The sequence below is a fragment of the Scardinius erythrophthalmus genome (assembly GCF_964197995.2).
Source record: "Scardinius erythrophthalmus genome assembly, chromosome: 6".
NCBI classification, from domain to species: Eukaryota; Metazoa; Chordata; class Actinopteri; order Cypriniformes; family Leuciscidae; genus Scardinius; species Scardinius erythrophthalmus.
This window is the reverse complement of record NC_138226.1, coordinates 32,058,365-32,346,722: the sequence shown is the minus strand read 5'-3', so window position 1 is coordinate 32,346,722 and position 288,358 is coordinate 32,058,365. Positions and strand designations below refer to the sequence as shown.

General features: G+C 38.2%; 1 protein-coding gene across 2 annotated transcripts; it reads left to right on the top strand.

The window, feature by feature from the left end:
- The first annotated feature begins 111,577 nt into the window (after nt 1–111,577).
- epha3 (eph receptor A3) lies at nt 111,578–238,915 on the top strand. Of its 2 annotated transcripts, XM_081368313.1 has the most exons (18): nt 111,578–111,767; nt 120,681–120,745; nt 129,237–129,894; nt 171,823–171,978; nt 178,457–178,792; nt 188,932–189,056; nt 199,106–199,268; nt 201,310–201,412; nt 201,909–201,973; nt 204,264–204,389; nt 206,719–206,904; nt 210,583–210,644; nt 214,807–215,016; nt 221,197–221,346; nt 223,018–223,211; nt 228,992–229,147; nt 234,786–234,878; nt 237,800–238,915. In XM_081368313.1, exons 1-17 carry the CDS (start codon nt 111,683–111,685, stop codon nt 234,859–234,861), a joined length of 2,916 nt encoding a protein of 971 aa, XP_081224439.1. In that variant the 5' UTR covers nt 111,578–111,682; the 3' UTR covers nt 234,862–234,878; nt 237,800–238,915. The 2 variants fall into 2 exon arrangements, with proteins under 2 accessions (XP_081224439.1, XP_081224438.1); XM_081368312.1 differs by lacking the exon at nt 234,786–234,878.
- Nucleotides 238,916–288,358: the final 49,443 nt, after the last annotated feature.

The window sequence follows — 288,358 nt, the reverse complement described above, 5'->3', positions numbered from 1 at the left end:
CACACACACACACACACACACACACACACACACACACACACATATACAGTATATATACATATACATATACATATACTGTACATTTACAGTATATGACATACACACAAACATACAGATTTATATATATATATATATATATATATATATATATACTGTAAAGCCAAAAGCAAATTTATCCTGTAACTGGAAAACATTTCTTACTTAGGCAGGATATTAGGTACACAATATGTATCATAGTAGTGCATATTGCTGTGGGTGTTTGGCATTAAAATGTCAATAATATGATACTTTTTTCTTCAGTCGAGATGCCATCTAGTCAAGCTGTTTGTGAGGCTGTATGTGAGATGGCAGTATGTAATCATCAGAGTCTCTAAATGTAGTCTCTGTCTAACACAACCTTTTCTCACTTCCACTGCACCCATCTGGCAGCTTTGAAGAGCCGCAGTGTATTACCGCGAGAAATCAGAGCTGGCTGTCATTTCCTTATTTCTGAGTGCGACTGTTCTCTCGGAACAGGCAGCTGGTATCCTGGCATCTGTAGAAGAGATGCGAAATCCAGCAAATACTCACTCAGTGCTCCTAAATTTCATTACCAACGGGGGTCCACCCTGAGAGCTGACAATCTTGATTACTCAGACAGAATATTCTGGCACGGTTCAGTTGATGACTTTTCATGTACGTAGATGGAATGATGATGTCTGTCCTCTCCAGAAGTCAGCGTAATTCTCCTTGAGATTTCTCCACTAAAGGAACTTGGACTCTGTTTTTGGACTCTGGCGGCTACAGCTTTCTCTCTGGAATTAAAATCCAGGATGGATTTGGACAGGATTCAGGAAACAAACCCTGAAATTCTGAGGCTGGAGCCTGCTCTCCACCACACGCAACACTGCCAACATTCCTCCGCTGGATAATCAATATCTGTTCTTTCTCTTGGCATATTGGTATTGCTCATGGTTTGGCCAGACAGAGTCTGTAGAAACTGGAATCAACAAAGACCAAAATACTCCGGATTGATGATCCTGATTGTTTTAGCAACAATCTGACGTTGGTGTTTGCCAAAACCATGCTGGGAGATGATGGATTTTAATATTCCAAGTGTCATGAGCCTACTGTTAGACAAATTTGAAGCCATAAAGTCATAAAAAATAACTTAAAATACCCATAAAGACAGCAAACCAGATTACACATTTACAGTCACCTTTAGGGGGGTCTGTCAAAAAATCACATTTTGATTCATTTCCACAACCAGGCAACTTGGAATAATGTCATACAATATTAAAATATAATAATGCACTCGTTGGTGTGACATCACAAGCTGTGCGTACAACAGCATAAGAGCTACTTAGAAGAAGTGGCATGTTCCCCAGTCGCCCATCTATAACAAACCTGGCAGAATGAGAGCGGCCATCTACCTCTATCTGTCAAAATACATTTCTTCTGAATCAGAGACATAAAACTGATGAAGGGATGTTACGAAGACAGAGGAAAACATTTTTCAGGCAATTAACTTGACTTGTTTAGGGCTTCTCTGCATTCATCGCCAGCCTCGTGTGCTGTTTATCAGAGGAAAACTTTACTGCAGCGAACTTGTGATGGTCCTGATAAAGCAGCATGTTAATTAAAGCAGGATGAAGATACAGTGTTTGTAATCTTGCCAGTTCCCACTCTGCCTGGCACTGTTCAATGCTTCGCGCTGAAAGGATCGCTTAAATCTGACAGTCTCTTGGATTAAACACAGCCTGCTAGGATGAGAGAACAACAAACCAGAGGTGAAATCGGGGGCAGGGAAGCAGATTCATGGGAAGGAACCATAAATATATGCAAAAGTTTAAATAATTACAACAAAAGACTGAGATTATCTTAAAAAATGTCTAATTATGAACACTTTTTACATCAGGGGCTGACAACTCAGAATCTTATCTTATCTGTTTGATTACTATAGTGATTTCGGTTAGAATCTCATTTAGAATTTCTCAGATTTTACCTTAAGTAACTTAAATTTAAACTTACATGAACATTGGACCCGTTTCAATACAGCTAAGGCTCAAACTACCACAAATGACTACAACAATTCATTCATTCCTCAGTAAAATATTATAAAAAAAAAAAAAAAAAAAAAAAATTATATATATATATATATATATATATATATATATATATAAAATAAGTTACACTGAGGCACTTACAATAGATGTGATTTAGGGGCTGATCATTAAACCTCAAAATACACACTCAACAGTAGAGCTACAAGATGAAAACAATATGTGTTAACATGATTTTAATATGCAGCGTAATGTTTAACACCTGATCACAGATTTCACAGATCAAATAATACACAGATTTTAACAGAATAATTAATATACACAACCAATTAAAGTTTGGGGATAGATGAGGATTCCATGTGGGACAGAGTCTTAGAACACATCTTGTGTTAAAGGAGTCGCCTGTTGGGTAGTGAACATGCTCCGACATGTTATGCATTGACACTTTGGGCCCTATCATACACCCGACACAATGCAGCGCCAGGCGTGACGCAAGTGTTTTTTGCTAGTTTCAGCCCGACGCAGTTATCATTTTCACATCCTCCGCCACGTTGTTGAAATAACAAATGCATTTGCGCCCATCTATGTGCCCATGAGCGTGCTGGTCTGAAAACGGGGTGTGTTCTGGCGCATAGTTGACGTGTCGCTATTTTGAGGCAACTGAAATAGACTGTGCCATTGACCAACCAAATCCTGGTCTAAAGTCAATGGCGCAGTATTTTTTTTGTTATTTAAAAAGCGCGTTATTAATATGTGCCTATATCCGTTTATATATATCATTTCCTGATATCACCCCCTCATACTCCTCATTTCTCTGTTGTTTCTTCACTTTCTTGTTCGACTAACAGCAAAAAAAATCCCTTAAAAAAGAGGAAAGCATCTTGTTTTCTTTGTGGTGGTAATTATCTTCGTCTTAGTTTAATAGACTTTTGACTCAGATGACTCATACAGGAAAGTGTGTCTTTAAAATAGCGCTGGGAGTCATGCTTCCTCTGAGCTGCTGTTGACGCTGAACTGGTGTGTAATCCTTTTGCTGTTGATTCCTCTGCGGATGGCGGATTAATAAGTGTACTGTATGCAGCGGTTTAGACTGTCAGCACACACACACACTCTCATTCTCTTAGACTCTGTGGGGACACTACTAAGGGAAAGTCATTAAAATCGGATCAGTTTTAGAAATCGAACAGATACAAGATTTACAATAGTCCTGAGTTTTGACTAAGCCTGTTTTGATTTAGAGTTCTGTTAAATCTGAAAAAGTATGAGACTCATTCTGTGGGAAAGCACTACTTTTTGGTACAGGAAACAATTCAGCCATTATGTAGAATAGGCCTACTCGTTTTATATATATATATAATGTTGTAATGGCATCTTTTTATGAATGATACTAATACTGGTACTGATAGATTTTTATCTCTCATTTTCTCACAACTCTTTAAGTTCATTTAAGACGTTATTTAACTCATTAAAGAGTGCTCTTATGAGAATACTCGACAAAACAGGCATTTTGGCTTAATTCTGAGTGTTGTTGTTTGTTCAAGCAGACAGGACATTCATGGTGAAGCTGAAAAAAAGGTAATAATGGCTTTGGTCATTTTCAGAAATGTTAATGCTCAACTACACATGTATTTTTTTTTTTTAAATGGACTCTGCAGTTACTATTTAGCCTTATGCTTCTCAATGCTTTAAGATTTAAATTGGAAATTTGTACATTTCCCAGAGACTTTAATCCTAAGTGTTTATATTGCATTCGAGGTAAATGGGCAAATGGAAATGAAAGGGAGAAGAAATGGGTCAGAAAAAGACTATCAAAAACTAATTCCACAGACCCGGGCCTTACTCTCCACACCACTATTCCTGCTACTATACTGGTTTTGTAATTTTGTTGTTGTTGTCTGGCTCACCCAGATGGTGGACGGAATTAGTGTAAATAGCATTTGCTAACAAGACGGGCTATTTGTACATATAGTGTAAACATTCCATTCAATTTCTTTCTTTATTTATTTATGCAAAATAGTGTAGGGTCACATATTTCTGTTGAAGGAATTATTAAGAATTTATTTATTGCAATTAGTTATTGATGCATTTCAAAGTTGGTCTACATAACATAAAATTTATTGTCAAAAATGTAGACATCATGTGGCATGTGATATATCTCTTTTCTCAGAGTAATATGCATAAATAAGCCATTTGTAAGCTAATTCAAGCAAAAAGTGTTGACATTAAACAGATGCTTTGTTTAAGCGTCCTGACCAATCTGACCAATCAAATAGCTAGAGGAAACCTGTTTGAAAATTATATTTTTGTGATTCTATTTAGTGACATTTAACTCAGTTCCACTTAGAAGAACTGGTCCTTTAGCATCTTTAGCATCGACACCAACATCACTTTCTTTCCTCAGACCGACGTTACTGTGGAGGTCATTGTTTAAAAGTGAGAGTCAGCAGCTTGTATGTTCACCGCCTGGTCAAAAAGGAGACATGTTAGACAGGCCCTCTGAACTCTGACCACAAGGCCAGACACTATCTGCTTCTGACTGACAGCTCCTGAATCATCTGGCTCCAGTCAAGGACCGCTACCAAGAATGCAAACCAGGGCTTATCACTGAGAAGATATGTCATTGCCACATGGTAAATGAGTCAGGGCTTCTACTTCTAGTTAATGATAGGAGGGCATTGAAGGGAATTATTTGTTATTGTGACTAGACTGTTTTGAGCGCCAAAGCAAGATGCTGATTCTCATTGTCAGATTTTTCTCATTTGTCTCGGAAATAAATCATCTGAGTCTGTTTCATTTAGTAAACCATGCCATGAGAGGAAGTGTTGGGTTTTTGTTCTCTACATAAAAAAAAAAAAAAAAAAAAAAAAAAAAATATATATATATATATATATATATATATATATATATATATATATATATATATATATATATATATATATATATATATATATATATATATTGTATTTTTGTCTTATTTTTCAGTACATATTTCTAAAAATTCTTAAATCAAGATACATTTATTTTATTTAAATGACCTAAGATATTAATTATTGTTTTCTGCAAAAACATAAACAATACATAATTAATAATAATAAAAAAGTGAGTTTTTTTTTGCTGAAAACAAGACAAAAAATCAGCCAATGGGGTAAAACAAAATCTTTTATTTGTTTTTTTATTTATAAAATTATTATTTTTTTGTACCCTTTTTGAATTAAGTTTGAATTTTTCTTACCCCATTGGCAGATATTTTGTTCTTATTTTAAGCATAAACTCGCTTAATTTTGATACATCTTTCCGAAAAAAAGACTTAATGGACCCTATTTTAACGATCTGCAAGTGTCAAGCGCAAAGGCAAGTAACTTTGTGGGCGGGTCTTGGGCGCTGTTGCTATTTTCCCGGCGGGACTCTTGCGCCTGGCGCAAATCTAAAAGGGGTTGGTCTGAAGTAGCTTCATTATTCATAGGTGTGGTTTGGGCGTAATGTGAAATAAACCAATCAGAGCGTCATCTCACATTCCCTTTAAGAGCAGACACGCTTTTTCCATGGCGGATTGCTATTGTAACGGCGGATTTGCCAGGTGCGCGCCAGGAGCGGTTCACAGCCGGGGAGAGCAACGCTCTCGTCACGGCCGTAAAAGAGAGAAGTTACATTGAAATGGAGAAACCCACCCAAATTAACTTAAGTTAAACAGGCGTATGATAATTTGGGTAAATGTGTAAGCTAGATGTATGCTTTTATAATAAATTATCTATCTATCTATCTATCTATCTATCTATCTATCTATCTATCTATCTATCTATCTATCTATCTATCTATCTATCTATCTATCTATCTATCTATCTATCTATCTATCTATCGTAATAATGTATGATTTGCAAAAATGAAAACTGCTGCTTCTGTGTAGATGAGAGAATCAAAGTGCGCGTTGTGCACACGCTACATTGATTATGGCCAAGCATGCGCCCTTAAAATAGCATATGAATAACATGCGCCACTGACTTTAAACTATTTTTTCCTGGTTAGTGGCGCAATTGTTTTCTAAACCTGCAAAATAGCATCAAGGAAAGTTTGCGCCGGAACACGCCTCCTCTTTGCGCTGAACCGCCCTGGGGAGCGCAAGTGTATTTCCTAACTTACCGACGTGCGTCTCTGGAGGGAAAAGTCCGCTTTGCGCGGGTGCAAAATAGGAATGATACATGCGTCGGTATACAAAGTCAATTGCGCTGGCTGCAAGATAGGGCCCAATAGCTTAAAGTCCCCGTGAACCAGAAGTTGCAAACAACTTTTCTCCAGTGTTGTGACGTATTTCCAAGTGAAATGGAAAATTGAACAGAGGGCAGGCTTTTACTTTAGTGCTCTCCATCTCTGCTCATAGCAGACTAACGGTTTGAGGGGAGTGGTTAAGCGTTTTCAACCAGAACCAAATCAGAAAAGGAACGCCATTCCAGACCGGAAGTAACTTTTCAGATTTTGATTAAAGATTACCACGGCAAACATTTTTTTTTCTGTGTATTAACTTGCACAGATTAATTGTTCACCACAAGACTAGTAATATGCACTAACAAAGTAAATAGGGTCAATTTTGATTTCATGTCGACTAAGTAATTTTGCTTCTCAAGTAAATGTATTTTTATTTATTTTGCTGTGTAACCAGAATCTCCAGAGTCTCTAGCTGCTGCACGGGGAGTTCGATGAAGTCATGACTATTTATATCTCGCCGTATTACTGGTGCTAAGAGGCTTGTGCATGTTGTACAGTTGGATGGCATTACTGGATCCACAACTCTGTTGAAACCAGCGTAACCAATTTCTTAACATGAACCCTCTGAGGGGCTTCTGACCCAGACATGCCATTGGTCAGGCACCACTATCTCCAGTAAAACATGGGTTGCGAGAAGACACCAAATTTTCTGCGACATCTCATCACTCCACTCATGGCAGTGCAATACAAAATTAATCGTATTTGAAGTTGTAATAGGATTATGTAATTTCATTTAAAGGACATCTGGAGCAATAACAACATAATACTGAAAGTGTGAAAAGAATCACAGTTCAAAAGGTCAAACTGTAAACTAATATGCAAGAACAGTATCTTTCAAATTAAATCAATAGAATATAATGTGCTAACACTTGCATTTTGCACATACTAATTATTGAAGAAATGCATTTTTTCCCCATTTGGATAGAGATCTGCATAATGTTCTATAATCCCTGTTCGGATTGGTAACTGTAGTTATTTTAGCATTTACAAGAGTTTTTATTGCTGTTCAAATCGGAAAGATATGGAAGTCTGTTTCTGCCTCATAGTAAAAAAAGAAAAAAAAAAAAGAACACAATGTGAGATTAAAAGTAACAATTGTGAAACATAAAAGTCATAATGTCAAGAAGCTGATTAACAAAAAAAGATAAATAACAGCACTGGAGTATCAAGTCATATTATGAGACTTAAAATCCTTTAAAGATATAAACTAAGACTAAATATTACCAAGGCAGTTCACTTGTATTACTAGTATGAATGGGAGAAACCAATTGATATATGGCAGCGCTATAACTGAAGTCCCACCTAAGTAAAAGTCATGAAACAGGAGATGAGACATGTAACAGTTCTTTATTAAAGGGTTGGTGGTGATTGTGAAGATCTGCAGACAGGTGAGTGATAAACATAAGCAGTTCAAATGACAGTCACACTTAAAGGATTAGTTCACTTTCAAATAAAAAATTCCTGATAATTTACTCACCCCCATGTCATCCAAGATGTCCATGTCTTTCTTTCTTCAGTCGAAAAGAAATGAAGGTTTTTGAGGAAAACATTCCTGGATTTGTCTCCATATAATGGACTTAAATGGCAACCAACGGTTTGAAGGTCCAAATGCCAGTCTCAATGCTGCTTCAGAGGCTCGACACGATCCCAGTCGAGAAATAAGGGTCTTTTAAGAGAGGTGAGATAAGAGGTGCACAGTATATACAAGTCAAAAACTGTACAAAATAATCAATATTAGCACATAGAAGATGGATGCCAACACTTTTTTTTGGTAACACTTTAGAATACTGTTCCATCACTAAGGAATAACTACACAGGAACAAATGAGTAATGCACTATTAACACTCTAGTAACTACAATTAACTAACAAGAAACTCTGATTTATGAATTAGTGAGTAATAGTGTTGAGTTGAATGAGGTAGTTTACTATTATGTAATCAATAACTACTATTTTTGTCATACCTCCCAGAGGACTACTAAGAACTATGTACAGGTTCATAATTAATGAGACTAATGCACAATGTATAATTAATTCTAAAGTGAAGATCATGCTAACCCATTAGTCATGACTCAAGTGTTACCAAATCTATCGGAAGGAATTGCTATCCAAAACCTTACAAAAACGTACAAAACCTCCAAATCCTTACAATGACTTTTTTGAGTCATTACTCAATGAGTAATTACAATGAGTAATTACTAGGGAGTTATCATGTTTTTCACTTTAGAATACTGATCCAAATATTTAGTAATTCCTTCTGAAGGATTTGGTAATACTTGAGTCATCACTAGTGGGTTTCCATGACCTTCACTTTAGAATTAATTATACATTATGCATTATTCATGTTAATTATGAACCTGATTATAGTAGTTACCTTTCGAAAGCTACAATTGATGCTGCGTTGCTCAGCGCATTGGGAACGTCTTTAATCGTGACCAGCTGTGAATATTGTGTGTAACATGTCGATAGAATTGACCCGGAGGTAATATAGCCTCGGTCGATGACGTCATCGCCGCGCACCCGCAACACGAGGCTATAAATAGATGAGCCACAGGTGCATCATCAGGTCTTTTGTCTTCAGACCATTCTGTGCATGTGTGCGTCTAAGAAACCCTCTCTATCTCTCATCTGTTCTCAGATCTTTGCTAGGAGTTAGTTTTCGTCAGGCAGTGTGCAGAAAATTCTCATTTCTCAAACCTTTTTCTCTCATGTTACAAAACAGAGTTTAAAAAGTAAAAAAAGAGGAGAAATGAGCCAACAAAACAGTAAGCGTTGTGTTCCTCCATGCTCCCGTCCCATGTCTGAGCTGGATACACACGATTACTGTTTTGTTTGTTTGGGGGAAGAGCACGCAGCTCTGGCTTTAGAGAAAGGCGAGTGTGAGCATTGTGAACTGTTCACAGTGAAGATGCTGCGCTCTCGTCTGAACTATTTCCAGACCGCACCCACATTACCATCGTGGGGCTCTCGTATGGATCTGCGTGACAAGCAAGAGATGGGTCCGTCCCTTTCGCTTGCTGCGTCACCTGATCCACGCATCCCTTCTCGTGATCTCGAAGCGCGCTCCGGTGCTTCTTCGGTTCACGAGGGGGATGATATATCTCTTGGGTCTTCAGACCACGAGCAGCCCGCCTCTGAGCATTCCTCGCGTGAAAAAAGATCTGTCGAGGAATTGCTCAAGGTGGTTACTCGCGCGGTGGACAGGTTACAGCTTGACTGGCCACGCGAACAAGAGACCCCCAAACATAGTTAGCTAGAGGATAGGTTTCTGTCCGGTGGCAGGTGGGAGAGACCACAACATCAGTCTCTCCCCTTTTTCGAGGACCTCCATGATGAGCTGTCTAAGTCATGGAGTAAACCATATACCTCTCGCGTCTTTGTGCCCTCGACGTCGACTTTTTCGACTATCGTGGGTGCGAAGTCGTGGGGGTAATTGGAGATGCCTCGGGTTGAAGAGACGTTCGCGAGCTATCTCTCGCCCGAATCAGCATTTTCGATAAAGAAACCTACCCTCCCCACTAAACCATGTAGAATAACATCATCACTAGTGGGTAAAGCTTACCAAGCTGCAGGTCAGGCTGGTGCTGCGCTGTACACTATGGCAGTGTTACAGGCGTACCAGGCTGACCTGTTGAAGGACTTGAGTGCGGGCAGTACCATCGATGAGGAAGCATTCTCTGAGCATCGTCGAGCCACAGATTTGTCTCTCCGTGCGACCAAGCAAACGGCCTGTGCCATCGCCCGTGCCAGCCTCGCCCCGGTCCTTCAAAAGCCAGGGAGGTTAAAAAGCAGAGTGTGGCGGACCGTGCTCCCCCTCGTAAAGATTGGGGACAGGCTCGCCGCGCTCCGCAACCTCCTAAGCCAGACCTCAGGACGATCATTAACAAGAAGAGAAAGTCCTGATGGTCTGGCACCCAATCTGGTGGGGGTAGCCCCCCACGGGATGGGGCGCGTTCAAGATCTTTTCGCCCCTTCCCGTTACCCTCACAAAACCTCTCCATCCCCGCCACCTCTCGTGCTTCGGGGGGGGCAGCGGTTTCCAGCGAAATGTTAGATGTTCCGTTGTTTCCTGCCATCATTCAGGACACGGAACATCTAACATCCCCTCAAAAGGAAGTGTTGATACCACTCTCAGAGAGTCTGGCAGCGAGGAAACTTCTGCCAGGCATTTCTGCATGGGTATTAAGCACAGTACAGATAGGATACAGAATCCAATTTATTCGTCATCCTCCGCGCTTCAACGGCGTGGTTTCCACTTCCGTGAAACCGGAGCTGATGCACGTACTGTCACAAGAGCTGCAAACTCTTCTGAGCAAAGAGGCCATAGAACATGTTCCTCTTCCAGAGAGAGAGTCGGGCTATTACAGCAGATACTTCCTGGTTCCCAAAAAGGATGGGGGGGGTGCATCCAATCTTAGATCTTTGAGGCTTAAACCGTACAGTCAAAGCGCTCAAGTTCAAGATGTTAACCGTCAAAACGGTCGTGTCGCAAATTCAACATCACGATTGGTTCGTCACGATCGATCTGAAGGACGCATGTTTTCACATAGAAATATTGCCACAACACAGGAAATTCCTGAGGTTCGCTTTCGGGGGCGAAGCGTACTGATTTCGAGCTCTTCCATTCGGCCTAGCCTTGTCACCCCGCACATACACAAAATGCATGGATGCAGCACTGGCTCCATTACGACTCCAGGGCATTCGCATTTTGAATTATATAGACGATTGGTTAATCCTAGCACAATCGCAAGAGATGGCGCTCCAACACAGAGACATCGTGTTAGCTCATCTAGTTTCTCTAGGGTTGAGACTCAACACCAAGAAAAGTGTTCTTTCTCCTGCCCAGAGAACGACTTATCTCGGGATCGTTTGGGATTCAATCACGATGCGGGCACAGCTGTCTCCAGCTCGAATCGAGACCATTCGGCAGACCATGAGCAAAGTCAGGCTAGGCCAAGATCGCACTGTTCGTCAGTACCAAAGAATGTTAGGTTTCATGGCTTCAGCATCCACGGTGATTCCTCTGGGGCTGTTGCACATGAGACTGTTTAAGTTGTGGCTAAAAGCCAGAGGATTTCATCCAAGAGCCAATCCTCAAAGGCAAATAAAAGTGACGTGCCGCGGGCTTCATGCACTATCTCTGTGGCTCAGACCCCTGTTCCTCGTCTTGGGTCCCACTCTAGGGGGGCCGTGTCGTCGCAGACTGCTAATGACAGACGCCTCCCTGATGGGCTGGGGAGCGGTCTTAGATGGCCGTCCAGCTCAAGGGGAATGGGAGGGTCATCAACTCGATTGGCACATCAGTTGCCTCGAGCTAGTATTTCTGGCTCTGAAATATTTTCTCCCTCAATTGAGGGGCTGTCATGTCCTAGTGCGGGTGGACAACACAGCAGCAGTCTCTTAAATAAATCACCAGGGAGGTCTGCGCTCACGCAATCTGAACAGAATAGCGAGGCAGATTTTTCTTTATGCCCAGGACAAGTTCCTGTCACTCAGGGCACTATACATTTTAGGGCATTTGAATGTGGGAGCGGATTTACTGTCCAGACAGACACTACCAACGGGGGAATGGAAACTCCACCCGGAAGTAGTGAAACAGATTTGGACCAAATTTTATAAAGTGGAGGTGGACCTCTTCGCCTCCCAACAGACAGCGCAATGTCCCCTCTACTTCTCTCTGAGTCACCCAGCCCCCCTGGGTCTGGATGCGATGGCGCACACATGGCCCAAAATGCGCCTGTATGCGTTTCCTCCAGTTTCTCTGCTCCCGGGAGTTCTAGCCAGAGTTCGCCAACAAGGGTCTTGCCTCTTGCTGATAACGCCACGTTGGCCGAACAGAGTGTGGTTCTCGGAGATAATATCTCTCCTCGACGGCTCGCCATGGGCGATTCCGGAGAGGACGGACCTTCTGTCTCAGGCAGAGGGCACGATATTCGATCCCAGGCCCACCTGTGGAATCTTCACGTTTGGCCCCTGATGGGTACCAATTAAGAAACACTGGGCTTTCGCCGGATGTTATTGAGACCATTCTAAGTGCTAGGGCTTCCTCCACTAGACAAAGTTATGCCAGTAAATGGGGTGTTTTTGAAAGGTGGTGTGTTGTACACAATGTAGATCCAGTCAACTGCCAGATTGCTTCAGTTCTGGACTTCATGCAAGAGAAATTATCAACAGGCACATGCCCTGCCACTCTTAAGGTTTATGTGGCCGCTCTTTCAGCTTGCCACGCCTTGGTTGACGGGGCGCCACTCGGGAGACACCCTCTGCTCTCTCACTTCCTTCGTGGGACCAGGCGACTGAGGCCTCCAGTAAAAACCAAGATCCCTTCATGGGACTTAGCTATAGTTCTCAAGGGTCTGGTTGAAACTCCCTTTGAACCTATAGAATCAGTGTCTGATAAACTTCTGACTCTGGCTCTTTCTATCTCTCCATCCTGCTTAGACTTTGCCCCAGGAATGGTGAAAGTTATTTTGCATCCTCATCCTGATTACCTGCCTAAGGTTCCATTTTCGGCTGTACATCCGGTCATTCTAGAGGCCTTCTGCCCTCCATCGTTCACAACGCCGGAGCAGGAGAAATCTCATAGACTGTGTCCAGTCCGCAGGGACGTGCACAGATATTTTGAGGGGCAGGGGCTCAAGTGAAATAAAGGGCACTTCTCATAATTACGTATATTTTATCTTTTTTTTTTTCCGTAAATTAATTGTTTAAATACTTTTTGTTTCACAAGTAAAATAACTTTTTAGCTTCACACAACCAAGCATCAGAATACTGAATTGCCTTAATGTTTTAATCAAATACATTAATATTATTATTGCTATGCATGTACACACACACACACATACACAATAACTGATGGTGACTGACATGGACTTAGTTTCACATTTGAGGGAGGACTGTATCATCATCATCAAATAAAACCTTCAAAATCCACATTTAGATGGAGTTTGTTTTAAACCTACTACACTCTTAAAAATATTCTGTGGCTTAGTAAATATTACAGAAATATTTAACTTTATTAACTTAATAAAATCTCTGAAAATCTTACTTGATTGTTTGAATTAAACTTACCAAAATAATTGAGTAAAAATTCAATAAAAGCCAATGTCATGTATGTATTTGTGGTTGTATGGAATACTATTTTATAAAGGTTTAGAGGAAATAAAAAAAGTTAAATTACTCATAAATAAAAAGTTAATTTATAAATATTGTTATTTTTAATGTTTAATGTTAACTTATTTCTACTCAGTTTTATTTATTAATGTACCAGATGCAGTTACTCAGATTTACTACATTTTTTAGAGTGTATCCTCCATCTGTTTGCATCTGTAGATTTCTTCTAAATTCACCAATTTAGATTTCTAAATTTCAGGGGGAAAGACTCTTGATGTAAGTCATTAACTGGGGACGTTCTGTATGCAAATTAGGCGTCAACTAGTTAAAATGCGCACATTTGCATCTAATTGACAGGGCAATGCAGGTAAATAGGATAAACAAAACAACTAAAGCATATCACCTGGTGGTGATATATGCTTATTTTTATTACTAACTTATTTTATTACATGGCTTGGTTGAATTCCTATGTAGAATGCAGTCTCTTATTTCTTGATAACTGACGAGACCGCTGTGCGGAGTATAACAGACCGTTGCCATGAAAAACAGAGCGTTGCTATGGACTCACAGGATTCTGACCGTAGAGACGGAGCATACTATTTTCTTTAGCGGAAGCAATACAATTGGGTTTAAATCAATAAACTCCCTTTTAAATCAATATTTTGTGTCAATTAATTATTTATTTGGTAGGTAGCCATGTAATAAGCGGGATAATGTATAGCGATTATCCCTTACACATTAGCTAGTCTAGTAGCTCATGAGGCATGCATGCTAGCAAAACACTGTCACGTGAATTACAGAAAACAAAGGGAGGACTCAAATGCAAAGGGAAAATAATTTATTTACAAAAGAAACACTAAACACAAAACAAAACCCACGAGGGGGAAAACATAACTAAATACAAAACAACTTCAAAAACGAACATACCAAAAGGGGTCACGGGAGAACAGGAGACGTGTACAAGACAACGATCCGACACAGACTGCAAACACAAAGGAACTTATAAAAGGGACAAATCAGGCAGGTAATAAGGAACAACAGGTGGGGCAAATGAAACCAATAATGAGATAACAAGGAGGGTGGGGTCAAACAGTGACAGGAACACAAACACCACATGTGCTACACAAGACAGGACAGGCATGTGACATTACCCCCTCCTTAAGGAGCGGCTACCAGACGCTCCACAAGGGACGGGAGGGACAGACCAGGGCGGGACGGGAGGGACAGACCAGGGCGGGACGGGAGGGACAGACCAGGGCGGGACGGGAGGGACAGACCAGGGCGGGACGGGAGGGACAGACCAGGGCGGGACGGGAGGGACAGACCAGGGCGGGACGGGAGGGACAGACCAGGGCGGGACAGGGGGAACAGGAAAGACAGACCAGGGTGGGACAGGGGAAACAGGAAAGACAGACCAGGGGGGGACAGGGGGAACAGGAAAGACAGACCAGAGTGGGACAGGGGGAACAAGAGAGACAGACCAGGGTGGGGCAGGGAAAATGAACAGTTCTGGAGGCCAGGGCGGAGACTTTCCCTCGGGCGGCCAGGGCGGAGACTTTCCCTCGGGCGGCCAGGGCAGGGACCTTCCCTCGGGCGGCCAGGGCGGAGACTCTCCCTCGGGCGGCCAGGGCGGAGACTTTCCCTCGGGCGGCCAGGGCGGAGACCTTCCCTCGGGCGGCCAGGGCGGAGACTTTCCCTCGGGCGGCCAGGGCGGAGACTTTCCCTCGGGCGGCCAGGGCGGAGACTTTCCCTCGGGCAGCCAGGGCGGAGACTTTCCCTCGGGCGGCCAGGGCGGAGACTTTCCCTCGGGCGGCCAGGGCGGAGACTTTCCCTCGGGCGGCCAGGGCGGAGACTTTCCCTCGGGCGGCCAGGGCAGGGACCTTCCCTCGGGCGGCCAGGGCGGAGACTCTCCCTCGGGCGGCCAGGGCGGAGACTCTCCCTCGGGCGGCCAGGGCGGAGACTTTCCCTCGGGCGGCCAGGGCGGAGACCTTCCCTCGGGCGGCCAGGGCGGAGACCCTCCCTCGGGCGGCCAGGGAACAGGCACCGGCTCAGGAACAGACATCACCGGCTCGAGCACTGGAACTGGCACCACCGTCTCGGGCACTGGAACTGGCACCACCGGCTCGGGCACTGGAACTGGCACCACCGGCTCGGGCACTGGAACTGGCACCACCGGCTTGGGCACCGGAACTCGCACCACCGGCTCGGGCACTGGAACTGGCTCGGGCACTGGAACTGGCACCACCGGCTCAGGCACTGGAACAGACACCACCGGCTCGGGCACTGGAACTGGCACCACCGGCTCGGGAACTGGCACCACCGGTTCAGGAACAGACACCACCGGCCCAGGAACAGACACCACCGGCCCAGGAACAGACAGGAACAGACACACACCACATGGCTGTGGCCATAATGGCCAGTGTCGCGGTCACTGAGGGCGCAGGAACAGACGCCTCCGGCTCCGGCTCAGGAACTGGCACCACCGGCTCGGGCACTGGAACTGGCTCGGACACTGGAACTGGCACCACCGGCTCGGGCACTGGAACTGGCTCGGGCACTGGAACTGGCACCACCGGCTCGGGCACTGGAACTGGCACCACCGGCTCGGGTACTGGAACTGGCACCACCCGCTCGGGTACTGGAACTCGCACCACCGGCTCGGGTACTGGAACTCGCACCACCGGCTCGGGTACTGGAACTCGCACCACCGGCTCGGGCACTGGAACTGGCACCACCGGCTCGGGAACTGGCACCACCGGTTCAGGAACAGACACCACCGGCCCAGGAACAGACACCACCGGCCCAGGAACAGACACCACCGGTCCAAGTGTGTGCGTAGCCCACACACACCACATGGCTGTGGTCATAATGGCCAGTGATGCGGTCACTGAGGGCTCAGAAACAGACACAGAAACAGACACAAGCACAGGCACAGACTCAGGAACAGACACTGGCTCAGGAACTGGAACAGACACAGACACTGGCTCCGGCTCAGGAACTGGAACTGGAACAGACACTGGCTCCGGCTCAGGAACAGACACTGGCTCCGGCTCAGGAACAGACACTGGCTCCGGCTCAGGAACAGACACTGGCTCCGGCTCAGGAACAGACACTGGCTCCGGCTCAGGAACAGACACTGGCTCCGGCTCAGGAACAGACACTGGCTCCGGCTCAGGAACAGACACTGGCTCCGGCTCAGGAACAGACACTGGCTCCGGCTCAGGAACAGACACTGGCTCCGGCTCAGGAACAGACACTGGCTCCGGCTCAGGAACAGACACTGGCTCCGGCTCAGGAACAGACACTGGCTCCGGCTCAGGAACAGACACTGAAGGTTTGAAGGGCGTCTCCAGGATCCGAGCTAAACGCTCTAAATAGCCGATCAGTGCCCCCCCGGCCATGAGAATGGGCATCTCCCGATCTGTCTCCGACTGGGCAGACGTGGCTTGAACCATCTCTGGCTGGGCAGATGTGACCTGAACAGTCTCTGACTGGGCAGACGGAACGTGAACAGTCTCAGGTTGGGCCACTAGACTCGGGACCACCAGACTCGGGACCACCAGACTCGGGACCACCGGAACAGGGACCACCGGAACAGGGACCACCGGACTCGGGATCGCTGGAACAGGGACCACCGGAACAGAGACCACCGACATAGCCACGGAGGGGTTCTTTCCTCTCCTCCTCCGTTTCGGAACCACCGGAACTGGGACCACCGGAACTGGGTCGAGGAGGGGCCAGAGTGGAGAGTGGTCCTGAAATTCCTCTCGCCCACCTCCTCTACTGCGGCCTCCACGGGTCCCGCGAAATATGACCAACCGGGTCCCCTCAAAACTTTGCCTCCTCTCCCGCTCGGTGGCTGGGGAAGAGACCCTTTGCTGAGTCCTTGACATGGTCGGATCGTTCTGTCACGTGAATTACAGAAAACAAAGGGAGGACTCAAATGCAAAGGGAAAATAATTTATTTACAAAAGAAACACTAAACACAAAACAAAACCCACGAGGGGGAAAACATAACTAAATACAAAACAACTTCAAAAACGAACATACCAAAAGGGGTCACGGGAGAACAGGAGACGTGTACAAGACAACGATCCGACACAGACTGCAAACACAAAGGAACTTATAAAAGGGACAAATCAGGCAGGTAATAAGGAACAACAGGTGGGGCAAATGAAACCAATAATGAGATAACAAGGAGGGTGGGGTCAAACAGTGACAGGAACACAAACACCACATGTGCTACACAAGACAGGACAGGCATGTGACAAACACAGGTTAACTATATTTGTCTTTAGCTAATCAGCAGTAAATTCGAGCCTCGAAATTCGAGGCACTGGTAGTTTAATCTTTTGTTCATCGCCAGCGCCACTCACCTCAGCACAAACCAAGAAAAACACTGCTGGGAGGGGCTGCTGCTGCCTGCAGGTGTGTGTGTGTGTGTGTGTGTGTGTGTGTGTGTGTGTGTGTGATGTGTGCCGATGTGCACCGCTGCGCAGAGACGCAGGGTGGGAGAGAGAGAGAGAGAGGGAGCACTTCAGAACTCCTGACCTGATATTTAGATATACTATTCTTCAATAAATATATTTGTTTGACAGGGAAGCTGTGCGCAAACTTGAATATATTATTTTTCAAAAAATAAAAAAAGCACCCCAGAAAAAAGGGCACTTTCTCTCCAGGAATAAAAAGGGCACCGCACTAGCCAGTGGCGTAAGTCAGAGCAACTGTTTGTCTGTTATGGTGGTAGTGACAGAGGAGCAGCTGCCACCAAGCAGACCATGTCTCATTGGGTTAGGGATGCTATTGCTCTTGCTTATGAGGCGCGCGGTCAAGCTTCGCCTATAGGTCTTAGGGCTCACTTCACCAGGGAGGTTGCCTCCTCTAGTGCTTTGGCAAGGGGTGCCCCCTTACAACAGGTTTGTGATGCGGCAGGTTGGTCCTCTCCACACACATTCATAAGATTTTATAGTTTGGATGTTCATGCCACTACGGGCTCTCATGTCCTTGAGTCAACGTCACAAGCTAATGTCTGAGGCCTTCTTGCGTTCTTGTGAGCACACCTGCACAACCGTGGGGGTCCAGACATTTTCAAGCACGGCGGCGTGGGTATTCTCGTTCCCAATGCGCTGAGCAGCGCAGCATCGATTGTAGCTTTCGAAAGAGAACGTTTCCGGTTACTTAACTGTAACCTTGTTCCCTAAGAAAGCGGAACGAGATGCTGCACTACTTTGCCGTGCTGAAGATGTCCCAGGACTGCTCTTCAGACAAAATATCCTGATGATGCATCTATTTATAGCCTCGTGTTGCGGGTGCGTGCCGATGACGTCATCGACCGAGGCTATATTACCTCCGGGTCAATTCTATCGACGTGTTACACACAATATTCACAGCTGGTCACGATTAAAGACGTTCCCAATGCGCTGAGCAGCGCAGCATCTCATTCCGCTTTCTCAGGGAACAAGGTTACAGTTAAGTAACCAGAAACTTTCTTAGAAGTCCTCTGGGAGGTATGAAAAAAAAAGTTATTGATTAGCTAACAGTAAACTACCACATTCGACTAAGCACTATTACTTACTAATTCATTAATCAGAATTTCTTGTTGGTTAATAGCAGTTATGGTGTTAATAATGCATCACTCATTAGTTCCTGTGTAGTTATTCACAACTGAACAGTATATTCTAAAGTGTTACCTGTATTTTTCAAATGTTCTTGTACAGACGTCCTAATTCCAATAATACATTTCTCATACCAGTTCTCGAAGGGCCCATTTTGTTCATTGACTTGAGATGACAGTTAACTGTGATTAAGGGACAAATCAATCTTAAGTACATTTCTATACTGTATTACAGTAGAAATGATACAACAGACTTCACACAGTTCCTATAATCAGGTACAGCAGACAGAACCAGGCTAATGTGTCACAGCAGGATGTGTTCTGTCATCGGTTAAGCGGCGAGACTCCAGGCACCGCCATTGTAAAAGTGCTTTCCTTTCAATTACCTGCAATGAAGACACAAGGCGGCGTTTTGTACCAATTAGCTTCAGCACTAAGAAGAGCCCGCTGGCAGAGAGAGGAACAAGATGCGCTTGGAGCGTGATTAATTCTCTTCACCTTGCATATCATTTGCATTTGCATTCGCCTTCGTCCACATCTAACATTACATCTCTGGGTAACTTTGCATTCCTTTGAGACGGTGTTCAGAGTGGCGGTAGCTGTGGTATAACCTCCAGGGTTTATTTGCAGTTGAAGGTGCTCTCAGACCCTCTCATATTCAACTCCCTTTGTGCTCGCAGGCCTGATGAAGCTCTGCCTTTTGAATGTTACATAGTGGCGAAGAGGGTTTGAAGAGCCTTTCAAGGGAACGTTTGAACATCTCACAGAGGAAGCATTAAAGAGCGCTTCGGGACAGAAGAATGTGATATTGTGGATTTTGGCTTTTGGTTCAAAATGAATGAATATATTTGAGATTAACATTTTTCAAAGGTACCGGCGAGTCTTAGTTGTGAGGCTAGTGGTGAAAGTGTCCCTGTATAGAAGAAAATAAATGCTGATGAATAAAATCAGTTTCTCTCTCTCCATCAATTCAATTTAGGAGGAAAATTACCAGTTAAAGCAGAACACAGTCAGAACACAGGAGAAAAAGAATGAATTTATGTTTCTTCCTGCTCATTCACAATGTTTTCTGTGCATGTGCACTTCTGAATTTCAGCACAGATGAAAGAAACTATCAGGACACAAGGCAGACTGTGGGGGGAAAAACAACAGACTTCTAGAAACAGAGCTAAATGAATGAGCAATTTAAATTCATATGCATGTCGAATGATTTTCAGTATGGAATTGACTATGTGAGAAAACTCTGAGTGGAAACACACAGAGGTAATTAAGAACATGTGAACTGCTTCTAGTTAGGCGAGTCATGATTTCATGCATCATTGCATTCCAAAATGTGTCAAATTTATAAATAACTCAAGTACATGTTGTATTGTCCGTGTTGTTGACTATATGTGGACATCACATTGAGTATATGCATGTTTGGTGTTGCACAGGACTGCACACTTGTAATTTTTTGGTCATGCATTCATGTCTGTACCTACGTAGAGTATGCTATTGCTTCATTTGTGAGATTATAAACAGTACAATATCGATATTTTGAGTTCTCAGCGGCACCAAATGGAACTGCAAAATATGGAAACCCAGATACAATATTAATTTACTTCCTCCCTTAATCTCCTCTTTTAAAAAGTTATCTTGAGTAAAAATGTATTTGTTGTATTCTACTGTATTGTTTTACCATACAAAATAAAACTTCTACAGTTTTACGAAATTACAAATAAGTCAATATTTAGCCTAATAAAAAGTAATTGTAAGAATTGTTGGTTACACCTCATTTTACAGAGACTTTGTTACATGTAACATTTTATGCATAATTATATGCAACTAACCCTACACCAAACCCTAACCCTAACCTTATAATAAGTAGTTAATTAATATTACTCAGTACTTAAATGTTTAATTACACTTTAACAAGGACACCTTAAAATAAAGTGTAACCAAATAGTTTTCTTTAGCATTTCTTTGCAATAATTGGCACAATGTACACTGCATTGTCAGTAAATGACAATGGGTGTTTCAGCTAATGTAGCAGAAGGGTCTGCCAAATAGACATAATTTTTGCTCTGCAAGAACAAAAATCACAGGGGCCATTGCTCTTTCATCATCAGATCGTCATTTTTCATTAGCAGGGTTTAATTCTCTGGACCAAGACCCCTGTGCTCCTCATCCATCTCAATCACATTACAAATGTCAATAGTCATTTCGTCCTGGTACCAAAAAACACCCCAATCAGAGCACGGAGAGACATGGCCATGTTGACTCTGCTAACTGCTTGCCAGTCCCATGGCAGTTTCTAATTTCCTCAATTACGTATAAGCAGTGCCTGTCCCACAATCTCCTCTCTCTGACTCACTGGATCAACACAGCCCATATTTGTTCAGTTGAGCTACATTATGCGCTGTGCTGCAGCGTGCGCTCTAAACACTGACACTGCTTATTTGTACGCACTTGGTGAGGCAGATCGGAAATTATAACTGCATTTTCTGGTCCAACACTCTTGGCTAGGCTATGCTGGAAGGTTATGATGGTTCCATGTAATGATGGCTCAAATAACTAGAGAGGCCAGTGGGTCAGTGGCCAAGTTCTGGATTTTGTACTTGCAGTAACTTGGCTTTACTCATCATGACATAGTAGAAGAGAGATTTTTTTTCTAATTCCTTTTAAGAAGGTCAATAATACCTGGATAAACAATCTCATCTCAATGGTGGTTCCTCAGCAGGCATATGATCCCCAGAAAGAACATATATTTGCTCATGAAATCTCCATTTTGGATAAATATGTTTTTAGTCAATACCAAACCCTTCACTAGCAACTAGCCTGAGGTGCGTTTCCCAAACAACGACTTAACTCGCTGCTTAACTACCATAGTGTGATGCATCGTTGAAGAAATCAACTAGCTAGTTACGACTGTTACCCGAAACAATATTGTCGCAAAGTGGTTTTCAACCACGTTGGTTTATGACGCCATGCACGTGGTGGAGTAATAACTTCTTTTAATGAATCTGTTTGAGATCAAATTAACGCTAGATGTTTTGCTATGAATTACAGACATGGCATCTGAGGACTATTTCTCATTTTTCTCAGTTATTGTGCTTTATTTCCAGATTCAATCATAGGCTCGTTCTTACATAGTAGAGCACATTCGCACATGCTCACTCTTCAAAAACGGTGGTTTAAATCTCTTGACAAACTTAAAAGTCGTAAATGACATTTGTATGTATTCTAAATAAAAGACATAAGGTTGTACTGAATGTCAGCTTGCTTATTTTGCTCAATATAAGGATTTATTAAGTCCACGTCATGCAAACTAGAAACTATGCTTCTAACCACAGGTCGAGAGCTGTCGTTCCAACTACTCAACTTTGCGATGCTGTTTGTGAATGTTCGTTAGAATGATGGTTTCGGGAAACACTGACTCGATTAACTATGCTGATAACGCAGGAACTTGCGAACATAGTTGGCTAACGATGCTTTTGGGAAACGCACCCCTGAGCTGTTTCATCAAAGACAGGGTTTAGGCCACTTATTTAGTCTTTATCTCATCAGTTTGCATCGTGTTATGTGTATTTTTTATGAGAAAAATTGCTCCATTTATTTAATTTTTTTTTTGATATTTTGTTATGCAACTAGACATTTATTTTCTATAATTCTTACTAAAATGGTAGGGATTGGTTCTTATTTAGTTCTGTATTTTATAAAATACAGAACAATTTTCACATTTAGTTCCGTTATCAGTTTTTCGAAAAATTAGCATACACTGAAAAAATGTATTCGTTGAATTTAATAAAAAAAATTATCGTAAGTGGTTGCATTCAATTGATTTTACCTACATTTAAACAAATGCATTAAGTTGCACTTAATCAATTTTAGTTCAGCTTAATGCATTTGTTTAAATGTAGGTAAAATCAATTGAATGCAACCACTTAGGATATTTTTTTTTATTAAATTCAACAAATCATTTTTTTCAGTGTACTTCCACTGATGTGAACAGAACGTCAAAATATCTAATATAAGTATCAGAATCGTTAATCATTTTTTTTTTTCGTAGATCATCGTGTGTTAATCGACAATCAACTTTTGCATGTGTAATTTTTTGATTATTATGATTAAAAAGTATAAACATACCTGTTTGTGAAAATGCAGCATATGACATGCCTGCTAAAACCAAAATATGGGATTGGGAGAGAAAAATTAAGACAGCAATGTTTCAGTACAATAATTGTGAACAAGTAAGCTGTTTTCTCCTCTGACGCCGTGTCTACACCGGACGCGAGTGGTGCAACGTATCAAAAGACAATAGAACCTATCATTATTAGTTACGGGTGCTGTTTACACTAGATGTGGCGCAATGCAACGCAACACAACATGTCAAATGCCCGTCAGTAAAGGGACGGTCACACAACACTTTTCGTTCCTTTGACTTCTATTCCTATGCATGAAATGCCGGAGACTGGAAATGCAAGGTCACGAGAAGAAGTTTAGCATTTCAGTGCGTTCGAAAGTTCATGTTCGAATTCCAGTCACATGAAGACTTGTGACCAATAGAAGATCGACACATCATGGCGTGACCTCTTCAGAAAATCAAAGATGGAGGAAGCACTGATTATAGCGGTATGGCACGATCCCATTTTATACCACACGGATTTAAAAGAATATAAAAACAATATCAAAAGAGAAGCTGCCTAGATGGCAATGCTGCATGGAACAGATGGTATATTATTTTGTTATTCCTTCAAGGGTCCTCTGAAGTATTTACTGCTGTACATTATTACGAAATCTTGGTGTGTGATGTCATATTCACAGCAGTCTCCGTTTAAATTTTGCATGCTGAAAGTCTATGTGACCACCCCTTATACTGATGCCTCGTTCTATGACGTACTCCAATCGCCTGCGCTGCTTCTGACTCAAAGGACTACGATTCAATCACAATTTGTGATTACCGTTCTGTTGAAATATAATTTGATTTAGAATCGGAACAGAACATATTCATTATGATTTTAAACCCTTAGTAACTGCTCTAGGCCACTTTTATCAGGGCAGTTAAGCGGGTGACTGCTGTTATAGTTAATGCTTATGAGATGGGCCTGGAAGATCTCAGGGGATCATATCATGATGAAAGCATGACACTGATGAATCCTGTGCGCTTCCCTTCTCAGGCCACCTAATATGAAGGACGGTAGTGATGCCCTCAAACAGGGGGGTCCGACATTCCTCAAGCATGAACTTCATGTCTCTTCCCGTGAGACACTGACCTCAAAAAAAGCAGAGCCAATATACAGACTTAATGAAGATCTGTGTCCAGCAAGCTGGGATTGTTTATGCTCTTTAAAGAGGTAATGAGGTGACTGATGAGCAGCAGGGCTTTTAAAGAGAATATATTTGGAATCATTTCTCTTTTGGCTTTTCTCTGTTTGTCACTACATTGTCAGCAAATTATCATAATATTGCCATCTTTTTGTGATTCATAATTTTTTAAACCCTAACAGCAGGGTTATTCTACAAAACAGTGAATAGTTGATGCCTCTTTTACTGTGTTACTGTAGACATTTTTCTGAATACATCTCAAAAATCCAGTAACTTATTATATTTGAACCAGGGTTGTTATAGTTAACTAACGTGACCGGGACAATCATGGTTCTTTTTAGTTTCATCATCTTGTTCTGTTTAGTTTTTAGTCATGGTTTTCTTTGTCACAGTCATTGCCTGAGTTCTAATTCATTGTTTGTTGTCATGGTTTCTGATTACACACCTGTTCCCTGTTTTGTTAATGATCTATATCTGTGTTTATAAGCCATTTTCTCAGTTCTCTGTTCAGTGTCGTCAAAGTTATGTTAAAGTGTAGTGTATGTTCAGAAGTTTCCTCACATTCATTCATGACATTTTATTGTCTCTGGTTCATTCTGCAACAGTAGTACCATGACAACTAAAACTAATATCATAAAAAATACCATTGGGAGTCATAAAAAAAAGTAACTTATTTTATTTCAGCTAGCCACCAAGGCAAATTTTCTAATTTTCATTTTTTTTGTATGTTACAAATATTCAGTTGTGTTTGTTCTTAGTTTCGTTTTCATGGCCTTTTTGTTTGTATTATTTCGTTTCCTGTTCCTTTGTTCTTTTCCTGCTTCTCTTGTGTTGTCATGGTTACTAATGTCATTAGTTTGTTTAGTTCAACTGTGGCACATTAATAACCTAGTTTGTCATCATACTTAAGTTCAGCCTTTTCCTGTGTTTAGTGCCTGGTCTCATTTGTGTATGCAACTCCCTTTTCTGTTTCTGAAACTAAACTGTGGATTACTATTGAAGACTCGTGGTTTGAACTTTATCCTTCTTCATTGTCTGTCTGTGCAACACTTGCTGACAGAAGACTGGACTGCAAGAAATGGATTATGCTGCTAAAGTTGCAGCAATTGCCCAAAAGGGTTTGGACTTTTTTCATTTCACAGAGCAGTTCTGCCATCTTGCCGTCACCTGACCCTATGACGACGAGACGGCAGAAATCGCTGTTCTCGATCGGGGAGAACTATACTACCACCCTGTAGACCTCCCAGACACCACAGGACTTGAGGGAGACCATCATCAGGTGTCTGGAGAGCGCCTGTTCCCAATCCAGGACACCGCCAGACCCAGAGTCCAGCCCACCAACACCCTCAATCATGGAGACTTCGCATGAGCCCCCCGCAGATGGAGAGCGACCGCCCGCCGCAATGAGTGAGACAGAGCCCAAAGAGGAAGGGACAACGCCGACCGGAGCCCCGGAGCCCCGGAGCCCCGGAGTGAGTCTGACCAGGGGTGTGAGCCAGCAACATCAGTGGCAGAGGGAATACTGGTGGAATTGAACATCGAGGACTGGCTGATTGATTTGGACACAAAGGTACTACCTCCAAACCTATCCCACCCTGTATTATCTGCTTGTCCTTCATCGCTGTTTCAAGACAGGAGTGAAACGGTATCATTGACCTGTTGGGAATTGGAATTAACGTCATTGATCCTGTCAAGCTTACCTCTGTCACTCTCACATCACAGCTCAACCAGTCCTCCAGCCCTGCCTCAGCTGGATTCCTGCAGCCCTTCGACTTCCATAGTGACACCTTGCAGCAACATGAAGCATCAGGTCGAGCAATCACCAGCCTTGCCTGAGCGAGAGGATCCTTTGGCTCCACCTCGGCCCGTCGACCTGTCGGCTACACCTTGGCTGCTCCCACCCTCCACCAAAGACGCTCAGTCTTGCGGCTACACCGGGTTTCCTCATCCGAACGGCTTCACCTCGGTCCGTCGTCACTCTACTTTCGCCACAGACTTACGAGCCTTCCGCTTTGCTCAACACCCCCCCCCCCCTCGTTTGAGTTAGCTTTTGTATATGCAACTTTTGTTCTGTTTTAAGCTGTGGATTACTATTAAAGACTTGTGGTTTGAACTTTATCCTTCATATTCTGTCTGTGCGACACTTGCTGTCAATCTACTAAAGCTAAAACTAAAATAAAAATGTATCAATCCTATAAAAAAAATACTAAGACTGTAGCTAAAACTAATTCAAAATATTAATAAAAACTAAAATAGTATCTCAACTATACTTAACATTGATTTGAAAATATTTTTTTTTCTCCTTTCTTCACTAGGATGCTTTTTTGTTGCATGTTTCCAACTATCTCTAGAAATGTGCAAATAATAAACACAAAATATATGGAAATAAAAGCTAACATTTTGTTTATATATACATGCACACACTCGTCAAACATGACCTTTTGTTAAATTTGGTCTAGCGAATGATATGATCTTGAAATGTCAGTGTCAAATGAATTTATGTATTAAATAACTAATAATTGAAAAGAAAATCCCTTTCAAAAATCCCTTTATAGTCTCATGACCTTGAGCACAAGACTTCAAGTCAAATCATACTGTACACCTGTCAACCCTGCTACATTTCTGATGGTATAATTATATCCTAACATAAATGATTGTTAATTTAGCTAGACATGGTATGAAATTCATTAACATAGAACGTTTAAAACCAATAATGTACTTTAAAAATGACCTTATCAAACTGGAAAAGGCACACATTTTATAAAATGACCTAAAAGTGAGATGTTGACATTCCTCTTCTCTTACCCAAAATGTCTGTTGGTTGCAGTATTTCAGGGTATTTTTTTCTTTTTCTCTGAGTTCTAAAGCCCTGCGAGAGATCAAACAAAGTCATCGCCATCTCCGCCTGCAGTCTGATCCCTCTGCGCTGTGGAATACTGCCAACAAACAGCAAATCTGCCGTTACAAACCCAAATTAGCACGGAACTGCCTCCCGAGCTTATCACAGCACCATGTACATCATGTGTGTATTTGCATGTTGTGATTAAAAGTGACATCTTTATTGGGTATGAATAATAACAAGCCAGGATTTTCCACTGATTTCTGACTGCTTTTATGTTCTCAAGAGTTCATGGAGTTCATTTTCATGTGAACTCGCTCTTGCTATCATATGAATAAAGAGGAAATAATTATTTTTGTGCTTTTGACGGTTGTGTCCTATTTCATTTTCTCTTTAAGCGTCTTACTCTTCCTGCTGTCTTGAGTAAAGACATATGAAGACAATATAATGTTGAAAACCTTTCACTACAGACAATAAAATTCAGTGGCACTGTCACTGAACCACGTCAGTTGTGTAATGTTTGCATCACTTACCCAAAACACATAATTTTCACACTGCTCTGCTGTCTTGCTCTGTCCTTGGAATTTTTTTGTTTGTTTGATGGGAACAGTTTCATCTGCAAACAATGTGTGGCCAAAGGAACCATATAGTCAATCTCAACAAACACTCTGTAAACCCTGATGTGCTGTGGATATTGCAGTTATATTTAGCACTTTCCATTAATAAGATTAATAAGATGCCTGAAAGTTTTTTTTTTTTTAATAGATCAGTGAAAGGTGCTTAACTTTGAAAAAATGTTTAGCCTCAGGAGGTTATGCAAAATTTTACTATAATATTACTAAATAATGAACAAAATTACACAGAAAAAGTTACGTAATTATAATAAAAATGGTTGCATATTCAGTTGTTGGTCATCAAATGTATTCATAATTAATAATTAAATAAAAAATAATTAAATTAGTTAAAACTAAACACGAAATAGTAATTTTGGTCACACTTTAGTATAGTTGTCTTTAACTACTACTGTATGTACTTAGATAATGTCCCATCTGTTTTGGTTTGGTTCACATTCATGTTTTCATGTCTCTTATTAAGTAATTTAGTCCGAATATGCCTACTTCCATATTATATAGAAGGCGAAACACAGTATGTTAACTGAGTAGTATGTCCAAATATATATAGTATTTATAAAACAATATTTGAAAATTTCCCAGATGACCTATACTGCTTCTGGCGAGATTTTGAAGTGTGCATTCAATGGACTTTACTATCCCATAAGGCCACAAGAGAGGATTTGTGGAAGTAACACGACTGGCGCCATAGGTCACATGACAATGGCAACATGGTAGATGCAGTACGTCTTAATGTCATGAATACTAAACACATTCATACTATACAACATACTTTTTTTAACGATCGCAAAGTTTCAACCCAAATGCAGTACCTAACAGTATGCAATTTCGGATGCAGCAGTAGCCTAGTCATGTTTCCTTTTTAGTCATGCTTCCTGGTTCATGTCATGTGATCCTGTCATGTGCTTCCCCTGTTCCTGTGATCTTGCAACGTGGTTCCTTTGGTTCATGAGTCAATGGGTGAGTTCGACTTAATGCGCACAGATCGATCGGTGCCTGACAAATGCAATGCATTCTGGTTAAAAACGTGTGCCTCAAAGTACCACGGGAGCAAGACGAGACCTGCTGCTTGGGTCAGGCACTGCAGTCGCCACCAAATCGTCTGCTCGAGCTCTGATGATGACACAACTGTTTCACGATTGGCCGGATTCACCGAAGACAACAATCTTGTGTATTTCATGTTTTTTCTGACACATTCAGCTCAGCTGATGCCTCCAAATTTATGTTTTTATAACAGTAAAAACTCTTATCATGTTACCTAAATGTTATATTGTGTCATGTTTATCAAAATAAAGCTGATAAAAAGTATAGACCCACTTGGTCTATATATTGGTATTTAAATAGTTTAGGCTTATGTTGAACATTATTCTTGTCCATAAGATGCTGTATTAAGCAGTCCATAAAATATGTCATGCAAGTGTTTCTGTTGCTTCATAAAAATGTCTGAAACGGCTTTGTTTGGGCAAATATTGCATCTAATCTACCGACTTCATGTATTTCTTTTTGCAACTCCTCCCCGCCTACAACAGGCAGATCTCGTCCGTCGCTGGAAGCCTGGCTGCGTCCGAAAGCTTAAAGGGGGGGGTGAAATGCTCATTTTCACTCAATCTCCTGTTAATCTTGAGTACCTATAGAGTAGTATTGCATCCTTCATATCTCCAAAAAAGTCTTTAGTTTTATTATATTTATAAAAGAAAGATATGCTGTACCGAGTCTTTCCGGAAAAAAACGAGCGGCTGAAGGCGGGCCGTGTGGGTGGAGCTAAAGCTGTGCTAACGCGCCGAGCTAACAACACACAGAGACATTTGAAGCAGTTTTACTCACCGCCCGGTTCCAACGCACGACCGCGAACCTTTATCATTGTGACTGCTCGATCCTTAAGCATTAGACAATCTGCAAATCCGTCGGTCTGGGCTTTGTTTATAAAACAAGCATCGTCGAAATGCAGGGAACAAACAGTCTTGCACAACCTCCGTTGATGCTCTGAAAAAACAAACTCCATCCACTGGTCCCTTAACGCCGGGTTCTTTGGGAATCTGTGCAGGGTTGTCTTGCCCTGGCAACCAAAAACCCACTTCTTTGGTGACATTGACTTCCCTAAAGCCAAGCATAGCGCTTTGATGGGCGTACTGCTTTCGCTCTCTCGCTCTGGTCTACGGTTGCGCGCGCGCCCGCGTTCGCGTCCTTCCGGGGGAAGTGCCCTTAAGACCCGTATAAGCCCATACTCGAAAAAAAACTTTCCGAAACTTGTGACAAACCGGAAGGAGCATTTTTGGAACAGAAATACTCCTTCAAACGTACAATTTAATTTTTGAAACTTTGTCCATGGGAATCCAACTCTTTAACAGTGTAAAAAACTCAGTATGCATGAAATAGCATTTCACCCCCCCTTTAAAAATGCTGCTTTTGGAGGATGCATTCCAAGGTAGAAAGGCATCAAGGCACGTCTGAATCCAAAGTTAGCTTCACTTCCTGTGTCCTGAGAAACATTAATCTGATAATTTTTTGAAGACAGCATCGATATAGGCCTATCCTTTTGTGCCTTTTATATCCCATTTTGCTTTCCATTCTGTGACAGTTAAGCTAAAAATAAAGATGTCGTATGAAAGTTGGTGATCAGTTTGTCAACATTTTCCACTTTTGATGTAATAGAAAGAAATTACTATTGAAGTAATTAAATATTTGCTTAGTTATCATCAAAGCTCTCTCTATTTTGTTGTAGATCATTAAACCATTACGCTGCCTCAGAAGTCTGTCCAAAAACAGCAGGTACATTTATGCATAAACACTGCCTGCAAAGGCAACAAGTCAGCTGTCTAAGCTTTTGGACACGACTTTAGTATACAACTATTCTCTCATTGGTCTATGTCTTGTCATGTGACTATCATTGTGTTGATTACTTTCAGCTGTGTTTTGTTCTCTCATGAGTCCTTTTGTATATTTATCCCTCATGTTTCCATAGTCTCTTGTCTAGCTTTGTTAAATGAAATCATGGTTTATGTTAGACTCAGTCACCGAGCACCACAACCAAAACAGTAGCCACCTTTTACAGTTCCTCCTGAACCAAACCAACAAGCTTATGCTGCACTCACGCCATAACTACAGTAATTTGTAAGAGATGGAAACAGGTGACGTTATGCTCGGAGCGGTTTGTGATTCGAATTTATGTGTTTCAATGGCAATATCATCCATACCGAAATGAATCTGCAGCAGTCAGGTGGTACAGGTCAGTTCTCTTTAAGTTGTTTATGTTCATTATTATTGTAATGTTATGTGCTTTGAGACATGGGGTAGTTTAACACCATCTCACATGACACTTCTGTTTGAAGGTGTGGCTTTGGAGACGCTCTGAAGAGAGGGTGGGATCTTATGCTTTTAAAGTTAGATGGCTATTGATTGCCACTCTGAAAATCACATACCTTTAATATAAAGTGGAACCATCGGTTTTTACTACAATTCATTGAATAACAATTCAAAAGATTCAAACTTTAAAGTAGAAAATACGACTTTGTGTGATGCTAATTGAATCAGGAAGGTTAATGTAAAATCCCTCAAAGTAACCCCCTCTAAATTTAGAGATAATAGTCACATTAAACACTACAAGTCTCACTGTTACTTTTCTTTTCCCAAAACAAATAAAATTAAGTAGACTGTAACAAACTCTTCTCATACAGTCAAATGCAAGGCATGCTTGGAGCTTAATCCCCTGGAACGGCTAATGTTTCACTTTTCTTTTTGTAAGCAAGTGGAATTAAAGTTTAGTAAAAGCAAAACTTTTAATTCCAAATCTTAGTTAAGTTTACTTGCATCTAGTTAACTTTAATTAAACGTGAGGTTGACTTCTTAGACCACATTAGCTGACCATGATTACCAAGTTTTAGGGAGATTAATTAATTACTTTGAGGCAACTTTCAATTAATTATCTGGAGACAATTAATTTGAGGCAAAATGTACTCAAACTCGTACATCCAACTTGGTCAATTTACAGTGTAGTCTTCAAGGAGAAAAGCTGTTTAGTCTAGACCTCCCTCTGAAACCCCGCAGATCTAACTTCCAAAAGCTTTTCCAGCTATTAAGACAAGAATCAGGAAGATCATTACAGAGCACTAATCGCTCCAGTAAGTCCATCTGAGGAATTTGCCCCGCAAATACTCACATCATTTTCCAGCAGCTTTTAAAGCCTTTTTGTCACATGGCAAATATTGAGCGATGAATGCATCAAGACAAACTACTCAAACAAAACAATTTTTGTGGTAATTAAAATATCAATGAAAACAAGAAACATTTTGCAGCATAATAGAAATGAGATGGAGCATGACATTATTCTCGGTGGAGATTTCCTCTCGTATTAGACTTTTCGCTTTAATTTCACTCCATGCAGTTAATGAACCCCTCTGAATGACTTCCGAAGTTTCTCCAGGGGAAATATATCTGCATAATGTGGACACTTTGCAGTTTCCTTGTGTGTCATCAAAGAATTTGTATGTCGTATCCTGAGATTTTATCACAATGAGAAAATTGTTGCTTCTGTAGCAGATGAAAAGAGAGTTCTTCACCGCAATCTACTCAATCAGTTACTGTATATGATCAGGAAGGCTTATGTCCTTCAGATGTTCTGGAACCTTTCAAATCTCTCTGTCCTCAAAATTATTTTTTACACTGACTTATGAGTGACCTCAGAATTTGCATTTAACACCCTCTGGAATATTGAAACAGCATATTAAATAGCAGGGAGAGAGATAGAAAGAAATTCTCCCCCCACCCCACCACCAAATAGATCTCACCCTCAAGAAGACTTAAACTAATTGGTATATTGTAGAATCTAAAAAGAAATTATATATAAAAAAAAAAAAAACACAAAAAAACATGTAATGTATCTTTCATTTGTACTAAGCACTAATTCAGAATGTTTCAGTATATGTTTTGTTTTCTGAATATACATTCACACCGTTCAAAGGTGTCATGACACCCCCCCCCCCCTTTTATACAAGCGGTAACTGTTAACTGCAACCTTTAAGCCAAACATTGGCCAAAAACCAGGGGGTGCTAAGATGTTTTACTCAAAATATAATTTTGTGGTGGATAAAGTTTCTTGAAAACCGTCAAGAACTTGGAGAAGCCAAGAGCGAACAGATTCAGTATGTTGTGTTATTGCAATTCTTTCAATCTTACCCATTCTTAGACATAAGGAATTTGTCCTCTCCACAACCTATATAATTATTGTGGTTGATATTTATGTAACTTCCTCCTTATAATTCATTCAAGAAACTCTCTTGGACCAACTAAGATTTTGCCAGTGTTTTATCATCAGCTATCCAGATAGCTTCATTTCACAACATTCTTGACTAATTCATCCTTCAGTGTAATTAGTCAGCAGAATTAGAAAAGTTCTGATATAAAGTAAATGTGACTTTTCTCATTGTTTGTAATATCACTCCACTTGTTTGTGTCTAGACAGTCTCTGCATTAAAGGCACACTATGTCATTTTCCAAACAAAGGCGTAGCTTGATGACGCCTTGATTTTGCGGAATCATGGGAGTTCTTGTCATCACCTCTACAGCCGATGGAGAATACGACGGGACTTAGGCAGAAGTCATATTCATGGATGACCGGTAATATATTAAAGATTTATTAACATTACGAAAGCCGTTGGAGAGGAATGAGGCCGCTTGAGTGATTTCTAATGAGAGACAAGCATGACACACAGCTCGAGAACAGTGGAGCTTTTATTACGCCGCAGACGCCGCTTCTGCTTCTTCCGGTCATGCGTATGTGGGGTAACGCAGCGCTGTTGTATCATATTAGATTTGAGTGTGATGAAAGTTGTTATAATGCTACTCTGTGCATTCACTCGGCGGCTACTAGGCTATATGAGACACTTGTTTGAACACTGCAGTGAGCTAGATGATATTAGGCATGGTGGTACTCGCAGTAAATCAAGAAAAACGAAATTGAGAACTCGAATCGTGATATCGTGACACTGAATCATTGAATTGTGACACTGAATCATTGAATCGTGAGATCGTGACACTGACTCGTTCGGGAACAAAACAAAACAGCACTGCTGCTGTGAGTGTTGTTGGTGTTGCAAAACTTGCATAGGTTCTGCTGTGGTTTTGTCTTGTCTTAACTTTCTTCGTTGGATGATCAGACTGGCAATGTTGTGTCTAAAATGTAAGTTACTCTATATTTTTGTTTATTGACCTGTTGTAGGCTACGTTGTATAGAACCAATATCAAACAGTCGCGCTGTGTCCCTGTTAAGCCTGGAACACACCAAGCCGACGGTCGGCCGTCGGGCAGTTTCTGTGCGTCGGCCGATCAAAGCCCCGTTCACACTACAAGCGACGCAATACCATTCATTTCAATGGGGAGCGGGCGATTTCCGGTGACACGCGCGACAGCGACCGTTGGCGACTGGATGGGGCGTGTCCAGCGACGCGACAAAGTTGAGATCTGTTCAACTTTATGCAAATGAAGAGCGACTTTCGGGAGCGACAACCAATAGGAGTGAAGTCAGTGGAGCACACGTGATCCGTCACTCTTCAGTGCCGCGTCTGACCGAGGCCAGATGAATGAGAAGTTTATTTTAGCAGTCAGAAACTGTCCAATAATGTATGATATGTCTCCGTGTACATACAGTGGTACTCGCGTGCTGACTCCGAGCCTGAATGTTTCGTGAACTCAGAAAGACCAGTATTTGCCCATTTGCTGCAGTTAAATAGCCGCGATAGCACAGGGCTCTCGCTGTTTCTCATTCATCTTTAATATTATACATTTAATGTACTGATTCCATTTATATTTAGACTTTTCCTTCCAAAGTGTTAGCTTGTAGAGGCAAGAAAACAGATTTGTTGTCTACAACATGGAGTAACATCCGTGAATGTCACTCTCAAACATTACTAGGTAACCAGTAGTGGGAACGCCCACTAACGACCTCACAGCCAGCCACTGGCGACATGCAGCGACAAAGTCGCTTGTAGTGTGAATGGGGCTTAAAGCCTGGAACACACCAAGCCGACGCCGACGAACTAGCGCTGATGAAAGCCGACTGTGTTGTCGCCTCGCGTCGGGGTTAAAAGCTGCACTTGAACACACCGAGAGAACTACTACCGACTGTTAGCTAGAAAGCGCGTTCTGCGCCTGCGTGTAAATGAGACAACCGTCTATTTCTGCAGATATATTCGTCATTCAAAAAGGGAAACCGACGCTGCCGGCTGCAGACACACACCGTAAACAAAGCACTGCGTGCTTACCATTTTGAATATCAATCCTGCTAAACACTTTCTTTATTCCACTCCTCTTGTGTTAATATTGAATTAGCCTGCGCCAAGGAACACTCAGGTAAGATGACATAGGCCTATCATTAGAACAACCTTCTGTCTGTACCGTTTGGACTTTGCGTTCACTAAGCTGAACAGCCAATCAGAGTTCCCTCTTTCACCGATGGCCCGACTCCGATTCAACATGTCGAATCGGCCGTTACAAAGCCGACGAGGACCAATTTCAGCCGACGGTGCGGAACACACTGAGAAGATTTAACCGCACTGTAACTGTTGGAAATGGCCCAAGCCATTGTTGTTACAGTAGTTCAAATTGACTTTTCGAATTCAATGGAGGCTTGGACAAATCTTTTGAACTAGCAACATGGATACTAGCAGTTCTCTACACAATTGGATTTAGGACACCCTTTCATTACTTACATACTTACATTGTTGTCACAAACTCTTGTGACATTGCTTTAATTATTATAAATTTCTATACTGTAAATGATTTCACTGCTTGACTGTAACAGGGTATGCTATTCTGTATGCAGGCATTTCATAGCAAAAATAATGCAGAATTGTAATTAGAATTTGAATTCAAGGAAGTGCTGGAATGAAATAACAAGAAATACACATAAAATGCTAAAGTAATTTTAATTATATATTTCAGGTTTTAGTATGATTTACATACACATTGAACATACACGCAACAAATGGTGTATTTCCTAAAAAAAAGTATGTAATATTAATGATCAGTTTTTTAAGCTTTAATTGCCACTTTGATAAATGAGAATTGATTTTTTTTTAAATAGGCTAATTATTTGCAAATGTTTTAAGATTTGCATTTGTGTGTGTTTCTATTTAAAACAAAATGTAAGCACATACATCGTATTATTTATTTATTTATTTATTTATTTATTTATTTATTTATTTATTTATTTATTTATTTTATGTTGTTCATTCTCTTTTTACCTCCCATTATTTTAGTCATTTACAAAATTTGGAAATAGTTAGTCTGGACATACTAAATCCTGGATAATATTGGTGTTAATCGTAATGATGAGGTTTGGCCATGGCAGTCTTCTACCCTCTCATGTGCATCTGTGTTTAATGTCATGGGGTCAAATTTAAACTCTGGGTCCACTATTGTTGGTCTCAGGGTATTTGTCATGGTCCCAGGATTCATCAGTTGTAAATAGAAGGTAAAATCATCTCTCTCCTCAGCCTGGTCCTGATTTATGTGTTTGTGTACATGTGATATTGATATGGGTGCATGCCCTCTACCCTCTCACACACACTATGAGAACCACTTTCTGGACAGGACAGTGAAAAGCACTTTGACCTTTCAATAAAGAAAACTGCTTTAGTGCAGATGAAGTCCCGTTGTGGGATGCTGACAAATTGGAGCTGATGTTTTTCAGTATGCTCTATTAAAATTGCTTTGCTCTGAAATGACATTGCAGTATCAACTTGGGTTGAAGGGGTCACTGAAAACATCCAATGTTTACACATGGTTCTGCCGTAACCTTAGCAGCCTGGTCTAAGTGAGGCCGACGACTTTTCTGGGCTGTCTCACTGGCAGCTAGTGTCCTATCTAATATTCATCACTGTTGCAAAACCTGGCCTTTGCTGTGTGAGAGGAAATATTGATTCCACTGCTGAGTGGGCTGGCATTGAGGTGGCATTCTGAAATGAGCAAACAAAACTAGTGGAACAGAACTGATTTTTTATTTTTATTTTTTCCTCAGATGAGCCACAGTGATATGAAATCAAAAAGGGCAGACACTGTGAAACGTCAAACCTGGGAAGCATTCTGCAGGGCAGGGAAATAGCCTGTTGCCTTGTGGGAGAAGCCCTGGCCAGTCAAGCAAGTAAGGCGACCAATAAACGGAAGTAAAGTTCAGGCGGCACTCCAGGGTACGTCTAGAGTTTCCACCACATTGTTTCCTGACTGACACTGAAAGGCAAATCAGAGTTTAGGAACAGCTGTCAGCACTTTTCTGTAGGGTGGAGAGGTGGACACTAAGCAGTAAAATGTGCTTTTCCTGACATCTTATCTACAAGAACAAAACAAGGTGCTCCCATTAATTTAATTCGGACCTTCCATTAGCTCAAGAAACCAACCCAGGTTTATTCAATCCGATCTCACGGGAATTCATACGTATTTAAGAGTTGCCCAATTAGTATGAATTCGTACGAATGACTTACCCCTGACCCCGCCCCTAAACCTACCCATCTCTGGGGTTTAGCCACCTTGTACTCATTCGTACAAATTGGTTGTGAGATAGCGTTGGGTTTATTGTAGAAACATGCCTGTAGTGACATTTCTGCTAAATATTACGTTGCTTCTTGCATGTTTCACAACACTTTCAAAAGTGAAATGTCCAATGAGTGGCATTAAAAGCAGTTTTATCCAAAACCTGTGAACCTGGCAATGTTTTATTACTTTGGTTGTTGTACATACTCTATCTTGGGAGTTTAAAAATGAAATGTCTCGAAAGTGGTACTAGAAGGTTAATTCTCTATTGTGTTTGAAAATAACATACCTACACTAAACCCTACTCTAAACCTAACTGATAGTGCAAACAAAAGCAAACGTGAGATAAAAATGCATTTGCTGAATTTCTTCTATAAGTCTTTGTTCTCTTTTATCGTGACTCGTGTTTCACAGGACTCTTACCCGAGCATTCACATCGCAAATGCAATGCTGTACCAGTTGAGATACTGAGCAAGTTTACTATGACAGAAAAGCCAAACATATGGAGCTGGTTATTAGCCTGGCTAACGTCAGACCTCGTCTCATTAATTTTCTCGTATTTGAGGCGTGGTTTACGAATGCCCAGAGCCGTGTATTGGGCACTATGAATGTCTATCAAATGCGCCTGTACGTAGCTCATAGCCAATCGTTTCAATTATACCAGATGACGTATGTAGAGCGACAGAAATTCTACGAAGAAGGAGACGAAATAAACTTGCGTTCTAAACTACTTAGAACACTATCTAAGGCTGCATCGAAAGGCAACTTCGTGTCTGCTGCCATGTTGGATCCATAGATATAAACAAACTGCTTCAGTGTGTCGCATAGACGTCGTCATTGCCTTGCTGCTCCCTCCCCGTTCTGTGATTGGTTCCCTTTTTGAGGGGAAAATCTGGTCCATGCTGTCCAGTCTGCCTAGCAGCGTAAATAAAATCACGCTGCACGCAAGGCAGCATGGGGAAACCCAGGATAGCTGGTTATATGATCCAAACAAAAATGTTCAAATTCAGAATCTAAAAATGTATTATACAAATCATAAACACTGGTAAAACGTTTTTTGAGTTCATAACATAGTTTTGTGCTAGGAAATGCTAGGAAAAGTCTTTATTTATGGATAAACGGTCCCTGTATCGGAGCATGTGTTGCAGGAAACATGTTGACAGTCCAGTTGATACTTTGCCTTGGATCTTCCTTCACAGTGAGTCAGGATTTTTGGAAATGCTGGTCTCCTTTAAGAGTATACTCTTTAAACCAATCTTTGACTTTACTAACAACCCAATATATATATATATACATATTTGGTTGTTTTACTGGTAGTGCACTGAGCAAGCCAAATCACATAAAAGCGTCATTCAAGATTATTTCTAGCATGGCGTCTCTGTTTAAATATACTGTGATGCTGTTCAATAAAAATCAGTGATGCATGTGGCTTGAACATTGACATTGATGGAGCCAGTTTTGCATCCTTGGGTGTAATATTGGAAGGTCAAGTTGCCTTGTCTGATCAATGGCTCAAGAGCCTGGCAGTCTAGTTTATTACCTTATATTCTGGATCTTCACTGCCTTCCTGTTTGATTCAAATTGAAGCATCTTAAGCAAAAGCCTTAGGGTGCTTACACACTAGAGTTCATGCTGCATCAGAGAGTGCAGCCAATCCATTGATTTCAGTATGGATAGTATTTTGCAAGGACATATTGTAGAGGAAAAATGTGAAAAGTGGTTGCGGCAGTGATGCTCCAAAGTTGGAAAATGCAACCAAAAGTTGTGAAATTATGATTTAGACTTTCATTGACCAATGAGAATTTAAGAGAGGTGGGTCCAATTATGTCTTTGGAAATCAAATTTGATTTCCAATCATTTTACTGCTTAAATAGGAAAAGGATCTACCGCCAGCAGTTGATTTTGATATGAATTTCATATTCGATATGACTGGCCAGAATCTTGAGATTGCAATAGACGTGAAGGATTATAATGCGTTAAGAGCTCGCTCAAGTACTGGGGAGCTAAACCATTTAGTTCTTTGTAAGTAGCACATGGAGACCGTAATAGATCCAGCACGTTGACTTTTGGTAGAACTAACTGACCCCTAGTAATCTGTAATAAGTGCCCTTAAAGAATGTTTGGGAGCCCATAAGGAGCACCCTGCCTACTTTTGTGATTTAAAAGTCATAGAATCTTAAAACAGCTAATATTCATAAGATTTATTTGACTTTCAAATTCCAATACAACCCCAAAATAAGCATTTAGAAAATCATAGCTTTTCTTTCTTTCTTGGTCAGTCAAATTTTTTACACTCTTTTGAGGGAATGCTGATATGCATACATTTGAATAATCAGTGATTATAGATGGCTCTCTGATTTCATGCCCATTTAAAATGAGTTGAAATTAGTACAGCATTAAAGTAACCTGCTAGAAGAGAGAAGAATTGTGTGAGTATGTTCGTGCGTTTTAAAGAGACATGAAGTCATTGCTGTTACCCTCCCAAAGCCTTGTGAGAAGGCCAGGACTGGGGTGAGGACACGTTGCCAGGCCGTCCCCTTTGAAAGGTCTTTAATTAATAGGCTCATTACCTTTCAATCTAGCCTTGCTTTCCCTCAGCAGGAGCTGAAAGAGTCTTGCCTGCATAAAGAATACAGCCCCTGGACTGTTAGCAATGGTTCACTGATGGTGCGCAATTGATGTTGCTGTAAGCAAGAGCACAAACAAAGAGAGAGGCTGCAGTGGTGCAGCGGGCCTCCTCCTGCTTGGGCCAATCCCAAGAAGCCACTGAAAGACCATTATCTCTTCATCTTCATGGCGCAGGCGGTGTCAAGCCCTGTTGATGAGATGCAAGTCTATCAGCATGCAGGACACAAGGGAAATTATACCACCCAGATGATGCTTAAAGACAAGGACCTGAAAATTGTGTTTGTGTGTGTGTGTGTGTGGAGAGAGGCTCCTCTTGCAAACATGATCAAAGGCTTATTCTTTATCCTAAAGATCTCAGAGGAAAAGCTTCATTACTAGCCAGATTGTTTGCGGTTATTTATGAAGGTGTACCTGTTTTCTTCAATTTATCATTTTATGCTTTTAAAGTTTGATTAGTCTTCTCTATGTGATTGTCCTGTTTTAATCAGTGCAAAACCATGTTGACCTTGTCTACAAGCAGATTAATCAGTTCGGAATAAATAGAGGCACAATGCGAAGAGTGTGAAGAGCACAATGTTTAAATGACGGTCTACACAGTGGTGAAACAGATAATTTTGTTTTAAAAAGTGTTCATTTAGCCTATGTGTAAAATTGATAAAATATAATTGTCATGAGTCCCCTGTGTCTATGTTCAAGGGCTCTTATTTTGTTATGCTTTGCCTTGATGTTTCTGGTTTAATTTGCTGTGTATTAGTTCCTTTTTCCATTGCTGTCTTGTTAGTTTTCATAGTATGCATCTGCAATTGCATACCTTCTTGTAGGTACTTATTTTGAATAAGTAATTACTTCACGACTTCTAAAAAAGTATGTCAATAGTACGAATGTGTGTAGTATGAATCTAATCCGGACGTACTACATTCGCCATGTTGTCATCATCATGTGACCTACCAGCGTCAGTTGCGTCGCTAAAGGCACACCCCCTTTTGTGGTGAAAATCAAGTTTTTAATGTTGTTTCTATGTCTATGTGGTGTTTTTAATATGCTTTAAGACAAACCATGAGTATTTTCTTAAACTTAGTATTTTCTCCTTAAAACTGCATTGAACCAATGACGGTCTCAAAAACGCGATTTGAAATCGCTGGTGTTTCTGACGTCACATACTACCACCAACGAGTGGATCTCTGAGTGGTGTGAGTTAAAGGTAATTTGCAAATTCATAGAACCGTGTAAACTAAATGAGGCATCTTAATGTATGAGGTGGCAAGGTGGGCCTTTTATCCCACATATGGGGTAAAAGGCTCACCAGCATGGGGCAAAAGGCACAAAGTATTTAAACATATACTTTAGCTAAAATAATATGTTTTTAATATTGTCCAAGTTAATAATTGTTCAAAACAATCCCTTTAGCAAAGTTTGTACTATTTTTCGTTTATTTTGGTAAATAAAATAAATCATTTTTGTTCAATAAATATGCTGTCATTAAAATATGCTGTCATTAAAAAACGAATGTGCATGCGTCGCGTCTGAACGCGTTGTTGTCTTTGGAGTTCCATCGATTTGATTTATAATTCTTGATTTTTCTCTTTAAACTCACTTACAACGAACATTTTCTACTTTTCCTCACCTCATAGTTACAACACGGACTGTTGAGGAGACGCGTCTCAAGCCTATTAGTATCCAACATCGGATACTCTTATAGGTTACTCCTGTGGATCACGGCTGAACGCGTCTTCTCCACACTCACTTACAAACAAACATTTTTTCACCTATCGTGCGTCTACTCTACACCCGTACCACTAAAAAGACGGATTATATCCAAGACTTCAGTCATAAATTAGTATTAATATTGATAGCATCACTGGTAGCGTCGTTGCTAACTTACTGTCAATCTGTTAAAATGGCGAATATATCAGATGTAAGTAGTCTACCTTTTGGTGCAGGTGAGGACACATTTGAGCTGCACGCACTGCAGTCTGAACTGGAAGCTGTTGAGAAACAGATCCACGACCTTTTAGTGAGACAAGCCGAGCTGAGAGACCGACGTTTAGCTCTTGAAACATCACGCGCCGATGCACACAGCGCCGAGCTGAGAGACCGGCGTTTAGCTCTTGAAACATCACGCGCCGATGCACACAAATCAGTGATTAACGTTACTAACCCGCTGACTCCGACCTCGTCTACTCCGTGCGTTTCTCAGCATCGGTCCCGAGCCCCGAGGTCGCGATCAGCCATGGTCTCGTTCACTCCGGCTCCAACACGCCACCATGAAGCCTGGATGGTTCCGCAGCGGAAGTCGCAAGTCAGGTCTAGACCAAGACTCTCTCCGACCCTCCCACGTACCGACTAGGACATGAAAAGTTTAGTAGATTATTCACGCTAAATGAATGGTTAATGTCATGGTGCCATGAGCAGAAACTGCTCTTTGTAAATAATTGTAAATAATAACTGTTTTGGGAGCGTCCTAGGCTTTTCCGTGCTGATGGCTTACACCCAAGCAGATTCGGAGCGGATCTTCTGTCGGATAACATCTCCAAAATTTTAAATACCTTTTGACTAGTAACCAAAAGTCCAAATCATAGTCTCTGCTGCACCGATTTAACTGATATAAATACTAGTGTAGAACATTGCATAGAAACTGTGTCTATTCCTAGTTTAGTGAGATCAAATAATAAATCTACTGCAGGATCTAGGACAAATCTAATTGTTATTAAAACAGAAAATGTTGCTATTAGTAAACAAAAACAATTTCTAAAGATAGGTCTTCTAAACATTAGATCACTCACACCTAAGGCAGTTATTGTAAATGAAATAGTCATAGATAATAGCTTCGATGTACTTTGCCTTACTGAAACCTGGCTTAAACCAAATGATTATTTCGGTCTAAATGAGTCTACTCCATCAGGATACTCCTATAAACATGAGCCCCGTCTGATTGGTCGTGGCGGCGGTGTTGCAACAATCTATAGAGATATTCTCAATGTTACTCAGAAAACGGGTTATAAGTTTATTTCGTTTGAAGTACTTGTACTAAATGTTACGCTCTCAGATGTAAGAAAAACATCCCTATTATCTCTAGCCTTGGCTACCGTATATAGACCGCCTGGGCCTTACGCTGATTTCTTAAAAGAGTTTGCAGATTTTCTCTCAGACCTATTAGTCAATGTCGATAAAGCATTAATTGTTGGAGATTTTAACATACACGTAGATAATCCAAATGATGCGTTAGGGGCTGTGTTTACAGATTTATTGAACTCCTTTGGGGTCAAGCAAAACGTTACCGGACCAACTCATCGTTTTAATCATACACTCGATTTAATTATATCACATGGAACCGATCCAACCGATATAGATATCATTCCACAAAGTGATGATGTCACTGACCATTACATGGTAACTTGCATATTACGTACTCCTGTAATATATCATGCTGCGCCGCGTTATCGATCAGGCAGAACAATCCTTCCATCCACCATAGATAATTTTTCAAATTGCTTATCTGATCTGTCTCAGCTGCTCAGTGAACCCAAACAAACATATGAACTAGAGGAATTAACTAGCACTATGAGCACCATTCTCTCTGGAAAATTGGATATTGTTGCACCCATTAGATTAAAAAAGGTCAGAGAGAAAAGTAAAGCACCATGGTACAACAATACTACGCATGTTCTAAAGAGAGAAACCCGTAATTTAGAGCGTAAATGGAAACAAACTAATTTAGAGGTCTTTAGAATCGCATGGAAAGACAGTATGTCACTTTATAAAAAGGCCCTAAAAGCGGCCAGGGCTGAGCATCTCCGCAAACTAATAGAAAACAACCAAAACAATCCTAGGTTTTTATTTAACACTGTGGCTAACAAATAAACAGATGTCACCTGAACAAAATATTCCGTTACAGTTTAGTAGTAATGATTTCATGAAGTTCTTCACTGAGAAAATAGAAAGCATCAGAACCACAATTGTAAACGTTCAATCCTCAATCGCGCCTTATAATTCAGCCTCAATTATCACCCCGCAAGAACAATTACAGTGCTTTACAACTATAGAACAAAAAGAGTTAAATAAACTTATCACCTCATCTAAAACAACAACATGTTTATTAGATCCTATACCAACTAAACTACTGAAAGAAGTGTTACCTGTAGTGGAAGAGCCTCTCCTCAATATTATTAACTCATCTTTAACTTTAGGTCATGTTCCAAGAACATTTAAATTGGCAGTTATAAATCCTCTCATTAAGAAACCACAATTAGACCCACATAATCTAGCAAATTATAGACCCATTTCAAATCTTCCTTTTATGTCTAAAATACTAGAAAAAGTTGTATCCGCCCAACTGGGCTCTTTCTTGCAAGAAAATGACATCTATGAAAAGTTTCAGTCTGGATTCAGACCGCATCATAGCACTGAAATGGCGCTCGTTAAAATCACAAATGATTTACTATTAGCTTCTGACCAAGGCTGTATCTCAATACTAGTTTTACTTGATCTTAGTGCTGCGTTCGATACTATAGATCACACAATACTCTTAGATCAACTACAAAATTATACTGGTGTTCAAGGACAAGCATTAAGCTGGTTCAGATCATACTTATCTGACCGCTACCATTTTGTCTATTTAAATGGAGAAAAATCGATCATAACTCCAGTAAACTATGGAGTGCCGCAGGGATCTGTGTTAGGCCCTCTGTTATTCTCAATATATATGCTGCCACTTGGAAATATTATAAGGAAACATGGAATTAGTTTCCATTGTTATGCTGATGACACTCAAATCTATATTTCATCACAGCTAGATGAAAACGCTAAATTATCCAAATTGACAGTGTGTTAAATATATAAAAGATTGGATGACACGCAATTTTCTTTTATTAAATCCAGAGGTACTAATCATCGGTTCAAAAAACCGCCCACAAAACCTCTCACACTACAACTTTAACATAGTAGGATGTCCTGTTACTTTATCCTCTACAGTAAAAGACCTTGGTGTTATATTAGACTGCACCCTGTCTTTTGAAAATCATATTTCATATGTTACAAGAACAGCCTTTTTCCACCTTAGAAACATTGCTAAGCTACGTAACATGCTATCAGTTTCTGATGCAGAAAAGTTAGTTCATGCATTCATGACCTCGAGACTAGATTACTGTAATGCTTTATTAGCTGGTTGTCCTGCATCCTCAATAAACAAGCTACAGTTAGTCCAAAATGCCCCGCTAGAGTTCTTACTAGATCAAGAAAACATGATCATATAACACCAATTTTATCATCACTACATTGGTTACCTACAGTATAAAGTTCTGTATTAATTACAAGGTATTGCTACTGACTTATAAAGCCCTAAACGGCTTAGCTCCAGTCTATTTAACGGATCTTTTATCGCCCTATAATCCATCGCGCTCTTTAAGATCACTAAATTCGAGGCTTTTGGTCATACCTAGGATATCTAGGTCCACCAAAAGAGGGAGAGCATTTTCACATTTAGCTCCAAAACTCTGGAATAGTCTTCCTGATACTGTTCGTTGCTCAGACTCGCTCTCCCAGTTTAAAACTAGATTAAAGACGCATCTCTTCAGCCAGGCATTCATATAATACTTTTAATCTTACAGTTAAATCCGACCTCTAGTTTATAAACGCCAGAGGAGAACTGGCCCCCGACTGAGCCTGGGTTCTCCCAAGTTTTTTTTTTTCTCCATTAGGTCACCTGATGGAGTTTTTCGGTTCCTTGCCACTGTTGCCTTTGGCTTGCTCAGTTGGGGATATTTGGGGATATTTAATTTAATTAATCAATCAACAATACTATTGATCAGCATTACCAAACGTGGATGTTTTCCACTAGAAACAAACGTATTGATGTATTATTTTAATTTAATACTGTGAAGCTGCTTTGATACAATCTGTATTGTGAAAAGCGCTATATAAATAAACTTGACTTGACTTGACTTGACTGTCATTAAAATGTTAAAGGGTAACTCTCGCCAAATTGCAACCTAGGCTATTTTTGTTAAACTACCCAAGTCAAACATTCGTGTAAAAGCATAATTAGAATGTAGTGTTGTCACGATACCAAAATGATGGCTTCAATACGATACCAGACCAAAATACCTCGATACCGATACTAAATCGATACCATGGCAAAAAATCTAAAACAGTAAAAGTAATTGAAAAATATGACAGAACTTTCAAATCATTGTTTTATAAATTAATTTTAAAAAGCTAAAAACTCACATGACCAGCATGTTCCTGCCCTGCTTTATGACCATTCCTTCCCCTTTATTAAAAATAATAATAATAATAGTTACATGTCAGTGTGAACGTCCTTACCGAGATGTTTGCAACAATCACATTATTATCAATCATGCTAACATTTGCAAACCTTTCACAACTCTGAACAGGTTGGGATGACCAAAATCTTATTTCATGATACGAGTCATTTAATATTTTTTAAATGTAAATTTATAATTTTAATATAGATTTAATTTAATTGTATCTTTGTTATTAAAAATAAGCAAAAAAGCAAATTACAAACAATGTGACAAATACTGTAAGAGACAAATAAAATAAACGGTGCTTAATTTCTTTTTTGAAAGCTAAATAGACCTTCTGTAGCTGAAAAAATAAGGTCTTCACTCTATAAATTAACTATAGACTGATTCTTAATAAATAGATTAAATTTATTCAGTCAAGCATTGGGTGACTGTCTATTTTCTTTTGTTGTTGGATTAACATTAATCACACAGAATATTACGCTGCCGGTCTGGCCCGGCCCTTTAAGACCTGCACGTATCCAATACATTGGAACATATACGATTTCTTTTTACAAACGGTTTACGTTCACTAAAGACATACCCGACTGTGTTTACGTGAATTCTTGCCAGGACGTGCATTTTTACATATCATTTTGACTATTCAAACCTAATAATCTGCGAAAGAGAACTGAAGTTGCGATCGCATGCTGTCTGAATGGCGTGTGCGCGCGCTTCAGGTCTGAGACCGGCAGAGCGAGCACATCCCGCGCTTTATTTTCTCATGCATGCAAGTTTCTTTGTCAAGTGCTGTGCGTATATATTTTACTGTTCTGCTTCCGTTGTTTAGTGAATGTACACGTCCTGACTCCTGCTGTCACACAGCTACGCAAATTAAGAAATACTGCTCTTATTATTTAGAGTACTGTCACTCTTAAAGTACCGGTAGGCTACTAATAAAAGTTAATATCTTATCGTTTTTAATAGCAGGGTATCGCGATACCTTTCTAGTACCGGTATATCATGCAACACTATTAGAATGGAAACGCCACTTTTAAGATTGACCGTATTTTCGTTTTCGGTCAAAATGCCTTTTGAATGGGAGTGCTAGGGGCACTACAGTGATAGCATCAAAATAGCTATTTCTAAAACACTGAGGAGGCTCGACACAACATGAAACTGTGCTAGAAGTATCACCAGGGGCTCTACACATGAACTCGAGCATTGACAACCTTTCTTTTTGTAAACTTTGTGCACACAAACAATGTTTTGTACGACTTTAAAAAAAAATCAAGAAGACCCATGTCTCAAAATATATTCAATAATTTTAGCAATTCTCATCTGCTACTTAAATCTACAACATAAAAAAAAAAACATAAAATATTAAATCAAATTAGCGCAGAATTAACTTTGCGCTGCTGCCCGCGATCGAGTCAAGGATCAGCCAAATTTCCACATGCATCTTCAAGAGCGGATGTTTTGGAAAGTGCTGTGGCAAGTTTTTGTGCCATCTAGTGGTTTAGAGGAAAATAAAATCGAAGACGCCTTTTACCCCAGTGCGCCTTTAGCCCTGTTGTACCTTAAATACCACTATGTTTTTATGTTACCCCACAAAATATTTTAGTTTATAATTTCACTTATGTAAAACTAAAACAACCAAAGAATTTAACATTTTAATATATATTAAAAATGCCACAAAGCTTCTGTGAAGATTTTTATAGTGATGATACAAAATGAATAATAGAAAAAATATTTGAATTAATTGATTTAGTTTGAACTGATTCATTAAATGTTAATCAAACTTATCTAATGTAACACCTTTTTTAAGGTTTCAATTAGGTAAAGCATTTGTTTCATGCATCTTACATTCATGAAACTCTAAAGAAGGATTATGAATAAACTGACAAACTAATGACACATAGGGAAAATTAAGTAAACTAAGACTTTAGAGAACTTAAGCACAATAAAACCATACCAATATTCACAATGTGAATAATTTTGGCAAAAATAGAATTAATAAATACATATTGGCTAGGTTTATATCAAAGCTTCCATTCATAAAGAAATTGTTCCCATGGTTGTTAAATGGTTAAATACTTGCAGATGTCCATAAGTGCTCTTAATTATTTTTACACAAACCTGAGATTGACCCTAAAACCACCCACTTTCTAACTGTCTTCCCGCTGGATTCAGAAAGCAAACTAATTGTTGGGCTTGTTCAGACCACCCCCACATCGATAAAGGCAGACAGCCTTTGAATCCTGAGGGACCATTGGCCAATGCATGGGCTGATGGATTGTTGAGCTTTCTCACCAGACATTTTTATTGGTGTGTCTTTTACTGAAAAGGACACAATCGTGCTCGAGCAGGGCTCTGACAGACATTGTCCACATTCAGACTGCATTGTGCTTGTTCGTGCGTGAACATATCCAACACGACTCTCTTTGAAGAGTCAACAAAGATTGCGTTTCGCATCGGATGCATCTGACCTCTACTCGCCTACGTTGATGTTGGTTTGAAATGAATCATCGAAGTGAAAACTGAAGTAATATTTTCTATATTCAGAAATCTAAATGAAAATGCTTAGGGGATTCATAACATTAGTAAGAGAATATAGTGCAATTTAGATTAGTGCACTTGAGACTGTTGGTGTGGAAGGTGAACAGTAGACAAAGTCTGTGCTTGAATATCCACAACAGTGTAATCGCTCTCTGAAACTAATTAGAATTTTACTGTAAATGAGTGAACAGCTCTTGGAGGGCCAGATCCAGTTGAATAGCTGAATGAGATAATTAGCTTTGCACAGTAGAGAAAATGAATTTTGTCTTTGATACTTCAGTGGTGCTATGGATGTGCTAACCTAAAGAAATAGCATCACAAGCAGATTATTCTATATTTATAGGGATCAACCATCTATACACAAGGAAAGAGTTTGATGTGAACATGTTAATGTTCAATGTTAATGTTAATCCAATGTGTTAAGTTTATCAGGAAAGTAAAACATTATTGACCTTGTGTTGTATTGTGTGCATCTGTAAAGCCGAAGTATACAGTATATTGGAAGATGGTTTACTGAGGTCAACACAAAATGTCAAACATGTTTAGGATCATGGGCAGTTATTTTGCACCTTGTCTGTCTCTACATTGCTAAGTGATTTTTAATAGCAATTACAGTATAAAAAGGGAATTTTAAAGAATGAAGCGATCAGGTCAAGCTCAAACAGTCCAAAACAACAGTCTTCATTTGTCATACATATTTCAGCTTTCACCAACTGACGTTTCAAAGAACATCTACAGTAGATGGTTGATCATCAAAGCCATACAGTGAAAACTGACGTATCTGAGAGACTATCTCTCCTTAGTATTGTAATTATTAAAAGTTTACTGTTTCACACTCAAAGCTGTTGTATAATTTCAGAAGTCTTGAATATAACACAGTGGTCACATGAACCAATTTAATTGTTCATTCACAAATTCACACTTATTGTGCTCTTTGTGATTTTGCAGCTTGCAAGCCCACTTTCATTACATGAAAAGGAGTAACAAGATTTTTACATAATAATTCACCTTTTGTGTCCATGGAAGAAATAAAGACCTTCGGGTTTGGAACAACACGAGGGTGAGTAAATGATGACAGTATTTTAGTTTTTGAGTAAACCATCCCTTTTTATAACATGATTGAGTGGACTGTGTAGTTAATTTATTGAATCGTAAGAATTGCTACTATTATTTTTAAATATTATTATTTAAACATGGAACATTTCTTATTCTTTAGAGGCATTTAGATGATATATGTATCATTTCAGTATCTATTGGCATTTAAATTTGTCTTTTTAGCTGAATGGGGGTAAATGAAATCTTTGCATCTGACATTTTGCACCTCGGGGGGGAAATGCCTGTGGTATTTTGTTGTACCTTCTCAGCAGGTATAAAAATCATTCAGATATTGAATATTTTAGTGAGCTGCTTCACTAATGGGGTTGTCATTATAGTTCGAAATGGCTCTATTTGGATCAAATATTTTAGAAATTGGTGATATTTTATCACTCTGAGCACCTCGGTGTGGTGCGGTTTCAACGACAGTTTTTCTGTTAAGTTTACGCACATTTCCTTAAAAAAAATTGGGCTATAATAACACCTACAAATCTAACTCATTATATGTACTTAATATAATCTTTTTTTTTTTTACCTCTTATACACAGCCACGTCCAAGTGATCTGAGGGCGCGCGCGCATTCTGGTGTGTGACGTGTACGCAGACTGGTGCATAGATATATACACTAGATGTCGCCTTGTTTACGGCAGTTCATTGGAACAAATGTCTTTAAGGCGACATCTAGTGTATATATCTATGCACCAGTCTGCGTACACGTCACACACCAGGATGCGCGCGCGCCCTCAGATCACTTGGACGTGGCTGTGTATAAGAGGTAAAAACGATATAAATACTGTTCGTTTTCTCACACAAACCGCTCGTTTTGTGTCTTAGGCCATCAATGTGTACTTACGATGGGGAATTGTTTAATTTGGACGATGGGGAATTGTTTTAATTTGGACTCTGTGCATGCTCTTTGAGACCGTGACCATAGACCTGCATTATATGACTGACAGACAAGAACGGTTTGACCTAAAAATATCAAAATTGAAACTACTGCGGAAACAAAGACACCTACATCTTGGATGCCCTTGAGGTAAGCTAAAACATACCAAAATTTTATTTCAAAGTGAACTATCCCTTTAAAGTATATTATTTCCATAGTAAGCACTCTCTTTTTTAAAAGTATGCTAAAGTGTGCTTATTTATGTATTTAGGTGCACTTTTCCTTTAAGGTTTGTAAGGTTCCACATTTGTCCATTGTTATAGTGTATAGATTTTGTGTCTCAGTCCATTAGGAGCTAGACACCTTATCCCTGATTCAGCTTTCCATGATGAATCATTGCTAGACAAACAGGGAACATGAATCTGAGGATGGTAATCTGAACATTAAAGGATAATTCAGCAGGAAAAATAAAAACAATGGAGTGGTAGAAAGAACAAAGGAGGTGTGTTGACGACATGAATTGCCTCAATCTCCAACAAAGTCCTCCAAATCTCCCGAGCCTGAGCTTGACGTTGTGAAGTAAAGCAGTAAATAAAAGACTCTTGTCAGAGTGATCTTCCCTCAATAAAGCCTAATAGAAAGGCTGGCGTACGTTTATGCCGAGGTTTACTGTACGCCGTAAAACATTGAGCAGGGGGCTGTAAACGTAAAGTAATGAGATGGGTGAAAAATGGCTCTTCCTCACAGAGACGCATCTGGATAGGAAAGGGCTGAGCTCACTGTACACCTTGACGTCTGAGCTGATATTCAACGACTAATATGGCAACTCAATTATCTGCCCGACCCCTCATTAGTTCCCCATGCCCTGCGTGGAGTTACGGACGCTGGTTTTAGCGGCATTATCCTCACGCACCTGCTTTCTGGGACGCTGCAGGAGCAACTCGGCCCCGGCACTCGAATTCTCTGTCGCCTTTCATTTCTCAACCCTATTATATCCCAATCCCCACCCACAGTGGGTAACTGGCAAGCCTGATCACCGTGACGATTTGTTTTCACTGGCAGCCCAGGGTGGGGGCCACTGCTCTTTTTTCCAGAGAGACTCCGATGAAGACATGAGATGGAACACTGTTACACACAGCTGTCAGAGCAGGATAGGGACAGTAGAAAAATGGTGCCACTTGTTTTTTTTTTTTGTTGCTGCTAAAGTTTGAGTGCACAATAAATAAGCCTTTATTTCCGCAGTATCCCAGAGTATGAATATTAATAAATGCCTTTTGCCATAAATCCACATGTTTGGAGTCAGTAAGCTATTATTCAAAATTCTGAATAATTTGAAAAGTTTGACTCAGAATTGAGACTGATGGTAGCAAACTTGAAAGAAAACAAATGATTTGTAATAGCTCGCCTTCAGTGAAGCATATAGGATGCTGTGAAAGAGAAGGGTTGATGCTTGTTTTCCTGCAGTTCCCTATAGAGTTCTCTATGATGCAGGCTGCCCCAGTCTTTTCCCCAGGCAAGGGACTATGAAAGAAGATCACGTCAGGATGGCCACTGTGTTAGATACTTCAAAGGGGACATTTCAATTCCGCCATTTTAGCTTCTGTCAATCCAGGAGGTTGCAAGACATGAGTTCAGGGGTAACTTCTTCTATTGGGATTGGAGTTGGTTAAAAGGTCAGTGGTTCTCAATGTGTGACTCTGCATAATACTCTCATGGCAATTCATTTCTATTTTTGATGGTTAATTCATTTGAATTTGTATCTGATTACGTCATCTGTAATCTGATTACATCAGTGGGTTTAGGGATGGACCCTCATGCTTACGTTTTCTAAAAATGTTCTTTGTCTCATGAGATCGGCTGCGAGGAAAAACAATTCTAAGTGGAGTAACACTTTAGTTTAGGTTCCAATTCTCACGATTAACTAGTTGCTTATTAGCATGCATATTACTAGAATATTGGCTGTTTATTAGTAAAGCACATAATTATTAAATATAAAACTATTTATTACAATATGTAATTTTTTTTCGCCGCTAGGGGTCACTAACCTCTTACAATAACAAAGGCGTAGGTTGATACCGCATAAGCGGAATTAAGGAACTTGTCGTCATGCTAATGGATCTAATAATGTTTATGGATGAGTGAATACATGAATGTTTTTAACATAATATTTTTAACTCACGGATATAAAGGAATAAGGACATTTCATTCTACCGAACTCCCCGCAAGTGCAGAATTACTACGCACACAGGTCAGTTTATTTGACGAATTAAACTTGTGCGGTAACGCAGCGCTGTTTCACTTGGTCTACACTATCACACTAAACTACATGAGTGTGTTGATAGTTATAATGTTATTCAATGTGTTAGTTTGTTGGCTATATGAGACTAGCAGCTAGATCAACATTAGAATAACATACTGATCATATTCTAACATTTCTTCATGTTGAGCTATATAACATTGATTAGTTTTAGTTTTAAATGATGTTTTATAAACAAAGTTCGGGAGGAGCACGTTCAAATAAGCAATCCAATCTACTCGTCATCAAACAATTATGTCTACCCTAATCAGCATGACAAGAAGTATATATATATCCACACTGTCAACTCACCTAATATTCCTTGACAGTTTTTCAGCATTTGGTCCCGCCCATTTGTCGTAATGTCAGAGATCGAAGTCGAACTCTTCCCGTCTGATGACGATGCCCTCGCTACCCAGGATCCATCGCAGTTTCCCAGCACTGCAACGAGCTCCCAGGCTCAACAGGACACCGCAGCTGAACCTCCAGCTACACAGCGAGGCCGCCGGCCTAGCCGAGCCGCTTCCCGTACCCCGAGGCGCCGTGGCTTGCCCTCACCTCCACCATCAAGATTGCCACCACCTTCTCCAGCTTCTTCCTACACTTCAGCACAACCGACCATTCCGGCTATAGAAAAATGGACAGTTTTGGGATTGAGACAAGCGCTAATCAGCGCTGATGTTCATTTTTCCAGGAGAATGAATAAAGCACAATTGTACAACCTGTATGTTTCACTCCAGTCTGCTTTCCCGTCTCCAAAATCCACTCCATCTGCAAAATCCGGAAGAAAGGCACGTTCCCAGTTAACTCCTACTCCCTCTCGCGCAGGGCCTAGTTTTCCGCGAGCGTCAGGCCGCAGTAGGCCTTCTGCTAGCCTGAGCCGCGCCCCAGATTCAGCCGCCGCTGCCAGGCCCCAGTCTCCTCTCCGCTCCGCCGAGCTACAGACCGCAGCTTTCTCCAGCTCCGCGCCCCCCGTCTCAACGCCATTTCTAATTGAGACAGGCGGTAGTGTGAGTATGCTTCCAATGGCGCAGGCTCAGCCACCATATAATTTTCCTGTCTCTTTTTCCAACCCGTTCCCCTGTCAGTGGCCTGCAGCCCCACCTCCAGACTCTAGCGCGAGGCTGCCTCAGCTAGAGTCGCAGGCCCAGACACCATTTCTACCTCCCCAGCTCCCTTCCCTTCCCACTTTTTCTGTTCCTCCACAAGCTCCAGGGGTCGACCCAAGTGTGAGGTTGCCTCCACAAACGGCCCCGGCCCCGGGGACTTTTCCTCCTAACACTTTTCCTCAAAATCGTTCTCCTTTCACTTTGTTTTCCGCAACGCCGATGCCCATCCCGCCGAACGCTACAGCTATGGAACCGCCCCCTGTTGCCAGTAACATCAGAGCTCAGATCCTCACAGAAATTCAGGCTGCTGGCACCAGATGCGGACCCTTTTCCAACCCCAGTACCTCACTATTCAGAGTTGATATTCCCATAAACCACCCATTGAAACCACTTCTCGATGCCTCTCTTAATTCCATTCTTCAAGCCGTTTCAACCAGCACCCTCCACTCCTACTTAACCGCATGGAAGTGTTTTCAGTCTTTTCACTTCACATACAAGCTGCCTTTTCCAAATTTTTCTCTGCTCACCATCACTTCATTCATAACCTATCTCGACAGCATCAAGAACCTCAAAGCCGGCTCCATCAAGGGTTATCTAAGCGGAATCCAATTCTTCCACAAACTCCTTTTTGGTTCACCCTCCACAGAGATTGCAAATTCTCAGACATCAATGCTCATCAAAGGTATTCAAAAAACCCAACCCACCCGCCCAGATGCCAGGAAACCTATAACTTTAGACATACTTACTAAATGCATCTCCACCCTCCGCAGAGGTTACTATTCCACCAACACAGCCCGCACACTGGACGCAATGTTCATTTTGGCTTTTTTCGGCTTTCTGAGATGCTCAGAACTCACTATAACTTCCAGCTTCAACCCAAAAATCCACCCCACAACAACAGATCTATCAGTGCTAGACAACGAAACCATCTCCTACTTCATTAAGCAAAGTAAGACCGATCAAACCAGGAAAGGCCATTTCATATATATTTTCAATCTCTCATCACCAATCCAACCATACCAAACTCTCTCAGCCTACTTGCTCTTCAGGAATTCACAGTCTAAATCCCCTTCTGACCCACTTTTCGTAGACGACTCCAACCGCCCTGTTACACGTTTCTGGTTCCAAAAACACCTCAAATCCGTCTTGCTCCTTTCAGGCATCCCAGCAGACCACTTTTCCAGCCACTCTTTTCGCATTGGCGCAGCAACAACAGCTGCTCAAAAAGGCCTCTCTCAGCAGCAGATCCAATCACTTGGCCGTTGGTCATCGGAAGCCTTCAAAAGTTACATCCGCTCAAACCGCTTCCATATCAAAGAAGCCCAACGAACCCTCATCAGCTAAATTCTTACAAATCCTCATTCACTTTGAAGCAAGTCATTTCCAAACACCAAGTCCACCTCAGCTAATCTACTTCACTCCCGCAGAATTTCTGTCACTCCGTTCCAAACTTATTTCACTTCTGCAGCAGTGTCTTCTATTTCGCTCCCGCAGGAGCACAGTCTCCATGTCCAAAATCGGTTTGGATATTTAAAAAGCAAGTCGAAGCAAGTTTGGTCCACTGCCGCAGCAGTGTCATCTACTCCACTCCCACAGGAGCTCCATTACTCCATCTAAACTTGCTCCACTGCCGCAGCAGTGTCATCTACTCCGCTCCCACAGGAGCTCCATTACTCCATCTAAACTTGCTCCACTGCCGCAGCAGTGTCATCTACTCCGCTCCCACAGGAGCTCCATTACTCCATCTAAACTTGCTCCACTGCCGCAGCAGTGTCATCTACTCCGCTCCCACAGGAGCTACATTACTCCAGCTAAACTTGCTCCACTACCGCAGCAGTGTCATCTACTCCACTCCCACAGGAGCTCCATTACTCCATCTAAACTTGCTCCACTGCCGCAGCAGTGTCATTTACTCCGCTCCCACAGGAGCTCCATTACTCCATCTAAACTTGCTCCACTGCCGCAGCAGTGTCATCTACTCCGCTCCCACAAGAGCTCAGTTTCTATGTCCAAAATCGGTTTGGATTTTTAAAAGCAAGTCAAAGCAAGTTCGGTCCACTGCCGCAGCAGTGTCATCTTCTCTGCTCCCGCAGGAGCTCCATTACTCCATCCAAACTTGCTTCACTGCCGCAGCAGTGTCATCTTCTCCGCTCCCGCAGAAGCTCAGTTCTATGTCCAAATTGGTTCAGATATTTAAAAGCAAGTCGTAGCAAGTTTGGTCCACTGCCGCAGCAGTGCCATCTACTCTGCTCCCGCAGGAGCTTAGTTCCGTGTCCAGATAATTCGGAGATAAAGTTCCGTTCCCCGTAGCAGTGTTTACTCTTCCGTCCCTTTGCTATCAGCTAGTTGGTCAGCAAGCCAAAATTATTTGATCCACTGCCGCAGCAGTGTCATTTCTAGAGCTAGTTCTCCATCAACTTGCTTTCACTGCAGCGGTTATTCCTTTCTACTCCACTTCCGCAGAAGTATATCACTTATGACCATCTCCAGCCTACCACCTTAGAGGCACACCCTTCCGACGCCATGCTAGCTTTGCACTCTGCAAGTTTTGGGGGGTCACCAACATCATGGCGGCTGTCCGGCTTTATTTGCAGCTTTTGGGGGGAGTACTCTGGGTTCGGGCCGAATACCGAGCCCGGAGCCCTCTCCTCGGACAGCACGCCAAATACGCATTTATTCTATCTAACTTATTTGTAAGTGTGAACTAGTGAAATGATGTTTTATAAACAAAGTTCGGGAGGAGCACGTTCAAATAAGCAATCCAATCTACTCGTCATCAAACAATTATGTCTACCCTAATCAGCATGACAAGAAGTATATATATATCCACACTGTCAACTCACCTAATATTCCTTGACAGTTTTTCAGCATCCCTCCACCACCCCAACTCCTCACTCTTGGCTTAATCTTTACAGCCAGGAATACGGGGGGAGTACTCTGGGTTCGGGCCGAATACCGAGCCCGGAGCCCTCTCCTCGGACAGCACGCCAAATACGCATTTATTCTATCTAACTTATTTGTAAGTGTGAACTAGTGAATTAGTCGCGGACGAGAAGCTCTCGGCATCTCGAAAACGCCACGCTGATATTGATCCTTGTTTTGGTTCTCCTTTTGTCCCAAAGTCTGCTTGCCATGGTCCATAATGTTTGAACAAAACAACAACAGTGTGAGTGTGCCGCTAGACATAACGCAGTTGTCCATGTCTGTCGCCATAGTTACTATGGCAGTACGAGTGGAAACCAGGGATAATGTGGATATTACGTCATTGACAGGCAACAATGACCAGGGACGAGCCATGATTTAAAATTGGAATTTCTCTAAAATTAAAAATCTTTGGGAACTTTTGGGATATTGTAAGTACACAACTGCAGGGAATATATCACACTGTGCAAGTGATTTTTGGATATGTTGTTAAAAAAAAATCTTACATATTGTATCCTTTAAGGCAAAGTTCGTTAAGGCCCACTGTACAAGTTTATTCTATAGATTTATCTTGTAGGTTTATATGTACTAGTTTATGCTATAAGCTAGGACTAAGCTAGGTTGATCGCCTTTGCAGCTAAGTTGAGTGATGTAATCATCATGCAATGTCTGGTCTCCTTTATTACTTATGAGCACTTGTGAAGAGAGTGTCTTCAGAGTGTTGATTAAGGACGGTTGGTGGTGGTCTGAGAGAGTGTGAGGGACAGTGAGAAAGAGTGTGTGTGAAGGAAAGAGAGAGAGGTGATGAAGATGAAGGGCTTGGCAGGGGAGTAGTGGGTGATTCCACAGCTCACAGGCTTGACGATTCCACGGACAAATACAATGCAAATAGGATTTTACACCATGTTGTCAGGCAAAGCTTGGAGCTCCAATCTGGCGAGACCACAGTGGGAACTGGAGGCTAACAATAGCAGACAGTGTTTCGCACATAAAGAACCGTATGTTGAGCCAAAGTGAGCGGGCAAGCAAGTTCATAGAAACTGCGGTGAACTTCTCTGTCGAGTTTCACCCAATAAAGGAAACCACTTTTCACATGTTTCCACAAGCTTAACTAAATGTTTGGGGAAAATTAGGTGCAAAAAACATTATGATGTTATGAGATGAAACAGTAATAGACTGTGGTTCAAAACTAATGAAGTGCATTGTTGTCTGCAAAGACAACTTCTTAACTGAAAGAGAACTTAAAGCGACCGATTTAGACACTCTGCATAGGCAGCAATTCTGTGTCATCACACAACTAGTTTTCTTCACATGAAGCACAAGGAATTTTTTTACATTTGATGTGAATAGAGTTTGACATTGGCATGTTACTAAGCTAAGCAATGAGATACTAAAAGGGCATACAATGCTTGGGACACACAAATACTGGTTAAAGTTATTTTAAATACAACTGTTGTTTTAGTGAATTATAAATGAAGCAAATCTATAAATTATTATAAATGATACAAAACAAGTAATCTTAGCAACACAATCATCTAGTATTTTTTTTACTTTTACCTTCTCTGCAAGAACTTACAACAGAGTTCAGGTTTTTGAACCTTAAAAAAAAAAAAACTACAGAAAACCGTGAGATACTTCCATCTGATTTCTGTCAGCAAATTAATCATGGTCTCTAACTGTCAGTCAAATCCTCCATTACATGCCTACGTGCCCAAACAAATATTATGATTGGATTATAGAGAAGCAGTTTAAGTTGGTCTCATTATATGTGACTGTTTTGTATGACAAAACATATAGGGGAAAATGTTTTAAAAAAACTGTAAGCTACAGTTTTGGATTATATACAAATGGATTATATACAAATAATTCGAAAGGAAATATCTTTCCCACTTTATCAATTCAATTCAACTCAATTCACATTCACATTCACATTCACATTCACATTCACTTGTTTAGCACTTTTCATAATACATATTGTTTCAAAGCAGCTTTACAGAAAATGAATGTTTCAACATTACAATTTAGAGTGATCTGTTATCAGAGGTGACTATGTCCAAGTTATAGATTTCAGAAATGTACATAAAGAGTGCAGGAAACTCAAACCCCAACCAGAGAGGACTTTACTACCAACCGGTGCTATTTGTGAGGAGTCTGGTGTCGCTGTTTAGTTGTTGTTAAACCAATATGAGACGGACTCTCTTGGGACCTACACACTTCATTCATAAGGGAGAAAAAATAACTTGACTTGATGTGCTCAGTGAGGCAAATCATAGTTTGTATTTGTTGTTTATGAAAAGAAATTCCACACTATCATCAACTATCATTGTAAAGAAGTAACAATACAGTCATTTTCTGTGATAGAAGCACACCCATAATGTCATAATTTGTCAAATTGTGGTAAGCAGCCACAAAAAATGTCACACTATATAAAACCTTCTCCAGTAACTCTAAATTAACGTTGTTGGCAAAAATTGGGATCATCGTAGCACTTACTAATTCTTCTCTTATGTTAACAAAACAAACCTGTAAAAACCAGAAGAATCTTGTTGAATCCAAGCCACAGACTTTTGACTGAGTTAATCACAGAGCCAGTCATCCATTAGTTACAGCTCTTGCTCAATAGAATGAAAGGCCACAGAACGCAGAATCACTTCTGCTGCTTGGGGTGACCCAAATTACAAACAGATTTATATCAGGATACAGGGTTGGTCGTGCAGAAAAAGACCCTGGACTCTTGGTGTGGAGTTTTATGGTCATAATGGACCATTAAATGGGGTTAAACACTGGAATGTGCGTTGCCTAAACAAACTGCCCAACATTTACGACTCCATACAATTTGCATAATCAAGGGTTGCTGGTGCTACACAATAAGTGTTACAATAATTAGAAAATAATCCAGTTGACATTTCTCCAATATTTAATACACTCAGGATAGTGCATTTTTAAAGGGAGGAATCTCACAGAAAACAAATCTCAAAAACTCTTTTGTACATCTCAGCTATTTCTGCTCGAACAGAACAGAGATAAAAATGAGAGCAAATGGATACTTTCAGTTTGTGGGACTCCTGTAGAGTTTGAGAAGAAATCTTAAAATCTCAAACAGTTTTTTCCAATCAAAAACTCTCAAAACTTGAACGATTAATATGAAAGCACATTTCTTATCAAATTCTTCCAAGACCAAATTGTGTGGGATATTCTGTGCATAGTAGTGTAGTGGAATTATATACTCTAACTGTGACTGTTGTCTCATTTGTGTCTAACAAGTGTGAAACGAATGTCTTGTTTGAGTCTTTTTTTTATTTCTCTTATGAATTTTTAAGGAGAGAAAATCGATACTTATAGACTCACTTGTATGACTTGCTTTCTTTTTTGGAACACAAAATAATATATTTTAAAGAATGTTTTTGAACTGTTTTATTCATATAAGTAAATACTTCTATTTACTTCATATAAGTAAAAACTATTTATTTAAATGAAAGTCAGAACTCAATTGAATTATAAAGCCCCAAGTATACTTAGCTTATGTGTATGCTGGAGTATGCGTACAGTGTGCAGTATTTAAAATTCATTATCATCATAGTATGTGCATACTGTACCCGCACTGGACATTTTTTTATAACTGCACATATGGATTGACAAATGAGGCAGAATAACATCAGACTATTGTACTTAAGTGTACTTTGGGCTTAAGGCTCATTACAAACATTTTTAAATGTACAACCTTCTTCTGAGATTTTTCTTTTTCAATTCAGCTTTCCAATTTTAAAGGCACAGGTCTTTTTTGTAAGGCTGCTAAGGCAGCAGATAATCAGTTCCTGCCAAAGCAAACTAGGCAGCCAAACAACTATTTCTCAGAAAACAAGCAGAACTGCTGTGAATGATCCACAATCTATGTAAATTCTGCTTCATTAAACCACCCATCTCTTTAGGAAACAGCAAGAGGTAAGACCCATAACTTGACCCTCTGTGTGACTAAGATAGTCCAACCAAGCCCAACTACCCTCTTTTGGGACTGGCCCTATTTTCAATGTGAGGAAAGAGAACAGGAAAAAACAAAGCTGCATGTGGCACAAAATGGACCCCAGAGAATCTCAAACCAGTTTGCATTTAACAAAAACAAACAATTCCTTGAGCCTTGATCTTAAGGTTTGTGAAGGTTGCAGCAGATGGGAGTCTGAAGAGGAGGGTGGTAAGTTTTGAGGTGCTTGTTCATTAGCTAAATTAAGATTGAGGTCTGGAGGTGACAGTTCAGTAGTCAGTAGATGGTGGGTGGCTCGTGTGTGCTCAAGCGCAATCATTAAAAAGACATGGCTGCTCCTGCCCTGCCTGTACGGTTCTCAACAGGCTGGGCCTCCCCATAGCTCAGGCTCATTGATACTCTTGTGCTTTGTAGTACTTAAGAAAGAGAGCTGCATAACATGTTCATTGAATTCTGAAAGTGTGGAGAGCAGGACCTAACCCAGAGGATCAGCTATAATGCCCCTTTCAACTGAACGTAACCTGTGTCTCTGTATGTGGCATGAAATTGCTTTCACTTTTTCTTTGATAATGTCACGTTGAGAGGTTATGCTGATCAACCTTTAACATTACTGCAAATTCACTTGTACTGTATGTTCTCAAGTGTGATCTTTTGGAAAGCTTTGCTCTTATGCATTTAAATGCACCAGAGATTGAATAAACAGGCTCTTGTTAAGGTGCATTGGTAGTGACCTGTTTAGACTATAGATGTATGGGCATCTGTCCAGTTCATAGCCACTGAGGCGTACCATGCAGTTCAATAGAGACATGTCCAACCACAACTATCTTAGCCCTTGACTACCAAGCCTGTTGAACTCCTCACCCACCCCTTTAAAGGACATTCACTTCTTTCATTAGACAAATAATAGCATGACTTGACCACCATTTTGTAGGTCAGCTTGCAGGGCTTTTGTGTGGGCTTTTTGTGCATGTTAAATAACGAAGGGAACCACCTCTAATTAAAGCTGTGAGCATAGGACTAAATGCTTCCCTTTTTGAAGATGAAATGGCTGTATCCGGTGGGCTATATTAAGCTGTTACTGAGCATCTAAATTGGCCCCTATTTTTCAGAACAGCTTTTGTGACAAGAGGCTTTCAGTATCACAAGTAAAAAATCGACTTAAATGAGATGTAAATCCGACAATTCTTTTGGCAATGTGTGTTGTAAGGTTTTATTCTTCCAACCAGGACCAAATTGCTGCAACATTACTCTGATATACAGACAATGGTGGTAACAAAGTTGTTCATATAAGGCTATTGTCAGATGCTGGCAGGGAAGGAAATCAGCGAAAGTGCCTGAACAATGGGGGAAGGCTGCAGAATTTTGGTTAGACAGACAAAAAGAGACCTATGAGTTGGCAAAGGACGGAAACCTAAGGTGCAAGACAGAGAGCGCAAGAGCGAGAGAGTGAAGAGGGACCTTTTAAGAGGGGCTTGGTAAATCCTTTAGCTCCATTGTACCCTTAAAACAATTCTTACTTAGAGCTTGGATTTGCATTTGTAATAGAGTTCAGGCCCCTGTTTGTGAAAGCCTTTGGTTGGGCCTGACCCTGTGGTTCAGCCCCACGTTGACACACTGTGTATTGCCCCAGCCCCATCCTGCCACAACCCACAGTGCTATCATGGGAAAATTCACCAACTTGAGGGAGCTTTTGGAAGGCATGGGCTGGAATGAAAAGCTCAAGGCAGCCGCAGTGGTATTTAGTAGGGGAAATTACTTGGGTGTACAATGGAACCCACTGCTGTTAATTACTGCTAACAAGGCTCTCCTAAAAAAAACCCGGTGTGAAACATGGGCTTGAAGAGAGAAAGGAAATGAATATAAGACGTACAAGTGAGCCTTAAACCTCTCAAAAGCCTTGTCCTGTTCAGCCTTTGGCCTAACTTTGTTCTCGTTTTAGTCTCCGAAGGCTTTGCCGAAGTCAGGAGAAACGTCTTACTTGATTTGCTTCTGTGAACTAAAACATCTAAAAACTCTGGGTGGTATTATGGGTGAAATGCTATCCAATTAGCATGTTCGGCCGTTCTGTTATTATTTCACTCAGAATGAATACAAAGGAAATGTGAGCCAAGAATAAGTTATGCATTTCCCATATCATGGGATTCTTGAGGTTGAAATCGGTTACACATGTAGTTGCTAAATAGTGTATCCCACTGTTGTTCTCACAATTAGATTGGATTTCAGCCTCAGGAGGAATGATCAGGCCATGCTCAAAATCTGTCAGGCGTTAAGTAAACAGCACTCACTGACTGCCTTGTAGTTGTCATTCAAATATTGATTTATACAATCCAGGGCAGGGGGAAACCAATGTTGGACTGGTTAGCATGATTCAGCGACTGGTACTGTAGATATCCTAACCACAACAGCTTGCTAAAAGAAACAAGAGGCTGTTGTTCACTTAATGTTTATGTAGTTTTTGGATCATTGTCGTGATGCTGTTTGCGTTAGAGTATTAGTCACTTAGCATTTATGGAGACTGCAAGACTTGAATCGGGTGTCTCCGATGAGGGCGATGGTTGGGAGTCCCTAGGACAGGTTTGAGAAAGTACTGTTATAGACCACTTTGGTGGTAATGGTAAATCCTATTTTATTATAATTTCAAGCAGTAAGATAGAAAAGGATGTGACTAGTGGCGTTGTTAGCCTTCAACCCCTTTAGCTATGACATGTACAACTCACATCTGATAGCCTCATGTGTCTTATTGCTTGTCATATGATCAAATATTAAGCATGCGCATTTTCAGAAAAACATTATTCATTTTAAGCAAATTCTTTAATGTAATCTTTCCACTAGATGAAATAGACTTATGACGTAAGTTGGTCTCAAAGTGATGCATCAGTATTCAGGACCAGAACTATATGTTCTATTACCGGTATTTCTTATGCAATTCATTGAATTTTAATAAATTACCTTTGACCCAAACGAAACAAAATATCACACAGACATTAAGACTATTATAATTAAGAATTATTGTTTTAAAATTAATTACTCAAGAATTGGGGGAATTAAGAGAGTGCCACACAGCTGTCATTCTCCTGCAAACCCAACCGTTTAAGTCTGGATATTTTCCAGGGAATCTTTTAATTACAGAGAGTGAATTGAACTGTGCTGGGTGTGCAAGATAAATAACACACAGCACAAGCAGTATATGAAACAATTAAACTAATCTATACATTTAATTAAAATAACACATCTGGGAATGATTGTTAGTTATAGACAAGTACCTCACAAATAGAAGTGTTTAACACAGTCACTTCAAAATGCTTGCTCATAAAGCATTCCAATAGACAAATGGGACACTCTTGTGGGCCTGATTTAAACACATTACTTCACTAGGTGAAAGCACTTTTATTTAGAGCATTCACATGCAGGCCCTTTTGTCATGAGTATTTATGAGTCTGGATGCACACTGCATTAAAACGTTCTCATGATTTAATACAAAAGTAAAACTCTTGTCAAATTAGTTTTATTTTATCCTCTCTCTTATTTATATTAGAATTTTAAAGTAAAGAAAGTCAACAGAGCAACTAAGCATTTTTATAGAAAGTTTTGCAGGATGTAGCTCTGGTCATTTACAATATTAGCACTGATGCTGATACTAATAATAATAATAATAATAATAATAATAATAATAATAATAATAATAATAATAATAATAATAATAATAATAATAATAATAATCAAACGTTCACCTAACATTTTTGTTCTTGCTGAAACCTATTTCTGTTGGGCAGCCCCTTCAGCTACCTGAATAGAAACAGATTGCACCACTGAGACAAGCTTTACAAAAGAATTATACATATTAATCTCCATCTAATACAGAACAGTTCATTTCTTTATTACATTCTTTATCGTATTTTGGTAGACCCTTTGAGAGTGTTTCATTTTACACAGTACTGTACCTCCTGATAATTTCTCACAATTGGAGTTTAATAATGGGTGAAATTATTATATTTTTTATAAATAAAATAAAAAACCTGTAAACTGCAAATATTTAGTCCAACTGCTATGATTATCATTGTTTAATCTGGTTAGTTATCTAGACATATTACAGTATGTGTTTTATTTATTTTTTCTTAGTACACTGTAAAAATTATTTTAGTTTATTTTTAAACACAAGCAAAAATAAAATAATAGAAAAGTATTTTCTGTCTTTTTTCAAGTAAAATATCTTCAAAACAAATTATTGCATATTATATGCATACACAGACAATTCATACACTTGTAGTGCATAGAAATATAATTTGCTTCTTAGTAAATTGAGTAAACTTAGTAAACTTAGTAAATTTTTTACAGATTATTACTGCTAAACAATACAGAAATCCAGTGGATACAATCGTTTCCATTTCTGAAAATCAATGGATAAACTTTAGCTCAGTTGCTGTCCATTCACTTCTGCAGACAATTCTTTCTGGTCTGCATGGCAGCAACATCAAAAGTATGTGGAGACCCGCATACAACTCACAGGAAACATTGCTGTGCACCCTATGGGATCTTCTATTGATCAAACGTTCAAGGAGTATCATGCTGCGGCTCAATTCGCCTACTTATACTACGCCCTAAAAATACTCTTTTTGTGAAGAAAAAGTAGATACTTTTGAGTGTGTAGCAGAAGAGTAGACAAGCTTTGGGACATACTATCACGTCATACAATTGCGCCTTTAACGGTTGCTCTCTGTCGCATCTTGACACCATAAACTGGCCTGTCAATCATCTTGTCAAATATAAAATCCTCCACATTTAATTTCCTACCGTATCAGAGAGAAATGCAGAAGGACGTTGATCTGCAGTCTTCCATGCAACTCTCATCATATTAATGCATAATGATGCATTCAAAAGTTAATGGCCAAACAGATCTTTATAAAAGTCCACATAATTATTGCAGATTAAATATAACACGGATAACATTAAATATTATTATTATTATTATTATTTTATCAGGTTAAACTTTGATTATTCACTCAAACCTTTATCTAAACCTCTCACCGTCGGTCACGCATATCCGCCATGTTTTGTAGTTTTTAACACTTTTTACTTGTGTTTATAGTTCCTCCTCCAAAGCATAACGGGTTGTGGGCAATATTAGCTGTCATAGTGAGCACGGATCCACACTTCGAAAATCCAGCGGAAAAAGTAGACCATCCGGGGACTTCTGGCATACTCTTTTCAACATACTATGCTTTGGGACACACATATTTCAATCTCACATACTGTTTAGGATGGATAGTATGGACATTGAGATGCAGGGTTAGTCTTACAATAAAATTACATTAACAGCAACAGCAGGCGCACAAAGCCTTGGTTTGTGAGGTGTACAGGAAGGACACTTGTGTCTGCAGAGACGCCCACAGCAGAACATGTAAATGATTCCCCACACTACGCTTTGACTGCAGTGCATACAGAGGCCCAAGGTGAGTCGGGCTCCTTACCGCTAAGTGTCTGAGGGCAGACAAGCCCCTCAAACTATTATTGTAAGGGCCGGCTCTGACTGCATTTTCTCAGGGAGCCGATGTCCACCGAATGAAAGAGCAATTTGTGCCATCTGTGGAGAACTGGACATGTGTTTCCCATTCTCCAGGCCTTTTGAGCCAGTCAGAGACCGCATTAACATAAAAGAGAAGGTTCGACTGTTCTCCTATTTGGCCCCAATCCTCTCAGGTTGGTGGGAGAAGGCCGGCTCCTAAATGATCTAATTTATTATTATTTAAATCTTATTTACTTTCCGTAGAGTGCATCAGAATGAGGGAGTGCGCAGCAGCTCCCGGGTGTCTGGTAATCGCACCGAGGGTCTCGTTAACCTCGGGTCTGATGATTCCCTCCCCCGTTTTCTTAAACACACTCCCACAGAAGCATACCACAAAGTGGCGACCTAATGGTCCAGTTCCTGACTTAGCCATCCATGTACGGGTACCGCAGGAAGTAGGTGAATGGTTCTGGGCATGTGCATGGGGCCCTGAATGTGTAAAACTAAAACCTAGTCGGGCACGAACACTTTTATCCTTGTTCTCGCCGCAGACCTGCTTTAACTCTTTGCTGCATGCTTTCAGCATGTGATATTGATGCTAAAGCAAATTTGCTTTGGCTAAAGATCAAGTTAATGGATGTTGCAGAAGTTTATTAATGAACATATACGGGAACATTTACAATGATTTGTCTTCCAGCATGATGGGATAATGGGAAAGCATTAGCATCGTTTAGAGCCAAGTTAGCTTTATCCATACAGCTTACAGGAATAGTTCACTCTGAAATGAAAACCTTGTCATTATTTACTCAGCTTTATGCCATTTTAAGCTCATATCCTGTTATTTTTGTCAGTCGAACACAAAAGGAGAAATTTTCACAGATTTCTAAATTTCACAGATGTACAGCAACTGCTCATAGTGACCACAGCTGTCAAGCTCCAAAAAGGACAAGAAGTCCATTTGCCTTGGCACTATATTCCAAGTTGTCTGAAGCCATGGTTTGACATTGATGCAAACTGTATTTTATTGTAGTTAATGTTACACACGAGTTTGAATATGCAGCTATTTATAGATGTTATTTGTGCTTTTTCAAGCTTATTAGCTTGACAGATTTGGTCACCACAAACTGCCCTTATATGGAAGATAACAGTATCCTTGTTACACGTGACAACAGTAAATTATGTGCAATGGCATGCAGCTAACCCTAAAGCAAACCATAACCCTACTGTAAATTGTTTTAAGTAATAGAGTAATTAATATTACTTACAACTTAAATGAATAATTACTCTCTAACAATAACTGCATTTCTTGGAAAACAAAAAAAACGTTAACTAAAATAAAATATAATGTAGAAATCGTTCTCATTTGAATTTATTTGAACTTGATGCAAAAATAACAAACTCAAAAAATGTAACTTTATGTAGACTTTTTTTTAAAAGTACTAAAAATTACAAAAACTTACTAAAACTTAAACTAAAATTAAAATAAAAATGGAAAATATGAAAACCAATTAGAAATATTAATATTAATGATACTTAAATAACGCTGTTATTTATTTATTTAGTTATTTATTCATTCATTCATTCATTCATTCATTCATTCATTCATTCATTCATTGTTCCTTTTAAAAGTTGCATATAGTTTTATCTTTTCCCAAACAACAGTAAAAGTAGCCTAATTACTCTTGTTTTACTAAATTATTCAGTGCAGTACAGTATTTGGACCTACTTTATATCCAGCGTCTTTACACTTGAATTAATCATTTTATAGAATGCACTTATTGCGTACATGTATGTTTTAAAGTTATACTTATATATATATATAAAAAAAAAAAACTCCATGTAATTGCATCTACAATCCCAATATTTTTCATTATTTTACCAATATAGGGTATTCTTTAAAACTGCTCTGTGTAAGGTGTGTGTGAGGCCGCTGGTAAGAAGGAGAACTTGAATGAGAGCCGGCTCCTCACTGTGCCAGTCAGTGCCCTCTCCTGGACAACCTGTGGCAAACGGGCAGGAGCGAGTCGGAACCCGAGCCGCTCTAGACTGAGCAGAGACCCAGCTGCTTTAGTGTAAACACCACTAACATGGACTGAAGGTAGTCACTTCTCTTCTTCCTTTGTCAGTGTTACCCACCTATGTGCTTCTTCTCAAACGAAAACCCCACTTCAAGTAAAGAAACTTGAGAAGGCAGAAATGCTAAGGACATTTAAACAAGAGAACAACAATAATGCACTATACTTATTCAAAAAACACTCAGTTTAAAACCAAACCTCGCAAGACTTGACAGAAGTAAAAAGAAAAAAATCCTTTTGCATAATGTCAAAGACGAAGAACCTTGGTCAGAAGTCATTAACATATGCAGCAGTGAATTTCACCTTCATAGCTCCACAGAGGAAGTTGGTGTTCAGTCAGATCACCTCTCTGGCGGAAGCACTTACGCTGTGTGCCTGCCAGCTAACAAGACAGTAGGAATAAATGAGCCTTTTGTCAGAGAGTAATGAATAGAATTTTTTGCAGTTTGATTAAATCATAATGTGTTTCGTAATGAATCTTCTCCCCGATTCCATTATTCTGTGTGTTATCAGTGCTAAATATAGCTGTGTGATAGATTCATTTTTTCCCCTCTGCTTTACTCTGAGGTGATTCTTTTATGCATGTGTCAGGTATATTTAACCACACAGAGAATCATCCAAATGCAGCTAAGAAGGTCTACATGCTGATTTGTAGCAGAACCATCTGAAACAGTGTCACATGCAGAGTAAAAGTCCATACAGAGGGAAATATAATCTTTCATCCGGTGGTAAAATCGTTCTGTTTTACAGTCTCCTTAAAAAAATATTTTAACAGCTTCACATATCACCGTTGTGTATTTCATTTTCACTCTATTTTGTTTTGTTTAATTATGTTTTTGTTCATGTTCATGCAGTATTAGTTTCTATGGTTACACAGTTCTCCTTGTTTGTTGCCTTGATTACTGATTTCGTTCATTTGTGTTCCCTTGATAAGCATGTGCATAAGTATTCCCTGTTTTTTTTCATTCCTTTGTCAGTTCTCATTTCAGATACAGTGGTTTACAATATGTTTTCTCCTGTCTAGCTTCAAAATATCTCCTAAGTGTTTATTATTCTAATTAAAGACTTTATTTGTGGAACACCTATGTTGTGCGATTTCTGTAAAGCACAGTTTCGTTACAGCTGCTGTTAGCACTGTTTGTGGACTAGGATTTGGGTTTCAGTATATACAGACATGCAACGTTTTGGGTCAGAATTTTTTAATTTATTCATTTATTTGAAAAAATAAAAAAAATATTCAGAAAGATGCAGTAAATTTATTTGTGATAGTAAATCAATTTACAATTAAATATATGTTCAAATAAATGCTTGAACTCAACTCAATGCTTGTTCAACAAAGAAACCTGGAAAAAAAAGTTTCTTAAATTAAAAGTTACTATTCAAATTGCTGGATCGGAAAGTTAGCTTGAGTACAAAACAGTAAAGAAGGATTTTATGTTTGTTTCGTAATTAAGATAACTTAGTAATCCGGCAATTAGCAATTTGATGTTAAGTATATGCTTTTATTATTTGCAGTGGATAAGTGTCTGCTAAATGAATAAATATATTTTATAGGGGTACATTTAGATTGCATATTGAATTAATTTGTAGGACATTTGAAGTTTCTGATATTTTAAATTACATTGTCACACTTTCTAAAGCAGAACCTCATCATTATTGGCCTGTTATCAGCAGCTCAGTGCTTGAGAAGTGACTGTCTGCTGGCCCTGATGTGGAGGCCCACTTGCCACTGATACCGTCAGGACGTTTGTAGTTTTCTCACGTCCCTCACTTCCACATTCCGAGAGGCTCTCTGGAGACTCTGATCTCCAACCACCCACCCCACTCAACCCCCACTTTCCAGCCCACACCTGCTGTTTCCCCGGCAACAGAGCAGGTGCTCCCTTGGTGTGGCCGGGTCGTCTCCCTTGACAGCCGGCCCTCCCAATCCGTATCAGCCTCAAAAACAACAACAGATTGGCCGCACAGCCTCTGCACATCAGCAGAGCCAACCCAATGTCAGATCGTTTAAACAACTGGACAAAGTGAAAACCAATGTCACCTACATACATGTGCACAGCAGGAAACTTTTTTTATCTATCAATTAATTATTCATTAACTTGGCAGAGGGGTTCTCAAGGATGTTATTTAGGTGGTGTTTTACGTACAACCTACTGTACAAATGAGCGATCCCATGACCTATATTCTGAGAACAGACTTTTTCCAAGGAAAAGGTGTTTGGTTCTGGACTGTACACTTTTACAAATAAGGGTTCTTTATTGGCATCTATCAATGAAGAACCTTAAACCTTTCCATTGTAAATTGATTCTTTATGGTGGAAAAGGGTTCTTCAGATTTTTTAAATAAAACTTCACAGTAAGAAAATGAAAAAAAAAAAAAAGGTTCTTTCAAGAACTGTTCCCTGAAAGGTTCTTTAGGGAACCAAAAATGGTTCTTATATCACTGTGAAAACCCACCTCGTAGAACCTTAATTTTCCACGTGGTAGAGGTTCCTTTCCATTTTTATTCTTGTTTTCTGTTTTGTTGAAATATTGTCCTGTTCTAACCTTGCATGCATAGAAATAAATCCAATTGAGACCTGCTGTTAGTTCAGAAGGGTCACTGGTGGCCTGTGGGGGTGTAACGAGAAACAATAGCAATTTAACATACAAAAGTGTTGCATAAAGATTACAAATATATAATTGCACCTTCTGTATTAGCAAGTTTTATAGGCTTTATTGGCCTCTTTCAGATCCAGTGCAATAAATAGAAAATGGGTGTGAAATGAATTGTTTCTACATAAGTGTAAGTGTAAATAGAAATGCTCTGCTTCAGTCAGCTCACACAGTATGCTTATTATTATTATTATTATCTGTATATAGACCATTAAAATTAAATGAGCCTACATCCAGAGAAACGAATAATAGGTCTGGATTAATAAGACATTTATTAATGCTTAGAGACAGAATGATTACTTTGCCACTGTTCCAAAATATTATGTAAGCAGCATTTTAAAGCATCATAGGTGTGCTCTCGATGCAATAGCTGTTCCAAACATAATTATGCTACCCTCTAAGCCAAGGGGTTGTTCATTCACAGATTTTGGAGCTAATGGATCTCAAGCACATGGATCTCAAGATGCGATTTTTTTTAAAGTCAAACTTCTTTTAGATGTTACTCATGATGTGAAATGACTAAATAACAGTGAGACGTAGTCAACACACTTCAATGGCAATTCGTAACAATTGTACGTTTTGCCGAATCGGTGGTTAATTTGAATGAACTTTCAGCTTGCTCCCACTGACATTTTGGGGTTCGGATGGGGTTGGGAGTGGACCTTTTATGCTTGCTTTTTTCCTAAAAAATCGTACATTTCTGTACAAACACATTATACAAGATGTACGAAATCACCATCTCCTGAAATAGATTGGGTTGGACATGGTATAACAGCCAAAAATGTCCGCCAAGAACACATTTACATACACCAATAATTAAAAAAATAGCAGACTATTGCTTTTTTTGAAAGCAACTAATACTTTTATTCAACAAGGCAAATATACAAAATATTCCTATTCATCAAAGAATCCTGAAAAAATATGTATCATGCTTCCACAAAAATATCGTACAAATTCATACGAAATTGCCACCATGTAAAATAGATGCATTTTCTCATGAGATGTTGAACTCAGCCTAAGACATCGGTCTGGGACACACTTACTGTGCATACACCGATATTGCTTTTAAATACACACTGATCACAAGAACACATCCTGTGAGAATGATCCTTAAGATACTGTACCTAATTTTGGACACATTCTAAGACTGCATGTATCATTTGTGGAAAAGGAATCATTTAATTCACTACGAAGAGCTCAGTGAAAGAAACATATCATGTTACCCAAAATGTGGTGTGATTTTTATGTTTATTAGAGTATCACATTGTTAGCTTAGCAACATTCTAACGCCAAACACTTTTAAACTCAATTGTATGATGAATCTCCTGAGAATTTGCCTTTAGGAGCGTATTATTTCTGTGACTGTGTTGCTTTATGTGAAGTGTTTCATATCAGTGACATATCAAGATCCATGACAGTTAGCATGCTACCTTAGAAAGTAAATACTTACGTACAGAGGGCAGTAGACAGTAATGCAGCTCTCTAGGTTTTGGAACAGAGCCTTTGTCCCATGGTCCTTGTCTCTCTCAATATTAAAGAATGTAAATGGAGCCAGTGTTTTTCACTGAGGTGAGTGTGGGTCAGCAAGACCAAGACCAGCTGGATGCGCACAGGGAAGATTTGCGCATGAACCTTAAGGGGCATCCTACTGCAAGGTCATCTTGAGGTTATTACCCTAATATGGGATAGAGTCACACCAGCAGCATGTTTCTTTTTTACTAGGCCAAATGAGATCAGGGGACCTGGGGCCATCATCTGGCCCCACTGTTGTGATAGGCAGCATGTTTGTTTCCTCAGGAGCATGGAGGCTTTTCTCTGGGGAGGCTCCTATCTGAGTATGACCGGGACTGGGGTCAGGCCCTGTGATAAGGGCATTTCTTTCCCTCCTCAGGGGTCAGAGGAAGTCTGGAGATGGAGATTGTCTACATTGGCCAGTCATGTGCAGGTGCCTGTTCGTAATAAGACCAAACGTTCATCATTTGCTGTTTGCTTTTTGCCTTCAGCAAGTGAAGTCTGCAATAGATAAGTGTGTTTGTCCAGTCTTAGCTTTAGACAATGAGATTTGCATAATACATTCTGGCAGTAATCAGAATATATAGAGTCAATGACAAAATGCTCATTGTTTTGTCTAGATCTATTAAATCATTTGGTCTTACTTCAACATGACATGTTTTGTGATGAATGTTTGTTCAATTTATGAATTTGAAAAAAAATAAAATAATGTTTTGCGAGACTGGAATGTCTAGATGGTGTAACTGTCTGGTCTGGAGAATGTAATATTTAATAAAAAAGTCTGAAATTCTTGTACAACCAACATACAGAAGCATTCCAGGTGTAAGGATTTTTCTTTTCTCTAAAAATGTCACATGGTTATACAAAGTGTTTATACCACTTGACATGTTTGGAGTCATGAAATCTAATTTTATGGTGCTCCTAAGGGGATGGTGATGGCAAAAATATGAAATGGGAGGGGAAATTAATATTATTATTATCTCAATGCTTCTTTTTGTGCTCTCGCAAAAGTATGGCTTTACCTGAGAAACTTTGCTTTCACTCATTGAAATTTAGTTAGTATTCCCATCTCATATTATTGCCATCACCAGTTTTGAGTTTGATCACAAACATTTTGTGAGCGAATGCAACATTTTTGTGAGAAATTAATTTTGCAAGTGTACGGAAAAGCTTTTCCATCTCATCTCAATTTCCCCATTCCGGTGTCCCTTTAAAGTTTTTTTCCCCCATTAACCTATTAGCTTTTTGCATTGGAACAGACTCACCAAATATAATTCTGACTTTGAATTTAGCACTTCATGACTGCATTGAATAATCATGTAGAGCTACACTTTGGCTCTCATTTCTTCAATACTTGCTGTGTCTGAATTATTTATTGGTCCTATTTCAATACTTCTGCTTCCTATTCTAATAAGCAGTCACCTTAATGTTGTGTAGTGTGGTGTTTCTACATAGAGTTCCTTCACTCTATTCACTCTATTAAGACTCCCCACAGCAAGAATATGTTTGCTTCTTGGGAAGCTGCACTTTATTTTGGCACTTTTGTGAATTTTCAGCAGTGAAAGCACAGATCGATTTGGTAGGCCAAACAGATGTACAAAGTGTCTGACAGGAAGTATTCCCCTCCCCTCAGGACTTAATTAATAGAAAGTGAGGTGTTAGAGAGACAGAGATAAACAGAGAAACAGCGAGCGATAGAGGGAAAGGCGAGGTTAGGAGAGGCACAGCGATGACAGACAGGAGAGTGAATTGTGAGTAAAGTGAAAAATATGCAGAGTGATGGAGGAGAAAGAGTGTGTGTGTGTGTGTGTGTGTGTGTGTGTGTGTGTGTGTGTGTGTGTGTGTGTGAATAACAGGTGAGAGGACGACAGTTGAAGGGAATGATGAACTACTGTAAACTAGAAAAAGGAGATGAGAGGATGAGCTGAAATGGGTATTTGGGTGTGGTGGCTGACAAGACAGACTATGGGGGCAGAAGAAATCCACCCAATACCATTAAAAATGACAGACATTACTTGAGGTAAAGACTGTAAAATGTATGTCTTCAGTTTGGTCTATATTATTGGTTTTAGTACATGGTTTAATTCATGCCCGATTACAGCTAAATTCTGGCTTTATTTCTGAATGCTCACAGTATGTGTCTTTTTAATACACTTTTGTTAACCCAACTACAGCTAAGCAATAAATGTGAACTGTATTTAAAAAACGTAATAAATAAAATAACAAGTAACTATATGGTGGGAATCAATCACCCAGAATGAATCTGAAATTAAATTAAACAGACAAACAAAATAAACTAAAAAAATAAACTAAGAAAATTAAGAAACTTAAATATAAAAAAATGTTGTTACGTCCAGAGCCGTAAGGTTTTGTTTGTGTGTGCCCAAGCTGTGCTGTTTCTCTCTCTATCCCTGTCTCTCTTTGTAGGAGAAATGGTTTCCACCTGATGCAAATAATCAATGCCCTGCTGTGATTGGATGCTGGGAGGGGAAGGAGAGTATTTAAAGTATTTAAGTAAGAGTATTTAATGCAACCATCATCAGAGTCGGGTTGGTGGTGGCTTGACCGTGTGCAGTAGCAGCTTTGAGGTCTCATCTTCAACCCCAGACCTGAAGTTTTGTTGAAGCCAGTAGTTGATAGTGTATCTCTACCTCATTTTGTGTTCTAGTTATTGAAGTCGTTTTCTCTCCTTAGTCTCCTTTTGATCACACTATGATTGAGACTTAAAAAGCAGAAGTGAGTGCTGTTGCTTTCCTCCCCTAGACCAATCAGGAAATTGTAACAATGTTAACAAATTCTATCATAATATATAAATACTATTAAAATAACTTAGAGCAGGGGTGTCAAACTCATTTTCACTGAGGGCCACTTCAGCATTATGGCTGCCCTCAAAGGGCCGGTTGTAACTGTAAGACTTTTAAAATGTTAATATATTGTCTCTTTATTTGATTATTACTTATTTAAGTTACAAATATTGTATGGGTGATTCTTAGACTATGGGCACTTTTATGTACTTTGGTCATATTTTTAAAAATACATATAATTTTGGTCAAAATCCTCTTTCTTTTTCAAACTAACAATAAAACCTAATTAAAAACTTTTTACAACCTTTCTATTATGATTTTTTTTTCATACTTTTCAACCTCCTTATAGGTGTCAAAATCACTGTTTTATCCTTGTCGCACACCCAGACTTTTTAACTTCAACAATGAAAATACAGTTTAAAAGTATGACTTATCTGGTAACTATTAATATACCTAAATTAAGCACTAGTAAAATAATTAAAATACATTATAGTATTTAATGTGAGACCACCATCAATATTACTTTTTATACAAAATATAGCTCTCGCACAGTATTGGTGTCATTTCCACCACAACACTGTAATGTCCCTTTAAAAAGTTTGTGTGAAAGATTGTTTCGGTGGTTTCTATGGAAATGTTCAGAGACATCAGAGCACATGTTGGACATGGAGGCAATTTTAAATTTTCATCAAGAACAAAATAAGAAAAATCAAGGTAAATATTGCTTGATCAGTTAATATATTTATTCTACGTCATTTCCAAACATGCAGTACCTTCAAGGGTGTTTTTAAAAAGTTAAAAATTTTAAGTTAAATAAGAGTATTTTGCATACATGAAATGCTAAGTATTAATTCAAAGCTAATCACTGAAGCTATCTTCCATTTTTTCACAAAAAACTACAGAAATGTCATTTCCACCACAGTCATTTCCACCACACTGCCCTCTATGGTGGAAATGACAGCATGTAGTGGAAACATGCTGTACCTTCAAGGGTGTTTTTAAAAAGTAAAAATTTTTAAGTTAAATAAGAGTATTTTGCATGCATGAAATACTGAGTATTAATTCAAAGCTGATCAGTGAAGCTATCTTCCATTTTTTCACAAAAAACTACAGAAATGTCATTTCCACCACACTGCCCTCTGTGGTGGAAATGACAGCATGTGGTGGAAATGACATTTATGATTACAAAGTACAATTGATATGGATTGCAAGAGTAGATTGACTTTGTGAATTGAGTTTACTGAGTGTGATGAGTTTAAGAGTTTTTCAAATAAATATTTCTCTAAATATTAATGTCTCTACATTCACGTTAATTCATTGTCATTTCCACCACCACCCTGTCATTTCCATCACCACACACATTTTTTAAAAACATTTAAAAAGTTCTCATCACACATTAAAAATGTATCCACAATTTAAGAGCTCATGCTCTACTTAATATAAAAATTCAAGTTATTTATTTTCTAATAAGCTCTTGCCCAAACCAATATTATATTTCAGAGTGTGACAGGTGTACAGTTCACCATTTGGTCCTTAGGGCAGTTAATTTATCTCATTGACAAATGTATAATTATTGTACACTGTGGAAAAACTGATAAAACTAGTTACAAAAATGATCTTAGACAATTCTTGAGTGACATTCTGAGTACAAGTTATTCTGTTTTTAAATAACAGCTGTATATAGAGATGTGGTGGAAATGACATTTGTTCATTGCAGGTCGGAAAAAATGTAAAATATTAACAATTTCTCTTGTAATCTAAGTTTGTCCTCTTACAGACCTTAAAACTAGACAAATTATTTAAACTTATGAGACTGTGTTACGTGACTTTTGAACAAGTTTTTTTTATTCAACTTCACAAGCCTAAAAGTGCCCCTAGTTGAAGAAACGCCCGTATATGCATTTTCAGGGGTGTTTCTAGGTTTTAAAAACATCAGGGGATGAGCCCGAAACATCAGGGGCTGGGTAATAATAATTTGATACAGAGAGTAATGTATATTGTATATATGCAGGGGCAAACTGGCTCAAATTCAGCCTTGGCACTGTAGCCACACCAGCACACATTACCACACAGTCATGCGTATTCAAATGTGAGGTAGTTAGGGGGGTTCGGGGACATGCTCCCCCGATAAAATTTGGATTTCTCGGACCTACATATGTGCATTTTAAGGTGTTTAAAGGTCAAAAAAATTTGGATAACAATAGCTTTAAAAGCTTGTCAGTGGGCAGTAGCATAAATTATTTGTCAAGATAACAGATTCTTAAACATGAGAATGAGGATAAATGTTGCAATGAATGATCCACAGTACAAAATTGAAATGCAGAATGTTTCTGCTTATTGATGACAATACACAATCACATATTCCAAACAGGAATGGCCTTAAATGAGAAATCTTTCAAGGATTATTTTGCATAGATGTTACATTTCAATCAAAAACCAGTGCAATCTTTGTGTGTCCAGAGGCAAATGAGCAATTTATATTAGCATTAAAGATTGGTTTCAGCAACTTGTTTCTTTCCTGAGTTAATCAATTTTTTTTGGCACTATACAGTTTGAAGTTCAATTTTTCACTCATAAAGACAGTCACTTGTCACTTACTGACAGTCACTTAATGATGCAAGTGGCGCAAAGCAAACACAGATAAGCGGAGTGATACAAATGGTGAAAAGGCTAATACTGGTACCTATATTAAAATAATATAAAATATCAATATATTATTCTTCAATCAGTTCTATGCAGCAGAATCAGATTTAACAGATTTATTTTTTTGACCAATTGTCAAAATAAAGTCTAGTCCTACAAAACTATTTTTATCAGAGCATTAGCAGAGCAGGGAGAGAACCAGTTAACGAGAGGATCGTGATTCGTGTAATTTTACCAGTGTTGCCCAGCACGGCTATACACACCATGTTACAGCACAATAGTGCTATTGCAAAAATAAACAAGTCCAGAGAAATTTCATGTCGGCACGTTTTTTTTTAGCGGACTTTGCCTTTCCGGTGAGCGTGAGCAGAGCTCGCAACACAAACACACACACACACACAGAGGTTGCTTGCGGAACATTGAGCAGAACGCGCTGTGAACACGGAGCGGAGAGCACAGCGCGCACACACAGCGGAACTGCATCTTCGGAAGCGGACTCGCACGCGAAGTCATAAAACACGCTGAGCCAGAGTCAAACCATCGCCGAACACGGAGGGGCGCGGCAGCTTTTTAGTATCTTTCGGCCAAAAAACGAAAATGTTCTTTTCGGCCAAAAAATTTCGGCAGCCTAAATTTCGTTGCATCCCTAATTTTAAGACACCCATGCTCTCGCGGGTCATATAAAATAATGTGGCGGGCCGGATTAGGCCCGCGGGCCTTGAGTTTGACACATGTGACTTAGAGGGTTTTTACCTAGGGAAATGCTGGTAATATAAGGTAACTACAGGGTTAGGATTAGGTGTAGGTTCATGGTTATTACCTTGTTATTGTAATTACCATAATAAGTACATATTTACATAGGGGACAGGACTGTAAAATAAAGTGCTACCAAAATAACACTGATGGTACTGAATACTGAATGTATAAAACAAAATTCTGGTACATTTTCTTTCCAGCCATGGTGACTATGAACTGTGGTTATATAAGTTCTATGTGAAGATTATTCAAAACACCTTTTAAGTTCCACAGAAAAAGTCATGTTTTAGAACAATATGTGGACAGAGAAATAAATGACAAGATTCCCATTTTGGCTTGAACTATTCTATAAATCACTGAATATACATTCCAGTCCAGCCGCCCCATATTTTGAAATGCTTACAAAAGACTTTAGCTTGCCTTCACCTCGCAGCTATTGGCTTTCAATTATATAATGTTCAGCTCCGTATAGGGAATTAGAAATGCTGCTCTTGCTCTGCTTACTTTTGGATCTGTATGTAGATCTTCTTCATTGCCTTTCTATTCTGTCCCCATCTACATGAATTTTATCCTTACCTTCTCTAGAACTGTGGTGCCAGTATTAATTTCTGTTTCTCCTGCCAGTCATTAACAAATCACATCTATAAAGGTCATGAAAAGAGTCAAATAATCCTTGTGGAGCATTGAACTCTGACCCCTGAATTAAATGATCAGTTTTAAACTGGAATGAATATGACAGTAGGGTTAAACACAGTGGTGTTGGTAATTCTTTGTGACAAGTTCCATGACCCTAACTGACATATATTTAATGGTTGTCTGTTCTCATCCCTGCTCTTAATTTTCAACCACTTTCTTTGTTCAGTTTAAACCCCTTTCTTTGTTATCAGTGCAGTTTTGATTGTTGCCTTCTCCTTGCATCCAACAGTCTGACCATTTTGAGGGATGTCAATCTAACATGTTAAATTAGTAATTACTTTAAGGTAGTTACTAAAAAATATGCATTACATCAGTTTTTAAAAGTAAAAAAATAAATAATAATAATAATTAGTCAATCTTATATATATATATATATATATATATATATATATATATATATATATATATATATATATATATATATATATATATATATATATATATATATATATATACAGTGAGGAAAATAAGTATTTGAACACCCTGCTATTTTGCAAGTTCTCCCACTTGGAAATCATGGAGGGGTCTGAAATTGTCATCGTAGGTGCATGTCCACTGTGAGAGACATAATCTAAAAAAGAAAATACAGAAATCACAATATATGATTTTTTAACTATTTATTTGTATGATACAGCTGCAAATAAGTATTTGAACACCTGTCTATCAGCTAGAATTCTGACCCTTAGTCTGCCTTTAAAATGTCCACCTCCACTCCATTTATTATCCTAAATTAGATGCACCTGTTTGAGGTCGTTAGCTGCATAAAGACACCTGTCCACCCCATACAATCAGTAAGAATTCAACTACTAACATGGCCAAGACCAAAGAGCTGTCCAAAGACACTAGAGACAAAATTGTACACCTCCACAAGGCTGGAAAGGGCTACGGGGAAATTGCCAAGCAGCTTGGTAAAAAAAGGTCCACTGTTGGAGCAATCATTAGAAAATGGAAGAAGCTAAACATGACTGTCAATCTCCCTCGGACTGGGGCTCCATGCAAGATCTCACCTCGTGGGGTCTCAATGATCCTAAGAAAGGTGAGAAATCAGCCCAGAACTACACGGGAGGAGCTGGTCAATGACCTGAAAAGAGCTGGGACCACCGTTTCCAAGGTTACTGTTGGTAATACACTAAGACGTCATGGTTTGAAATCATGCATGGCACGGAAGGTTCCCCTGCTTAAACCAGCACATGTCAAGGCCCGTCTTAAGTTTGCCAATGACCATTTGGATGATCCAGAGGAGTCATGGGAGAAAGTCATGTGGTCAGATGAGACCAAAATAGAACTTTTTGGTCATAATTCCACTAAACGTGTTTGAAAGAAGAAGAATGATGCGTACCATCCCAAGAACACCATCCCTACTGTGAAGCATAGGGGGGGTAGCATCATGCTTTGGGGTTTTTTCTGCACATGGGACAGGGCGACTGCACTGTATTAAGGAGAGGATGACCGGGGCCATGTATTGCGAGATTTTGGGGAACAACCTCCTTCCCTCAGTTAGAGCATTGAAGATGGGTCGAGGCTGGGTCTTCCAACATGACAATGACCCGAAGCACACAGCCAGGATAACCAAGGAGTGGCTCTGTAAGAAGCATATCAAGGTTCTGGCGTGGCCTAGCCAGTCTCCAGACCTAAACCCAATAGAGAATCTTTGGAGGGAGCTCAAACTCCGTGTTTCTCAGCGACAGCCCAGAAACCTGACTGATCTAGAGAAGATCTGTGTGGAGGAGTGGGCCACAATCCCTCCTGCAGTGTGTGCAAACCTGGTGAAAAACTACAGGAAACGTTTGACCTCTGTAAATGCAAACAAAGGCTACTGTACCAAATATTAACATTGATTTTCTCAGGTGTTCAAATACTTATTTGCAGCTGTATCATACAAATAAATAGTTAAAAAATCATACATTGTGATTTCTGGATTTTTTTTTTTTTTTGATTGTCTCTCACAGTGGACATGCACCTTAGATGACAATTTCAGATCCCTCCATGATTTCTAAGTTGGAGAACTTGCAAAATAGCAGGGTGTTCAAATACTTATTTTCCTCACTATATATATATATATATATATATATATGTATGAGAGTTCAGATGCAAAAGCCCCTAAGTGCTGAAAATTTCTTCTAGAATGGTCATTTTTATCAAGCTTGTATATTTAAGTTCAGTAATTTCACTTAAATGGCAATGAAAATGACCAATTAATTGTCATTTAAGTGAAATTACTGAACTTAAATATACAAGCTTGATAAAAATGACCGTTCTAGAAGAAATTTTCAGATGGCACTTCATACATATATATATATATATATATATATATATATATATATATATATATATATATATATATATATATATATATATATACACACACACACTCACCTAAAGGATTATTAGGAACACCATACTAATACTGTGTTTGACCCCCTTTCGCCTTCAGAACTGCCTTAATTCTACGTGGCATTGATTCAACAAGGTGCTGAAAGTATTCTTTAGAAATGTTGGCCCATATTGATAGGATAGCATCTTGCAGTTGATGGAGATTTGTGGGATGCACATACAGGGCACGAAGCTCCTGTTCCACCACATCCCAAAGATGCTCTATTGGGTTGAGATCTGGTGACTGTGGGGGCCATTTTAGTACAGTGAACTCATTGTCATGTTCAAGAAACCAATTTGAAATGATTCGAGCTTTGTGACATGGTGCATTATCCTGCTGGAAGTAGCCATCAGAGGATGGGTACATGGTGGTCATAAAGGGATGGACATGGTCAGAAACAATGCTCAGGTAGGCCGTGGCATTTAAACGATGCCCAATTGGCACTAAGGGGCCTAAAGTGTGCCAAGAAAACATCCCCCACACCATTACACCACCACCACCAGCCTGCACAGTGGCAACAAGGCATGATGGATCCATGTTCTCATTCTGTTTACTGGATGTTTTTCCCTTTTCACACCATTCTTTGTAAACCCTAGAAATGGTTGTGCGTGAAAATCCCAGTAACTGAGCAGATTGTGAAATACTCAGACCGGCCCGCCTGGCACCAACAACCATGCCACGCTCAAAATTGCTTAAATCACCTTTCTTTCCCATTCTGACATTCAGTTTGGAGTTCAGGAGATTGCCTTGACCAGGACCACACCCCTAAATGCATTGAAGCAACTGCCATGTGATTGGTTGATTAGATAATTGCATTAATGAGAAATTGAACAGGTGTTCCTAATAATCCTTTAACTATATATATATATATATAGTTGAAACCAGATATTTACATACACTTCAGAAAAAAACACAACTTTTATTTCTTTACTGTCATACATTAAATCAGAGTAAACTTTTTCTGTTTTAGATCAATAAATATTAACATATTTTTTGCATTTGTTAAATGTCAGAATCGAGCGAGGGATCATTTTTATGTTTTTTTTTTTGATAACTTTCATCAAAGTCAGAAGTATACATACACTTCCTTAGTATTTGGTAGAATTGCCCCGAAAATGTTTCACTTGGGGCAAACGTTTTGGGTATCCTTCCATAAGCTTTCTACAATAGTTTGCTGGAAGTTTGGCCCACTCCTCTTGACAGAAATGGTGTAACTGGGTCAGGTTTGTAGGCCTTCTTGCTCGAACTCGCCTTTTCAGTGCCGCTCACAAATTTCCTATGGGATTGAGATCAGGGCTTTGTGATGGCCACTTCAATACCTTGACTTTGTTGTCCTTAAGCCACTTTGTAACTAATTTGGAGGTATGCTTGGGGTCATTGTCCATTTGGAAGACCCATTTGCACCCAAGCTTTAACTTCTGGGCTGATGTCTTCAGATGTTGCTTCAATATATCCACAAAATTTTATTTTCTCATGATGCCATCTATTTTGTGAAGTGCACCAGTCCCTTCTGCAGCAAAGCAGCTCCACAACATTATACTACCACCCCCATACTTCACAGTTGGGATGGTGTTCTGAGGCTTCAAAGCTTCGCCCTTTTTCCTACAAATGTACCGTTTATCATTATGGCCGAACAGTTCAATTTTTGTTTTCGTCAGACCACAGGACATGTCTCCAGAAATTAAGATTTTTGTCCCCATGTGCAGTTGCAAACTGTAGTCTGGCTTTATTATGGTGGTTTTGAAGTAATGGCTTTCTTCTCCCAGAGTAACCTTTTAGCTTATGGTGGTACAGGACTCGTTTTACTGTGGATAATGACACTGTCTTACCAGTTTCAGCTAGCATCTTCACAAGGTCTTTTGCTGTTGTCCTGGGATTGATTCGCACATTTCGCACCAAAAAACGTTCCTCTCTGGGACTCAGAATCCGTCTCCGTCCTGAGCGGTATGATGGTTGTACATTCCCATGTTTTATTTTCTTGCGTATTATTGTCTGAACAGATGAACGTGGGACCTTCAGGCATCTGGAAATTGCACCTAAGGATGAGCCACACTTGTGGAGGTCCACAATTCTTTTCCTGATGTCCATGATTTCTCTTGATTTTCTCATGATGTCAAAGAAAGAGGCTCTGTGTTTGAGGCGTGCCTTTATATGCATCCACAGATGTGCCACCAATTAACTCAAATGGAATCAATTAACCTATCAGAAGCTTCTTAAGCTCAGAATGGAATCCTCTGGAGTTTTCTTTTTGTTTAAAGACACAAAAAATTTAGTGTATGTATACTTCTGACTTTGATTAAAGTTATCAAAAAAATACATAAAAATTATCCCTTGCTCAATTCTGACATTTAACAAATGCAAAAAAAGTTAATATTTATTGATCTAAAACAGAAAAAGTTTACTCTGATTTAATGTATGACCATAAAGAAATAAAAGTTTTTGTTTTTTTCTGAAGTGTACAGTATGTAAATATCTGGTTTCAACTGTATACACACACACACACACACACACACACACACACACACACACACACACACACACACACACACACACACACACACACACACACACACACACACACACACACACACTCTCACACACACACTAACACACTAACACACTAACACACACACACACACACACACACACACACACACACACACACACACACACACACACACACACACACACACACACACACACACACACACACACTCTAAAAGTAATTCTGGGGACCTGTTACCACAACTTACAGTAAATACATGCATGGTTACAAGTTAAAAATTCTAATTTAATGTTTTAATTAAACCTTTTAAGTAAAACATTTTTTGTAGAGTTCTGTTGACATAATAATGTTGATCATTACATCAACCTAATATAATCTGTAATTTAAACTCAAAATTCTGCGTTAATTGGCTTTTAATTTATTTATAAGGTTGCAGTAACTTAATGAAATTGTCTTGATAACTTGGCAAATTAGGCAGTTGATTACTAGTTCCCAGCATGCTTTGCATAGGACTGGAGAAGGAGAATGAATGTTGAAATTAAGTGTTAATTTATCTGTTTTTACAGTTTTTTTCAATTGTTTACACGCAATTTTGAAAACTGGGTTCTTTTTTTCAAAACATAATCACAATTATCCAAACACCACACTCAATTTGCATATTTCCTAGATTGTTTGCAAAATGACACACTTCAGTCAAAACATACACACTTCAGTCAAAACATATACACATATTTGTGAAAATGCTATTAGTTTTCATTTAACCAACACAGTCATTCAATGATCAGACACTATTGCAGCCAGTTACACACAGCTGTGATAAATCTAAAACACATTTGTAAAAAAAATAATTTTAGGAAATAGCATGTGCTAGATTTTTGGCCAGACATTGTTATGTAAGGGATAATTTAGATGACAAAAAAACAAAAAACAAAAAAAAAAAAAATAGTGACATACCCACAACATTCTTCATGATTAGTTTGAGATAGGGAGAATGTACACAAATAGGCCTACTATAAACTTACCAAGCACTGCACAACACTGATGCTGCAGACTGAATATTTCAAGTATTTATTTCAATACTTACACAGTATTTCTTACGATAATCAGTTACAGTAATCAACCAACAATGAAATCAATGAAACAAATAAAATCTGTAGACAAATAAAAATTACTGCATGAAGTACATACACTTTGACTCTGAAGAAAAACTACTGTAAAAGCAACAAGAATACTGTAACTATGCATCATCTCTCCGTCTGGCTGGATCAGGCCATAAGATTTCATCCACATCACAGGCTATGTCTTCAATGGCATAAGTCCTTCCCTACCTCTTCCTCTACCTAGGCCTCTTCCTCTATCTCCTCCTTCTCCTCTTTCTCTACCTGGGCCTCTTCCTCTACCTCCTTCATCTCCTCTTTGAGCTCCCCCTCTCATTCTCACTCTTCTTCTTTTTCTTCTAGCTCCTTCCATCTTTGTTGAAGACAGGTGAACTCACCTGCTGCCTTTTATAGCACACCTGAGTGCTGCGTTTTCAAATTAGCACATGTGTGCTTCCACACCTGGTGGTTGTGTTTATCCAGTTCGTTCATTAGTGTGGTCATTGGCAATCCGGGGCTTTGTAATGACAAGGAAGTAACCTCACAATCCTTAACTGTGTCTAAGGTGTGAAAATGTGTGTAGAGTTTTACAAATCGCTGTGTGTAATGTTTTTACAGTAGTGTTTTAAAATTGTGTGGAAATTTTTATTTTAGTGTGTAAACAATCGTAAAAAACTGTAATGAAGGGAAATACCTGTTAGTGTTTAATGCTGTTATGTTTGACATTTAAAAGAGTTTCTGTAATGTTGAAGTTTTTGTGGTTACCATTGTGCTAATAAGTATATGAAGGTAAACATTACATTGACTCTATAAGCAATGACTGAGCTAATGCCAGTAACAAGTAATATCTTACTTGTTCATTAAATATACATATTAAATAAGATTAGCAGTTGATTTGAACTGAAATAGATAAGATGAATTGGTTCCAGGGCTACAACTCTGGTAGTTAAAGCGACTTAATACTTTGTAGAATAAACAAAAAAAGTTGATTACTCCAAAAAATTAAGTTCCTCCGACTCAATGTAGCTTGTTGGTTGAAAGGTTTTTTTTTTGTTTTTGTTTTTTTAATTTTTTTACTTAAATACACTTTTGTGTATTGAGTGATTCACTCTTATGCTTTAATTATCTTCATGTGTATGTTTTTCTCAGCTAATATTGATATGATATAACATGATATATAAGTTATTCAACAATTGTTTGATCAGTTTATTTTTCTAAGTTTTTGCAGATTGCATCAGTTACAGTATTTGTCATTCAACTGGATGAAAAATACATTTTCACTAATCTCATCAGCCTAAGATTTAGCACCCTCTTCTCCACGAAGGGTAAGTACAGAAGAAAATGCAAATGACATGAAGGATCTACTTTAAGACATCAACATGCCAGAATTGCAAAAAATCCTGCATATTTCCACACTTCAATGAGTTCAGCAGGATAACCTTAAAATCCTCATGGATTGTATTAAAGTGCACAAGACCATGTAGCACAAGTCATAGTCTCCACAAACAATAGTCAAGTCTGCTTGAAGCTATTATGTGGTTCCGTGCATTATGCACGTCTGAACTTGATTCATTGAAATTGTATTGAAATGATGGCATGGTAGTTCTAAATGCACATTTTAACTCTAATGAGAAACAAATGTCCATTTGCTCCTATATGGATAGAGTGAGCAAACATAGTTCCCCTAAGAGCAAGGTGAAGTTTCTGCAGTGTCAGGGGCAACGTGTCCTTTGCCGAAACGCTGAAGTCAATTATCTTCAGGCAAGTTACATGAATAATGGATAACAATCCCAAAATAAGAAAACCTGGGACTAGTGTGACCAGAATCATATGGACATCTACATATTCATTTTGTAAACATCTTACAGAGATATGGGAAATGTGAATTTAATCTGATGCACAGAGTCAGAATAATGTAATGGTCACCAATACACTGCAGCTATAGGTACCATTTCACAAGCTTAAACACATCCTGTACAGCCAAAGACATCCTTTTAGTGCATGTTTGCATAGCAATTACAAAAAATGCATCCTGTGTGAACAGCCTCTAATGAGCATCAACAACACAGTGCCAGTGTTGATGGCGGTTTACTAAAAATTGCCAGATGATATGCATCTGGTTGCTAATATTACTTTAGTCAAAATAAATGCAACACCAAATAGGGTAAAATGTCTTGTTTACAGCTGCAAGACAGCATAAGTATCGCCAAGTAAAGCTTAAGGAATTACTTTTCTATTCCACAAACACATAACAGTTTACGTGATTGCTATGTACTAACAACTTTCAATTCTCAAATTCTGAAACATGGTCAAGTGCCCACTATTAAGACACTAAAGGTACCTCTTCCTATTGCAATAACATTGAACTAGAAACTCCAACCTTTTAATTGGAAAGCGTTGGCATCAATGGTCAAATGCGAATTTTATCGCCATAAAATGATATATTGGGATATAATTTTGTCATTGTGACATATATATCGGGGTATGATTTTAAAAAGCCACAATAATTACAAAAACATTACACTATTTTGACATTCTGAGAACCCAATCTGACTCCTACTGTTAAACATAACCATTTCTCAAAATAAAACAATTAAAACACAGGATATGACAGGCTTGGTGGATATAATTAGTCGCAATATTTTATTCAAAAATTATAAATATTCCATGTTTTCCAAGGCCAAGCAATTGCTTTGTTTAAGAACTGACCCAAAACTGATCACTGCCTCTATCTGCAGCACACACACACACACACACACACACACACACACACACACACACACACACACATACATATATATACATGTGCATGAAGACAAAGAAATGCATAATCAGTTTTATCTCGGATCTCAAAAAAAAAAAAAAAAAGGATTGATCCGGTGCAAAGTCGACCTGAAGTTGTGGATTTTCTTTTAAAAGCAGTTTTCAGTCGGGGGACATTTTACAAATCTCGCAAAATGAGAAGGATGAAGAGGCTGCAAGTACTAATAATGTGGATAGATTCCATAATGGAAACGGTACAGAGAAACGTATCCGAGAACGTTGCCAGCTGTGGCGTGTTCTTTACAGAAAATGAATGTTTGTTCTGCAACTTTAGGGTGCGAAAGCAAACATTTCAGTATATTTGCGATGTACTTCGCACTCAGCTGTATCGCAAAACCACACAGCTACGTAAAGCAATTCCTGGAGAGAGGAGCATTTACATTGCTTAACTTAAAGAATGTAAAGCGTTTCCTACACATTTCCTACTATGTAAAGCGACCTTGGGTTTGAGAAAGGCGCTATATAAAATAAACTTATTATTATTATTATTTATTATTAACTTTAAATTGGCCTTTGTGTCTGTACAGGCTCCTCCTCTCTCTATCCCCACTTCACGAAATCTGAATTAACTTAAGAATATCCCGTTTCTAACACCTATTAAGTGGTCTTGACAGCAGGTTTAATGGAGAAAGCTGTTAGTCTGCCTGTGGCTACTGAGTGCACTGGTGTGGCCTAAGACTACCTTAAAGACATCACCCAGTCACTGCACACATTGGACTAATTGCTGTATTGGTCGCCTAGTCATTTGCAAGTCTCTTCGACCACAGTTAATCGCATGGACTGAGAGACTGAACTAATTATCTGCTCAATGTTTTCCCAACACTGGCAAGCAAATTGGCGGCAGTTGAACTCCTGCAGTTCACTGCCAAATGCAAACATGTAGACTGACCCAGTAACTACGGAGGCTAACGACCGAGCTTAGCAGCTCTAACCCCCAACCCCAACTCAACCTCAGCTGCAATTTACTTTATAACCAGTTCAATATGACTGACACTTTGGCCTGCACTTTTGGCCTTAACACTAAGGTATTAAGATGTTGATGGCTAATTGGAAAGTGGTTGCGGTTTCATACAATGTAGAAGATAAGGAATGATTCTCGTAATGATGCAATGCGTTTTTCAAATGGATTGAGGTGCACAGTCAGAGTATTTGGCCTGTATGATGTGGTATAACATGCAGATATGTTGGTTTGGTGCTCAGTTAATTAACTCTGGCATGTGCTAGCTATTATGTTATTTGCATGGTGAGAATCCAGATTTATTAGAGGTAATCCAGGAGTGTAATCAATCAAAATAGAGTTTTTTTTTTTTTTTTTTTTCACTTACCTTGCATGATAATATCTACTTAAACTATCATTTGTCCTGTACTCTTTCCAACGCAAGGTTTTCTGAGCTACCTCATATAACATACACAAGTTTGGAATCATTAAGATTTATTATTGTCACCAAAGGCTGTATTTATTTGATCAAAAAAATACAGTTGAAACAGTAATTGTGAAATATCATTACACTTTAAAATAACTTTTCTATTTGAATATATTTTAAAACACAATTTACTCCTGTGATGGCAAAGCTGTATTTTCAGCATCTATACTCAGTGTCACATGATCCTTCAGAAATCATTCTAATATGCTGATTTGGTGCTCAAGCAGTGGCAGCTGGTGTGTTTTAAAGTAGAGGAGGCACACTAAACTGTAGCGGGTAACCCCTCCTGAAGATTTTTTTAAATGGCCTTTTTGGTCACTTTTAGACAGAAGGCAAATGACACATACAGCAAGGTAATATAAATATAATTTCACTCACCTATTACTTGAAGCAAAAAGCCATCCTTCTGTCATTTAAATGGCCGAGTTAAATAAGCACGCTTGGCCGTTTAGTGAAGCTATTGCTGCAGCCTAGATCTAACTCTAGGCATGGAGTCTTTCTTCATTTTTAATTTGTGGCTGCTGTTCAAATGGTTGTTTGGTAAATTTGTTGACGATCAAATATTCAATATCTCTACTCTCCAGAATTAAGGTAGTTAGTACATTATCAGTGGTAGCAGCTCAAACTAATTTCACATAATTCACATCTCTACGATGAATGGTTGACATACCATAGGAGACTAGCCCCCTCTGTGATGTATTTTTTCTCAGCACTCTAACTGCTGAAAGTGGAATACTTGATGGTGATTGGCTAATTTGCTTTTTTACCAACAGAGGCAAAAGTCTCCGGTTAGGGATTTTGCTTCCCCTTCTCTATCCCCTCAGACTCTCCTCAGCACATGGAGGATTCAGCATGTTCAGAAAAGAGCAACGGTGGTTCCGACTTCAGAAATATTTGATGGTGTTACACGTTACAATGATAAAAATAAATGAATAACTGGGAATTTTATAAACATTAAATCGTCCTCCTCCCATTGTCACCTCAAAATGTTGTGTAGTGCTGCCACTGTGCTCAACACACATTTCTTATTATTATCAATGTTGATTTTGTAATATTTTGTGGAAACAGTGATACTTTTTTTTGGGAGGATTCTTTGGTGAATAGAAACATTATAAATGTATTTGCTGTCACTTTTGATCGATTTAATACATCCTTGCTGAATAAAAGTATTCATTTCTATTTCTTTTCTGTTTTTAAAATGTAACTAAACTTTTGAACATTAGTGTATCACATTTTCCACAAAAATATTAAGCAGAACTGTTTTCAGATTGATAATAATAATAATAAAAAAAATATTTCTTGAGCACCAAATCAGCATATTAGAATGATTTCTGAAGGACACTGAAGACTGGAGGAATGATGCTGAAAATTCAGCTTTGTCATCACAGGAATAAGCTATATTTTAAAATATATTAAAATAGTTTACAAAATCTGTCACAGAAATGCATGCACATACAGAGTGAGGGACTTAATTTCCTGTGAGCCTTGTAATAAAGTAAACAGCCGTGGTTTGGCGACTGGATTTTCGAGCGACTAACAAGGCCACAGAGACGTTGTTAGAGCTGCACGGTTTTGTGACAGTCACACCAGGCCCTATATGCATCTGTCACAGATGTCCGGAGCATGCTCACACAGCTCTGCTTTGAGTTATTACGGAGATTTGCGCTGCAGGACATCAAAGCCTTATAATGGGAGGTTTGTGATAAAATGCCCTCGGCACCTCCACTTGTCTCTTGGTACAGCCCTTTGAAAAAGAAGCTTTTCTCTGGCCTCTCCACAGTCATTCCTCCCATGTGAAACCTTTAAGCTTAGAGTGCAATAAAAGGGTTATTACATTCTGAAACGCATAACCGAGCCTCTCCGCTCTATTCATGACGGGGGCCGATGCAGCAGTTGAAATCTGCTCCACTGGTTATTCTGAATAAGAACCGCCTACTTTGACAGGAAGAGAATGAATGACATATTAAGAGACCAACCAACTTTGGTTTAGTTTTTGTGTTCCATTTTGTGGTGTTTATTAGTTGACACTACAATAATGGGCAGCATTAGAGTAAGCAGAAATACAAAGTAGTCACTTTATGATTTCTTTAGATTTTTCCTTATCTGTCCAAATGAAATAGCACATAAAAATGTCTGTGACTGTATGAGGCTCTTTTATTCCTCAGATTATTTTCTTCAGGTTTTGACAGGTTTATACGGTTCAAAAATGTGGGGTCAGTAGGTTGTTCTTTCCTTTTGTTTTTGTTTTAAAGAAATGAACACTTTTATTCAACAATGATACATTAAAATTGATCAAAAGTGACAGCAAAGACTTTTGTTCTAATGTTACAAAAGATTTCTATTATATATAAAAACTGTTCTTTTGAACTTTCTATTCATCAAATATCACATATTTAACAAAAATATTAAGCAGCACAACCGTTTTCAATATTGATAATAATACAAAGAAATGTTGATAACACTTTACAATAAGGTTAATTAGTTAACATTAGTTAATGTATTATCTAACATTATCTAACCATGAGCAATACATTTGTTACTGTATTTATTAATAATAGTTGTTAATGTTAGTTAATAAAAATAAAGCTGTTCATTTTTTGTTCATGTTAGTTCACAGTGCATAAACTAATGTTAACAAGATTTCAATAAAGTGTTAGTAAATGTTGAAATTAAAAAATAATAATAAATGGTGTAAAAGTGCAGTTCATTATTAGTTCATGCTAACTAATGTTGTTAACTAATGTTAACTAGGAACCTTATTGTAAAGTGTTACTGAAATGTTTATTGACCATGTTAGATGGCAGAAATATTGTATCCAGTCTCTTTACCAGATCTGAGGATCTGAGACCCAAAACCAGATAACAGCCCGTCTTGTCTGGGACCCAACAATTTATTAACAGTCCTCTATCAGCCAAAGAGGTAAAATATGATACAACTAATGTTGTATCATATTTTATAAGCAAAACTGCTTCACAAAACATACCATAAAACCATTAATGAAAATTGTTCATTATTTGAACAATAATGTATGAAATGTTGCTTTACCCGGGGTTTAAATTTTAAAAGACACCGTTAAGTGGAATTAAAAAGCACATTTGTTTCCAGGTGGATTGTATACTGAGACTACTGAAGGTTGAGTAGAAACCAGCCAATCTGATTGGAACTGCCAATTTTCAGATTGGCAATATGCATCAGCCAGCCAGTGAATGAACTGTGTGCTAAATGGCTATGCACAATGCACAACGCAATGCCAGTGCACAACTATCATCACTGGTTATAGGTAATAGTTCATTACACATGCAATAAAATATTATCCGGCTTGTTTTATCACAAAAAGAGACGATAAAACAAACAATCGATCGTCACTGTCTCCGACTAAATGTAGCTTTGCATGATTCAATCACTTGGTTTAGGTGATGTGTTTGGATTACGTCCATAACTGCACTCAGAATGAGCAACACTACACACAACTAAACACGCTTGAAATGTAAATACATATGTTGTATTGTTTAACATATTGCATATGTATATGAGAAACACTTTGTATTGAGCTGCCAATTTTGAATAATGCCAAGGGTCTGTGTTTGTTCCACGATAAACCCTGACCATACCTTTCTATGGCTCTTTTCATGCGGCAGGAGTCACTCAGGCTTAGCCTGACTACGTCAGACTTGGTACTTCCGCTCAATTTCAGCAAAGCGAAGTAGCAGAGTCTGGTATTACCAGGCTAACTCAGGCTGCTGATTGTAAGTGAACCAAAACGAACTGAAGGGATAGTGTTAAACTATGACCTTGGGTTCTGTAGAGGAATCTGGGTTTTGATTTGGTGATTTCCTGTTCATCTTCAGCTGTGTGAGAGGTGTGGAGTGTCTGGCTTTGGCACAGACCGGGGTGTGCTTCTCATTAGTGGTGGAGAACGGTGGATGAGTGCCATCATAGACAGACGCTAATGGAAAGAGCATGCGTGTCATCAGGCTTAGCAATATTCTCTCGGCAGCATGTATAAATAGAAACAGGCAGATATGATTTGTTTACTTTGTACACTAATGTTTTTCTTTTTGACGTTCTAAACATACATTGCTGTGCGGCATTATAGACAATTGCTTACGTTGTGTTACATGGAGAAAGTTCACTTTCAAATACTTTGTTTGTTTTTTGGCCCAGTTAAATTTTTTTTTTTTTTTTTTAAGTAAATTCGTAATTTATTGTCTTTGAAATATAGATCAAGTGTACTGCTGATGGTACTAATAATTATATACTGTACTGACAAGAAAAAGAAAAAAAAATATATATAATTATTGTCATTTGTATTTGTAATGATGAAGCTGCAATGTAGTTATTTAAAACTGATTAACTTAATTCAATTAATGAGAAACTTAATAAAACACTTGATATTAATTTAAATGTAATATCAAATAACACCCTTCAGTTAAAATTAAAATCAAGTACTTTTCATGTGCTTTATTTGTCAGAACATAAAAATAAGTGCATTTCTGTAAAGCATGACAAAATAATATTAAAACATGTTGATGTTGTTGTTGCTTTAAAAAAAAGACATACTAGAAAGTGTACTTAAGAAACTCTTAAGTGGCCTTTTATTTCATTAAAATAATATCTGCAAGTACAGTTTTTTAAGTATACTTTTAAGATTTAAGTGCACCAGAAATGTACATTCTATGTAGTTAAGCACTCTTCTTTTCCATAAGGGTATAAATGAGCATTATGATTCATGGGGTCATGACGAGAAATCAAATTTGCCTTGAACTTTTGACTTATAAGAGGTCTTTGTACCATTAAAACACTCTAGAAATGTCATAGCTTAAAATTTCCTCCTCATTATAAACAACACATTTATTTAACCAAGCTCCAAAAATGGCTTGTTTTGATATTCTGTGATCTGTGATGTCACATGAATAAATGCAATTACATATGCCTGCCACCAGGCAAGACATTGACATCATCACACCATAGGCCCACCGGCATTAATTGGCTTAACGGCTGACATTTGCCTATACACTGGATGTGAGTCGTGTCAAAAGCTAAGAGAACCCATTGTAACCACAGATGCTGTCTACACTGGATACAGTATACTGATACGCAATCAGTTTCAGACATAATTGGTACACAGAACTTTTGGTTTATTTTATTGGCGGCCTGGATCGCATATATATTATTATTATTATTATTATTATTAGCAGCATTTAAATGTTTCTTGAGGTTCACTTGTAATGTTAATGTTTTTTTGCAACAACAAAAAAAGTGTATACATTTTTGCAAAAAAAAATTAACATAATAAGTGAACCTCAAGAAACATTAAAATAATGCTAATAAAAAACTTCATGTTGATCTTGTAACAACATTCCTGTCCAAAAATGTCCGAAACCTATTCCTACCCCTAGGCCCTAAACCTAAAACATTCCCATAACTTATGACTAAAATCAGAGAGAAATGATTTGTGAATAACAAAGCACCCTTGTTTTAAGCCTAACCTTGACATAAAATGTAAACTTGTCCTTCAAATCTGTTTGGTTGATTGGAATGTTGTTCCTTGATCAACAAAGAGGGTGATCAAGGAACATGCTTGGTGAAATCACGGTCACCTATTATTGTCATGGGTTGCTGTGTAGTATATCCAATGAAGAGATATGTGACAGAATTTATAAAGAAATACCAATGTTTAATGAACACAAAGAGCAAGACATTGTACTGAGGAAAACTGAAGGCTTAAATACACAAGAAATGATAATCAACAGAACAGGGAACAACAAATGAATGAATGAGATAACAGGCAAGCTTTGCAGTTATCAGCCAGAATCAGCAGTAATTTAAAAGTGATAAAAATAAAATAAAAACAACAGCAATTCATCTAACAATGCATACTAATTTTACATAACATTTGTTGTTGTTTGTTTCACATTTATATATACTATGATCATTTTGATCATATTCCAATATTATTATGACCGCCGCTAGCGTAGCTAGCGAAAGCGGTCATATAGGGATTGTCAAAGTTTTTTTTTTTTTTTTTTTTCGTCACCTTACTGAATTTTTCGTCAACGATACCAGGGACACCGAAGCACCGGGGAACATGAAATTTGGTGGGCATGTAGCCCCACTAGACTTCTACGGAAAAATTTCGTTTGGTCCCCGGGGGCCACTCCCCCCCCGCGCTGGGCCCCCCCAAACCCAAAAAAATGCAGTTTTTCCTAAATAACTACCTGAACCGTGGCACCGAGGATGAAGAAATTTTTATGGTATGTTGGTCTACTAGACTTTTACGGAAAAATTTCGTTTGGTCCCCGGGGGCCACTCCCCCCCCCCCCCGCGCTGGGGCCCCCGTAAATTTTTCGTCAATGATACCAGGGACACCGAAACACCGGGGAACATGAAATTTGGTGGGCATGTAGCCCCACTACACTTCTACGGAAAAATTCCGTTTGGTCCCCGGGCGCCACTCCCCCCCCGCGCTGGGCCCCCCCAAACCCAAAAAAATTCAGTTTTTCCTAAATAACTACCTGAACCGTGGCACCGAGGATGAAGAAATTTTTATGGCATGTTGGTCTACTAGACTTTTACGGAAAAATTTCGTTTGGTCCCCGGGGGCCACTTCCCCCCCCCTGCGCTGGGGCCCCCGTAAATTTTTCGTCAACGATACCAGGGACACCGAAACACCGGGGAACATGAAATTTGGTGGGCATGTAGCCCCACTAGACTTCTAAGGAAAAATTTCGTTTGGTCCCCGGGGGCCACTCCCCCCCCCCCCGCGCTGGGCCCCCCCAAACCCAAAAAATGCTGTTTTTCCTAAATAACTACCTGAACCGTGGCACCGAGGATGAAGAAATTTTTGTGGTATGTTGCTCTTAAGGGCCCACATCAACCTAGCCCATAATCACTCATTTGTGATTTGCGCCCCTCCCATAAAAAATGAAAATGCAATATTATTCTGCTTTAATCGCCCCTATCTTCAGTGGAGATGTTCAGAACTGCACCATATTTCATGTGTATGATTAACTTGACATCCTCTGGGGGTATCCTCTACTAAGTTTCGTAGAATTTCATCCATGGGGGGGTATAAAATAAATTCATTTATGTGCACATTTAGTGACTGTACACTCATCGGCCTGTAGATGGTGCTGTTGAGCGAAGGGTTGCTGGTTTAGGATGATACTGTCACACACACACATGCAGGAATACAAACAAACGCAAGCATGCACACACACTGACATCCACACGCACAGACACACACCCATACACACACATACAAATCCACATGCACAGACACACACACACAAACACACACGCGCACACATGTACACACACATACATACACGCACAGACACAGACACACACATACACAAACACACACACACACACACACACACACACACACACACACACACACACACACACACACACACACACACACACACACACACACACACACACACACACACACACACACACACACACACACACACACAGACAGACATGCACATACTACTACTTTTTTCAGGTATATACATAAACACGCAATACAGCCAAATTACTCCACGTCATTTATTTTTGTGGAAAGCCAGTGCAGGCCTGAGCGGCGGTCATATTTTGTACCGCGATGCGGTACATCTAGTTATAATACAGGCTAATAATGAAGAATATACTAAAGTGTATTTCTGAAATATTAAAGTAGCCTATATTTCTGAGTTCTAGTTCTTTCATACTGTATTAAAGTCACTCAAAACTTTTACATTATCAGTGAAATGGCGTTCACTGAAACCATTTTGGACCTTGAATTCACCAGAGAGCTACGTGCATGATTTACACTGTAATTTCATTTCCGAACTCTCTTGGCGACTGTTGCCGCCAGACTTGTCACTGGCATCTGAGGTGTCCTGAAATAGACTAAGGAAAAATTGTGTGAGGGCTGAAACGGGACATGATGGCTGGTGTCGCTTTGAACTTGGTGAGGTATATTCTCTAATATAAACTGGATTCTTGCGTGAGCTGTATGGCAGATTCTGGGCAAAGTGGTTTGGCAGGACGAGAGCTTCTGCCATTGGCGGCACACCCAGGTTCTCACTTCATCCATTCTGACTAGCCAGCTAGCATTATGCACGCATCATTTGCCCCCAGCGCATCCCATACGGCCCCAGGACAAGAGAATAGAAAGACAAGAGAACAAATCCTGCTGCAAGGTCTCCTGCACCGTGGCGACTTTTAATTATGTGTCATTGGCAAGCACTCTGTGTAAGGCTTTATTTGGTGGTGAAATGTCTTGATGGAGGTAGGGAGCATGAGGAAAACAGTGCAAGAGTTTGACAGTGCCTGAGGTGCGTGCTTGAGAGCTTGCGTGCAATTGCTCAAGTCTTTTCTGTATGCGTGCAGTCTGAATGAAAGAGCTGAGTTGGATCATTAAACCGTCCCATTTCAAACCATCATATTTACTAAGCCAGGATAAGACTCCAATTTAAGCTCGGTCAGACACACCTTGAAATAACACACCCTGACATGTAACCTCAGGTCAGGGAAAACTAACTTGGGAACAGGTTTTGAGTATTTGTTTGAGTATTTGTATTTGTTTATTTCCCCCTTCATTTAGCACCATTTTCTCCATTGACAGGTAGTCAAAATTATTATATTATATTATATTATATTATATTATATTATATTATATTATATTATATTATATTATATTATATTATATTATATTATATTATATTATATTATATTATATTATATTATATTATATTATATTATATTATATTATATTATATAGCTCAGGTGATTTGTTTTCAAAAAAACGTTAGGGTTATGTCACAGTGTCTGGTTTATGTTCCTTGGGTCACCACTAGATGTCCTCCTTCCCCACGGTGTCCATCACACTCTTGAACTACATCCCCCATGATCCTTGTCTTTTCATTGCACTCAGCTGCCCCTTATCACTGATCATTGCACTCAGCCTGTTCCCCATTAGCATTGTTATTTCCCTGTGTATATATACCCTGTCTGTTTTAGTATGTGTCACGGAGTCCTTGTTTGTATCACACCACTTCCAAGTTCTGTTCTTGCTGTTGTCTTGTACCTGTTTTTGTTGGATTGCTCTATTGGATATTGACCTCTGCCTGGACTGGATACGATTTTGGATTTGCCCAATAAAATATACTACTGCATATTGGATCTCTCTGTTTCCCTGTGTGGATCGTGACAGGTTAGGGTTAGGGTTAGGGTTAGGGTTAAAAAACGTTTTCATTTTGCAAATTTTATTATGATTACGTTTATGTCTTCATATTATTAGTTTTACATCATAGTTTATATGGAATTTATGAGACTTCCTAAAATTACAGTATATTCGTGAATAAGACTCCAGACTCCATGGAATATTTTTTTTAAATAAATTTGTCACACCAGGACTATTTAAAATGAACCAGTGAAGACAAAAAAGGTGATATTAAATTGTGAAAACCATGAACAAAATGGTGACCAGTTACGGAACTACTTATAAATGATATACACTTATGCATTCATATAAATTCCATTACTTTTGAATATGTATTCAAATTCTTATTAACAATAAATGTTGAATAGTCAGGTCTTGTCTCTTATTTAAAATATCAAATGCTTGTGTATTTATGACAATCATTTATGACAAACATTCTAGCAGGAAACCATCCTAGCAGGTCTTGAAAAACTAATTAGTTTTAAGTCTTGTTGCTGACCTTTAGTCATGTCAATACTTCGGCGATCCAAGAGAGGAAATGTCAAGGTGAAGCCCTAGGACTTCAGAACTTCCTGGTTCTCTGTTGTGTTGTATTTGCAGGCCATGCGGGCAATTACTTCAGCCTCCCACGAGCGGAGGCGAGGGGCAGTATTCTAATGTGCTAGTGAAGATAAATACTAGTAATCTCCTCCCTGTCGAAATGCATTGCTGTTGACTGGCCAGGGTGCTTTAATGTTTGCTCAACAGCCTTCTGCAGGGAAGCAAATCCATAATGCCTGGAGACCCTGATATACCACACATATACAAACACGAAATGATGTCTGGTTATTAGCAGAATGGCTCAGCATATCAGCTGCGGTTCTCAAACTCATGAAGATATAGGAACTGTTTAGCACAAAATTATACTTGGTCTCCATATAAAACCTTTTTTCCATATTTTTTCAGTGTGGGATAGTCACTTATGCACAAGGTTTTTTTTTTTCTCAGTTGTCATGTCTTTTATTTTGTATATTGTCAAAATCATGGTTCCTGTCTAGTGTCATGTGACTCCCTCTTCCCCTCATGTCCTTTTTAAACACAAAGTTAAAACTTATGTTAAAAAGTTATTTAAAAAGCAAGTTAGGGATAAGAGCCCAACTAAAGCAAACTGATCACCATAATGGTGATTTTCAAACGAAACATTCAATAAAACATCAACACCTAAACCTCAGTAATTCTCAATAAGAACTTTTGTAGATACTGTATATGACAGAAATCAATTCAAACTGGTTAATAATAAGTGTTATAGTGTGTAATGGTTGGAAGTCAGTTTTAGTTTCTGGCTGTGTCCCAATTCAAAGGCCACACCTTCAAAGGCCGCAAAGTTCCGACTGAGCGTTGTTAAATGGGACGGTCTAGCCTACCGAGGAACGTTCTTGACACTTAGCAAATGTGACAGTTGGTGTTGATGAGTGACTGTAATGTTTGTACTGTTTTGAAAGTTACATTAAATCGTCTGAAAACTAAACAGATCACAAACAGTCTATATATGTACACCATGGTCCATTTCTTTATATAATAAAGAGTATAAACTTAAGTATAAAGTATAATCTTAAGTATAAACTTAGTAAGATATGTCAACATTTGAACCGCTTTAAAGTTTTTTTTTTACACATTTGTCTCATTACATATTTGAATAAGTTGAAACCCAATACTTGCGTTTAAAAGTGTAATTCTGCAGTTTTTCTCAAACAAATTTCGTCGTCACTGGCGCACAATAAATTCTGGGGTAGACAAGGCTGCGAAGGATTCATTTGTTGTATCCTTCATTTCACAGGAAATGAAGGACGCGTTTGAAGGAGCCTTCTAATTGGGACAGCCTTCGTCACGCAGCGGTGACTCAATCGGCCTTCGAATGCGGTAGGATGCATCCTTTGAATTAGGACGTAGCAGTTATGCTTCTGTTGGTGTCTTCTCTTTTTTCTGTTTTGTTATTTTCCTTTTCCTCAGTGATTCTGCTTGCAGCAGGTGTTGATCACTAACTGCTCAGTCATCACTCGATGAATCACTTACTTATCTAATTAACTGTAACACTGCTTCAGTGTTATTTTAACATTCTGTAGTGTGGACACATATGAGCAGTGTTAATTTAACACTGGGGATTTTGCTGGTTCAAATCAAGTCATTATTTGATTCTGTTTGCTTTTCATCATTGTTCAATAAAACTACACTTGGGTTCTTATCTCAAATCGCCTTCAGTGGATTATATGTTACAGACTGTGTACTGATATTTTCAGCCTTGGCTCATTAGAAAAACATACCTGTGGCATTTTTTATTTTATTTTGCAAAACGCAAAATACGTTGTGTTGTGCACGTTTCGCGACAGTTTCAATGTGAAATGTCTAGTGAGTGGCGCTAAAAGTGTGTTTAGTTTTTTCCTGGAACAGATGAACTTGAATATGCCAACGTTTTATTACGTTAAATGTCCGGTGAGTGGTGCTAAATGCTCAATGCTACATTTTAAAATAACGTACACCTACAATAAACCCTAAACCTACCCGATAGTGTTAACAAAAGCAAATCCGACATAAAAACGCAATCGTAACCATGTAATTTTAGCTCTTTTAATGCGACTCGTCTTTCATGGGATTTAAACCTCGTGCTCTCCGCATCACAAGTACAATTCTGTACCAGCTGAGCTACCAAACAAGCTTAGTATGTCAGTAAAACTGAACATATGGAGCTGGTTAAGTGATAAAAACTCCAAAATATATTAATTTACAAATCATGCACTATGGTAAAAAATTGTTTTGAAGTCATAACATGCAAGGAGCCACGTGACAAGAAGTCTTTATTAATCCATAATTTGCCCCTGTAATCATAATTGTGTGAAAATGAGTGCTGGCTGTTTTACTGCCTCTAGTGTTCATTTCTGTTGGAAACTGAAGTGATATGTACGTATTGGTACGTATTTTGTGTGTTGCACGTTTACGTTTTTCCAACGAGCCTGTGTTGGATATTTTCCACTTGCAGTGGTACCCTCAAAGGTCCTGTCAATTTCAGTTCAAGTTCAGTATTTGTAAAGATGTCTGTAAAATTGTACATACTGCATGCAAAGAATTTGTTTTATAGGTTGTCAATAAGTTGAAATTGTTCATTTCCTTGTCTATATATAGCCTAGACTTTAAAATACAATCACAAATGAGATGACCTTGGATATTACAGCTAAACATTTTTGTGGCCTGTTAAATGCCACATATTTTATGTACGGTATGCATGCTTGTTTTCCAACATAAAAAAAAAGAGGCAGATGGAATGCTTGGGTCTATGGGATGTTCCTTCTGTTAGCGGGTGATGTCTTTAGCGGCTTTCTCAGACAGGAACCCCACATTTAGCATGGCTGGCCTCATTAAAGTGCTCTGTCACTGGTGTTGGGGTTTGGAGAAGGGGCTGCCACTGTAAGACACCCCCCATGCAGTCAAGCCCAGCCAAAAGAGCAGTGCAAGACAGCTGTAATTACGCTGTATTCAGTTAATTACCCCCTGAAACCCACATCTTTAGCAGAGGTCTCCTTGAATATGCAGATGCCGCTCTGTTGTAATTAACTCTGCTTTGTAGGTTTTCAAGGGCTTCTCTTTCCTTGGCCTTTGATCAAGCAGAGTATGTCCTGCTATATTTAGAGAGAACTCGAAGTCTTCTCGCTGAAAATAAATAAATAAATAAATCGCTGAGCTTTGCTGTCATCAGCGCAAGTTTAAGGTGTTTTGTGAATCCGTGTTGTTTCAGTGCACTGGCGCACTCACCCACTCGTCTAGTTTGATAAATGCAAATGGCTTTAAATGGGCAACCTATAATCATACACCTGACAGCCACTCATTATTGGTTGATACGATTACTTTCAAATGAGCACAAATTATCATTTGCTTGGAAAAATGGTTTGGCGTGAGTGGGAGAAAAAGCTTTTTTTGTGTGTGTGTGTGTGTGTGTGTGTAAAAATGCAGGTATATTTAGTTCAGTGTTTTCATAATGTACCATTTTTTTCAGTGAGAGAGATTTGTTTAGATTATAGTCATCCTAAAAAGTACTTAGAACCCTGACACTTGAGTCACTCTGATCTGAATGTAATTCCATTCAATAAAATTAAATTAGATATAAAATTATAAATAAATATGAGTAAAAAATAAATAACATAATAAGTACATATCATAAGAACATACATTATATGTGCATAATATGTAAAAAAAATTATTTAATGATAAAATGCATTTAATGATAAAATGAAATAATAAAATTATAGAAATGAAAAATAACTATTAATGTTCTACATTTGACAACCACAAAGTGTCACAATACTTTAAACACATTTATTGTTGTTAAATTCTTTACTTGTAAAGTGTGTTTGTGTATCTTTCTTCAGACTAGAGGCCCGAACGTCACACTTTTAATACATTTTGTGAATGGGAGCTCTCCGGTGTGTGGATCTTTACTTTGTGACTTTGCATTCTATATGAGATTCAGCACCCGTACCTGACTGGGATGTGCGTGATTATACTGCTCCTTGTGTATCTTTCTTTAAAATACATTTTGAGAAACTTGTATTGATATTATTTTGTAACTACAAAATTAGTGTTGCTTAAAGGGTTAGTTCACCCAAAAATGAAAATTCTGTCAGTAATTACTCACCCTCATGTTGTTCCAACCCTGTAAGACTTTCGGAACACAAATTAAGATATTTTTGATGAAATCTGAGAGCTGACTCACTCCTTCATAGGCTGCTTGGCAATTTCATTCTGCCAGCCCAGAAAAGTTAGTAAAGTCATCGTTAAAATAGTCAAAGTCACTACAGTGGCTCAACCTTAAGTTTATCAAGCGACGAGAATACTTTTTGTGTGCAAAAAACCCCCACAAAAAATAACGACTTTATTCAGCTATTCATTTTCTTCTGTGAGTGAGTTCACAAGAGCGCCACGACGCATGCGTGAGAACTGAGAAGATGGCGCAGATACGTCTCGATGTAGTGTTTAAAATGGTTCTACAGTGTGCATTTCCTGGATGTCCGAATCGTGAGAAACCAACGAGAAAACATAAAAGTGCCTTATCAATGCCGCAAAATGAATGGCTTACCTTTCACACTTTCCCATCAAATGATCGTGAGCGTCATCTTCTCAGTTCTCGCGCATTCTCTGAACTCAAGTCAGAGGCCCACACAGAAGAAAATTAATAGTTGAATACATTTTTTTTTTGCGCACAAAAAGTATTCTCGTTGCTTGATAAACTTGAGGTTGAGCCACTGTAGTCACTTGGACTATTTTAATGATGTCTTTACTAACTTTTCTGGGTCGACAGATGCAATTACCAAGCAGCCTATGAAGGAGTGAGACAGCTCTAAGATTTCATCAAAAATATCTTAATTTGTGTTCCGAAAGTCTTACAGGGTTGGAACAGCATGAGGGTGAGTAATTACTGACAGAATTTTTTTTTTTTTTGGGTGAACTAACCCTTTAAGTGTTGTCCATAATTATATTTTGTTATTTTTAATATTTTATATGAATTATTGTAAACAAATTATATGTATTACTTAAAAAAACAACAACAAAAAAAAACGTACACATTATTTATAGGCCATATAAGTTCACTTTTGATTTATATTTGTGTGTGTGCATTATTACTAATCCATCCATTATCTAAAGCAATAGCAGTGTGTTTGTTAATGTGCGCTCAATAATGTGAGCCTGTGCACGCATGCCTGTGCTTGTTTGTCTTGTTTTGTTCTTTCTCTACAGCATTAAATGCAAATCCCTGCCATTTGGGTTGTGAAAGTCTTGTAACCTCCAGTCAGAATCATGCCAGATTAGACTTTGTGTCAGGGCCGTAAGCCTAATTAAGGGAGCAATTACACTTAGCTCTAAATGTGAAGTATTGACACAACTAATTGCTTCCGAGAGGTCTCTGTTTTCCTAATAATGTACCTCCAAAGTGGTCTGGCATTAGCCTTTTTTATTTGCAATGAAAATACATATTACAGAGTCAATGAGTACTGACTTTTCTTTTGAATTGGCACCAGCGCAAAATTTGCTCGGCAGACCCTGTGGGTTTGAATTGTTGCTAATAACGCAATTGTCAGAAGAGTAATCACTGTAATGCTATAGAGTATAACTGAAACCTGTCATCTGCAAAGACTGCCTTGTATCAGTTTTTCCCATCTCTTTTATTATGCCATTGCAGCTGCATGGCTGCGATTCATTCAGCTGCAATTAAAGGCCATGAGTAATGAACTCACGAGAGCAAATTCTCTGACTTTGAGCAGAGGCAGATTGTGTGTGTGGCGTGTGTGATGCATGCTTGTCTTGATCCAGTACCGTAACACTAGGTCTGTGGTAGGGCCCCCCTGCTTTACAGTCTAGACTACACAAATGTGTTCACTGAACAGAGCCCTAATAAGCCAGAGACCAATAACGTGCTATTAGACAAAGTGCTCATATACATCTTTTGCACACATGAGGCCTGTGCTATATCATATACCCTACTGTGATTAATCTAGAGCATGTTTTATTTTAGGCCATTTTTCAAACACAATACAGCATTATAATTCCCAATGTTGTGCTTGCATTAGTCCTCGATTGGTAATTTGTCAGTTCCTAAGATGTATGACATGCATATTTCCAGGCTTTTAAAAGTTAATGAACTGTGAAAAAATAATACTACATTATTATTGGTCATTTACTGTGGCTTTATACAGTTTATTATGTTTTATGGAACATAAAAGAAGATATTTTGAGAAAAGTATTTTTTTCTTTCTTTTTTTCCCTACAGTTTACAATGGAAGTCAGTGGTCACCAAAACTGTTTTCTTACGAACATTCTTCAAAATATCTTCATCCGTATTCCATGAAAGACAGAAAGTCATCCAGGTTTGGAACGACATGAGGGTGAGTAAATGATGACAGAATCTTTAGTTTTTTGGATGAAATATGCAATACATTTATTAAATGTGAGTGAGTGAGTGAGTGAGTGAATAAATAAATAAGTGAATCAATAAACATAATTCCTTCCTTCCTTCCTTCCTTCCTTCCTTCCTTCCTTCCTTCCTTCCTTCCTTCCTTCCTTCCTTCCTTCCTTCCTTCCTTCCTTCCTTCCTTCCTTCCTTCCTTCCTTCCTTCCTTCCTTCCTTCCTTCCTTCCTTCCTTCCTTCCTTCCTTCCTTCCTTCCTTCCTTCCTTCCTTCCTTCTGTCAACAGCCAAAAAAAAAACAACAACAAAAAACAACAACATGTTTTTAGGAATAAAATGTTGTATTGAATCAGGCAAGTTATATATGAACAAATTCCAGTTTGGTGTATGTAAGTGCTACTGGTGTGGATGAGAAAAATATTAATTTTGAGAAAACGGCCTTAAAAGGTATGGTAATTGAAATCTACATACACAAATATATATGGTGCAATAAAATTTTGGACGTTTTCTTTCAACTTGCCTGAAACAACACATTATGAAAAGCCAAATAGCCCAAAATGAATGTATTAAAAAACAAAAAAAAAAACAATGGTTTTGCACTTAGCGTCTTGCCTTAAAACTCAAGTGTCCTATTATAAAGCTGAAGAAACTGCGTGCTTCATAAGTGATGACCCATTTCATGTGTACTTTTTGAACTATTTGTGCATTCATCTGAAGCAATGCAATGACCCAAATCCCTGCAGTTCAATGTTGATGAATAATGTGTACTCAGCTATTTGCAGGCTGTAGCAATAGCTCGCTGCGACTTGCCAATAGCATTTGTGGAAAGAATGCTAAACAAAGCATTACTACTCTGGGTATCATAATGCATGAATGATAAATCAATCTCAACACAAATTGTATAAATAATCCTCATTCGCATGTATATAAAGCTATCATAAACACATATGTGGTGGTAATATATACTGGCCGCACATTTGCATTTTAGATTCATTATCCTACTCATTAAATTCAGTGGTGTATCTAACAAGTGTGCAGCACAGATGATTCATGATATGCAATAGCAAACTGACCAAATAGGAAACTCATCCTCTGTGAAATGAGAGATAGGTGTGGCCTGAGGGAAAATCTACAGCCGACCAATTGCAATGCAACTGTTATGTTGGCTGGCGAGACAGAGGTGCCATTCCAAACTCTGATTGGCATGATCCAGGAGCAGATGGTGGAGGGATGGCATCCAAAACTGGCAGCCAGAACACAACATGGCTCTTCGACAAAAACAGCAAAGTTGTTAAAGTGCAAGACAAAAGAGAGGCTTTACGGAGATCTGGAAAACTCTACAACTCAGACTCATGCTGGGCTGCTTTATTGTTACACATTGGCAGAATTGCAATTGATTACGGAATGTTTTTAATATTATACAAAAATATAATGTTACATTAAAAACAAGAATATGAAATTAACTGTGTGTTTTGACGTATTTGTGTGAATTAATTTGATGAGAAAATTAGAGGCAGTATTATCTTATGAAGTGGTGTTGGGTTTTCCTGTTGAAGTTTTTTTTTTTTTACTGTGCTGAGATCAGCAAAAATTATTGTGTTTAACTTTCACACGCTATAATAAGGGCCACACATCGAGGCAGTTCATGCCTCAGACAAAACCTCAATGGTACTGGGGAAACCAAATGTTGTTTCCCTGTTTTTAATCGCTACTTCAGTTGATTTGTCTCTTTGTTTTGCCATTCTCTTCACTAAATCACGCTCCAGATGTATTTACTTGTTAAACATACTGTTAAATCTGGGATTTGCTTCATCATGTTTACACTTTTGGAGTGGGATTGGGATTGAATTGACAAATGCTTCAGCTGTAGAAACATATCCATTTAGACTGCCTGGGATTTAACTCAGGTTTGATGTTGAGCTGAAACTTCGTACTCAAGACAGATTGAATGAGACAATGGCTTTAAATAATGTGTTTTTATCCTGCCAAATTATTTGACTGAGTAGAGCCCAACGCTGCGAGAAACAAAATGAAAAGTATATCCTCAGCAGACAGGAAAGGGCTTCCCGGACTGCCATTAAACATGATTGTATGTATTTGTATTTTGCAAAGTTTTTCTCTGTAGCTGCAGGGATATATATATATATATATATATATATATATATATATATATATATATATATATATATATATATATATATATATATATATATATATATATATATTTTACCATCTGCTTTCTCTGTTTTTGTAAAAGTGAAGAATGCTGTTCTTCCTCTCAACGTATTTAAGTCACATTGGAACATTAAATCAATACTCAGACTTGATTGCGGTGACAGGGAGTTTTCCAAAAAAGATCCAAAAGTGCAGCTAAGGAACCAAAAAAAGCCTGTACTATAAAAGCGTTTACATAAGTCTGACAGCTTATATCATATCCAGTGTGGAAAAGGGACCAGTGGGAAAAAAATTAATGAAATACAAGTTAACAACAGGAGAAAGTAATATAATTGTCAGCAATTGAAATCACAGTTTTGTATATATATATTCCATTTTCTAATCTGATTTTATTCATTTTAAAGTATTAAATTGTTCTGAAAAATAAATGTAATAAAATCATTTTTCACCACAAGTACGAGCAGACAAGTATTAAATATTTCTGAGCCTGAATGGAAGAGCTATGGAAAAACAGATTTAATATAATAGGGCTTTTTTTTTTTTTTTTTTTTTTTGCTTGTAAAAACATTCAGACATTAAGCATCCATTGATCATGATGTTAAATTGGATTGAACTTTTAGACCCAAGTTTTGAATTGTTACAAACAAAAGCAATATATGCTGAAATCTATTACATTGCCATTAAGAGTCTTTAAGAGTTATTATTTCCCTACATATTCATGTTTTACAGTGCATTCTTAATAATGTGCAGTGGAATGTAAGGCTTTTTATTTAAAGCTGACTATTACTATTTTAAAAACAGCGAGATTAAACAACTGTAGAGCTGTTCTGCAAACTTCTACCTTTACATAATCATTAGATTTTTTTTTTTTTAATTTTGTTGTTTTTAAAATGAAAGCTATTTTATTATTTAATTATATTCCCATCATTTTACTGAAGAACAGTAAAATTAAAAATTTACTAAAATGAACTTATTAGTATTAAAATAAAACTTTCATTAATAAATAAATTCATAATATTCATTAATAATAAAATATTATACCTAATTGCAAACATTTTGGTTTTAAATGCATTTATTAACATCCAATATTAAGAAACATATTGCAACAATTATGTCCCAATATTACAATTGAAAAATCTCCCCAGTCCACTAGTCACCTCCTGTGAGCGTTTTTATTGAAACTCAAGTGATGTTTACTTCCTTTCTAAGTGTCTCTTGAAAGTTGTTCCAGTCGGTTTTATGTATGATGCCTGTCCCAGGCTCGATCAGCCTCTACAGGCCGGCTCTCCACCCAACAGCTGCTTACACTGGTTTTAAAGGCCTGATTTAACAGCACGCAGCATACATAGAGTTTCTGTAGAGAGAGAGAGAGAGAGAAAAAAAAATGAATACAATAATAATCTGGGAATTCAACAAATAACACACTGTAAATGCCAGGAATTTACAGGATTAAGGAGTATTATTTTACAATAAATTACCGTGGTCAGAAATTTACTGTGAAATAAATGCATGCTGGGTCAGTACTTACAAATTACTGTGAATCAAAAGCAGAATGATGCTGACATCACAGTAATTTACTGTGATTTCACATTACAATGTTGTCTTTAACCATGCCACTGTAATAAATGTAATCTTTACCACTATAATTGTTAATTGTTTAATCAGTGTTCCATTAGCTTGGGATCTTGGACCTTCTGTATTCATACTAAAATTTCTGATCTAGCCAAGTCAAAAATGTGACAAATACATGTTAAAATGATGACAAGCTAGAACATGAAATAGTTTAGTTGCATGAAAATTAAAATGTTGTTTTAGTATTACTTAAGCATGAAGATTTACTAATAACTTATTTGAATCTGAAAGATCTGAACTGCTGAGATTCATCTTTGAAATATGACATCATCTTGTAAACATAACCCAGTGACATACAGACATCAAAATAAATCAACAACAAAAAACTGCTAAAAGTTAAGCAAAAATAAGTTCAGCAGCACAGATAAAACCAACAAGAATCAATAAACCGCACTGCATGCTGGGTACCTTCATAGTACACTGTAGAAATACAGTACGATGTTGTTTGTTTACAGTAAATTGTGTTTTCCAATACTGTAAACCCACAGTAAAAACACTTTTTTTTTGTGCAGTTAAGATACAAGAAAATTCCTACTGTGAAATTACTGTGAAAGTAATGCAATTATTAACCTGTAATTAACTGTAATTTCACACTAAATTGTTTAAAAGTGCAGAATAAACGTTGTTTATATGTTGCGGTCCATGTTAACATGTTAACATGGACCGCAACATATAAACAACGTTTATTCTGCACTTTTAAACATTTTAGTGTGAAATTACAGTTAATTACAGGTTAATAATTGCATTATTAATTACAAATACTTATTTTCATCATTGTGGTATAACATTTGTGTCCATCAATTTAACTTTTTATATATATATATATATACATATATAAAAAAAAACACTCAATATGATGTATTTACAGTATTTACAGTTTCAGCCAGGCTTCTAGAACAAGAGATGATGTAGGGAGGGACGGGTTGGATGGCTGGATCATTGCGGGTTGCAGTTGCTGCGATCTCATGTGAGTGGAGTGTTTTCTCGCCCTCATGCCCGTCAACATGTCATCAGAGAAGATATATATTTTTTGATAAAAAATTATGAGGGCACATTAATTAAAAAATAAAAATGATTAAGTGCACGGAGGTCGTTTATAATTTGCAATATTCCATTATAAAAAACAACAACAACAAGAATAGTCCATTTTGATTTCATGATTACTTGCATTGTCAATGTTAGTAGATTGTGTTATGTGTAATACTAACAAAATACTAACATTTATTGTTCAATACAGTATATGTTTTTATTTGTATTTTCAGTTCTTATGTAGTAGGCTAGGCCTACACTGAGCAGTGTAGGCTAAGTGTGACCATAACGTTCATTTGCCCAAACAAAGTGTTTATACTTCGAGTTGTAGCCTATAGCTCAGGCGTTGAGGTGATGTGACAAATGTATAGAGCTTAGTACTGTTTTTAGTCAAATTAAGTGCATAAATTCCACAGTTCGACATACAGTAACTGGAATTTGATGAGGTGCCTGATGTGTTTTCGTCTTCTGTTCAATTTTCGAGAGATGGCATGACCTCTGTTGAACCTGTCGGTCTAATAAACGGCTCTGTCTGGCGTGTATAGGACCCAGCGAAAAAGGGAAGCTCCCGGTGAGAACTGGAGAGAGAGAGAGAGAGAGAGAGAGAGAGAGAGAGAGAGAGAGAGAGAGAGAGAGAGAGAGAGAGAGAGAGAGAGAGACTCCTCCTCGTCTCCAGTGTCAAACTTGACATCAGCCTCTGAGCCGAGAATGGTAACTTGTGTCGGAACAGAAGCCCTCACATGAGTGGCATGCTTCACGGAGTTATGTACCTTGTTTTGCCCCCTGAACTGCTATCATGGATTTCAAAACATTAATACTTTTCCTTTTTCTCTTCACGTTTATTTCCAGAGCAGAATTCATTATTCATCCGTCCAATGAAGGTAAGATAACGTATGGAGTGAGAGGCATATTATACACTCATCTCTGCTTATACTATAGCGTGACTGTCCTAACAATATTGTCAGTTGACTGGAGCTCGTCCATTCAGGGTTGTTTAATCTGCGTAGCGTTGACAGAAGAAATGAAATTGAAAGGAAGTGAAATAGTTACCTGCTTTACCTCCGATGCTCATCCAATAAGCCGCCGCGAATTTGATCATATTGGCTAATCTCTCGCTTATTCACTTTGTCAAACCAGCTGCTTCAAATGAACCGATTTGTGCTGGGAATCAATAATATCGCAGTTGTGCGCGAGACGCATTGACTTGATTTCGCGAGAAATAGCTACAAAGGAATCGCTGCAAATCAAACTTTGAGTGTTGTTTATTATTGTTTCTAAGGGTCACAGCTGGCTACAAGATATGAACATATTTTTAAACGATCGATCGGTTGGGAAAGCGAGAACGCGCACCGGCTGAGCGCGAAATTCAGTCCGAAAATCTGCCGAGCATACAGCATAATCTTAATATGGGCTGTTGCCTATGTTTAAAGACTCTTTGTGTAGTTTATGTATTTGCACTTTCTTGATAATTAAGAAATTGCTTTAAATATTTTGTATTTTTGCCGAGTAAATGATAGTCTAGCTATAGACCATGCGCTGCAAGTTTGAGCGCCGAGTTTATTTCAGTTACACTTGCGCTTTTGTTGTAATAACCTACATGCAAACTTGCGCTTTTGTTGTAATAGCCTACATGCAATACTTCAATTTACTGAAAAGCCACAATTTGCTGCAAATGCACCCTTTGGACAAGCAGAGATTTACGTCGTAAGCAGGTATTTGTCACATATTTAGCTTAGGATGTTCTCCGTTTTATTTATTTATTTATTGACATAAAGCACACGTTGATGCTACTTAAAGCATATTTTGAAGTAAAGCTGCTTACAGTGGAGGGTGGTTGTATGAATAGCCTATTCCTAAAAAAATATACATCTGAGTTTATTATCGACCTTGTTTAAAACCCCAGTCATGCCAATTGTCTAAAGTTAATCACATGAGTAGGCTAGTTATTAACTATTTTGACACATATGCTGCCATATTTATTTTTCATTTTCAATCACATAGCCTATGGCATATTGGATAATCTGTATAACTACACTATAGGCCTACAATCTAATGATATTTCAAATAAAGTGAACAATCAAAACAGTGGACTATTAGGCCTTCTGCAAAGTAGTAAATAACTTAAAATCTACAGCCTATTAATATTTGGAGCCAGCAAAGTTAGGAACAGTATTAGCACTCTCATTTTTAATACAACACTAAGGCCTATTATATTTCTAGGACAATGTGTTTGCATTTTGACATCTTAACGTCCTTTATGAAACAATTGAAGAAGCGGCGGAGTCGAGATATACTAATATGCCTAAGCAACGAATATGTTTTATGTAATTTTACTAGGCCTATTTACTTGAAATGCATGTCCATCCTGTTTGCATGTATCTCCTGCTTATCCCTAACTGTTCAGTTCACACAGTGATTACAATTTTGTCCCGTTCAAGTTTTTAAAGTTAAAGATTTTCGAAAAAAAAAAAAATTACATGAGCCACTAACTTCGTGTAAAGCCCCTCTATACCAATTACAAAAGTTTCCGTCAGTGTTGTCGCATATTCATTATATATATATATATATATATATATATATATATATATATATATATATATATATATATATATATATATATATATATATATATATATATATATGCATAGCCTATTTGCATTTCCAAAGCTTCAGGTGTTAGAAAAAAAATTAGAAAAAAAGAGATTTTTGCTGATCGTGCTCTATTGTGACGCGATATGATGGAGATATGGAGATATTCGATTGGTGATATGTCTTTTCATGTTTGAGATAAAATATTAAGGCCCATTTGCTATTATTGAGTTTAGAATTCCTATTTTTGTAGGCTGGAGTTTAGACTCTGATCTGTGTAGAAAAGATGAGAACATAAATGCTGTCATCTCAAGGTGATCTTCCTGATGTTTCAGGTTTAGCTGTCTGTTCTGTGTAACAGAGCGGCTTTTCTCTCTTATTGTGATTTATGGGCTGTGAATTACCTTTTGCTCAAATAGTATGTAATGGGACGTGTTTTTCACCAGAGAGTGTCAGTATAGAGCCGCAGCCATTGATATCATTGGAGCAAAGTGCTTTTTTACAGCTTTGAAGTCGCCTAATCAGCTCAAGTGTAATGTATATAATCTCTTAATATGAATTTAATAATCAAAAAGGTATATATTTTTTATTATGAACATATAGGCTATGCCTACCTAGGCTATATATATATATATATATATATATATATATATATATATATATATATATATATATATATATATATATATATATATATATATATATATATATATATATATATATATAAAGTGTTAAACGTCAAGGCCATGATGACCTATAGCGTAATCGCGGTTCACATCCCGAAATTAATGTATTGACGCATTCTTTACACATCGAGCAAAAAAAAAAGAGGAAAAAAAGAGACTCATAAATCCTTTCAGAGGTTATATGTGATTCAAAAGTTATATCGATTCGAAGCGAGACTAAAGTAACCTATTTCCATTTATTTTCCCCAGGAAATAGCCTAAACTAAAGTTTGAAACGTGTTCATCTTTATTTTTTGAATTCAGGTAAAATGGGACACTTTTGACACTCTTTATTTCATTTTAATATTATTTAATCACAGGGTAACTTTCCTTGGTTAACAAATCCCATAGCCTAACGGTTGACCTGACACCTATTCATTTTTCTTCTTCTCGAGCTGAAATAGGCCGATTTACATGGACCGTGCACTTTTACCCTAAACAGCAGGTCGTAAAATAGGAATACTAATAATGGGCTAATAGAAACTTTAAAGTAAAGTCTTTATTACATGAAATGAATTTTAATAACCAAAACATTGTATAGCCTAATGCACCGCATCGCGACCTCATTTGTGTCGGGTACAGTGTTATTAGCATATTTGTCGTTAAAGATGGAAGATAAAATAAACGTAATCGTTAACACGTTACTATGTCATTTTCTTTTAACTGAGTAGAATTAAGCATCAACATTATTTTTTAAAGCCATAGCTGATCGTTTTTATTAACGACTGGAAAGTAGTGGGACAATTTAACAGAAAACTACAGCAGGCTACTAAAAAACGACATCAACTATAAAACAACACCCATGTATAATAATATAATAATAATAATAATAATAATAATAATAATAATAATAATAATAATAATAATAATAATAATAATATTAACAATAAAAAAAAAAAAAAAAAAAAAAAAAGTTGACTGACCAAATGACCTCTGTAATTTATTTAATGTAAGATAATTTCTGGTATACTAGGTATTTCTAAAGGAATATGTTGATTATCACAATAGTCTAAAAATATTCTGGACTATTTTTTGTTTTACTTCTAAAGGCTATGTTTGAAAACAACAAAGTATCCACTTGAGGCCTACTTACACTGGCCTGTCTATAGATGCACACATCATGCAATATCACATTTAGCTCTTTTTTTATGTTGCTCGGGACACAGTGTTTCTATTTAAAAGAAGAAGAAAAAAAAGAAAAAAAATCCATTTATTTTATTTATTTATTGTCTAATTTTTCAAACTTAAATTATGTTAATTTTCGATTATAAGAGTAAATTAATATTTTGTTTCATACTTAAAATATACATATTCAACTTTATTGGTTTAAAGTTTATTTAATAAATAGTGGCAATTTTATTAATTAGTAGCATTGAGTTTAATGCCAGCTTAGTATTTTTTTATATATATTTTAAGAAAAAAACAACAAAAAAACATGGAATTTATTTTTTGGGGGGGATCTGGGCACACTGCCTAGTGAAACATACATCTGTGTAAAGAAGCAAATTAATTTTTCTGCTATTTAGCTTGGCCTTTGTGAGTCAAGCTTGTGGTGGGTAAACTTACAGTCTACTGTAATGCATATCGCCTATTCTACTGTCAGTACACTTACGGCAGACAGTTTTCCGAGCATGTGGGATTATAGCTAATAGTTGACCACATCCTTAGGACGTTTTCAACGAAAATAACAAAAGTCTCATTGAAATATCTCATGAAATCTTCACAAAGCGGATCAGCTCCAGAATAAAGCATCTGCCAAAAACATAAATATAGATGTAAACGAATCATACAACACAATTACGTTACTAGGGTTTCCATTTTCTAACTAGTGGCTAAAATGGCGCAGTACGCTCCGCTCGCTCAGACTATGGGATGGCAGCACCACGACATGGTGTGGTGTGATGTCATGGTGCACTAGTTTCCAGCTGGGACGTCTAATGTTTTGTGAGTGACGTTACTTTTCGGATGTGTGGAAAATTTGCTTACACATATGAACGCATCAATACGCATACAGTATCATCAATATAACAGTTATGTGCGTGGTCATGCTGGTGGGTTTTGGACAAAGATGGTGTGCAAAATAAGCTGTGATGATTCAGAGGGGCTGAGGCAGACACCCTGAGACTCGACTGAATTATTCATAGTGTAGAGGTTAATACTTCATTGCCATCTTGCAACCATGGGCGGAACCTGCGATTAAGCTCAAGCCCTGTAATATGCTTTTGTTTTCTGTTTTGTTTATTTTTGATTGTTAAGTTAGGGAAATGAAGAGTGCCAAATGTTTTGGAATCTAAAACCTGAAATGTGGTTCGGCTTAAAAGGAAGCCGTATATGATTGTGATAACATCCCTTATAAGTATTGACCTCTCGGAGAGTTATTTGCGATGCACGTGTGGGGTTCGCCGTGACCCTTGGGGTGTCTGTGGAGGTACACCAGCTGCATGCGAGGATCTAGTGTGGGTGAGAAAAGGAATCATTGGAGCAGCAGTGGGTATTTTGGACACACATATTGAAGCCTGTCGTGGTTACTCGAAAATCCTTTAAAAATAATCCGCCCGACCATGTGTCTTATACACCCACAGTCAGATTTTAATAAAGCCAGTCATGGAAGTCCTCTGCTCTCCGAGGTGTTCAGACACCTGACTCTCATCTTAATTCAATAACAGATTTAATGAACTACCTGAGAGGTGAAGAGGACGCAGAGAAGAGAAGGCAGTGTGCCATTTACAGGCCATATGGTTCTCTTATACTCATGCAAACCTCCTTCAGATCGTAATCGACAACATGTTCACTGCTATGTTTAAGGTCAGTGGCAATATTCGGTGATCTCTTTATCCCTATCGCTTAAACACAGCCAAATCTGAAGAATGTGACAAGGCAATTGTAAAAGGGCGGTTTGTACCACACAAAAATGTTCACAAACAAGATGTCAAAGCAATTACATCTAGTTTTCTTTTTTGACATATGTGTGTGTGTGTGTGTGTGTGTGTGTGTGTGTGTGTGTGTGTGTGTGTGTGTGTGTGTGTGTGTGTGTGTGTGTGTGTGTGCGTGTGTGTGTGCGTGTGTATGTGTGTGTTTAGGTGTGTGTGAGTGTATAAATGTTAATTTTATTGAATTTTAGTTTAGTTTATTTAATTTTAAATGGTCCTGCCGTGTGACAAATCCATTTTTAAAAGTACAAATATTCAGTGTAGTTTTTAATACAATGTCTTAAAAGCTGCTTGCATAGTATTTAATTTTTTTTTAGACTTTTGCTTAAACTAGTTGTAAATGCACTGTAACAAATATTTTCATGATTTGCTATCACACTTTTTTTTTCCTTTGTCAAACCAACTTATATCATTAATGTGGTTCAGATAACATAATATTGTGTGTTTCTTTTAAACAAACCAACTTCCTTCATTGTATTAACTAAACATTTTAATTTCAATGACCTCAATATTTTAAGGCAACCAGGCAACTTACTTTTTTAAGTTAAACCAACAATATTTTTTTACAGTGTGGATTTTCACAACAGGACATTTCAACTTACCTACAGTATTTATGCCATCTACCTAAAATGGTTTTATCTATTTAATCTGTAGATTGATGGGTAAAAGTAATGGGGCAGTTTTAATACTGATTCCTTGTCTTCTTTGTTCTGTATTATGATCTCAATGTAAATATATATTTCACATTGAGCTGTTCTTGATTAGTTTGTGAATGAAACATTACCATTGTCTCCATTGTCAGCACTGTGAATGTATTCGATCAGTGTGCCATGTGCTGATGAAAGGAAAACAATAGCTAGTAGTGCTGGGATGATACATTAGAGAGATACCCCTTGGCGGCCTGTGGTTGGAATCCTAGATTATTGTCTCACTCCTTTATTGATTTACCTATTTTGTCTGGTGTGGTTGGTTGGATGAAATGGCCGTTGAATCAGCTGTTCATAATTAGCCCTTTGTTTTGTGCTTAGACGCATTGCTTGACGCTACGCTTCTTGTGGAGAGGTTGGGAATGACGTTGGCTGTGATTTCCTTCTCTTACAGCTGCAGAATTTGCCTCACCCATGTAGCTATCTAATTTTATGGTCTCAAATTTCCCTGGTCGGCTCAATTTGAGATGCCGGCTCGGCTCATTGAGAAATTTAAATTGGAACCAACGGAGCTGGATGCGAGCTGCCATTATCTGACATAAGCAGATAGCTTTATTATACTTAATAGGGATCATCTACAGTTTGAGAACAGCCAGCTGTTTGGCCAGCACTCAGGTGCGGTGCCGTTTTGTGCTGGAATTTGATAATGGGGCCTCCAACAGACTCTCCTCAGAGCCACTGATATATACACTATCTGTCAGAATTATGGATGCACCTGACTGATTTTTTTTTTTTTTTCTGTGATCTAAAAATATATATTAAAGAAACGTATAGTTACATTAGTTATTTTTTTTTTACAAAACTAAAATGTTAATTTTAAATTTTTTTTTTTTTTTTATTACCAAGAACGGATTACTTAAAAGAAGTTAATACTCTGCGACCTGTATGACATCATCAACCAATGTGGTTAAATGACAAATTTGAAATCTGAAATAGTCGTGACTAGCTAGTTGATTTCTTCAACGATGCATCGTACTATAGTAGTTAAGCAGCGAGTTACGTCATTGTGCAGAAAAACGCACCACTGGTTGGACCAGATAAACAATGAAAATTCTCCAGCATAAATGTAAACTTCAACACTTTTTAAAGGCATCTCATTCTCCACCATGAAGTTGGTTGAGTGAATGTCCAGAGTGTTCAGAGCTGAAAAAAAAAAAAATAAGGAGATTAAAAAGTAAAATTTGTGTTATTTAAATTTTGATGACTTTACTATTCTTCGGAAATGTGGAAAACAATACATGAGTAAATAATAATAAATATTAAAGAATGAAATTGTTTTTTGCCTGGTACCAGGAACAAACCGCATTTATGGACTGATTTCTACGTATATATAAGGTGTACTGTCTCTGACTTAGACATCATGTAAAGCTTTGTGATAATTTTGAGATAAATATTGGCATTGAAGTACACTTTATAAAATAAAGGTTTATGTCATCCATGTCCCATATGTCCATTTGTGATTTGGCTGGATGTCTCCTTGCCATCGCTGTAGGGAGAATGAGTGACACCGCTATTAGTTGAGGCCATAGACGCCATGCTGAGTGCCCACATGTCATCTGGGATTATGCGTTTACTGTACTCCGACCGAGGCTTTTGTTCTTTCCCTTTGTGCCCGTAGAAGCCTTGCTCAATCAAACAGGAGTCGTTGTTACGAGAGCAGGAGACACTGAGATGTCAAGAGCTTGTCACGACCTTCTCCGCTTTAGCACACCACGCCGGCAGCCAGACGTTTTAAATAATGCAGTAATATTTCCTCTCTGTTGTCTCCCAGTGTTTTATTTTTCCTTCTCTTTTGTGTTTTTAGTGCTGGGCAACGATTAATCACAATCAAAATAAAAGCTTGCGTTTACGTAATAAATGTGTGTGTAATGTGTATAATTATTTTGTATATATAAATACACACAATATGCATGTATATACTGCATATATATATATATAATTTATCATTTATATTATATATAAATTTGAATATTTTATATATAAATAACACATTTTTCTTAAATATATACATGCATGTGCGTATATTTATATATACAAAATAATTATACACATTAAACACAGACATATTGCAAGCTTTTATTTTGAATGCGATTAATCGCAATTAATCGTTGTCCAGCACTAGTTTTTTTTCTTTTCTTGGCTTTTCTTGTTGTTTATTTAATTTTAAATGAATTGGATTTGACAAGGGTTTGATAATGTGTTTAATAAAAAAATGAAAATGTCTACAAAAACAGAAATAAATATTGAACACAAAGACAGATACAGATTAAACATTGTATGAACCTAATAAAACAATACTGTATGAATTTTTATTTTGCATGAATGAGCAAAACAGTAATAAGTCAAATATGAATGGAAAATAAAGGATATGTCCTTTTTATTTATAAATAAGTGATAGTAAAAAAAAAAAAATCATGCACTAGCAAACAGTGGAGAGCAACAATCTCTTATCAACATATCGAAATCCATTCGGCTTGTCAGATGAAAGAAACTATTTTTTATTTGTTTTCCTTAGAGATACCTATCACTCTGACACACACAAGATCAACGTTTGGTCAGACATTAAAGACCCCGTGCACAGGCTAACAAGGCTAACTTTTCTCCGTCCAGTTAAAGCTAGCACGGTGTACTGAAAAATGTTGGTTTGAAGGATGAGTCCGTTGACTCCATTGTTTGTTTAATTGGATTGTGGCACAAGAGCAGCACAGCTGAGTAAATACTGTGTTGATCGGGACGCTGCACACTGAGAGCTGTATCCCGCTCCGAGTGGGGGGAGTGAAACTGGATCTAAAAAGGGATAACTGCTCATTTGTTTCTCTCCCCTTCTCTCTCCTTCTCTACAGTTAACCTGTTGGACTCCAAAGCAAGCCAAGGGGAGCTGGGGTGGATATCATCCCCATCCCATGGGGTGAGTGTTGCAGACATAATCCATATTTCTTAGTGGAAAATAAGAGAACAGAGATTGCATGCTTTGAGGATGTTGTTGGGGAGCCAAATCAATGCACAAAGTTTTTTAAAGATGTGGAAACTATTTAGGCTTACACTAAAATGAATTAGATTTTAACAGATGCAATTAGAATTCAATTTATATAAATCATTCGGTAACACTTTACAATGAGGTTCATTAGTTAACATAGTTAATGTATTAACTAACATGAACTAACAATGAGTAATATATTTGTTTCTGTATTAGTTAATCTTTGTTAACGTTAGTTAATAAAAATACAGCTGTTCATTGCTTTTTCGTGTTAGTTCACAGTGTTAACAAATGTTAACAAATACAACCTTTGATTTTAATAATGCATTAGTAAATGTTGAAATTAATATTAACTAAGAATAATAAATGCTGTAGAAGTTTTGTTCATTCTTAGTTCATGTTAACTAGTTAACTAATGTTAACTAATGAACCTTATTGTTAAGTTGGGTGGTGTGGCGCAATGGATAAGACACATGCCTTTGGTGTGAAAGACCCGGGTTCGAATCCACTGTGAGACACCAATGTGTCCCTGAGCAAGACACTTAACCCCTACTTGCTCCAGAGGCGTGCGACCTCTGACATATATAGCAATTGTAAGTCGCTTTGGATAAAAGCGTCAGCTAAATGAATAAATGTAAATGTTAAGTGTTACCAATCATTCTAATATGCTGTTCAAGAAACATTTCTTATTATTATGTCGATGAATATGTTTCGGAAACCGTGATACACAACCATTCAAAAGTTTAGATTAGTAGTTTAGATTAAGTAAGATAAAAAAAGAACAGAAATTAATACTTTTATTCAGCAAGGATGCATTCAATTGATCAAAAATGACTGTAAAGATGTATGTTACACAAAATTTCAATTTCAAATAAATGCTGAACCTTCTATTCATCAAAATATCTTGAAAAGAAATCTATCATCAGGATAATAAACAATTTTTAAAAATTGAGCACAAATAATAATTATAATGTAGCATTATCATATTCGAACGATTTCAGTGTGACAAAATGTTGACCGGCAATACGGATTAAGATAGATTAACATATATCATAAACAAATAAGGCCAAAGGTATGTTTTTCCTGTCAGTGTAGAACAACTCTTGGTACTTTATTTTTGTTGTCAAAACCTCAAGGTCACAACTTCCGATAATAACCCTGTTTATTTGTCGAGTTGTACAGGTATTGGTCTCAAGGGCTACTCAGACCAAATCATTCTTTCAACTTTATTATGTGTTAAAATGACTTGTTGGCAGTTGCTAAAGGTAATCCAGTAATTTGTTCCATATAGCTGCCAAACCTAGTTTCCCCTCGTTCTTTTTTACTGTTGGCACAGTAAAATGTGAAGCTTTCCTTTCTTAGACGCAAGGGAGAAGAAAAGCGAAAGTAAAGAAAAAGAAAAACATGAAGCAAAAAAAAAAAAAAAAAAAGTCTTTTGCATTTTAAATTAAGTGCTTTTTAATGTAGAGAGCATTTATGGAAAATTAATTGCACTAATTTGCTAGATTAATTTCGAAACGTTCATAAGTTCAACAGAGAAAGCACCATTAATCTTTACAATAGCCATAAAGGTGATTTAGGATGAAAAAATAAATCCCTCGCAGATATGTGCCGAATGCTCTGGGATTTATTAAGTCGACGTGTAAGCCATTGTCACGACTACAGCGAAGATCAGGCTCTCAAGGTGAATTAACTCTAATTACTCAGGACTTGTCCCTAGTTTGGAGCGATAAGCATTTTGCCCCTGAAAGCTATGCCCTTAAAAATGATTTGAAATAATGTGGCGCTGCAGTGCTGACACTGACGGATGGGCCGCCCACCTTCTGCCAGTGTAAGCACATATCGGCCCGGTTAAAGCAAATTAAGAACTAAGCCCATCGGACGCTCAGATAAGGCCAGTAAATATAAATGGGCCCTGCGCAGAGCTCTTTAAACATGTTTATTATGGCCTTTCCAAATTGCATCAGGCCTCAGCCTGGGATTCATTACCCACGGCAGTCGGATTACTCTGTCTGCCCGTATGAAACTGCTGCGAACTGTTGCGTTTCTTTGAGGACCCTACACAATTGTTTTTGGAGTTGTTAAAAGCATCTTTGCTGTGGCGTCTGTGGAGACACCGATTAGAGCATGATTGGTGGTTGTAGTTTTGGGGTTTGGAATGCCTCGTTTCTCCTCAGGAACAGAAAAAGCACAAATGTCTCTTGAACACCGCCTTGGCTTGGCATTGGCATTGTTTTTAATTCCTTTTAAGATTTTGAATGAATCATCTCTCGCTGAGGGAGTATCAGTGGCTGTACTGGATAGTTGGCCAGAAATGTAAATATTTAGAGCTGCAAATATAGATTGACTGAATGTTTTTCATCGGTTAGTGTAGCAGAACTAGTTTTTGAAATTCTAATGTACTTTTTTTTAGAAGAAAAACAAACATATTACTAACTAATTGTAGTCCAAATACATGATGAAAACTGTAGTTGTTCATCACAGATTTGAGTATGATAATCAAGTATATAAAAATGCGAAGAGAACAAAAAAAGTATGTTATTATGTTGAAAATTTGTCATCAACAAAATGAAGTGCATTGAACATTAAAAAAAAAACTGCAGGGTTTTTTAAGTTGATGAAAAGGATAATAAATGAAACCATAAAAATGCAACAAAAAAAAAGTTTTTTTTTTTTATGCTGTGTGGCCTCTGACTTTCAGAACATACATAATATAAGCAATAGTAAAAAAATGATTGAGAGAAAGCATTTACTGCCATTTAGTGAAAATTAATCATGTAATCAATAAAAATGTTAGTCTGATTATGAGTATTTTAAAATGTAGTGTAATCTAATTACAAGTATATCATTTTTTAGATCTGATTACATAATCCATATTACATATTATCAGTTACTACCCAACAATGTATATATGATTTGATTGATTTGTCCAAATTAATATATCATGCCACACACACACACACACACACACACACACACACACACACACACACACACACACACACACACACACACACACACACACACACACACACACACACACACACACACACACACACACACACACACACACACACACACACACACACACACACACACATTATAATACAGTGAATTACATTTTATTTTTCTATTTTCACACATTATAATACAGTGAATTACATTTTATTTTTCTATTTTATTTAGAATTTGATGCAAAAAAAAAAGATTATTTATACAATTATTCTTATTCTTTTTTTTTTGCATAATATTTTGCATCTGAGCAAAAAAAAAAAAAAAAAAAAAGACAAACTACACATTGTGCACATCAACATCCCTTCATAACATACTTCCTTGTCTTATTCTGGTCTCTTAAAATCTGCAGTAGAAGCTCAAGATCTCAAGCATCTTAGCATAATCAACTGAGACAAAATAGGCAGCAAACACACACTTTTCATTATGCATTGGGTAAGTCACACTCTGCCAGTGCCCGCAGCGAAAGACAATATTTCCAACATGATGCTGAAACTCATTTAGTTCCCCCCCCCCTGAAAAGAAACCGTGAAAGGTCTCCAGCTGTACAAAGTGCAAAGAAAACCCCCTCTATAAAGGTGGATTAGCACGTCATATGGCCACAGCGGGTGAGCGGGCAGCACACAATGTGTTATGGTAAAAGCTGTGATGAAAAGGTATTGACTGATCGGGTACAGTTGTTGCTGTGACCTAGTGCAGGAAATCCTAGCTGGTGAAGCACTTGGCCTCACGGATAAACAAAAGTCTTTTTTAGTTTTCTTTTTGGAGTGATTTGTGTCTTAAATATAGTTAGGTGTTTGCAATATAAAATGTATGAGTTTATGCTTCTTAAACAGCATTGGGTAAACTGCTTTGAAACTGTAGATTCTTAAGATACTAGCTACACATAAATTAAGGTAATTTAGTAAGCTAGTAGTTAGCTACGCAACAAGCAATCTTCAAAAGTAGCTAATTACACTGAAGATAGTGTGCTTGTAGTGTATAGTACATTCAATGTTCTTTCTTTCTTTCTTTCTTTCTTTCTTTCTTTCTTTCTTTCTTTCTTTCTTTCTTTCTTTCTTTCTTTCTTTCTTTCTTTCTTTCTTTCTTTCTTTCTTTCTTTCTTTCTTTCTTTCTTTCTTTCTTTCTTTCTTTCTTTCTATGTGTGTCTATAATGTGTTTGCTTAATTATACTGAATGTAATGTACACTTGTAGTGTACTTCAAATCTTAAATTAGTTTTTAAACTGTATTTTCATATATAATATTACTAAAAGGCCACTTTAGATACTTAAAGAGAGTACACATTCAACACTTTCATGTTTCTTAACACACTTAAGTTGACATTTATAAAAGTGTGCTTAGTAATAATGCCAAATTAAAGATTGTACACTTTAAATCATTGTTTTAATCTTTTGTTGTGCTTTAAAGAAGTACACATTTGATGAGTTGACTAACATACTAAGCACATGTAAAGTACTTATAGTTTTAACTGTACTGTGTTATTCAGTATTGCATTTAAAGTTACATTGTATTTTATAGTGTAATATATTTTAAATAGAAATTACATTACAGTATTTTTGTATTTACCATAAACGCTTATCATTAAATATGGCAGTGTACTTTAACCATATTTTAAAGACAATAGAAGTAATTATGAAATGACATACAAAGATTTATTCAAGTCGTACCTAAGTGGGTCAAAAATCACTCAAAGTCTAACAATTAGCTTTTAATATGAATTTAAACAATACTATATTTTCATATAATTGCATGCAATTAAGTGTTCAGAAACTTTACATTCAGTTTGCACTTGTATATTCTTTTAAATAATATTATTTCAGTATTACGTACTCTTTTTAAAAGTATGCTAAAGTGTACTTCTTTTTCACTTGGAACTAGAGCAGTATTTGCCAGATAACAGTTTACGGTAGCATTTTATTTTACAGTCCTGTTCCACATGTACATACTTTGTACTTAATATAGTGATTACAATAACTGGATAATAACTAAATACTAATACTGAACCTACCCTAAACCTAACCTCCTTAACCCATGTAGTTACCTTATATTACCCAGAACTTTCTAAGGCAAGTACACTGTAAGTACACGTAAGTGCATGTATTTGTAAAATAAAGTGCAACCCATTTAGCTAAAAACAATATTGTGTATTTGATTATTAAATCATTTTGCAAAACACTAACAAAAAACAGTGATCTAGTTTTTTTTTTTTTTTCATTCTTTATCGATACTTGTTGGGGGAAAAATTAGCTTGTTACTGGAAAAACTACACTTTTGAATGTAGCTAAGTTACTGTTAAGCTACTGAAAATGTTAAGTGGCTCCCCAACATTGCTATTGAAAAAAAGAAAATCAATGTTACATTAATTTAAATGGTTTCCAATTGAGAAAAAAAATGTGTTAAAAATAAATAACAAAAGCTCGCATTAGCTTATCTTCAGCTAAATCATGTCACTTACAATTTAATGCCACTCCAGCTTGGAATGATGTGTTTTCTTAGCGGATATCAAGCACTCACTGCACAAGTTGTGTCGGTTAGTACAAATGTATATTTTTACAGCGAGCAATTTCCTTTACTACATCTCCTGTGTACCCATAAGCATATCCTACCTCTATGTCCTCACCGGCATCCCAGCGTTCAGACTCATGGAGTCCTCACAAACAGAATCCGCTCCAGTTTTGTCCATTATAATGAAGAGAGCGGGATTTGATCTAGAGAAACTGTGCGCACCTATTCAGAAAATGTGCATGCGATACCAGCAAAAGCCAGCAGTATATCTCAGTCTTCTCTAACTAATGCAATTCCATTGTAATATGAGCGAGGAGGATTATAATTTTATTAAATATCTGTCTGAAACATAAGCTCTGCTCCACTTTGTCCACAAGTGCCAGGGAATCTATTAGTTTAAAGTACCAGTTGGCCTGTGTACACACTGAGTGTACACAGGGGGAAGTTGGGCCGCAGCCCTGTCAAATGTACCAACTGCTGATTTCCTCGTTTCTCTGCTGCTTTCCTTGCTGGAGGGGGATTATATTGTAAAGTGATATTCGGAGAAACCCAAAGTCATCTTCAGTCTGCCCGTCGAGTGTTAAGTTGCAAAGCGCAGGGCTGACGTCTCCCGCTGTGGCGAAGGAAATAAAGATTGGTGTCCAATCGTAACCTGGCGCTCTCCGAGAAATCAATGCAGCCTTTAGAAGCTGCTGTCCGTAAAAGAGATATCCAGGCAAGGCTTTTACAGTTTCCCCTCTCTATAAGCGAGTGTTATGCATTATAAAGTAGAAGTTATTTGAAGGAGATTGGCTTGTGCTGGTAATGATGTCATTCATGGCAGCAGACAGTCCACACTATATTCTCAAGTGTGTGTGATTTACACATCGTATATGATGTTTCATTTATTTTGGCAGCCATGGTTTCAGTACAGTCATTCTTTATACAGTTTGATAATGCGACACAGCCCAGGCACCTGGACTTCATTTGGAGCATCAGCTATGCTGGTGAACACCGATTGGCTCAGTAAATAACCCTGAGACAAATGACCAGCTGAAATTTCCATTGATTTATTTCAGTTTGCATCATATTTGTTCACTTCACAACTTTATAAACACAATATCTGAAGCAGATTCCATTGTTTTATCATCATAACAGGCCCGCAAATTTCAGAATCGGGATGCCTATTATTCATAAAGTAATACTCCATTCATTTTTGTCATCTCGATCTTTCAGTGAAACCTTTTTATGTGTTTCTATGTGAATATATATAGTAAAGTGTAATTTATTCCTGTGATCAAAGCTGAATTTTCAGCATCATTCCTCCAGTCTTCAGTGTCGCATGATTCTTCAGAAATCATTCTAATGTGATATGATTTGATGCTCAAGAAACATTTCTCATTATTATCATTGTTGAAAACAGTTTTATTTCAGGATTCTTTGATGAATAGAAAGTTCAAAAGAACAGGGTTGATCTGAAATAGAAAGCTTTTGTAACATAAAACACTACTGTTCAAAAGTTTGGGATCAGTAAGAATTTTTTTAATTTTTTGGGGGGGGAAATAAATAAAAGAAATCAATACCTTTATTCATCAAGGATAAATTAAATTGATCAAAAGTCACAGTAAAGACATTTATGATTCAATTTCAAATAAATGCTGTTCTTTTGAACTTTCTATTCATCAAATAGTCCTGAAAAACAAATTGTTTTCAATATTTATAATAATAATGAATGTTTTTTGAGCATCAAATCCGCATATTAGAACGATTTCTGAAGGATCATGTGACACTGAAGACTGGAGTAATGATGCAAAGTACTTATAATTTTAACTGTACTGTGTTATTCAATATTGCATTTAAAGTTACAATGTATTTTATAGTGTAATATATTTTAAATAGAAATTACATTACAGTGTAGTTGCAACGATGCATCAGCTTTGATCACTGGCATAAAATACATTTTAAAATATATTAAAATAGAAAATAGTTCAAATGCAGCCTTGGTGAGCAGAAGAGACTTCTTTTAAAAACATTAAAAATCTTACCGATCCAAAACTTTTGAACGGCAGTGTGTATATATATATATATATATATATATATATATATATATATATATATATATATATATATATATATATATATATATATATATATATATATATATATATATATATATATATATATAGGTGCATTTCAGATATTGATTTTCCAAATAGCATTAATTATGAAATATCCCACAATATGCATTAAAATATGTGGTTGGAATTCCAGCTGACAATGTGTTCAGTCAGTTTACTTTTCTTCCAAAATAAAGGCTGTTTATCTAACAATGTGATGCAAAACAATGCATCAAATTCTTGAGGTCTGAAAAGGAACTTTTTTGGGTGTTTCATTAAGCACCCTCACAGTTGAAACACAAATAGGCAATTCTTCAGTCTCAGGGCACACTTGTTCTGCCGGGTAATGAACAGCTCGCAGCCACTCCAGAGGCCTTGTCTCACTCAGCCAAGGGCTTTTATAAACTTCAGCTTGACAGAGAGCCATATACTGCTCCATTATTGTAATAGAAAACACTGCCTCTCAGTTCATCATTTATTCCGCTTTGTGTACGTTAAACCTCAAGACTTCTGGCCGCATTGTGACTTCGGACACCCCAAGTGACAAAACAAAATGATTTGTCAGGCTCGCCTTACAAGGGAGAGTGCTCAGAGTGGAAGGCCTCGTTAATTACGCACCACATTAATTATATGAACAGGGGAGATGTTAACTTGAAACAATTCATTATTCCAAATGTGTTTGAGAAATAAATAAGCCCGCTGTTCAGGTGTTTTACATTTGTCTCGCTTCCGCAGAAATGTAGGAGTACAGTAGCCGTTCGCGTTCCTCGGAATAGATTTGATTAACTTCTTTCTCGTTTTTTGCAGTGGGAGGAAATTAGCGGTGTGGATGAGCACTACACACCCATCCGGACCTTCCAGGTGTGCAACGTGATGGAGTACAGCCAGAACAACTGGTTGAGGACCAACTGGATTCCTCGTAATTCCGCGCAGAAGATCTATGTGGAGCTGAAGTTTACCCTGAGAGACTGCAACAGTATTCCCATGGTCCTGACCTGCAAAGAGACGTTCAACTTACACTACCTGGAGACAGATGAAGACCAGGGAAGTAAGTTCCGTGAGCACCAGTTCTCCAAAATAGACACCATCGCCGCCGATGAGAGCTTTACTCAGATGGACCTTGGCGACCGCATCCTGAAGTTAAACACTGAGGTGCGTGAGGTGGGGCCCATGACTAAGAAGGGCTTTTACCTGGCTTTCCAGGACGTGGGAGCATGCGTGGCCCTGGTTTCGGTGCGGGTGTACTTTAAAAAATGCCCATTTACAGTGAGGAACCTGGCTATGTTTCCTGACACGGTACCCACAGACTCTCAGTCGCTGGTGGAGGTTAGGGGCTCCTGCGTCAACAATTCCAGGGAGGAGGATCCACCAAAAATGTACTGCAGCACTGAGGGAGAGTGGCTGGTGCCTATTGGGAAATGCCTGTGCAACATAGGTTACGAGGAGCGGGGAGTCGCATGCCAAGGTAGAGTTTTTCTCTCACATGCACACTTTTCTCCTTTACAGTGCCTTTTTCATTTCACGGCCCATTTTCTTCCTTTCATCAGCGTAATGTACTAGCACCAGCTCTGTAGACAGCAGCTCTAAATAGGACAACTGAGTGTTTCCCTGGAATACCATTCATTTGTTTATGCTGCTCATTGTCTGTAATGGCGAAGCATTTGGCTCACGATGGAAATGTTTCTAAACTCCATGGTGAGTTGAGTATCTGTCCCGCACTCTGAGTGCAAATGGATTTTTCCCAGATATGGACACACCTCTGATCTGTCAGACATGCTCTGGAGAGAGGAATATGAGAGTTCTGTGTAACCGAGGACAGAGAAGATCTGTGGTGCAGACCCCCTTAAAAGGCATCTTGAAGCAGTTAAGCTTGTGAAACACTTCTCTGCATCACCTCATCAGACACACAAATAGATGGACGTTAGTCATTGAAGATGGATAAGTGAGTGTGTGTGTGTGTTTGATGTAAAGCATGTGAGACTTCATGTGACTTTTTATAGTCCAAAGACACAAATTCTCTTCATATACTCATATACTCATATTTAAACATTGTAAACTGATGAAAAGAGAATATCTTGGCAATCGTTCTTTGTCTCGCATTAGGTGTAGAGGATCAGATTGAGTTGTAATGCTAGAGTTTGGGTTTAGATGTAAATGGCGTTTGTGCAAAGATTTTACCTTTAGGGGTACAACATCTTGTCACAGGGGCAGTATCCTTACTTAGGGGTACCTTATTTATCGTTAAAAGGTTCAAAGTAGTACCTTAAAGATACAAATGACTATTTTAAGGGACTAATATGCACCTTTAGGGGTAGATAAGGTATAAAGTTGTCCTTTTAAGGGTACTGCCCCAGTGACAAGCTGTTGTACCCCTAATGGTACAGATTTTGGACATTTTTCTAACACTGTGGACACTGTGTTTTATATCAAGTTAACTTTAAAAGAAGTTCGATTTAAAAACAATGACCCCTACGTTTGCACTGTTTGAACCCAAAAACATGTCCTGAATGGTGCATAAGGCAGTTTGCCTTTTCTGAACCACTATGGCTGGTCCATTACACTATTTGCATTATTAACATTGTTAATGCCCCTTTGAATTTACCACCTAAACTTAATATGCACAAAACCACATTTGCGTTTGTCTGAAGCAGATGCATTGAAAGAATGCAGAGCGGCTTTCAAACACAATTTATACAGAGAGAAGCAGTCATGAGAAATAGTCAGGAACATGCTCGGGAATGGGAATGCGATCAATAGTGATTCAGTTCCAAAAGTTATGCTGTTATTGCGTTTTATACCAATTATGAACTCTATTGTACTTACTTCATAGACCACCTTTTCAAATGGACACCCAAGTTTGGAAATCTGTTTTCACACCTAAAAGGTTTAGTTTGAAAGTGCCCTAAAAACATTTGGTCTGGTGTGTATACACATGTGAGTTTTGCTGTGGTTCAGGGAGCTGATAATAGATTGGCTGGCAGCTGGTTTGAGCACTGCAGTCCTGCCTATGGTTGTATTTGAGTTACGCCGTCTCCCTGGAGAAATCACTTTTGCTCTTCATAAAATGCACTGCGTCTATCCTCTGTACTCCAGAACTACTCAGAGATGTTTGAGATTTTCACCATGTTCTCTGTTCAAATGTACTCTTGATGTGAGAGTATCCCTGATTGTCAGCTTGTGTTCAGTTAGACGTCTGTGTTTGTGTGTATTTATGTGTCTGTTATGGAATACTATATGTGGAACAGCTGCAAAATGGGTCATGAGGGTGTTTACATCAAGATGCATCTGAGACTTGCATGCCATAGGCGAAGTGATGAGGAAAACAAGACCACACTACAGTTTTCCCTGCTCTAAAAAAAAAAAAGAGTATGCTGTTGTTCCTGAGATTTTATTAAGCATAGCAATATAGGCTAAACTTGACCTCTTGTTCTAGTATTGTTATTGTCCCGTGTAGTCGGAGGAAGTGGTTAAATCATTAAGGATCTGTGACCTCTGACCTGGTGCTTTAAGTTTAGGGATGACATCCTTCTCTTTGATGATCAAAGACATTTCGTCACTGGTTATCATCACACTCTGCTTGTAATAATTATACTTTAAATTTGTTAAATGGCTAATTAAACTGCAGATAAATTAACATCATTCCAATGTGTTTATTTTGATTGTCAGTCAGTTTAAATCACAAATATATAAATACATATTTATTTAGCAATGACAACTGATGACTAGATTTGAGAATCTAACTTTTTAGAAAGTTCCTCATTAATACGCGTAAGCAGACAATATTTCTCTCCTAATTCCTTACTCATCAAAGTGATTTATTTGAAACATGTGTGATTTTGGCGTTTCTCGTTTTACCCCATGACTGGAATGAAACGTGGGATCAGCCAAAACGCGATGAAACTGAATACAAATGCTGATGTCTGAGGCCTGACCGTACATTTCAAATAGTTGTGCATGGTCATGCATTTTTTGCTGGCTAGTTTTCTAGCCTGTGGTTTGGCAGGAGAAATGCAGGACTGATGCCTCTGAAGGTGACTGCTCCATACAATTTATCAATCCAAACACCCATTTGTGGTGTGTAGAACCAGACGCCTGTCAAGTGATTCAGTGTGTCTCTAGGATATAAATGATAATGACAGGGCAATGGGAGGGCTTTGATAAGCACATAAGTGAATGACCTAGTGAATAAATGGATGAATAAACAAGTGATGTAATGAAAGAATGATTTTGAATGAGTGAGCCAGGGTTGTTTTTACATTTATGCATTTGGCAGACGCTTTTATCCAAAGTGGCTTACATTGCATTTCAAGCTACACATTTTCATTCTTAGCAGTTCTTGCTTTCCCTGGGAATCAAACCCATGACCTTGGCGTTGTAAGCACCAACGCTCTACTGTTTGAGCTACAGGAAAGTTTTTTATTAACTAAATCTAAAAGTATTAAAAACAATTTTGTAATCTGGAATATACTGCATCTAACTGAAATAAGCCTAAGCATGCAGAAGCACTACAATTACTAACTGGAAATAAATCAAACTAAAAATTTAATTAAAATAAATATAAATAATAATATAAAAAACTAATCAAAATGAAAAAAGCACAACAAAAATACTTAACTAATGAACTTAACTATTTACTAATAATTAAATGAAAATGGAAATATACAAATGAGTGAGTGAGTGAGTGAGTGAGTGAGTGATCAAATTAATGTGATGTCATTGAATAAATCTCAGCATCATTTTTGTGCACTTAAGTAGATTTTTTTTTTTTTTTTTCATTTTTATCTCATCAATAAATCTCTACTGTTCCTCCTCCTGATCACCCTTTAATGGAAGTCATCATGTCGACAAGCTTTGCATTAAGAGCATGATTCACCATGCCCTTCTGTTTTCTGAAGAGTTGTGTGAATGTTTGGATGTATTTGACAATCTCTTATTAGTTTCAGTGCAGCCTAATGGACACTAATAAGGGCTTATATTACCAGAGTGTGACAGCTGCTGCGTCGTACACTCATGTGCAAGGAAGGGTCTAAGTCACAAATCTTTTGGCAGGCCCGCTGTGCTAACGGATTGATTACGGCAGGGAGCCCGAGTGTGACTCTGACAGAGATATTTTGAGGTGTGCGGACTTCCATTTCAACACAACAAGTGTGGATGAGTCATATAGCGGGTTCTGATGCTTTGTTGAGGGAGTCCCTCTTAAATAATTAATAGCTTTTTGTCTATGTGGAGTACAAACACTGCATGCAGTTTCCTGGGAAATGACTTTTTAAATGTTTGGATTGAGAAGTTTTACTTGAGATGCAAAAGAGTTAACATTTTGAGTGTTGGATTACAGTATCTGAACTGGAAGTGAATAACTCATAGCACGCAATTTATCTTAGAAAAAAAAATGCTTAGTGTCATTATCAAATCGATAATCTGGGATTTAATTAAATAATATATGTGCTGTGTTTCAGAGTAAAGCATAGCACTGTGTTCATTTAGTATAGCCATTTTGCAATTAGATTTTAGAATAAATAAATTCATTCATTCATTCATTCATTCATTCATTCATTCATTCATTCATATATCATCATTTGATAATGCTACATTATAAAAGGAGTGTCAGGAACAAAGTGGGTCATCTCCCACCAATAGGAAACAGCCATTTTTTTCTTCCATTTATTAAAATATATTAGTAAAACTATTTGTGAGTAAGCATTGCTGTGTATTGCTGTGTATTGTTATTTTGGTTCATATGAACGAAAATGATTCAAAATCATTCTCTCTTATGTTAATTTATTGGTTAGATTACGTTTAGATTACTTTTTCTATGGTTCCTTTGATAAAAAACAATTATACCCTTAATTTCAAGTACATGGTTGGCTAATGAGATTTAGGAATTGGATTGTGAAGGCTTAAAAATATTAAGAAGTTTTTACTACTATTTTTTGCCTAGCTGTAAAGGGAAGTGAGAACATTAATATGCCTGTAATGTTTAAAGGGATTTGCTTTCTGAATGCAAATGAACCGTTTCTCTAAATCAAACACAAGCGCATATATGCATGTGCACGTGTGGGTGTGAGCTTTTGTGTGAATGAGTGTGATTTTGTGCGTTAATATGTGTGAACTTGTGGAGAGAAGTGATATATTTCCAACAGATGAAATGAAGGTTACTTTAATTATCAGCATCGGTAGAGCCGTAGACCTAGGGGTGATTCTTAAGTGGATTTTCACATGTTCATTATCGCCAACAGAAAGACTCCACTGTAACGGTGTCAGCACTAAGAGTGTAGAAATATTGCACCATATTTTATTTGCACTGTTATTCACACATTCTTCATCCAAGTTTGGCCGTATGGCTGCTGCATTGCACTGTTTAGTTAAATTAGTCCAGGACTGGATATTACAACTCATTATGATAATGAAATGGAGCGAGTCAATGATCTAAAATCTGTGTGAAATTCTTCTAACCATAATTTGATCTTAAAACAGCAAATAAAAGGAGTATTTGAGCCGGATGTCTGTCTGTTTTGTGAAGCTTCCCATGTTCGCAGCTGCCACGGGGCTCCTTTGAGAGTGCCAATGGTTTACATTCCGGCTGGATTTACCAAGATATACAATCCCTGTGCTCGAGATCCCTGATTAGTTATCAGATCTTATTAATGCGGCGGCAGAAAGTGCAATGGGTTATTTTAACAAGCCCTTAAAGCTGGATGGAAACCTCTGAGCCAAAAGCTGGATTTAATACAGCCTAACGGAGTCTATTCTTGGTTTTCAGGCAGATTTGGGGACTGATCTGGTTTAGTGATGCACCACCTCAAAGCAGCTGTACTTCTGTCCTGATGTAGTTCTACTGGTGTCCCTCACTTTTGAAAAGAATACTTATGCTACAAACCCCAAATCCCACCAGTTTAGCAATGTACAAATTTACTATTAGTTTATCACTTTTCATACTTAGTCAATCCTTAAGTAGTCACATTAGGATTTGACCATTTAAATTTGACATTGACACCAAATGGAATATCGGCCACATGTCTTGAAGTCTCTTATGTTCACCAAGGCTGCATTTATTTGATCAAAAATACAGTAAAAACTGTAATATTGTGACATATTATTACAGTTTAAAATAACTGTTTTCTAAACTAAATTTTCAGCATCATTACTGCAGTCTTCAATGTCACATGATCCTTCGGAAATCATTCTAATACGCTGTTTTGCTGCTCAAGACATTTCTTATTATTATCAATGTTAAAAAAAAATTATACATTTGTTTTTAGGATTACATGATGAATAAAAAGTTTAAAAGAACAGCATTTATTTGAAATAGAAATCCTTTGTAACATTATAAATGAGTTCATTGTAACTTTTGGTCAATTAACATGTCATTTCTAAATAAATAATAATCTATTTCTTTTAAAAATAGACCAAAAAAACTTAAAACTAAATTTAAAACTTTTTAAAAAATGTGATTTAACCTAGTACAACATGGTCCTGGATCAACATCTTTGTTGATCATGGAACAACATTCCAATCAACCAATTAGATTTGAGGGACAAGTTTACAGTTTATGTCAAGTTTAGGCTTACAACCAGCGTTAGGTGCTTCTACATCAATTTTATTCACCTATCATTTTATGGATGATTATTGAAAGGGTTAGGTTTAGGGGTAGGGAGAGGGTTACGAGTAAATTTATGGACAGGAACATTGTTCCAGGATCAACAAAATATATTGATCAAAGAACATGCCTTGGCAATATCACAATGACCAAACTCTTGAATGACATTGTATTTATTTTATTTAATTGAATTTTATTTATTTTCACATACTAAAAAAATAAAATTGAAATACAACAAAAACATCTTGAAATGCACTGTAGAAGACGGTGGATTTGTTACAAAGGCGCATTGATGACTGTAGCAGCGGATGCTTTAAAAGGGAATGAATTTATAGACTGCTTGCCTAGTATTTCAAAAATCAACCGCTCTCACTGCGGTTGTGTTGTTCGTGTGTTCTGAGAGTGAGTTTCCTTTTGAGTTGGTAGTGGTGATAATGAGGCTGAGTTTTGCAATCCCCAAAACATGAGGCTCAGATGGGGAACGTGTTCGCTTGCCCGGCTTTGTTTCAAATCACAGCAGCAGGACAGCTCATTAATTTTATGCACTGATTGCTAAGACTGAAAGTCCCTAAAGAGCATTCAGTCAGTTAGGATAGTTTGTGCTCACCTCGATGGACAATTAAAAACACTCCTGAAAAAGCTTAATACAGCAGTGAGGCCTCCTTCAAGGGTCGTGCTCTCTCACTCAAGCAGATGATGGGACTTTAATAGATCTTCATCTGTGCAGATTTTTCATTTCGTGGGACAATTAGTACACACTAATTGTAAGCTGTATGAGTAACAGTAGTACAGGGAGTCCAGAGTGTTGTTTTTTCCACCTCTGGATTCTGACCGATTCACCGTAAGTGGGTTGAAATAGTGTTCCGTCGTCTTGGTGGATGATTGTCCTGGCTTGTGGATCAAAGGCTGTATTTGCGTGTCTGTCCAGCCATCTCATACCAGGTGTTTTACATCACTTTTTAATCTTTCTCTGAATGAGATTTTGAGATCCCCAGTCACCACCCTGCCATCCACACCAGTTCTCCTGAAATAATGGCTATTGTAGGTTGCACTGACCAAATCTCCCCTACTTGCAATGAGAAAACGTGTTTCTAATGTGCTGCTTTTTTGCTCATTTCTTTTGGGTCTTTGTTGGAGCCACTGGCAGTAATGAGTGGGCAAAATGGGGCTTCAGACAGGACCTGGATTTGCTCAGGCATCAGAAAATGCACTGCACACTGCACATAATCATTGGGGCTCTGACAAAAAGCCCCAGAAATCTCATATTGGTCAAGTCAAGTCAACTTTATATATATAGCGCTTTTTACAATACAGATTGTTTCAAAGCAGCATTACAGTGATAACCGGAAAATAATGCAACAAAGTTTGTTTCTAGAAGAAAATAGCGTCCAGCTTAAGTTAGTTCAGTGACAGTTCATTTTTGTTGTAAAAAAGGTATTAATTTAGTTAATGTATAGCCACTCTGGAGAAAACCGTGATGTCATCGTCCAGCTCAGTTCGGTTCTCATAATGTCAATGCAGGCAGATCAATGTTATTGTTGAATATTGTTGAATATTAAATGTCCCCAGGTCATGTGCTATTGTGTTCTTAGTTACAGCCCATTTTCTTTGGGAAGAAGAGAAGAGAGAAGGGTTTTAGTGCATCTAATTGGAAGCTTTGTTAGTTGAAATAACACAGTTTCTCCTTATGCGCTACATGTTCATTTAAAACACTTTGTGTAATTTGAATGTGTGTGTAGTGTTCATTAAGTAACCTGGGTATTTTCTTAGGACTCAACTCATGGTATTGTGCCCTTGATATTGTCTCCTTTAGAAACAGGAGGGCAGTGGTTTGTGCTATAATTCACTATGACAGAGTGTCAGACCCACTAAATAAGCATAGTTGAGGAAAAAGTAGCTGACTCAGAAGCATGTATATCTGTTTGGTGAGCGAAGCCCAATGATCCCAAGTTAGTCTGAGAACTAAAAGTAACTAATCGAATCTATGTAGCAGTAGCGGAAAAGAGATTTGTTTTATCCTTTAAAATAAGAAACATAATAAGACTTGTCCTTGGGTTTTTTTGTGGTTTCACCTGGTCTGGTAATCGTTTAACACCTTTGCGGAAAGACTGGCTTTTCGCACACATGACCGAAGCCTTACTCTTAAGAGCGCTGTCATTTTCAGGTTTGCTGCGGGCCTTTCATGCTGGAATTATCCTGTGTAAACTAGGGTCAGGTCCCAGATGGAAGCTATTATTGTACCTCTGACTCATTGCATTTGGTTTTTCTATCAATTTCAAGCGAGGGGACACTCACTCCCTGAGTATTTTTCTAGCTGTTTTTCCAACGAATATGTGACCCCAAAGCATTTTCCACCATAAAGTCTCAGTCTTGACATTTTCCATGGCCAAACGATGTGAGATTACTTCGGGATGTGCTTGCAACATATAAACTATGAGAGGTTACTTATCCAAATGGCCAAGACATGGAGAAAAAAAAGCAGTTCAGCTGACAGCAGATGGTAGTGAAACATGGTATAAATTAGGGTTGGGCAATATGAACAAAATCTTATTTCACAATATAAGAAATAATTAAAAAAATATTTACTGATAACGGTATATATCACAATTTAGTTATTTTGTTTTATTTTTTATTAATAATGAGAAGAAAGTAAATTACAAACAATAGGACAAAATATATTAGAACAAAGATACAAATGAGGTAAAGTTTTTAAGTTTTAGTTGTCAGTTTTAAAATGTAATAAGCTATACTACAGAATTTGAATAATCAAATGCATGGTATTCACTGTATGAATTACATAGAAATTGATTCTTATTAAATATACAAAAATTAGTAAAGAGCAGTGAAGGATTTTCAATTTGTCATTTTGTTTGATTAACAATAATGACACAGATGGCAGAAGGTATATTAGGCTGCTGTCACTTTAAGACCTAATGCACAGGTCTAATATGCTGATGATATTTACCCATTTGTTTACGTTCACTTGAGACATAACCGACTATGTTACTTTTTTTATACAATTTTGTTGTAAATTTAAAGGTAATGCGTTACTTTACTAGTTACTTGAATTTTTTTATCTGATTACATAATTTGCGTTACTTGTAATGCATTACCCCAAATTCTGCATACCATGATTTAAATGATATAGCAAAATCTCTAACGATAGACACTTTATGTAGTCACCACAAAATATCGTCATATGGCCCAGTCCTAGCATAAATGCTATTTATTATTCCAGGTCAATAGTGCTGTCCGTGTAATCCAATTCTGAAACCAAAAATATGCTGTTACAGTGCAAAAAGTCAATTAATCCTGCAAACAAATTAATTCAGCAGTGAGTTATTTGTGTAGTCTTCCAGCTGCATTTTTCCTGATGCATCCAAGTAAACACCCAAGGAGATATTTGACTTTTGAAAATCCCATCATTCCACTCTCCATAACAAAAACTAATTAAATCTCAGAAACCCCTGTAGCAATAATACTGTTTCCACCAAATGTCAGCAGAGCAGGAATCTTGTGGGAAAGCAGCCGTCTAAATAACCTGCGTGGGTTTACAGACGATGCAGTTGTATTGAAGACACCATTCTGAAGTCCTGACCCAAGAATTAATTAAAATGAAGAAAGCCACAAATCACAATGCCCAAGACGAGCTCTACAGTGCCAGGGCTGTGCCTCGAGTCTTTTCAGGGCGTAAGAGCTTGTTTGCTTTTCCAACTGTTCCTTTATGGCCTCACCTTCCCAAAGCGCCGGAGTAAGAGGCAGTTGGAAGGGTAAGAGGACTCTTTCTAAAGCAAACCCAGTGCTTTTCACTTCAAAGATGGTTTCTGCAGGCCCTGGAATGCAGGCCCCAGGCGGCAGATAGGGCTGTTTATGCGGCATGGACCCCTGATGGTGGATGGGACACGGACTGGAAGGGGGTGTGACTGTGATCGATGAGCGTGGTGCTGGCCTGACAGCAGGACAAGGCCTTTCTGACAACCACTGTTCCAGGCCTGCTTCGGACTGAGCAGCCCCCTCTCTCGCTCTCTCTCTTCCCACACAGGGGGAAGCTCACCATTCACAAGGACAAACACAATGGAAGCCTCTCTGAGTGCTGCGTGTCTGTTTTTCTGAAATCATACTTGGATTTTGACAGCACTGTTATTAATGAGTTCCTGACGAGGGCTATGCTCCTTTATTGCTCTCACATGTTTCAGGAGAGCACCCACATGTTTCTTGGTGTTTTTGTCCTGTTTTCCTGAAAAAAAAAAAAACACTCTTCAAAAGTTTGAGGTCAGAAATAGTTTTTTTTTTTGAAAGAAATTAATCTTCCAAAAGTTAATGTAAAAACATTTATAATATTACAAAATATTATGATTTCAAAATAAATCATGTTATTTTGAACTTCCTATTCATCATAGAATCCTGAAAAATAATTACAAATATTAAACATTGATAATAATAATAATACATATTATGCAATAATAGTTGTTTTTTGAGCAGCAAATAAGCATATTATAATGATGTGACACTGAAGACTGGAGTAAAGATGCTGAAAATTTAGCTTTGCCATCACAGGTATAAATTACATTTTAAGATACATAATAAATATTATGTCACAATATTACTGTTGTTTCAAAAAAAAAAAATGAACAGACCCCAAATTTTTGAACGGTATCCAAACTATCCTAAATAAAACACGTTTACTTAAGAAGCAAAATTACAATAATAAGACTTACTAAATACATAAATGTATTAAAATGTATTACAAAATAAACTTAATTAGGAAATATTCTCAGAAAATAAGTATTAATATAAATCGTTTAATATTGATACTATTATAACTGTGTCTTTGTTTTACAGTCCGTTTGTATATATGCATTTATAAACAGTATAAATTTTTACATTTTCACTCAGAAATTGCTAGAAAATATTATAGTTAATTAAAACGAAATAGCAAGTTACGTTGAATTAAACATGACATTTTTTAAGTAGAAGACTAAAATAGTTTTTTTCTTGTAAAACGTATTTATTTTTAATTTTGAAACTGAAAAATATTGTATTGTGTGTGTGTGTGTGTGTGTGTGTGTGTGTGTGTGTGTGTGTATATATATATATATATATATATATATGTATATATATATATATATATATATATATATGTGTATATATATATATGTGTATATATATATATATATATATATATATATATGTGTATATATATATATATATATATATATATATATATATATATATATATATATGCTATATATTGAATGTCAGTGACTCATGCGATCCGTCCAATCAGATTGCGAGGAACCTGGCCAGCCATACAGCGAGGGCAAATACAAGTGGGCCATTCTCTGAATTCTCATGCTGTCACATCCTCTGACACTTCTTCTGGAGAGAAGTTTATTTTAAAACAATCCGAGGCTACGCTGCTATTTCCAAGTCAGACCTTGTGTTCGCTCGGTCATTCATGTCACTGAGCTCCCATAGCGGAGCACTCGGATGAGCGCGCCAAAGTCCTTGACAGTGCTCTTTGAAGTTAGATGTGGGTTTGCTTTGTTTGTGTTCGAGTGCTTCGTTTTAATCACAGCGCTGGGCAATGAGACCTCAGCGTGTCTGCCGGGGATTCATTTGTGTGGCGCCTCAGCAGCGTTGTCGATTCGGTCAGATCATTATAGTTAACCAGAGAGAAGAGGGCAGATGTAATGCACATGACAGTGTAACCTTTGTCTCTAATTAGGCCTTAAAGTGCACTTCCATTTACACCGCAGACATTTACAGTACTATTACACTCTTTATATCCTCCTGACCCAGACTGTTTCTTTCAGCGGAACTGTTTCTGGCAATTATCCTGCACCGTAATCACTTTATATACATTGTTTATGCTTTAGGTACTAAAAGTGCTTAATACTACACCTGCATTGTCCTGCACATGTTTGTTGCTTTTGTAAATGAGTGCATGCAGCAGAATCCCATGGGTCTCCACATGCTTTTTTTTTTTTGTTTTAGGCATCTTGGCAAGGGCATTGGTATTGTCTGAATAGAGGAGGGGCACAATATAAAACATATCTGCTTTGCACATGAATATTAGTTATGTGATGTTCACCCAGTAGTATTGAAAAGTATAAGCCTTTGCGTAAAGTTCACAGATTTCTGCATAATTGTAACATTTTTGTACAAATCAGATTTAATGGTTGCATTGTTTTTTTCTTTGAACAATGGCCAAGCAAAATGAAACTTTAAAATTATAATAATTATCTCCCAAATAGTAAACAGGACATGTCCCCTCCTAGTTATATTGGTTGCTACACCATTGCCTCCTGGGATAGCCTCGGGTGTCCATGTGATGAAGTGGGCAAGCTGTGCTCCACCCCTCTCCTGCAGGGAAGAGGCAGGCATCCAACAACCAGAGTTTCCCAAAATACTTCCTCCTCAATAAAGCTGTATTTCCAAAGACCTTCTAAGGGAAATGCACAATTTTGTGCAAAACTTGACTCACCATGTGCAAACGTTGCTGCCATTGTACCAGGGTTTTGCCATGCGGTTGCTAAGGTGCTATGGCACATTGTTACGCGATTTCTAGGATGTTCCGGGTTCTTACACTATTGTTCAAACATTTGGGATTGTAAAAGTTTTTGGTACAATAAGGTCTCATTTTGTTAACATTAGCTAATGCATTAGTTAACATGAACTAACAGTGAGCAATATAGTTTTACAGCACCTTTGTAAATGTTTGTTAAAAATACAGCTGTTCATTTTTTTGTTCATGTTACAGTTGTACAGTGCATTAACTAATGTTAACAGATGCAATAGTGTACTACATTTTAATATTGCATTAGTAAATGTATAAATTAACATTACCGATGATTAATACATGTTGCAAGTAACATCAAATCTTATCCTGCACCAAACTCTGTTGCATCGGGTCAGTGTAGAATCCCTAAATATGACTCTCCTTTATTTTAAAGGAGTAGTTCACTTCAGAATTAAAATTTCAATTTCAGTTGAAAAGAAATTAAGGTTTTGAAGGAAAACATTCCAGGATTTTTCTCCAGTAGACTTCAACGGGAACCAGCATGTAGAGCCCTTTGAAGCTGTAATGAAACTGCAATTTGGACCTTCAAACCATTGGACTCCATTGAAGTCCACTATATGGAGAATAATAAACCTTAATTTCTTTTCGACTGAAGAAAGAAAGACATGCATATCTTGGGTGACGTGGGGTGAGTAAATTATCAGGAAATTTTAAGTGAACTAATCCTTTAAGTCATCTTTTTTTATATTAGCATGTCTTTCCTAGACCAGCCACGCAAAATGCCACACACGTTACACAAAAAAGTTAAGTGAAGAGCTTTTTCAAATCCCTGTTACCCAATGAAATGCACACAGATGGCATTCACACATATCTCTGAACTTGCCTAAAGGACATAACAGTTGAATCTACAGTATGCTGATTACAGTTACTGTACCTCTAACGCATAAGGACACAAGTTTGTCCAACGAGGTGAAGCTGTCCAATATGCCCTCCACCAGCCCTGATAAGCATACGTTTCAGGTCAAACACGGCAAAGATGAGAAATGCAGGAGGAAACCAGGTCCAAAGTTCACACAGGATGGTTTTGCGTCGCCCCCACCAGCTGGAGAAGCAGAGAGGTCGACATCAGAGAGACAAACACACACACACACTTTCTTTTACACCGTAGTGTGGATCAGTCTGGTGAGTCCATGCATCATTCCAGAGAGACCACAATTTCTGCACCCTCAGCTTATTAAAGCATTTCAAGCTCCAGTGCACTTGTACTGCTCTCCAACCTTTGAGTCTGCTCTCTACCTTGAATGCCAAGCATAACACTGGATATTCCAGAGCAGCAGTGCGTGGAGGCTACAATAGCCACCCGGAAAAAACGTTGCGCTCTTAGGCTTAGAATGATGAAAGCCGGGAGCTTGAATCTGAGCCGAGACTCAACAGAGAGACTTTTTTTTTTCATTTAAGATGTTCAGTGGAGATGCTATCAGGAGCTAAAGCTGTAAAGTACAGCCCCGAGGCGTCATTTTGCTCTTTAATTTATCCATCACATCTGAACTTGTAATCCATCTGTTGCAGAAAGCTCCAAACAGCACGGACCGCTCTTTGATGCCTCTGCCACTTAAAGAGGGGACAAAAGAGAAGACCTTTAAAGGTTGTGGGATGCCTTTGAGATGTGCATTGACCTTTCAGGAAGCCACTGTCTGTGAGCCGTGTCTTTAAACACATACGGCCGGTGCTTGGGACTGTGGAGAGTGACTCCAAATGCCACAGAGAGCACTCCACTAAGATTAATATACCCATCATGGAAAATTGACCGGCACACATTTCCAGGCTTGCTTTCCTTTTAATCTCCAGACGTTTTTCCGCTAAGATTCCACTGTAGAGGTATTTGTCAAATGGTATGAATTCCTGAGCTGTCTTGGTAGAGTTTTAGTTATCTCATGTAGCCATACCTTTGACTAACAGCATAAAGTCTGGTCCACAATGCATCTTATTTTGACCAAGAACCTCCCACTTTAGCAGAAAAAATCTGTCCAATTCAATCCGACATGTAAAACGACCAATCTTGGTTTGTATTGTTTTACATGCCATTTAGGGGAAGGTTTATTCAATGACAACAAAAAATAGATAAAAATAGTTCAGCTTGTATATATTTATACAATTGTTAGTTTCAGTCCTCAAATCTGATTTGTCATCATTCCATAGGTGCTGAAATAAAAGTCCAACAGCATTTGGACTTTTCATTGTTTGTATCACTCAACTTGTTTGCTTGTCCAGGCATATTTTCAGCCTGTGTATTAGTGGTTGGAAGTTTTTAGTGACTTTCTTTGTTACGGCAATAGTTGTGAGTCTTTATGTTGTGAGTTGTTGCATTATTCACTCAACCGATTTGTTTAAAAAAAACGATGATTCATTTAGAAACAAAACAATTGACTGTTTTTATGAATGATTTATTGTGATATTAAAATTGTTTTGTTCATAAAAGCTGTTTAATTCTATTATAAAGCAAGTGACTGTCTTTATGAATGAGTCATTTGAATTATTCACTCAACCAATTTGTTCAAAAATGCTTATTCATTCAGAAACAAAACAAGTGACTGCTGTTATAACCAAGTCATTATGTCATTTATTCAACAAATTCATTCAGAAACGCTGATTCAGTCAGGAGCAAAGCAAGTGATTGTCTTTATAAGAGAATAACTGATTCATTGATTTAAATGATTCTTTCTAAACACAGATTCATTCAGGAAAAAAAAAAAAAACAAGTGACTGTCTTCATGAGTGAGTCATTGACTTATTCAATCAAGTCATTCAAAAATGCTTATTCATTCGAAACACATCTACTGTGTTTTGCTCTGTTATAGTGTTTCTTCTGTGGGTTTGTTTAGATCTATTTTCATCGACTGAGTGAAAACCAAGTAACTGTCTCTATAATTATATATATATATATATATATATATATATATATATATATATATATATATATATATATATATATATATATATATATATATATATATATATATATGTGTGTATATAAAAGCAATTTCATGCAAAAGTAGCACTGGCTCCTTGATAAAACTTGTTAATCTTCAAAAATCATTCTTTCTCTTGACTGACAGCGTGGATCTTTAATCATCACCACTGAAATCTGTTGAACTGATGAGATGCATATTTTATCCGTCTTTAACTTTCCTTGATTCTCTGGGCTTGCCAGTGGAATGCCAGCCCCGTTGCCAAAGGCCACTCACCGAGACAGTGTTACACAATTAAACCATAAAGACTGTGCTCATTTATTGTGCTCCTCAGAGATTATAATGCCAAAGAAAAGACTCACTCCCAGAGCAGAGCAATAAAACCATGACATCAGAACCTCTTCATTTCCCAGTAAAAAGACTTGCAGCATTTACACAGCTGAATCCGACGTGTGTTATATTGTACCTATTAAACAAGTAATAGTCATGTTTAATTGCGCATTATATCGGTGTTTTGACACTCACCATACATTAAGACTTAACAGAACAGTCAGATGGATGAATGGAGACCGCAACAGGATAGTACAATGACTCTAACAAGAAATGGAAAACAGATTATGAGGTTGTGTATGTCTGAAACAGAGCACTATTAACAATTTTCAGACACTAGTTTTTTTTTTCTTTTCTTTCTTTTTTCTTCACAATTTAGAAAGTAATATGATTTTGTGATGGCAGACCAAGCCAGAAAAAAATTATATTGCTCAAAGTTTCCTTTCAGAACTCAGGAGACTTACTGAAGTTTTCAGTTAGGTTTCATTTAAGAATCAACTCTCAATAAAATGCAATAGAAACAAAAAAAGTACATTTATATTCAGTACGGATGCACTTAATTGTTCAAAAGTGACAATAAAGACATTAATTCTATTTCAAAATAGAAAATAGAAATGCTGTTCTGTTGAATATACACACACACACACAGACACACACACACACACACAGACACACACACACACACACACAGACACACACACACACACACACACACACACACACACACACACACACACACACACACACACACACACACACACACACACACACACACACACACACACACACACACTGTGACTTGTCTCTCTGGAGAACCCCTCTCTGCAAATCAGGAGACCTGCATTGTCCATTTGCAGTCTTTTTAATCTCACTTCTGTCTTCGAGAAACCATTGAGATATTAATGAAATCACATTTGTGATTTTTCTTTCATCTGGGTATTGACGTCAGCATTAACAGCCTGCCATGTTAATGAGGACAGACCTATGAATGCATTGATTTACATTTAAATAGATATGACTGCTTGTTAAGTGTCATTTGCATGTAGTTAGCATGCAAATGAGAATCTCATAGTGATATCTGATCACACTGCATATGATTGTTGAACGTTAGGTGTTAATCACAGTATCATACATAAAACATGCAGGTTTTCAGATCTTTTAATATCTTTATACAAACTTTAACTTGTTTAGTATGAAACATATGATGCGTTTCCTGTTGTTTCCCACAGTGGCATTGCAAGTATACTTTTTTTTTTGACACACACCAGCTCTGTGCAACCGTCACTAAAGGAATACTAATCTTGTATAATTGTTTGCTCAGTGTAAATTACAGCTGAGATTTATAGAACAATGTGCAAATGGAAATTGCATGCTGTGGATCAATGGTAATTAATGCACCATAGTGTAGAGCATCAGAAAATTGTCTCCAGGTGTATGAATAATCGGCATGGTTATTACTCATCACTTTAATTGGGCTAATTATGATTGCTGCTGTATTTAGGATAAATCAATGCCAGAGGAGGTCTCAAAATGCATTAACAGAGTGGAGGGAAGTTCATCCAAAGCCAATATTTTTGCCAAGTGAGATCCATGCCAGTAAATAGAAGCCATTTATCATCATGGCCCACTCTTATACCAGTTGAGCCGAAGGGTCAGTGAATCTGCGTCAGGCTCTATTTATGACTTCATGAAAGCCATTTACATGCATGTTAATTATGCATATTACAAATAAGCATCGGTAGGCCGAAAAAACATCCAGATTGAGCCTATATTGTTTTGTCCTGCTGGAAGGAATGTGTGGACGCCAAATATCTGCATGGCATAAAGGCTCTCCAGGCAGAGTTATGGGGCCCACTGGCTCTCTGACATGTTTTTTGCAATCCTGCACCAGCGAGAGTGGTCATGGGCTTTGCAGGGCTCATTGTCCAAGCCACAGCGGTGAGCGTGGAGAGGTGGAACAGAGCGAAATACCATGTGTGTGCCCAGTAGGGGGACATTCCTCCAATCCTATGATTTCCTCATCACATTCGTCCTCTGAAAGCCCCACTGTAATCACATTGTTCTGGGCCTTAGCCCCCTAACAAACCCCCTAATCAGAAGCATGTCGACTCCACCACCCATGTTACATTGTGAAAGAACAGAAATGTTTTGGGTCCATCTCTGTATCAACAATTCCTCTCCACATAACACCTCTGGAATGAATGTTATGCAGGGCCAGATGGAAACTACAGGGAACAGGAGAATAATGCAGAATGGATTATTAAAATACCAATAAAAACCAGTAACAACACATTTAAATAAATTCTGTAACAAATTGGAAGCCAGTGCAAACAAAGTAAAACTGGAGTAATGTGGTCTTGTCACCAGTTACCATTTGCAGACGGGCAAGAGATGCTTGTTTAATAGCCATATAAAGTTAATTACAGTAAGTAGTGCAGTAGTACAGTTTTGTTCATGGAATATTGCAGAATTTATTATAAATTATTTATTCATGCGCATCTCTCTTTTTTTTTTATTCATGTGCTCTCATAATCTTAAATAAAAAACACTAACTTACGAACACACAAATTACATAAGATCTGTCTACCCGATCTCACAGGAAAATGCAACTATTTTACAAGGTGGCAATTTCGTATGAATTCACTGTGAATTGTACGAAAATGTGTGATTTAAAAAAAAAAAAAAGTAGGCTAAGCATGAAGGACCCCCTAAACCATTCATTTGAATTAGCTACCAGTTTAGTTACAAACTGCCATGACATTATGTTGGATGTGTATAACTTTGAAAGCTTTGACAAATAAGAAGGCAATTGCTCCCTTGTTAGTTTCTCATCTGTGTAAACTTTAAGTGTGTACTTATGCAAATGGAATATATTTAACTAGAAACAGGGTACTATTTGTAATTCAGTAAAATGAGTTGAAGCAATGGTAGTTTATGGACTGAATAGTTTTGCAAGGCTTACTAATATAATATACAGTATGTAACTTTAAATATACCATATACATAATACATTTAATACATACATTTAATACGTTTGAATACTTTTCTGTAATGTAAGTTTATAACACACTAAGAAAATAATATCTTAGTCTGCAATCATCAGCTGTGTGAAAATAGAAGGAAGAAAATAGAATGCCTTTCAGACAGCCTAATGTCCATTTATTCAGCATTTAATTTGCTTTCTTCCCTCAACACACATGTGGGAAAGACAGCGTGTGTGCATGTGTGTATGTTGGCATGTATGTGTCACGCTGTGTGCTCACCACAGTGGGGTCCGACAGCATCTCTGTGTGTGCGGCAGCAGAGCCTACAGAAGATCGATGGGAGGCTTATGGGGAGGGTCGCTGTCAGCTTGTCTGCTGTCTGTTCCCCAGCGCCAGCCAATCCAAGTGGCCCAGTCCTGACAAGGACTGTTTGAGTGTGCATCGATCAGGCTGTGGTAGAGGGGCCCGCCGAAGGGATTGTTTTTCACAGGAAAGTGTGTTCTAATCTCCCCTCTGATGTCTTAAGAGATCTATCAGTGTAACTAATAGTGAGCTGCTAAAGGCCAGAGACCAAGGCTGCTCCCTTGATAGGCTTCTCGACTTTACAAACCTCACACTCTCCCACCAAATGGTTGGTTGTCAGATGAGTTGAAGGACTGTTTCGGGCTCTGTTCAAGCTTTATTTGATTGCATTTGTGGCATGATCTCAATTATTGCATAAATTATTTTGACTTAAAAGTAAAAATCTGGTCATCTAATCTGGCAAAGATAAATAAGATTGTATTCAAATATGCTGATTTGGTTAAACCTTTCTTACTATAGTGATAGTTGAAAATGTTTGTGATGCAAACGAAGTGTGAAACTGTGGTATTTTTGTAATGATTATTTGATAAAGAGAAATTTTTAAGCATTTATTTGTAATATATATTTTTTTGTATAATTTTAAATGTCTTTAGTTACTTTTTAATGTAATGACTCCTTGCAGGATATGAATTTCTTTCAAAGTGTAAATATAAAGTATAACGATTTTGAAAAAAAAACTTGTAGTTTAAACATATTTGAGTGTATATATGTAATTATTTAGACACTTAAAGGGATAGTTGACCCAAAAATGTTTTTTTTTTTATTTTATTTTTTTTTTTTTTATCATTTGCTCACGTTCATGTTGTTCCAAACCTTATGAATTTCATTCTTCTGCTGAAAACAAAAGAAGATATTTTGAAGAGTGTCGGTAACCGTACAGTTGATTGACCCCATTGACTTCCATAGTATATATATATATTTTTCCTACTATGGAAGTCAATGGGGTCCGTCAACTGTTTGGTTACCCATATTCTTCAAAATATCTTCTTTTCTGTTCAGCAGAAGAAAGAAATTAATACAGTTTTGGAGCAACATGAGGGTGAGTAAATGACAGAATTTTCATTTTTGGGTCAACTATCCCTTTAAGCCACATTCAAAAATGTATTAACATTATATAACAAAATATACCACAATAAAAGACATGGGCGGAACAAAATTGTACTTCAAACAATGTAGGTCTGATGTACAAAAAACTTTGCTGAAATTAGTAGTTATGTGTAGACTAGATACAGTGCACTATACATTACCCTGAATATCTTTCAAAGGTTTCATGCCGGTGATTATTTATTCCGCAAAAGCACTTATTGTACAAACCCGTTCATTTGTAACCACAAAATTGTTTCTTGGCAGACTGGTCAATGCCAATTAAACATGGTTTTCATTAACGTCTTGATTAATGTCAGTGCACAGTGCACTGAGAAGAACTGAAAAGTGTCAGTGTGTTTGTTCTGTTTTACAGAAAGAGCCATGATGTATTGTAGCAGTGAAGATTGAGCCATTGTTTCCCACTCAATCCAAGTTTATGCCGACATCTCAAAACTTACCACAAAATGATTCTTTATCTAAAGTTTGTGTTCTGCTGTATGAGCGTTTCTTCGAGTAGCAGGAACCCTGAGGATACGGGAAGAGAGTGTGAGAGACAGAAAGAGAAATTTAGAGTCTAGGTAGGTTGTGAGATTGAATCTGGGAGATGTGTGAGTTTATAACAGTAATTTAGCGAGGACTGTCTTGAGGTGTGATGTATTCTCTCTGCACTGGTTAGATTGAAGGGTGAGCAGAAACAATCTGAACACGGGAACACATAAGAGGCATAGCCTCATGTCCCCCTTTATATTAAAAATCCAGATCAAATTTAGCAAGAACTAGAGTCTAAAGTTTTGTCTTCATTGGTTTTCTTGCTTCTGTTTCAAGACTCAAGTGTTTCAAGTGTGTTTACATGCACCCTCATAATGCAATTATAATGGGATTTTGGCAACATTTTGATTTAACTTTACCTCATGTAAACAAGCAATACTTCGATCAAACTAATGTGATTAAGCTCATAATCATAGTAACCATATTCACATTAAACTATGTGGTGAATGGCAATTGTAATCGCACCTTAAACCCTTAATCGCATTATTACCGCTCTAACCAAAGTGCGTATGTGCTCGGACATTAACCGATTCCGTGTGTTGTTCACATAACTTCATGAATAAACTATTCTGAAGTTTATTTATTGTCTTTTCAAATGAATTCATACGCCTACATGGCTTGTCCTACTGTCATATACGTGAGCTGTTTAATGCATTTGAGACGCTTTTCCTTAGCGCTCAATGGTAACACTTAGTTTAGCGTCCAATTCTCACTATTAACTTGTAGCATTTATATTACTAGGATATTGGCTGTTTATTAGTACTTATAAAGCAGATGTTAATGCCTTATTCTGCATGACCTTATTCTACATCCATAACCCTACCCAATTCCTACCCAATACCTAAATGTAACAACTACCTTACTAACTATTAATTAGCAGTAATTGAGAGTTTATTGAGGCAAAAGTTGTAGTTAATAGTTAATATTGAGAATTGGACCCTAATCTAAAGTGTGACTCGAACAAGTTACATATTACAGTTGTATACTTAGTCTACTTGAAAATGTAAAAAATGTACGCAAGTATTAAGATTTTGCTTAAAGGATTATCCTGACAGCAAGAGTCTACGTTTAACTTTGCAGGCTTCAATGAGCGAGTGCCGGCACAAGCATGCCTGTCAAATAGACAGAGCTGATTATAATGGGAGCACAATAATTCTAATGTTATTCTAAAAGGTTTTGCTAACATATTTTGCATTCAAAAGTGCTTCAAATCACTTCTCCCAATTACAACAGTAAAATTACAGTGTGTGCAATGGCTATTTTTAAAGGCAGACATAGTTTGCTCAGTAAACTAATTCTAATACCTTTTAACTTTGAAAATCGGGGGTTTTGAAATGAGCCAAACACCAAGGGACCCTCTCTGACCACATTGCAAAGTTCAACTCATCCAGCTGACTCTTCATGCAAAGACCTCAGTTGGTGGAAACACAGATCTGCCAGAGAACTGTGTCAGGATATCTCAGTGACTTCAAGGAGACAAAATCACATGAGACCATGCGTATCAGCACCAGTGATGAACCCAGGTGAGCAATCAATCCTGTGGAGGAGGACCCGGAGCAGAACACTCTTTCTGACCTTTCTCTCAGGTAATTGCCCCCCTGACTGGTGCAAACAGTCTGATAATTGCCCCTCTCCTTGTATAAAGACGGGGTTTTGTGTAAAATGTCAGCCCTCCTCAAGCATTCCCTTTCTTGGTGCGCTCAAGATATCTAAGGAGGACCCAGAGGAGCTTGCTCGTCTCAGAGACGGTCCCTTGGTGTTTGACTCATTTCAAAACCTCTGCATTTCTCTCCATGTCAAAGCGCAGGCATCAAGCAACCCGCCACATTCACATTTAATCTCTGACAAAGCCTGAGGTTGTTTGCAAGCACTTGTGCTTTTCAGAAAAAGGTTTATTCTAGTCTCATAAATTCTACTGCTCTGCTGTGTCATCAGAAAATATCCGTGGCTCAGGAACCGAGCCGCAGGAGGACATTTTATGTAACACACTGTTAACAAACAGAAGAGCGTAGCGTGAGCGCCTGTCAGTGCGAGCGTGGGTATATATGAAGAAAGAGAGGGGCATTCTCAACAGCTGTCTGAGGGTAGGTAAGAAGAGACCCTTGATGTTTCGGTGCCGTCCTGCCATGGTGTCTGTGGATCACCTGCGATGGCGCGTCTACTCCGACCCTGACAGCCTCACAGCGTAGCTCCTTGCAGAGGTCCTCTGATTTATGGTTACACTGCACCCTGTACCCAGCCTGCACGGCGCAGCCCCTGGTGAGACAGCCTTTCCCCTAGAGTGGCCCCCTCAGAGAGACGAATGGGGACTGGCTGGCAGGCAAGTCTTAACAAATGTGTGGACACCCTGCGGAGTGGCTCGACACAGAAGATTGATTTGTGGGCCCCTCTGCCCAGGCTGGAACAGGGCACCTGCCGGAGAAATCTAAATAGCATTCTCGCTCGGTTAGCTGCCCGTAACGGCATGGGCGTCAGACCCCTTCCTGACCCTCGCAGGAGCTGCTGATCGCTGAAGAACCTGATCTTTTCTCCGGATATTTTATATTCAGGCAGCCAAGGCCTCCTAAGGGGCATTCATGATTACAACTTCATTATGAGCAAGTGACAAATCGTCATTGCAAGAATCTGTATCACTGGCTACGTTTACATGCACAACATTTGTTTCAGTCGGACTGAATTCATTCAGATTGATGAATCCGAACGTATGTTTACATGAATGATAAACGTGATTGGGTTGATGTGCGCGTTTATATGTCGCAAGCTTCAAATCGGAATAGATTTTTTGACACGCGCACACTGCACGAATATACAGAGTTTGCGCATACTAACTTTTTACCTACATTGGTTCTTTATTTGTTTTAAACAGCAGACTTAATATTTATCCATTTCTGGTCATAATTTGGAGTAAATGAGCATATGAATCGTTGTGTCGTGCTGCTTATATTTATCTGCACCCAAAACCAGTCGTCTGTGGATGAGAATCCAAAACAAGGACTGGTGGGACATTGTCCTGCTCCACTTCACAGACGCAGAGTGAAAGGAGAATTTTAGAATGACTGGATACTCATTTATATGACACTTTATTCAACAGGAAGATCAGCTCGTTCCGCGCGTCATGCGTCATTACGCTATTTCAACATCATTGCACATGCGCAGTCCTTTCAGTTTTGGTTTTCAATCCAATCAAGTGTTTACATGTTCTCTCGATCGGATTAGAAAAAGAATAAACCACCCCTTTCAATCTGATCGAAATTTCATTCAGATCGAGCTCAATCAGATCGATTAAGGTGCTTACATGAAGGCTTTTCAGTCCGATTGAGCCGTCAATCCGATTACTAACGGATTATTTGGTTGCATGTAAACATAGCCTCTTTAGAACAGGGGTGTCCAATCCACAGTCCTGCAGAATTTAGTTCCATCCTCAATTGAACACACCTGAAGCTAATCAAGGTCTTCAGGGCGACTAGAAACTTTCAGCCAAGTATTTGTGGGGTAGGTTGCTGCTGAACTCTGCCTGACGTTGGGCCTCCAGGAAGAGGATTGGACACCCTGCTGTAGAAATATGAAATTCTGTAAGACTTGAGGCTCATACAGTTCCAGCAACTATCCAACTTTTAGGTAGCAGTTTTTCCTACATATTAAGTATTGAACTTTAAAATTAAATGCAGGCTCATTGTCATACTTACCATGTCTTACCATGACAAAGTGGCTCTTATGCAGTATTTTATTCACACAGAACCACGCCTAAAACTTTAACACTATCCCCTTTTCTGCCTTGCAAGCATTGGTATTTCCTTAAGGAAAGGCGAATGTAGTTTTATTAATGATTTGGTCAGAACATTGGGTGTGGGTTACCAGGGTCCCCAGGTCATTTGGAAACTAAATGGGTTCTTGATAATGATCTCCAGTAAATGAGTGATCACTCATCTGCTATTTGAATAGCTTCATGTTTGGGCTGGAACAGCAGGTGTGAAGTAAGCGGGAAGGTGACCAAGAGGACTGGCCATATGGTTACAATGAAAAGCTGTGGTTTGGCAAGGACTTTCTAGAAATTCAACAGATTCTAGCGCAGTGGTTGACATCCTCTTGCCGAGCATTACTTTAGTTCCCTTGATAAAGTTACTGAACACACACTGGCCAAGCAAGACTTCAGCTGTGTAAATAAATTGCGAAAATAAAATTACATGTCACTCTTTGTAAGAACGGGTATTAATCAAGGCTATGATGTATAAAACTGGGATTTGTGAGATCACATTTACACATTTTTGGCTATACTGTCATCATTTACTCAGCCTCATGTCCTTCAGAGCTTGACAGCATTCAACAGTCCCCGTTGACTTTCATTATATGAAAAAGAACACACACACACACACACACACACACACACACACACACACACACACACACACACACACACACACACACACACACACACACACACACACACACATATATATATATATATATATATACACACATATATATATATATATATATATATACACACACACATATATATATATATATATATATATATATATATATATATATATATATATATATATATATATATATACTTTTTGTGTTTCATAGAAAGTGACCCTAGTTTGAAACATGAGGGTGAGTACATGATGATATAATTTTTATTTTTGAGACAACTGTGCCTTTAATAATGATCTTAGGTCTGAGAATCCTGATATTTTGTTTCCTGTTCATGGAATGCTAATATATTTTTGGTCAGGAGTTGGTGAAAGAGGAAGTGAGCTGTCCTCACTTGGAGCCCAGTGCTGTTTTATGAAGTGTTGGAGATGACCTATTTTAGCACTCTTGAAAGGAGGACACTTATTCCTCACACATGCTGGTCATTCGTGCAGGCTTTAGTTTAGAGTGCTCTCTCCTCCATTACCTAGCACACAAGAAAACACTCAAACGTTCAATGGTATGGTCTCCATTGCAAAGACTGTTCCGAAAGGTAATTATGATAATAACATTAATTACGCTGCCTCCTAAAATAGCTAATTTTAGCCAAAATCTAAGGCATCCTTACATGCATTCTTTGTGAAGAAGGCAATCCGTTAAAGCATTGTGACATTGATATTGTCCCATCCAGCTCTGTGAAAAAAAAAAAAAAAATCCAATATGGTGGAGGGTGCAGGAAATGTTTTGATTATTTTTACCAATATTTCATTAACATTTGTTCGTATGGTGTAGTTCTATGCTTATTGTACGCTTGCATTGCTAGCCAAGCAACATGTTAAAGGCCCACTGAAGTGCCTTGGAACGCTCAGCTTTGTATGATGTGTTGAAATCATTTCCTCTGAAACAGGAAGCTAAGGCGAGACATATTGAATGGCTCCTCCCCCTTTTCAATTCCAATAGCGTTTAGTTTACCTCACAGACTACAAGTCGTACTTGACAGCACCATGGAAGCGAATCCAGGTGCTGGTGATACGTTAGATTCTAGAGAGCATTTGATTGGACAGAAGATGTGATGAGAAGCTGAAGTCCGGTGAGGTCATAAAAATCCGTGATCCATTTAGCGGAAGTGAGAGACTAAGTTTTGAATGCTTATATCTCCAATGCGAATTGTTTTGGAGCACACCAGCTTATTCATAACCTTAAGGCTAACATATTCATACTAAAAGCTAAAAAACATACATTTTGATTTCAGGGGGCCTTTAACATCAGACTATTGGAATGAGTTGCATTTTCCATAAAGTGTGGGTAGACTTCCATAGAGGGTTCCAAATTAGTCACTTAGGAAGTTAGGATGCTGCCTTAAAAAGACAAATGTCGACATAGATAGTAGAAGTATGGGAATGAAGCCAAAAAGCGTATGCACTCTCACACGGATCCCGATATGCATGTATTCATTGATGATGTGGGTGGAGTAATAGCATAAGCATTTGAATATTTTCTTCGGCCCATTAGATTCCTAGGCGTTTCACTCTTTTTTATCACCAGAGATGGGGAAGCGCGATGGGGAAGAAAGGGACCTACGCTGAGCAGATAGCAAATCTGCCACCTGAATTTTTATGTTCTGTCAGCGTCACGGAGGTGGGCATATGGAACACCTCCTTGTTGTTGTCTGTTGGCAGCTAGTCCTCCCACACAGGGACACAATGGAGAGATAGACAGTAATTCTTCTGCGGACGGATCCCTGTGTTGGCCACGGTTATCGCACTTGAGCTCTGCACGGAAGCGCGTCCTCTCCACAATAGCCAGAGGGAGGTCATTTGGATTAGAATAGGAGGTTTTATGGCTGGTGTTGGGCACTGCTCCTCTGTGAAAATAATACCTCTGTTATCAGTCATGCCTGTGGCTGACAGTCAGCGTACATTAAAAGTGGCCAGCACAATCCCTGAACCCTTGGCTGACCTGCCATCTCTTTGTCTGCGGTGGAGATTTATCAGTGGCAGCCGATTCCGTGTGGTCCTGCAGCTCCAGAGGAATGGAGGGTCCTAAGGGCCCCCCGAAAAAGAGGCGGCCATAAACCTGCCACAATAGGGGATTAGGTGGTGGCCGATGCAGGGCTCCCATTGTGCTGGCTTCTGTAGCAGAGCAGTACATTCAGTACAATGGCACCAAGGAAGAGGGATGGCTCCGACTGGAGGACTCGCATTCTGAGAGGCTTTGAAAATTATGCTAATAGGCTTAGTTGTTTCAAAGCTACTTTCTCTCTTTTTCTTCCCTCTTTCTTCTTCTACTGCTCTCAATTTGCTAAAGGCATCATGGTGGCTTATTGAGACGTGTCAGGGGATTTCGGCGAAATGATGTCCTAAAATTACTGGCTGACCCAGTCACATCTAGCGCCTTAGCAAGAAAGATGCAGGAACATTATTGCATACGTTTTGCATGCTTTGTACTGTATTAGAGCAAAATGCATGTAATATATTAACACAATAATATCTTGTGGCTTACTTTTTTAAATACAACAGCAATACAATAAAATACATCAATGTGCAATAAATAGTTACCATGAGTTGTTAAATGCAAATGCAGAAATGGCTATAAAAGACACAAATAAATATTTCAATTATTACTTATAACAAGAATTGTAATATAATAACCACAATTAAATATGTATCTTCCATTGAATATACATTTTATTTGTTATGTGAATGTCTGACTTAATGACGTTTCAATTCAGTACAGATTTTAGAGCTCCAAAGGCATTCGATTGCTGAGACAACTTGTTTATGGACTACCCGTCGTATTTGGTCCCTGATTAGAAATGATAAACAAAAACAATTGTAATTGTAATGTAATTGTAATGTAATTGCATACCAAAGCTTAAATTGATTAAATTAAACATATCTAATTCTTTGTGTTTTCAGTTAACCATCTATTTGCAAGCTAAAAAGCTTAGTCTGCTAACTTAGCATAGTGCTAAGATTAGTGATTAAGTATAGTAAAGCACCTTTGCTTAGAATAAAATACCACGAAAACATGCTATGTTTTCGATCAGGCATTGAGGAAGAGGGATATAGGATTCTACGAGAGGATAGGATCACGTCACAGAAACTGTCCTTATTTTACTAGCGTGTTTCTGTATGACTGTGTTCACTGTGTATTTGTTTATGCTTGCAGATATCAGGAAGTGTTTAACGGCCCCAACATACTCATGCATGTTGCTATCCGCAGTTGCTGTTGAGGCTCCCAGCTGTTCCCTGCGTTAGTTTATAGTCTGTACACATGCGTCCAGCTGTGAACACAGAGCTAAGCTTTCCTTCAAACACACAGCACACACTGACCTTAACTGCTGACAAGAACACTGATGTAGAGTTAAGCCTTGGAAACTACAGGCCTTGCAAAGGTGGTCCATCACCAAGAGTTCAATAATTCTGTGGTACTATAGCATCTCTATAACATATACTGCCCGAGCAGTGCACCAAAACGGTCTCACATAAAGAAGCCTTGATCGAATCTGTGGACTTTTTTCTTTCTTCATTTTTTTCAGTGCTCAGAAAAGTTTGAGAGAATGTCCAACAAGTTGAAGGGTTATATATATATATATATATATATATAGCTTTGGTCTGTTTATCCTTTAAAAATTCTCATATGTTTATTTTTGTTATTTCATATAGATTTAATGACTAACATGTCAATGTTAGTCAATTAAAGGTAATACATTAGTTAGTTAATAAAAATGTTCATGTTCATGGTAGTTTACACTGCATTCATGTTAACAGATACAACTTTTGATCTTAAAAATTAAATAGTAAATACGTTGAGATTTAACATATCTAATATTAATAAATACTGTAAAAGTACTCTTCATTGTTAGTTCATGTTAACTACGGTATAATTATTGATTATTAATGTTAACAAATCAATCCTTATTGTAAAGTGTTGCCACTAATAATAATAATAATAATAATAATAATTACTATTATTATAATGTTGTTGTTGTTGTTCTTGTTGTTCAAAACAGAAAATTTCAAAATAATATATTTTAAATTTCTTTTTAAACTATTGTAAAGTCATTAAATCTATGAAATGGCACAAATAAACGTATGCTAATTATGTAAAAAAATTATAATCAAGTTCTTGATTAACTTCTCTGTCATCACTGAAAAAATATCAGCACTGAAAATAATAATAATAATAATAATAATAATAATATATTTTTTTAAAGTGCTGTAATATATATTGCTCATTATTAACATTAGTTAATGCATCACCAAATGCTAACAAATTAGAACTTATAAAGTGTTACCAAATTAGTACATGCATACACATTTTGTACAAGTAGTAGTGCCAGAGTTTTCTTTCACTTCTGAGTTTTACTTTTCTCACTCGGCATATATTCTTATTAGTTGGATTTGGATTCCTTTTTTCAGAGGTGCTTTCAGCCTCACAATGAAAGGCAAGACGAGGGATCGAGCCTAAAGGGCTCGCATGAGATGGTACATTAATGCAGATGAGCATGTGTGTTTGCGTGCGCTTGTGTGTCCATCCTGCGGCAGGGCTGCCGTGACAGTGTGTAAATAGAAATTGTTGACTAACAAAGATGTCACAAGAAGGAGAGAGTGAGACACTCCAGGAAAGTATGCAGCTATTTCTCCTTTAATAGAGCAGTGAGACACAATGTTGTCGTCCGTAGCGACAGGATTATGCCATTGAACAGGAATGAAATGCTTTTTTAATGAGATGAAGCTGCATCTCTATCCCACTTCACAGACGAGATGGTTCGAAATCCTTCGTTTGCTGGCTCTCTAATTATGAAGCATGCCTGTTAGATTGTACAGGGCTCTCACAATGAGTGACCTGCTCTGCTCTGAGTCATTACTGAATCATAATTAGAGCGCTTTTAGCGCAAGCACAATATTATGATTCTCTTTGACAGATTTACAAAGATGAATCAACCACAGAGGTCTGTAATTCATTTATAAGGATATTTAAAGGCAAATGCATTACCCAATGTGGTCATTTGCTGTGTGATAATTGTATTAAAATGGCGTCGCTGTTTCTCATTCCTAGAAGAGCGCCTGCAAAGCTATTCATTAGCCTCGCCGAGTACATTTGTAACATATCACAGTGCGTCAATGGTGTTTGGAACCCAACACCAAGGAACTTGCGAGCATCACTAAGATACAGTAATGTCAGAGCAAAATGTTTATTGTTACCCTTGATGCAGTGCGTTCATCGCAGCCAGAACTAATCAAGTCAAGTCAAGTCAAGTCACTTTTATTTATATTGCGCTTTTTACAATACATATTGAATCAAAGCAGCTTCACAGTGATAACATGAAAATAATACAACAAAGTTTGTTTCTAGAAGAAAATTGCGTCATCGTCCACCTTAAGTAAGGCAGATCAATAATATTGTTGAATATTAATTGTCCCCAACTAAACAAGCAAAAAACCAAGGCAACATTGGCAAGGAACCAAAACTCCATCAGTGACAGAATGAAGAAAAAAATCTTGGGAGAACCCAGGCTCAGCCGGGGGCCAGTTCTCCTCAGGCCAACGAACGAACAGTGTATGATTATGATCCAGGCAGCATTACAGGTCAGAAGTCAGATTGGATCAGAACATTCAGAATATTTATCCAGTTATTTAGTCGGAGTCATCACGCCGGTATGGAGACGAGTTTGTTGAAGAACAGTGCCGATGGCTGTCGTGTCCATGAGGCCTTCACAGGTCTGATGAGGCTGGCACTTCAGGGATGCGTTGTGGATGGGTCCAGGCGCAGGTCCTCCATCTGATCTGGATGCGGCCCGGATCCGGCTGACTTCAGTAAACCTCGAAATAAACAGAAAGACTAACATTAGCGTAGATGCCATTCTTCTTATGATGTAACGAGTGCATCGGGTGTTATAGGAAATGTTCCCGGTTCCGGCTGACCTAATCTATGCAGCCTAATCAAAACGAATCCCCGAAAACAAATTATGAATTCACACTGTTAGCTTGCCAGCGGATGCATGTGGGAGCTGCCAAGCTGGCGCATTCTACAACACTAATTCATATCAGCTTTCTCAGGCCTCTGTTGGTGTTTGTGCTGGTAACTACAAGGTAATGTTTCTGGAGTGGAGGCTCATTCATTTCAAAAGGCTCTTAAAGAGGCTCCTCACACTGGAGCTTCACTTTGGGAAATGTGCGGGCTAATTAAGCGGTCTGATCTCAAGCTGATTTGAATGAGAAAGCCCCGCTGATGAGCGGATCGCGAAGGTGCGGGCACACTGGAGGCATTATAGCCGTGCTGCAAAAGCAGGGCGGAAACACATGTTTGGAACCGTAAACAGTCCCAGTAGCGCGGCACGCATTACAATGCTAATATCCATCTTCAGTGCGATGGGCTCCAGTGGGGGCTGCGCCTCTGCCATTCCTAAGGCAGAAGAATAGCTGTCCCACAGGATGCCTGATCAAATCTAATTTTACCCGGAGCTGGGGTGGGAGAGTGAGAGGAGACGTGAAGAGGAGAGTAGGGGGAGGAGGGGGGGGGGGGTAGTGGGGGGGCGAGAGTCCCTCTGACCTTGTGCAATGGAAGGGGTGGGAGCGAGTCTATGGAACCAGGAAATCATTTGTTTAGTCAACACTCTCAACTACTCGCTCTGTTTACCGCTGGCACCATCGAAGTAGAGCGAAACCTTCACTGACCTTTCCTTTCACTCTGAGAGAGCTGATGGAGAGCCTGGCTCCCTCTCCACAACACATTTATCCACTTTGTGAACTGTAGAGTTTTTCCAATTATTGGTTCCCAGAATGTTCTGGGAATGTTAGGGTTGGGTTCTCAGAACGTTCCCAAAACAGAGATTTGGGATTTTTGTTTTGTTTGTTAGTGTTTTTAGTAAACAGGAAAATTATGAAAAAGTTGGTGTTCTGTATGTTGGTTCTGGAATATATTATGCTCAAATTTTAACAGTCAGCCTAATCTGTTCCCTGTCAATGAATGTCGTGAAAACTGTCAAGATCAGTTTTTTTAATTTAGTTTTTTAGTTTTTTTTTTAAAGTTTTTTTTTATACTAGTACAGTATTTATTATCAATGTTTTGAATTAGCTTTTGTTTTTATATGTTTAGAATTGTGTTTTAGATTTAGTGATATTATTATATGCTTTTGCCATTATTTTTAATATTGTTTTTTTAATATATTTCAATAAATAAATATTTAGTAATAAGTAATATTTTTAAATATTATTAAAATATTAATATGAAATATTAAATTATTATTAAATGTTATTACATTTTTTTATATTACATATATAAAATATTTCTTAAACTTATTTATTTCCGTTAGATGGCAAGGCAGCATTTCTAATTTTCTAATATTTATTACTACTTTATTTCAGCTTTATTTCAATTACCAAACAAATAGGTTTAGCTATCTTTATGCAAAAAATAATAATAAATAAAACGATTTTGGGCTGAAATGTGCCTGTTTGTGTGTAAAATCTGGGTCATGAAACTAAATCAGTTTAGAACGACTGTTGTCGAATGCAAAAGCTGAACAAAAAGCATGCAGATGATGATGTGACATTGATGTCCTTGGCCTCATATGTGTTCTTGAGTCATTTTTTAATATAAAAAGGCCCATAAAATGGGGTGGTGTCATTGGTGTTGTTTACAAGGCAGTATTGATTCAAGGAGAGGTGGCCTCATTCTCCTCTGAGAGCGCCATTGTAGAGGTTCCAGGACAAACAGAGGAGCGCTGATCACATTTCAGGCCTCTCTGAGTGCTACAGCTGAGCTCTCCTAAGTGCCCGCGGTTACAAATGGACCACTGAGTGAAGAGAGCTTGCTTATGCGAACACAATTCAGACTCATATGTGAATCTGTGATTTATGAATGTGTGTTTAATTGTGCATTTGTGCTGAGGAATTTGTCTGTGTATTCCTCTGTGTGTTTATCCTCAACACATGATCACATGTAACTTGTTAGCGCGTTTAGAAGACGTATAAACTTTGAAACTTTATTTAGTCCGTTGTGGCTTGAAACTTTCGGACCGCAAACTGGATTTGTCATGCGATGTGAATATGCTTAGAGAGGCACTGTTAGACCTCTGGCTGTGCAGGAGTGCCAGGCACGCATTGATCAAGGTCAAAGGTCATTTGAATGGAGAGCTCTAGAGGTGTCAGTGTTGGCAGTGATTGAATTAGCAGTGGAAGTGAAACCCATGCATGCACTTTAATTGGGTTTGGGGCTTTTCCCATGATGTTCGCTTAGTGGTTCTCAACTCAACATCTACTAATAACCTTCATTTTAAACTTTATCCATGAAACTCTTCTGGAAATTAACGAAGCTCTGCTTTCCAATTAGAAAGGGACAAAAACATCTTCAGATCTATGATGAGACAACTGGATTGCACTTTAATTAAACATGATTATATTTGTGCTGTTGCATAAATATTCAAAGTTAAGGATGCACTACTTGAAAATTGATTCATAATTGATTACATAAATAAATCTATTTGATGTAAGTTTTTACATTTAAATCTAATGTACAGTAAATGAATTTGTTACAGTTATATAATAAGGCTCGTGATCGTGTAACTTGAGGGAAAAAACATTGACATTTTAATAAATTGTTATTAGTATTATATATATAGATGAAAGTTTTTTTTTATATAGTATTACTATATAACTATATTACTATATAAATATAGTATATATATTATAATTATATGTCATAATTATTTCAGCAGTTATGCAGTATTTTTTTTATACTTTGAATATTTGAAAAACATTCCACTCAAAAACCAGGAAGCTATGTTGTTGTCATGTGACACCAAAAGCAGGAAGTTATATCACAAAGAGGAAATCTGAAGACAATTGTTTGTAAAGGTCAGTAGTTTGTCGAATGGTGTATAGAATAACTTTATGATATTCATGATTATTATTTTTACCTGAAAAATATGTTTGAAAATGTTGAAAATTCTGATTTTAACTATTATTATTATTATTACTACCAGGGAACGTTACTTTTAAAACGTATGCATTACAATATTGTGTCACTCCCTAAAAGATATTTAACTAAAGTAACTTGCATTACCCCCAACTCTGATTATTTTTATTTAATATGTAAGAAAGGTATTTTGTTACATCTTGCTAACTAAATTTAAAAGATTCCCCCCTTTTTATAGTGTTAATTTTAGACTTTTACATCAGAAATGTTGTAAGTGATAACGGGAATGGAATTTTGACCTTTGAGGACTCTGTTCTCGTCTCCCCAGAGGAAGGACATCTACTGTGGGCTTTTCTTTTGAGAGCCAGCAAGTCAGATACAGTTTCACAGGCAATTAGTTTGAACAGGGGGTGCTGAATGAATGCATTTGTTCCTCGTATCCTCTCCCTCACTGCCAGCTACTGTATAAAGACACTACCGTAAGTGAATCTAGCCAACACTTACCGTCATGTCATCACATTATGCTTCTATTGATTGATAGGATCCTGTTTAGTCACAAGGAGGTCTGTCCTTATATCATATCACCAGTTACCCATGACATGGTCTTTTCAGCTCAGAGGAACATTTTATTTTTTAATTGTATTTTATCACACAGCTATCCCTTCCCATAGGAAAATTGTATTTCTCTGAGGTTCTTTCATTGTTCAAGTCATTAAATGGAGATATCAATTTTGTTTCACTTAAGCATCACCTTAGTCTCTGATGTTTCTACATTGAATGAAAAGAATTAAGGACATTATAAAATAGACACACATTGGCAGACTACAAAAAAAAAAAACATATATATATATATATATATATATATATATATATATTATTCTTACTTAACACAAAGATTTTCATTCTTATATCAAGTTACATTTACTTAAGAAGCTAAATTATATTATTAAGTCTTATTTTCTGAAAGTTAGTTCCAGTTATATTTCCACTTGAGCTTGGTTGGGCACGATTACAAACCATTTCTGGCCCGGAATTCTCAGCACTGTTGGCTCACTGAACCACTGGTTGAATGCATGTAGTGATGTCGCAACTCAGGATTGGTCACTTGTCAGTTGCCTGGCTGCAAGTTTCTCTAGCTGTCTCCCAATTCATAGGCTGCATCCTTCGAAGGCCACAAAGTTTGGACCGAGCATTGTTAAATGGGACGGTCTTGCCTACAGAGGATTGATCTTGTCGCCTAGTACCTCTGACAGCTGCCGTTGGCAGTATCGTTTGCACTGGACTTTTCTGAAAGCTATAATCAGCTGTCTGAAAACAACCTGTCTAAATATGTTCACCTTGGTCTATTTATGTACATTATAAAGAGTATAAATTTGTATCTTAGTAAGATACAGTATGTCAACATCTGAACCACTTTATACGTAAATAGACCACGGTGAACACACTGTAAAAAAAATTACATCCCCAAGTCAAAAATTTCAAGTGACCGATAACATCTAAATTTTTCAATTAGTCTGACGTATTATTTCTCATTGAGCCAATGTGAACAGACTATTGCAACAAGAATTTCACTTGGGCCAATTGAAAAATTTAGATGTTACCGGTCACTTGAAATTTTTGATTTGGGAGGGTTAGAATTTTTTTACAGTGCATATTTAGACAGGTTGTTTTCAGACAGTTGATAATGTTTTTTTTTGTTTTTTTTTTACATTTGTATCATTATATATTTGAGTAAGCTTCTGTAGCTGGTCAAGCTTGCTTTAAACTCTTGCAACGACTGCAGGATTGACGCATTTGTAATGCATTCAGAAGAGCTCTGTTATCAGCCCCGCAGTGGAAAATGAAACCATATCCGTAACGGCTGGGCCAGATCTTCACGGAATGGAGCGGTTAAAGGGATGGTTCTCCCAAAAATGAAAAGTCTGTCATCATTTACTCACTCCCAAATTGTTCCAAACCTGTATGAATTTCTTTCTTCTGCTGAACACAAAATATGATATTTTGAAGAATATCAGTAGCCAAAGAGTTAATGGGCCCCATTGACTTCCAAAGTAATTTTCTTCCCATACTATGGACTAGCACCTGCAAACTGTTTGGTTACCCATATTCTTAAAAATGTCTTCTTGTGTGTTCAGCAGAAGAAAGAAACTCTTTGGAACAACTTGAGCGTGAGTAAATGATGAAAGAATTTTAATTTGGGGGTTTAAATCCCTTTAAACTGCCCGCCCACTGCCTGACAGTGTAAACTTTCTTCAGAAAATGTTGGCCTATTTGCTCTTCATTTAATTGCTAAAGCTATTGATTTCTCTATCCCATGCTAAGGTTTCTTTCACAGTTCTTTGATTTGACTCGACCGCCCCACCATCAAACATCATCATGATAGCGAAGAAAAGATCGACAAAGTAATAAGATCATCTCTCATATCCTTATTAAGAGTCGCTCTTGGGAGAGCATGTGTGTGTTCTTGTTAAGAGCAAGTGCGAATGGGAGCGTGTGCTGGGAGGCCTGGATGAGAAATCACCTCTGTAGCGATCTCACTCCCTTCTCGAGCCTGTTAGCCCGGGAGTGAGCCCCAACGTCTCCTCGCACCACACGTGTAATCAATAACAGCCCCCGAGCTCACACACACAAAGCGCTTCCACCTCAGCACGTCGTGTTAGACACACAAACGTATATATCATCCCACTCTCAGCGCTCCCCTGTACATCTGAGGCGTTTGGATTACATGGAGGAAGTGCAGGCACAGCTTTTGGGTAATGTCATTCATAGCCTTTCACTGCAGTATGAGAGTTCGGAGAGATGAGAGGATGGTGTCGTCGAGAGCCATTGGCTTCCCTGGCTTCTATTAAAGAGCTGTCAGGTATAAGAGCTCTCGTGATGGAAAGTGGGGCACCTTTCTCTCCATCATCACCTGCTTCGCTGACCCAAGAGACTCTTTGTCTTGCATCTCCTTTGTTTATTTTTGGCCTGTGTAATTTATTTCTATTTATAAGTAACCCTCATTGCTTGTCAAGGGCATTGCAAAATCAAGGCTGATTGGAAGAAAGTACTTTTTTTTTTTCTTGTCTGACCAACCACGTAGAAAAGAAAATCACAACTGAGATCTTAAGTCTTTCTCCTAGAGAACAAATGGGAATGTTTTTCTTATTACATATTTTCCTGACAGACAAAAAAAAAAAAAAAAAAAAAAAAAAAAAGAAAAAGAAAAAAAGAGGACTCTAACAGATGAGATCTGAACAATGTCTCAAAGTCTGCAATCAAAATTCTGAACATGAACCCTCATCAGTGTCCTCCAGGACCAAATTATGTGAGACATACTATCCATAAGGTACATTTTCTTTCTGTATGTCAACACTTCTCTCATTTAGGTCAAGTCAAGTCAAGTCATCTTCATTTATATAGCGCTTTTAACAATGTAGATTGTTTCAAAGCAGCTTTACAGAGATAAGCGTATAATTTAAGGTAACAGAGATTGTTTTGGCTTTATAGCAGAGTTAAGTTATTTTCCATCTAAAGTTAGTTTTGATTGATTTGCTTCCGTCGCAACGATCATTTGTTATTAAATTAGGGGCCGCTAAGACGACACCATTCCCTCTACACAGACTTTAAACGCGAACCTGTGAGAAACGCTGATCGCATTCACATGCACATTTAGAATGGGTTCTATAGTTATGTGCGTTTGAAAATACGCAGGTTTGGAATTCCCTACAAGCCAAGCCTAAACAAAGTACTTGTCTTTCCTTATAAATTTTGATAAAGAATTTTATTTTATTTTGTTGCTTTGGGGTAGGAACGCGAAACAAATTTTCCCGACAATGCCTTATCTGTATAGTGATAGAGGGATCCTCCATAGGGAGAGACTAGTTGGCACTTCAGCACTGCGTTGTCATCGGTCCAGGCGAAGGTCCTTCGTCAGATCTGGATACGGCCTGGATCCGGCCGGCTGCAGGAAAACCTGGGGATAAACACAGACACTAAAATTAGCGTAGATGCCATTCTTCTCATGATGTAACTAGTACATCAGGATTTATGGGAAGTGTTCCCGGTTCCGGCTGACCTAATCTATGCAGCCTAACATTAAATTATAGAAGTCTATAATGTATTATGTGAATGCTAGGTCAAAGAGATGTGTCTTTAATCTGGCTTTGAACTGACAGAGTGTGTCTGCTTCCCGGACAATGGTAGGAAGACTGTTCCAGAGTTTTGGTGCTAAATAGGAAAAGGATCTACCGCCAGCAGTCAATTTTGATATTCTAGGTATTAGTAACTGGCCGGAATTTTGAGATCGCAATAGACGTGACGGACTATAATGCGTTAAGAGCTCGCTCAAGTACTGCGGAGCTAAACCATTTAGTGCTTTGTAAGTAATCAGCAATATTTAAAAAATTATGCGATGTTTAATAGGGAGCCAATGCAGTTTTGACAGAACTGGGCTAATATGGTCATACTTCCTGGTTCTGGTAAGAACTCGAGCTGCTGCGTTTTGAACCAGCTGTAGTTTGTTTATTAAGCGTGCAGGGCAACCACCCAGTAGAGCATTACAATAATGGTCTATTATAATTCTCACGAGTGCTATTTTGGTATACTATTATAGTATATAACAATTTGTAATAGTTTTAGCTTTAGTTTTAGTTGAGAATGACAACCCTTCTCAGGTAAAAAAAAAAACAAAAGAGTATTAGCACTATAGATGTGAAGAAAATAAATAAATTTTACTCTAATTGAAATAAAATTGGGATAAATTTAAAATACTATGAAACAAGTTAACTATACCATGTATAAACATATAATTATTAAAAATGTCATAATTCCATTACAGTTATACTAGTTCTTAAAGTAGTTGAAATTAAACTAACATAAGAAAACTGATTAAACCTTAGTTAATTAATAAAACTATACAAAATGAAGTAGCACCAACAAAATGAAACAGATTAAATTTACCTTAGTAAATTAATTAAATTAAGTTGGAATGGCATGAGAAGATTTAGTTTAGATCATTTAAATTTAAATCTACATTAATTTGACCTAATCCAATTGTGTGATAATGACTTTGAATGAAATGAATTAAATTGTGTTTAAAAAAAGAAAAGAAAAGAAGGGCAATTCGTTCATTTTCTGAGTGTCTGAAAAAGCAACCTCTAAGCAATAAAATATTCCTCTGTGGTCTTCAGATCTCTTCTGACCACACAGGTGTGTTTTGATCACGTTTGGGACTATGTGTTTTCTGATTTGCAGAAGTAAATGTATGTCGGATTAGATTTCCTGTAACAAATGCTATTAAGAGCACCTGATTTTTTTTCTTCACCAGACTTATTTTGTGCAGTCCCTAATGGAGGGCCTCAGAGGAGAAACAGGTTAATGTAAACCTGCATTCTCATGCATCACGGGTACTCTCCATGCCGTCTTCTGCTCACACTGTGCATAAGAAAACCTCTCATGAGAATCTACAGGCATGTAGATGCGTGGGAATGTTGACTGTGAGATAATAAACATAATAAACATCACTTATATGTTGGAAGTGGATGCATGCATCCCACCCCAAGAAAGCCTTTATTAAATGGTGTGATGATCTTCTGCTGTATTCCCAGGGAAGAACCTGGCCTTGCTGCTTCTATAATAATAAAACCCCTTTGTTTTTCTTGCCCTGAAGTAGAACTCAATTGATTCTAGGTTGACGGTGCTGACTTGAAGCTTTGGTTCAGTAACTGTATCAGGTATTGAACCTGCAACAACAGAGGAGTGGAATACAGATGTGTGTGAGCTCTAGTAATTAGCCAGCTCATCATGATTTTCCCTCTTCATTATGGGTAATGGAATGGGATTCTCATGAATAGGGATGGATGAGCTGATGAGATACACTTTAATAGCAGAGATATTTTTTTCCATTATAAGAGGTGTATTTGCATAATTCATGAAACAGCCACTGAATGTGACATTAAAGGAGACTTTTAAAGTATTTTTAAACATATTTTATCACATATCTATGACTTTAGCCTTTCAGATGTTCTCCTCCCTGAGGAAAAAAGGTTTTCCAATTATATTTCAGTCAAAGATAAACCTTGAACTTTAAACATACAAATGTTCCTCCACGAATAGGACTACTCTTTATAGTCATGTTGTTTTGAAAAATGTATTCCATATTCATATACACTGTTTTACAGCACGCATGGATTGGATCGATCTCTCAGATTGATAGGTCTTGATTTACCGTGCACCATAGAAAGAGCGCTGGAAAATCATCATTCATCAACCAGGATCTTATTACTTGTTACTTATTCTATGTCATTATAAATATGATGATGTTTTATTGTGACATTTACACATGTAAGCAGTCTTTATGTTCAGTAAAACACTTGTTTGGAGAGTTTTTTTGGACTTATGATAAAAAGGATGCCAGCTTTGTTCCAAATGCCATAACTTTTGATTGCTTTGAGATATCAACACAAAATTTGGCCCAAATGCATGATTGTGAACAAGCCCAAACTTGATTTTATGACCTGACATGTATACTTTCTAATAGTCATCATGCCAAGTATGAGTAAATCAATAAATTGCATCACTTGTTCTGGGGTTTTCTCAGCAGTAAAACATAAGAACCTCCAAACATGATCAATTTTTTTATTTATTTTTTAAGTTGCTTTTAAGTCAATGCTTTTAAGTATGACGCTTAGATGTAAAATCATTTAAAAAAATGCATTCATGGTGTAAGGGGTAATAAATAATAAGAAATGTTTCTTGAAATTAGTATTATAATGATTTCTGAAGGATCATATGACACTGAACACTGGAGTAATTAGGCTGTGATATTAACATAGAAAATGATTATAATAATGTTTCACACTATTACTGTCTTTACCGTCATTTTGATCAAATAAATGCAGCTTTTGTAAGAATAATAGACTTATTTTAAAAACATAAAAAAAAACAGTATTTTACATTCATGTGGGCCTCCTCTTGATATCATTTCCTGTTTCTGTTTGGTCTTTTCTAAGAATGTATTGGCTTATTCTTCATTATGACATCAGGCCAATTATATCACCCTGAAACTTCATTGAAAACCTAAACAATAATAATAACAACAATAAAAAGTTCATCATAATTGTGTATTCAAGTAATTTTCTGTATAAATTCCATGTAATGCATTTCTGAATGCATTTCATAAACTTTTCATAAGGAGCAATACAGTGAATATGTATGGCGCAGCTTTCAAAATTTGTCATGAAATTTGATGAGAAACGCTTGAGTTCATTTTGAGACTTCAGACGTTGATATCTTGGGAAATCTCTATATTCCTCTAAATCTCTTGAGGAGACACTTGTAAGAACTAAGAAGCCATCTCCATTTGCTCTTCATTTAATCTTGTTGCCGTCTAGAAACAATATTTCTTTCCTATGAGGTCATAACTTTCGCTCGTATATGCGTGTGGCCGACCGTACGCACATTTCAGCGCTGTTGGTACAGCTATTAGTTTGTTTAAGTCCACGCAGATGATTAAATGTCTTTCCATTGTGTCCGCCGATGCATATGGTCATGTGAAATGATTCGCTCCATTAAAAGTGGCAGCAAAGTAATGGGGTAATTAATGGTCCTGTTGGCTAGAGTCTCCCAGCATCCTAATTTGTCTTCCCTCCTGTTGTTGTCTCCACAGCCTGCCGGCCCGGCTTTTATAAGGCCTCCTCCGGGAACGTCAAGTGCTCCAAGTGTCCTCCACACAGCTACACGCACCAGGAGGGCTCCGTCCACTGCGGATGCGAGAAAAACTACTTCCGCGCAGAAGAGGATCCCGCCTCTATGGCCTGCTCCCGTACGTGTTGCTAACCTACTGAAGTACATTTGCTCCACATTCCATAGGTTTCACGTCGCATTTAAAGAGAGAGTTCACTCCAAAAAAGGAATTTCTGTCATCATTCACTCACTCTCAATGTCATTCCAAATCTGTGGTACTTTCTTCTGTGGAACATTAAAAAAAAAATATCGGACCCTACCATACACCTGGCGCAATGCTGCGCCAGGCGCTACGCAAGTGTATTTTGCTAGTTTCAGCCTGAAATGCAATTATCATTTTCACGTCCTGTGCCACGTTGTTTAAATAGCAAATGCATTTGTGCACCCATTAGCGTGCTGGTCTGAAAACGAGGTGTGTTCACTATTCGTTTGTGCGTTGCTATTTTGAGGCAACTGAAATAGACTCCGCTATTGACCAAGAAAAACCTGGTCTAAAGTCAATGGTGCAATATATTTTTTTTGTTATTTAAAGAGCGCGTTAGTAATGTGCCCCTATAGGCGGGTCCACAACTCGCATACACTTTGTCCCGTAGATGATCTGCTTACGCGCTTTAACCTTGCACACAAGCAGATCCGTTTCCTCGCTAGCATTCAGTCTTTCCGCTTGCAAATTCCGCCATGTAAATAGCAAACCGCCATGGCGCGAGCGCAAATGGCTTTTAAAGGGAATGGAAGATGAGACTCTGATTGGTTTATTGATTGTTACACCCAAAACACACCCATTACTCATTAAGAGAATAGGGACAACCCTTTTAGACAATGCGCCGGGTGCGCCGACCATTTTCCCCGTCGTTAAACTAGCAAAAGTGGATTTACACACGCCCTAAGTGCACTTGTGCCCTGCGCTTTAGACCATGCACTTAGATCGTTAAAATAGGGCACATTATGTGAACCAAAACTGTTTGGTTATCAACATTCTTCAAAATATCTTCTGTCATTTGAAAAGAAGAATGTTGATAAACTTTCAGTTCTCATTGATTTTTTCTTATGGGAACTGAAACGGTTTAGGTTCCTACCAACATTCTTCAATCTATCTTGATTAATGTTTTGTGTTCAGCAGAAGAGAGAAAATGACAGCATTTTCATGTTTTGGCAGACAATCCCTTTAGATATAAAACGGCAAATACATCCACAAGCATTTACAAGTTACGTTATTGTACAGATAACTATTTATGTTCCTGTTCGCCACAGAGCCCTCAGAAGCGCCGGAGCTTTTTGAAGGATGGTGTTTGTTCAAGGATTGATGAATTTGTGTTTGCTCATTCTGACAAAGCTTCCGATACCCCCTCTGCGGCCTTCAAGCTATCCCACCGAGAATAGTCCGTGTTTGCTTATTTTTAACCATTTCAGCCGACAGGCCTCCTTGGGTTTGCTCACTGGAGCAAGCTAACCCATTCTCTTTTATGGAGTAGCACGCAGATGGTAGACAGATGCATACAGCGACTGCCAAGCATTCCAAAACACATTATCCATAAATCATTGCATTGCTATCAGTGCTGATTCATATCACATAAAACCACCAAGAGCCTTATTGAATTCTGCGGCCAAGTTTAATCGGGTATATCTTACGTGACATCCGAAGTAGTCAGCACGTCGGATCATGCCACGCTCATGTGAGTCGCATTTTATTTAGGCTGTCACAAGCAATTCCGAGTCTTCATTTCCACTAAGCACTCATTGCCAATGTTAGTTTAAGACTTTGATGGGTACAGTGAGGGAGGAAAACGCTTGAAAAGAGTGTACGACTTTAATTCCTCCACTTCATATTGTCATAGCCCTCGAGTTTATACATTTATCTTGATAGAATCTGCTCGGATGCAGGCAGTGGAACAGATACGCTTTAAGTGCAGCTCTGAGAGCGGAACTGCAATTAAAAGAAGACGACGCACGATATTATCTGCAATAATTGCGGAAGGTCATTTTGAGTTCTTCAGAGATGTTTTTTTCTCACTGTTTTGCGTGAATTATTCAGGTCATGGCTGCATTATATGCACAGCTAGTTGTTCCTTGAATTATTGGTTTGTAAAATTTGCAGTTTATGTTGCATTCTACGCCGTGTCAGTGAAGGTCGGCATTTAATCACTGTTGAACGTTTCAAAGGCATATATATTTATGCCTGTTTTTAGTACGTATAAATGGACTTGTTTATTTCTGTCGGTCTCCTTTTTTATGACCTCATAAAGGCGATATTCTGCAGCATAAATCCTTGACGTGAGGAAAATGTCAACACCGGACATGTTATATAATTGTACCACTTATCAAAACTGATGCAAACATCACAGAGAATGTCATGGGTCTGTCATGTTATGGTGGTGATTGTTGAGGTCCACTTTAATATGAAGGCTGTAGTCACACTTCTGTCAGACTGAACTGTCTGTGTTATGGATGGCTTACCCTGGCACCGCTAACAGGAGAGCCAGTCTGTTAACATTACCTGCTCACTGTGATTTCTATTAAATGTCAGGATCAAAGGACGCCTTGCTCTGGCAAAGATGTTACCTAGTGACATATAACTACTTTTTCCTCCGTCCTATAAAAAGAGACTTTGTTTTATGTAAGGCAATTTTTTTTTTTATCTGTACTGGCACAGAAAACCTCCTTTTTTATGATACTAATTTTTTTATAGAAAGGAAAGATCAGGGATGAGTTGTAGAATAGAAAGTCCACTATACTTTAAAATAGGAAGAGGGATTGCTCAGCCAAATATGAAAATTATCTCATCATTTACTCACCCATTATTTAGATTGTATTTTATTTAAGTTATATTGCTATTGCCGGAAATTATTTTTAATAGTTTTAGTTAATAAACACGTTGCTGTTCTTTTTCAAATTAAAGCTCACTGTAATAAAAAATTCTGTTAAATTTACGCTAAAAAACCAGCAGCTGTAGTTGCCAGAAATGTACTGTAAACAATTTGGTAGCAACATCTTAGGTTTTACAGACTTAAAGGACAAATCAAGTGAAAAATGAACCTAGGGGTAATTAACACATGGTTACCGAGTCGATTGTTCCCTGCTATGCGTTTTCATGAAAATCGAATGTAAAGAGTTTTATTTATAAAAACAGATTAGCTTATAACACTAGTATATAGGGCAGAGAGTAAGTAAAAGTAAATCGCAAGTTAATACCACTAACAAGGCTCAAAATAGCCTCACACTAACACGGGAGCATAATGAGGGTCCCTACATGCAAAACGAAGCATTGAGAACTTTGTAAGTGTACAGACAGTTTAATAAGAAGATACTTTATAAAGACAGTACATTACGTGTTTACAGGCAGGAGCCATCTTGGAAAACAGTCTCGACTAGTCGAGCCACGGACGCCGTGCGATGTGAGCTGGTCGATAGGAATTACGTTTGTGAAATCTAATGTAGCACGCCGTTCGTGGCTCGACTAGTCGAGACTGTTTTCCAAGATGGATCCTGCCTGTAAATGCGTAATGTACTGTCTTTATAAAGTATCTTCTTATTAAACTGTCTGTACACTTACAAAGTTCTCAATGCTTCGGTTTGTATGTAGGGACCCTCATTATGCTCCCGTGTTAGTGTGAGGCTATTTTGAGCCTTGTTTGTGGTATTAACTAGCGATTTACTTTTACTTACTCTCTGCCCCATATACTAGTGTTATGAGCTAATCTGTTTTTATAAATAAAACTCTTTACATTCGATTTTCATGAAAACGCATCGCAGGGAACGATCGACTCGGTAACCATGTGTTAATTACCCCTAGGTTCATTTTTCACTTGATTTGTCCTTTAACTTATATTTACAGTAAAAAAAATATATATATTTTATTATCTGATATAATGTTAATTTACTGACATATTGAAGTACTAATATCTGTTTTGTACCATTGTAATACACTGACAACCACCAATCACAGTGGCGAGCAAAATCACATGATGAATCAAAGCTCTTCTCAAGTAGCTTTTCCACAACCTGAGAAAGTTAATACTAATATATATATAGAAGCTGCACAGTGTGATTCACACAAACACTAAACACCATCATGGTAACATACATGAAATTTTAAAAATGCAATAAACATTAATTTAACAACATTAAATGTAACATAAAATCCTAATGTACATGACTGATTAGAAAAAAAACTAAGAAAAACTATGAAGAAACAGTTATTTCAACAAAAATACATCAAATGTGAAGTGTCACGCAGGGAATTGTGGAAATGTCAATTTACGTTTATTCACTGTAAATTATACAATGATTTGTATAAGAAGACTTTCTTCTTTCTTTTTTTCACGTCCAAAAACTATATACCTATATAACGGTATTTTACTGTAAAATGTACATTTAGATATATCACAGTTATTCACCGTATATAGTACGGAAACTTTCTGTTGATCAATTAACAGTTTTTCACCATAGCATTTTACTGTTAAAATCACGGTAATCTTTTACATGAAAAAAAAAGAAGAAAGTCTATTTTTCAACAAACTAAAGTAGTTTTCAACAAAGGATTTAATCAGCATTCTTTGTCATAAACTCATATGAAATAGTGAAAGAAATAGCTTAGCTTATATGGGGGCCTTTAAATATTTTGTCGGACAATAAGGGGCTTTCAAATCAAAAAGGTTGAGAACCACTGGTATTTAAGACTTATGTGCTATATTCTCTGTCTTTAGAGAAAAAGAAAAAAAGACCAGACTGATAGTTAAGACATTCAGTTCAAGTCTTTCCCTCCGCAAGAGCTGGAAAATATGATTATAATTTATAAAATTACATTTTGAGTGAATTATTCCTTAAGGATTTTTTGCTCTTCTTTCTAAAAGTGCTTTTAAAAAGGCCAGTGTGGTGAATCCTGTATTTGACCTTGAAGCTAAATGTCTGATTTATTGTCATGTCAGAATCAAGCGAAAGCAACAGGGAGTGTTCTGGAATGTTCCGGCAGTGAATTTGTGGGAGAGATTCCTTTGTGTAATGTTCTGTTTCTTAATGTAGTATCAAATCCTACCTCTCCCCCACTTTCCTTCTCAGATAAAATGTCTGTCAAAATGATTCTCAGGTTCAAGAGGCAGGAAACCTTCTCTGAGCTCCAGGGCTTCAGTGTGTGAATTCATGTCAGATCAAACCAATCAAACACAAACATTACGCTCTTCATTTCTTCACTTACCTCCATCTTTAAGGCAGATCTAGGAGGAATTGTATGTAATTATACCCAGAGGTCAGATATTAAATTCTTGAAACATTCTAAAATGATTATTTATTACAATCTGTCTTTGAACTGGTGTCCATCTCCTCACTTGTATCTGAGATTTCAATCTCATACACATATACGTAGAAGTCGTCACTTATTAAAATAATAGCTTGATGCCTAGGCCTGCTATTTCAATCAGTATAGAGCCCGCTGGCTGCACTTCATACCCAATTTTTTTATCGAGACAATCTTTAAAGTTAATATAACAATCCATCGAGGACACTTCTGAACTCCGGAGTAATTCTAGAGGCGTTGCCAACATTTTAACAAGGGGAAGGACATGCCTGCCTAAATTCCGTATCCATCCACAACTGATGACTTTAACGATTAAACCCACACTTTTTAAAGTAAACGTACTTCCCCAGAGGGCCGTTTTATTGCTCTTTCATAGCTCATGAGATTTAATGGAGTTCTCAGTTGTGTTTCATTTAAGTATAAACTTTGTCCCAGATCTTTCTCCTGTCATTCCTTAGCAAAAAAGAAACTTAGGCTATTTTTTACATTTAAAAAAATTCAATAAATAATTCAATAAATGTAAATCTTGAAAGAATTCAATGAAAAATGTTTGAGTTCATATTGAGACCAATACAATTTTGATTGTAAAATTGGTTTCTCCATTTCCTCTCCATTTAAAGTCGTCATGAAGCTGCAATTGTTTTTGCTTCCCTATTGTGACGTATATCCAAGTAAAGCGGCTGCTCGAACAGGAAAAAATATAGGGCGGGACTTTATTTTGTCAATTGGAAATTGATTGGATTGTTGTGGATCATCTTCATTTACCATTGCGGTAACACTTTACAATAAGGTTCATTAGTTAACATTAGTTAATGTATTGACAAAAATGAACTAACCATGAGCAATACACGTGTTACTGTATTTGTTAATCTTTGTTAACGTTAGTTAATAAAAATACAGTCATTCATTGTTTGTTCATGTTAGTTGAGTGACAGGTTGCCCCGCCCTTGTCAGAGAAGAAAAGAGATGGCGCTGCAAGAGTGAGGGGAAGTTATTTTGATGAAAGATTACATGGGCACATGCATTAAAAAATGACTGTTTGCATGGACAAATAATTTATAATAAACACCACACTATTCCATAAAAATGAAGAATTGTCCGTTTTGATTTCATAGTGACTTTATTGTTTCATAGTGTCAGTGTTGGATATGCAATTCGGTAGAGCACAAATAGATTTGAATTGTGTTGTACTATACTTTTTATAGCTTGAATTAATAAAAAAAAATAAAAAAGAGAAAATATTATATCATAGATGTTCTTTTCACAGGACCTCCATCTGCTCCACGCAATGTGATCTCTGCCATTAATGAGACATCAGTAATTCTGGACTGGATCTGGCCGGCTGACAGCGGAGGCAGGAAGGATGTGATATTTAACGTAGTCTGTAAGCGATGTTGGCCGGGTCCCAGACAGTGTGAACCCTGCAGAGGGGCTGTGCGCTTCCTGCCCCGTGCCTTCGGCCTCACTAACACGACAGTAACCGTGGCAGACCTTCTGGCACACACCAATTACACCTTTGAGATTGAGGCCCAAAACGCAGTGTCCTCCCAGGCCCCCACGATCCGCCATTATGCTGCGGTCACCATCACTACCAACCAAGCAGGTGAGTCTGTCATCCTAGCTGATCCTATCGTTAAAGGAATAGTTCACGTCACAAATAAGTCTGTTAACTATTCACATGTAGTGTTCATGTTGTTCTGAACCCTATGAGGTTCACTCAGCTGTGAAACACAAACAATTTATTTATGAAGAATATCCTGATTGTTTTCCATGTAATGAACTTGGACTGGAACTGTCAAGCTTCAAAATGACAAAAAAACACTATAAATGTATTCATTAACAGCTTTCGCCAGCGCAAACCTTCTTTTGGTGTTAAAAAACTACTGTCAGGATTTACTAAAGACATGTAGTGAAAAATGAACCCTGAAAAGGTGTGGACACATGCATTTGTAGGAGTTTCCCTTTCAGACTAAAAATGTATGGGAGGAGAGTATTTAAATGAATCATGCACAGTGATTTACTAAGGTTTGAACTAGTCAGTTTAGTATTAATGACATTTTAGACGTACTACATTCGCCATGTTGTTACTGTCATGTCAGCTAGCATCAGTTGCGTCACTTACCTGCCATTCATAAATCCTCCCTCGTGGCCTCGTGGGATAGTGAAGTGTCCATCGAATGCGCACTTCCAAATCTCGGCGGAAATAGTAGGTCATCCGGGTACTTTCTCGGCCTACTGTTTTTGGAATACCATGAATTCACCGTGAATTCAGACATACTACTCTGTTGGCGATACTGTTTTTCGCATACTATATAGTAGGGGAGTATTCAATTTGGGACCTAGCGCTTGATTATAGCTGGTTCAGGTGTGTTTAATTGGGTTTGGAGCTGAACTCTGCAGGACAGTGGCCTTCCAGGAGCAGAATTGGACACCCCTGATATATTGCCAATTCACTGCAGAGAAAAAATTGGAAAAATGTGCCTATGCCTACGTTATTGCAAAACTCCAAAAATGTACCTATACATACAATCCACTTCAGTTTCCATCTGAAATGAACACTAGTGGCAGTAAAACAACTTTTATTTTTTATCACCCAAATTATGATTACAAGGGCAGATTATTGATTAATAAAGACTTCTTTTCGCACGGTTCCTTACACAATGCTATATTATGACCTCAAAACACTTTTACCACATCTCATGATTTCTTAAAGGCACAATATGAATTTTTTTTGCTTTAAAAATATAAAAAATCACTATATCTATGTTATATATTTTTTTAAGTTGTGTATTTACATTATCCCGACAGTTCCAATTAACTTCTAAATCCAGAGAAATTAATATTTTAATTCGAAGACACGGACCGTGTCTTTATTTCCGTTATGTCGCAGTCAATGGCGTCATATCCGCGTTGTCCCTGGTTTCCACCTATGGTGCCATGGTAACCAGAGCTATGAGCAGAGCCCTCTGATTAACCAAAGCGACAGACGCAGACATCTGTGGAGTTCGCAATGTCTATTTGCACGGTGTTGTTGTTTTGTTCAAACATTATGGACCATGGCAAGCAGACTTTGGATAAAAAAGGTGAACTAAAACGAGAATCAATATCAGCGCGGTGTTTTCGAGATGCATTGCAGAGAGCTCCCATAGACAGTATATAAACGAGAGCTCCACGTCCGAGACTTCGACTGCTCCTACATGTACTTTATTAAACAGGTGAGCACATTTACATAAAACTAATCAATGTTATATAACGTTAGTTCAACAATGATAAAATGTTAGAATATGATCTGTATGTTATTCTAATGTTGATCTAGCTCACTGCTAGTCTCATACAGATAAGCTAACACATACTTTTCAACACATTCAAATGCAGTTTAGTGTGCTAGTGTAACGTTAGACCATGTGAAACAGCGCTGCGTTACCTCACAGTTTAATTTGTCTAATAAACTGACCTGTGAGTAGTAATTCTGCGTGTAGTTCGGTAGAATGAAATGTCCGTGGGAGCTCTCGTCGCGTGTGGAGCTGATAGCTGTCTCTTAGCAATCCCGAACTGCTTCATATCACAGTCATGATAAAAGCATCGATGTATTCAGTCAACCATAAACATTATTAGATCGGCCGGCTTGACGTTGACAACAAGATCCATAATTCTTAGCATGTGTTGCGTCATCAAACTACGCCTTTGTTATTGTAAAGAGGTTAGCGACCCCTAGTGGAGAAAAAATCCCATACTGTACGTTTAAGTAATGCATTTCATTGTTTGCATCACATGCAGCTCCATGAGTATGGCTTTTACTTTACATAGTAAACTTACTCAGTATCCCACCTGGTTCAGCTCTTGTGATGAGAAGCGCTCAGGAACGAGTCATGATAAAAGAACTCAAAGACTTGTAGAGGCTAGCTAAAATGTCATGGTTGCTTCAGAAAATGTGTTTTTATGTCATGTTTGCTTTTGTTAACACTATCGTTTAGGTTGAGTGTAGGGTTTAGTTTAGATGTTAAGTTATTTTCAAACATGATAGAGCATTAATCTTCTAACTCACTGGACATTTCCATTTCTGAACTGCTGCAATAATACAACCAACATAATAAAAAATTGGCAGATTTACATTAATCTCCTATGGATAAAACTGAACACGCTGTTAGCGCCACTCCATGGACACTTTAAAAGTGTTGCGAAACATGCAAGAGTCAATGTAATATCTTTTTGCAGAAATGTCGGCACTGGCACGTTTTTCCATTGAGCCTAGGTGGTACAGTATATATATAGAGGAATATAGCACAAAAATATTTCAAATTTATGATCATTAAAAACATAAACATTTATACAGCCCCTGCAGTCCCCATTAATTTGTATAGATCAGCCAGGATTTTCTTCAAAAATTCACCTTTTGTGTTCCATGGAAGAAAGAACATCATAGAGCTTCAGAACAACATGCAAATGAATGTGTGAACTATCCGTTTAATTCTCCCATGTCTTCTAATGGAATATTATTAACACAACATTCTCAAGAATATTCACTTCATTCAAAGCCATGTCTTACAAGAAAAAATGTCTTCAAAGATTTCCATTGATTGAGCAAAATGTTTTAATGGTCCCGTAAGATCGATTGAGACGTGTGCACAAGACAATTCAATTTCCTCTCGGCGATGTGCAACAAAGCTCAAAATTCCATTCGTAAGGAAGAAAAGAACCAGTTAATGCCTCTGCAAGTCAATTTCTCATCGCGCGCTATCACAGCTGCATATCATTCTGCAGGTGCTGGCCTCTATTATAGCTGACTGAAGGTCACGACTCCTCAGGTTACTAAAGCAGAGGGATGCTGAACGACAGGCCATCTGCCTCTCATTCCACGCAAGCTTCCTTTGTGAAGACTAGTGTTTCTGTTCTCTAGCCCTGTGGGGCTCAGGCCACTGTCAGTTCAGTGCTGTCTGTGGAGTGATAGGTACAGGTTCTGCCGGATGATTTAAAGTAGGCTTTGGTCCACAGCTTACAGGCTTTGGGCTCTGGTGTCATGAAATAGTAGGCAGAAGACTACTTGGACTACTAGAGGTTCAAAGGCTAGGGATTGATAGTTTTGCACCCTTTTACCAGTGGGAGCAGTTGACTTTGCCAGAGACCTCATAAAATCCTTACTGTCATTGTGAGAGGACTGCAATTTCACTCAGTAGATCTTTCATCTTCTGTCATAGAGCAGATGCTGATTTATCTGTGAAGAAAGGCATCTTCTTTCAGAATGATACAGCACTACAGGCCCAAATGTATTGACTATCAACACCGTCATCAACCTTCAAGTCATTGAACATTCATGTTTTCCTCAATATTTTAAGTATTTGTGGGTTATTCCTGATATGCAGTGCCTTTACAATTCTGTTACTTTTGAGAATGAATATAAGCCTGTGTTATAATTTAAATTATTTGTATAAAAGAGTATTCCAGACTTTAACCACAGTAAATCATTAAAACCTATTAAATGTTAATGATTAAAGAAAATGAGGAATGACTAACTAAAAAATGCATACTTTTATTCAGCAAAGAGACATTAAATTGACCAAATGAGACAGTAAAGACATTTATGATTTTACAAAAGATATATATTCAACAAAAAACAGATATTTTAAATTGTAATGATATTTCACAATATTACTGACCTCTTGCAAAACTTCTTAGTAGCCATTACTCATTTTCTGTCCTTTTTTTAAACATTTATAGGATTTTGGATAACAAATGATTTAATGATTTATTGTATGATTTAACATTAACATTAACATTTCAATTAGAGAAGGGAAAAAACTAAGCAATAAATATTGAAATAATTATATTACTAATATTAATAAATTATTTATATTAATTAACATTTCCTTTTAGGATTTATTGCATAGCACCTGAAAAAAAAATATGAGACTGTGTGCAAACCAGACTCTGTGTGTGTGTGTGTGTGTGTGTGTGTGTGTGTGTGTGTGTGTGTGTGTGTGTGTGTGTGTGTGTGTGTGTGTGTGTGTGTGTGTGTGTGTGTGTGTGTGTGTGTGTGTGTGTTGCTAGGTCACAGCTCCATTTAAGGTTTTTCTTTTTAAGACAAGGATTTCAGGTGACAGATTGATGGGCAGTAAATATGGACTTAGCACTTCTCTCTCCTAGTCCTTCAGTGATGTCTCGGAAAACATTTTCAAAAACTTTAAAATGCATTCTTTTTTATGTTTTTGTCATTTGCTGTTTGTCATTGTATGTTGCTTTCTATGGCCTTATTACTCTCTATTTGGGTGTAACAATATACCGTGCCACAATATATCGCAGTGCAAAAAGGCATTAATATATATCGTGGATAGTGACAATATGTATAGTTACATTTTGGATGAGAAAAAATTAGAGTTTACAGAGTTTCAGTGTCAGTACTACATTAAACTACTATATATAATGTTGAATATAATGTATAATAATTCAATGGGGGAATATTTGTGGGTCCTGATAATGCCAAATGTTTTATGTTACCAGTAAAAACTGGCCTACATTATTTTAAATATATCTAGTCAGTGACAGAGTGCAAGCATATTCCTCTAAAACAATTCTGTATTTTCAGCTTCAGAATCATGAATATTTTTATTTTGGTGTCACTGTGCATTATTCACATTGTCCATTATTTGGTGTCACTATTGTCCTGTGCATTGGGTTACCTGCACCAAGTCCAAGCCTATTCATTTACACCCACAATGTAATATCAAATTTAGCATTTTAATCAACAGTACAATTTTTGTTAACCTCTTACCATATGCCTTGGAGTATCGCAATAATATTGTATCTTGATATGTATCGAATCGTGACATGAGGGTATCGTTAGACCCCTACTCTCTAACAATTTATTAATCTCATCAGACATGCACACTCCCACTCACAATTCTCACTTGCTTTCGGAGGACACAGTACAAAGAAGCGTAGTTTAGGCACTTAGGCGCTTTAGTTTAATGGTATTCATTTCCGAGCAAAGAGACTGCACTACACCCTCACTTTCTGTTTTTTTCACCTCACTTTCTGTTTTTTCACCTCACTTTTTTAGTTCAGGCTGTTTCAGAAACCTAACCCAGGAAGACTGTGACCCCTCTCTGTTCTTCTTGCTCTTAGACAAGTAATCCAGCTTACTTTACTGTCCTATAAAACACAGCCAGAACAAGGAGGTGGATGTGTGAACGGCCAATCGGGCCTGCAGAGAACACATTTACGAGGGGCTCAGAGGGTTGTCAGCGCAGCCCAATCCATCTAAACGGAGCCAGCTTGTGCTCCGCAGCCCAAGGGAGACAGAACACGTAAGCTGCCCTCCATGTCAGGACGGTGCTCTCTGCTTGGCTCTCAACCTCATCAGAGCTGTAAAACATTTGTGTTGAGACCTGACAGTTCTGGTTTCTTAACAGGCTGCTTCACCCGACCTCTCAATCGTGCCAGGGCAGAGCAGAGATTTTCAGCAAAGCCACAAGCTTGTGCAATCTAACTTTTGATAATGCCAAGTTTATACAGTGCCAAAAAGTTCATTTTGGACTCCCTTGTACAGTAGTATGATGAGTAAACTGGAGAAAAAAAATAGACTTACATATATTTATATATTTTTTACCAGATATAAAACAGTATTTTGCACTTTTTATTATAATTATTTGATTAAAAAATATTATTTAACTCACAAGATCATACCGTAAGGGTCTCTCTTCATCTCACAGTGAAACTTCACCAATCACAAAATTATAATGAGATATTACACCCAAGTGGACACCTTCCGGTCTCTCTCTTGAAACCGACACGGAAGTGACTTAAACTGCAATTCATCGACTGGCCACTAGAGACAGGCTGCAAAAGAGAGTCAATCCCATAGACCCCCCCATGGGAATATGCCCAACTTTACAGAAAAAAAGTATGTTTACAATTCCGTTTTTGATGATGTTAACAGCAGAAGCCAATTTTGACTTGTGTTTGGCACTTGGCAAGTGCTAATTTTGGACCCTGATCTGCGTGGAAGTGTTCAGCTGGATCATGGCATTACAGAAGGTTTTCCATGACTCATTCATGCATTCTTGAAATATGTTGTTGCGGTTGTGTCTTCTATTTGGCTTGTGGATTTTTTTTTTGGCGGGGGTGAAGGGCATGGAGGAAGAAAAGGAAGGTCTGGCTCAGACATGGGCACCCACATTAATGCCATGCCTCTGTCCCACATCCGCAGAGCCATGTGGAGGACATTTTGAGACCGTGTTCTGCAGCATGTCATGGTCTCAACAGAACTTCACTAGGATTGTTGACAAAAGCATAAGTGCTGGAGAATTATTGTCAGCCGCACCTGAAAATGCAGAGATCTGAATGCAGTCCACTTATGAGGTTGTGGGTTCAAGCAGAATGTAGCAGAACAGCAAGGTCCCTCCCTTCTGCAATTTTTCGTAACTGAATATTCTTGCAGTGTTCCACATACATAATCGTGTGGTTGTTTTTGCTGTCGCTTTCTTCTAAGAAGAAGTTTGTGGGAACTGATGATTTCCTTTAGCTTTAAGTTGGAGGTGATCTGTTCAAAAGGAGAAAGCCAAGAAATATACACAGTTCCAAAACCTAGTAAACATCCTGTTGAAAGATCTACTGCCGCAAAATTAGCACTTCCCACATGAAGCGCATAACAGACTCAACTCACAATTGTTTTCAATAGAGTTTGGCATTAGCATGAGGCTAAGCTAACAACGCAAAAGGGGAAAGGGGGGGGGGGATCATTAAAAAACAGAATTGGATAAAACAAAGTCACATTTCTTCAACTATTTTATCAATACTTACAGTACCACTATTTAATAAATTATAATAATTATAATAAACATTTATATCACTTTGTCCGCCATTTTAGATTTTTTTCTTTTTGCAAATTTTAGCTAATTCTGTGATTCAGAATTTGGTCAAAAGAAGGTACAGTATATTCGACTGCAGACTAATCATGTTGATGATCTTTTGGAGCCTTCACATCGAGGCTGTAGTCTTATATGGGATTGTTGTCCCCATGCCCTCAAAACTATTAAAATAAAACTAAATTATATATATATATATATATATATATATATATATATATATATATATATATATATATATATATATATATATATATATTCATTTGATATTTATATATGTACATTCATTTGATATATATACAATTACAATTACAATGCACAATTAACTGCACTGAAACCGCACACGATTTGGCAAAGGATGCGATTATTTTATGCGCAGCTTGTCAGTGCAGCGGCTGATCGGTAGTAAATGCTGCTCCATCTGAACACCAGAGGGCGCTCTCACACAGACACGCCAAATATGCCCCGCAGAAGTACGATAACACTATCGGGCATCATGACTTCAAAATCATGATAAGCCAAATCAATTTAAGTGTGATGGAATACATGGAAATTGCGATTAATCGTGCAGTCCTATATATATATAAAAAACAATATAACCATAATTAGCTCTTTACTGTCGCTTTCAGTTGGAGGAACCAATGTTTTTTCTTTGATTTTAAGACAAAGTCAGTCTGTTCACACTGTGAACGCTGAGAAAGATACACAGTGTCAAATGAGCCTGCTGTCCAGACATTATAAATCATAGCTTCCATAAACTGTGGCCACTAAAACTTCAATAATACCTCCCCTATCAGAGTGCAGTTGGGAAGAGGGTTGTGTAGGGGGGCTGCAAACTGAAACAGACTGTGCCCATCTGGATTCATTAACAAAGAGAAATAGACGGGGGGAAATGAGTTCCAAGGGAAAAGAAGCATTTCAAGACTGTATAATCACAATCAAGGAAAGCTTGAACATTTGAAAGAACAACATGTTTTTTCCTGTGGTCTAATAAAATTAAAACACAGGCAAGTCAGATGCCTCCATGGCCTCATTGCTGCCTCGCAATTACAGAGCCGTAAACTTGAAAAAGAACACGAGTGCCAGGCTGGAGGAAAGCAGGGCCAAACTCTGACTTGAATTATGATCACAGATTGTGACCATGTGAAGTGCCAGAGTGGAGGGAGACTTTTGAGACAGATGCCTGTAGCACAATTATAGATCTGCAAAATATAATAATAAAAAAAAAGACTAAATGATGGGTAACACGAATTACTACAGTAGATGACTAATCTGCCTCAAGGTTACCCTGAATAATTATGCTGGTTTACCCTGATTAAATTCTTATAAGGGGTGTTTCTGTGAGAAAACTGTGAGTTTTGAGACACGTTTGTACAAGCTAAAACATCATGCAGCCTCTTGAAAATGCAACGCTCATTGTGGAACCATCAAAAACTGTGGGGATTAATTAAACATGATGATTTTAAACAAACTTATCCAGTCGCTTTAAAATGGAATCTGTGGGCCCTCAATGAGATTAAAGGGGGTGCTAGTAGGTCCATGGAAAATAGTATAAAAAAAAGTAGTTAAGTCACCTTTATTTAAATAGCTCTTCAACACAGATTGTTTCAAAGCAGTAATGATTCAATAAGTGATGCAATGATGCAAACAGAGTTAATATTGGCTGTACAGCAGCTCTAAAAGTAAACAGTGTCATTGTTCAGCTAGTGTCAGTACAGTGTTGATTCAGTTCTGCTTGTAAAGATCATCACTTATTCATCTATAAAGCAGTTCTGCACAAAAACATTGATGTCATTGTCCAGCTCAGTTCAGTTCTCATCCAATAGGGTCAGTGCAAGCCAGAGGCGACAGTGGCAAGGAACCCAAACTCTATCAGGTGACAGAATTGAGAAAAAAACTAAATAACTTTGGGAGAAACCAGGCTCTGTCTGGGACCAGTTCTCCTGTGGCCAATGAACGAACACAGTGTCATTATGATTCAAGCTGGATCCCAAGTCAGAATTTAGACTGGGATCGGTAGCATTAAAATATTCAACCACTTTCAGTTGTGTTACAGACTGTAAAAAGAAATACATAAATAAATAAACCACTCAAAAGTTTGAGGTTTTTCATCTTTTTGAAAGAAATATAGGGCCAGATTTACTAAACAGGGCAAATAAGCGTGATAGCCCATACATTTTTCATCTTACAAGGGAAACTCCTACAAATGCACATGCAATAAGGTCAGCCAACTGTGTGTCCACGGCTTTTCAGCGCAGATTTTTCACTGTGTCTTTAGTTAATCCTGACAGAAGTTTTTTTTTTTTTTTTATGCCAAAAGAGGGTTTGACTCAAGCTGTTATTAAATCTGGCTCTAATACTGTTATTTAACAAGGACACATAAAAATTGATCAAAACACATTTTGATAATATTCCACATTGTTACTGATGTATTTTGATCAAATAACTTTAGCCTTGGTAAAAGACTTCTTAAAAAAAAAAAAAAAACCATCAAAAAAAAAAATCCCAAACTTGTATCACATCACATTTGGGGGTCCTTGGCATCAAAAAACGAAACAAAAGCAAAAAAAACAAACTGAAGTAATGAGCCATGCCTCAGACTTTGAGATTCACTTGACATAACTGTGGCCGTTGTTTGCAGGGACCAGCCATTGCCCGATTGCATCAATTTGTCTTTCAGTCCTCCAACTTCCCCAACTTTGAAACCGGCCCCCAGTGGAGAGCAAACTCGATTAGGTCCACAGGAACCAGTTCACAGGATGCAAATTGTTGAATGAAAATGTCAGCCGAACTTCCTGTGACCTTATGGCTTTATGTGCTTGTAATACAGAGTGGAAACAGCTAATCCGCTTTTTTCGATTTTGTGTGTTCCTCTCCACAGCTCCATCTGCAGTGACTGTCATCAGGAAGGACCGAACATCAAGAAACAGCATCTCACTGTCTTGGATGGAGCCAGAGAGACCCAATGGGATCATTTTGGACTACGAGGTCAAATACTATGAGAAGGTGGGGGCCGTTTAATTTGGACTCGCTGTGGGCACTCACTGCATTAACGTTTTAATTTGAAGTCATCAAGTTCTTTTATTTGGCCTCATTAGGAATCTTGGTCCAGAGTGCACATTCATATACCTGGGGGCATTTCAAGTCATTAGTGAATGTGGTTTAATTTGATTGTTTGAGGTGAAATAGATTCTGTCTGCTCTGCTGAGAGACGTTTGCCTGAAATTATTTTTTTAACCAGGTACTAATGTTCTCAAAATGTATGTCTGTTGGACAGACCCTTCAGCCACCTGAACAGAATCACCCACCTGTTCACTATTCACTATCAAACTCTATTAGAACTCTATCTATAAACCATTGGTGAGTGGGCCTAGATGAAATAGGGTGGACCTCTCGAATTACATACTTTTACAATACATTGGATAAAAGTAATTTGACAATTAAGATTAGTTGAATCTGATTTATTGTCAACCAACAGTTTCATGAAAACAACAATATTAATTCCTAAATAAAATAACCAATGAACCGAATAAGAACAGTAAACAAAGATAAATAATCATAGGTGGAGCATATGAAAGGCTGGGCAGGACTTGAGACTAGCGTGGAATTGTATTACTCAAACCACTGCCTTCTGCTGCTTCTGATGGCATTTAGAGGGAAAAGCTGGCCATAACTGCTGGTCTAGGATCAGTTTTCTCTTTAATAATAGCATATTGGTGATTTGGCAAGCGATCCCCTGCATATCTGTGTTTGCATTCTGAAAAGCATCAAATGTTTCTATTTACAACATGTTTTGCAATTTGGAGCAATGTAGCCAATCACAGACATGTACATTGTTTTTCATGTCTTGACCAGCGGCCACATACAGGCTCCAAAGTTTCGGAAGTGACATCCGATAAATTCATTTATTTAAGCGATTATTATTGTCATGTACGCATGATTTTTTTCTCCTTTCTTTTTTTGTGTCTCATTTGATTTGGTGGACCAGCCGTCAATCTGAGTGGATCCAGTGCCACCTTGGCCTTTATGTAGCCTCGCCACTGCTATAGTCAAGTCAAGTCAAGTCAAGTCATCCTCATTTATATAGCGCTTTTAACAATGTAGATTGTTTCAAAGCAGCTTTACAGAGATACACGTATAATTTATGGTAACAGATTGTTTTGGCTTTATAGCGGTTCTTTAATAAAGTTATTTTTCAGCTAAAGTTATGTTTGATTGATTCGCTTCCGTCGCAACGATCATTTGTTGTTAAATTAGGGGCCGCTAAGACCGCGCCATTCTCTCTACACAGACTTTAAACGCGAACCTGTGAGAAATGCTGATGGCGTTCACATGCGCATTAAGAATTGGTTCTATAGTTATGTGCGTTTGAATATATGTGCGCAGGTTTGTAATTCCATACAAACCAAGCCTAAACAAAGTACTGGTCTTTCCTTATAAATTTTGATACAGAATTTTATTTTATTTTGTCACTTCGGGGTAGGTACGCGAAACAAATTTCCCAAAAATGCTATATAAACATAATGTATAATATTCAACACAGGCTCATTGGAAAAAAACGTACATGTGGCAACATTTTTGCAAAACGCAAAATACGTACCAATACGGACATATCACTGCAGTTTCCAACAGAAATGAACACTAGCAGTAAAACATCAAGCACTTTTAATAGCTTTCACACACAATTATGATTACAGGGGCAGATAAAGACTTGTTTTCACACGGCTCCTCGCACGATTAAATTACATCCTCAAAATACTTTTTACCATAGTGCATGATTTGTAAACAAATATATTTTGGAGTTTTCATCACTTAACCAGCTCCATATGTTCGGTTTTACTGATGTACTAAGCTTTCTCAGTAACTCAGCTGGTACAGAATTGTACTTGTGATGCGAAAAAAAAAAAAAAAACTAAACTAAAAAACTAAACACGCTTTTGTCGTTTGGCAAAAATGTTGCCACAGGTAAGTTTGAATAAACTAATATATATTCTGTATTAAAATATCACAAAAATACAAATTTTTATACCAAAACTAAAACACAGAAATGAAATGATTTACAATATAGCTGTTTTAATTATATCAATAATAATAATAATAATAATAATAATAATAATTACATTCAATATACAAATATAAAAATATGCAAAATAATAATAATAATAATAATAATAATAAAACCAGTCTAGAGCCAGTCAACTTGAATCATGCAGTCTACAAATTTTATTATTTAAACAGTAGACAAGTTATTGTAATTATATAAATCATAATAACAACGCTTGGCCTCTGTGAGCTTTGAATTAATCAGCATTGTGTATTTAAGCCTCAAAATTCAAAATCAGCGAATATGAACATGCAGATGGATTATTATTATTTTATTTTATTTTATTTGTGACTATCTATTTAGTTTTGTGTCGAGAACTCTATCCTATCTGAGTCTGCCTTCTGCACCAATTTTCTTTCAGTCTGTGTGGGAAGTGCACAGGCAGTTTTAGAGGAAGCATTGCTTAGTACTCACTGACCAGGTCAGTTCATTTTAAGCCTGCTTAACAATCTGTGAAAGTGCCAGATGATCTCGGCTTTGGTCTTGTAACACTGGAGACACTGATCTAAACACCACCTGCCCATTAAAGCCCTTGTGGACTACAAGCCCCTGCTTGCCCATCTTAAAAAAAAAAAAAAGCCTTAACACAACCTCTCCTCTCCTGTCACAACCCGCTCCGGTCGGCCCTTCCGCTGGTTTCCTACAGATGCCATATGATTAATGAGCCGTAGTCTTGATTGAGGGTTAGTTCTGTTGTAGCGCTGCTCTTTTAGGGTCAGTTTTCAGAGGACTCTTTCATGCTGTCAGATCTTGTGATGTCTTCTGCTCCTAGGTGAAGTGGGTAACGTCTCCTTCGCTATAAAGAAAGCGCGACTCTGGGTTTGGAACTTAACTGGGCCCTGACTTTGTGGGAGACTCCTATCCCAAACTGGCAGGGGATCTGAGGGTGTGAAAGAAAGCCCTAGAACAGTCTCCAATGGCAACCATCCAGAATTCCTCCCGCAGAAAAAACATTCCGTTAGCTTTGTGGATAAATGGCTTGACTGTATGACCACACAGAGACGCACATAGTGAAATTGTAGACAGGATTTGGTGGTCTCCAAGACATGGTTCATCTTCATCATGACAAAAAGGTCTAACAAGTTCAAAATTGAAAGCTCATGCCAATACTGTAGACAAGCATTCAGCTCATTTCAGTCTGTGCTTTCCACTCTCCAAATACTAGGACTGAGTAATATAGCAAAAAGAGAAATTATATCTAGATATTTATCAACCTTCTGACACTGAGATTTATGTATTTACTTTGAGGTGGCTGATTTCAGATGAATTTCAATATATGTTTTCAACCCAACAGTCATTGTGGCCAAATTATAACACAGTTAAAATAAATTTTGAAGCGATGCATTTTTAAGATTGTATGTTTAATTATTTATTTTAAATGTTATGTGTTGACAGAAGTTTATTGAATAGATACCGTTTAAACTGATTCATGCAAACACATGCTTTTTGTTAAACTTAATGACCCTTAAATGAAACTTAAAAATGTACATAATAGTTGCTTCATTTTATCTTCTGGCAAAATGAGGACTACTCTTCAAAAGTTTGGGGATGGTAAGATTTTTTAATGCTCACCAAGGCTGCTTATATTAAATAAAAGATACAGGAAAAACAGTAATATTGTGAAATATTATCACAATTTATAATAAGTTGTTTTCTATTAAAAAATGTATTCCTGTGAAGGCAAAAAGCTGATTTTTCAGCAGCAATTACTAACCATTGTCACATGATCCTTCAGAAGTCATTCTAATATGCTGAAACATTTCTTGTTGTTATTATTATTATTATTTATTTGATTTTTATTCTTTTATGGAAACCGTGATCAACATTCAAATGATCAGCATAATTTGAAATAAAATAGCTTTTATTACAATATAAAAATATTTACTGTTACTTCTGATCAATTTAATGTGTCCTTACTTTTTTAATCTCACTGACTTAAACTTTTGAACGATACTATATTGTGAATATTCAAAATATCCCCCAGTCATAATGAAAGAATATCTTACATTAAGCATTATCTGTTAAGTTATTTTGACAGGGCTCTCAGAGTTAACTGTGGATTTATTTCCAAACAGGGAATATTATTGCGGCCTTAGATTTACCGTATGAACATAAGCACTGAAGAAAAAACAAGCGTTATGTAACCTAAGCTTCTGCAGAATGAGCTAATAAGTTAGCCATAGAAACCGTTTGAATTGCTTCAAGAAAGTTAGGCCTGCATGTTTCACGTGGAAACTTTATGAGTTGACCTTTTGAGGATAGCAGCTCAACTCTCTTGAGCCGAGTTACACACTCAGAATGTGTTCATCATTTACATTAAATCCAAATATGCTGATATTGGTTTTCCATCTGCTGGTGAAAAAGGAGTGTTTGTTAGATTCATTGGACCTTGCTTCCTAGTGAGGACCTTTGTGATGTGTCTTTCTGTGAGATCAGTGAGGCCCAAATCTGGCTGTGGAAATGCGTTCGCTTGGCCCTAATCCCCTTATTTGCAAGCAAAAGGCAGCTCATCGTGGGCTATTTTCCCCGTCTGGCACAGGTATACTCGGGGGCTCCTGAAATCCTCCATGTCTCATTTGACCCTGGGTGGCACAGTGTTCCCCGTTCACAATAAAATCTAGTCCTTCTCTCCATTGATTCCTGTTAATTACACAACCTTGTGAGGCATTGCTTCATCAGGCATAGCTGGAGTCGCCCAAATCCTACACAACTGGTGCTGCCATGTGGAAAAGCCAGGGACACCCTCGGTAAGACCTTTGGTGCCCCTTGATCTAGGCTGGCAGAGGATAACAAGCCACCTTCACCCTCACAAAACACACACTGAGAAGGAAAGGGGGCCCCAAATCTTCTTACCGGATTCACTGACGCACTGGCCGCAGACTTGAACATATAAACCTCATAAAAGAGAGCCAGATTCGCTAAGTGACTTTTCAAAGAAAAATGTGGCATCAACGGGCAGAGTTCAAAAACACCATGATGTTTACACTGCATAATGTTGTATAGCACAAAATCAAACAAACTGTGCTTAATGGATTCTCAAAAAGGCATCGGGATGCATGGTAACCGGAGTGATGCAGCTCCTGTGAGAAAGCAAGAGGTCCAATCCGGAGGTCCAAGAGGTCCATGTTGCTTCACTTAAAATAAATCTCTTTTTGATTATATGCCAGAGGGGAAATACTCTGCACTGTGTGTATATATCAAACTAACAAAGCTATGAAAGAGGAAAGAGCCTTACAATTCAAGCATCTCTAAATACTTGAGCGCTCTGGCTCATGTTTCCTTGACGTTACAGCATCCCGGTCGCTCTCGTCTTTTTGGCAACACGCACGAATCTGCGTTTTCAATGTTCTTCATGCAAGTGAAACGGTGCACATTTATGATTTTTTTTTTTTTTTTGTCCGTTTATCGTATTGATCTCACTGTGTATTTGAGAATGTTTATTTCTCGTCAAACTTAGATGGAAGGAGTGCTTTGGAAAAGCCATTTCATATTTACAGAATTTCTTCTTTAGAGGAGAGCAAGGCTGTAAGCCCAGATTGCAATATTTAGACTGTCAAAGTAGAACATGACAAGCATATTAAATTCCACCAATAGCGCACTTGCCGAAAAGTAACAATTGCACGCCTTGTCAAACCCCAGAGCTGGGAGGTGGCTGATGCGGACCTAGGACATATGGTAAGAATATATTTTTTGCAGTGAAAATTTAGACACACCTGTATATGATTTCCAGCTGATCACATGATGTCGTGAGCAGTGAACGGTGACACCCTGTGAAAAGATTTATGACTCGAACAGAGACGCATACAATATGACACAAGGTATTGGTTTCGTCTTCCGTGGCAGAGTGAATTTATATTCGAGGCCTCCTCAAACCATAAAACCTGATGCGCTCCATTTGTGGCTTTGCATTCAAAGTCCAAAGATTTGAAATGGTTTCTGTGCTGCGTTCGGGAAAGAAGTGGGAATGATTGTCGTCAGATCCAGATCAAATGTGATGTTTGCATTAGTCACTGGGTTTCCACTAGAGTCCCGCTACATCATATGGATGTTTCTTTCCATCATGGGTTGTGTCAGTAGACGTCCTACCGCATTTATAAAACTGCTAGATATACAGATGAAATCACTTTTTACAAACAAATGTCCTCTGGTGACACTTACAGGCTCTTCGGGGACCCCAGGAAAGAGCTGTTTTGGATTAGTTCTTCATTCAAAAAGTGCTGTGAGAGGAGCCGAAATCCCAAAATATTGCTTCTGGGGGCTGTATTATACAAACTTCCTATCTTAATTCTTGACTTAAGATTTAAAAAGTTCTATTTCCATCCTGAAATTGCCATGGTTGCTAAACAGATAGGATTTAGAGTTGGGATGTTTCTGTAATATCAACATTATCACATCGCAAAACTTCCAAAGCTCAGCCGCACTGACAGATGTAAAGTCCAAGTATAAGACCATCTATGATCTAACTCCACCATCACTGCATGTACTGGCTCTTTGTGAAAAGACATGTGCATAAAAACCATGCAATCCTGATAAAATATGGCTTTTCATTTGTTTTGAATGTTCTAAGTAGCATGTTCAAACTAAACCAGCGGTCTGGTTTTGATTTGTATAAGTCTGGTCAACGTCAAATATTATTACTTATGTGGTGAAATGTGTATTTAAGCCGTTAGGATGCATATTGTGCGTGCATATTTGTTTCTTTTATTTTTTGCTTATTATATTTCTTAGGCTTTAGAAATACATTTGAGGTCATGATTTCAACATTTTAGCCAAATTATTTGAGTGACTTGGTCTGTTGTTATTTATTATTTTTTTTATAATACTATATTATTACTATGTAATAATCTACATATAATTTTACATTTTTACATATTTATTATATAGTTATAATTCCACAATTATTTATTTGACAACATTCTATTAACATTAATCATAATTTCTCAATATCAAAACACTTAATTTCTATGGGTTGTTGTCTCTTATTTTCACCAAGGCTGCATTTATTTGATCAAAATAGTATACATTATAATATTGTGAAATAATATTAGAATTTAAAACAGATGTTTTCTGTTGTAATATACTTTTTTTAAAATGTAAATTTAGATGCATCATTTATCTCACATGATCCTTCGGGAATCATTCTAATATACCTGATTTGGTGCTCCAGAAACATTTCTTATTATTATCAGTGTTCAAAATATTTGGGCTGCTTAATATTTTTTTTAAATCTTTTATAACGATGCAAAAATCTTTAATGTCACTTTTGATCAACTGGTAGTGCAATCCATTTTACATCTGTTTTAGCATTTTAAAAGCCTTGTTTCTTGTCTATTTGCTCACATTGTTATAAATGTGGCTATTGTTGCTGTTTTATTGGTTTCTGATTTGTGGATAAGCAGAGGATATCCAAATAAATCCAGTGTATGTAACTGTACACTACATCTCTCATCTATAGTGACGTCTGACAATTATGGTCCATACCTTGGCGCATCAAGAATCCTATTAGCATGTGTAGTCTAGACATGAAACCCAATAGAGCTTGATCTGTTACATGTTTACCGACCCTCGAAAAGATGCTCTCAAATCTCATTTGCCATTAATTACTTCAGCGTGGGGAAATTCAATATCTACAGTGTGGACAAGTGAGCTATTCTTAGAGGTCAACGATAGAGCAAAACACAAATGAACTTTTGAAGTTTTGCCATAACACTAGCTATGGCTGAAGACTGATAAGTTACATGGATGAATGTGCTGGATAATGCCGGCAAATGAGTGATCTTTCTGTTTGTGGGATGTTTTCCCCCTTTTTCTGGACTCCTACAATAAACAACTGAAACCTCCGCTCTTTCTCATTCCACTCCTGCCTCTTTTTCCAGTCAGAGAAACATCTGGAAACAATGGTTTGAAAGCAAAGACGCCCCATAAATCAGTTGGGTTTTTTTGCTTGTAGAGAGGATCAACGTACCACAGAAATCTTTAGGAAAGCCATAAAAATGTGAACCGAAGGTGGCAGTATATTAAGATGAGCTGGCACTGTCCCAGTTAGCCTTAGATGCTCCCGATGGGCATGCATTTTCTCGTCCAGAAACGTCCCTTTCCTGTCCGCTCGTATGGTCAGATGGTCTTTGGTATGTCTCTAATGAGATATGATTTACTTCAAATGCTCATTATTACTGTTTAAGACAAGGCTCTGCGTAAGTGGCCTTGAGTTGCTCTTAAGTCCCTTTAAGGCAAGTCAATCCATATAAGTAACAGTCCCAGACAGCTGTTTTCAGTGTAGGTGGTAAACATGCATCTACTAGAATAGGAAAATATTTTTATATAAAAAATTCTTAAGCTTCAATCAAAATTAAATTATGCCCACTTAATCAATTCAAATCCCGTTGGATAAAAACTAGTCCCGGCCCACATTTTCTTATTAAATATTTTTGTTATTAAATACTTTTATTCAGCAAGGGTGAATCAAATTGATCAACGGTGACAGTAAAGACATTGATAAAGTTATAAAAGTTTTCTATTTAAAATGAATGCTGTTCTTTTAAACTTTCTGTTCATAAAATAATCCTAAAAAGAATGTATCATGGTTTTCACAAACAAAATATTAAGCAGCACAACATTAAAAATAAAATAAATGTCTAAATCAACATTTTAGAATATATTTTGAATGACCATGTGTCTGACTAGAGTAATTGTTGCTGAAATTTCAGCTTTATATATTACATTTTAAAAGATATTAAAATAGAAAACAGTTTATTATTATATTATATTTGCAATTATATTTCACAATATTACTATTTTTACTGTAAACTAAAGACAATTGAGTTATGATCTCTTCAAATTGTTCACTCAGAAATTGGTAGTAATTTTCAGAAAGCAACGGCAAGTAACACATTGTATTTTTAAGTAGAATGACTGAAATAGTATTGTTTTCTTGCTAAATATACTCAATAATCTTTTTATTTTTTTATTTTTTTATTTACAACTTCAAAAAACAAACAAACAAAAAAATGTTTTTACAGTGTATTTTTGATCAAACAAATACAGCTTTGGTGAGCGTAGAGGCTTCTATCAAAAACATTAAAGGGGGGGTACAATGGTGTTTCATGTATTCAGAGTTGTTTACAGTGTTAAAGAGATGGATTCTCATGCTTAACATGGCCAAAGTTTTTTAAAAATATTTTGGACGAATAACGGAGAATTTCTGTGCCGAAAATCTTACTTCCGGGTTGGTACAAGTTTCGGCTGTTTTTTTTTTTGACCGTGGATCTAATGACGTAGACCAGAGTGGAACTCCTTATATGAGCATTTCTCCCGGAAAAGCGCGACCGCGCACCTCAACGCGCTTCAACAGGAAATCATCGGCAGCGCTGCATAGTGTCTCCAAAGTGTTTTTGGTGAGGGAAAGCTTACCAAAGAACCCAGCGTTAGGAACAGTGGATGCAGAAACGAGTTGTGTAGACTGTTTGTTCCCTGCATTTCGACGATGAATGTTTTATAAACAAAGCCCAGATCGACGGATTCTCTCTATGGCTCTGGCTTCGCCCACACGGCCCGCCTCCAGACGCTCGTTTTTTTCCGGAAAGTCTCGGTACAGCCTATTTTCTCTTATAAATATAATAAAACTAAAAGACTTTTTGGAGATATGAAGGATGCAATACTACTCTATAGTTACTCAAGATTAACAGGAGATTGAGTGAAAATGAGCATTTCACCCCCCCTTTAAAAACATTTACCGACCACAAACATCTGACCAGTGGTGTATATGGGATTAAGCACTTCAAGTTGATATTATACATTGTAATAACCAAGAATATCATAAAAGGTACATTTGAGTCACCATTAACCTCATTCATCTAGCATTGTTATTGAAGGCAAAAGATGCTCAGATGTTTATGCTATGCTGAAACTAATATATCTCCTTCCTGTTTTCCTCTTGGTTTATTTCCTACAGCAGGAACAAGAAACCAGTTACACCATCCTGAGGTCAAAGGGCACAAATGTCACACTGAACGGCCTAAAACCCGACACCACGTACCTGCTGCAGATCAGAGCGCGCACCGCTGCCGGTTACGGCGGGACCAGTCGCAAGTTTGAGTTTGAGACCAGCCCAGACTGTAAGCATTTACTTACTTCCTATCATACTGTTCTCTATTTACAGTCACATTCCCCCAGTCACCACCGCCAGATCTATTCAATCCATTCACAGCTGCGCAAGAACAATATAGACAATAGTCACAATTCTCTTGGTTTCTCATCTCACACACTGTCTAGCAAGTCATTCACACAGTAAGCCACTTGGTTAAAACAACACATGCTGCATCTTTTGTCCCGTGATGGCTGGCAGCTGTTGTCTGAAAGACTATTAAACACTTGTAAACCCTATATTGTAGAGCAGCATTGCTGAAGGCCTTTTTATCTAATGAAACATTTATAGGAAATCAATGCACACTCATGTAATGAAATGATACTGTGAGTGGCTCTCCACAGGTTTCTGGGCTTGATCAGAGATCTATAGGCGCCTCTACACATATAGCTGGTGTGAAATATACACCGTGGCACAACTGAGATCATAACTCATGCAGAAAAGGTCTGAATATGGAATTATGTGTCTCAGTCACTAGATATTCCATAATGAAATAGATAAATGTGTATATTTTGTGTTAAATATTCATTAGTTGAAAATGAGTTGCATCATAAATGTTAAATGATTGGTAGAAGTTTATTAATTTATTTATTAATCTGATAACTCGATTACTGAGTACTGGGGGGGGGGGGGGGGCTACAGATCTAAAAAGGAACAAGGTTACTTTTCCTAGGACCAATTTTGAATTAATTTGTTCAGTATGTTCAGAGGTATTGATTTACATCAGCATACAACCTCCTGCTGCTTCCATTCTCTCACAAAATGATTTTTTCTTTGTCATCACTCAATAGGTGTCAACACCATCCAAAAAAAAAAAAAAAAAAAAAAACTGTGCTCTCATGTCACGTTTATGATAAATATTTAAAATCTTGCATTCAACTTTAAGGATGGATTCAGAATACAGGATTGTTTCAAACTTACTGTCATCTCTTGAAGGAAAACAGACGGTGTTTTTGGAGCTAACAGAATAACTGTATTTTTCACATGACACGTATTTAAATGCAGACATTGTTTTTTTCTGTTGTTTTACTGTAGCTACATCTACTTCAAATGTGGAAAATTACCTAAAATTGCACACAAAAATATGCACACGATTGCTTAAAATTTTAATTCACTAAAAAAAAAATCACCAGAGCCTGTGTGACCCTGTTAAACTTTTAAAAAGAGTAAATACAGAAATAATATACTTAAAAAAAAAAAATGAAAAAAGTTTAATATCCTTGTTAAAATTTAGTACATCTTTATATGTAATTTCATAATTACTTTTATTGTTGTTGAAATATGGTTCAAGTGTACTGCTGAATGTTCTGGTGTGTGTTTCCCAAAAGCATTGTTAGTTCTGTCGTTATCAGCATCGTTCAACGAGTCAGTGTTTCCAGAAAACATTGTTCTAACAAACATTCATAAACAGCATCGCAAAGTTGTGTGTTTGGAACGACAGCTCTTGACATGTGGTTAGAAGCAGAGTTTCTTATTTGCATGACATGTGGAAACAATAAATCCTTATCTTGAGCAAAATAAGCAAGCTGACATTCAGTACAATTTATATCTTCTATTTAGAATCATTTTTAAAAAGTGTACATAATTGTTACAAATTGTTACAAAAAACATGAAAGTGTACTCTCTTTAAGTATACACTTAAGTGGCCTTTTATTTCATTAATATTGTATTATCTGCACGTGCAGTTTTCAAAACATATACTTTTAAGATTTGAAATACCCTACAAGTGCACATTCTATACAATTAAGCTCACTTCTGTTCCCACAAGGGTATATACTATCTTTTTGATTTCTGTTATATTTCAGTATTCAGTTATGATCTGAGGACAGGGGGTTTAAGGTGTTAGTGGCAGATAATGTCATTATTTTGATCAAATAAAGAAAAACAATCTAATTAAATGTTGCATTTGTGTTAATTGACCTTGAGCAGCAAAGAAAGCCCTTGAAAAGCTACATAATCTGTCTAATGTGTACATAAAAATCTTCCTTTCTCTCTCTCTCTTTCTCCCCCAGCCTTTTCCATCTCCAGTGAGAACAGTCAGGTAGTGCTGATCGCTATCTCCTCCGCTGTGGCCATCATCCTCCTCACTGTAGTGCTCTACATTGTGATTAGCAGGTCTGTCTGTCACTCAAACCACAGTCACGCAGGGCTTTAAGTGTGCCCATCTTGAAGCTGTCACTTTGCTGTCTCAAGTCTCTCCCCAGGACCCTTGATTTCCCCCCCCCACCCCCCCCCCTTCAGATATGAAGTATGAAAATGTGTGCCCCTTCATTTCTGCTGCCTATAAATAGTTGACGATTCACTTGGCAGAAGCTTTGTTTTTTTTTTCTCCCCCTGCCCCTGCTTTGCCGAATGTAACGGGCACCCTGAGAGTCAAGTGTCATGTCATGAGGGGCTGATTTTGGCAGACTGCACTGCACTGAATCTATGGCTTATTATAAGACCCCAGAACACTGTCATGCCTCATAGCAAAGCAAAACAGTCAAGTTGTTCCTGGCTCTGACTTTTGTCTGTTCAAATTTTAGTTTCTTTGTACATCGTTTAGAGAAGAAAAATGTTCCAATTAAAGCTGTTAAGAATAATTAACGCTTTTCATCATTTTAATTGACAGGTTGTGTAGATACAGCAAGTCCAAACATCCAGATGAAAAGAGGCTGCCCTTTGGCAACGGCCACTGTGAGTATATATATATATATCTTATAGACTGTATATCTATTCTTCAGTCTTGCAAGTGTTCAGGATCTTTCCAGGCATTTAATAACCATTCCTTAAAAATATAGTAAAAATAAAAACAAAGTTTTGCTGTGGTATTTATTTTTAAATGTCAGACAGCCCACAAAAACCCAGTAACGACTAAGTAATATCCTTTGCTCCAGAGTTACAGCAAGCCAATTGTCCATATGCTACCATTTTTCACACTGGCAGAGGTATCAGGAAGGAAATTTAATGGAGGCCCACACTATTTCTCTTAGATTAACCTGCATGAGCTGCCCTGTAGGACTATAGCTTAGGTAACTGATTAGGTCATCCATAATAGACCTATCCATCTTGAAACCCAGCAAATTACGTTTCTTGACAACCTTAGCTTCCTATCCTTTAGATTCAAATCAACAACCTCTGTAACGGAATATGATATTTTTTCCACTGGACCTCCCAAGCACAAGCATCAGTATTTGTACAGTGCAAAGTTAGGGTTTTTCTAACATCCTAACCCAAAATACAAACAAAATGTTGAAGATAGTTGCAGTCTTAAAGTCACCATAATCTCATAGGGCCCTATTTCAACGATCTAAGCGCATGGTCTAAAGCGCACGACGCAAGTGCACTTAAGTCTGAATCCACTTTTGCTAGTTTAACGATGGGAAAAATGGTCGGCGTATAGTCTAAAAGGGTTGTCTCTATTCTCTTAATGAGTTATGGGTATATTTTGGGCAAAACGTGCAATAAACCAATCAGAGTCTCATCTCCCATTCCTTTAAAAGTCAGTTGTGCTCATGCCATGGCGGATTCGCTATATTTACAAGGCTGGAATTTGCAAGCAGAAAAACTGAACGCTTCTCTAGCGAGGAAACTGATCTGTTCGTGCACAAGGTTAAAGCGCGCAAGCAGACCACATACGGGACAAAGTGTGACGTGCGTTGTGGACCTGCCTATAGGGGCACATTACTAATGCGCTCTTTAAATAACAAAAAATATATTGCACCGTTGACTTTAGACCAGGTTTTTGTTGGTCAATAGCGGAGTCTATTTCATTTGCCTCAAAATATCAATGCGCCAACAATGCGCCTGAACACACCTCGTTTTCAGACCAGCAGCCCATGGGCGCACAGATGGGCGCAAATGCATTGTGAAAATGATAACTGCTGAAACTAGCAAAAAACACTTGCGTCACGTCTGGCGCTGCATTGCGCCGGGTGTATGATAGGGCCAAATATCTTTAATGTAAAAACATCTCTTTTCAGATCACGTGTGCACCAAAATGACAATAACCCAATTAAATCCTGATGAACGAAAGCAAAAAAAAAATTGCCCTACCTTTTTCTCATCCAAGAAGCTGTTTCACTCAAATTTGTCACAATACAGAAGAAAAGACGATCACAATTTCTGTTTCATGTCAACTTTAAGGTGTGGTCGCATTTTATCATTGCTCTGCGAAATTTCATGAGCAAAATCCAGTCATTTGAATAGGAATCGGAACGATGAAGAATTTCGGCTGATGGACATCTGGTGGCAAAGAAATTTGTTTATGCATATTTTGTATCTGGTTAAAATTTGGTGTGAGTCAAATTCGCAGTGCCAACCAATAGCAAGCCTATTGATTCAGCAGTGACTGCTGTATGGGCAGAGATTTGTAACTTAGAAATAAATCAAAACTGAAGAGAGAGACTAATTCTGGTGGTATCTCTGTCAGTTTTGTACAACACTACACTTATGTAATTATAAAATGGTCGAGGCTTTTAGAAAGCAGTTATTTAGAGTTGGTTTTGTTGTTATTATTTCTGCATCATTCACCGTATTTTGTTACATCTGGTCCTGCATTTTTTCACCTGCGAAATTTCGCTGAGCAAAGGTAAAAGTGACCATACTTTTAGGTGTGCTGTCTGATTTTTTGTTATTGTTTTTTTTTTTTTTTTTTTTGTCTTGTGAGCTTTATAATTATTTTATAAGAAAATTGGAAAATCTCCCATTACATTAATAGAATGTTCACTGAATACTGAATTATGATTGTTCTTCTTTTCTACAGCTATTTGCATGCCAAACTATTACTGGTCATTTATTTATTATACCTATTCATCCAAATAGTTGCCTTTACACTGCAAAAATGGTTTCAAGTTGTTTGTTGATACTCACATGCAGTTGGCAGAAGAAAGAAGCAAAAAATGTCACAACAACAGCAAAGCTACACGAAACCGGAACAGTAACCCCCTGCCTCATAAACTCTGGCATTGTTTTCTTTTCTTTTCAGTGAGACTGCCTGGAATCAAGACCTATGTGGACCCACACACTTATGAAGACCCGAGTCAAGCCGTGCACGAATTCGCCAAGGAACTGGAAGCGTCTTGTATCGCCATAGACAAAGTCGTTGGGGCAGGTATGCGGCGTTATCACTCACTCTTTGGTGCAATGAAACAAAGTTGTTAAACTTGTAACAAACATGGCAGGTGGTGTAAATGAGAATCATTTAGCACCACAGCTGAAGGTGTGTGGCTTTGAGATGGGGAAAGGGTCCCTCCCAGTGCTCATCCTCACTGCCTCAATGCCTTTAATAGACTGCCTGCTGCCGGAGCAGAGGAGCATGGGTAAGCAGAGCACACCTCCGGCTGGGATATTATATTTCACCCCCCACAGCTCTCTCTCTCTCCCCGCATCCCTGATGTCTTTAACAGCGAAGCACATATCAAGATAATGCCTTGTGATTCATGGCTCTATAGACAATGCAGCAGAGCCTAGCAAATAAAGGAACCGTTCACTTTTGATGCACCACCGTACTGTCGGCACACAAACATCAGGGCTTACGCACTACAAATAAGCACGTTCCCTGGTTCAAATGTCACTTCTGCATTTTGCAGCTTTCATACACTTTGGCAAGTGATACAAAGGTGCAAAAAGGTGACTTGGAAAATGATCTATTAGCGTGGTTTTGGTAGATCTTCATTTATCTGCAAAGCTTATCAGAGCGATCACTGCTGAGGATTAAGCCAGGTTGATATTTAAGATGGTCAGCATCATCTGAGCGCTGGCCAAGTCCAGCGTGGCGGTTGTTTAGACAGCTTGCAATTATTCCGGCTAACTTTTTCCAGACATCAATCCTGGATTTCACCCATCTCTTTAAACTTGCATGGGAAATAAAGTAATTGCACATCGAATTCTGCAAACAGGACATGGCCCTGACCTGGATGTCTAGGTGGTGACATCATCTTTACCCAAATGTCCATCCAAGTCTCTGTCAACATCGTCCATTGTGGAGATCTGAATCCCTGCTGAGGGCTTTGAAGTTTGCCTTACACCTGCACATGTGCCCTAGCAATCAATTTAAAGGTTTAGTTTACCCAACAATGAACATTCTGCCATTAATTACTCACCCTCATCTCGTTCCAAACCTATACGACTTTTGTTCATCTTCGGAACATAAATGAAGATCTTTTTGATGAAATCTAAGAGCTGTCTTTCCCTCCATTGACAGCTACGCATCTACCACTTTTGATGCCTCAAAAAGTTCATAAAGAGATCGTAAAACTAATCCATATAAATTGAGCAGTTTAGTCCAAAATGAAAAGATTGAATTTATGCTTTTAGTCACATAAAAACATTCATCAGCTCACATATCAGTTGTGGTAAACGGAAGCTCAAGCATGTTCACTTGACTTGCGAGAACCAATGAGGTTCAATCTGATGTTAAGCAGCACGTTTGAGCTTCAGCAAGAACCAATGATGTTTGTTTTCACGAGTCAAGCAGTTTTGGTTGAACTTCTGTTTGTGTTCACTGAACAATGTTTATATGGGAATAAAAGCATAAATTCAATCTGTTTATCATATACAGCGATCGAGTCTCTTCAGAAAATTTGGACTAAACTGCTCAATTCATATGGATTAGTTTTACGATCTCTTTATGAACTTTTTGAAGCGTCAAAGTGGTAGTTGCGTAGCTGTCAATGTAGAAACAGAAAGCTCTCAGATCTCATCAAAAAGATCTTTATTTGTGTTCTGAAGATGAATGAAGGTCTAAAGGGTTTGGAATGACATGAGGGTGAGTAAATAATCACAGAATTTTCATTATTTGGTGAACTATGCCTTTAAGGCTAGGATCATCATTGTGCCCCAACCTTAAAAAAATATATATATATATATATATATATATACTGACTAGTCGTGAAAACAGTGAAAACAGTAATATTGTGAAATATTATTATAATTTGAAATTACTCTTTTATATTTTAATATATTATAAAATGTACTTTATTTATGTGATGGCAAGGCTAAATTTTCACCATTATTACTCTTTAGTGTCACAAGATCCTTCACAAATATTTTAATGGTAGTATAAACCCATGAAGGATCTGTATGTTTTATAGATTTAAAACATATTTTTACAGAAAATATACACAAATAATGTAAAACACATTGCTACATTTAATAATCTAAAATAAAAAGTGGCAGAAAACAATGTTATATTTCTTTCCAACCCACATAAAAAACACGCTTTATGAGCACATTGTACCAAAAATGTTAATAGAACATTTTTTTCCTATTTTCCCACAGATAATGTTTTGTTTCTTAGACAGACAAAGCTTAGATGTAATTCTTAAATCTATCAACTGCAGTCAGGAGAGGTAATAAGCATGAATACAGTTTAATTAGAAGAGAAATCAGTGCTTCTCCTGTCAGCTTTAATTATCTCTAAAATAAGCGTCTCTCACCAGGGGAGTTTGGAGAGGTGTGCAGTGGCCGACTGAAGCTCCCGTCTAAGAAGGAGATCTGTGTGGCCATCAAGACTCTCAAAGCCGGATACACAGAGAAACAGAGACGGGACTTCCTCAGTGAAGCGAGCATCATGGGACAGTTTGACCACCCCAACATCATCAGGTTGGAGGGTGTGGTCACACGAAGTAAGTAACATTCCACTCACTGACTAAACACATTCAGTGCGCCCACCTGTTTACAATTTATTTCTAATACTTTAGTTCTAATACTTCTAATATTCCATGTTAAAAGGAGAAAGATGAATGATTTATTTTGTTTTGTTTTTTGCTGCATCTATATGAAAAGCAGGTGATAATTCTCCTGTGCTCTACAGTGAGTTGAATCTGTTCGGATTTGAATCTGTTCTGTATCATTTGTCATGTTTAGATATTTTTAGAGATGTTAGTTCAGAGCTCGTCCTTTTGGGAGTATCTCATATTAAACATTAGCTGTTTCCAGTTATGGAATATTAGTGAATGTCATTAAGTTGGCAAATCCATTGCACAGAAAGCCACTTTTTTATTGACCTCTTTCTTGTAACGTTGGGCCAATGTCCAGCACGAGAGACAATTCACACAGGGTTGTAAATCACCTGTGGTTGTAAATCTCCCTAGATCAGTCTTTATTATGTAGCATGATCAAAGCAAAATTCTCTAATCCATCCCACAATCCTCTTCAGGGACCCATAGGCGAAATAAAAAAAAAATAAAAATTGTTCGCACTTTACCTTATCTAACTTCAAACAGACTGCTTGAGTGTGCAAGCCTCGAAGTGTATTCCATTGACGGAGAGCACAGATGACATCTTCATTATATATTTGGCGTCTTCAATATATTTGATATTTGAGCATTCAGTCGCTTGCACATGCTCACAAAAAAAAAACCTATGTGCGTAGCCTGATTTTTGTGCGCAGCCTGATATTTCTGGGACATTTTGGCCACATCAACCTACAAATGTACTAATAGTCTCTGCATATTAAAACGATGGAGGAAAGTATTTTACCCTATACAAATAAAAACAATAAAAAAACAACACCATACAAAACACCATAAAAACAATTGATGTTTCAGTTAATTTAAATAGGGCATTTCGCAATATATATTGTTCAAAAGCATATGTTGAAGTTTTTGAAAAGTTTTGAAGTTTTTTATTTGTTGAAGTACAAGTAAAGTTTTTTTTTTTTTTTTATAATTATACATATGTTACATTTTAAATATAAAAAGTATATTAAAATCAGATGTTTTATTTTAGTCTTTATTTTGTTTTCATTCAGGCAAACTTTAAAAAAATCCTCAAATGTTTTACTCAGTAGTGAAAAACATTCTGTTCCCGAACAAGTTTTGTTTCATTCTATTTTAAGTAGTATTCTGAAAGGAATGCCACGGTTTCCTTTCATGTCCATAATTCCTCATAAAATGAGGATTATGTTGGTTGAGTAAATCTTACTGTGCTCAGGCTTCAGAGTTTTTGACTGTAAATAATGGGAAACTTCATTCTAAATGACTGTCAAATGTGGCTGTTGCTGGGAAGGAACAAGGCTTTGTAGTGTGTGTGTGCGTGCGTGCGCGTGTGTGTGTATTTAGGGAGGTGGTGCACATTGCGTGTGTTTGAAAGTAAGTCTGGGGTGCCGGGTAAGGGGCGTGGGGCCAGAGGAGGTTGGCAAGTGTCTTCAGCCTCTGACGTGACGTGATTTATTAACTCTGCCCTGTTAATTCTTAATAATCCAGAGACTTTCACACCCCATTTAACCTGCTGATTTTGGCCCTGCGTAAGGCAAAATATTTGTGGAGCGGCAATTGCTGCTTCACAGAGACGGAGGGGCCGGGATACTGATTACGAGCGGGATTTCAGGATCAAAAGTTTACAGGATAGATGTGTGGTTTCAGGAGGACGGATTTTTTTGCTATCAGAAACCATAAAACAACTTAACTGAAATCTTAAGACTGGTCCATAACAGTTTGTGTAATGTTTTAAATGTGTGCAGTAAAACACTGAAAGTTATGGAAGCTTGTGTCCGCCACAGAATAAAACATTGTAAAAGATAATTGTGACTTTTTATCTTACAATTCCGAGTTTACATCTCGCAGTTCTCGCAATTTCTCAGAATTGCGAGATATAAAGTCAGAATTACGTGATATATAAAGTCGCAATTGCATGTTAGAAAGTCAGAATTGCGAGATATAAACTCAAAATTGCGAGATATAAATTCACAATTGCGAGAAATAAATTCGCAATTCTGACTTTTTTTCTCGCAATAGTCTTTTCTTTCCTATTGTGATACCCGAGTTCCCAAGTAAATTAATCAAATTTTTAAGACGCAAATACTCATAAAAAAAATATATATATTTTGCACTGTTCATCAACTTGATGTGAGCAAGACTGTTATATTCATGAGTTGTGCAATGTTGCTCTTCTCCACTCATTCTAATTACACACATTTCATAAATTCCATTCATCACAGTGCTGTGCTGTCAGCTGTCGGGACACTGGGAGGAGAAAAAGACTAAATTATGACTTCTGCACGTACATATCGTGACAACACACGCTGGTCATAAGGCTATTATTGATATAAAGTCGTTTTTATGTACAGGCTTTGAAATAAGGCACAGATAAAGTGCAGATGATAAAACCGGTGATTTACGAGCAGCAGGACAGAGAAAATAAAGCTGTCAGACAGTGACAGTTGACCTTGTGGTCCGTTCAAGTTCAGTCCAAGACTCTTTTCATCCTGCAGGAAACTCTCATTTACCTGAAGTCCCAGTAAGTCATGGTTATGATCGGTGACCTTGTGGTGTCAGAGGTGTCATGTGAAGAGGTGCACCTCTACTCCGACACCCCTGCTCTTGTTATGGGCTTCAGACAAAAATGTGTTGAAAACCTGGTGTGTAGCCAACAACCTGATATGTATTCACCCTCTTAAACTCTATAAGAAAGATTCAGCTGCTTAACCCAGAGCCTTTTATAACACCCACATCTCAGTGAATCTCAGGAAACCTGTCAGGAACTCGTCCAGGTCACATTTCAGCCCAAAATAAAATAAAAATTAAATGTTTTTAAATATAATGTATTAAAGCCTACTAAGATTTTCTGCAATTTCATGGAAATTATTTCCCTTCGTTTTATAGTTTTTGTTTTCAGTTTTTTTTTTTGTGCAATTCTCATTATTATCAATGGCAATTTTTCATTACTGTAATTAAAAAATACTGTAAAATCATTTCTGAATGATCATGTGACACTGGAGACTGCAGTAATGATGCTGAACACTGAGCTTTGTGCCACAGAAATAAATTACATTTTAAAATATATGTAGAATGAAGTTATTTTAAATTATAAGATGGAGTTATTTTAAATTATGATAATGTTTCACAACATCACTGTTTTTACTGTATTGTTGATCAAATAACTGTAGCCTCGGTGAACATAAGAGACTTCTTTCAGAAAAACTTACCGACCCCAAACTTTTGAACAGTAGTGTATTTTTGAAGAGTAATTTGCATAATTATCGTGATGAAAAAAAAGAATTCTTGACAGGTTTCATGACCAGTTCGCTCATAAATCTCTTCAGTGTCATCATTGAAATTACTTTGAAAGTAGTTATGCTAAGCATATATATCTAAACGTACGGTCAAACTTATCCATGCCTTTGAATGTATTATTTTTTTTTTTGAAAATGTTTTCTTTTGTCCAACATAAGCTCATTAGTTTGCAAATTGGGTAATTTAACCTTCCAAAAGAAATGACAGCATTGCAGAAAAGCACAGCTCAATTTTGGCACATCTTTTCTCGATTAGACTAAGTCATGTCTGAATTCTCTCTCTCCTCAGGTAAACCCGTGATGATAGTGACCGAGTACATGGAGAACGGTTCCTTGGATGGCTTCCTGCGAGTGAGTGTGACACACTGAGCACATTTAATGAGACTCCATTATGTATGAACAGAAGAAAAGCACAGAGGGCTCATCCTAAAATCATTTAAAAACCCATCTGCGTCTTAGCCTCTCCTGCGTTCTCACAGTACCTGCTTATCACAGCATGCCTTCAATTCTCCCAAGCTCTCTCAACATCTTATTCTCATTTGTACAAATAGACACAAATTGCTCTCCACTGCCTCACCTATGTCTCTATTTGCTGCGGAAAGATTATGTTTTTTTTTTCGACGGCGCCTTTGTGTTCAACATCACCCAAATTCATCACATTGGTATTCGTAGCCTAGGCACAGGCCTCTTTAAATAGACACTGACACTACCTGTGTTTCAAGTGCTTTGTAGTGTCTGAATTTCACTTGAGCCTATGTGCACAATGGCCTCATTCTCTCACACAGAACAGACCAGGCTTGTGCTCAGAAGAAACACTCATAGAGAACGTGGATTCGCTTGCGATCAGACTGAAACGGCACTGGGGAGACTGGCTCGCCGCTTGCCAACCCTTCCGTGCCAGTTAAACAGACTGGGCATGCTCTGTCCTTCAGATGACTTCCTCTTAGCCCATCGCTCACACTGCGAAAATAAACAAGCAAACAACAGGCTGTAGGATGGCCCATCTGAAAAGTGCTGATAAATGCGCTAATGAGATCATTAAATGGGTCAGCTTAACCTTTGGCTGTGGCTATCCTGCCTTGGCTCTTATACACCTGACATATGAATTTATCAGCTTTGTGTCATTTTTCAACAGTTTACCACCAGCAGGGCATGCCAGACAATCTGCTATTTGTAGAACAAAATGAACACAGCAGAATGTGATGCTTTGGATGGAGCTTGCCCTCATAAAAATAACTGAAAACTCCTTTTTATCCAGGAGTGTAACCATTTATTTAGAGGTTCGATGCAGAGTTTCTAAATGTCCAGTGGTTTAGACGTGGGCTCTACAATGAATAATAAATATACAGTGTGATCGTGGAGTGAAACATTTGGGCTATGTAAGTAAAAATCCCAAAAAAATTCTCCATTTCTATTTACCATGAACTCCAGTGTGATATAGAAGCCACAAGTCGGTGTGTTTTAAACTTCATCTTTAAAAAATTGTGTTAAAAAGAGCCTAGTGGAAAACTACGCTACCCATAATCTTGAAGAGAGATCCACCAATCAGTCTCAAATCTTATTTTTCTCTTATAAGTCTCTTTTATGCTCACCAAGGCTGCATTTGTTTGATCAAAAATACAGTAAAAACATTTATGTTGTGAAATATTATTAACATTTTAAATAACTGTTTACTATTTGAATATATTTTCTAATTCAATTTATTTATATAATGGCAAAGTTTTCAGTTTTCACATGATCACAGAATGATTCACATGATCCTTCAGAAATAATTCTAATCTAAAATCTAATTCTAAAAGAACAGAATTTGTTTGAAATAGAAATGTATTGTAACATTATAAATTATTTTACTGTCACTTTATTAATTTGGGGGGCTTGGGCAGGGGATGAACTAGCAAAAAACTTCCAGAAATCAAGAGCATCGAAAAAGTAGACACTAACTGATACACTCTACTGAAATGAGTATGCAAAGGCAGATTATTAAAACAACCTGAGCAAACAAGACATGGAATTAGCAAGACCTATATGAACTCGTTCCACGTGTGTCTGCACAGGATCCCACTCCTAGAAATGAGAGAAAAGTTGCAGTGTTCTGCAGCAATTTCCTGCACACTGCAGCCTGGCCTGCACTCTATCAAAGAGATCTGTCATCCTCCCTCCAACACGCTTCCTCGCCACTGCTCGTCACTATTATTAGCAAGCCTTTGAACCTCTCTGAGCTCCTTTCTCTTCCAGGTGGTCCAGGATTTATTTTAATCCAAACTTAGTTTATATGCAGTACATAAACACTCACATTAGAAAGCAAGTGAAAACAGAGTGGACAGAGACAAGGAATGAAAGGAAGAAAGAGCAAAACTCACAATGAGAAACAAGAGAAATAGATCAAACAACAATACAGGATTTGACATTGTTTACTCCTCATGTCGTTCCAGACCTGTATGATTTTCTTTGTTCTGTAGAACACAAAAGTAAAAAACTGAATGGGGACTGGAGATGCAAAAATGACTTGAGCTTCAAAATCATAAAAGTTGTTCATGTGACCTATGCAGTATAGATCAAAAAATTTGAAATAATAAGCTTTAGCTTTGTGTGAGAAGAATATATACTGTATATATATATATATATATATATATATATATATATATATATATATATATTTGAGTATGATACTGATACTTCCTGATACTGTTTGTTGCTCAGACTCGCTCTCCCAGTTTAAAACTAGATTAAAGACGCATCTCTTCAGCCAGGCATTCATATAATACTTTTAATCTTACAGTTAAATCCGACTTCTAGTTTATAAACGCCAGAGGAGAACTGGCCCCCGACTGAGGTCATCTGATGGAGTTTTTCGGTTCCTTGCCACTGTTGCCTTTGGCTTGCTCAGTTGGGGATATTTGGGGATATTTAATTTAATTAATCAATCAACAATACTATTGATCAGCATTACCAAACGTGGACGTTTTCCACTAGAAACAAACATTGATGTATTATTTTAAAGGAGAACTCGGCAACTCTAGCGAACTCTAGTCACTTCTTCGCTGATTTTCCCTTTTGTTGTCGCATGTTTTCCCCACGAGCTCCCCCTACAGCTGTGGGGGGGCGTATAGTTCACAACACAGTCGTTAAAAACTCACTTGCGGCGGCCTCCTCCCCCTCTCTACCGCTGCTTATGTGCGTTTGTTTTGATCGGAGCAAGCCAACTGTATCGTGTGGAGCTTTGTCTACCGAGGTGGGTAATCTGGTAATACATCATACATGCGTGTGTGTTTATGTCGAATTGCCATAAAGCAATTTGTGTTTCGCGCTCGTTCTCGTTCTAGTTCTCGCTTCTCACGAGACTTCCAATTTCTATCTTGCCGGGACGGTAGTGAACAAGTTGCAAGGTTGGTTTTCCGCCTGGGAACGCTGGGGGGAGTGGGGAAAGTCACCAATATCACCAGAACAGGTTGTTTAACCATCCAAATGATTTCTAGACAGTTTTATTAAGTTAAAAAAGCTACCAAGTTCTCCTTTAATTTGATACTGTGAAGCTGCTTTGATACAATCTGTATTGTGAAAAGCGCTATATAAATAAACTTGACTTGACTTGACTTGACTTGGAGTACTAAAATAGCTAAAACTAAATAAACTAAAACTAAAAACTAACATTAATATTAACTATACAGACAATGGTTTTAAATGTAAACATACAAACAAACAAATAAAAATGTCAAAAACACCACGAAATGACTAAAACTTTAATTAAAATTAAAATACAAAAAAATTGAATTCAAAATATTAACCAAAAATATAGTAGTATATTAATGCTAGTAAAATTTCACTGATTCGTATTTATTGTAACTGCTAGGAAAATATTTACCAGAACATTCTTTAAAATTTTGCCTTTTATGTCTTACGGAAGAAATAAAGTCATACCGGTTTGGACATTACATGTAGATGAGTGAAAACCTTTTTGGAACTATTCCTTTAAAACTGCAGTTTGCCTCTCTTTGGTATAGAAAGTCATTTCTCCAGAGCTCCCTGACAAATCAATGCTATCTCACTCATCCGGCCAGTCTCTCCCTCTCCTACTGAAGCGCTTCCTCCCATGGTGTTTATCTCCAAGTCCTGAGCATATCATTCTTCGTATAAAAGGCCTATTCACACGCAGCAGTGTAAACACTGTGAGCCTGCCAGTGGGCTTCAGTTCAGATATGCAGTCAGCGATGTGTTCTTGTGTACATCCTATTTATATTCTTCAACAAGTTGCAGCACACTGTGGATAAAACCAGCAAAGACAGTCAAACGCTCATATTTATTAAGTCAAGGATCTGCTACTCTCAGCAAAACCATTTCATGAGTCGTGAGATGGAGTTAGCTCATGACAGATGTCTCTGGAAAAGTCAGGCAGTGTTTTGAGATATGAGTCACCAATGTTCCATTGTGTTTTATAACCCATAGCATGACTTCTGTTTATATGGTAGATATAAAACACCTTATTTGACTTTTCCCTTCTTCCCGTCTCTGTCAGAAACACGACGCCCAGTTCACAGTGATTCAGCTGGTGGGCATGCTACGTGGCATCGCATCTGGTATGAAGTATCTGTCGGATATGGGATATGTGCACAGAGACTTGGCCGCTCGCAACATCCTGGTCAACAGCAACCTAGTGTGTAAAGTGTCAGACTTCGGCTTGTCCAGAGTTCTGGAGGACGACCCAGAAGCTGCCTACACTACAAGAGTAAGTCACACTCACTTTTGTTGTCAGTTCAGCAGTCAAATCAATAAGCTTAAACAATAAGCAATAACAAATGAGATGGATTTACATGTTTTATCTATTTAAATGTCATATGTCCCATAATATTTCAACTTGACATTTTTTGGAAGTTGAAATATACTCCAGTTGCCTTTTTGACTACGTTCAAACGATATGTAAATATGAACTTATTTTCACCTTATACTACAGAGTTGTTGAATGCATGAATCTGATTGGCTGTCGGACATTCTAATATGTGCTATTATTTTCTTGGAAACACACAGCTAAAGTAGTTACAGGCAGGTTTTACCGCATTACACGTCCATATTACTTCGCCAAATGATTTGAGTTATTTCAAAGTTCCTTACAGCCCACAACAGCAAAAACTAAAACCAATAATGACACTGACCACTCAAATAACTATAGAACACAATAGGATAAAAACGACAACTTATTTCCATGTTTTTATTTTTTTGCCACAAAATTACGTTTAATGTACATACTGTACACATGCCTGCCCGGCTGCGTGTGGTGCACTGATTGCCGCGAAGGACCTTCACCCGTTTTGCGTGGTCTGCTTGGGCCTCAAGCATGCGGAAGAGGCTTTGGAGAACCCGGAGAACTGCAGTCATTGCCAGATGCTGCCGAAAAAAATTCTTCGACGCCGCCCCTTAAATTTGACGTGACCCAGTGTGTCCAGCTCGGCTTTTCTGACTCGGATGGGGGACATGGTGACGATGACACGCTACCGGGGGCCTCCCGGGGCGCGACATCTCTCATCTGGGCTGACCAGCCCAATCCTGTGTTCCCCAAAGAGGACATCTTCGCGGGCAACCTCCCACTCGTCGACGAACCGGCCGGTTCTGGTGATGACGATGATGCGGACCTTCTTGGGGTCCTAGAGGACGAGGAGGCCATCCTGCCCTCTCGCGTTCCCCAGGCCAATGCCCCCACGGCCTTGCCTCAGTCCATCCTCCTGGAAGTGTATGAGTGAGCGGCCGCCCAAACCTGTGGGTGCTCCATGGCGCTTTCTGTGGTGGGAGAGCAGCTTTGGCTGAACCTGTCAGGCCTCCCTGACAGTGAGAAGAGGCGCATCGCGGGCTCCCTGTTAGAGCCCAGCCGGGCTCTCTTTGTCCACGTCGTCGCATTGATGCAGACTTCGGCTTGTCCGTACTACCGTCGTCAACTACCGAGTGCTTTACTACCGGCTGGATGTCACCAGAACCTCGGTAGCACATTTGGTTTTGGGGTGGGGTCGTCTTAATCCTTCCTTCTCTTGTGTGTGCCACACACGTTTCATGTCCTGCCTGTACACAGCAGTTATGTGTGTGCGTCAGTATGGCGGGTTCATGATTATGGGACGTGTCAGGCACCACCCCTTTGGGTGACCGTCTTTCTCTGGCTTACAAAACCTTACTGTGAGTCTATTGGGCAATCGGGGAGTTGTCCATGTCTCTCCCATAGGTGGATCTTGAACACGAGATGATGAAAGAGAACAATAGGTTACTGTCATAACCCAGGTTCTCTGAAACAAATGTCTTGAAATAAAACATCTGGACATCATTTCACTTTGTGTTGTGGCCGCCAGAGGTGGGTAGAGTACCCAAAAACTGTACTCAAGTAAAAGTACAAGTACTTATAGAAATATTTACTCAAAGTAAAAGTAAAAGTAATAATCTTAATAGTTACTTGAGTAAGAGTAAAAAAGTATCCAATGAAAAAACTACTCAAGTAGTGAGTAACTAGTTACTTCGGATCATATAGGCCTCTCTCTATATATATATATATATATATATATATATATATATATATATATATATATATATATATATATATATATATATATATAAAATAATAAGTTTATTTTATATAGCGCCTTTCTCAAACCCAAGGTCGCTTTACATAGTAGGAAGGCAAGGAAACACAACAACAACAACCAAAACAACATATATATATATATATATATATATATATATATATATATATATATATATATATATATATATATATATATATATATATATATATGAAGACTTCATGATGCAAAAGCCTCTGAGTGCCATCTGAAATTTTCTTCTAAAACAATCATTTGTATCAAGCTCGTATATTTAAGGTTAGTAATTTCACTTTAATGACAATTAATAGGCTACTTTTCATTGCCATTTAAGTGTGAACATAAACATACAAGCTTGATAAAAATGCTCTTTTAGAAGAAAATTTCAGGCTATATATAAAATGATATATTTCGATTTTGTTTATTTAAATGACTATTATTATCAGCTATCTTTGCAACAAAAACAGAAGAGAGACATAAGCATTATTTCTGCCATCTGTATAGCACGAAAATCATTTCCTGTCCTCTGGTTTGTATAATATTAACTTATACAACTACATTTGGATATTAGAAAATTTCGAAATAAAATGAATCTGCAGTGTTGCATTCAAAGGTATTTACAGAGAAGAGTTAAAAACTCTTCACATGTGCTCGCGCTCATGACTGCTACTGAACATCTGAACACACACACAAAAAATAAAAACAAAATAAAAATAAAAGTACATCGACGGTTCTTCTTCTGACTGTTCTCCAAAAATATAATCAAATGTATCATTCTGCAAGCATGTTTAAACTGGTTAACTGTCAACGGCAGGCAAAGGCATTCGTTTTCAAGTCGAGTTTGCACGCCACTGCGCAACAATACACACAAACTACCGCGGGATGGCGGGTGTTCATTAACTGTGAACAATGGTAGCTTTATTTAATGTAAATTAATTTATATGTCCAAAAAACGGGTAATGTCATACTTTCTAGTATCGTGGCGTAGTAATCTGTTTGGTTGTAAAATGTATTACCTGAGTGAAATGAAATCGAATATATCGTCCTGTGGAATCATTCATTCACAGACAGCTTACGAAGATGTTCAACTAATAAAGATCTTCATCGCTGGCAAAAAGTTGATGCATTTGAAGATTTGCTCTCACTTGACTGTAGCTAGTAGCTACTGTAGGTCCACTGCCACTTCATCTAACGCTCTTGATGTGCTTAAATCTTCCTGTTACGACTCCGAGTCGAGTGTGAATTGAAAGGGCTTCAGATGATTCAGTGCATGCAGGAACTGAACAGATCATTCAAACTGATTCGCGAACCGATTTAGACAGATCTGCCAACTTGTTTGATGAAGTCTTTGAACAGAATCGACTCAAAAGAGTCATTCATTTGTGAATTGAGCATCGCTCAAGTCCAGAAAAAAGATACAGCGCGCTTGGAATAAACTACGCATTTAACAACACATATTGCATTAAAATAAAGTAACGAGAGGAACGTCGCCCAATGTAACGAAGTAAAAGTACATTTTTTTCATTAGAAATGTACTCGAGTAAAAGTAATAAGTACTCACATTCAAATCTACTCTTAAAAGTACAATTTTTCTAAAAAAAGTACTCAAGTAAATGTAACGAAGTAAATGTACTTCGTTACTACCCACCTCTGGTGGCCGCACTACCATCTCGGGTGTGCATTGTTTTCAAATAGACTAATTCAATAGCCCTTCATCAATTATTATATGTTTAACATTTATCTGAGAGGATTGAGAGATGCCCTAAACTGTACACTGCCATTCAAAAGTTTAAAGATAGATAGAGGATGGATGGATGGATGGATATGTATGTATATATGTTTGTTTGTTTGTTTGTTAGATTTGGGAAAGGAGTGTGTTTTAGTGCTTTATTAGCAAGCCTTAACCGAATGTTCTCTCAGCCGTGTTAACACCCAGACAGAATCTGCACTCAATTTGTGGAAGGATTTTAAATAAGGTAAAATTTGTTAAACAAGAGTTGAGAGAAATTCACTCTTTTTGTAGCTGAAAGCATTACCAAGACACACAAGGAACAAGGCATGTGTAGAACTTTGTAAATGATGGGCTTCCCAATTCTCCAGAAATCTGCAGAGCACATTCTGTGTGGGCCAGGCCATGGTTGACCAATGTAGCTCACTGTCTCCTCTCAGCCAGCATGTCTGAACGTTATTCCCTGGGATTAATAACCATATTTGTCAGTCTCATCCTTAAGAGCAGCATTCATTATCAGAAGAGATAACTAATGCATAAATACACTTAGAGTCGGGCATAAATCTACAGCATGTGAGGCTTGAAGAGATATTGCTGCTTAAATTACCAATACAAGTGTCACCTAACATAAGTGTTACACTGATATATAGCATATGCTGGGGAGGGGAAGTCCAACATGTTATTAGTTAGATAAACCCAAATTGCTTGGGTTGTACTTGTGTTATTCAGACAGCCAATGTAAATGTATGTTTTCACCGTTACAACTAGACCCCCCACTGCATCATTGTGCGGCTATAAGAACCTCAAACCCACAAGAATGCTGGCAACTTTCACTTTCTACTTCTATTAAACCAAAAGGATACATTGTGTCACATTTTACATTCATTAGCAGTGATCTTGCAGGGACTGTTTGTACGCACTCAATGGGGAGGCCTGTGCACAAGTGAGTTTATTTTTTGAAGGACTTGTGTTTGGAGAATGTGGGGTAGGAATTGTGTGACTTGGCCAGGTTGCTGGTTGGCTTTGGCTCTACCCTGTTCTCTCTCAGTCTACCTTCTTCATGAAGGTTGAGTGTAGAGTTACCCCAGCAGCCGAGCTGGGTAAATACAAAGCAGGTCCTCAGAGAAAGTGGACCTGAGCACATGAAACAAGCCCAGCCAGCTTTCAGAGCTGAGGACAGGATCGATGAAGGTGGTGGTCTACCACAAACCATGAGCAAAGATAGAACAGTTCACTGAAAAAAAAGGTGTAGAAACAATTTTCACAATCACAAAGAAATAGCAAGTAACTGTCGGATATGGGTTATGTGCACAGAGATGTCGGATGATCTTGTTGAGATCTCTTTTGAAACTTTAAAGGAAACAAATGTGAGCGATCCAGTGTCTCTAGCTAAGGAGAAAAATATGAGCACAGTGTGTGATGTTGTTGAGATCTTTCCGGATATGATGTTTTATTAATAAAGTTCGGAAGTAGCACGTTCAGATAAGTAACCTAATTATCATGGGAGGAGCTGATCCAGTCAACTCAATTAACATCAGGAGATATATGTACAGCAGTTTTTACTGCTGTTCTATGACAGTTTTCCAGCATACCTCCACCACCCCATCTCCTCACTTACTACTTCTATCCCAGCTAGTGTGTGATGATGATGATGAGATCTCTTCCAAAATTAGGAGACCATTGTGAGAGACTTAGAATTTTCTGTCTCAAGAAAAAAAGTGTGTGAAGCAGGAGACTCAAGCAAAAGCCTCCTCTTGATGTTAATGTAACCTCATTTATGTCTAGCAGAAACATTTAGGTTGTAAAAGAGATCACTTTTTTTTTTCCTTTCACTCTGGGTAGCTTCAATTTCATTCATCCACACCATTGCAGTCAAACACAATACATGCATTGTCATATGTGAAGTCGTTTAGAGTAGATACACTATATTACTATACTATATTTACATGCATACAAAAATATCGCCACCAGATTAGTAAGCGCGTTGCCCAATTTTTTTAACCTTGTGTACTTTGCACATGCGCATTGAATTTGTTTTGCTCTGGTGGCAACTGGTCCGGGCCATTGTTTCACAGTAGAAAAACTAAACTAAAGAGACGGAACAACAACAAAATACCAGAGACCGCAACAACAACTGACGCCTGCATTGACAAGTGCTTTTGTGAAGGGGGTTATGAGAATACAAAGCTATTTTTATCGGTCATAACTTCTGGAGAAAAATTGCGCAGACACTAGACAAAGATGAAACTTTCTAGAGCGCATGTGTCAACCTCCTGTGTTCATGTAGCGTTTTCAAATGGAGTATACTTTGAACGGCTACGCGTGTTGTATAGTCAATCCCATTTCAAACACGATCAAATCTTAATAGTACCTCAGAGCTTATTTCAAATGTTCATTAATTAGATGCATGGAACTCTCAAAAATCCCCTTTCTACCAGCTCTGACACTTTACATATGGGCTGTTTTAAACACCGATACATACAGATTACATGATTTGGCATATGAAAGTTAGAGTGCATGCTTGTTATTCCAAAATATGTGTTTGGATATTGTCACAGATGGCAATATGTTTCCTTGACAGATGGATTTTGTCTGTTTATAGGGTGGCAAGATTCCAATCCGATGGACCGCACCAGAGGCCATCGCCTATCGTAAGTTTACCTCGGCCAGTGACGTATGGAGCTATGGGATTGTCCTATGGGAGGTCATGTCTTACGGAGAAAGACCTTACTGGGAGATGTCCAATCAGGACGTGAGTAGAGCAGCTGTCAGCAAAGCAATCCGATGTCTTCCATGCCAAAGTAGATCAGTGTGGCATATGTTCAATGTTTGATTTGATTTAAAGAGTCTTACAAAAATGTGCATTTTGTGTTCCACTGAAAAAATACAGGTACAACGGGACAAAAGGCATACCCTAAGAAACATTTGCTTTTTTACTACTCCCATAGTGTATGACTCAAGAAAGAATTTATGTTTTTATTGAACATTAAAATGGAGTAACAGATTTTGTGTGGAAATAAATCATAAAAGTGGTTTGTTTTGTTTGTTTAAAAATCTTGTGTGGCAAAGGTGGGCCTTTTCAGGTAAACCCCGCCTTTGTTCATGGCCACTCCTAAAACCCCAGTTGGCCTGCTTTGGACCAAGGTATTCGGTGTACCAAAAAACCCTGGCCATTGGCCCGATGATTTTACATCTAAGAAGTGCGGCTGACAAACAAACTAAAAAAATACTTTGGGAACCCTGATCTAGGGAATGTTTACAGAAAAACAATGAAGTTGGCTGCAAAAAAAGTGCTCTGTGTGAACAGCCACTAAGAGTTTGAAATGACTGAGTTGGGGGTGAGTAAATAATGACAGAATTTTCCTTACTGGGTGATCAATATAATTAAACCAGCAAGATTTTTCTTGATCAACCAGCAACCAAGCTACTTTTGCTGTTGAACAGCATGGCTAGACCACTCATGCTGTTCTAAACTGCTCGTAAAGAAAAAACAAAAAAGGAAAACTCAGCTTCACAAGGACATAAAACCAAACACACATTAAGCAGCCAATGGTGATTCACAGGCAGAGAGAAATGCTATAGGTTTTACAGAAAGTTAAGAACAAGAGCCATGTGTGGAATTGTGGTTAATGTGTAGTGGTTTGTTATGAAATCTTGTTGTGTTGATAATGTTATTAGTTCTTTAGCACTGACCCTGCGTAGTGGCCTAATTGCTGCAGTTCAGTAACTTCACCCTGAGCAAATAAGACCCTGAGAGTTTATTTGAACTGGATTGTGGCAGTTCCGATGATCAAGTGATGAAAAGCAAAAGGGAGTCACAGTTCTGGGGCAGCTGATTTTGTGTTGTTGCATGGACGGATATGCTTTATTTTTGTTTTATCGTACTGCATGGTGACATTGGGGAAGAGGAAGAAATATGTCCCGACTTAGGCACTCAAAAGACAGGAAATTGAAGAAAATAGTTCAGCAAATTACAGTACCTCATCTTTTGAAGGAAATAGTTCACCCAAAAATGAAAATTTTTACATAATTTACTCACCCACTCTATGTGTTTTTCCAATCTTGTGATAGGAGAGGAGTGATGTTAAGGTACAGTCACATTTACCAATGTACGGCAAATTTTCATTGGTGAAATCCAGTCATTTTTAATGGGAATTCATGAAAACAGGAATTTCGCATGAGGGCAAAAGATTTTGCAATGGGGGCAGATGAGTTTGCTGCTTTGACCAACAGAAAGCTGCTTGTTTTGATAGTGACTTCTGTGTGAGCAATAGTATATCATACATTGATATACTATTGACAATAGACAAATCTCAAGGAATTTCAACATTGACAAAATTTCACCAACATTTTGCTAATGTGACCACACCTTTAGACAGAATGACAGAACTTCAGCTTGACGATATTTTCGTATGTGCCTCAGGTGATAAAAGCGGTGGATGAGGGCTATCGTCTTCCCCCGCCCATGGAATGCCCTGCTACCCTTTACCAGCTGATGCTGGACTGCTGGCAGAAGGACCGAAACAACCGGCCCAAATTTGAGCAGATCGTCAGCATCCTGGATAAGCTCATCCGCAACCCCAGCAGTCTTAAAATCACGGCCAGCACTGCGTCCAGGTACGTTGCTGTTCTCGTACCCCGGAGGACTGCCTTTTGACCGAGTTTTAGATGCTTGTTCTGATCCCAAATTGCCTTTCGCTCTTTCGTCTGCTTTGTCACGCTCAGATCAACTTCTCATGATCCCTAATGAGAGGAAATGTTTCTCTCTTCCTCCTGAACTCTAATTCGTGTCTTCCCCTCAGGTCTAGAATAATCACACACTCCTACAGCTGGTCACTTACAGTTATGATTAAGATGTACATAAGACCTCAACATTTTCTACAGATTATTTTTCTAGACAAAATCAGTTTATTTATGGAGCCAGTTTGCAGAAACAGTCCTCAGACAGGCAGTGTTTGTGATAAACATTTGCTGACATCCTGTTTCTCCAGTATCCAGAATGCAGTACTAATGTTATTTAAAGTATTATACACAACATGGCCAAAAGTATATACAGTAGACTTCTGGGTAACGGGTTTGTCAAGAGCCCCTGATTTGCCTTTGTGATAATAGTTTGGGAAAGAAAATTTTTGGTTTGACACTTTCTGGTGTAGAAGAACTTTCCTTATCCTTCACAAAGTCCAGAATTGAAATTAAAATATTGCACTGATATTTAAATTTGTATTGATCGTAATAAGCTGCTAATTTATTTTCATATTTCATGGCCTGTAACTGTTTTAAAATTCTATGCTACTTTGTATAAACAAATGTAAAAAAAAAAAAAAAAAAAAAAGCTAACACTAATAGTTTTAAAAAGCTAGGCATCACAACATTATAATGTATAGTTTGTTAAATTAAAATATTTAGAGATTTGCTAAAGATTACTTTGAACAGTGTTATCAAATTATTCGTTTTTAAAAATTGATTTTAAATCAAAATGTAAAAAATGATAATCTAAATACACACACACACACACACACACACACACACACACACACACACACACAAATATATATTACAAGTCATTCTTGTTTTAGATTTAGATTTTTTTAAGATGTATTTTTTTATATATAAAAAGTATAGTATATAATATTATACTTTATTAAACCTGTGTATTTATAGGCCAAACTTCAAGTTTTATATATCCATTTTATTTATCCATTTTACCTTTTTAAATATCTATTCACTAAAGAGTATTTGGCCTAAAAAAGGTCGAAGACTCTTGTTTTCCTCTCTTTTCCTCTCTTTATTGCAATAAGACTCAATTGACCAGAGGGTTCGTCCAGCACGAGTGTGGACGTAAGTGCTATAACCAGGAGCTTTATTATTATGAAGTATGTAACAGTGACTAATGGTTTCTTAAGAAAGTGAAAATGGGTCCCAGGGAGTTTGCATGTAATTTTCTTGATTGGCTTTTAACATGGCCGTATGGGGGATCAGCATTGGGCCAAGGTGATTTATGGCTCTCTGAGCGAGACACACTCTGAGGTTCCTCTGCCGCCGGTCTGAAGCCACAGCTGCGTCCAAGCCCTTGCACCTCATTTATCTACATGCCCTGCATGCTAATGGGGCGACACTCCTGCTATTCTCATGGAAGGACCTTAGACATTAAGGCCAGACCACTTTAAGCTGGAAAGATGGTGTGCAGATGCTCGGAAGTAAAATGTTGGCACTCTTAGGACAAGAGTAGGTGCACAATCTCAGAGCCTCCTCACAGCAAGAGATGCATTTTTGTCCGTGACGAAGCTACCCAGATGTTTCTCTGTGAGGAACATCCTCCCCCCTTTCCTATCCCCAGAGAACTTTAAAAACATGATACTAAGCATCCTCGGTTATTTAGAGGTCACTACACCAGAGGGGAGAGAGGAAAGCAAAAGAAAAGAGAGACCGAGTGTTTACCTCTCTTCTTCCTCACCCTCTGGCCTGTTGTGCTCCTGTCGAGTGACGCTCAGATCTCTGACGCCAGCAGCTGATGCGGTCAAATGCAGTGTGTTTATGCCAGAGTTTAAGCTATCACTTCTGTACCCAATAACAAAGATTTTTCTCCTCGTCAACTGCTTGTTTCTTTTTCACTTAGTGAGTTTTAGTGAGAATGTAGCTACACATCACAAACAAACAACTTACAACAGAGGACTGGACATCTCTTGGTTATCAGTGCTTCAGAGATTTAAATATTTTTTTTCTCTAGATAATATTGTCAAATCTTTACTCTTTTCCACCATGTTGGCCATTATGATTAAGATGTACAAATTATTTATCATACTAAAGGATTAGCTCGCTTCAGAATTAAAATGTCCTGATAATTTACTCACCCCCAAGCCATCCAAGATAATCATGTATATCTTTCTTTCTACAGTCGAAAAGAAATTAAGGTTTTTGAGGAGAACATTTCAGGATTTTCCTCCATATACTGAACTTCAACGGGAACCAACATGTTGACGGTCCAAACTGCAGTTTCAGTGCAGCTTCAAAGGCTCTACACGATCCCAGCCAAGGAATAAGAGTCTTATCTAGCCAAACGATGTCATTTTCTAAAAAAAAATAAGAAAAAAACATTTATATACTTTTTAACCACAAATGCTCATCTTGCACTAGCTCTATGATGCTCCATGCATTATGTAAGCATGTTGAAAGGTCATGCATGACGTAGGCGGAAGTACAGACCTAGTGTTTACAAAGTGAACGTGCAAAGACTAAGTCAAGCACTTAGGAGTTTTTCGCCCTACCCTACATTTTCCACCTCAACCGGTTACCACCTGACCTTTCCAACGTGATTACGTAATGCGTGAAATCGTGGACATGCAAGACGAGCATAATGCGTGGCACATCGCAGAGCTAGTGCAAGACGAGCATTTGTGTTTAAAAAGTATGTACATTTAAAATTGTTTAGAAAATGACTGATTGTTTGGCTAGATAAATCCCTTATTCCTCAGCTGGGATCGTGTAGGGCCCTTTGAAGCTGCACTGAAACTGCAATTTGGACCTTCAAACCATTGGCCCCTGTTGAAGTCCACTATATGGAGAAAAATCCTGGAATGTTTTCCTCAAAAACCTTAATTTCTTTTCGACTGAAGAAAGAAAGACATGAATATCTTGGATGACATGGGGGTGAGTAAATTATCTGGAAACTTAAATTCTGAAGTAAACTAATCCTTTAATGCTGTACATGTACATATAATCTAAGTAGTCCTTTCCATCCTTTAATATATCAATTGTATTTAATATAATTTTCTGCAGTTAACATGTTAGTGAATGTGTCTGTACCTTTTTAATGAAAGAAAACAATAGTATTCCCACTGGTACAGTAAATATTAGGTTCTGCAATTTGTGTGGGTGAAACACAATGCAGATCTGCAGTATTTCAATAATAAAACATCTTTTCCCACACATTATGTACACAATTGGCTTTAATAATTTCTAGTCAGCTCTGAGGGTTCTGATATATTAGAAATGATATATTATATATTTTTAGAAATGAGATAGAACCCTTTTTAATTAAGGGGAGTATACAATACTTTTTTATTTACTTTTTATTTTATTATTAAGACTTGTGCCATAATTTAGATCATAATTTAGTTTTCTCTGACCCTTAGTTTTAAACTGACGTTTTTTTTTTTTTTTTTGGTTTGTCCTAGACCAGGGGTGCCCAATCCTGCTCCTGCCGATCGACTGTCCTGCACAGTTCATCTCCAACCCTAATCAAACACACCTGCCTTTAATTTTCAAGTGATCCTGAAGATGTTAATTGGTTGCTTCAGGTGTGTTTGATTAGGGTTGGAGATGACCTGTGCAGGGGTGCGTTTCCCGAAAGCATCGTTGGCCAACTATCGTCGCAAGTTCATCGCAATGTCCATTGAACTCTATTGGTAACGACAGAACTTGCGACCATAGTTGGCCAACGATGCTTTCGGGAAACGCACCCCAGGATAGTCGATCGGCAGGAGCAGGATTGGGCACCCCTGTCCTAGACATTATACTAACTACTACCAATCAACTAGCAGTCATTAGAGTATTAGTAGACTGTCTGCTTAATATCTGATAACACTTTTATTTTGATGCTCCCCCAACAGACATTCAACTGACTATAAGCAACATTGCAAGTACATGTCAACTTATTCTACTAACCATAACCCTAACCTAACCAACCTAACTCCAATGAGAGTTAGTTGACATGTAGTTGCAAAGTTACTTATGGTTAGTAGAATATCTAAAGTGGACTTTTTTTTGGTGGCTGCTGTACCTTAGAGGCTGCATTTACATTACATGGTGCAAGTGAAAAAATTCAGATTGTTTTTCTCCCATGTGGCACAGATCAGATATGACCCATGAATCTGTAAACAGAAAAAAGCATATTGATTACGATATTCTCAGATTCTCTATTCTCTTTCCTGACATTAGGAAATGCTTTCTAAAGCTCCTGTGCACATCAGTGCAGTCTTGCAGACAGCTCTATTCAATGAGCTGTGTCAGCACTTACTGATCCCCTTTGCCAAGTTACTTGGATCCATTCAGCATTCTTTTCCAGTCAACTCAGCGTACATTATTCTTTTATTTTCATCACACAGTAATGAACACTGGGAACATGTGGATCTGAGTGGACTTCCTGGTATTCTAATTTGTTTATTTACGTGAATATAAACTGCAGTTCCCACAGGGATTGTGGTCTCCTTTCCGTCTGTTCCCCTGGTTCTGATCAGGTGCTCTTGGCCCTGAATTGTGGATTTCAGATGCTTTGACATCACATACATTTTGAGAGTTTCACCTGAATTAACAAAGACTAGAGCATTTTTTTTATTTAATTCAATTCAGTTATTTTTTCAATTACCATATGTTATATGATTTATTGCAATAAATTATAAAAAATATTTGTCCATCAAAGGATTACATATAAAAAATAAAATAAAATGCAAACAGTATATGCTAATAACACGTTAAAAGTATTGTGTTTGTTTGAGAAGGTAATTATACTGCAATAATACATATTTTCATGTAGGTTTATAGGTTTTGGTTAACGAGTTGGCCTTTTACCCAATAAACAATTGAAACAAGCTTTGGTATGTGAACAATGGGAAGTCATCAGAAACAGAGATGTCTGTGTATTCGAATAAACATTCCTAAATGTATTGGTTTCTTCCTGGGGAATGCTTGCCATAACACAGATGGAGAGAATCAGTCCCACTTCTCTGCAGGTATTTCCTTATGGAGACCTTGAAGGCAAAGCATGCATATCAGATTTGAAGGCCTTTGTGTTTACCCTCTGCTTGCACTTTTATAAGCTTGTTTTCTCCATAAATGACATTTGTCAAACGTGATGGGAATTGCAGACGCCACAACTTCAGTGTTGTATTTTTTTCTGAGTCAGCAAGTTAGAAGAACAGTCATGGGGCTTGTTCAAATAAAAAGTTGTTGTGCATCAAATGAATGTTATTTGCGCTTCATAAGGGTGAAGTTTGTCATTTATTTGGGCTACACAGCCAAACACTTTCCAGTACCATTTATTGATGCCACTGGTGTAGAAATTACATGGTTAAGGCCCTTGCACACTGAGTCTGAAATTCGCATCCGAAATTTTCGCACGTTAAAAAATAGATACAACCTCATGTTATGTCAATCACGCTTGCACACTGCCTCCGAAACTTTCGTCCGTCATAAAAAAATTCGGATCAGGTTAGATTTTCTGCGTTTTTCGCATCCGTAGCAAGCATTTGAATGGTGTTTTGACAATTCAGAGCCAACGAATCACGAATACGAAAAAAACACATATGAAAATTTCGGACTCAAGTGTGCAAGGACCTTTAATCTTAAATATTCACTATACAACTAACGGTACTTCCTCTATGTTTTTCATCTCTTCCCAGACCGGTAAATCTGCTTTTGGACAGGACCAGCACTGACATCACTTCCTTTCACACGATGGGTGATTGGCTGGAGAGTGCAAGGACGTTGCCCTGTAAAGATGCGTTCACTGGTGTCAGCTACAGCTCCTGTGATACACTGGCCAAAACCTCAGCAGAGTAAGAGCCTTTCAGGTTTTTGTATTATAAAACTAAAATCTGCCCTGCCAGTCAAAAGTTTGGACTGATTAAGATTTTTGAAAGAAGTCTGAAGTTATGCTCACTAAGGCTGTATTTATTTGATTATAAATAAAGTAAAAACAGTAATAATGTGAAATAATATTATTACCATTTAAAACAACTGCTTTTAATTTGAATATATTTTCAAATTTACATATAAAATGTAATTGTGATGGCAAAGCTCCAGTCTTCAGTGTTACATGATCCTTCAGAAATCATTCTAATATGCTGATTTGGTGCTTAATTATTACTCAATTATTAATAGTTCTTATTATTATCAATGTTGAAACTTACCCCAAACTTTTGAATGGTAGTCTATCAAGGTTTCCACAAAAATATTAAGTGGCAAAAACTTTTCAACATTGACTTTGACAATAATAAGAAATGTTTCTTGTACACTAAATCCGAATATTAGAATAATGTAAATCATCATGTGATACTGGAGGAATGGCAGCTGAAAATTCAGCTTTTCCATCACTGGAATAGATTACGTTTAAAATATATTTAAATAGAACATTTTTTAATTGTAATAAAATTTCACAATGTTACTGCTTTTACCTGAGCATAAGAGACTAAAACATTAAAAATCTTACCAATCAGAAACTTTTTACTGGTAGTGATCTGTATTTGCATAAAGAATCATAACAAACATACAAACATTTTGTTTATATTGTGTATATAACCAGTTTTGAAGGAACAGTGCACTCAAATATAAAAATGATGTCATTTGCTAATTTTCTTGTTGTTCCAACTCATATGATTCTCCGTGAAACACAGAAAGGGAAAGTATTTTTTTTGTTGACAATTTTGATGGGTCTAAAAGCAGTTTGGTTTGAGAGGCTAAATGTAATGGCTGGCCTTTTATAGTCATTCTCCTATTACTGAAGAGTCCAAGGCAACAGACAAGAGATATAATTTAAGATTATTAGTGTAAAATAGCCTAAAACCGTTGTTGAAGATGATTCCAAATTTATTTACAGATCAGTTTCCAGTAAATGAAGCCTAGCTTTAATCTTTTAATGGTGGTCATAACATTTGTTAATAATCTCCAATGACAGTGGTTTTGTAATGTTTTCTTCTATTGTATTCAAATAAATGCTACAAAAAAAAAAAAAAAAAAAAAGAAGAAGAAAAAAAGAAAAGTAAAACACCTTTTGCCAGAAATAAAAGTGCTATCCTCCCATAATCTCCAGCATTGGACAATCTCAGCTGAGTCAAAACAAAGTTCTAATAATAAACACCCTATTGTGCTCGACAAATGTGGATCTGCGTTTATGGGAAATGCTTTGTAGATGTTGAATAGGAACCTTGCCTGGCCTGGTTAGCATCTCCTGAGACCACATTTCAATTCAAATGACGAGGCATTTGACAATGTAAATAATTTGACATTCATAACTTCAAAATGATCAAAGACCCGGTCTCGGAACAGTGGCAGTGCTGTGCTGCACGGTGTACCCTCAGGACCAAACATCTAAACACTGAGCAGTCTGTAATTGTTTGCTTGTCTTTATATTTTGTTCAAATGTCAGTATAAATAATCACATGCAAATAGCGGCCCTCATCCACGACCCAGATTGGGTTTGTTTGGCCTTCTGTAGTGAGTGAATAACACCACTCTTTGGTCTGACCACAGAATCGTGCGTGTTTATAATTTTTGTGAATTTTAAAGTAAAATATGTTAATTTATATGTCTGAACTGCTGAAAAGACCAGGATCACCATTATATGTTTTGGATTCTGTTTAACCACAGTCAACTGCATTAACCTTCACCAGTCAGCTTCATCAGTGAGACTGTGGGAGATCAATCAGCTTCACTAAGTTTTGCTAATAAACAGCAACCATCACTAACCAGCACAAACCAGTACAACTCCTAAAACTACACCAGAATAAACCACTGCTAATCAGGCTAAAAGCTGCACCAAATTAGATAACTCTTTTTAGTAGACTGTCTGATTAATATTTGCAAACACTTTATTTCCCTGGTCATTCAATGTCATCCACTGAAATTCTACTGACTGTAAGTAACTTTGCAAACAAATATGTCCACTTATTATTCAAAACCTATCCCTAATTTAACAGTTTACTAATACTCTAATGAGAGTTTGTTGACATATGGTTTCAAATTAATGTGAGTTAGTTTATATGTAGTTGCAAAATTACTTACTGTATAGCTAGTAGAATGTCTAAAGTGGACTATCAAAATAAAGTGTAATTAGTATTAGACCGCATGAACCATCCAGCATCAAATCTGCATTCAACAACATAATCCAGAAACAAATTAAAATCACACCAGCATTTACCACCACCCATCAGTACTAACCAGCTAAAAGTCAACACTAACAAGTATAGAAAATATCAACATAGACCAACTTGTAAGGGGTTTACCGTTTAGGACCCCAAGGACCAGATGTTTGAAAGAAGACCCAGAGTCAGAATTATAAAAAATTGAAGAAAAGTTTTACTGAAGATAGTTTGCAGTTTCATCAGCAGAAGTCAGCTTCAAGACTCACACAGGAGTTCGTAGGCCGCCCCACTTACAGTTACAAAGATCACAGCAGTTTTACCATTTCCAAGGTCTAAGCTACGTCATTGCTTACAGGTTGAATGATTTTGATTGGCTAAGAAATTGACAGTAATTTTCCACACATATACAGATGGACAGAAGCATATCTCCATAGATTATGCCGCTGACACTCGGACCCTGAAGTTAGGCACGTCGTGACCTTCCAGGTCGGGGATTTGGGTTGCTGGGTGCCAGCATGTCCCGAACAACAACTCAGTCAATCTCCAACAATGCCAGTGGTTCCTTAACCTGTAACCAAGAAGACTAACACACACACCGACACACATCTTTTCCAAGGTTGGATTTGGCTAGGCTCTAACTATAAACAGGAGTCTCGTCTCAAAACATCAAGATAACAAGTTCTTTCTCTCAGGATAGGATACTTTAGTCTAAATGGAAAAGATAGGCTTTAACTGACAAATGGTCCCTTAAACTATAGACTTCAATGACCCCTATGTGTTTTAACATGTTGAAGACCTTTCTCAAACACAAAACAAGTCCCTATTTAATTTCTGGAAGCCGGGATAAATAGGCAAGCACTGTTACTACATTCAAATATCAAATACTGACATTAAAAAGAATACATGAAAATAACATTTCAGTAATCACACTTGTAACTTCAATTACAAAATAAAATCTCCAGAGAAGTCATTCAACTCATGTGATATTTAGAAGGAAAAATATTGATTAATACCTTGATGATAATCACTCATTACATGTACATTGAAGCAGCAGTGGATTCCAATCCACCCCCTTCAAACTCTACACCAGCATAGGGATTTATATTAGTTTTTTCAGCAGAATGAATAAGGAGTGCACCAATTTAAGAGTTTTAGACAAATCTGTGGTCAAAAGGTCAACGTTTTCATCCCCAAAAAAATTGCTTCAAAAATTGTTCAAAGTTAAATAAGCCCTAAAAGCATTGCAGTGTAAAGGGTCTATCAGGGACACGAAGAATCACAAGAGAGACATAATTATTGATGATTTATTCACTTATCACGTTACCTTGGTTGTGCGCCTCTGGTTTTTGTTGTTGATGAGGCCATAGTTAGTTTACCAGATGTTTGGCCTCTTATTGCAATTTTATGTTAAATTGAATAGAACGTTATGCTTTTTTTAATCTGTCATTGAAAGTTTTACCTTATTTAGCTCAAGTCACATTAGACTAGACAAATATGAATTTATATGGCAGGCAGCATTCAATGGTTATACCTTCTTGTGTTTTTGTTTTTAAAAATGGTAGTTAATGGTAACACTTTTTTCATATTGTAGGCTATAGTAATATAGCCTACAATAAATACGTTGTAAATTGTCATTTAAAACAAAGTTCTACTGAAGGACAAGTGTGCTATTAGTATTTTTTGTTTTAAAATGAGTATACTTTCTGTTTGCTTTTTATGTACTTGTCAGAGAGATGAAGCCTACTTAAAAAAAATATACTTAAGTAAACTTACCATATACTTTCAATTACACAAAAAAGTTTGGCCTATATTGTATTTGGTCTATACTTGTACTTAATCTTTTGATCGGGATATACTTAAGAGAAGTATAATTTAGTATTCTAAATATGCTTAGCTTGTAGTTGTGTTTACTCCTTAGAGTGGTCTATAAAATACTTTTTCCACACACATTGGCTTCTTTTAGGTAGTACTCCACCATATTTTACATACAGTACTATCTAATATTCTTGCATGATCAAGTTTATAGTTACATATCAGCTTTGGGTGGTTAGAGTAAATAGTTGCTATTAGAAACATTGATAGTTTTTCTAAGGTGTGCATAAAAACTGGGATTAAACTGGTAGTTTACTAAGAGTACGCTTCAAAGTTCAACAAATAAGTTCACTTGTAGTAGTTCATAGTATAGTTGCATACTCAGCACACATGCACCATTTGAATTAAAACTAAATCGTATGTGCAAGTTACGTTTTCTTTCATGTTTTCTTGCACTTGAACGGATGAATTCACACAAAATTGTATTAAAATGCCCATATAAGCAAGTATTCACGTGAAACATAGTCAGTTATGTCACAAGTGAACGTAAACAGTTGAAAAGAAAGCTTGTATGTTGGATGCGTGCAGCTCTTATAGTGAAAAAGAAACCTACCGCTGTCTTTGTCCTCAATGTTAATCCACCAACAAAAGACAAAGAAAATCACTCACTGCTCTTGACTGGTTGAGCAGCTCTAAATATTCACTGTGCTATTAAATTAATGATAAAATATGATATTATGAACAATAATATGAACAGTGAAAGTAACAGTGGCTCCTACAATACAGGAGCAGAATACTTTTAATATAATTTTGTGTGAATTCATCCGTTCAAGTGCAAGAAAACATGAAAGAAAACGTAACTTGCACATACGATTTAGTTTTAATTCAAATGGCGCATGTGTGCTGAGTATGCAACTATACTGTGAACTACTACATAACAGAAGGAAATATATACTTGGTAAGCCAACTAATTTGATTTATATTCTTTTGATTTCTCTGCCCAATATTTTTGGAGCATCCCTACTTAAAAGTATAATTAAAAAAAAAAAAAAACTAAAAAGTGAAGAAATTTTGTCCTAATAAGTATTGAAATAGTACACTTACAAATGTACTACAGGTGCATTGATTTTAGTGTATTTACTACATAAACTATACTTTTTACTTTACTTACAGTTTACTTCTTTTTTGTAAGGGATGCTTTAAAACCAGAATGATTTGATCAACCTGGGTATGCATGTTTGATTCCTTCAGCAGTAAAGATGTTTTACAGCTGTTATAATGGTGTAACAGAAACTCTTTGGTTTCAGCTGTTTTTTTTCTTCCTTGATTTTTAATTTGCGCTACAGATGACATGCCTGCCCAAAGAATCACTGAATTAGTTATAGTTTTGTCTCACAGAAATGTTGCAGGCCTGTCTTGACTGGCATTGAGAGCATTTGTTTGGCTGATGTCAGTGCATTAGCAGTGCAGTGACGATAAACAGCCATGTGTCAGTCTATCTAAAGCTTTATTTTGCCCATAGAATCTGTCTGACTGAAGTCAGACCCGCAGCCACGTGCCCTGAGTGGGAGCCGTCCATGGGAATTACAACACTTTAAAGCTTATAGACTGGATGGTGGGTTTCGGTCATAGCTTTTCTATTGCTGGCTGCTCCCTCAAGCTTTGGTTTGCACTAATGTTCACTTCGGGACTAAATCGCTGCTGCACTTTGTAGAAGTGTATCTAACAGAACTCATACCTGAGGTGTGCATAGCCTAACCTAGGTCGTGACATAAACTTGCTTGCACTAATATGCTGTAATGATGTTTACTGCACAGCTTTTGCATCCCCTGGTCTGACAATACTAAGAATTTAATGTTTGTTCGGTAACACTTTCTATGAAGTCCATGCTTATAATGAATTATAGCCTCATTTATACTTATTTATAAGTATTACTATTCTATATGTTTTTAAAGATTCATTGAGACATATACTGCTTTATAAGAACAGTTATAGTTACATTTATATAATTTGTATAATTACTTATAAGCCATGCATTTGCATTTTCAATGTTGCATGCTCATAATTCATTATACACTGATTTATAAATGATCAAATATAAAATAGTTCCAGAGACACTTGTTTGCTGTACCAATTAGTTATCAATTATGCATTTAATGGCTAATGTTTGCATTAGAGGTCATGAATGATCATTTGATTCGTTTAAATCTCCTCAGCATGGTATTGGTTATAGCAGTTTGGAATATTGTTGAAAAATATTCCAGTTTGGAATATTGTTGAAAAATATTGTTGCAGTGTTTTGCTAGTATGTAACATTAAAAAAGATTTTAAAAAATAAAATGTTTGTATTAATGATTTCTGTTTTTTTCTCCATTATTTTATTACATGAATTATTGTTCATTAGTTACATTTACAAGTAAACAACTTAAAATGTATAATGAGCACATCTTCATGATTTCTTAACATTTGCTTTAGATAAATTGTATTCTGTTTCACTTTACTTAAAGCCATCAATGAGGCATTTATAGAGGTTAGTAACTGTATTATCAATAAGTATTTATAAGAACACAACACGGCAATAATAACAATATATCCACTTATTTGACAGGAATAAATCTGAATTACTAAAAAGTCATAGTAACTGTAATATAATAACATTATAGCAATGCAGGCTGCATCTTTATAAATACATTCATGGAACCATACGACTGACTAACTGGCAAAAGCAAATGCATGACTTACAAGTAATTATAAAAATGAATATAAATGTAACTATAACTGTTCTTATAATGCAGTCTTGATGAGTCTTTATAAATATATTTATAAAATAGTAATACTTACTTATAAATACCTATAAATGGAGCTATAATTCATTATAAGCATTGGTCTTCATAGAAAGTGTTACTGTTTGTTCTTTTGCAAAAGCTCCTGTATTTGAGCTCATGAAAGTGATTGGTTTGTCACATTTTTGCAGTGCAATCTGATCTAATGGGAAAAAGTGACTTGACATAGTTTTTGTAAAACCTGAAATACGCTCTACAAATAGCTGCAGTTTCAAGGTGAAATGTCCATTGAGTGGAATTATATTTTATATAGGTGTTATTGTTAATGTAAACAAGCATATCACCAAATATGTTTTGGTGACTTTAAATCAGTCAGTACCACCTACAAGAATAAATATTTGAATTAATTGTAATTATATACCCAAAATTAAACCTGAGAATAGACCACTGCATTTTCTAATGCATTTAAACTAGTAATAGCGCACACAGGACATTCTGTCCATTTTTGTCCATTTCCTGAGAATCAAACCCATGAACTCTGTGAAAAAAAAAAGGAAAACCGGCGCGTGCTAAGTCACATCCTACGTCATGACGCAGAGCCAATTAAGATTGGACTACTGTTACATGCGCTTCAGACACTCACACGCTGAGGGCGTTCCCCAAAGTGTAGCAACGCGAGTTCCCTCGAAAGGGAACCGATTTTTTAAGTTTGCAAGACATCAGGCCATCCTTGTTGAGTCCTGAACTACTCTACCATTCAAAGAAATGCATACTTTTATTTTTAGCAATGGTAAATTAAATTGAAAGTGACTGTAAAATACATTTATAATGTTACAAAAATGTCTATTTCAAATAAATGCGGTTAATGAACTTTTGAACTTTATTCACCAAAGAATTAACTACAATAATATTTGTATTCAATATTACTGTTTTTACTGTATTTTGATCAAATACTGTAAATGCAGTCTTGGTGAGCATAAGAGACATGTTTTAAAAATGATAAAATATTTTACCGACGCCAAACTTTCGAACAGTTATTGTTTTTGAATGGCAAGGTAGGCTTGTAATATATACTGTATGTTACAAAAGGCATACAATATTTGTAGAACAGAGCAAAAATGTAATTCATTATTCCCGTATAACCTTATAACCTGTGTTATGGTACCTCAGTGAGAGTAAACCGTTCTTTTATTGCCACTTCTGGACATTTCACCTGTGAGCAACCACAATTTACGTTGTTTAAAACCTCATTTAGATTCACGTTTTCCCTACGAGACCAGGTAGGATATTTGTGCACGGGATGAACTCATCCATATGGTAAGTCTGGAGAGTCTATTCACGATTGTAAATAATGCAAGCTTCTGTCAGCTGTTGCATGGATCTCATTAAATGAGAAATGTCGTTCTTTTTCCCTCTGGGGTAACCCTGACAGTGCTGTTCCTTTCAAATTACAGTAGAAATAACCAACTCAGAAAATGTAGCAGCTTCTCCAATTTCTCATCACTGGAAGCTGTAAATCAGCCCTTTCTCAAGTTATAACACAAAGTCTGTCACGAATCCAGAGAGCAGCTCCTCGACTTTTTGTGTGCATATGGCAGCATGGTGTCCGCCTGGAATACTTTGTCCTGCATGGCTGACACATGCAGTCTGAGGCAGAGCGACGCTGCAGGCTTGTCCTTAATGTCAACATATGTCAAACCGTGAGAGCTATATTACCCACACTCACTGTCTCTCTCTCCGCTTTGACACACAGGGACTTCAAGAAAGTCGGTGTGACGATCGTTGGACCTCAGAAGAAGATCGTGAGCAGCCTAACAACACTTGAAACACACTCAAAGAACGGTCCAGTTCCTGTGTAAAATTAAAAACGAGTGACGGAAAAGAGAGATACTTATATGAGATTGATGCTGCTTTGGCTTTAACAGACCAGAAATAGACATTTGAATGAAAAGAGGAAGTGGAACTACAATTCTTGAATACATGTGCAAAGCAGAACAACCTTCCGGGAGAATGATCACGTCTTCCCGGGCACGAGATGCAAAGACGAGGAGCGAATCTCCCAGCGATTAACATGTTGTGTTATCGGCGAGACGCGGATGAACGCGGGCCTCGTGTTTAGGAGTCTATGGTCATGCAACATGGCTCTTATAGACAAAAGACTCCTAGAGGATGCAAGCCGGTCTGCTCTGAATGGATTTAATGAAAAGCTCTTCACATGTGGCAGGGGAGCATTAAAAAGCCTTCAGGAAAAAACTTTGCAAAAGCATCCGTCTTCCTTTTGGAAGGTACTGTAGCACTTCAGAGAGGCAATAGTTTTGGGTGGTTTTGGGCCACTTGTGAAAAAAGCCCCCTTTAATTCTTCTGAAGAAAAGCAGGAGAAATACAGCTGGTTACTGTTAGAGCAATCTGGTAATGCTTGTTAGGATCTGACACATTTGGCTATATATTTGATAATAAACCATTTATCTGCAAGTGCAGAGAGCCATTCTCGAGAATCAGGGATGGAGTAGAGTAGAGGCGTTGGGTAAGCTTGCCATTTAAAAGGTTTATTTGTTAATGTAGCCCATGACATATGTTTGTTTGTACCGTTGTGTTCAGATGATACATGAATTAATTATCAAATAAAATGAAAACTGTTTACTAGAATCAGTAACAGTCAGTAAATCATAATGTACCCAAGCATTTTTATGGTTGCATCACATGAGAAAACCAGACGCAATACCAGCAGTGTGTTGATCTCAGAAGTCTCAGATATGATGTATATGAGGGACATGGGCTATGTTCGAAATAAAATACTAGCTTACATACTGCCTGTTTAATTGGTGAAACAAAAGGGTTTTGGAAGAAGATTAAAGTAATATTGTGACATAACCTCATCAATCTGCTCGCTTAATTCAACAACAACCAGTTATCATTTAGAGAATTTGTAATCCAAATATGTGTATAATTTTATTTGAAATCACGTTGACTTAATATCAGTATGACTCCACCTCAGAAACTACTACTCTTTGGTTGTGGCCACAAATCACTCAGATTTTTCAGCCCCTTCATTCCAATCACTGGACTACATTCTGGCAACACCAACTTTTTACAATCCAATCAGCTCCCATTGAGTAAACAAAGTCCCAGTCCTCTTTTTCTTTTTTTTCTTTTTTCTTGTTGAATATCCTGGAAGTCCGATTATGGAGGTAGAATGAGTTGTGAATTGTGCTTCACATTGAGTTTAACATTTGGCAGCCAATCAAATAATGAGTCAAGAAAGACAATTAAATGTCACATGTGATTGTTTTTTTCAAACCACTTAAAGGGATAGTTCATCCAAAAATAATATTCTGTCATCATTTATTCAACCTCATGTTGTTCCAAACCTGTATGACTGTATGATTCTTCTGTGGTACATAGAATAAGATATATTGAGAATATTTAAGTCAATGAGCACCAAAAAAATTGGTTACTAACATTTTTCAAAGTATCTTCTTTTGTGTTCCGCAGATGAAAGAAAGTCATACAGGTTTGTAATGACATGAGGGTGAGTAAATGCTGACAGAATTTCCATTTTTTTGGAACTACCCCTTTAAACGCAAACTCCACCCCACAGCCTCTTTCACTGGTCAGCTCTGTCAGTCACCTGTCATGACCAATGAAATCTGAGGGGCGGAGTTTAAAAGAATAGAACAAATATCACAGCTACTTCCAGCAATGTGTCACACCGGAAATGGAAGATTAAATCAAGCGTGTTGCATTGGATATAGCATTGTGTGCAGTGTACTCTGTTACTATACATTAGTACAGTGGTTCTCAATCCTGGTCCTGGGGACCCACAGCTCTGCACATTTTATATGTCTCCTTTATCTGACACACCCTGTTCAGTTCAGAGCTCTTTCCTAACGAGATGATGATCTGAATCAGGTGTGTTAAATGAGGGAGACATACAAACTGTGCAGAGCTGTGGGTCCCCAGGACCAGGATTGAGAACCACTGCATTAGTATATCATCTGGATATTCCATGCATACAGAACATATGCCTTCTGTGCACACTACGTACACTGTATACTTTGAGAATAGTAAGAGTAGTATGGTAGTGTACTATTCCGAACATAGCCATGCTCTGTAGTAGTGAAGTTCAGTTTGAGTTCAGGGGCCTCATTTAAAAAAAATGTTGCGTAGAAACTGTCCTACATTTAAACTTATGATCATATCTCAAATTGCTATTGCTATTCTGAAAGGACAGCGGCTATCTGATGATGAACACTCAGGATTCACAACTCTCATCTTCCAAATAGGTTCCTGATCATTTATTAATTTGAGACTGGATATTGCCATTAGGCTTAATACACTTCTAAGTGGCTGATTTGCAAATCATCATCTGAATATTTTCTTAAGACATCCTCATCGTAAAATCTGTGGTGCACATGACAGTCTGACCATGAACTGCACTACCTTATGAAGGAACAATCCATTTTTCCTCTACACCCCTTTGATTCTGCCTGTAAATGTTGCTTTACCCCTGCTGTTAGCATGTGAACCGGACCTGTGATGATAGCAATGACTCTAGAGGTACTATCATTTACTTGGCCATCCCTGTACAAATGTCTGTATGTATGTATAAAAGAATGAACAAGATATCTGTACAACCTTTATGGAATTCCATTGTATTATATTTTGTTATTTTGTATTGTATTTGTTTTTACATAAAAACAATTATAATGACTTATTATTTATTTCTTAACAACAAACCACCATACACAGTTCAGATGTTCTTATTTCAGTAAGCATTCAGTAAGTTATGACATGTTTATGTTGCAACCTTATCAGTGTACCTTATGTTTTATTTGTTGAAGATGTTTTGAAGAGCAATACTGTTTTGCGTCCTGTTCCCCTTCTTTAGATTGATGTGTGTGTGTGTATGTGTGTGAGTGTGTAGATGGCCTTGTCTACTAATGTAAAATGATTTGTAGTGGAAACATTTATATTTTTATAATAAACATTCTCAAGATATTTTCTAAAGAATGAATGCTAAGCAAAAGAAGAGTCTCACTTTGGTGCTTGTTTTGTACACACACACACACACACACACACACACACACACACACACACACACACACACACACACACACACACACACACACAACACACACGGGTTTGTTTTGCTATACTTGTGAGGACATTCCATAGGCGTAATGGTTTTTATACTGGCCAAACTGTATTTTCTATCCCCCTACACTAACCCTACCCCTAAACCTACCCATCACAGGAAACTTTATGCATTTTTACATTTTTGATAAAACACTATTTAGTATGTTTTTTAAGACAGTTAAAATATGAGGACGTAGGAAATGTTCATTGAAAGATATGGCAGCATGAAAATGAAGCACAAAAAAATGTTCAAATTAAAAAAATATATTTTTAAATGTAAAAGTCTGTCAAGACAAAAATGGCAAGAGGTGTAGTTAAAGTCTCTTATGCTCACCAAGACTACATTTGTTTGATCAAAAATACACAAAAAAATATTAATATGAAATATTATTACAACTTAAAATAACTGTTTTCTATTTGAATATATTTTAAAATGTCTTTTATTCCTGTGATGGTAAATCTGAATTTTCAGCAGCTATTGCTCCAGTCTTCAGTGTCACATGATCCTTCGAAATATATATGATGATTTGCTCCTCAGTTATTATCAATTATTAGTACTCAATTATTAATAATGGTTCTTATTATTATCAATGTTGAAATGTCTAAAAAATATGTTTTTTTTTCAGGATAGTTTGATGAATAGAAAGTTCAAAAGAACAGCATTTATTTAAAATAGAAATCTTTTGTGACATTATAAATGTCTTTACTGTCACTTTTGATTAATTTAATGTATCCTTGCTTGTGAAATAAAAGTATTAATTTCTGTCTTTAAAAATTTTTACCTCAAACTTTTGAATGGCCATGGTTTCGACAAAAATGTTAAGCAGCACAACTTTTTCAACATTGATAATAATAAGAAATGTGTCCTGAGCAGCAAATCATCATATTAGAATGATTTCTGAAGAATCATGTGACACTGAAGACTGTAGTAATGATGCTGAAAATATTGTTCCCTTTCGTTCAGTCACTCCGAGTTACATCAGTGACTGACGAATGGGGGTTTCGCTTAGAAGCCTATCACCTTCCAGTTCTTACAAAACGAGCCAATAGCAAAACAATGCCATGGGTCTGTGGAATTTGCATAGCGCAACTCCACCCCACTGCATGGGTATAAAAAGAGCAGCGCGTGTAAAAGTGCAAGCTGTCTACGAGTTCTAGATACGAGACGAGCGACTCTACACCTGTGTTGGTGTGACGGCATGTTCCAGCAAGATCTCATTCCTGCTGCTGGTCTGTGCAGTGATCTGCCAACAGTGTGTGTTTTCTCCCTGGGCACTTCAGCACTGCTGTTGAGTTTTATCCTCTCTAAAAGAACTGCACGTCTTTTTAAAGATGTTTCGCCCATGTTTTTCTGGGTGCGGTAGACAAATTAATTCTGCTGATGGGCACGAATGCTGCCTGGCGTGTTAGGGCTTAAATCACGCTCAGGCAGCATTCGTGGATGTGTCATGTTCTCATTGCGGGAACATGACAATTGCAATGTTCCGATCGAGACTCAATGACCTCCTTAGAGGTAGAGACCCCTCTGCCACACCCCAATCTATTCTTTCCATGAGAGGGGATACTTTGGCTGGTGGCCAGGGTGATCTGAGGCTCACGGTGTGGAACAACCCGACGAATTCTCCTCAGGCCACACCCCCCTCTTGCACATTGCAGCCAGTGAGGTTTTAGGATGAGGTCGCTGGCCAGTCTTGTGGTGGGCCCAGCGTTTCATTCGTCGCCCCGGCATATGACATCATGTCTATCGCCGCATCACAAGGTGGGCTTGAGTCATCTGGACATGAAGACTCAGCTGTGTGAGTGCCAACATTGCCCCGAGTCTGATCCAGAACTGACTGCCATGCTTTCCCGAGCAGTCGCGAACATCGGGTTGAGTAGAACCCTCCGCCATGTCCCGAGCGCTCAAGGCTTGATGACTGGTTTTTCATCAGAATTCCTTTCTTCCTGGAAGTGCATGAAGAGGTCATGAGATCGTGGAAGTCTCCTTTGGCTTTTCACAACTGCTCAGCGGCCTCTTCCGCCTTCTCTGCCCTTGATGAGGCCGTGGCCGAAGGGTACACTGGGGCCCCCCTGATGGAGCGTTCTGTGGCGATGCAACTGTGTCCCCAGAGCGCCTCCACCTGGTGTGGCGACCCTAAGCACCCCTCCAAAGCCTGTAGTTTTCTGTCTACTCTGGTGGCGAAGACTTATAGAGCTGCAGGGCAGGCTGCCTCCTCACTGCATGCTATGGCCATCCTCCAGGTCTACCAGGCCAAGGTGCTCAGAGACATGCACGAGGGTAGGGCTGATCCAGGGCTCATGGAAGAGCTGTGTGCCGCCACCGACCTCGCTCTATGAGCGATGAAGGTGACCGCACGCTCCCTGGGTCAGGTGATATCCACATGTGTGGTCCAGGAAAGACACCTCTGGCTTAACCTGGCTGATATGCAAGAGGCTGAGCGAACCCCGTTCCTCAACTCCCTCATATCCCAGGCTGGCCTCTTCTGCAGCGCGGTCGAGGACTTTGCCCAACAGTTCTCGGCCGCCCAGGAGCAGACTGAGGCTATTAAACATATTCTGCCTCGGCGGCCAGCTGCTGCCTCCACCCACCCGCCGGCTCAGACGCCTTAGTCCGCTCACCACCGAGGGTGCCCTCCTTCGGCTCCTCCTCCGGAGGAAGGCTCCCCAGCCCGTACCAGCCCCGCAGCCTGCCAAACGCCAGGCAAAGCGGCGCTCTTGATACGGGCAGCTCAGAGATAGGTTGCAGTTCTTCACAGGAGGTGGTTGCAGGGCCACTCCTTTCCCCATTGGAGGGCCGGGGGAGAATGTTTTGTTCTCCCTTTAAGAAAGAACTGACATTCCCGTCTCTGAGCCCCCAGAGGCCGCGGATGGCAGTGTGCGAAGCTCCGCCTCGCCACTTTCGTCCTCGTCTCATCTCGTCCTTCCCTGTCAATTGCCTCGAGTTGCAGGCAGTACATTTGGCTCTGCACCATTTTCGAACGTTGCTCAAGGACCAACATGTAGTAGTCCGTTCAGACAGCATGGCGACAGTAGCGTACATCAAACACAAGGTGGTCTGTTCTCTCGCCGTATGTCACAACTCGCCCGCCATCTCCTCTTATGGAGTCAGAAGCATCTGGGGTCATTTACATTCCAGGAGAGCTGAATGGAGACTCCATCCCCAGACGGTTCAGCTGATTTGGGAACAGTTTGGCGATGCACAGGTAGATCTGTTTTCCTCCCTAGACACCTCCCACTGCCGCTGGTTTTATTCCCTGACCGAGGGGACCCTCGGCTCGGATGCACTAGCGCACACCTGGCCGCGGCGCCTCCGCAAGTATGCGTTTTCCCCCAGTGAGCCTTCTTGCACAGGGAAAAAATTATGCTGTAAAATAACAGTAATCTACTGGCAGCTGTGGTTGACATCAATGTACTTTTAATTTACAGCCCTTTACAGTTAATTTACAGCTCTCCTTTTTTACAGTATGTTACCGTAAAAATACCATGGAAGGTAACTCATATCATTTGGGAAACCGATTGCTTCAAACAGTTCAAAAACTAGTATTTATACTGATAGTACTATGAATTCTGTGAATACTTATTTCATTTGAGTCCACTGAAAATGAATATATCTTAATATAAAATTGTAAACATTTATGTGCTAAAGTATTTAGCAAGGAGATTGCCACTGCATCAGCAACTACTCAATTACTGCTTTTAAATAAAGCAACTGGCAGCATAACAGCTGTCTTTCTCTGCTCATCTTTGAATGAAGCACAGGCTCTACTCTCCAGCACAATGGTGACCCACAAAACTCATTAATTAAACTAACAGATCTTGTGCAAAACACATAAAACACTTCAGTTTAATATTTACTCTCCTTATCAGTTGTTGACTTCACATAACTTTTTTCTATGAACTTTTACTAATATGTCAGTGAAATTAACTTCTTTCATTTAATAAATCTGACTGTTGCATTTTACAGTAGATGTTTTTCCTTGATTTTACGGTAATCTACTGGCAGCTGGGTTGTCAGTGAATTGCTGTTTTTTTACAGTTTTATGCCGTAAATTAATTTACAGTTGATTAATGTTAAATTACGCTTCACTCTTTTTTGTATTATTTTATTTAACCCTTTTAACACCACTGCAAAATCTTCAGTTTTAAATGAACACTTGGGTGTCCACACTACAGTGTTGGAGTAACACTGAAGCAGTGTTGAAGTTAATGATATTAATTCAGTGATTAATTAACTGATGACTGAGCATTAGGGATGAACACCTAATGTTAACAAGCAGAATCACTGAAGGACAGAGGAACAACAAGAAGATAAAAAAGCGAAACACAAGAACTACAACTGACTTCACCCACAGAAGACATTAAATCTCTCAAGATCTCAGCAGAGAAGGATCAAACAACTCCAAATAATAGCATTAACAGCTTCACTTATTACTAACCAGATTGACTTTATTTATTTTTTCATACTTCTACAGAAATTCCTATTGAGAATTAACAGAGGTTTAGATGTTGTTTTGTTTCATTTGATGTTACCATTATGGAGATCAGTGTTTGCTTTAGTTGTGGTCTTGACCCTTGACTTTAACATTAGTTTTTCTTTGGTTGCTATAACTGTGTGTTTTTGAGACACATTTGTTGTGGTAGAAACAAAGTCAACAAAAATGAGATCGGGTGTTGCTGATTATGATCTCATCACATAATGTTTGGATTACCAATCTCATCCCTTGTCTAATCCCTTATCAAAAACATGTTATTTTGATAGAGCTTAATTTTATATTACAACACTGTGAAACTACAGCAAAAGATCAAGCAGTGCTGTGCAATCAGTTATGAAGGAATTTTTTTTTAAACTCATCATTCTCTAAAAATATTTGAACTATGACTTCAGTTAGACACACACAGACATTAGGTAACAAGTTAGACAAGAATCAGCCAATGAATCTCAACAATGGTGACAATCAACAAAAAAGATAACATCAAATCTGAACAACACAAAACACGCTACTAAAAGTCTAAACAAAACCAACAGCAAAAATAAAAGCAAAAGGTACAAATTAAATAAAATAACCAGACAATTCATCTGCATAATTTATTCATGCTGAAATGCATGCTGGGAGTCATGGACGATTGTTTTGTACTATGCTGGTACCCAACATGACATGAACAGCATACCCAACAGCATGAAACTTTTGATTGTCACCACTGTTGAGATTCATACATCGATTCTTGTGTCTGGTTGATCTAAAAGTCCAAAATGTTCTGAGAATAAACTTTTTAAAATCCTTCATATTTACATTATTAAAGTAAATCTGGTTAGTAATAAGTGAAGCTGGTAATGCTGTTTGTGGAGTTGTTTAATCCTCCTCTGCTTAGAACTTTTGCGAAGATTTAATGTCTTTTATCTTGATTTCATCTTTTTTTCTGTTCTTCTTGTTCCTCTTTCCTTCATTGATTCTGATTCCTCAGTGTCTCAATTAACTTCTTTAAAATTAACTGAATTAACTAAATGATTTGCTCAGTCAGGTGGACTATATTAGCGAACTAATGTAGGGAATAGTGAATGAGGGTATAGGGTGTGATTTGGAACACAGCCTCTGAGAGTCGACTTTGAGCGCTGTTAATTCACAGTATATTCCTAGGCTACTTTCTCGAAAATGACAAATATCACCCAGAATGCATTTTTTCTACAGTATATAGCTGTTTTAATGGAAAAACAGCATGTTACTGTAAAATGTGGCCGATTTTTTTACAGCAATTTTTTACAGTGTGGGCGACACCCAACACTTTCACAAGATTCTATAATCTCCGGGTAGAGCCAGTGTTCTCTCATGTACTCGTTTCCACTATAGCCAGTAAGTAGGACCTGCTCGGTGTCATCGCTTGCTGCGCCATTCCAGTTCACGGAGTTTCACTCAGATGAGTTCTCTTAGACCCTGAGTTCCTCCTGCACTGTCAATGCCGTCGCCAGAGTGCATGCCCGGTCGGTCTGCCCTCGTGATTGGCTAGGTGCTTCCATGTGCATGGTTCCCCGTTTGGGCAACCCCCACATGTGTATTTTCACGGTAAGTCAAGTCAGGTCAAGTCCTCCACTGAGCACGGGTTTTCCCTCGGCAAGACCTCTTGCCATCTCGAGGTTGAAACATTCCACCCCACGGGCTGGATACTTCTGAGTTTTCCATATGCATCCCGCTCTCGGGTCATAAAGTGTATTCTAAGGCGCCGTTCACATATCGCGCCTAAAAACGCATAGAAAACACTAGGCGCGCCACGTTCTCCTTTTTCCAAAGCGCTAGGGCTGTTGCGCTCCGGAGGCGTCTGTCATTGCTAAGCAACCATCAGCTGCACTCTCCCTTACAGTTGTCCGAGCGTGTCGGAACGCGACCGCGTCGCTTCCATTATGAGCGTGCATACCGCGCGCCTACATTTGAAATAACGAACTTGAGCGCGCAAAAGACGCGATATATGAACAGGCCCTAAGTCCCCCCTATGGGTAGGTGCTGTGTTACATATTCCATCTGGGATATGCCACCCAGTGTACCTTGGTATTCTTGCGTTAAGCCTAGCCCTTCGTCCGTGCTAGTCTCACGACAGGGAGCTCAGACTTGCGCAGGGCACTGGAAGACAGCCGCTGTGGCGTGATTGAATTGGGAACCCCATTTGTCAGTCACTGATGTAACTCGGAGTGACTGAACGAAAGGGAATGTCTCGGTTACGTATGTAACCCTCGTTCCCTGAGGAGGGAACGGAGATGTTACGTCGCCCTGCCACAACCGCTGTCCCGCTGGAACAGCCGGGAGTTCAGTCTCGGCTCCTCAGCATAACAAAATGCGAGATTGCCGTGCTGCTCCTTTTATACCCACGCGGTGGGGGCGGAGTTGCGCTATGCAAATTCCGCAGACCCATGGCATTGTTTTGCCATTGGCTCGTTTTACAAGAACTCGAAGGTTGATAGGCTTCTAAGCGAAACCCCCATTCGTCAGTCACTGACGTAACGTCTCCGTTCCCTCCTCAAGGAGGCGTAACGGAGACGTTTTCATAGTGAGCATAAAAGACGTTTTTCAAAAACAAAAAATTTTTTAATTATTCCAAACTTTTGACCGGTATGTATTTTACTTTCTTACATATATTTGTATCTATGTGTGAAAACAACATAAATATGAAGATTACATTTCTCAGACGTTCTGACATTTTAAATGAGATTATTTTTTATATAATATGGATTTTATACGTATTTTTCTTATTCATAACCTCAGGCATCCTTATTTATCATTGACCCTATAATAGTTGTTTGTCCAAGGTGGGTGGTGCATCAGCAGGTGTTCATTTACGCTCCGTGCACCACAGAGATGACCTTAATAAATCTATTAGCCCCCCACTGTACGGTGCATGTGTCCAGCCATCTGAGTGCACAGCATCTAAAGAGCAGCCATGTGGGGCTCCCTGAGGCCTAGACATAAGAGTGTGTTTCAGTCTTATCTGAGCCTAGCAGAATCTGTGACCCAGATCAGACTGCCTGCCAGTGTCACCTTAACACCTGCTGAGAGGATTCACATGCATCGCCCCAAAACATAGCAGGATATAGAGCAGATATTCACACTGTTAAGGTGTTGATGAAGAGCGTGCACAAATTTATGTATTTACGTTGAAAAAAAAAAGGACTTAACAATGAAAGGATATTGTATATAGGTCTATGTGTTTGGTCTCTATCTCTGTTCTCTACTTCTATATCTTGTAAGTCAAATTCAATTTATACAAGGCATTCATTAAATAACCCTCCTGAATAATGTTTAAAATGTATGAATTAAAATGAATTTGGCTGAATGATTGAACATGAATATACTATCTATCTATCTATCTATCTATCTATCTATCTATCTATCTATCTATCTATCTATATATATATATATATATATATATATATATTACATTTGAAAATAATTAAAAAAATATATTTTGGGTGTACATTCTAGTTAAAGGAAAGTCTAGGAAAGTATTTTATTACTTGTTACTTTACGAATAGTCTAAAATCATTTGTTTAAAATTCAAAAAGATTGTGTTTATATAAATTAATATTTTTATTCAATAGGAAGCAATAAATTGATCAAAAGTGGCAGTAAAGCTGTTAACGCTGATCCAAAAAAAACCAAATGCTGTTCTTTGGAACATTCTATTTATCAAAGAATCCTGAAAATGAAATGTTTCCACAAAAAAAATAAGCAGTTCAACTGTTTTAACATTGATACTAATAAATGTTTCCTGAGCATCAAATCAGCATATTAGAATGAATTTTGAATTATCATGTGACACTGAAAACTGAGTAATGATGCAGAAATAAATACATCTTAAATTATATACAAATAGAAAACATTTTTCTACAAATTTTTTTTTTTTACTCTTTGTTACTGTATTTTTTATTAAATAAGTGGAGTCTTGTTGAGCATAAAAGACTTCTTTCAAAAACATTTTTTTTTAAACTGACACCAAACCCCAAACATTTAACAGTATGAAACCACCATGAATATAAAGATTTAATTAACTATCGCAAAACTCATTTTAAAATAGATGTTGTAAAGAATCCCCCATTGACCCATATCCATGACATACTGTAGCTGTAATTTCTTTCCTTTCTTTTTAAAATAAATCTTTTCCTGGGCATCAGATTATTATTAACAGTCAACAATCAGAGGCACTATCTAATTAGTGGGATTTAACTGCTCTGTAAGTTTTCTCTCTTACCACTGTTCCATTCCAAACAAACTAAAATAACTTGCAAATCACCAAGATATTTGGCAAACACTGTACCCATTGACAGCCATGAAGAAAGGATTTAATTAGAGGATGTAATTTTTGCCCTCCGTCAGCAGTAAGATTATAACTCCTGTAGTTTCAGTGCAATTAAAAAAAAAACTGCTTTTTCCTTCTCTTTCCATTAGTCTTCCACTCATTGGCTTGTTTGTTGGAACGGAGGCCTATTTTAACCAAGACGGCCTTATTTAGAATAGACTTAAAAAGTGACATTTTTGGAACGTATTGCCGCAACATACGAAAAAAAAATTATCCCCGCAGTAAATCTGTCAATGAAGAAGAGTGTTTGGGAAAAGTGACAACACTTTTTTGGCAAAGCAAAGGCTTTCTAAGGTGACACACAAAGAAGGTTTATGTAGTTCTAGGATTGCACATATGGTTAGCAGCTCCACTAGTTTGCAGGCTTCTGTTCTCAGAACATTATGGATAGTCTAAGAAGGCCATGTTACAACCCTCTGTCGATAAAACATTTCATACCCTTACAGATATTGTTAGGCGGGTAATTTATTGAGCGTTTTTAATGCAACCTATCTTTAGAATTCCAAGGCAGTCGAACATGGCCGTTCCCAGGATGAATGATGCAGGCTCTGCTCTACCTAGAGAGCTTGAGAAGGAGCAGATGTGCTGATGCAGATGTGCCTGATGTTCGCAGGCACAGGAAGAGTGGGCCGTTGGTTCAGAGGGAATGAATTCAGTATGTGGGATGCTGCTCAATTTGTTCAGCAGGTGATCTACTGCCGCTCTGCTCCAGAAGGACTCGTGTGGGTTGAGGATAATGAAATGAAATGTAAAGCAGACGAGCAGGTATAAGCATCGAGTCAATGCCTTTGACTCGCTGTATCTTTCCCACATTAGTATAACGAGGCCACAGGAGTGCTGTGTGTGATAATATGGTCAGACAGTGTAGGAGAACTGCATTAGTCATGTGAGATTGCTCTTTTATGTGGTCCTCAGATACAGAGCTGTGATTCCTATGAGGACTGTTAGCAAAACACCTAGTGCAGTGATTTGAGCTAAGTCAGGTTCAAAAGGCAGAAACCTCTAGTGAAAATACTACTTCTTTGCTTTTTTTAATTTAATACAAATTTTATTTTTTATTTTAATAAAATATTTATTACAGATTAGTTTAAAAGAGTTGGAATTGAAATGTTTCTTGCATTTGTTATGCAAGTTAATGACATGACACTAGTTTTTGTCCAGATCATACATTATTAGCAATTCATATGATGATCTGAATACAGATCTGAATACTAAAGACATGAAGGAAAGGACGAAATTCAATTCAATTCACATTTATTTGTATAGCTCTTTTCACAATACGCATCGTTTCAAAGCAGCTTTACAGAAAATCAGAAAGTCCACGTTACATTTTAGAGTGATCTGTTATCAGAGGTAACTGTATGAGTTATTTATTTCAGAAATGTACATATACAAATCAAATCAAACAATGTAATAATTTAAGGCAGAAACAATGAGATCATTGAAGTAATGAATTGTTGGTTTCAATAGGAACAGTTAAAAACTTTTATTCTTAAAACAAAAACACTCAGGAGAACAATATCCAAGACAGGGGAACCAAAAGTGTGTTCTAGTATGAATGTGTGTAGTAAGTACGTTCGCCATGTTGTCATTATCATGTGACCTGCCAGCGTCTCTTGCATCGCTTCACTCTGCCATTCACAAATTCTCTCCCATCATCCGGGTAATTAGTACTGTGAATTCGGACACACTGCTTATGTTACAGTTTTTCGCCTATAGGGAAGTATACGATTTCAGATGCAGCCAGTGTGAAAATGTCCATGAAAACGTACTCGGTTACTAACGTAACCTCGGTTCTCTCTAGAAGAGGGAACGAGTATTGCGTAAGTAGCTTACGCATCGGGAAAGTCTTCTTTCTTCGAGATCTGAAGCCAAAAAATTATCCTTAATTTTGTATTCATTGTCAACGCAGTGCAGCAGCCGACAGACCTAGGCAGGCTGTATAAGCGTGCTCATTGGCTGCTCGGCTGCAACTGCTTAAGCCTATCGGTGAGCGCTCTGAATGCGGCAACCAATGAGGGCGCTTCGCGCCCTCCACACCCTTCTAACCGTCAGAATGGGCGTGGCCAGCGTGTATATATTCAGCGCTCACAGGCTAAAATTCTGGTTTTCGCAGTCTGAAGCGCAAAAGCTCGTGGCGCGACACGGCAGGTTACGCAATACTCGTTCCCTCTTCTAGAGAGAACCGAGGTTACGTTAGTAACCGAGTACGTTCTCTTACGAGAGGTTCTCTCGTATTGCGTAAGTAGCTTACGCATCGGGAACCCTTTGTCAACGCCGTGTGTGCCGAGCATCCAGCCCATGAATCCCAGGGGAACCGGGGAAAACACTCTGCTGGGAAATGTGGCCGGTCGGAGAGACGGGCCAGCGTAGTACATGCACTTCATGCAGCATATGAAATAGAGCGGCGCGGCCGGTCTATAAACATAGCAGTACAAACAGTAGGGCCGGCGGAGCGAGCCCATACAGTACATAAGCACTCATAAGGGTAGGAGAAAACGACATAGTCGGTCTCACATGAAGAGAAAAATTCCCGTGCGGCAGAAAATAATGCGGGCGGCCAGCAGCGCGGGCCAGCACCGATAACAGCGCGTAACAGGAAATAGGAAACAGAACGGATCAGCCGGTCTGAGTCAAACACTTCACCCTGAGTAGTTACCAGAATAGCGCCAGCATATGAACATAGTCTGCACACGGGAGCTGGGCAGAGCATACATGTCACTTATACCGACAATATTTTTGCCTGTAGGGCAGGAACTTCCAGGTTATAAAACCTCACGAATGTAGACGGGGAGGCCCAGCCCGCCGCCATACAAATGTCGTGGATAGAAATTCCGCTGGACCAGGCCCACGACGAGGCCATGCCTCTAGTGGAATGGGCTCTGATGCCCAGAGGGCACTGCAGGTGTTTGGAGGCATAAGCTGCTGCTATCGCGTCCACTATCCACCTGGACAAGCTCTGCTTCGAGGCGGCAAGACCTTTGGTGCGTCCGCCGAAGGAAACAAAGAGCTGCTCTGAACGCCTGAAAGCGGCGGAGCGCGTGATGTAAACTCTCAGCGGCCGGACAGGGCACAGGAGGTTATCACTGTCCCCACTATCGGATGCTGGCAGAGCCGAGAGGGAAATAACTTGTGCCCTAAACGGGGTTCCAATCGCTTTGGGGATGTAACCGTGCCTCGGTCTGAGAATGACTTTCGAGTCATTCGGCCCGAACTCGAGACATGCAGGGCTAACAGATAGCGCGTGCAAATCACCCACTCGTTTGACTGAAGACAGAGCTATCAGAAAAACGGTTTTAAGCGACAGATACTTTAGATCCGCGGATTCAAGCGGTTCAAAGGGAAAAGCCTTTAGGGCCGCCAGGACCAAGGACAGATCCCACGAGGGAACCGAGGGGGGCCGCGGGGGATTCATCCGTCTAGCTCCTCTGAGGAAGCGGATAATGAGCTCATTCCTTCCCATTGCCCGGCCGAGCGTCGTCTCAGCGAACGCTGTAATAGCGGCCACGTATACTTTGAGCGTGGAAGGGGATCTGCCCTTTTCCAACAGCTCTTGCAAGAAGGAGAGCACCCGCGGGACCCCGCATGCGCGCGGATCCAGGTTTTGAGTAGCGCACCATTTAGAAAACACCGACCATTTAGACGCGTAGAGCCGTCTTGTGGAGGGGGCTCTCGACTGCGTGATCGTGTTCACGACCCCTTCTGACAGGTCAACGGGTATCCGTTAATCACCCATGCATGCAGCGACCAGCGCTCTGGATGGGGATGCCAGATCGATCCAGCGGCTTGGGAGAGGAGATCCTTTCTCACCGGGATCGGCCATGGGGGTGAGTGCGACAGCCTCACTAGCTCTGGGTACCAAGTTTGGTTTTCCCATCGCGGGGCTATAAGCAGCACTGAGTGGTGCGTTTCTCTGATCCTCGAAATGACCTGTGGCAACAGGGAGATCGGAGGAAAAGCATACAGCGGGAGGCTGGGCCATGTCTGGGACAGCGCGTCCTCGCTCTTCGAATAAAACTTCGGGCATTGAGGATTGTCTTTCGACGCAAAGAGGTCGATTTCCACTCTGCCGAATAGGCGCCAGAGAAACTGGACTGTCTGGGGGTGCAGAGACCATTCTCCCGGGGGAATGTTGTCCCTGGACAGTCTGTCTGGACCGACATTCAGGTGGCCCGGCACGTGCGCGGCTCTCAGCGAGCGCAGCGAGCGGTAAGCCCACACGAGGAGGCGTTCTGTCAGCCTGCACAGGTTCCTGGATCTGACACCGCCCTGTCGGTTCACATAGGATACCACGGACATGTTGTCCGAGCGGACTAGCACATGGTGATCCCGTATGAATGGGAGGAAGCGCCTGAGCGCGTTCTCGACCGCTATCATCTCCAAACAGTTTATGTGGAGGCATTTTTCCCGGTCTGACCATAGGCCAAAAGCCGGTTTGCCCTCGAACAGAGCGCCCCAGCCTGAGGTGGAAGCGTCCGTCGAGATAATTTTGCGGTCTGAGATAGCTCCCATTGTCACTCCCCGCTGGTACCAGTCGGCCGCTAACCAGGGCTTCAGAGCTGAAACGCAGCTCTGAGTCACTCTGATGCGAATACCGCCGGAAGCCCATGCTCTGTGAGGCACTCGGGCATTCAGCCAGCATTGTAGCGGGCGCATTCGTAAAAGACCCAGCCGAAGCACTGCTGCGGCTGAGGCCATACAACCCAGTAGCCTCTGAAATGTTTTGAGAGGTACGGTGCTGCCCGGCCGGAGGGACGCGGCCAGGCGTCGAATGCAGCGCGCGCGCTGTGTCGACAGGCGGGCCGTGTACTGATATACCTGACCGTCGAAGGCGAATCTCAAGAATGGCCTGTGACGGGGTATTATCAGGATCTGAAAAGCACGCGTCTTTTAGATCAAGAGATATAAACCAGTCCCTCGAGCGAATTTGCGCGAGAATTTGTCTGGTTGTGAGCATTTTGAACGGTCTTCTCATAAGAGCCTCGTTCAAACGTCTCAGATCCAAAATTGGTCTGAGAGCTCCGTCCTTCTTGGGAACGAGGAAATAACAGCTGTAAAAGCCCGACTCGTTCATGGAAGGGGAAACCGGTTCCATAGCCCTTTTGCACAGAAGTGTAGCTATTTCTGCTCGAAGTAGATGTGCTACTTCCCCATTCACTCTGGTCTCGATACGCGCTTGAAAGCGCGGAGGGCGGCGAGCGAACTGCAGAGTATAGCCCTGTTTTACTGTGCTTAGCACCCGTTCTGATGCGCCTGGAATAGTTTCCCACGCTTTTGCGTGTGCAGCCAGGGGCAGAATGGCCTCCGGGCTCCGATCGCCGCGCATCGCGGGCTCGAGAGCTCGAAACGGAGGGGCGGGCGCGGCGCGCGCGCTCTTGGTGCTTAGATACGGCAGATCGCACGCAGCGATAGCTGGCCGTTTTACACACAGTGTCCCGGTGGCTTTAGACGGGGAACATAAAGTGTGAAGCGCGACGCGCGATGGCGGCGTCGGGGGCGAAAATGTTCGTTAGTATGTGTGAGCGCTCGAGGGCGGGCACAGGAGTTACATTCAGGGGCGGGCGCGGCGCGCGCGCTCTTGGTGGTTAGATACGGCGGATCGCACGTAGCGATAGCTGGCCGTCTTACACACAGTGTCCCGGTGGCTTTGGACGGGGAACATACGGTGTGAGGCGCGAAAATGTAGTTCGTATGTGTGAGCGCTCGAGGGCGGGCACAGGACTCACATTTAAAACATGACCGGTCGTGCGAGGCCGTGTGACAGAGCGGGCAGTGAGTAGGTGTGGGCACGGAGAAGTGGACACGTGACCTACTTTTAACACTAAAGCGGCTTTTGCCTGCTTCATGAGAGTGGGCTCTGTGAGAGACACGGGATGTATAGTGCTTGTGTACAGGGGTGAGCACAGAACGTGGGCACATTCACTGTACTAGAAACACATACAGCGTCAGCCGTGCAACCAGACATTATGCTCTTTTGACATTTTTCTGGGTTGCCGTGAGAACGGCGGATGCGCGCAGGCGAGCGGGTAGATACCGGCTCGTTGACTGCGGGGTAAACAGCTGCAGTAGCCGTGGCAACGGGGACTGACAGAGCGTTAAGCTTCGACGGTGGTCCAGCCGCAGGGCTGCGGGATTTAACCGTCTTTTCTTCTCTCGTGTTTAGACGCTCAAAAAATACTCGAGCACCCTGAGAAGGTGTGGTGCGAGGGGCGGGTTCGCTTTCTGTAAGTAAGAAAGACTGGCCGCGAGCTCGGAGAAGCAAGCAGCATAAATTTTATTTTCCCCGAGAGCTGGGATCGAACGCGGGTCTCTCGCATGAAAGCGTATGATTCTGCCACTGAGCCACAGGGGAAACACATAGGCTTTCAGTTAGCGCGAGCATATAAAAAGCGACCTCATGTGTCGCGTCGGCGTTCGTTTGCAGGCGAGCGTGTGTTTAAAACAGGCTCGTTTACTGCAATAGTAATATTTCCAGTCGCCTGAACTTAAGAGGGGACTGAGAAATGTGTGAGGATTGGCGGTTGTCCAGCCGTAGCGAGACTAACACACTCTCTTCTCTTTTCGCCGGTGAGTGAGGCGCGCACGCTGAACGCTGCTCGTGACCGTCCGCTTTGTCATCCCTTGAACGGCGCAATCTGCGCGGCCCAACGAGGGAGAGAGCGGGCTTGTTTTCTGTATGTAAGAAAAAATGGCCGCGAGCTCGGAGAAGCGAACAGCATAAACTTTAACTGCCGCGAGAGCGGGGACCGAACCCCGGTCTCTGGCTTGACAGTCTAGGATTCCGCCACTGAGCCACAGGGGAGAATACATTAGTATATGTCTTGTGACGGCGTTTGATTGCAGGCGAGCGTGTATTTATAACAGGCTCGTATACTGCAATAGTAACAATTCCAGTCGCCTGAACTTAAGAGGGGACTGAGAAATGTGTGAGAATGGAGGTTATAGTCCAGGCCACGGCCTTTCACCAGTGACGCGCGAGGACGGAGTAGCTTTCTTGTAACGTAAAGAGAGCTCAGACCGTCCGCTTCTGCCATCCCTTGTGAGCGGCGCAGTTTGCGCGGCTCGAACAGAGGGAGAGGAAACTCGCTCCGAGACCGTCCGTTCCTGCCATCCCTCGTGAGCGGCGTATTGCACGGCTCGAACAGAGGGAGAGGAAACTCGCTCCGAGACCGTCCGCTTCTGCCATCCCTCGTGAGCGGCTTAGTTTGCGCGGCTCGAACAGAGGGAGAGGAAACTCGCTCCGAGACCGTCCGTTTCTGCCATCCCTCGTGAGCGGCTTAGTTTGCGCGGCTCGAACAGAGGGAGAGGAAACTCGCTCCGAGACCGTCCGCTTCTGCCATCCCTTGTGAGCGGCGTATTGCACGGCTCGAACAGAGGGAGAGTACGGGTATCTATCACATTCGCCTCATCTCCTGACGCGGCGGCGGCGCGGGCAGAGCCGGCGGTTGAGCGGCCGGGAGGGAGAGGGCGAGAGAGAGCTCGAGGGAGAGGTTCCGGCGAGCTCCTCAGTCACAACAGTCTCCGGTGGTCGCTGCGAGCGGCGCTTCTTATTGCGCGGCCCGGCAGGGACAGGCGGAGCGACAGCTTGGTCGAAAGCTTCAAGTCGAGCCCGCAGGGTCGACATTGAAAACTCTTCGCACTCGGAGAGTGCGGTGGCGGCGTGCCCGCGGCCCAGGCGGAGAGCGCAGAGAGGTGGCGGTCTCCGTAGCTGAGCGGGGCGCGGCACGAGCCGCAAAAACGAGGCGTTTTTACAAAAACGCCTCGTGCTCTTTTAGAGTACACACAGAAACAGTAATAATGTAAAGGATATGTCGCCGGATAGCGTAGCAGGCACGGATGGCTGAAGGCGGCGAAGACGGCCGGCTTCCTCAGGCGCTGTCCTAAGCTTGCCGGTCGCTGGTTTCAACGGCGGCGGCTCTCAAGATCCAGCGATGCGAAGAGCGTCGCTGAAGACAAGAAAATCGGAATTTTAGCCTGTGAGCGCGGAATATATACACGCTGGCCACGCCCATTCTGACGGTTAGAAGGGTGTGGAGGGCGCGAAGCCGCGTTCAGAGCGCTCACCGATAGGCTTAAGCAGTTGCAGCCGAGCAGCCAATGAGCACGCTTATACAGCCTGCCTAGGTCTGTCGGCTGCTGCACTGCGTTGACAATGAATACAAAATTAAGGATAATTTTTTGGCTTCAGATCTCGAAGAAAGAAGACTTTCCCGATGCGTAAGCTACTTACGCAATACGAGAGAACCTCTCGTAAGAGAACAGAGCATGAACCTGACATTGTAATTTAGCTATCAAATAAATATTTTAACAAAACAGTTTTTCTGCTTAAATAAACAGTATATAAATAGTGTGTGACTGAATTGATACCTATAGACAGACTGACAGACAGATTAGATAGATAGATAGATAGATAGATAGATAGATAGATAGATAGATAGATAGATAGATAGATAGATAGATAGATAGATAGATAGATAGATAGATAGATAGATAAATAGATAGATAGATAGATAGATAGATAGATAGATAGATAGATAGATAGATAGATAGATAGATAGATAGATAGATAGATAGATAGATAGATAGATAGATAGATAGATAGATAGATAGATAGATAGAATTTACTGGAAATTGCTTGTATTTTGGTGTTACATCAAAAGTCTGGTTTTAAAAGGATATTTTCTGTATTTCTACAGAATAATCTGTAATTGTACTTAACTCTGTAATTGTACTTAACTTAGGTTTTTTTTTTTTTTTTACAATGTATAGAACAATTCTATGCACAATAGTGGATTTAACAATAGTGGATTTAACATGAAAAAAAAACACCATTTAAATTACCAATCTGATGATAGAATTGATGTTTTTAATGTAACCTTCTCCCTTTAAATACTTTGGTCAGCTCAAGAATAATTTATGCAATTTTGTTGATTTGAAACAATTTAGAAATTGGATTTAGAAAGCAAGTAATACGTAATTCAATACTCTTTAGAGAGAGCAATTAGTACAGTAATCATATTTCTCTGTTGAAGATGTAATTAGTAACTAGTAATTAATTACTTTTTAGAGTATCTTACCCAATACTGAATGTAATAATGGACTGCACAGTACATGTCATAGAGTTCAGCTCTAATGATTACAGTCTGATTTCATAGCTGGCTTCATTCCAGCAGGGTTGTGTGAGTAGGTCATAATAATCCCATGCTATGGAAAGTTACACTTCAAAGTGGTGAAATTTTAGAAGGTTTTGGTAGTCTTTGTCATGAATTTCAAAACAAATTGCAAAAGAGTCCACTGTCCTCAACAGTGTGGTTACAAGTAGGGGGATTAGGGGCGCTCCACCGAGACAAAGTAGGTGGCAAGACTTTGAAGTCAAACAACCTCTAAACTTCCACTCATGTGCAACGGATCAGATGACGAGAATGACAAACAAGACAGCTGAGTTTTCTTGAAAAAAAACTCAAGCTCTTTCAAAAGCCTCCAGCTGTTTGCAGCTGTAGCACAAAGCAGAACAGCACCTTGCAAAGCCATAAGCAGCCTTTCTTTTGGCAGTCCCGGGCCTGATCGAGCGTCGTCCACACAGGTCACTTCCTGGAAAGGGTCTTGGGTCAGTGATAAAGTTGGCATGTCATGTGTTTATCATTTACTCTTGTTTTTCTGTCCTCAAAGACACTGGGATTCAAGAAGAAAAATGCAATGCAACTGCTTCGGTAGAAGTTTTTTTTTTTTTTTTTTTTTTTTAGTAAAATATTGAAACATTCTCATAACAAATTACATTTACTTGAGAACCAAATGGATAATAATTAAATAATAAATAATAACTGTGTAGGATAAAGGCATGTTAATACCGATAACAATAAGATATAGTTTTAAAAATAGTTCTAAATGTATAAGAATAGGGACATCCACACCACAACTATATTGATAACAGTACAAATGTATAATATCATTGGCATGCCACTTTCACATTTTTTTTTCAGCTGATGAACGATAAAATCATTGACAGCCAATTCTGCTTTAAAGAGTTTAAAGAGCATTTAAAGTGGCAGATGACAGAACTGCAGCATGTGCTTTTTATAAACAGAACGTTATTGTGCACAGTGTAAACGTTAATATAGTGACAGTATCATTATAGTTATCGTTCATTGTGAACGGGCCTTAAGACTTGTCCCTGAATATATACTGTATCTGAGTTTACTTGTCTAACCTCATTTGCAAATAGTTTTGTTCTTGTTTTAAGCATTGTATTTATTTTTGAACGGAAAAATCAGAAAAACAATCTATTCACTAAATACACGTCTCTTGCTTCTTGGATGAAACCGATCTTGTTTTAAGGATATTTTAACTGCAGTCATGCTGATTCGGAGAACGTGTGTTCAAAAATGAATCAGCAACATGCAAACGAAAGCAAAGACAACTAAAAAGACAATTAAATCTGTCGGTTGGTGTCGAGAATGAGTGAAAGCAGGGCCCCGGGGCCAGAGCGCTACTCTAACAGTGTTTCATCACACACACTGCATGTGCTGGAGAAGATGTGCGCTGTGTGTGCCAGAAGGGATGATGTCTGAGACATACATTGAGGAGGGAGTCTCTATAGTGCTGTGGCTGGACTGGCTCGTCAATCTCCGGAACCAAGGGAAAAGTCAATGTCACTCCAAGTAGGAAACAGGTCGGGGGATTCAACACGCTTCTCTGTTCTTGTCTGCTTAACAAATGATCTGTCGGATGCGCAGGGGAAATTATCATCACAAATGCTCCACAATGAGGTTTTTCCACTTACTGCCGAGGAAAGAATCTTTTCTCTCCATCTCTATTTCATACAAATATCTAGGTAATGAATATTACCCTATGACATTCTACTGCACAATTAATATTACATTTTTGGGAAGCATATTTATCACTCTTGATGGCTTTTTTTTTTTTCTTGCACCACAAAAAAAGTGAATCCTTGATGTAATCAAATGATCACTTGTGTGAAACTCATATATTTTGTTTGGCTGGTTAGCATGGCCCTTTTTGTCCCTGTTGGAAGAAGCAGTAACTGCATCATCATTTATGACTACTCTATATAATGACTACTTGAAATGAGCAGTCTATTCTGACTAAATATATTTTTTAGAAGCAATATATAAATTGCTAAATTAGCACCTGATTTATAGATTTATTTTTTACTTTTTTTAGAAGGCCCTTAACCCTTATAATGCATTCAGGTCCATTTTGAACCAGAAGAGACGTATACAGTTTCTAAAACATGCATTGTTTTTAGTACAAGAACCTTTTTAAGATACTTAACCATTTAAGCAACACCTGTATCAATGGAGGCTTTATTGTCATATGCTATTTAGTTCTTTCTCATATCTCACAGATACTTTCAGTACTGAATTTTGTTGATAAACATGGATATGCACACTTGTTTCTGACAGAGGAATCAAAATGTCTTTGAAAAATTCCTTTGAATTTAATTTAATCCATTGAGTTAATGGATTATTCTCGAATTTTGTTCTTATAAATTCCATATCATGATACAGTATATTCAATGAATTGAATATTCAAATACAGTTTCTCATGAATATTGAAAGTTTTTTTCTGATGTTCATGTAAAAAAAAATGTTACATTTTAAAAAAACTTTTGTAATTAATGAAAAGGAGTAAATGTAGTAATAACATGATAATAACATGGTAATAACCTAGTAACTATAGACATGAAAACTTTTTTTGAGCATTCACTCATTAATGGGAGTTTATTCATCAGATACAATATGCTTTAAGCTGTCCAAACAGACCCGGGAAATGAAAAGATTGGATGCATATTTTGAATGCATTATGAGGGTTAATCAAATTGACATATTTTTCTTTGTCTGCTACTTTTCATATCAAAGCTCAAAGTAGTCTCTATGAAGTTGTCATGTTCTTTGTTTCCAAAGTGCCCATGAGCAGAGATAGCAGCAAACAGGTTGCGTGCCTCTGGCAGGAGATAAATGAAAATGGTTTAAGCAGATGTTTTTATTCTTATTTATTTATTTATTTATTTATTTTTCAATTCATATCTGAAAAATTTACCAGATGATCCTGTGATTGATTGTGTTGGATCGTCTGAAGTGGGCAAACTGGAAACCACTCAAGCACACTTACTCATTTCCAAACATTTGCCACAGAGATGAAGAACAGACGTCTTCATTTCCATGGTCCAGAGCCGGCATCCTTTCCCATTTTGGAGAATTAGCTTGGGTCCATTACATCACTGCTGTTTTACAATATGCATGTCGACATGAACTAATTATGAAACCCTAATCTGTACATCCCACAACAATACATCATCGCGAGGGTTTTAAGTGTGACAGCTATTGAATGAATGCGTAATTACATTTGTCCTGAGTTTGCAGATTAATACTATGGTTGTCTTCAGAGTGAGGCTAATAAATACAGAGGGCAACAGCTGGGTCTGTGATGTCTATCGCAAAAGCACAGCCTCCATCTTCACAATGATAATTGATTTCAGATAAAGGATGAGTGATTTGAAGAGGCTGCCCATCACACAATAGCCAAGCCCGTACCACAGCTCGAATTCGTCTCTGGGCAAGATATTCCTGATTATGACATTTCATTGGCGCCGCAGAAGCTACTGCAGTTCAGGCTTTACAATTGGCCACCCGTCCAAAGCTCCCACTCTCTGATCTCATATTGGAGATATATTTCATACAGTGCTGCCACAGATCAAAAGCAGTTAACTGAACCCTATAGAAGATTTACAGGCTTCTAACAATCATCATCTTTCCCCTTTGACTTTTATGGTATGGACTAGAGGCTGGTGAGAGAGTGCCCTTTTGCTGACTGATCCTTCAAAACTTCCCCGCTGACCCTGAGTGTGACACTTAGAGGTGCGACTGCAGTGATCCACATAGCTCTTGACTGTTTGCCGCTTATTACCAGCTATTCCTTTAATAAGCCTGATATTAATTATCTGGACTATTCAAGAGTCTAGACTTTTGAGTTCAGACTTTTTGGTTGGTGATGGTTGATCTTTGTTGCAGCTTGCTAATCCTGTCACTTTATAATTCTATTATTTTAAAAGTGTGTGTTAAAATACTTTCTCCAATCTCTGCTTAAAACGCAGACTCAGATACACAGTAGTTGTAAAAATTCATGTGGCTTCATGTGGGAAGAATTAAGTGAACAGGTTTTAAGTCCCTGCAACCCTACAGAGAGTGAGCGGTTTGAAGATTGGATCAACATATGTATATACTATATATAGTGAATAGTGAATTTACTACATTTATATAAGGATAGTCACCACAAATTTCAGTTGTGATTTTTTTTTTTTAAAGTAAAATATTATTTAAAAAAATTACACCAGCAGCATAAATAAATGAATAATAAAATAATAGTAGTAATAATAATAATAATATATACATATTTTATTATTAATTTAAATAAATAAATAAACAAACAAATAAATATTTTGAAAAGGGATGAATAAATATAAAATATTAATACCTATTTTATCATTCATAATAATATGTATTAATATTTTAATAAAATGTATAATTTTTTATATTTCAATTAATTACAATAAACTTGTACATTTATTGATCACATTATTTTTCCTCACACAGTTTAAACGATTTTTAAAATATATAGCTGCTTTGATATTGTATTTTACATTGTATTTTAGATTGCATTTGATTGTGCTAATGACACAGACATTGCACACTTAACTTTTAAGACTAATCAACCTAGACAGTTTTGACATGATCTTGAACTGCACAATTATCTAAAGGAATTTGAACTGAAATAGATGTTTGTTTCTAGTTTTAGAAAATGCTACAGTATGTTGGGTTGTATTTCAGTGAGGTAAACTGTGCTGAGCAGGTCAGGCTGCGGTACTGAGGGCCAGTTGACCAGGCAACATCTGGACACCAGGGGGACGGGGTGAACGAGGCTCCCCGCGGAGAGCAGCGTCCAGCAAACAAAGACACTACAGAGATGCCTGGAAATGCATGCTGGGAGGAGAGCCCACAAGAGCAGAGCCATTAACCAGCCTGAGAAGAGCAGGGGGAATCGGCTGTATGCAGGACATAACTCACGTGTAAAACAACACAGAGCTGTGACTGTTTTGACCTAAGGGTTCTCGAGATTGAGGTCCACGAAGCCCTAAATTCACCGAAGAACTGCTATAATGTTTGCTTTGAGGCTTCCAAATCCACTCATCTTGAGGAATGCAGTTGTTTTTGTGTTTTAATTCAATTCCTTTCATTAGCTTGTCTTGCCTCTCCCTGCATGTGCAGTGTGTTTCCATGCTCTTCATGACCAATCCTTTCCGCCTTCCACCATGAAATCCGGTCCAGCCTTAAACATAGCAATTCCTTGGGAATTTTGAAACCCTAATCTCACTGCTGGACTGATTTCAAATCAGGCTTTTCATATCTGGTCAAGACAGTGTCCTTCCAAGATGAGATTATTAAATGTATATGATAATTTATTTATTTGTTTTCTTCTTCTTCTTTTTTTTTCTTTTTTTTTGCACTTTCCATTAACAAAAAAAAATCTCATTTTTTTCTCTCTCTCTCTCTCGATAAATAGTTGTTCAAATTGAGGTATGTTACTTTCATAAAATGTTGGTCAGCAGGAGGTCAAGGTTATTACAAGTATTTTATGAACACTGTAAAAAGTGATCAGTTGACTTAACTGTAACCCGTTGACTTAAAATTATTAAGTAAGCAAACTTCACCCGTAATTGAAAAAATTCCGCATGAAGTTTATTTACTTCATAATTCCTCACTTTTTTTAAGTCACTTTTTACAATAACCATTAAAAAACTGCTTTTGCCCATGATAATATTTAGGGAATTTTGTTGATAAACATGTTATGCAAAGTGTTGAGACACGGTTGTTTTATTTATCTCATGGGAAAGTAAAAAATGATTTCATGTCTGCTTCTTGGATGAAACAGATGTTGTGGCGATAACAAACTCTTTCATGAATCACAAACCACTTATTATGCTATTGTTCATTAAGTGTAACATGTTTCTCCAATTAGGCGCTGTCACAACAGGGTTTGTTCACTCGGAGTGCACTGCCAGACAAAAGCCTCCCGTCGGGAAGAGAGAGCGTGTTTTTCATGGATTCTGCATTGTTGATCCCCAGCACAAAGGTAAAGCTATTTATTCCCCCCTTAATTATGCCTGACATTTACAATTACTGACCATTTGGATTCTGGCTGTGACTCTTTCACTAGTGCTTTGGATTGTCAAACACTGTTAGGAGGGCTTAGATCACAGAGGGCTTTATGGGGACAGTGTGCACAGACTAGAAACCTTTACAAGCATGTTGTGACATGTTGCCAAAGCTTCTCAATTTTCTATTAATGTCATAAGCAGACCACTGCTTGGATTATTTAATTGGCTTACTAAAATATAGATGTTGCAATGATGAACCCGTTGTAAATACAGATATCTTTACCAGGCTCTCAGCTCTTCAGAGGCAACCACAAACGGGAAGGGAAAAGATGAGTTGCATGGGAAAGACGAGAGTGGTGAATGGAAACAGGATTTTTTGGGGGGGGTCAGAAACTGCAGAAATTAGATTAACCTGTCTCATCTGAAGTGAGATGTCTCACTCCAATCTCAGTTTCAGACGGATTTCTTGTGGCAGGCCCTTTCAAACAAACATGCCATGCTACCCTTTGAAAGGAAGTACATGTATGACTCTTACAGTTGTAATTATGTGATGGTCCACTAACACTTTTGCAAACGTTAACTGAGGAGATAACCTATCCAGTCAGCTAAAATATAAAATTTTTGTCTTTCAGTTGTAGAAATGACATTTTATGCAGCTTTACCATTTACAATAGATGGTCCACATTGTGTAAACACATCTTCTATTTTTTTATATATAAATAATAATAATTTTATAATTTTTAGTTTTTATACCATAGTGTTGATTTAGAAGGCTTGTTTCCAAAAAAATAAAAAAATAAAAAGGTAATTGAGACTTATAATTTGCAATTGCCAGTTTACATCTCACAATTTTGACTTTTCCCCCTTGAGAATTTACATCTTGGATTATTGTTATTTTTATTTTTTTGTTTGCTTAGTTGGAGACATTTAATTTAATAATATTGATCTGCCTGCATTGACACCATTATATGAGAACTGAACTGAGCTGGACGATGACATCACGGTTTCCTCCAGAGCTGCTATATATATATATATAAATGAACTAAATTTTTTTTTACAAATTACTACTTCCTTAAGCTGGACTTGTGACGCTATTTTCTTCTGGAAACAAACTTTGTTGCATTATTTTCCTGTTATCTCTGTAAAGCTGCTTTGAAACAATCTGTATTGTAAAAAGCGCTATATAAACAAATGTGACTTGACTTGACTTGACTTTTCCACCACAGAATAAAAAATAAAAAAGGTACTTGCAACTTTTTATCTTAACATCTTTTTATCTTTATCTTAGCTTCTCACAATTCTGAGTTTATATCTCACGATTCTGAGTTTATATCTCACACTTCTGAGTTGATTTATTGCAATTCTGAGGGGGAAAAAAATATGAATTGTGAAATATAACTCATAATCGTGAGGAATAAAGTCAGAATTGTGAGATAAAAAGTCACAATTCGAAAAGTACCTTTTTATTATTCAATTATGTGGCAGATACAAGCGTCCATATTTATCCTAGCATCTTGTATGACTTTCAAAATGGCATTTTTCTTTCTTTATAATTTCATAATGACATAGGTTTTTGTTAATGAGTTTCTTCAACTACAATCACTTTAATGTCTAAGGGGTTGATTTTTATTAAAACTTTTTTTTTGTTATATAAAAAATAATATATCTTCATCGATTAATGTCTGCTGTTTTTGCAGTCAAATGCATAATTAATTGTTTAACCTCAGACTCTCAATCTTTCAAAATCCATTATAAAATCATTGCTACATTTTTTTAAGATTAACAAATCAAATAATTCAAAAAAACATCATTAGATTATTACAGTTTTTCTGAATTGCTAAAACACATTTCTTGAAACCATCACTCACTTTCTCAAAACCTTAAACACAAAACCAAATTTTCAAACCGCATTCAGATAACCTCTGACTCTTCCGGCAAAATCAAACAATTGCCTTAAAACCATTTAATCTGGGCTCAAAATCAAACAATGCTTTCAGATCATACACACAAGAGTCAATATTATAAACACTACAGATCATTCATTAGACACTACATCAAAAAATGGAGAACACAGAATCCAAAGCATGCAGAAAAAATGTATATTGTAACAAAGTAAACTAATTTTGATGTAAAAAAGTATAGTAATGACAACTTACTGTAGTAAAGTAAATAAATTATATACTGTATGCACTGCAAGTATAGCATTGTAATGAATAATGTATAGTAGGCCTACCGGATTTCTGTATATTCACTTGCATACTGTGAAAATACAGTGACCCAACTGGAAAAGCCAAAAAGGTAACAGTAAAAAACTCTAAATGAAAAGTATGTTATGGTCACTCAGAAGAGTTGTGCAACTTCAAAATCAAGGTCAGTGAGAGAGATTTTATTCTGATTCAGGATCATGTCTTCATGTTGGGTCCGGCCGGAGGACTTTGTCCACATCACAGACAATGTCATCTGTGCAGGCAAAGGGAAAAATCCTAAAGCCAGATCCAGCCTTGACAGCATTCTCCACACCTTGCTCTTTCTCGTCCTCCTCCTCTTCCTCCTTGTCCACCTCCTCTTACTCATACTCTTCCTCCTCTCCCTCTTATATTGTTTCCATCCATTGTTGGTATCAACATTCAGTGCAACATTTTAATAATAATAATAATGCCTTCAAACAGCATTATAATGATCAGAAAAAAATCTCTAGCTGGAACATATTAAGTTATTTGAGTATTTGAACTCAAGATATTAAGTATAACACTACTTAATTCTCCTACTAGTCAAAGTTTGTACATGTTCCTCATCATAGAAGTTGTATTTGGACAAAAAGCAAGCTGGTTTGTTATTATCCAATCTCATCTGGAAGTGGCTTTCATTTGCAAAACATTATGAGTCCAATGTGTGGTTCAAATACATCTGAGCTAGCTGATAATACTGAATCCTTATTGAAGTCTGCAGTGAACCAGCGTTTTTGAGGCCTCACTCATGCAAGATGTAAACAAGTCAAATGGTCTGCACAGCAGGTATTGACACCGTAATCATAGCCTTGGTTTGTCAGTTCCGTTTAGAATGCAACCAATCGGAAAACTTGCTATAGCAGTTGAAAGTACTCCTTTTGTTTACAGTGGTTTGAAAAGCATTCTGCACATGTCAGGAGGCTTAGCTTAATATGATGGGATGTTTAGATTGGTCCAATATGTTTGAAATAGTGTTACCCTGTAATAATGTCTGGATAGTCTTTTAATTGTGCTTGGTCTTATTAGAGATCAAGTAGTGCCCTTGTGAAAAGAAATAGCCTCCACTTTAGCATACTTTTAAAAAGACTAGGCCTACATGCATATCACGGACAAGAATATTACCCTAAAAGGATCAACTTGAGTGCGAACTGAAACAAAAATGTATGCACCTCTTGATGGAAATAACATCACAACATTTATTTTCATCAGGAAATGAATCCATTGTTGGTCAAGATCTACAGTAGTATTGACAATGCAAGAGTCCAGCACTCTGTAAAGTCTACAGCACATCCCACAGACTTTCAATGAATTTCAGGTCTGGACTCAGAGGCCCTGTTTACACCCGTTATTAAGATGCATTTTGCATTTTGATCACAAGTAGACGAGGGAGACACATTCCCGTTTACGCCTCGTGTTTTAATCCGTCTCTTTTGTCCACTTTCGACCACTTCTGTCCTGATTTCTTCGAGGGGAGGATCTATGGGCTGGTAATTGTATGGGTTTTTTCAGATCTTTCCACCTAATGGATAAAATAAGCTTGTGCATTTTACATATGAACGCGACCAGAGACGATGAAAAAATATATGGAGAGCAGCAGCTTTCATTTCCTGTATTAATGCCCACCCCCTTTTTCAGCAAGATTGGTTCCGGTATATTCTTTTTATAAATGTTTCCCCTTGTGGTTTTAAAATATAGTCTTTGTTGAAGACTTTGTATAACCCATGGACCAAGTGAATCAGCTATGAGGTGTATCACAAGACTACAAACTTTGATTTGAAGTAAAAAAGGTTTTTAAAAACGGTCACAAAGTCAAAGGTCTAAGACTGTGTACTTAACGGCTTTAGTGGGGGAAATAACTTCAATCCCATGAAGCATTGCGAACAGCATAATCGAATTACAGTTTTTCTCGATTGCTTAAACACTATAACCAGGCTTTTGAACTAAAATTTCAAAACCATAACGCCATTTATCAAAAAGCACACCCATTTCACTAAACTATAAACACTATTCCCTGTTTTGACACATGAGTCAGATTTGTTGAACTGTCACTGCAAAACTCTACAAACAAATCCCTTAATTTCTCATTGCTTAGACCATGTTGTCATTTAGAAAGCACTAGCATTCAATATTGTTCACTCAAGTCAGCACAGCTTCAGCTCAGTTAGCACACAATTACCCAGGTGGAAACACTAAGAGTCAAAATTTAACACACATCAATCAGAACCTTCAATAGATAGATAAAAGGGCCCAAATCAGTTTATTGCGTTTTGGAACAATGGATCCAGAAAGACATGAAGGAAGAGGGATAAGAATGAGGAGGAGGAAGGGCAAGGACAAGAAGACAAGCAGTGTCAGATCAAATTCAAGCCACTCTAGTTGCCCATGTCTTTGTCAATGTTATGACTATGAGGGAGGCTGGGCTACGAGTAAGGGCAAATTTGAGTCACTTTACCGTCGCCTCGAGAACCTTCAGGGAGGTGTGGTGGCAAACAAAATTATATCACTGAATAAGAGACAAACATTTCCAATAGTCTTTGATGAGGTTTATTTTCTTGCAAGAAAAGGCCAGCAGTCATACAGTCAGACAGTGTGGCTGCAGAGTGTGACAGTGAAGGGAGGGCATCCTTTCTCCTTTATAGTCTTGACTCCCAGAATGTTATCTTTCTAGGCAAATGATGGTATTTCAACCATATGTGGAACATTCTTAGACGTGTCCATCATATTGTCTCCTTGAGTGGAGGCCCTTCTGTGACGTCCCAACACTCTTTACCATTCCAATACAATTCGAATTCCATATTAGAATATGGTTTGTGTGTGCTCTTTTACTGTCATATGTTGGTCACACACATCTTACTGTAAGTAAATATAAAAAAAAAAAATTAAAGGAGAGAGTAAAAAAAAAAAGTAAAAAAAAAGAGTAAAACAGAAAAAAAAAATGTTTTTGTGTGTGTGTGTTTTCTGTGTATGAATAAAAATGTGCCAATGTATCCACTGGTTGTGTCTTTTGTGTTCATCATGTGAAAAGGTTTGTGATGGGGGAACCACAAGCAACATAACTTACCAGTTTTGGAAATGTTGTTTTGAATTTATTGCACCAGTGTCTTAGACTATGTTGTAGTGTGTGTGATTTTGAGGGCTTGTGTGTCCTGTTTGAGGGCAAAGTTTGTTTTTTCAGCAAGAGTGAATGGTTTTGAGTGTAGAGCTTCATTTTGACCTGAAAATAGGATGTTTGGGGAATTGGGTGAGACGTTATGGATTTGTGTTTATAGTTTTGAGAATACGAGGCATAGTTTCAAGAAATGTGTTTAAGCAATCGAGAAAAACTGTAAAAAGATGGAGAAATATAAAACTAATTTTGATTATGTCTATAAAAACAACATATTTTAAGTTTGTTGCAAAAATGGGAATATATATATATATATATATATATATATATATATATATATATATATATATATACATAAACATTTCAGTATTACGAGAGTGTAGGAAGATCGACTTGATTACCATTCACAGTTCTTCTGGCAGGGGGCAGAGCAAAAGAGCTATTTTAGAGCATGTTGGTTTTTTTTTTACTCTGAATGGTGTAATTTTCTGTACAGTATCATGGGTAATGTAGTTTTTCACCAGCAATTCCACTGTCAAACACGATTATTCGGCAGAAGCAAATACCATTGTAGCTCACAGTTGGTTTATATATTTAAAGGTTTATAAGTTATTGTTCAAAATCAATTTCCTTATGGAGAAAATTAATGGAGTTGTTACTTCCTGAACCCAACTGTTGCATTGAATGAGGCTCTGCAATCTTACCGGAGGTGTAGTCACACCACTTAGTGTAAGAGGTGTTGTGGATCACACTTGTGACAGAAGGCCAGTGACGGAAGGCACTCACAAATGTAAATGCCAATCTCATGCACCTGAGAGCCTGAAGCGCTAATTTATTTCAGAGTGTAGGATGAGAGACGAGAAAAGATATGTGGCTGCTCACAAGCTCCCAACCAAATCAACAGAGAGATTCTTCAAAGAATTACTGCACTTCAAAATAAAGTGTCATAATGTGGCCCACAGCCTACTTTCAAATAATCAGTTTAAAACAATCATCATCATTATATTCTCTAATCACTTTTAGATATGGGCTTATAGCTAAATTGCTGAACATATAATGCAAGTTTGGTTCTGTTCCCTATACAGATGTTTTCCTAGCATTTTTAAGCCATCAGCCTGCATATGCCTTTTCAATCTAGACTGAGCTGACTTTGATGTAGGGCACAGTTTTACCTTCGGAACTTGCAGTTTACTTTCAGCTGAAAGACTGATTGCAGAGTGGTAAGTCACTTTGCTTGGAAAAAGAAACTCTGGTCAAGTCAATGAAGGCTTTCATTGGTGCATATGTTTCTAAATGGTTCATAGAGTGCTTCAGGACGTGAACTTGCATAAAATTAATCAAAGACACTGAAATAATGCATGAGGCTTATTTGTAACCTGGGAAAATATTTTCTACAAATTAGGCCGAGGTCTGTTTTCTTTGGTCACACCTAAGGAAACAGAACAGTTCCAACTCTCTCCTTAAATTATGTTTTCCTACCAAGTTTGAAAACAGACATCCCTTGAGATTGTCTAACAACCAACTTACACTTCAATTTAGAGCATTAATATCCAAAATGAGAATTTATCAAACTTTAAATGTCAGTGACATCGAAATACATTTGGACAAATGATAAATCTGTTCCTGTTTCTTTGAGCATGTGTGCTCTGGAATTAAAATCACATGTAAGTCGGAATGACAATAATTAGCCCCAATTCTACAGGATATGGAAAGATTGCAGAAATAAAGGGGAAAGGCTTGTGTAAACAATATCTGTCATGTGGGTGGGTATGGCTTACGATCAGAGATAAATTAGTGGAATAAAGTACAGGACTGAATCTTGGGGGATTGCAGACTGTGACCATAATGCCACGCGCAAAGGGCAACATGTGTGCGGAATGATTGCCTTGCTGAAAGCGAAAAGAAACATTATGCGCCTACAAGGTTATGCCTCACTACAAATGCTTCAGAATGTTTGCCACTAAATTTTTCACTAAGATTTGTGTTTTTGGTCATTCATCAGATGTCCACAAATCTTTATGCATCTGTTAGAAGCATTTTCTTTCAGAAAAAAAGCATTATGTAGTGGTGTAGAGGAGAACCAAGTCATTGAGCTACAGGAGTGAAATCACTTCACCCTTGAAAAAGAAGTGTGCTTAATTGTATTGAATGAGCACTTGTAGTGTACTTCAGATCCTAAAAGAATATTTAACTTTAATTGCAGATAATATAATATTAATGTAAAAAAAGCAACTTAAATGTACTTAAAGGAAGTATATGTGTGATAGGGGTGTCTGAGGCTGGGATTGATCTCTGATCTTCAAGTCAATCGAACAGCTTCTTTGCCACTGAGCTACTGTGGATGACAAACAGCAGATGGACCCAAGGGCAGAAGAATAACTTGCAGACGTAGACGACTGAACAAAAGGTGTTTTTACTGTTTTTAAAAGTACAACAAAAAGGAAGCCGAGCTTCCAGAGAAAAAATCCAAGAAACAAAAGGCAAATCCAAAAATACAACAGACTTAGCAACGAAAATACAAGCATATACTGTAGACTCAAGACTGAACAAAATTGAAAGAAAGAGGCATGCTTAAATAGGCCAACACAAACAAGCTAATGAAACCCACAGGTAGGAGAAGTCAAATACTAATGAGTGGCAACAATGAATTTTTCAGAAGCCGGGGCCCCCTAGTGGTTGGGAGAGTCATTACAGCTCAGCACCAACTAGAGGCAAGGAGAGTCATTACAAGCTGGAGCCTTACAATATGAATTTGTTTCCTGACACACTTACTGTAAGTACACTTTTAAACATTTAATTTAAAGTACGTTTTTATAATCTTTTGTGGGGTTTAAAGAAGTACACTTTTTTGATGTGTTTTCTAACTTACTAAAGCACATGTAAAGTTTAGCCGTATTATGTTTTAAGTTAACATTTTAAGTTGCAACTTCATCATTACAAATGCAATGTTTCAATAGAAATTACATTAAAGTATTGGAAAGAAAAAAATGTTCAGGGTGCTCAAGGAATTCAAAAAAAGTTTTTAAGGTGCTCTTTGGGGTCGGGAATTCAATTAAATGTAGTCGAAGGAGATAGCCAGTCAAATAAAGGCTTTTAAAAAATTTCTGAAGAAGAGTGCCTTGGATTTCCTTCGATTACATTAAAGTATGTTAGTTTAACATAAATGCTTGTCAGTACATTCAGCAGGGTTTTTTTTACCGTATTTCAAAGACAATAGAAGTAATTATGAAATTACAATGTAATTTACATACAGATGTACTTCAGTGAGTCAATAAAGCACTCTAAAGTTCAGCTAACTGCATTTACTATACATTTAAACTATACTACATTTTCATTTATTTGCAATTAACATGCAAATATTAAATTCAGTTTGCACAGGTACTGTATATTCTTTTAAAGTCCAATATTTATATAATAAGTGTTCTTTTTAAAAGTATGAGTTATACAGTATGACCACCACACACCTGAAGGAACATTAGAAGTAAAAAAAAATTTGACTTGCTCCAAAAAAACAGTTACAGGCAAAATATGTTTCAACACTCACTGGTCAACCCTAATGCATGCAACATGACTTTGATATCTTCCTCCCTTAAAAACAGAGTGAATTCTTATCCAGCTGCTACTTGTGTTGGATTGACCTTCATGTCAGTCAGAACAATGGAGCGGAGCTGCACCTGAACTCATGAGAGATCTTGAACAGAGCTTTCATTCACCAACATCAATAGGAACAGGTGTTTCTGTTACACTGAGATGGATTGGCTTTGTTTGTGGATGAACACTTTCATGAACAGACAAATCCGCTGCACAATCTAATGGCTATAGAGAGAGTACTGACATCAAAAGGAGTATCAATGGTTTATATTAGAGTGATGCACTGCATCCCTGCAATCTGTTCCTCATAAGACAACCAGTATTACCCACCGTCATTTAGCTAATAACATCAGTGGATTTAGTTGAGCAGCAATATGACAGCAAAACAATGTAATTCAGCCAGTTAAACAAGAACAGCATTCCTGGACTGTCACCAGCAGCAGCTTACTACATCTTTCTTCTGAATGAGTTTCTGTCTATAGGTAGGTAGATGGGTAGGTACTTTATTGATCCCATGTGGGAAATTGAACTGGGGTAGCAGCAATACAAGAAGACCGTATACTCACAGTTTGCAAATATACAGCAACAATAAAAACAGGAACAGACTATAATATAAACCTTGTTAAAAAATGAAAAACACATACTATATACATGTCATAAACAAATTTAACCCAAAAGTAAACATTTTATAAAAGCAGCTTTATTTAAATATATATATATATATATATATATATATATATATATATATATATATATATATATTGTATAAGACCCCATAAAACAGTGCCAAGACAACTATTGCACATATTTGTTTGAAGTTTTGATTACAGTTTTTTCCAACTGCTTTCACACGTTTTCAAAACTGTCACCTTTTTTCAAAACTCTACACACAAGTCACAAAACTGCACACACAAAATGCAGTGCAGTCAAAATGCCATAAACACGTGTCAGAATGAAGCTTTTGCATCAAATGGCAAACACTTTTCATAATGGTACATTTTTGGATATACCATGTAAACACTGTTGTTCTAAATCTAAAGCTCTTTGGTCTTTCATAGGCTTATATCTACATTTAAAATACAATGTTCTACAATGAAAGTATTCTGCTGAGAGGGGTAACAAGTACACTGTAAACACCAATGCAATGTAGTAACAGAAAACATTTATTAGGCCAAACATTACGGTTGTATACAGTAGCATACAACAAAACCATATGTAAACCAAAAGTATATTCTTTAGAATACAGTAAAGAACACAATTGTGTGTGGGGGGTCCCAGGGGGGCAGTCCAGGAATTGGTGGTGGGGGGGGGGGGGCAGTCACCAGTGCGAAGCTACGCTTCATTTCTTCTCCGGGCTGGGTCTGGCCACAATACTTTGTCCACATCACAAGATACGTTTTCTCTTGCTAAACATCGTGGGAAGTATCTCCTTGCATGGCGTATCCAACCTTGGACAGAGGCAACCTCTATGTCCCCACATGCATCCTCCATTTCCTGGAGAAGCGGCATGCGGGTATAGGGTTGGCGATCATACACTTCCCAGCGCCAGGCTGAGAAGAATTCCTCTATGGGATTTAGAAAAGGTGAATATGGGGTAGGTACACAAATTGTGGATGGGTGGCAAACCAGTTTTGGACCAGAACAGCCCGGTGAAAACAAACATTGTCCCATATAACCACAAATCTAGCAGGCCCCTGATCTGGATCAGGGACAAGCATTGTGTAAATTGCATCCAGAAAAGTGAGCATATGGCCGGTGTTGTACGGACCCAGTGTGGCATTGTGATGGAGGACCCCGTTTTGAGTGATGGCAGCACACATAGTTATATTACCCCCACGCTGTCCAGGGAGATTGGTAATTGCCCTCTGTCCTATTACATTTCTTCCGCGGCGCCTGGTTTTGGTGAGGTTGAAGCAAACCTCATCCACATAAATAAATTCATGGCGCATGGGCATCCATCTCCAATACTCTCTGTAACAGACAAAAAGATACACAGATTAGTAAATATGGTATGTCTGAAGTACTGTTGAATACATACCTCTACAAAGTCATGTCGCAGATTCTTGGCTTGAGTTTCTCTCAAATGGCACCTTGTAAAGTTGTTTCGTCGTCACTTGGTGCAGTTGGAGGATGCGTTGTATGGTCGACAGGCTTACAGCACTGATGTTGTTAAATATCGTGTCATTATTCAAGATATGCTCTCTTATCTCTCGAATCTTGCATTGTTGGCCAAAACCATATTTAGAATTGCAGTCTCTTGTACATCTGCAAACAAGCGTCCTTGTCCTCCATGATGTCTTTGCCTTTCCACTCTGTACAGAATTCAAACATAATATGTGTTCATCATAGGAACTGTAAACAATTTACAAAAAAAAGGTAGTACAGCATGATAACCAACCTCATTCATTCAGTGCAATGCAGTAAATTGATGTTAAAAAAAAAACTGTTAGACAAAACAGAATGAAATGCAAGTAAATTATTGCACATTTATGTCTGACGTTAAATTTACAGCATTACAGTTTTTCTGGTGAATAAATTATATACTGTATGCACTGCAAGTGCTGTATAGTACTGTACTGAATATTGTATAGTAGGCCTACCGAATGTCTGTATATTCACCACTTGTATACTGTGAAAATACAGTGACCCAACTGCAAAAGCCAAAAAGGTAACAGTAAAAAACTCTAAATGAAAAGTATGTTATAGTCACTCAGAAGAGTTGTGCAACTTCAAAATCAAGGTCAGTAAGAGAGATTGTATTCTGCTTCAGGATCATGTCTTCATGTCTTCATGTTGGGTCCGGCCGGAGGACTTTGTCCACATCACACACAATGTCATCTGTGCAGGCAAAGGGACAAACCCTAAAGCCAGATCCAGCCTTGACAACATTCTCCACACCTTGCTCTTTCTCGTCCTCCTCCTCTTCCTCCTTGTTCACCTCCTCTTCCTCATACTCTTCCTCCTCTTATATTGTTTCCATCCATTGTTGGTATCAACATTCAGTGCAACATTTTGAGTAAATTTGGGACTCTGAACTGACTTGTATTATGTACAATTGGTTTGGTCACATCATTAGAAATAAGTGTGAACAATTTTGAGTCGTTGTGTGTAAACGATGACAACTGTGTTGTTGTGTTTAACTTTTGGCTGCCTGTGTTTAGCGTTTTGAAACCTAAGTGCATCACAGTGCAAAATGTGTTTTAGTGAGTGAGAATGTGTTTAGAGTTTTGAAAAAAGAGCATTTGTCTTGCATTCTGCTAAACTACAAGCACAATTCCTGCTTTACACTCAAATTGCAGTTCTGAACACCTTTTTCAAAACACTACACAAAATTGGCTGCTTTTGGCACAATTTGCATGCAGAAAATCTCTTGTTTTCACAAGGAACACACTGCCATTCAAATATGCACACTGACTCATCACATGGGCAAACACCCGTCACACAGTTTTACAATTAGCAATCAGAGCTTTAGCATAAAAGGGCAACAGGTCAGCTCTTCCAAACAATTGAGAAAAACTGTAAGTACTTTACATGGGCTTTAGTATGTTCGACAGTACGTCAGAATAAGAGTACTTCTTTAAAGCATGACAAAAGATAATTACAACATAATGTTTTAAAATATGATTTAAAGTAAAACCTTTAATTTGACAATTGATATGTGCACTTCTCAAAAGTGTATTTTAGTGTGTCAAGAAACAGTCATGAAAGTGTACTCTCTTGCAAAGTGAAGTCCCATTTTATTTCCTTAAGGAAATAAATGTTATCTGCAATTTTTGTAAAGACAGTTTTAAGATTTAAAGTTCACTACAAGTGCACATTCAATACAAATAAATACAAATGAGCACATTTAATGCAATTAATCAATTCAACTTTTTTTGCACCAGAGTATAAAAGAATAAACAATAAGAGGCAATAATTGTATTGCCTCTTTTTGTAATTTTTTTTTATAATAATTTTTTGTAATAATTTTTACGCCCAAACCACACCTATGAGTAATGTAGCTACTTCAGACCAACCCATTTTAGATTAATTTATTTAGAGTCATTTATCCCGCCGGTATAATAGCAACAGCCCACAAAGTTACTTGTGTTTAGCGTTTGATACTTGCATTTCAGATGGTTAAAATAGTCCAACGTATTTAAAGCCCATGGTGCAGGTTTTTTTTTTTATTATTATTAATATAACCTTGTATGAAAATACCATATGAAAAGTAAATGCAGGATTAAAAATTGTTTTGCAAGACATAAGGGCGCAAATTCAATAGAAAACGTGACCGTTTCTTTGACCGTGTTGAAAAAGCGCTTTTTTTTCACCATCGCGTCATATGACGTCACATGAGGTAGTCGTTTGACTCTGCGTTCGCGCTCAGTGCAGAGATAGGTTGGTGTTCAGTTGGAGCGGTCATGATTCACTGTGTTTTCGGTGCTTATTGTATTTCAATTAATCATCGTCGTCGTGGTAAATGATTGTGAATTATGGCCTGTCAGGACATCGAGTCCACAGGTTTCCGAATAAGAAAAAAGACTCGATACCTCAGTTTTCGATACCTCAGTTTCGATACCGGTTCCTAACGATACTTTTTTCGATACCAATTTTATGAAATCCATTTAAACAAGATTACATAACACATTACCTCAGAAAAACTTTGGTTTTATTTTTTCAGTTTGACTCATGCTCTTTAGCCAGTGCACAAAGGAACAAAAAAAGCACAAAGGAACAAAAAATGTTTTATAAAGAGCTCATGCTCACCAAAGCTGATTTTTTTTAAATACAGTAAAACTTGTAATATTGTGAAATACAGTAGTATTACAATTTAAAATCTTATTTGAATATATTTCAAAATGTAATTTATTCCTGTGATGTCAAAGCTGAATTTTCAAAATCATTACTTCAGTGTCACATGATCCTTCAGAAATATGAAAACAGTTTGCTGCTTAATATTTTGGAAACTATGATAAATTTTTTCATGATTCTTTGATGAATAGAAATGTCAAAAGAACAGCATTTATTTAAAAAAGAAATATTTAGTAACATTACACGTTTTAATGTCACCTTTGATCACTTTAATGCATCCTTACTGGAAAAAAAATTCTGACTAACCAACACATTTTTGAACGGCAGTGTAGACTACATTCAGTAGGTTATTATTTATTGCAATATTAACACTGTCAGAGTGATCAACAAGGTATCTCTTCATTTACCAGTCGAAGGCGGAGCAACTTTCTGCTCTTGTTTACTCCGTGCACTGTCAAGGGCTTCATCATATCTGTCGCGGTACCAGTCTTTGCGGCAATTATTTTACCGCAAATACTGCATCGCGCGCTGTTGGCATCGAGCCTGGAGAAATGTACACTTTTGATCGACTTTTCCCCATCTTTAAGGTATTATGTGTGTGCTCGCGTCTCATATGAATATGTGCGCGGAGAGTTTGTGTGTGTGCTCGCGTCTCATTGAGTATGTGCGCGAGTTTGTGTGTGTGCTCGCGCGCCTCTCATATGAGTATGTGCGCAAAGAGTTCCGCGCGTCTCGTGTGTGTAGAGTTTGCGTGTATGTGCGTGAGCAGCTTTATGTGTGTCGTTGTGCATTTCATATGTACTTGTTTGAGCACTGACGTTGACGAGTTAACTCCTTAGGTATCGAAATCTGGAACCGAACAACATGTCATTTTTTCGATACTCGATAGTAGGCCTATCGAGGCAATTCGGTCGGTACCTAAAAGTATCGAACTCGGTACCCAGCCCTAGTACAATTGTGATCTGAGCATAGTGTTATAGGCTACATATCGTCGGCTAAAGCTAACACTGTTCTCTCGCCCTGTTCTCCTCACACCACAACTCACCGTTGTTCTGTCTAAACCTGGCCTGTCCTGCTCACTTGGCTTCATATCAGGCTCATAATTATATGATATCATCATATATATCAATTAAATATGAATTATATATATCATACGAGTAAATATTTAGGCTACAATTCCCCCAGCTTTCCGAGCTGTCATTGCGATCCATTGTTTACTTTGACCGCTCTACCTCATGTGACGTCACTTCTGGTTCGGCGGTTTTCAAATGCGGAAGTAAAATTTTCCTCACAAAAACGACTCCAGATGCCTAAATAGCGTTTTATAAGTATATGTTTATATTTAAATCTAGTTCCTACATTATTTTTCTATACATTGGCTCACTGGGTACTCTAACCTGCAACATGCCCTTTAAGCAGTCACCTTTCACTCCACTAATTAATTGTCTGGTCTTGTTGTTACCAACCGTATGACCTGCTACGATCTCTTCTCTTCATCATCCTTCGTTTTCCTTGTCTCCAGATCATCATCACCGTCACAGCACCTGCAAGAAACACACAGACTGTTATCATTCAAGTTAAGTCTATATGCTGAACACTCACTCACTTGCTCTCTGCTACCTGTGAATAAACTACTGTTACCAGAGTTCCCTGTGTTGTCTCCTTCTGTATGCTGACACTAGGACTCAAACTCAATTTGCCCAAGAGTTGTGGTGAGTCTTCACCAGAAGTAATGCTCCACCAGACTTTTTGCTTTTATAAAACTGTGGCAATGGCAATACGATAAAAGACTAAGACTGGTTGCATAAACTGCTAACACTAGTCTTACAATTTAGTAATCTATTTTTTTTTTCTTCAGGTTTGGTCTTACAGTTTTTCTGAATTGCTAAAACACTAAATCTCATTCTCTGAACCAAATTCGCAATAGCCTAAACCAAGTTGTCAATTAAATCACTCTTTCTGTAAAACATTAAACAAGTTCAGGCAGTTAAAACACTGTTTGCAAATCTCATTCACCCTTTTTGCAAAACACTAAACACATTCTCGCTCACTAAAACACATTTCACACTGTGATGTGTTTCAAAACTCTAAACACAGACAGGCAAAAGTTAAACACAACTACAACACTCTTGTCATCATTTACACACAACGACTCAAAATTGTTCACATTTTTTTTAATCATGTGACCAAACCAACTGTACATAATACAAGTCCGTTTAGAGTGCCAAAATTGACTCAAAATGTTGCACTGAATGTTGATACCTATATGGATTGAAAAGATATAAGAGAGAGAGGATGAAGAGTGCGTGTAAGAGGTGGTGAACAAGGAGGAAGAGGATGAGGATGAGGATGATGAAGAGCATGTGTGGAGAACACTGTCAAGGCTGGATCTGGCTTTAGGGTTTTTCTCTTTGCCTCCAGAGATGACAGTGTGTCTGTGATGTGGACAAACTCCTCCACCAGAACATGAAGACGCGATGCTGAAGCAGAATACATGTAAAATCTCTCTCACTGACCTTGATTTTGCAGTTGCACAACTCTTTTGAGTGACTGTAACATGCTTTTCATTTAGAGTTTTTTACTGTAACCTTTTTGGCTTTTGCAGTTGGGTCACTGTATTTTTACAGTATGCAAGTGCTGAATATCCAGACATTCAATACTATACAATATTCAGTACAATACTATACTTGCAGTGCATACAGTAATTTATTCACCTTACTAATGTTAGTAGTCATTACTATACTTTTTACGTAATTGCAAATTTTGTTTACTTTGTTACAATATACTTTTTTTTCTGTAACTGCATGCTTTGGATTCTGTGTTCTCCATTTTTTGATGTAGTGTCTAATGAATCTGAATGATCTAGTGTTTATAATATTGACTCTTGTGTGTATGATCTAAAAGCATTGTTTGATTTTGAGCACAGATAAAATGGTTTTGAGGCAATTGTTTGATTTTGCCAGAAGAGCCAGAGGTTCTCTGAATGTGGTGTGAAAATTTGGTTTTGTGTTTAAGGTTTTGAGAAAGTGAGTGATAGTTTCAAGAAATGTGTTTTAGCAATTCAGAAAAACTGTAACTTAAGTCAGTTACATAAAAAAAGTAGATTTGTCTAATTTGAATCTGAAAAATAAGACTGATTATACCTAACTAACTGTTAGTTGTTCAGACTAGTTTTTAAGACAGTCTTAACTTAGTGGCTAAGTTTATGCAACTGGCCACAGACAGGGCTTAGATTAAGCCAGGATTAGGCCATAGTTCAATTGGGACATTTAAGTAGCTTTATTAAACATGCCTTAAAAAAACATACAAAAAAAAAAAAAAAAACATTACTGGTGTGTATCTTGAGACAAAACAATGGCTCTGGCATATTTTAAGATATGCCAATGTAAGTTGCTTTCAGTTAAAACAGCTTAAACATGCATTTTAGTCTGGGCTATGGGCTTAAGTCTTGTCTGTGAAACCAGGGGTATTTGTGAACTATACTGCAAAATCTTTTTAAAATTAAATGTATGAAGTATAATTTTCTGAATAAGAAATTCTTATTCAAGTCATTTAACAAGTCCAATATATTCCAATAATAACTGACTGTTTGCAGCTGCCAAGTAACCTTGCAACTGGGCTCATTAATATAGACTGTACGGTCACAGGTGTGCATTTATCAGCATTGTATGCCCTTGAACTCAGGTAATCCAAACAAAGTTTATAGTTAGAGTTATCAGTCTTATAAAAACTAGTTTTAACTGCACCTGTAGAGGAAATGCAAAGTTACAACTCCTAAATTTCACTTTGAAAATATTCCAGATTTTTGGAAACCTTTCATTTCAAAGGACACGATCCAAACACATTAAGTATTATTTTCATTTGGAATCATCTGAAGGATTCAGGAAAAGGTTGAATTCCACTCTTTAGATACAGATCGAGCCTGGCCCATTCATTTTTCACTGTAATCTAGCCTGTTTCTTAATTTTAAGCCACAACTCTTAATGAAAAATGACTATGCTACACTCTCTTTTTCACCTGGCAGTATGCATCCATGATACCCATTCACAACGCACCAACCTGAGCAACACATCCGCTGAGATGACTAAGTATTCCCTCCATTAGTGGCCAAGGATCAGTCCCAGCCTTTTAAAATACAGTTGTGGGCCCTCTCATCAGTCAGCAGGGGCCATTTTAAAGCCCGGCATTTACACAGCGCCTGAGTGATTCATCACAAAGACAAAGCACTGCTGTACTACTGTAAATGATTGTTTCCCTTAAGATAAAAACTACTAGGGATTATGCAGTGCTTTTCATGGATGTTTTCCACAAACAACTGGCTGCATAATAAAGGGCTCTGGAATTGGCCTCACGGTTCAACCCAACAGTTCACAGTGGGTCAGCAGCACACTGGAATGATGGGATTGATATGTCAGTGTTTAAGGTAGAATGCTGAGATTTTAAGTAAGTGATGACAGCAAATAGGGAACACCCCAATGAAGATGACAGGATAATTCATGTTACTGTGTTTTTTGGCTCAGATGAAGCCGCACCCTAAAAACTAACTAATTAAATGTGTTCTCAAAAGAAGAAAGAAGAAAAAAATTATGAAAAACAGGCATTCCTCTGGATGACTACCTGGAATTGGTTGACTCAATAAAAGAATAGTTTGTTATTATTTCATAGCAAATCAGAAAACCATTCTGTGAAATGACTCCAAAATCAGTCACAGGGTTCTGACAGTGTGCCGTGTAATATGGGAATGTTCCGTATGGACTGTTGCTCTGAGGCCACTGTAACCACTTCAGTTAGTCCGAACACTAACATTCATACGGCATGATCCCAAGGCATTCACACGCTCCAGGGCACTCTCTTCTGGATGGCGTTCTCACACAACACTTTGATTCAAGATGTTGACAGATCACCCCGGTTCCCTGACACAAATTGGTTTAATTAGGTAGAAGTCAAGTGGTGGTAGAGGGTCAGCTCAGCACTGCGGGATTGTGGGTTTGTGGGTTTGTGGAGGGTGGGATGTTGTGGGTAAACAAAAGAGGGGACTACCACTGGGGAGGTCAACTGGGTTCTGACACTTTCCCCCACATATAGCAAGACCTGAAAAGCTGCATGTCGTCTGATGGATTCCTTAACCTATTCATCCTGACAGAAATCCAAATCTTCTGCATCTCTGCATTAACTCAGCGTCTATCACTTCTGTTATAGATACTCATATGTTTGCAGATCCCATTCAGAAATAACATTATTTATTTAGTTGCAACTGCAAGTACACTTTAGCATACTTTAAAAAAAAAAACACTTATACTTATTGTAGTAATGACACTAAATAGGTACTAACCCTGAACCTACCCCTAAACCTTAATTTAACCCATGTAGTTACCTTACACTAATCAGTTCTGGGGCGTTTACACTGTAAGTACATCAAAAGTGCACGTACAGTAAAATAAAAGCGCAAACAGCCAAGAAAGTGTAATTTTATATCATCCGCAAGTGCAGTTTTTCAGAAATATATTTTTAAGATTTAAATTACATTACAAATGCACATTCAACGCAATGGGATGTACTTAATTCATGAGTATGTGGCAAAACTCTGGGATGAAAAGTGTAAACAATAAGCATATAAATGAAACACACATGATGGGACTTTTTATTGTGCCCATGATTGTGCATTCTTCTCCATTTTGTGTTGGTCTAAATGACTTCAGAGAGCAGTCATAGGCCACTGGCCATCACAGTTACAGTAGCTACGAACATGGCCCACACTGAAGGGAAATGCATGGTGGGTGGTATTTCATGCTGGACTACGTTTCAATAAGTCACGCCAAGCCGATGTGGATTTTTGGCCCCAGTGGCATTTAGCAGAGTCGTTCTAGTTGTTAATGTATTCCATAAAGTGAGGTTAGTTCCTTCCCTTGCTATGCTCAAATTTATTTGGTGACAAAGTGTGACAGGTGAGATAGTTCAAGAAGACTGACCTTCAGTCTGGGCCATAGGAAGTGTTGAAACAGGAGGAGAGCTGGTTTAGTGTGTGAAAATGATCAAGGAATGTTCCGGGTTCAATACAAGATTTGCTCTTTTGACAGCATCTGTGATATGCTGTCAATTACCACAGAAAATATTTTGATACGCACCTCAGTTCTATTTTTAATAATAATTCAGCGTTCAGTAAGGAACTTACCAGTAGGTCACGAAAATGTCAAGTAAACATTTTTTTTAAGGTACTAAAGTGTGATGTAGCGTTTTCTATACTGTATGGGCTTACTCTTCTAAGTTGATTTGCTTTTGACATGTAAATGTTTACGGTTTACTGATGTTATGGACATGACACATGTTAAAAGATTGAATAAAACACTGCACTTTTATTAATAAATTAAAGAATTTCGACCAAAAAATACCGTCTTTTTTCCTCAGAATTGCGAGTTTATATCTCACCATTCTGACTTAATAGCATGCAATTGTGACTTTGTATCATGCAATTCTGACTTTATATCTCCCAATTGCGTGTCATTAAGTCAGAATTGCAGAATTATAACATGCAATTGTGACTTTATTTCACGCAATTCTGAAGATGTAAACTCGCAATTGTGAGAAAAAAAAAGTCAGAACTGTGAGATAAAAGTCGCAATTACCTTTTTTATTTTTTATTCTGTGGTGGAAACAAGCTTTCATAGCTTTCACCTTTTTGGTTCTTCTAAAGTTAAGGTCTCAAAAAAGGTATTTTGTGTACTAGGTTTCTTAGATATGGATGTTTTTAACCAATCCTTTAAAGGGGGTTATTATTCAGGCTTTGTAATCATCCACTGCAGTTGTATAGCATGAGTTGTGTAACATGCAAATAAGGCCACTTCATTTACACTACAGAAGACAATACAGACAATGGGCTATCTATTTATAAGATACCTGTCCATTCCATAATCAAGACTCACCAACATACTTCTTTCTTACATGCATTACATGCACACTGTATGTGCAAATAATTTTTATATAAACAGGATAACTTACAAGTATGTGTCCTAGTTCGTCTATGAAAATGCATTACGTCTACTGCAGTTAATCACCCTATTATTCCACAGTTACAGCACATTGTTCATAATTCTCAACATTCCAGACAGTCCTTTACTTAAGTTTTGGGATATGCTTCATTATGTATGTAAGCTACTGTGTCTAAAGGGGCTAAAAAATGTCCCAGTTCACTATTTAATTATAGATCCCACATCTTCAGCCATGCTATTGTGAGATGGTAATAACTGTTGTTGAGTTTTATGGACCGTATTGCAATAGAAGTTTTCAGATAGAGAGAGCGGATCCAAGCCATGAGCTTGATGGATTAGGCTGAAGGTTAAACAATGAGAGTGGGAAGTAGTGTGAGAAGAGATAAAAGCCTCTATGGAATGATGATGGTTTTCTGTTCATTGATTGCTGCCATTGCATATCGCTGTCACAAAACACATGCAGAAATATTTTTATAGATTATCTTCATAGCTAAGTTATTTGTGTTGTTGTTATTCATCTCAATGACAGTTGCTCAGCTGGATGTACTATACGTATTTTAAATTTTGCTGTCTTTACACATTTGTTTTTTGAGCCAATCGCTTAACCCGTAAATGCCATGCGACTAAAAGTGTTTCGAACCAGCAGAAAATCGGGTACTGGTAAACCCTACTATGATCTAATATTGAGATCAAGCTCATAAATGTGACTACTTTTCCATAAACAAGTTCCACACAGCTAACCCATGTAAATCTGCCATATTTATCTAAGGTCATTTGAATGGAATGTGTTTTAACATGTTTAACGCTCTTCAGAATTCAGTTCTACATTTTTGTTGACTGTTTTTCAACTTCTGATGCCAAAGGACTGACAAAACAACTTCTCTCAGTTCAACCACATACAAACTTAAGTGAACAAAAATCCCTTTTCAGAATTATAGAAGCTGTTTTGATGTAATGTGGATGATATCACCAAGGGCAGTCATGTCATCTGATCATATTTCTGCTTTTACTTATCAGTGTCAGGCAAAATCCCTTTAATACCATCAGAGCTGTTATTCAGACAGTTCACACATGATTTCCATTTGAAAATCAGATAAGCACACTATCATAACAATATTGTATGTTTTGAGCTGGTCATGGGTTTGGTAATGACTTGAGGGAAGCCAGAGACTTCTGCAGTCATAGAAGGAATTCAATTTATGGTGAATGGTCGCTGTGGAGATGCAGAAAGAGACACGTTCAAGAACGCATCCTTATCTTAATAGGATTAAACATTAATTTTCCATTATTCCCTCAAAGACTGAATTGGCAAATCAAACTCCTATGAATTTTAATCAAAGCTCTCAATGCTGTAATCCAGGCCTTTGCGTAATGCATTTTATTTATGGCTTAGCTGAACACAAGGAGGTTGGATAAGAAATGAGATGGTTTCCCCATAAAGTAACATTGCTGACTGAATGAAAAAAAAAAAAATTAGAGGCTTAAAGGCACAATATGTAAGATTTTTGAATTAAGATGTCCAGAAACCACTAAAATAATGTTGTATATTTTGTTGACTTGTGTATTTACATTATCCCGTATGTTTCCAACCATGTTTAAATCCAGAGAAATCAGCTATTTTAACCAGTGTAACGGCCCATGTCATTGTGTATCCTGTCATTTAAGTCATATCCGCACTACCCTTTTGTCAAGTGGCTAATATAGCTTAATCAGAAAGAGCTTTATTTGTAGTAACAGTAATAAAGCATTTTCTCCACCATACAATATATATTTAAAGTAACTGCATGCCATTTTGCAACACAACTCCTCCAGATTTTATTAATATGATATTCTAACATCGATCTAGCTTACTCCAATGTGCAACAAGTGTCTCATACCAGCCACTGATCTAAGGCACATAGTATATACTATATACAGAGTAACATAACTTTCAACACAATTAGATTTATTTTTAGTATGATTGTTTTGACCAAGTAAAACAGCGCTGTGTTACCCCACAATTTTTTATTTGTCAGATAAAGTGACCTGTATGATCAGTAATTCAGCACTTGCAGCTGTTTTATCAGAATGATAAATAAATAAAATAATGTGAATTTAATTGATCAGATGCATCTGTAACATAGTTCAAATTCAGGGAAGGAGGCTGACATTAAATATAACTTTAATCATGAAATAAACATATACAACAAAACAAAAGGAGCAGCGACGGCCAGTTGGGGCATATGAGCATAATAAAAACAGCAGCGAAAAATTGTCCCAGGCTTTGCTATCTCTTGCTGCTAAACATACATACTGTGGTTTTAATTAAGCCCCAGATTTTTGTATATATGCACACTACCAAACGTTTGGAATTGTTAAGATTTAGAATTTTGTAAATACAGATTTTTCAATATAGTGAGAACAGTAATATTCTGAAATGTTTTTACAATTTAAAAATACAATTTTCTATTTTAAT

Bases quoted from the DNA above. Each gene is read 5' to 3' on its own strand.
- epha3 (XM_081368312.1), top strand. From the start codon at position 111,683: ATGGATTTCAAAACATTAATACTTTTCCTTTTTCTCTTCACGTTTATT. The intron at 206,905-210,582 runs GTAAGTAACATT...CTCTCTCCTCAG, and splicing joins GGAGGGTGTGGTCACACGAA to GTAAACCCGTGATGATAGTG. The intron at 229,148-237,799 runs GTAAGAGCCTTT...TTTGACACACAG, and splicing joins CTGGCCAAAACCTCAGCAGA to GGACTTCAAGAAAGTCGGTG.